The 243793-nt window shown below is 41.7% G+C and overlaps 2 protein-coding genes, 2 long non-coding RNA genes and 1 pseudogene across 10 annotated transcripts; 3 read left to right on the top strand and 2 right to left on the bottom strand.

Annotated features, from left to right (window-relative positions):
* Window positions 1-242: 242 nt before the first annotated feature.
* slc27a6 (solute carrier family 27 member 6) lies at window positions 243-140454 on the top strand. 5 transcript variants are annotated; one of them, XM_078162171.1, is made up of 11 exons: window positions 246-865; window positions 18782-18991; window positions 28206-28364; window positions 53684-53808; window positions 63754-63948; window positions 104624-104714; window positions 104851-105049; window positions 110568-110665; window positions 110953-111083; window positions 111166-111213; window positions 117033-117167. In XM_078162171.1, exons 1-10 carry the CDS (start codon window positions 379-381, stop codon window positions 111196-111198), a joined length of 1728 nt encoding a protein of 575 aa, XP_078018297.1. In that variant the 5' UTR covers window positions 246-378; the 3' UTR covers window positions 111199-111213; window positions 117033-117167. The 5 variants fall into 5 exon arrangements, with proteins under 5 accessions (XP_078018298.1, XP_078018297.1, XP_033502660.2 ...); XM_033646769.2 differs by lacking the exons at window positions 111166-111213; window positions 117033-117167 and adding an exon at window positions 139457-140454; XM_033646768.2 differs by lacking the exon at window positions 111166-111213 and having other exon boundaries at window positions 117033-121337.
* On the top strand, window positions 63961-67917 carry LOC117269617 (uncharacterized). 2 transcript variants are annotated; one of them, XR_013488146.1, is made up of 3 exons: window positions 65494-66073; window positions 66382-67383; window positions 67527-67917. It is a non-coding gene; the product is annotated as an uncharacterized LOC117269617 (long non-coding RNA). The 2 variants fall into 2 exon arrangements; XR_004502745.2 differs by having other exon boundaries at window positions 63961-67383.
* A 10227-nt stretch (window positions 140455-150681) lies between the features above and the next one.
* On the bottom strand, window positions 150682-153166 carry LOC144458759 (uncharacterized). The gene is made up of 3 exons (XR_013488142.1): window positions 152402-153166; window positions 151919-152157; window positions 150682-151363 (listed from the first exon to the last, which is right to left on the bottom strand). It is a non-coding gene; the product is annotated as an uncharacterized LOC144458759 (long non-coding RNA).
* Window positions 153167-155232: 2066 nt separating this feature from the next.
* LOC144458790 (uncharacterized) lies at window positions 155233-156593 on the bottom strand. Its single transcript, XM_078162341.1, has 3 exons — window positions 156516-156593; window positions 155409-156359; window positions 155233-155277 (listed from the first exon to the last, which is right to left on the bottom strand). Exons 1-3 carry the CDS (start codon window positions 156591-156593, stop codon window positions 155233-155235), a joined length of 1074 nt encoding a protein of 357 aa, XP_078018467.1.
* Window positions 156594-166326: 9733 nt separating this feature from the next.
* LOC117269951 (uncharacterized) lies at window positions 166327-169148 on the top strand (annotated as a pseudogene). Its single transcript, XR_013488156.1, has 5 exons — window positions 166327-166512; window positions 166635-166781; window positions 167089-167169; window positions 167266-167387; window positions 167548-169148. The product of XR_013488156.1 is annotated as an uncharacterized LOC117269951 (transcript).
* Window positions 169149-243793: the final 74645 nt, after the last annotated feature.

The following is a 243793-nucleotide window of genomic DNA, read 5'->3' as shown; positions in this document are numbered from 1 at the left end:
TGACCTTTACATATGGTACAATATATATAGGGACAAAGTTTTGGAAATAAAACATACAAAATTTCAAAATATTTCCAGCCTGACTTTGCACACATTCGGTAGAATGCCCCATATATATATATATATATATATATATATATATATATATATATATATATATATATGCTATCAGTCTTTTATTTTGAAGGCAGTATGTCTCCTGCTCCGGTGTTATGTTGTGTGGCATAACCGTTTGTGAACTAGTGACTATGGCTTACATCACGCATACAGTCCGTGTGTACTACTGGTAACGATCATCAGTGTGTATGAGGTGAACTTCTTCTCTGGGCGTCTCCAGCTGTCTTCACCGTATTCTTTCAGAGTCTCACAGCCGCAGACATGACTCTACCTCTGGGATGGCTCTCAGTTGTAGCCGCGGGTGTTTTCTCTGCTCATGTTTTGCAGAAAATCTGCTTCCCATACTTCTGGAGGGACCTCTTCTTCCTGCTTAAAGTGATCAGGTACGGAGTAAAGCTGGAGCTGTCCAAGCTGACAGCCAGCGTGTGTACGGTCCTGGACAAGTTCATCCAGCAGGCTCAGCGCATACCCGACAAGCCGTTTGTTATCTACGATGGAAACGTCCACACCTATCGGGACATCGAGCAGCGTAGCAACAGACTCGCCAATGTTTTCCTCGAGACAGTACACTTGATGAAAGGAGACTGCATCGCCTTGCTGATGAGCAACGAGCCCGACTTCCTATGCGTTTGGTTCGGGTTGGCGAAGGTTGGCTGCTCGGTGGCTTTCCTCAACACCAACATCAAGTCCAAGTCTTTGCTACATTGCATCAACTGCTGTGGAGCTAAAACTCTAATAGTTGGTTCAGGTAAAGCTCTCGCCTTCACTTGTTATTGCTGTGGGTCAATCACCCTGTCTCCGATTTACCACTGTGGCTTCATCAGAGCCGGTTCTGAGCATTTAGTTTCCTGATTGGCAGGAGCGATTCTAGGATCAGAGGTTTAGGGGTGCTGAGCACCCAGACAGCTGCCCGGCCAGGCAAGATAAATTTCATTGTTTTGTACATTTTAACGCAATTTCATTCCCACATTTGTGAAAGAAAATCACAACACTTTTGGGGGCAAAAAAGGCAAATAACCAAACAATGCGTTTTATATTCTAATAAGAGATATAAACTGATCTGTTGATCCAGCTTACAACATCATTCTAGATAGATAGACCATTTGATCTTACACTCTTACCTGAACCTGGCTCTTTTTTTTTTTTTGAAAAAACAATCTTATATCCATGATGAGTCTGTCTGTACACACACACACACACACACACACACACACACACACACACAATGGACCCTAGGCCTTTTTGGGGGTATTTTTACTGCCTTTACTTTTGAGCTCATATCACAGTCATTATAAAGGCTACATACACATGCTATATCTTGTTTTTTTTCAGGACAATCTGGGCTAACCAGATTTGCCACTATTCCATGTCCTTCTATGTGCCTGTATTTCTGTCACTTCACAGCTGTCCAAAACATGTGGTTTGTGCCAGGCGGACATGATTGCCAGTATTTTTTCATTATTGCAAGAAATTCCATTGATTCATTCACTCAGTCAAAAATATGTTTTATCTGAAAGAAACATGCAATATTTACATCTAAGATCATAGAAAAATAGTCAACCAAGTGCAATGATGTCCTCCAAGATAATATTTGCCACTTTGTTTGCAGTAAAAATAAATTTGGGCATGGTGACTACTGCCCTGTCATGCATGCATAATTAGGCTACAGCTGTCTGGGTGCGCAAAGATAAATTGTGCTGGTCTTGTCATACAAAGTTTGACGAGTGTCAAATGGACAATATGGAGATATTTGCATCTTGAAAGCTGGACTACAAATGTGGATAGACAGGGAGAAACACACGCAAGCCTAAGACGTGGTAAGATACGATATTCCTCACTATATGAAGTGACTGATAACAAGATCTGTATAATGGATTGTAAAGAAATTCATCAGGTTTTTATTTTGTAGACAATTGATCTGGATTTATAGCGTGATGGGATGACAGCACAATGCATTTGCGAGTAATCCATCAAAGAGTAATGTGTGTGCAAAGCTGTATGAAAGCTCTGTTATACATAATTTTAGTGTAATTTTATCATTTTTTCGCTGTGAAAACATTGCACTACCGACAAGTGCTTCGTCTTGTCGGAAAGCTACAGTTCTGCTGTTTCACGTGATATGCGTGGCTTCTCGCTATGACGCACGGTCGCAGAGAAAAACTACAGAGAAGAACAGGTGTGAATTTGGACGCACTATGCGTCATTCAGGCCCATAGGGTTAATATTAACACATGCACATGACACAACAGCTAGCTCCTCTCATTCCAATTAAAACAGGGGACAGTGGTACTGACCACCTGTAACATTTCCTAGCTAGAAAAAACATCAGCTAACTCCTACCTAACAACATAAACAGTGACCTACGATTAAATGCAGCAAAAATGAGGACTGGTAATGACAATAATGTGTTGGTATTGAGTGGTAGAAGTTAAGAAATGTGCCACATATCCTGGTTTAAGCCAGGTACTTACACCACTATACCACTCTGGAAGGCAGCGCATTGCTCTGTGCAGATAGAGCACTCAGAGCCTGAGTCGGGGAAAGGTGGGGGGGGAATTCAATTTAGCAGCACCTAGGCTAGAAACGCCTATGCTGATTGATCAGGTATCCTCTGGCGTAGCCGTGTCATTATATTATTTTATGACACATATTATCATTTAGTCACAATCAGAAGGCTAAATCAGAAATACTTTATTGATCCCCGAGGGGAAATTGTGATTGGTTATAGTCACACCTATGTAAATCATAGAGAATTAGACTATAAGAAGTAAGTAAGTGTTTGAAATATAAGTAGGCCTATGTAAAGTATTCAAATAAAATAGAAATAAAATGTGCATTATGCTACAGTGTTTAACACTAGTAGGCCTACTTAAGATACTAAGAACAAGATGATATGACTGTAGATGCAGTCATAAGCCCCTTTTACACTGCCAGATTTTCAGCGAATGTTGGGCCGTTTTGTCGGCAAGCTGCGAGCGTTTAGACACACAGAGCCGGCTTGGCGAGTTGATCCGAGGTGCCGAATTTTCCGCCTCGTAGGGTAGACATATTGGCGGAACCTTTTTGGTTTAAAAAGAACGAGGTGGCCTTCCGCAACAGGAGGGGCTGTTGATGACTTGTGGGAGGAGCTGTTGATGACGCCGCATGTGCGAGCCACTGGCAGTGGATAAACAGGAAACCACTGATAGCAGGAATTAGCGAGCAGCTAGTAGCAAGAGCGAAACGCAAACCTGACTGTGAAGATGAGTGACTGGGTAGACAAAGAATTGCACGCCCTCTTTGCCCTCGCAAACGAAGAGGCCATTAACCGTCAAGTGACAGGGACGGTGAAGGACGGGCCGACTTATGAGACTTATGAGAGAATCGCTGAAGGACTGACCAGCCATGGCTTCCCTCCCATGTCACTATTTACGTACTAAGTTACGTTTGTTACTTGCTCACGCCCCCCATTGCCCCAAAAAAGGCACATTCTGTATGAACGAAAGTAGACAGGCGGCATTTCGCTGAACTCCCCGATTTTGCTTTTACACTGCCAATGCTGAAAGAAGACTGATTGGGCTTTCCTGCAAATTTGTACAATTCCTGTGTATTAGGAATGTATTAGGGTTGGGAATCTCTCTGTGATAGACGATTCAATACGTAGGCCTATCTAGATACACGGGTTACGATACGATAAAAAAACAATATATTTTTAATACAGAACGATTCGATACGGTTCAATAAGATTTGATATGATTCTATAAAAGTGACATTCTTACAGTATTTTCAAATTTGTAAAAGACCACATCCCCAAGCATTGTTGCTGTATGGCACTGGCAAAAATAAAATAAAAAGACAAACAACAACAAAATCACACATTGTCTGTGTTTTTGTATGTATCTTATATGGACTTGAGTCTGGAATAAAGTTTATTATAACGCTGTACAATATAAACATAAAGCAGAATAAAATAATAACATGCAATGTAGGGGCAGAATCTGACATCTCCTGTTATTAGTTGATATCATGGACTGTGATGACTAGCAGCTTATCACTGACAGCATGTCAGACTATTTCTCTGTGTTTGCTACACTCTGTGTTTGTCATTTATAAAAAGATAAATCACTTTTCTATAATACATCAATGATATTTCAATGGAATAAATTACTTATTGACTTATTCATACTTCAAAAACAGCATCAATAAGTGATTAACATAAGGGGGGATCAAAATAATAATAATAATAATCCCCTGACAAGTAAAGAACAGTCCCTAAAGTGCGCTGAGGTTTGTGGAAAATGTGAACAGCTCGTTTCTCCTCTGACACGTCACATACCTGTGTGCTGGTGCTGCCACAGCTCGGCTGTTCAGGTATTTTTGGGCAGTCATGACACCGACGAAGACTTCTTGGACCTGGAGCCGGGCTTCTCGGTCGCCGCCGCAGCGCACTATGGCCTCCGTATTTGACAGGAATATGTATTTAGATTAGATTCAGATGTAGATGTAGATTCAGATTCAGAATACTTTATTAATCCCCGGGGGGAAATTGGAACAAAAACAATTTCCCCCCGGGGATTAATAAAGTATTCTGAATCTGAATCTGAATCTGTATTTCTGTCTGTGTCTGTGACCCCGCGTTCAACCCACAACCGGCAGGATTCGCCTTTAGTTTCTGCTGCAGCTTGGCTGCTCCCTGGTTTATCCAACCAGCATTAGCTTCTGTTCCTCATCTCCACCGGTCAAGCTGGCGCTCATGTTTACATCCATTATCGTTGTCAGCAATGTCTGCTACAGAGCATGCCGCCGGCTCTCGCGTTGTTTTAGAGATGCAAACTGTTAAAGCCAGTCAACCGATTGCTAGTCTCGCGATACCCGAATCCATGACTCTACAATCGATTCATCTAAGGATTCATGGCTGATTCGTATCGATTGAGGAGGCTGCTACTGACGCAGCTGTATCTCTCGCTTGTCAAACCGGATATCCGGTCGTATCGGTTAATTGTTCCCAACCCTAATATGTATACAGTGTTAGAAGATAACAAAACTTGTCAATCACATTTTCCAAAACCCAATGAAATGTCTTTAAATTGCTTGTTTTGTCAAATTACTGGCCTAAAACCCAAAGATATTCTATGTAAAATAACACAGATAAATTGTATGATTCACATTTAAATAAAACAGAGAAGAAAAGAAAAACAAAAAAGGAAAAAAAGGCAAACCTTCACATTGGAGAACCTAGAACCAGCAAAAGTTTGGCTTTATAAACAACTATAATGATAATAGTAGATTATCAAAATTGTCTTTTATTAGTTTTTTGAGTGACTAGTTGATAATCAACTTATTGTTTCAATGGTAGTTTCAGAGTGTATTTTTTAAGCGTTGCAATCCACAATATTACAGAGGAAAATAGTGTACTTTTTACATTTGACAGGCTCATTAAATAACATGTAGTTTCAAGACATCTTGGCCTCCTTGATTTTGTTATAGTTCCCATTGATTAACCGTAATCTCCAAATGTCTGACCAGGTCGCTGTTGTTGTTTTCAAACTCAGCTGTAAATTGTGTGGAGTGCCAGTGAGGGACCTGAATGACTGCTGAATGTGGGAGTCAACTTTGAAAACTCCCAAACTTGCTAATATCCAAATAAAGCTGGGGGCACTCTGCTGTAACATAATTACATAATTATTTAACAGCAATAAAATTAGAATGTTAGCTGTGTATGGCATGTGTAATAGCATAACATTATGAAATTTAGTTGAATCATGTTCTGCTTCCACCCATGTTTCACTGGAAGAATCCGTAATAGGATTCACCATGCTAAAGCCATGTGACAGGATAACAGATGATTGCTCAACCAGACAAGCATGATATTGGTCAGGGACACTGCCCTCACTGCAATCCCAGTCAAACAGGAGAAGGATTCATGGAATAGCACAAATAGTAAGATGTAAGAAGAGTAGATGTGGTGCCAAAAACAAAACAGAAGTTTTTTAAGCTTCCTAGATTTAGGTGGGCTTTGTGAGGCAACAGTTATGTATGTATGTATGTATGTATGGCTTGGAAATTAGGATTGTTGATCAAAGTCTGAATCTAGAGGTTAAAACCACAACATTCTTCAATGATGACATGGTGAAGTAGCATGGTGTCACTCAGGGTTCAAGGGCTGAAACCCTAATGATTTTTACTTGAATTGATTATTTTTCTTCAGAAATGTTTTCGCAAATTCCCATGAGACATTGTAGACACATGAAATTTTCACCAGTGATTGGAAGTTGTTTGCAAATGCTGCCCAAGATATATGACCCCAACTGGCCTGATGTTGGCGCTGTAATTACGAACCAAAAATTCAATTTGGAATGGCCTTACCTCTCACACTGTAAGTCAGACTGACTTGGAATTTGACACACAAGTGTTGCTCACTAAAAAAGCCTGAAGAACCGTTACAGTCTGACTGGATTTTTTGAATTTTTGAATAAAAACAAAACAAAACATACTTTCAACAACTCCTGAAGCATGTGTCAGATTTGTGCCACACTTCTTGTAGATTACAAGTGGATCACGCTTTTTAAAAGTTCTCAAAAGCTTGTTGATATATCATTGATGTAGTGGCCATCGAACCACAAAAAAAAGGCCACTAATGGGAATCAGAAGTCATTTCCAACGCGTGGTGTAGCCAAAAACGAGGTCTGCCATGACGTACCGTTCAATACTTTATTAAGTTTTGCAAAGATTAAAAACCATCTACAAAAACGGGTGTACTCATTTAAAAACCGAGCTCGTGTAAAACATACAAATTAACTCTATTGCACATACAGACCCACACGCACGGTTGAAAAGATGTATGGTTTCCCCTGACCTAATTTTCCATCAGCAGATCACCTGTGACTCCCATATATAGGTCAAGTGATTGTTTACCTGCCAATCACCAGGTGAGATGATGACATTCACACAACCTATCCCACTCCCATACACACACACACCATGCACAACACACAACACAATTAGCCACAACAATTGAGTTTTGAAAATATTGACCAATGACTTCAAAAGAAGCATGACTCAGCACATAAATACACTTAACTTACACTAACAGTTTACTAACACAATTATTGGGCCAGTTACAGGGCTCCAGACTGCGACCAAATGGTCACCTTTTGTGACCATGTTTGGAGTCAGTGCAAGTATTTTTTAGAGCCAGGCGCTGCAGTTGCTCTCCACTGACTGTATGACCTGGAGCATGATGGGAAATGCCTGGCTCTTACTTGATCTAACAGCTGGTTGGTTAAGATGCTGGCTCATGTGTTTGATGAACTTTTCATTTTTGTTGAATTTCAGAGATTTAAATTTTATTTGTCTGATTTGGAGGTTTATTCTGTGAACAGAATACATGTTGTTTTACTGATGGCGAAGTTTAGTTGTCAGAGACCAAATATATTCATCATCAAACTATACATGGTGTATTGTATATTAATATTGGACTGTTTTAATTATTGAGGCATTTAGCATTACAGAGACTTGTGGTCAGTGGGATGTGAGGATACTTAAAATAACATATGTACAGATGTGAAGCCCTGACTGTATCTGACTGATGTTTAATGAAAGCTGTTGTCTTGTTGTTTTTTTCCGCTGACGCAATTTACCTAATAGTCAGACACAGTTTATTTAGTCTGTGTAGTTGAGGGGACAGGTCTGCTCTGCAGCAGCAAACTGATATGACGCTGATTTTGAGAATTCATGTAAAACGGAGGTTGGACCATGAACATAAATGCAGATTGCCTGTAAAGCATTTTAATAACTCAATCCATCATAATTAAAACAATTGGAGACTGATAATAAACTAACATATGGGTCTGGTAACATTTTTAATAAATTGACATCATATCAGACAGGACGTGAGTGTTTCTGTGACTATATGGACTGAAGGATGCTGGAAACTGTCCGACTTGACTGCAGCTTGTTGTACCACCTCCTGCTGCAGCCGCCTGCTCTCATCTACTTTCCAGGTGAGGTGCGGTTCATCTTGAACGGGCCCGATGACAACAAGGTGCAGTCAAGGCAGAGGCTGAATCCAAATAAACACCCTCTGGACTTGCGGACCGAGACCTCGCAGACTTCAGTTTTAGGTAGTGTGACGTATTTACTGTCATCATGTGAAGTCTGCGAGGGCAGGGACTGCAAGCAGCTGTTTTACTTGTTGCCTGCTGTCATATTCATATATGTCATATAAGTTGATGAATAGTGCCTACTCATCTGTTCATGCAGATGACAAGATATAAATCCCATCTATAGCCTTTTTGGGACTAGATAAAAATGTATTAATACATCTCTCTATAACATACAGGCTACACACGCTCAAAAACCAGAAATGTTTGTAAATAAGGACAGGACTATAACTCAATAAACTGGGCATTACTTACATGCATTACAATCATCATCAGACTCATATATCAGCTTGTTCTCAGTCTCCAGTTGTTTTAATTATGATGGATTGAATTATTACAATGCTTTGCAGGCTTTCTGTAATTTATGTTCATTTTATAGGTAAAACAGCATCATATCATCTGCTGCTGCAGAGCAGCTGAGCAGACCTGTCACCTCAACTACATAAACTAAATAAATTGTGTCTGACTATAGGGTTAATATTTTCAGAGGAAAGAAAACAAGATATAGTCAGGGCTTCACATCAGTACAGATGTTATTTTAAGAATCCTCACATCCCACTGACCACAAGTATCTGTGATGCTAAATACTTCAATGATTAAAACAGTCCAATGTTTTTACCAATGTTATTATACAGTAGACTTTCTATAGTTTATGATACAGTTAAAATGGCCAAGATTGTGAATAATTGCGTTGCAGGATGATTTCAGGTGTGCCCCTAAATTTTCTGATTGTGCTCCTAAAACTTTCATTAAGAGGCTACAGTGCAACTACTAAAATAAGTTAGTCTGGATCCCTGTGCTATCGCAAAACTTGCAGGATATGTCGACATAACAATTCTGAACCACGTGTAAAATTATTTCGAAATTGGTTAGTACAGGGTACCACCAGTTCCAAAAAAGTGCATTGGCTTTGTGCAAAATGCGGCCAAAACTTATAAACAGTTTGTCTGAACATCATCAAACTTGGTCGGTGTTATTACTTAAGCTATTGAAGCATAGCCAAAAATATTTCTTATCGGTTTCATGGTATTTGATGGTATTTTGCTCGGGTTCCGCCCACTTGACATGCTGCTGTGTTGTGCTATGGCCTATTCAAGTGCTGGAATTTACGTGACAACGCCTGAACGCAACACAGGCTCCGCTCCATTAGTGCCACGCTCGGTTATAATTGTCTCGGACTCGGGTAGACTTCGGTCGGGAAAATGCGGCCAGAGCCGTGCTCTAGTATGTTCTCCTCCGCGTATCTGTGTGTCTGTGTGTGTGCACATCGGGGCGAAACTCCACCGTGCGTGAAACAGAGAGCAGAGGAGGACTGTAAACGTGCGACCATGTAGAGACAGAAATGACATGCCGCCATGTAAATAAGATAATACCATAAGGCTATTTAGTTTGTTTAATAAAAGGACAAGGTATAGACCTGTTCTATAGGCCTGGGTATGAAACGTCCGTAGCGCCAAATAACATAACGGTAGTTTCTAAAGAGCTAAGACAAAAAAACAACAACAAAAAAACAGCAGCGGCGGTCATATTTCATATTTCGGTGTGTTGCTGCTAGTTGCATATAGGGGAAACACTGCTCTATTTGGTATGAGTTCTTCTGGGTCATCGTGTTCTTCTTCAGCAACATGTACAGTTGCTTCGCTTTCAGGACTCTCCAGCAGCATTCTTGCCTCTAAACTTTTCTCTATGCTCTCACTCTAGCCGGCTCTAGCACGCCTGTGGTGTGCAGCAGTGAAATAAGAATAAGAATAAGAATAACTTTATTCATCCCCAAGGGGAAATTCAATTATCTGTCAGCTCATCTATTATATGTCAAAGAATTATAAAGCCTGATGGCTGTTGGTATATAGGATCTTCTGTATCTCTCTGTCCTGCGTCGAAGAGAGAGGAGCCGTCCACCACAGTTTTTTTGGTCCATCAAGGTGTTGTGGAGTGGATGATCTGGGTTGTTCACGATGGCCTCGAACATCTTCAGTGTGCATCTCTCCACCACCTCCTCCAGTGTGTCCAACCTGACTCCAATCACAGAGCCAGCTCTTTTGACTAGTTTGTCCAGCCGCCTTGCATCTTTGTGTCTGATGCTTCCTCCCCAGCAGACTGCAGCATAAAACAACACACTTGCCACCACAGACTGATAAAACATCTGCAGCATCTTACTACAGATGTCGAGAGATCTGAGCTTCCTCAAGAAAAAGAGGCGGCTCTGCCCCTTTTTGTAGAGAGCGTCTGTGTTTAGGGACCAGTCCAACTTATTATCCAGGTGTACACCTAGATACTTATAGCTTGGCACCACCTCGTGGAGCCCCTGTGCTGCTCATTAATGTCCCATAAACACAGTTCCCCAACCTGACATACTGTGGCCTTCCTGTCAGGTAATCTGTGATCCAGGAGATAAAGGAAGGATCCACTGCCATCTCTGTGAGCTTGTTTTTGAGTATGTTGGGTTGGATGGGGTTGAATGTGCTTGAAAAATCAAAGAACATGATTCTCACATAAGCGCCAGGTTCCTCCAGATGAGCTAGGGCACGGTGAAGCATGTAGAGGACAGCATCGTTCACTCCAATGTGTTGTTTGTATGCAAACTGCAGGGGGTCGATTTTGTCTTTGACCTCAAGTCTCAGTAGGCGTAGAATCAGCCGCTCCAAGGTCTTCATGATGTGCGAAGTGAGGGCTACTGGTCTGAAGTCATTAAGTTCAGCTGGACATTTAATTTTTGTACAGTGCCGGCACTCCCCCCAACTGTAGACTGAGGTTGAAGATCTTGTGGAGAGGTTGACACAGTTGGACAGCACAGTCTTTGAGGAGCCTTGGACACACACCATCTGGGCCAGCAGCCTTCCCAGAGCAAAGTCTTCCCAGCTCCAACCTCACCCCCATCTCTGTGACAGACAAGGGTGGAAGCACAGGAGTAAGAGGGGGGTGGCTGCCACATTGGAGATGTACACAAGTTGTGGAGGTGATGGAGATGGAGGAGGAGGAGGAGGAGGGAAAGTGGGAGTGGCTGCCGTACTGAATCTATTGAAGAACTGATTGAGTTCATCAGCTCTTTCTGCATCACCCACCACTGGCTGTCTTTTCTTGTTGTTGTAACCAGAGATGGTGTTGACTCCTCTCCACATTTCACGGATTTTGCTCTGTTGTAGATTCCTCTCCAGTTTCTTTTTGTATTCCACCTTTGCCATCTTAAGTCTCTTCTTCAACTCATGTTGCACTTGTTTGAGCTGTGCTTTGTCACCATCTCTAAAAGCTGCCTTCCTCTCATTGAGGATTGCCTTTATATCACTGGTAATCCAAGGTTTGTTATTGTGGAAACAGCGTACAGTCTTTGTAGGTATGACTGTGTCTCTACAGAAGTTGATGTAATCAGTAAAACAGTCAAACTGTCTATCAAAGTCCATGATGTTCTCCTCTGTTTCCAGCAGCACATCCCAGTCTGTGCATTCAAAGCAGTCTCTTAGAGCCTCAGTAGCCTCTGGTGTCCATTTCCTGACTGAGTATAGTTGCAGGCTGCCTCCACACTCGGGGTTTGTAACATGTCTGCAGAAGAACCAAGTTGTGATCTGACCTGCCCAGTGGTGGTAAGGCAGTGGCTCTGCAAGCTTCTTTGACATTGGTATACAGCAGATCAAGGGTTTTATTTTCTCTGGTTGGACAGTTAACAGACTGTGTAAATCCAGTCAGGTGAGAGGAGAGGGAAACATGGTTGAACTCTCCTGATATTATCAATAGTGCCTCAGGATGTTTAGTCTGTATCTTAGCAACGAGTTCATGGAGAACTTCACATGGAACTTCAGCCTATGCGCTGCTAGTTCTGCCGGCCTGAATAGAATATAATGTCTATAGCCTTACTGTTGTGTACAGCATTTATAGACTGAGCTGAGTAGTGACGCGCGGGTCGACCCGTAACCCGCAGGACCCGCAAACCGACCTGTAATCGCAGTGATCGCCTGTTAAATCGGTCTGTAAATGATATTTTGACATTATTATTATAATCTATTAATCTATAATCTATTACTGTCGTGGCATCCAAAGGTACTGATGCGTTGAGCAGGTGACAGTCCGCAGTCGTTTTCAAAACACACTTGTGTCACACACTCCAAAAGAAACTTGTTGAAACTTTAAACAATAATTTATTGTACAAAACGGGGGAAACAAACGTTGACAAAAACGGTTCCATAATTCATATTAAATTCAAAAACAGCTACAAGTTAGAGGGAATAGTGATAAAGTGGTAAAACTTGGCATTGATCCACAGCCTCAGACGGATGCGCTCAAGCGTGCCGTGCCCACAAGCTCAGTTGGTAGGATACTATATTTTCACATTTTTAACAATGCAATTTAAAAGTTTTGATTTTTATTGATAACCTACATTTACCAACAACAAAAAGACTACATTTAGCACCAAAAAAATATATTAAAAAAAAAAAAAAAAGTAAATACAAAAACGAATATTGAATACCAATGATGACTGATGGCAGAAAGGGCTTATATCTCCATTTCCAAGCCTTCACCTTTGCACCAGCATGACAACTACGAAAACACCTCTTCATCTCAGCTGGAATAGGATGGTGTCCTCCAGACTTGCTCCATTTCAACGGAAAAAGCTCCTCTCTTGAATAAACTCTTCTCTTCACAGAATTATCCATTAGTAGTTGAGAAAAATATAAAAAAAATTCAGTAAAACTGCAGAGCTACCAGACTTTGCTGCTACTAGTTGAAGCGCATGTTCTAGAAAGGTCCCCGCTGAAACACTTTCCTGCTGCGCACGTTCCGGGCGTTGTTTGGGCTATTCACTGGTATTGCGGTATATGAAAAATTCGTATCATAACGAAAATAAATACCGGTTTTTAGTAAGAACCAGTATACCGCACAGCCCTAAAATGACCAATAGGGGTTGACATTGTTGCCAGAGAAGAGCGTGGCCTGACAGAGATGTCGGTGTAAATGAATGAGCATCTGTCTGAGCACCATTAAATATATTATTATCTTTAATTCACGTATTGTAAACCATCAAAGGTCTTGATCCTTGGCAACTTTCAACTTAAAATGGTCCATGCTGGCTTTAACCCTGGAATCACTACTTGCAGCTATATTTGTCGTTGTCTTTACAGAAAAGGAAAATGTATGAAAGTTTTAATTCCATTATGTTTAGTGATGCTTATTCATGTTATGTCATGTCATCCAGCATAAAATAGAAGTGGGGCACTGCAGTGCTTGTTATCCATGGTCAAAACAATCATACTAAAAATTAGAGATGTACCGATACCACTTTTTCCTTCCCGATACCGATTCCGATCCCTGAACCTTAGGTATCTGCCCATACCGAGTACTAGGGTTGGGTCGATTCTTGGTAATACCAATTCGGTTAGGTACTCCGTCTTGGACCGGGTTTTTCTTTTTGAGACCGACTGGACCGCATACGTCATTTAACAACATACTCGGGCGGAACGTACATGGAGCGGACTCCGCGGAGGTCCGCCCAGACTAAAAACGGATGTCCGGAAGCCCTGTGCGCGCAAAGCTCAGATTTTACGACCGCGCGGACTTTGCTCCGCGCACCAGTGTCACACAAAAGACTGCTCAGCATGTATTTTTCACATCGCAGGGATTTTTCATGGACATTTTTACAGAAAACTACAACACGGAAGTGCGCTTGACTATGGAAGCCCGAATGACTTCGGACATTCCTCGCGGAGTCCGCTCCGCTTATAGTATGCCCGAGTCTGTGAGTACCTGTGTCTGCCTCTTCGCAGTTTGTTTAACAGTGACAGGGAGTCAATAATGGCGGACAATTTAGTCTCGAAGAAATCAAAGAATGCGCCAATATAATATGGCAACACTGGCTTTGAGCCAGACGAAAGAGGCAACCCTTGTTTGCACTGATTGAGTAAGCTAAACCTGCAAATGTATTTGTAAGGAATAAAAGAAACAACGTGTTACTGTCACTCTGTTGTCCTATGAATTTTTAAATCCATATATAGTGTGAATCGAAATAGATAAATGTGACTACATAAAGGGTTGATATTTGTTGAATCCACCTCCAGACTGAGGACAGAGGTTTTTGATCCACAATTCAGTAACAAATTATAACAAACGAAACACCTGACTGTGACTCTGCCTCCCTAAACATATTTAGATGACGTAAAGCCCAATGATAACATGAACATGTTGAACATTGTTGTGGGGCGGCAGTAGCTCAGTCCATAGGGACTTGGGTTGGGGACCGGAGGGTCGCCTGTTCGAGTCCCCGTCTGGACCAAATATGGAGCGTGGACTGGTGGCTGGAGAGGTGCTGGGCACCTCCTGGGCACTGCCGAGGTGCCCTTGAGCAAGGCACCGAACCCCCCAACCGCTCGGGGCGCCTGACCAAAGGGCAGCCCCCTCACTCTGACATCTCTCCACTTTGTGCATGTATAGGTCCTGTTTGTGCATGTGTGTGTCTTTCAGACCTGTGTGTAATTGACAAGCAAGAGTGAAAACATTGAATTTCCCCTCAGGGGGATTAATAAAGTAAATAAACTTAAACTCAAATTAAACTTCTTCATATAATCTCAACAACCTGTTTTCCCCTAAGGCACCAGAAGCCCAGTGTGAACAATAATGTAATATTGCAAAATAAATATGAATCTTACTCAGGTCTCAAGTCTGTAACAATATTGTAAGGAATTCCACAAACTAAAGTGCAAACTGACTATGGCTCTACCAATATAAATATTAGGTAGGGTAATAACCATATGATATTATCATGCTACATAAGTCACAATACAATATTATTAAGATTTTAAATATGTTGCAATACGCTGAGTATTGCAATAAAATATATTGCTATTTATTACCTTTTTCAACCTTAAATTATGTCTCCAAAGGAAAACTTTGTCAACATCTGCTTTATCTAATAGAGTCTGTTCATCTCACTTCAGCCATTTTTTTGCATCAGCAAAATGTATCTAGTGGACTGAAAAGCAATCAATTATATTATTCTAGTAGGCTACCTAAAGTTTAATTTGTATTTGTAATATCAAGTTACTGGTTATTTGAAACACCTACACCTTGTGTGGCTTGGACACATCATCCGTGATGAACCCAGGGTCAAAGGGTGTTTCGGATCTTTGATCATCAGACACATTCATCTGGGCGACCCAGTGATCAGTGTGCTTGTCCTCCACCCTACCCTTCCTCAGGACAAGGGGCCTGGATTTGGCTGGCTTGAACTTCATTCTTGCTCATGTGATGAGCCCCTCCAGTCCATCTCTCCAGCAGCATCATGTCATGACGTTGCTGTGAAAGTAAAACCATTCATGAAGGCTCGAATGCCAGATCTGGACAAGGCGCCCCTACATTCCACTTCTGCTGCCATGACGAGCATGTTCATTAGGTGAATTATTACTCATCATTAATAGAAGAAAATAAGAACAACCCCAAGTTTCTTATCAGCACTGTAGCCAGGCTGACTGAGAGTCAAAGCTCTATTGAGCCTTGTATTCCTTTAGCCCTTAGCAGTAATGATTTTATTAGCTTTTTTAATGACAAAATTCTGACTATCAGAGGGAAAATTCATGACCTCTTGTCCTCAGACAGTACCTATTTGCCCCCACAGCTGTAAGACCTGATATGTGTTTAGATTGCTTCTCCCAGATTACTCTTCAGTAACTGACCTCAATGATTTCTTCATCCAAGTCATCAACATGTCTCTTAGACCCCATCCCAGCTAGGCTACTTAAGGAGGTCTTACCTTTAGTTAACACTCATATATTAGATATGATCAATATATCCTTATTAACAGGCTATGTACCACAGTCTTTTAAGGTAGCTGTAATTAAACCTCTCCTAAAAAAGCCCACCCTGGATCCAGAGGTGTTAGCCAACTATAGACCAATATCTAATCTTCCCTTTATGTCAAAGATCCTTGAGAAAGTAGTCACAGACCAGCTGTGTGATTTTCTCCATGGTAATAATTTATTTGAGGAATTTCAGTCAGGATTTAGAGTGCATCATAGCACTGAGACAGCACTAGTTAAAATTACAAATGACCTTCTGATTGCTTCAGACAAAGGACTTGTCTCTGTACTTGTTTTATTAGATCTTAGTGCGGCGTTTGACACTATTGACCATCAAATTCTACTGCAGAGACTGGAACATTTAATTGGCCTTAAAGGTTCTGCACTAAGCTGGTTTAAATCTTATTCATCCAATCGATTTCAGTTCATTCACGTTCTCAATGAATCATCTTTACATACTAAAGTTTGTTTTGGAGTTCCACAAAGTTCTATGCTCGGATCAATTCTATTCACTGATACTTCCCTTAGGTAACATCATTAGAAATCACTCTGTAAATTTCCATTGCTATGCGAATCATACACAATTGTGTTTATCGATAAAGCCTGAAAAAAACAGATCAATTAACTAAACTTCAAAAATGCCTTAAAGACATCCTGGATGAGAATCAATTTCTTGATTTTAAATTCAGACAAAACTGAAGTTATTGTTCTTGGTCCCAAACAACTCAGAGACTCTTTATCTGATGACATAGTTTCTCTAGATGGCATTGCTCTGGCCTCTAGCACTACCGTAAGAAACCTCGGAGTAATATTTGATCAAGATTTGTCTTTTAACTCCCATTTAAAACAAACCTCATGGACTGCGTTTTTTCATCTGCATAATATTGCGAAAATTAGGCCTATCCTGACCCAAAAAGATGCAGAAGAATTGGTCCTTGCCCAGGAGATTTAACAGCTTAACCTCTAAAAACAATGGTCGTTCACAAATGGCCTCCTGTGACTCCAACGACTCCAATGACCACCGTTGCAGCAGGAGCTTCAATGGCCGTTGTTGACACTAACGCACCAATGACATCATTGGCCTTGTGAAAGCCTCCTGAGAGGTTAAATACCTGGGTTTTCCACACCAGTTTGTCAGACTAGTTCCAGCCTAGTCAGACAAGCATGAACTGATGAAGCCTCTTGGATAAGAGATGAAACATCTTCTAAGACAAAACTAAGTCCAGTTGCGTTCGATTCAATTGCCTTGAGATACTTGGGTAATGGTTAGAATTGACTCTAAGAGATGGACCAGTAGTGCTAACATGACTCAAAGTAATAAGCAACGAAGCAGAGTGTTACACTACTGTGTTATTTCTTTATGAGTGTTGTATGTTTACTTAGTGTTGCATCAGTGAACTTGTTGATGAATCCTTGAATCAAGATATCCATAATCACAAAGTATTGTACACAAAGCCCTAGTCAGATAGCCTGGAAATCCAGACCCAAATCTAGAAGGATTTAGGGTCTGGCTATGAGTAATGCAAATGGCCCAACTCGAGGGGCGGCACCAAGCATGCATTTGAAAATATCACTGCATGTAATTGGATAACACTACAACCAATCAGAACAATACACGGGGTGACGTATCCAGAGTGCTACCAGCGGAGCTAACTGGTAGATTAGACTCTTGCCATATCCAAATGGCAAAATAGCAAAAACGTCCTTGCAAAGGAAAGATTCAAGCGCCGTCTTCTGTTCCTCTTTTAGAGAAAAAGCCAAGTCTAACTTGTTCACTGTAGCGGCCAAAGCCGTTTCAAACAACTGGTGTTCATCCGTAGCCATCTTGCAGTGTTTACTGACTGATTCCAGACTTCGTCGTTGCAGCGCTGTCGTCATCTGTTTAGCTCGCCTCTGGCCCGTCTATATCAGATACACCGATGTGATTGGTGCAGCTCGGCTCCAACGGCATGGGTAATGAGCACCATTACTGATTGACAGAGTGACTCGATGAGCAAATTCAAATTATGCTCTTGTGAGAGCTCTGGATTTCCAGGGTACTAGTCAGGAGTGGTGGTGCTGTATAGTGAAATACTTATTAAATATGTGGTTCAGTTACCATGGTGTTTTACTTCAATGGTAAATGGACCTGCACTTGTAGAGTGCCTTTCTAGTCTGACCACTCAAAGCACTTTTTACACTTCGAGTCTCATTCACCCATTCACATACACAATCTCACACTGGTGGCCGAGGCTACGTACAAGTTGCCACCTGCTACTATTTTTTTTTTAACACACTCACACACTGATGGAACAGCCATCGGGAGCAATCTGGGGTTCAGTATCTTGCTCAAGGATACTTTGACATGCAGACTGGAGGAGCTGGGAATCGAACTGCTGATCTTTTCAATAGATTTCAATAGATTAGTGGATGACCCGCCAATGATAAAAAAAGATCTTTGCTCAAATCCATTACAGCTCCACTCTTAAACTATCCAGTCACTTTGTGCAGAGTCACCAAGAAACACTACTAGTAGTTTCACAATCCTTTGAAAAGTACATCTTTTATGTTATATCATATAGTATATTGCTGCTCTGATGCCTCTACAGCACACAGTCAGATAACACATTTGGTTACAGCATACTTATAATCAAAACTTTTGTTTTATTTATTTAAATTTAAATTTAAACTAAATTATAGAAAAATTTAAATATAATTCAAAGTATAATTTTTATGAAATATAGCTTTGTTGTCCCCATCTCCCAGATTTAGTGGAATGTCTGGACGACATCCTAACCAGCCTGCTGGAGGACAGCGTTCAGGTGTGGGCCATGAAGAGCCAGAGTGAGTGCACACAAGTGCACACTCTGTTGGATAAGATCGATGCTGCCTCAGACCAGCCTGTACCAGCAGTGTTAAGAGCCACCACCTCCTTAAAATCCCCCACTCTCTACATCTTCACCTCTGGAACAACTGGTGGGTCTGTTTTTTTTTTTTCAGCTCAGTGAGGAATGACATTTGAAGCACAGTTCATACTAATAATTCACACGTAGTTATGGAGGTATTTTTGTGTCTTTTTGTTGCAATCATATAAAACTGTTTTGAGAGCATATTTCTTGAACTGCAATCAAAAATCAAGTTTGTAAGTAAAAACGTATGATCATTTTGCATATAAATCAGTACTCTTTGCTTGCAAGTTAAAAAGTTTTGCTTGCAGATCAGTCCTCTTTGATTGCGAGTTAAAGTTTTGTTTGCAAGTTCAACTGCACTTAATGGGCGGGGCCTACGCTGATGGATGAGAGAGTTTCTATAGACGAATTCGGTGAGCGATTTGTGTATGCTGCCATCTTGCGGCGGCGCCATTGCTGCGGTGACATGTCAGTCATCAATTCATGATGCTGTCATTGTGAACTGACTCTCTACAATGACAGCATCATGAATAGCTGGATTGATGATGTTAGACAGTGGCCTCTGGTAACTGATGAAGGTATCTTAAATGAGTACTGATATTAATTTAGAAATTAATCATTTGTTTGAGCGATAAGCAGGAAAGATTATAGTAATTGGGAGATAATAGACTGTATCATTAAACACTGTGTAATATAACGTTAGCATACGTTATGGGCCAGATCCACAAAGAATGGATTGCTCCTGCTAATAGCGCCATTATTTGCACAGAATTAGCTCACGCAATCTGCCCTGTTTTAGCGCCTTATCCTCAAAAGAATTTGCTCTAATCATACGCCGGCGCTAACACGCCCACAAAGTTTGGCAGCTGAGCGCAATTTGCGGCACGTGGCCCTGCTGATGGATGACTGTGAGAGCCCTGAGACGCCTGCAATGGGGTTCTGGAAAGAGCCAGATGCAAGAACCTGTAGTGTAGACACTAGAGATGCGCGGATGGCAGTTATAACCGCCAGGTTCATCGGGTGATAAAAATTAACAATCTGATTAATGGCGGATGGGTTATGGGCGGGTGAAAATAATAGCCTAATAATAACTTTTATTTAAATCGCACCCTTTAAAAACAAAGTTTACAAATTGCTTTGACAAACATTAATGAGGGGAAAATGTATTGCATGCTCTAAAATGTGAAATGAGCCTACTTGTGTCGTGTGCAATACAATAGGCCCTCTATATCATCATGCTTATATCCCGCTGATAAATAATGTATGATTGGCTGGGCAAGCATACTCTTTAAATGTGTCATGTGGAAGGGTTTATTTAACACAGTGATCCCCGCAGCAGCAGAAATGAGCGTCTCCTCATTAAGAGTGCCAATGTGCGCCTTTACGCACGGAGTAACGGCGCCATTTTATTGATTATTTTAATGTCAGTCAGCTGACGGGATCGGTCAGGATCTAATCTTTCCTGATAATATAAACATGCGGGTGTGGTTGGATGCGGGTCTGTAATTACAGAAAATTAATTTGCTCGGATGGGTGGTGGATGGATGATTGATGGATAGATGCGGATTCGGGTGCCGTCAGAGCCCATCCGCGCATCACTCGTAGACACTAATTTGACAATGCCAGGTAAAGCATGGGTAACGTATGCTAACGTTAACATTATATTACACAGTGTTTAATGATACAGTCTATTATCTCCCTATTACTCTAATCTTTCCTGCTTATCGCTCAAACAAATGATTAATTTCTATATTAATATCGGTACTCATTTAAGATACCTTCATCAGTTACCGGAGGCCACTGTCTAACATCATCAATCCAGCTATTCATGATGCTGTCATATGGTTCACACTGACAGCATAATGAATTGATGACTGACACATGTCACCGCAGCACATACCTGTCAAGTTTTTGGATTTGAAAATAAGGGAAATTTTTCGGCATCCCCCCCCCCCCGCTTACTGACTTATTCATACTTCAAAAACAGCATCAATAAGTGATTAACATAGGGGGGGATCAAAATAAAATACAAAAATAAAATAAAAATCAACCAGCCACCCTCCTCCCCTGACAGTCCCTCCATAAGTAAAGAACAGTCCCTGAAGTGCGGTGCAGCGCCGGTAAGCCGTTATCTTGCGCCGCACCGCACTATGAGCCTCCGCCGTATTCCTGACTGTGATCCCCGTTCAACCCACAACCGCCAGGATTCGCCGTTCCTTTCTGCTGCTGGTTGAAACTTGATAATAGGGGCGCCCCAGCACCCACTCCACTAACTTGACGTGGAAATGAGCGGTAGTCTAGAAAACTGGCGACAGGAAATCTAAAATAACCACTTGTCAACCAGACCCGCTCACGACAACTGCCACCCAGGCTACTGCAGGTGGCAGTTGTCGTGAGGCTAGTGACAGAGTTCAGTTTGGAGAGGCAGAGGAATTTTTTTTTTAATTATTATTATATTATAATACGGGAGATTTACGGGAAAATACTAATACAGGAGGACGGCGGGAAAGAGGGGTAAAATACGGTAGTTTCCCGGCCAAAACGGGAGACTTGACAGCTATGCCGCAGCAATGGCGCAGCCGCAAGATGGCGGCATACACAAATCGCTCGCCGAATTCGTCTATAGGCAAACTGCAGGGGGTCAGGGACCACAGAGCTGATGTGCGTGCATACTAACTTTTCTAGGAACTTCATGGCTACTGGTGTGAGCCCCACTGGCCTATAATCATTCAGGTCAGATATGTCGGGTGCCTTTGGAACTGGTATGATAATTGAGGAGTTGAATATGCATGGGACTACTGCTTGTCTTAAAGCTATAGTGCGTAACTTCTACAGGTCCGTAAATGTCCGTTTCACCCAAGCCACTACTAGAGGAGATGACACAATGCTGATTAAGCCGATCGGCTCCTCTAACATCTTGTGGTATTTTTCAATATATATCATTTTTAGTTTGCGTGTCGACCGGCGACATTCCTGCGCTGGCGCACAGGAAATGCTTCCTCACAACAAGGGAGGGGGAGGAAGAGCGGAGAGTGTCATAGCAAGAGGTAGAGCGCAGGTAGAAAGAGAAAAACATGCCGGAGAAGCGGCCGAGACACGGTTCAGAAGTGGATCCTACCACAAAGAAAAAGCCTGGACGTTCGGCTGAAGGTCTATTAGCAAAGAAGGAAAGTGACCGACAGAGAAGGCAAACAAGGATTTGTATTGGCGTCACTTTTCCTCGCTGGAGAGCCCTGAAGGAAGAAATTGGGCAGAGGGCAGACACAGATGTTGCCTTGCTGCTGTAGGATAAGTAAGTGACTTGGTTTATAATTATATTATGAGTAGTATGTGTTGCTGTTACATGTACTGGACCTAGTACTTTATTATTTTCTTGGAAATGGTGCTATGAACGTAATGTAATGTTAGCAGCCTGGTGTTTGCCATGTTGTGTAGCATTGTGTACACGGTGTGAAGCGAGTGTTACTCTGTGTACATGGTGTGTGGCGACTGGAGAGTGTTACTCTGTGTACACAGTGTGTGGCGAGTGTTACTCTGTGTACACAGTGTGTGGCGAGTGTTACTCTGTGTACATGGAAGTGCCGCCGGCTTATTAGTTGTAATAACGCATTATCTGCTGGGAGGCGACAGAAGTTACGCACTATAGCTTTAAGGACAGATTGAAAATGTCTAAGTACACACCTGCTAGTTGTTCTGTACATTACTCGTGTTGACACAAATTTAGATCCTGCTGCCTTGTGGGGATTCACCTGCTTGAGGGCCTTCAGGACCTGTGTGTGTGTCACCTGGAAAGCAGAATCCTCAGGATCACATGGGGATTTAAAGGGGGTGTCTGTGTTGAGTCTGTCAAATCTGGTGTAAAACCTTTAATGACTAAATTGATTACCTGCCACATACTACACGTGTTGTTTTCCAGGTAGTAGCTTTCAAGTTTTTGAGAGTGTGCCTGTTTCTCAGCTCTGGACGATTTTTGTAGCTCATATTGGGCTCGCTTGTATTTCTCTCTATCATCTGACCTGAAAGCCTCACTCCTTTCCCTGATTTTCATGTGTATATCTGCATTAAAACCAGGGCTTCTGGTTTGGAAAGACACGAACAGTTCTGGAAGGGACACAAATGGAAGTACACTAGCTTATATAGTCACTGACAGTCTCTGTGTGATCATGTTTATTATTTGTAGCCTCTTTAAAGATGTTCATATCTGTGAGCTCTAGGCAGTACTGCCTACTAGTTTTTCTAGTGCACTGTCAGTCCTGGTGTGTATAGTTCTGACTATAACAGGGTTAGGCTTCAGATGCTGGGGGGGTGGGGGGGGGGGGTACACAGCACTCACGATAATGCATTGCAGTTCTCTTGGTAGGTAAAACCATCTACGATCTAGGTTCTAAGTAAATAACCTTACAGTCAGTGCACCAGGACTGCTTGACAAGGATGGCCGTTCCTCCCTTGCAGGTCTTGCCGTTCCTCTCTGTGTTGCGGTCTGACCTGAAAATCGCATAGCCTCCCAGTGTTATGGCTTGTTCGGTGTTTCCTCTCACAGCTATGTTTCATAAAAACACAGCATGGAGCAGTCCTGAACATACCCGAGTGTAGATATCCGTGCATGAAGTTTGTCCATTTTATTATCCAGAGACTAGACGTTAGCAAGCAGTATGACTGGGAGGGCTATCCTTCCTTTGCTAACCGAGCACCGGAGCCTTCACTCTGCTTCTCCCCACTTTCTGCACTTCTGCTTGGCCCTGTTGTAACCAGGAAAGCCTCCTGCAACACACTCGAGTCAAACAGTAGACTATAACTGCACTCTCTCAGCTGCAGCATGGTGGCTTAGTCATAGATAGTGTTTGCCCTTACTGTTGCCCTGTTGTGACACATAAAATCGAGGGAAACCAAGAGAAGAAGCAAAAGTTTGACAGGGGGTGTCAAACTCATTTCAGTTGAGGGGCTGCATACAGCCCAATTTGATGTCAAGAGGGCTGGACCAGTAAAACCACTGCATAATAACCATATAAATAACAACACCTCCACATTGTTTACTTTCTTTTAGTGTAAAGAATTATAAACACAATTAATGATCAATCCATTTACAAAACAGATGATAAGCAGCATGAAATGTCTTCAGAAATATAACTGCAATTCCACAATATGTCTCAGTTTTTCCACATTCCATCAGTCTATTGTTCACTATTAGTCTACATGTGCATTACAATTTTTAGATCACAGTGGATCTAAAAAGGCACAAAACAGTGCAAAAACATATCTGAAAGCATTCGCAATTAATGAACATGGCATTTACAAAACAGATGATGAACAGCCTGAGATTACTTAAGAAAAAAAGTGCAATTTTAACAATGTGTCTCAGTTTTTCTACATCCAGTCAGTCTACTACTCACAGTCTTTACTTGTGCATTTTTACATACATTTGTGTAGTTATGCTGGTTTCACCACACCAAACTAAACTTGAAGCTGTTGAAGAAGCAGATTGAGTTATCTCCTGCCTCACACATCAAACGCTTTGGCAGTATCTTAGCAACAGATTCTTTGAACTAAAGCTGCAAATTAACAACATTGACAGTGTTCAATATCTTTAAATATGACAACAATAAAGCGTATTTTGGTCAGGCTGGAAAAGCCTCTGAAGCAGCATTTTACATGAAGTAGGCTACTCACTGTTTAACTTGCACCAGAGATCTGGCATCTCTTAGCCTTCACAGGTGCATCAATGTTAAGGTGTCAAATCCTGAGCTGTTACCACTTAAAGAATGTGATGTAAGTGCTTGTGTGTGAGCCCGGAACGCAGTTTTGTTTTATTGATGCTCAAAACAGAAAAAAGTTGTTTACAAAAGGTAAGTTGCCCCAAACATGCACAAAACCTTTGTAGCCAGGGCTGTCAATTTTGGGTACCCTGGTAAAAGGTACTGATAAAAAGTGTCCAAGCCCATGAGGCAAATCTGTTCTTCAAAGCTAAATCACACTGCAAGTCAGTTACCTCAAATTGGATGTCCTCGGGCCGATCAGAAGCCTTGACTGTGAATGGCGAAAGAAAAATAGAGAATTCTGTCTGCATTTCACCAAAGACCTAGCCTGGAAATCCAGACTCGAATCTAGAAAGATTTTGAGTCTGGCCCTCACCGATACACCCATCCTACCCAAGGAGCGGCACTAAGTGAGGCATTTAATATGCCGCAGCACGCAATTGGATAGCACGATGGCCAATCAAAGCAAAAAACAAGGTGACGTATTTATTGCACTAAGTCCCATTTGTTTGCCAACCAGTGGGGCTAACTGATATATTATGCTTCTGCCATATCCCATCGCCAAACTGGCAAAAACGTCTTTCCTGGAAACGAAGGCTTCTAGGGCAGTCTTCTGTTCCTCTCACAAGGAAAAAAATAAGTGTAGTTGGCTTAGCATTTCTTCCAAAGCTAAATTGAATGGACGCGGTCCTTCAGCAGCTGCCATCTTGGCTGTTTACTTTTCGACTCCTACGCCACAGTGCTTTCATCATCACGTTACGCCCGCCCAGAGCCCACCTCGGACAGATAGACTGATCTGATTGGTCCGATTGCAATTCACCAGGCTTTGCTCGTCGGGGCCAGATCCCTGTACAGTGCAACTTAGAATTTGCTATGGGTGGGGCATCTGGATTTCCAGGTTACCAAAGACCTGAAACTGCCGCTGAAACTCCTGTAACAGTCCTGCAATCTTGTCTTGTACCGATTCATGTCAGCATCAGTTCCAGTGGCACTCACGTTTCTTAGATGGGGGAAATTGACAGCCATTTATAGCATGGGTATGTATGTATGTATGTATGTATGTATATATAGGGCATCCACCCTTGTAATACGGGTTCATCCCTTAGCTACTAAATCAATACTGGAGGCGATTAATCCCGTAGTATTTTTGTACATTCTCTAATGCATAGGCTACACTACTTTATCACATGCTTGAAATGACAAATAATAAAATCAAAGAGTTTCATGAGACATAGAGGAAGGCAAGTTTTCAGTCCCTCTTAGTCATTGTTGCCATGGTTACGGAGACTCGGGGCAGTAATTAAAAAGTCTGCCCGTAATACGAAATACATTCATACATACCCTGTTTATTGCAGAAACCACAGCCGTTTCCAATTCGGGGTCTGAAACATCACTTCTCTGACGAAGGCTGTGCTCCATGCAGAATCTCCTGACGCTCATTATGGAACACTGCGTGGCCCCTTCATGCTGCAAAATGTCACTGATTTTTGTGTGTGTCTTGCCACTCCCAAAAAGTTCACAGATCAGGTCTGCATAAGGCTGGAGTGCAGCCATAACTAGGCTACAAGCAGTTGAGAATAGAGCGCTCCTCTGCAAAGTTCAAAAGTTCCTCCGCAGATCTCCCAGCATTCCCCGAATTTATCCAAATATCACAATAACAAAACAATGAAATGAAAAACTTCATTTTCACGTTGTTCTGTTTTAATTTTAAAACAAAAAACAACTACAAAACATGTTATTTCTGTTGTTCTGTTTTCCTGTTTTTCTGTTCTGGTTTTAAAATCAGAAAAACAAGATTGTTTTTCGAGCAAAAAAACCCCAAAACAAACCAAAACAAATGGCAATGGTAAATAGACCTGCACTTGTATAGCGCCTTTCTAGTCTTCTGACCACTCAAAGCGCTTTTTACACTACGAGTCACATTCACCCATTCACACACTAGTGGCCAAGGCTACCATACAAGGTGCCACCTGCTACTCAGTAACCATTCACACGCTCTCACACACCGATGGAACAGCCATCGGGAACAATTTGGGGTTCAGTATCTTGCCCAAGGATACTTCTACATGTGGACTGGAGGGGCTGGGGATCGAGCCGCCGATCTTTTGATTGGTGGACGACCCGCTCTGCCTCTGAGCCACAGACGCAAACAAAAAAAATCATCTGTCCACCACCATGGTGTGTCATGGCAGTTTTGGTAACCAGGTAACCAGAGTAGTTCCCATGTTACCAGAGGACTTCTCCAGTGTTTCCCCAGGTTAATCCTTCCACTGTTTGGGCCTCTTTGCTTCCTCATTGTGTTCAACTTAATGCCAAGAACAGCTGTCACCATGCTTAAACATTGAAATCATGATGATTAAATTAGGATTTAGTATTTATTAGTCATTTCTGATGAATGGTTTAGTGTATAAAATATGAAAAAATAACAACAAGAGCTGCGCTGCACAAAGGCATGCAGGCTAAGAGTAGGTCTGGTGAACTGTCCAGGATTTTTTTGTGTTTTGCCTAATGCATGCTGGGATAGACTGAACAGACAAGCACATTGAGTAAATTTGTTTGACCCTAGGTCTACCATATTTGTGAGGCTGGCTTATAATTAACTTTAAAAGTACATCAGTGATTCACCTAGATGGAAACATTTTGCCATTTGCTGTTTTGACAGAGTATTAGGGACATTTCTGTGAGATTTTAAGAATTAAGTTGAAATATGGTATAGTATTAAGTTCATTCATTGAGATAAATACATGTTGCCATTCCTTTCTCTATTATTGGAGAAAAACATTTTTTGTGCTGTGCACAACTTAAATGGTCTTTGTTGCTCACAGTTAAACTGGGTGTGAGTATCCCAGCCCTTAGCAAACGAAGCGCATTAGTTACATTATGGGTCAGTTTTTAGGGGTTAAATTTTGGGTTGAACATTTGCATCATGGTTTTGGTCAATGTCTAACTTTAATTTGGAAACTGGTTCTATCCAGTGTGTGTCACACTGTCTTAAGGTTTCATCCATATCTTCGGAAATGGATGGAATATATATTTTTATAAGGCATCAGGTTTTGCAGAAAGATACCAAAAGCCTTTTTTTTTCTCTTCATGCTTTCTTCACCATCTCCATCACCTGCACATTACTGTGACATGAAGAGTGGCTTTTAAATAGAGTGAGGGAGGCAACATAGAGACAAAGTCAGAAAGCATGTGGTGGTTCAGCGTCATTGGATCATTGGCCTCTTGATCAAGTTGAAAAGATGACGACTGAAAGAAATGTCAACAGTTTACCTGATCACATTTCACTCTACTTTTCTCTCCTTAACATTGTTAAAGTCAAAAACCTTTCAGGACTCCTTCATAGGAGCAGCCACAAAAATTAGCAGAATTAAAACTGAATGCAGCATTGCATGACATTTTGTTGCATTGTCATAGAGGTAGCACATGACTATGTACCCCTTCCCCATGCTGACATTGTATGTAACAGTTGAAATGAACAGTAAGTATTAATGTTTATTGTGCAATATCATGTATTTATTTTCACAGGGCTCCCTAAGGCTGCAGTGATCACCCACCTCCAGAGCTTGAAGGCAGCAGCAGGGTTTTGGGCGTTTGGAGCAACTGAAGATGATGTAATGTACATCCCTCTGCCACTTTACCACAGCGCAGCTTCATTGATCGGTATAGGAGGAACCATAGAGCTGGGTAGGCCTCAGAATGTGTCTGCATGAGTGATTATTTTGTATTTTGTATCTGTATGTTGTTGGGCTGCCCCTTAAAAGTTGGAGAATCAAATTGTCAGTCAGAGGCCCCTCAGTTGACTGAGATTGCTTCAAAGCGAGCTGTCGACATCAGTTTTTTTTTGTGCTCTGCACTGTACTTCTGGGGATGTTTTGGTCCCCAGATTTCACTGCAGAGTGAACTCTTGACATTTAAAATACTCTTTGGAACAGACAGCTGTGGACATTATAGAGCTGCCTAGAGGAGGAGAGACTCTGCACCGTAAGGCTCTGAGCTAATAGTTATCTTCTCCCTTCTGCTTAGAGATGGTGAATTCACAGTTCACAGCAACTCAATACGACACAGTCTCTGACTTTAGTTTGATATGTAGAGTAAGCAATAAATGTTGCACATTGCCGATCCGTTGTTAGCGCTGTTAGTTTGTTGACTGTATTAGGTGAATGTTATACTAGACGTTTTGCTGAGCCCGTTCAAACTTTAAAACTTTATATGAAACAAAAAAGTCTGATTCGACTGACATAATTCTGAGTTGGGTACAGCCCTAATATGTCGCATTTCTTTTATCTTGTCAGATTAAATCTAAACATCTGGCAAACAACTATGTAGATCAGGTGTTTTTTTTCATAGTTAGACACTGTGGGCCCTTTCTCAGACAAAATCCAGACAACTTGAGCCCTGTCTTTTTTCACTTATATTTGTTGTATTTATATATGGGCAAATTGTCGCCATTAAAAGTCTGCAGACTTACCTATCAGCAGTTCCTGTTTGCAGTGTAGTCATGATGTACAGGCAACTTTGATACTGAAAAAAACCTGATGATTCTAAGCTCTGGAGTTTAGGGAGCAGTTTCTCTATGATCCTAAATTGATTTATTGATTTATTTGGAGTATAAGTTGCATTGATTGAAAAAAAGTGTTTCATGTCTGTGTGTTCAGATTTGACTGAGATTCTGAGTAAGACTTTTGATTCAAATTCTACTCATGCAGTCTTTGCTTCAAGTGTTTCCTTTTGCACCTCCTCTTTAACTCTCCTACGTGCCCCCAAGGGAGGAACACCTCACAATTTGAAAACCTTGCAATGCATCATCACAATGTATGCCACCTTCATTTTGAGAATTTACATTCTCAATTTTTATGTAACTTTTCAGTCAATAGCAGAGTACATGATGTGTTGGTTGTCACAACAGTCAATCCAGTAAATGTTCTAGAAGGTGCAAACCAGTCCAGTTATCTTTCCATCAGGCCTGCGAATATTTATGATAAATTTGTGCTAATTTATGCTCTATATTAACAATGAGAACACATTACTTTGAGATGCTCATCAGGATTGAGAAATCAATTCACCACTCTGCTGGTTTTGCAAACCTGGCCAGTCAAAGTTTTCAAATGTAAACAATAAAGTAAACATCAAGGAAAAAGGTGGAAAAGATAAGCATCAGCTAGGATCTCTGTTATGTTATCTGTCCTTGCATCTGTATCCACATGTCTGCATTGGAAGAGGCGCCATGGCAAGCGTGGAGGAATTAAACATGTTAACCGATTGGGCTGTTCACACTGGATGTGGCCGGCTCACGATCTACAGCGATAGATTCGGCGTCTGGTCTATTTTTCTGAGCGAATCTGGCAAGATAACACACTGAAATGTATTGTGAACAATATAAAATGTATATTAGATATGATATAAATGACCTGTCTGTGACAAGTGATAGAGTATGCACCCCATGCTTCCACATATTTGTCAGTTGTGTCGAAACAGAGTGCGAGAGAGATGAGCAGAGCCACACACACACACACACACACACACACACACAAACACACACAGGCAGAAGGAGCTCTACATGTGATTTAAACAGAGCAGAGTGCAGAAGCTGACTGCCGCAGAGAAATGTACTTCTGGAGTGAACAGCCAGGCAACAGCTGGACTGCTGCGCGACAGTTAACAAATCCGGATGCTTCTGCAGTGTGAACCCGCTGTGAGTCTTTAATTAACAAGACAATTAATTTGTAGAAAATGAGCTGAATTTAGATGGATATGATGGGGTAACTTAAACACAGCCCTGATGAACTTGTTTTGGGCAGTCTGGAGTTTATAGTCAAAATGACATTGAACTAATCCTCAGCTAACATCATTAAAGCTGATCTATCCAACAACTTTCTTGCCAAGACTTTGGTCTTTTGGCAGATTTTAGTGAGGCCTTTCATTGCCACGGCCCCTCTGGGCTATCAGATAGAGGTGGGTCTCTCCTACCTTTACTGTCATCTCTGGGGTCTTTCCTAATTTTATTCTGGATCCAAAAAAGATGGTCTGGTGTATGGATCCTGGAATAAACAGACATCCAAGTCCCAATAGTTTGAAGCTCTTCACTCAAATACTTCCACAACTGCTGAATGTTTATGAGACACCGCAATAGCTGAATAGTCCACATACAGAAAACAAGACAGATGACTGTCATCATATCATTCACGTATTATAAGAAAAAAGTGGCCCTGTTACACTCTGCTGAGGGAACTTACAGTTTTAGCTTTGGAAAATGTCCCATCCACTAACTGTGTCCTTCCTGAGAGGTAAGAATTGACCCATTGAATGGCCATATTCCTAAACCTCATGGCCTTTAGCTCAAACAGCAGGATAGTATCATCTACAGTATCAATGGCCTATTGAAAGTCTAACATTACCATTCCACAAAATTTACCTGTCAGCCTCCCTCTTGATGTGGTTTAACAGGCAGGTTTCAGTGGAATGGGGTTTTGTAATGAATGATCTTTGCTGTCACAGTATGCACAGCTCCAATAAAATTAGTCTGGCAACTCTCTGGTGAATCAAAACTAAACAAAAACAAGACAACCAGAAAACTTTTGGGTGATTAGATAAGACAAGATAAGATACACCTTTATTGATCCCACAATTGAGAAATTCCAGTGTTACAGCAGTCAAGGGTAAAGAGTCAGATTAAAGATTTCAAAATTCAAAGACTTAAAAGACTAGGCATGCACAAAAAGTACAAAAAAATACAAGAAACAGCAATAACTAATAATGATAATGATAATAATGAGCAGTGGATAAAAAGTGAGCAATGGATTAAAGTGAGCTTATTTAGTGCAAAGTGAATATTGTATGTGCAAATAAACAACAACAAGGGGGACAGTTCTGCTTATTATGGTGTCCATAGAGTGTCCATGGTGCAGTTTACTGTGAGCAGTGCTGGTTATGAAGCCTGACAGCAGCAGGCAGGAAGGACCTGCGATAGCGTTCCTTCACACACTTTGGGTGAATCAGTCTATTGCTGAAGGAGCTCTCCAGAGCTTTTATCTCCTGCAGGGGATGGGAGTCATTAGTCCTCAGAGATGACAACTTGGCTGTCATCCTCCTTTCTCCCACCACCTGCACAGAGTCCAGAGAGCATCCCAGGACAGAGCTGGCCTTCTTGATCAGCTTGTCCAGTCTCTTCCTATCTGCAGCCGAGACGCTGCTCCCCCAGCAGACCACTCCGTAAAAGATGGCTGATGCCACCACAGTGTCAAAGAAGGTCTTCAGGAGCGCCCCCTGCACTCCAAAAGACCAAAAGAGCCGCCTCAGGAGTTAAGTCTGCTTTGGCCTTTCCTGTATAGTGCTGTTATGTGATCAGTCCAGTCCAGTTTATTGTTAAGCTGAACACCCAGGTACTTATAAGATGTCACCATCTCAATGTCCTTTCCCTGGATGTTCACCGGTGTTTGTCACTCAGAAGTGCAGGCTGTATGGTGTTGAAAGTGCTGGAGAAATCAAATAACATTATTCTCACAGAGCTTCCAGGCTTCTCCAGGTGGGAAAGAGCTCTGTGCAGGAGGAAGATGACGGCGTCGTCCACCCAAATGCCAGGCTGGTAGGCAAACTGCAGCGGGTCCATTGAAGGGCCTACTGCTGGGCGGAGACGAGACAGGACCAGGCACTCCAGAGTCTTCATGAGGTGCGATGTTAATGCCACCGGTCTGAAGCTGCTGAAGTCCTTGGGGTGCGGAGTCTTGGGCACTGGTACCACGCAGGATGTCTTCCACAGCTGTGGTACTCTCCCCAGCCTCACGCTCAGGTTGAAGATGGTTTCAACTATCCTGCACAGTAGGTCTGCGCAGGACTTCAGGAGCCTGGAGCTGATGCCGTCTGGACCCGCAGCCTTCCTCGTCTTTATTCCCCTCAGCTGATCTCTCGCCTGACAGGTAGTGAAGGACAAGTTGGAGCAGGGGGGCTGTAGTAAATGTAGGTCACACAGCACAGCAGTCACACAGTGAGATGGTCTTCATAAATTTCTGACTCCTTCAGAATTTTATACCAGGCTGCCTTTGACCGCAAAACCGTGACAATGGCCATCCTTGAACCTCTCTCGCTGTGCAACCCTAGAACCACCATTTTAGAGCCAAGACCAAAGATGTTGCCACGTTTCTTTCACGTTGGTCATCTTTCATCTGGGGCAGCCCAAAATTGCATAGTGTATACTGGGATTAAAGCCTAAAGGGGGCTTGCTTATTGGAAAAGTAATATCCAGCCACACAGCCTCAATGAGCTCATTGTTTAGGTCTGTTCGAATTTTACATTTAACATCTGACCTGATATAAACACAGACACCTCCACCTTTGTGGTTTCTATCTTTCCTTATAAATGCTCAATTTCTATTTCAGAGTCAGTCATGGAATCATCAAACCAAACTACAGTATTGCATTTGATTGCCACCTAAAGTGCAACACACACCGGCGCCATACGACGCGCGTCAAAACGCCCGCCTTCATTATATTCTATGAACCAACCCACACTGGCGCTGGCCGACACGCCGTGCCGCTCTGCTTCAGCCCACTGCTCTATTTCCAGCGCGGCCGGTGCTGCGAGAAAAGCCTTTTATGTACGTCTCGGCCGCCATAGTATCAACTCCGGTTGTTTCAAATTTTTAATAAGACGGCTTTGATAAGAAACTCACACGTGAAATCCAAGTTGTTGTTGCCTCAAAGTTTTTCCTTCTTCTTCCGTTACTAGCAGTTGGCAACTGTTGGCAACTAGTGTAGGTACAGCCACCTAGCGGGCTGGGGTGGGAAATACACGTTGATGGTGCCGCTGCGCGCCATTGGCGTTGGTTTGTGTTGCATGTTACTCTTGCAGGAGGCTCCGTGTGTTCAGGCGCAGCAAGTATAATCCTCTTGAATAGAACAGGGAGTCCGATTATTGGAGTTCTTCTGAACTTCCGTGTTGATGAACCCGTTCTGAGATGAGTTTTAATTCATGTCAATATCAGTGCACCAACACTGGACTGTTACTTCTCTCTTCAGCCTCAGAGCCAGAATTTCCACAGTCAGTCCCACCTGTCACACAGTCAAGCAGCTGGCACCAGTGTGGAAATGAGCCCCCCTGAACTGATTCCATTTTGATGGTCAAAGGTCAAGGTCAATGTGACCTTGTCTGTCTCATGTTTGTGAATGCTATATCTCAAGAACACCACAAGGGAATTTCCTCACATTTGGCACAAATGTTCACTTGAACACAACAATGAACTGATTTGATTTTGGTGGTAAAAGGTCAAGGTCACTGTGACCTTGTCTGTCTCATGTTTGTGAATGCTATATCTCAAGAACACCACAAGGGAATTTCCTCACATTTGGCACAAATGTTCACTTGAACACAACAATGAACTGATTTGATTTTGGTGGTAAAAGGTCAAGGTCACTGTGACCTTGTCTGTCTCATTCTAAAACGATATCTCAAGAACACCTTGAGGGAATTTCTTTAAATTTGACACAAACTTCCACTTGGACTGAAGAATAAACAGATTAGAATTTTGTGGTTAAAGGTCAAAGATCAGGGTCAGTGTGACCTCTTTGGCCACAACTCAAGAATTCATATGCTAATTATGACAAAACTTCACACAAATGTCTCATAGCATAAAATAATGAAGTGATGATATTTTATTTCCAAAGGTCAATGGTCAGCTTCACTGTAACATCATAATGTTTTGCATAAAACAATTTTTCTGGCCATTATTCAATGTCATAACTCAGGAACAGAAGGGGATATAATTGGTTAAGATACTGAACTAGTGACTCTAATCTTGGGTGTCCACCTTGAAACTGTGCTGATTGTATAGATCTTCTGTGCTGTTGAAGGGAAGATGTGTATGAAGAATCCATGTTTTCACAGAGAGAGAAACTTGAATGGTGGGCAGAGGCATAAAACTGTGGGGCAATATTCATAATTACAGTCTTTTTTTTAAAAGCACAAATTGAAAGAAAGGATGTCATTTCACTGAAAATTGTATTTTTAATGATTTAGTTGGTTGATTGATTGATGGAAAGATGACTGAGATGTTAAAATATACAAGAACATCTGTACTGAGACACATCATCAGGAACAAAGGTTATTATCAAGAACATATGCCCAGAATACAAGGTGATTGACTTTCCAAGAGCACTCTGATTCATAAATGTCCCAATGAGGGGAATGAGATTATGAGAGTTGATCTGTGAGTTAGAGCCTACATTCCACTTGTCAGAACTGTAAAAAGAGATCTCTGGGCTCTAAGATCATGTAGCCTGACTTGCAGCTTTATGTATCTGGTAATGTAATTGGCCTTTATAGAAGCCAGCAAAGGAACATGACACAACACAACACAACACAACACAACACAACACAACACATGACCTGCTGATAACTAATGAAGTGCAGTGGTGGATAGAGTATCCAAAATCTGTACTCAAGTAAAAGTTCAGTTACACCCATGAAAAATGACTCTTGTTAACTTGAAAATCACCCTTTCAGCTTCCGGTTTGGCGATGAATGGGTAGGATGCGTGTTAGAGGAGCTCCCGTCTTACTGCTTACCTGTTGAACATCGTACTTAAAATTCAAATCACGTTTTATCTGGTTGACAAAGTTGTGAGAAGTTACCCGACCATAGGATGAGTAACTCGAAACCAAAACCACCGACTTCTCAAGCTCCGACAACACGAACTGCTGCGAACATTGCTAGCAAGATAGCTAACTTAGCTGCTTTCACTAGCACCAGCGGTGAACCTGGAGTGGAGCTAGCACAATCACAATGGAGCAACTGATGGCGGAACTCGCCAAACAATGTGTAAGTCTCAGAGAAGACATGTCCACTTTGATCAAATCATCAATCCAGCCGATCCAGTCCTCCGTGGACTCGCTTCGTGAGCAAAAACATGACTTCCAGAGCTGTCTAGATCATACCAAAACAGTGGTTGGTGGAAACTTTGAAAAACTCACCGCGGCGGAGGCCACCATAAAATCGCTGCAGGCGCAGAACAGCTCTCTTCTGGACAGTTTGGATGACCTGGTGAACAGATCCCGCAAGGCCAACCTGCGGATAGTTAACATTCCAGAAGGCAACAAGAGTGGCCGGGACCCGAGCTGCTGAAGGAGAGCATGGGTGCTGAGATTTTCCAGAAGCCCCCGAGGCTGGAGAGGGCACACCGCACACCTGGATACAGACATGGTGGATTGGCGAGACCTCGGGCTTTTGTGGTGTGTTTTCATTACTTTCAGGAGAAGGAACGAGCCCTACACTAGGCAAGGATAAACAAACTAAAATACAAGAGGACCGTCCTGAGAGTCTACCCGGACCTGAGCACTGCGCTGGCCAAGAAAAGGACGTCGTTCAACAGTTTTAAACAAGCCTTGTACCAGAGAAAGATACCCTTTCGCCTGCTCTACCCTGCCCGACTTCAGGTTACACTGGATGAAGAAACATGCGTCTTTGAGACACCTGAAGAGGCGAAACTGTGGTTTGATGCACATGCCGCACCGACTACTTTCTGAAGATTGTTTATTTACACAGCCCGACTAAGCATCAGCTGCATTCAGTCCAGATGTAGCAGCATCAGGTGACTGGCCATCTACTAGAGGAGAGAAACCTGTGAGAAGCCTACTTTATGTTCAAAGGGACGAATTAGTGTACTTAAAACACTAAATTTTAAGGTATGGACTAACGATGGACTTTCCTTTTAAAAAGTAAATGAACACTGTTCTTACTACATTTATATATTATAAGAAGGATCTGGTAACTTCATTTTTCTTTTCTTTACTCTATTACTCGGGAATTCAGAATAATGCTCATGACCTTGTTGGATCCAGGTTTTATATATCCAGAATTTATTTATTTATTTCTAACTTATTTTTTTTTATTATATTTTTTTCTCCGACTTGCTTCTGAAAGAATTCGATGTTTATGATAATGTAAAATATAGTGTCCTCTTTGATAGTGAGGGGATGGGCCAAGGTTATAAATAGTGGGGGTTGTTGGCTGGCCTCAGTTTTGAGGGCTAACTCTAGGATAATTTTGATTTTTTGTTTTTATGTTTTGGTTTGTACGATGTTTATCATTTTAGTTTAGTTAATATATCTCACCTTCCTATTTTATTTAGGGTTATTATATACTCTGATAGTAAGCTGAACAACATAACCATATGTGATGATCAATTTAAGTATTTCTTACAACTATGTGACAATACTGTATGGGCTGCTTTAAACAATGCCTACAAACAAAGAATATGGAGCTCATAAAAGTGATCTCATGGAACATTTCTGGTTGTAATCATCCCATCAAATGAAAAAAAATCCTAACCTACCTTAAACAAAATAGATCAGATATTGCTATGCTGCAGGAGACCAACTTGAATAAGGAAGAGTCTGAAAAGCTTAAGAGAGGATGGACTGGACAGGTATATTCAAGTGTATATAATAGCAGAAGTAGAGGTGTTAGCATTTTGATAAGAAAAAATTTAAATTTAGTAGTTGTGAGTAGCCATACCGGTAAAGAGGGTAGATGGGTGGCTCTTAATGCACAAATGAATAATCAGAATGTCACCAATGTCATAAGAACTATAGGGAACAACAATATTATATTAGGAGGAGACTTCAACCAGGTTAGAAACCCTCAATTGGACAAATCTGGGGATAGACAGGGTACATTTTTGACTCACACAGCTATAGATATAATTATGGATGAACTGAGTCTTGCTGACATTTAGCAGCTACTTCACCCCTTAGATAAAGATTTCACTTTTTTTTCACACCCTCACCAATCTCACTCTAGAGCTGATTATATACTTATTTCTAAGAATCTTTTTAATCAGATTCAGAATGCTTCAGTTGGGAATATTGTTATCTCCGATCACGCACCAGTTGACATAATTATAAATAGCTTAGATAAAGAGGTGAAAACACTGTGGTGGCAATTTAACAATTCACTATTGCAAAATGATACATTGAATACCTTTATAAAGTCTGTTATACAAGAGTACTGGACATTTAATGGGGGTTCTATCTCTGACCCTGGCACTACTTGGGACGTGTTTAAGGCAGTAATAAGGGGCCGATTAATTCAATATTGCTCTTATTAAAAGAGAAAGGAGCGTGAAAAATTATCTAACTCAGAGCAACAACTGAAATATTTAAAACAGCAATATGTCAAATAAGTAAAACTGGATAAAACAACCTGGAACAATATGAACTCACCGAGATTCGAAATTAATAGCATTTTCAAAAGAAAGCAGAATTTGCCCTATTTTGCACCAAACAACGCTACTATGAACAGGGTGAGAGAGCGGGAAAATTGCTTGCACATAGAATAAGACAGCTAATGACCCCAAAACATCATTCCATCAATACTTAATACACAAAATGAACTAATTACTGAGAGAAAGGAAATCAACAAAGTGTTTTGTGACTTTTATCAAAAACTATATACAGTACAGGCCAAAAGTTTGGACACACCTTCTCATTCAATGCGTTTTCTTTATTTTCATGACTATTTACATTGTAGATTCTCACTGAAGGCATCAAAACTATGAATGAACACATGTGGAGTTATGTACTTAACAAAAAAAGGTGAAATAACTGAAAACATGTTTTATATTCTAGTTTCTTCAAAATAGCCACCCTTTGCTCTGATTACTGCTTTGCACACTCTTGGCATTCTCTCCATGAGCTTCAAGAGGTAGTCACCTGAAATGGTTTTCCAACAGTCTTGAAGGAGTTCCCAGAGGTGTTTAGCACTTGTTGGCCCCTTTGCCTTCACTCTGCGGTCCAGCTCACCCCAAACCATCTGGATTGGGTTCAGGTCCGGTGACTGTGGAGGCCAGGTCATCTGCCGCAGCACTCCATCACTCTCCTTCTTGGTCAAATAGCCCTTACACAGCCTGGAGGTGTGTTTGGGGTCATTGTCCTGTTGAAAAATAAATGATCGTCCAACTAAACGCAAACCGGATGGGATGGCATGTCGCTGCAGGATGCTGTGGTAGCCATGCTGGTTCAGTGTGCCTTCAATTTTGAATAAATCCCCAACAGTGTCACCAGCAAAACACCCCCACACCATCACACCTCCTCCTCCATGCTTCACAGTGGGAACCAGGCATGTGGAATCCATCCGTTCACCTTTTCTGCGTCTCACAAAGACACGGCGGTTGGAACCAAAGATCTCAAATTTGGACTCATCAGACCAAAGCACAGATTTCCACTGGTCTAATGTCCATTCCTTGTGTTTCTTGGCCCAAACAAATCTCTTCTGCTTGTTGCCTCTCCTTAGCAGTGGTTTCCTAGCAGCTATTTGACCATGAAGGCCTGATTGGCGCAGTCTCCTCTTAACAGTTGTTCTAGAGATGGGTCTGCTGCTAGAACTCTGTGTGGCATTCATCTGGTCTCTGATCTGAGCTGCTGTTAACTTGCCATTTCTGAGGCTGGTGACTCGGATGAACTTATCCTCAGAAGCAGAGGTGACTCTTGGTCTTCCTTTCCTGGGTCGGTCCTCATGTGTGCCAGTTTCGTTGTAGCGCTTGATGGTTTTTGCGACTCCACTTGGGGACACATTTAAAGTTTTTGCAATTTTCCGGACTGACTGACCTTCATTTCTTAAAGTAATGATGGCCACTGGTTTTTCCTTAGTTAGCTGATTGGTTCTTGCCATAATATGAATTTTAACAGTTGTCCAATAGGGCTGTCGGCTGTGTATTAACCTGACTTCTGCACAACACAACTGATGGTCCCAACCCCATTGATAAAGCAAGAAATTCCACTAATTAACCCTGATAAGGCACACCTGTGAAGTGGAAACCATTTCAGGTGACTACCTCTTGAAGCTCATGGAGAGAATGCCAAGAGTGTGCAAAGCAGTAATCAGAGCAAAGGGTGGCTATTTTGAAGAAACTAGAATATAAAACATGTTTTCAGTTATTTCACCTTTTTTTGTTAAGTTAAGTTAGTATTGGACTACTACTCAAGGTTTGTTGAAATTGCAAAGCTAACTCCCACACATTCAGAGGATGTGATCATACACCTCAAGTCCATCTTCTCGAGACACGGCATCCCAGAACTGTTTTACAGTGACAATGGACCGCAGTTCTCAAGCCAACAGTTTGTGGACTTTGCAGCAGCTTATGGGTTTAGGCATGTTACAAGCAGCCCTAAGTTCGCTCAAAGCAATGGTGAGGCTGAACACCATGTCCAAACAGTGAAACGGCTGCTAAAGAAAGCCCAAGATCCATACCTGGCTTTGTTAGCCTATAGAGCTACTCCGTTGTCTAATGGCTACAGTCCTGCCCAACTTCTTATGGGACGTAGACTTCGCACTCCCATGCCCCAACATCCCTCTCTGCTCACTCCAGATCTTCCTAATGGAGCTTTGGTTGCAGTTAAAGAAAGGGAAAGGAAGTTAAAGGATACTTCAGTGTTCAACAAGAGACACCGTGTGAGGGATTTAACCCAGCTCACACCAGGACAGCCAGTGTGGATTACAGATACCAAGTCTTCTGGCACAGTGGTTGCATCTCACTCCACGCCACGCTCATATCTAGTGGACAGCCCCACAGGCACCATCAGGCGGAACAGACACCATCTTGTTCCACTGCCAGAGACTGCACCTCAGGCTCAGACACCCAGCACACCAGCTCAGCCTGTTGAGTCCGCACAGGCTACCCCAGACCATCCAGAGTCTCCAGTACAGACTCCGGAGACAGTTACACCTGCCCCTATCAGGACTAGGTTTGGCAGAGTGGTGGTAAAACCTCATAGACTGAATTTATAAGTTATGTAAAAGTACAAGTGAGAAAGTTCTGTCCTTGTAATCAAGAAATGTTAAGTGTGAATATCTTCAGTGAAATAAGCAGCAACGCTTGATACTGAGTTCAGCAAGGTTTGATTCTGATTTAACTTTATGTTTCAGTCTGCAGGTTTTTCAAAGAAAGGGAGATGTGGTGGAACCTGAGTTAATACTGTGGTATAATCTTACTTTGAAGGGCACTCATATCTAGGACAGGAAGTAGTGCTATGTTTATGTCATATTTGCAATCGCGTTGGAACCCCTAGCTATTGCGATACGAAATAACACTGACATTAAAGGGGTCATAGCGTTGAGGACATAAATTATTTTTATACGCGGACGATATATTGTTGATTTCTAGCAACCCAAATATTACTATCCCGATATCCTGATTGACACTTTTTCACATATATCTTGTTATAGGATTAATTGGACCAAATCTGAGGTAATGCCCGTCTCCACAGTTTCTACTCACGTATCTAATAGCGACTGGCCCCTTAAAGGGATAGTGCACCCAAAAATGAAAATTCAGCCATTATCTACTCACCCATATGCCGACGGAGGCTCAGGTGAAGTTTTAGAGTCCTCACATCCCTTGCGGGGGAGCGGCTAGCACACCTAATGGCTGACGGCGCCCCAGACTATAACGTCCAAGAACACAAAATTGAAACCACAAAATATCTCCAACATGCTCATCCGTAGTGATCCAAGTGTGCTGAAGCCCCGACATAAAAAGTTGTTTAGAAAAACGTCATTTGAACTCTGTTTTTAGCCTCACTGTAGCCTGTAGCTCTGACTACTTCTCTGGGCACCGCGTTCACGTGTGCGCGCTTGCACGAGACCAGCGAAAGCATGAGCTTTGCTCACCCATGTTTACATCACGTGACACGTGCACCGCAGGGAGAGACAACAGTAACCACAGTAACTAAAAGATAATTTGCACTACGGTCTTTTAGCAAAGGACAGCCCAACATGTCTTAAGACTTTGAAACTGAGGAGGAACAGCATTTCTTTGTTGAGCCATATTTGTTTGAGCCCGAGTATACGGACGCGGAACTCAGGCTACTGGACGAAGCAGCCGCCGCAGCTCATGAGCCTAACCCTCAGCCAGCCGCAGAATACTGGAGTCGAGCACTGGAAACCTGGGGGTGTAGTTGTTTCAAATGCAAAGCAATGCCAACAGATGAGGAAAGTCTTTGCTGCTCAGACTGGGAATTGGCGATGCCTGCACTTGAGAATTTGGACATCAGTACTGACGAGACTGCTGCTCTTCAGAGACCGTGCATCACCGATCACCCTGAGCGCGCACACGTGAGCGTGGAACACAGAGAGGCAGTCAGAGCTACAGGCTACAGTGAGGCTATAAACAGAGTTCAAATGATGTTTTTCGAAACAACTTTTATGTTGGGGCTTCAGGACACTTGGATCACTACGGATGAGCATGTTAGAGATATTTTGTGGATTCAATTTTGTGTTCTTGGACGTTAGTCTGGGGCGCCGTCAGCCATTAGGTGTGCTAGCCCCCGCCGATCTCTGCAAGGGATGTGAGGACTCTGAAACTTCACCAGGGCCTCCATCGGCATATGGGTGAGAGTCTGAATTTTCAATTTTGGATGCACTATCCCTTTAAGTGGGTCTCCTCTGGCATGATATACCTGGGTATCAAACTACTAGCTGATATTAGGGAAATGATGCAGGCTAACCTACAACCTATCTTACAAAACATTAAATGTCTTTTATGCAACTGGAGTAAACTAAATATATCAATATTGGGCAGGGTTAATTTAATCAAAATGATCATTTTACCAAAAGTAAATTATATGTTATATGTTACCACTTTCCCTTCCAGCAAAACTCTTAAAAGACTACAATAAATATGCTGAATCATTCATATAGCAAAAGAAAAAAAACCCATTTGTAATCGCGTTAAACTATATGCTGCCAAAGATGGTGGGGGACTGTCCCTTCCCAGGCTGGATTGGTACCATTACTCATTCTCACTAGCGCAACTGCCCAAATATAACTTACTCTCTCATAGAGTCCCGGCCTGGGTAGAAATTGAAAAAGAGTTAATCAACCCATTCCAAATTGAAACCTTTGTGACACAGGCAAGTTACTCATGCAACCCAATATTAGAATTCTTAAGAGAAAGTTGGAAAATGTCACATAGTTATATTAAAAGCAACCCTTCACTTACTTATGATGCGTCAATATGGTTTAACTCCAAGGTTAGGATAGTCAAAGAGCCATTCTGCTGGTACCAGTGGGCTAAAGTTGGGGTACTGTGCCTAGGAGACCTATATGACAATGCTCATATAGTCACCTTTGAACACCTCAAACGAAAATATAATCTGGCAAATACAGAATTCTGGAAATATCTTCAGCTTCATCGCTGCTTAAATTTAAAATTTAAAAAAGGAACATAAAAAGTATTTCTTCCTAAAAAAAAAATTACTTTTTTAGTCATGCATGTTACTTGTAATATGTTACTATCATTTCCTGCTATCAGGTTTGTTATAATAGAGAGTTTTAGTCTTGCTGCTTATATGCAATATTTTGCAATATTTGCAGTATGGCATTATAGTGACAGCATATCCTTATACTAAACACAACTTCTCTGATGTTGAACAAAATATGGCAACAGAGAGTAATAATGAAAACACGTTATTAAGTTACTGTAGCACTTTCCTGCCATATATCTACCTGCACTATGTAGGCTTTGCTTAATAGAAAAAACTAGACTAAGGGAAGTCGTCTCGTCCTAGATAAATGTGAAAATAAAAATTGAATTATCTGACAACATTTTGGTGGTCTTAGTCACAGAATATATTTTGGAATCTTGGAGGTATTACAACGTAAATCAAGACAGTCTACATATGCAATTGTCTCTTGAACTTCTAAGAGTCTTTTTTTTTTTTTTTTTTACACAAAATGGACTTTGATGGACTGTTTTAGTAATGTCACTGATATGAAGGCATGTGTCCTCATTACATAAGTGTCATATGATTTAAGTTCCATAATAGATACAGAGAGGCAATTCTCTGGGCAAACTGCAAACAGTGTCCACTGACCACAATGTAACTGCCAAATAATGTGACCCCTTTGAGGCCCCACTGTTTCACCTCAACAAGCGGCTTAATTAGAGGCTGTAGAGCAGGAAGTGGACACTAGAGACTATTATGGATAGTATTGTTGGTGTTAGGTCATTGTTGTTCTCTTTTCTTTCCTCAGAGACGGGTCCATTGATTTAGAATGAGCTTAAAGATAATGTTGCAGTTATAAAATGGTTTTGAAAAAGCAGCAAATTCTAATCAGCTATCCCAATGATGAGACCTTGGCTTCTGCATTTGTTTCAACTGCTACCAAAGTTGACAGTTGAAAGTCCTCCATTTGGGTCAGATAGACCTCATCAGTCATTAACTATCGGCTACTTTTCCACCCTTTACTTTGGTAGCAGAAACAGTCTGGCGTTACTTCAACATGTTTTGTGTGACACATTCAGAGGAGTTTTATCATCATTCAACTAAATAGCAAAAAATACTCTATACTAATTTCACATATAGCCTTGTGATACCTACGCGTAATGTAAGTCTCAGCCAACAGTGAATTCTTGCATAGTATTTTCAATGTTTCTACATTTTCTGTTATTAGATTACAGAGTGTCATTTACATCCCACACCACTTACTTTTTACTGTCTCACAGTCACAGACACTTTTGGTACTGCCTCTTCTCATATGATATGAAGCAACCTATTTAATTCATGGTTTTGATGATGTCACTCATAATTAACAGCCCCAACTCTTTCACATTAACGTGCTCAAGGCTCGATAGGAAAACCCAGAGTTGACTGAACTAGTTGATAACTAGCTTTGTTGTTATCCAGATGGCCAATGTGACAACCTAGTCAAGCCAGATAATCAAAAGATATCCTGGATAAGTTGAACTGACTTCATAGTAAAGGTCTCAGGTCTACATCTGCCAACTCCACCTCCTATAGGAAAGGAAAGGGGTAGCACAAATTTAGACCTGCACAGGTGAACATGTTGCCACTGACAGGCAAGGGAAGTGATGGCTGCTGTAGATCTGAAACAGAATAGATGGCACAGATTGAACATGGATATTTATTATTCAAAAGGTCAAAGCTCTAGTTTCGCAGACCGGGCGAGGCAGGGGCGCAGCGCACCTGCGCTTCGCCAACTGGGTGTGGCCAGGCGGATTTTGCAAGTTTGGCACACTGTGCGCCCTGGCGCAGCTACTCGTCTGTCCCACCTCCGTCCCTCCTACCTGCGCAAGTCGGAAAGAGGGAGGAGAGAAGGCGTGGAGTGGGTTTTACACACATCACACCAATCAAATGAGCCCCTCTCCTCGCCCTTAAATGCGCCACGCGAAGGCATAATGAGAGTTTACTCAATTCGCCATGGCAGAAGAGAGCAGCAGCGTCAGACGGCCAAACTTCTCCCAGGAGGAAACTGATGCTTTGGTCCGGGAGGTCCAAGCTCGCAGTGTGCTTTATTTATGTCATTATTCAACGTCATATATCAGAAACAGAAAAGGAGACAATTAGTCAGATATTGAACTGGTGACACTTATTTTGGGTGCCCACCTTGAAACTGTGCTGATAGTATAGATCTTCCTTGGGAATGTACTGTAGTATATAAAATAGAAGTTATTTAACAAACTAGTTAACACATCAGTTAGCAATTTCAGCCTCCAAAGGCAGGACACTTTTCTTCTCACCTCAACTCAACTCAACTCAACTTTATTTATAGAGCACTTTAAAAACAACCACAGCTGAAACAAAGTGCTGTACAAAAATAAAAACATAAGACAAACAATAAAAACAATAAAACAGTAAAACAAGAGCAGAGTCTCATGCTGGTTTAAAAGCCAAGGAGTAAAAATGGGTTTTAAGACTGGTTTTAAAAACGGACATTGAGGGGGCCAGTCTAATGTGGACAGGTAAATCATTCCTCAATCTGGGGGCCGCCACAGAAAAGGCTCTATCCCCTCTGAGCTTCCGCTTAGACCTCGGTACATCCAGGAGCAGCTGATCAGCTGACCTGAGGCACCGAGCAGGAGCGTAGGGATGAAGCAGCTCAGAGAGGTAAGGCGGGGTGAGACCATTTAAAGATTTAAAAACAAATAAAAGAATCTTAAAATGAATTCTAAAGTGCATGGGCAGCCAGTGGAGGGAGGCCAGAATGGGCGTAATGTGTTCCCTCTTACGTGCTCCAGTTAGTAGCTGAGCAGTGGCGTTCTGAACCAACTGGAGACGTGCGAGGGAAGACTGGCTGACTCCAAAATAAAGTGCGTTACAGTAATCCAGCCGGGATGTGATGAAGGCATGGATTACTATTTCAAAGTGCTTTTGTGCAAGAAAAGGTTTAACCTTTGCCAGCTGCCTAAGGTGAAAGAAGCTGGACTTAACCACTGCACCAATTTGACGCTCCAATTTAAAACCACTGTCCATCTTAAAACCCAAGTTAGAAACTGTTGGCTTCACATATAGTGCCAAGGGGCCTAAATCAACAGGGGGGGTTTCACAAGAGCTATTTGGACCAAACACCATCACCTCTGTTTTCTTTTCATTGAAATTTAAAAAGTTTAAGGCCATCCAGGCTTTAATGTCATCGAGACATGACAGCGGCACATAAATCTGACTATCATCAGCATAACAATGGAAGGAGATACCATGCTTTCTAAGAATGGAACCCAGAGGAAGCAAATACAATGAAAAAAGCAGGGGCCCTAAAATTGAGCCCTGTGGAACCCCATATGACAGAGGAGCAGAGTAGGACTCAGAACCAGCAAAGCTTACACACATAGTTCTGTCTGCCAGATAGGATCTAAACCACTCCAGAGCACTACCACAGATGCCCACGTGGTGCTGCAACCGGGATGCTAAAATATTGTGGTCCACAGTGTCGAAGGCAGCTGTTAGGTCCAACAAGACAAGAATTACATAATCACCAGAATCATTTGCCAGGAGGATGTCATTAAAAACCCTTAGTAGAGCTGACTCTGTGCTGTGCAGGGTTTTAAAACCAGACTGAAAGACCTCCAGGATATTATGCTCACCAGAAAAGATTTTAACTGTGCATGAACAATTTTCTCCAAGATTTTTGAAATGAAAGGCAGCTTGGAGATGGGCCTGAAATTAGCCAATACAGTGTGGTTGAGGCCAGGTTTCTTCAGCAGGGGCTGCACTACTGCATGTTTAAAGCTTATGGGGACAACACCAGAAGACAGACTGCTGTTAATGATGGCAAGGACCAGCTGCCCTATACTAGGGAAGATTTCTTTAAAAAAGTGAGGAGGGACAGCATCACAAGGGGAACCTGATGGCTTGATATGGCCAACCACACCATCTAAAAGTGACAAGGTCACAAGCTCAAATTTATCAAACACAGCCTGGCAAGGGACAGAGACAGAGGGGTCAGAGGCAGGCGCTGAAATCAGAGCCCTTGTGTTAACAAACTTGTCTATGAAAAAGTGCAGGAAGTTAATGCATAGCTCAGGGGATGCTTCCAAGCAGACAGACTGCGGGGCATTTAAAACAGAGTCAATGGTTTTGAATTTATGTCTCTGTTTTAGATCATTCTTACCTAGCTGCTAACTCAATTTTATGAGCTAAATAGCTTTTTGTTGGGTGGGAGGGTTGGGTTTTCTCTTTTCTTTTTGTTTTCTGTTTGGATCTTTGTTGTTTTTCACCTCTGTGAGGCACTTTGTGTTACTGTTGTATGAAAAGTGCCATATAAATAAAATTGATTTGATTTGATTTGATTTGAATAACACACAAGGGTTATGGCTATTTGACACAATGAGGTTTGACAAGTATTCTCTTTTGACTTCCTTAATAGTGTTCTGATAACGGTGCCAACAGTCCTTTAAGATTTGGAATGAAACATGGAGCTTGTCCTTCTTCCACCTGCGTTCAGCTTTGCGGCACTCCCGTCGAACTGCACGAGTCCTGTCACTGAACCAGGACTCGGGTTTCACTTTAGGCTGCGTTGTTTTTAATGGAGCCACAGAGTCCAGAATGGTTCGGCATGAGGAGTGGAACCAGGAGCTGAGCTCCTCCGTGTCAGCAGACATTGAGTCAGAGGAGGCACAGAGCTAATCGAAAGCAGCAGAGAACTGACCAGCAGTGCAAGGGTTAAAAGTCTGACGGCGCTGAGCAGGAGCGCAAGATTTAACTGCAGTACAAGAAAAAACAACTTCAAACAATACGGGCATATGGTCAGAAATTACATTTTCACAGATCTTCAAGTTAAACACAGACAAACCATGAGAAAGAACGAGATCTAATGTATGACCATGTTCGTGTGTGGGACCAGACACACACTGCACCAAATTAAAAGAGTCAATAAGGCTTAAAAAGTCCTTCACCAACGGCTTATCAGGACAGCACATATGAATATTAAAATCCCCACACATGAATATTAAAATCCCCATAGTTTGGCATGATTTCAGCCAGAAAATCCGAGAAGTCTTTCACAAAGTCCTTATTGTACTTGGGGGGCCGGTAGATGACAGCGCACATCACCGGGTCAAAGCAACCCACCTCAAATAAAGTCGCTTCGAAGCTGGAGAAAGAGGATGACACAGCGCACTGCTTACATTTAAAGTCATTTTTATAAACAGTCGCCGTTCCTCCTCCACGGCCTGACGTCCGCGGGAAGTTAAAATAAGAACAACCAACCGGTAAAAGTTCGACAAGAGCGCTGCGCTCACCAGCACCGATCCAGGTCTCTGTCACACAGAGAAAATCCAGGCCACGGGAGCTGAAGAAATCCCTCAGGATAAAAGTTTTGTTTGCCAGTGATATGGCATTTACCAGCCCAATCCTGGCAGGAGCTGGGGCCTGTGTTTCGGCGGATCGGGGAGCCCGGAGCAGCCTCTTCAGGTTCCGGAGATTCACCCCGCGCTGAGAGAGCCGGGGAGAGCAGGGGCGGCGGGGCCGGAATCCTTCAACCAGACCGGCGACAGGTACCAGGCAGGCGTCAATCGGGTCCAGGAAACGCCGGGGCACAGCGAAGGGAAAGGATAATCCATGTCCTGACCGGGAAATGGATGAAGATCGTGCAAGGCAGACCTTCAGCTTCACCAGCCGACCGCCGCGTTTACCGCGGCAACGGAGACGCTTTCGCCGGGGGGTAGAGCCGAGGCCCGGTAAAGGTGAGTCGGGATTTCCGACAGGAGCGGGGGCAGAGTTTTCTGTCCACCGTGATCAAATATACTTAGATCTCTGACATTATGCCTCAGATCTAAGAGGGATTGGCGATCATACACCAGCCGAGACTCGATCTGTACAGTGCCACAGATTACAAACAACAAAAATGCCAGCCAAAGTGGGAGCAGCAGACGGCCAGCCATACACACCGGCGCCATCTTGCTTCCAGGTATGTTTGATGGGTTACATCAATACTCTTAAACAAAATATAGCTGTCTAACCTACACTGTAACTTCAGACCTCAGGTCAATCAATTCAATCAATCAATTTTATTTATAAAGCCCAATATCACAAATCACAATTTGCCTCACAGGGCTTTACAGCATACGACATCCCTCTGTCCTTATGACCCTCACAGCGGATCAGGAAAAACTCCCCAAAAAAACCCTTTAATGGGGAAAAAAAACGGTAGAAACCTCAGGAAGAGCAACTGAGGAGGGATCCCTCTTCCAGGACGGACAGACGTGCAATAGATGTCGTACAGAACAGATCAGCATAATAAATTAACAGTAATCCGCATGACACAATGAGACAGAGAGAGAGACAGAGAGAGAGAGAGAGAGAGAGAGAGAGAGAGATGCAGGACAGACTGTAATGATAATAGCTTACAACAACATTAATTTAATTGTGGTACAATATGTTGAAAGTATATATTAATATCTGATAGCATAAATATGTGACAATAATCATATGTGTATAATAACAGTAGAAGTATGACTAATGACTAATGATAACAGCAGCAGCAGGAGGCATCTGGCAGGACCACGGCAGCAGCACAACCACACACGTCACACTGTCCAGGCACCACTGCGATATGAGTTAATCTGCGAGACAGTGGAGCACAAAGGCTCCAGAGCAGAAGCCGAGTTAGTGACATGCAGTATGGCCTAGTTAGCGAGATGCAGTAACAGGACATGAGTGTTAGCAAAGGAGAGAGAGAGAGAGAGAGAGAGAGAGAGAGAGGAGAGAAGGTGCTCGGTGTATTATAGGAGGTCCCCCAGCAGACTAGGCCTATGTCAGGTCACAGTCACTGTCACTGTGAACAGTTATTTTGTAATGTTAGACAAAGAGATTGTCCTCAATGGACTGAGATGAGCTTGTAGGACTGAAGGTAAACAAAATTACATCAAATTGTCTTTGAACCTAGGCCAAAGAGAATGGCACACTTGATAACTCTATTACTGCAACAGGCTCATAATATTTCCACTTTCTGTGGAGTGCATGAGGTAATTTATGTCCATCATGGTTGCTCTGACATTACATGCCAGAGTCGTGACATGTCAAGTACGTGTCATTTTGCAGTCACATTTTCTGATGTCTGTGATCTGTGTATATATACACTGAACAAAAATATAAACGCAACACTTTTGTTTTTGCTCCCATTTTTCATGAGCTGAACTCAAAGATCTAAAACATTATCTATATACACAAAAGACCATTTCTCACAAATATTGTTCACAAATCTGTCTAAATCTGTGTTAGTGAGCACTTCTCCTTTGCCGAGATAATCCATCCCACCTCACAGGTGTGGCATATCAAGATGCTGATTAGACAGCATGATTATTGCACAGGTGTGCCTTAGGCTGGCCACAATAAAAGGCCACTCTGAAATGTGAAAATGTTTTAGATCTTTGAGTTCAGCTCATTAAAAATGGGAGCAAAAACAAAAGTGTTGCATTTATATTTTTGTTCAGTGTAGTATAGATGTGTAAGTTATTCAATAAAATGATTTGTAGATATTTTTTATTATCATATGCAGGGGTTGCTGGAAAATAGTGTTGTCCAATGTCTAGTTTCTTTCATTTAGTGAGAGTTACGTAGTTTCCAGTGCATTAAGCAGCAGAATGCTAAAACTACCTTGTAGACACGTCAAGCAGCTGACTTAAAGAGGAACTACACACATTTTTAAAATTCATACATATTATTTCTATGGTCAAAGACTGTCAAAAAATATTAGGTAACATCAACAGCTCTCCCAAATCCAAAACTCAGAGTGCTAAAACTCAAATGTATGATGTCATAGGGTATAAAGTCTGGAGTTGCTTCATAGACAATGAATTGAGAAAGATGTTTTAGATGTCACTGAGAGCACCCAGGGGAATGTTCTGAGTATATGAGGACACATTCTATTTCAACAACCGAGAATACTGCAATAGAACAAAACTCATTTGGGAGGTTGCCAAGGTATCAAAACTAGTGGGTTTTTTAAAAACTTGTCACCCACTGGTGGACACTCCTGATATTCCTAGTAGCAATAGTATGTGGCTGAAGTGCACACTCGCACCAGGTCATGGCCATCAGAGCTGCCAGTGGTGCCGGGTCTCCTGATGTGCAAAGGTGCTTATTAGGCATGGCCGATATTTATTTTTTCATACCTTCCTGAAATTTCACCAGGGTATACAGTAAATGACGTATGCTATTGCCGCTGTTTACAATACACTAACGATATCATCACCCCCCACTGCTTGGTGTCGTGGTGTCTGTCAGCTCAGCAGCCTGTGCCATTAGTACAGACTGATTTTGAATCAGTTTCACCTGCTGTTGTGCAAATCGGACAGACAACAGGTGGAAAGGAGGGGCAATTACCAAGACAACCCCTATTTAGGAATGGTTTTGCAGGTGGTGGCCTCAGACCATTTCCCTCTCTGCGTCTTTTCTGGTTGATTCTTGGCTAGTTTTGCATTTTTCCAGTGCCCTCACCACTAGTGGTATCATGAGGTGATATCTGCAGCTGCTCAGGTAGTGCAGCTACTCCAGGATGGCACATCCATACGCGCAGTGGCCAGAAGGTTTGCTGTGTCTCCCAGCACAGTGTCAAGAACATGGAGGAGATACCAGGAGACAGGCCAGTACACCAGGAGAGGGTTCCTTCTGATGCATGACAATGTCTGGCCTCATGTGGCTGGAGTGTGTCAGCAGTTCCTGGATGACAAAGGCATTGATGCTATTGACTCGCCCGCCCGTTCCCCAGACCTTAATCCAATCGAGCACCTTTGGAACATCATGTATTGTAGCATCCACCACCACATCGCACCACACACTGTCCAGGAGCTGACTGATGCCCTGATCCAGGTCTGGGAGGAGATCCCCCAGGAGACCATCTGTCGTCTCATCAGGAGCATGCCCAGACATTGTAGGGAATGTATACAGGCACGTGGAGGCCACACACACTACTGAGCCTCATTATGAGTTGTCCTGAGGAAATTCACAGAAGTTGGATCAGCCTCTTTGATTTTGGGTATGATTCTGAATCCAGTCCTAAATGAGTTAATGATTTTGGTTTCCATGGATTGTTCTTTCTCAACGAATTACACTATGTAATCAATAAAGATTTTCATCTGCAATATTTAATTCATTGAGATCTGGGATGTGTGATTTAAGTGTTGACCAGTGTATATTGTATTAATTATCTGAATCTGCAAAAAACTAATGTTTTCAGAAAAGTTTAATGGAGTTGTAAGAAAAGTGCAATATTTGCCTTTGAAATGTAGTGAAGCAGAAGCATAAAGTAACACAAAACGGAAATAAGTAAAGTAAAAGTACCTTAGAATTACCTAAGTACAGTACGTGAGTAAATGTACTTCATTACTTTCCACTGCAAGATGAGGCAGATGGTGACACATACACAAACTTAAAATATATAATATGAATCCACTCATTTAATTTTTTGACATTTAGGGCGTGTGAACATCAGCCTGTGGTCTTCGTCTAGTCCTTCTTTTGGTGCAGTTTGATCTTTTACAGTCCATTACCCTAACCCATGGGTAGGCAACTTGCTGCTCCTGAGCCGCATGCAGCACTTTAGACCCTCTCCAGTGGCTACCCGTGGCTTTGAGATAAAATTATACGGAAAATTATATGGAAATGAATAAATTAATTTTTTAACATGAAGATTTTCATTTGTCATAGTTACAGGCCTAAAGTGAGTATTGCATTCTATCAATCAGTTCAATCAATTTAATTTATAAAGCCCAATCCTCTGGGAGGAAAATAGAGGTTATTAATGTGTGGACAGATTCATTTCCTTTGCCATCAATGTTGCAAAGTTAAAGTGCTAGATAATTATAAATAGCCCACTGCAGAGTAGCCACCTTGTAGTAAATCATATTAATGAATGCTCATTTAGACCTATTGGTAATGTTGGTGGGCTGATTTAGACTTAAAAGGCTGTTACCTTTATTCAAATATGCTTTGCAGCTTGAGGCAGATTTTTTTTCTTTTTTTGGCCAGTAATGGTTCTTTTAATAGTAAAGGTTGCCGACCCCTGCCCTAACCAGTGGTTATAACTGTAGCTGTGGCTTAGAGGTAGAGTGGCTTGTCCACTAATTGGACAATCGGCAATTCAGTCCCTGCCTCCGCTAGTCCGTATGTCCATGGGCAAGATACAGAACCCCAGATTGCTTCCAATGGCTGTTCTATCAGTGTGAGCGCATGTGAATGGTTACTGAGTAGCAGGTGACACCACGCATGGTAGCCTCAGCCACCAGTGTGTGACTGTGTGTGTGAATGGGTGAATGTGGCATTTAGTGTTAACGCACTTTGAGTGGTCAGAAGACTACAGAGGCACTATACAAGTGCAGTCCATTTACCATTTAACCACTGTCTACAGCTGTCAGAAATGTATCTCACCAGGCAACTGTGCCCTGTGTTTGTAGAACAAGATAAAGTATCTGCACCAGTGCAATGCACATTGCATTGGGTCTAAATGCCCAATAGGACAACACTTCATATGATCTGGTTCATATGAACTGTTGCCTGACCATGTCAGAAAATTTGCTTACCGTATATTTGGAACTGTATAGTTCTGAATGGCCACACTCAAAGCTGGCCATAAATTAAATGTCAATCAACAATATTATTTAAGATCCAAATTGATATTTACAAACATAGGTGGTAGATATACCTAGCATTGAAAACAGGAGAATATAAGAATATCCTTTCATAGTGAATGTAATGACATTGTTGTTTGTTCTATCACAGGTGCAACCTGCATCTTAAAGAGGAAGTTCTCAGCCTCCCAGTTCTGGAATGACTGTCGAAATCATGATGTTACTGTTTTCCAGTATATTGGTGAACTTTGCAGATACCTCTGCAACCAGCCTAAGGTAAGCTTCTGTTAACCTCTTGCAAACATGATAACAAGCCTGTCTCTGTATGGACAGACTGACAGCAACAAAACACTGTTTTTCTGATTCATTTTGTTTTAAAATTGCTATAAAATTTACATTATTGCCTTACTCTCCTAAATTTAAATATACTCTTTGGAAGACTTGATAGTTTACAAAGAAGCAAAATTACAATGATAGTGTGCCCATGTTCTTCCAACATGTCTTATTAGTAATTTCTTTGTTTTCAGAATCATTTATATTAGTTGTAGTTAGTTATATTAGTTATATTAAAAAGACATGCTTTGTCTTGAATCTAATGGACAAACAGCCAAGTCACCTAAACTTTCTATTCTATTCCATTCGGATTTTATTATTCTATTCAATTACTTGCTTTTATCTCAGTGTGACTTGCCCTCATGTTGTTCACATTTAACTTGTTATCCACACAGCAGGCTACAAAACAGCACAGTCAACATACATTGCCACTTAATAAATGACAGAGCAAATGAGTTAGAGTAAAGCAATAGGAAAGCATCAGTTCCTTTCACAGGTGGCAGACTTTTTACTTTGTAGAGAGAGTCCTTGACTACACTTTTCACTGCTACTGGTAAATCATTCAAGTAACATTGTGCACAACTGTGGCAAAAAGACAAGCGGGGTCTTTGTTTTAATATTTGTGTCCTCCCATGGAGGACACGTAGACATGCATGCGCACACACACACAGTGTGAGAGCTCATCCTTTCTTCAGGCTGGACTCAAAGTCCTCTTTGTCTACTCTTCCCCTGTTATTTGGCTGTGTGGGTGGAAGGCTTGCCATGGCTGCCTTCGCCACTGATTGGCAAATGAAAGATGTGGGCATGTACAGCACATAAGCATCTTTTCACAAGGTCAATGTGTGCACACAGGCATGAGTACTATTTACTGCTTGTGTGTAATTACTGCTTGTGTTCACAATGTGCAGACATGGCAAACACCATGTCCTCAGAGCAGAGAATACAAACACCCTTGGCAAGCAGGGGTTTGCTCATCTCTGTTTGTCCAAACGTATTTTTCACTGGATCAGGAGTGCAGAGACCAAGAGTGAACTGTTGATACAACACTTTTTTGGACCCCACATATCAAAATTGTTCTAACTGTTAAAATTTAATGACATCTATTTAAAAGCCTTCTTCTCTATTAAAGAAAACAATAAGTCCTCCCAGCCCACAGTGCACCAGTTCTTCTTCTCCTCCTTCTTCTTCTTCTGTTGTATTTCTCACAGAGTAGTTGCTCAAGCTGTGTTGGCTGCACCATGCAGTTCATACAGGCAGGGCTGGATAACTAACCAAGGTAATTCAGGCAACTACCCCTTGGCCCAAGATCCTCAGGTGCCCCACAGGAGAGGGGATGTGTGTGAAACAGGGATGCATGATAATGTTGGCATGTCATCAGTATCAACTGATACTGATTTTTTTTTTTTAATTGAGAAAGTTAACATGAACAAAACATTAGGTAAATGATACAGCACATGAACAAAACAAAGATATACGAATATGTATGAAGAATATAAAGGTCAATAATTAAAACTGAAGGATAAACAGACAAAAAAATAAACGTGTGTAACTCTTTCACAGTCGCCTGTGTTAATTACCACCAGAGCAGAAAAGATAACTCAAAAGAGTTAACGTGATAACATGTCAAGATAACATGACTTAAGATTCAGTTATTAACTTTATGGTGAAAAAGGGCTTAACGTTACAATATAGTACGAAATGCTGATACTGCTGTGTGAACATAATTTTCACAATCACGTTAAAGTAACCAGACATGCAAATACATTTATCATTTCAGTGTGTTAACAGACTGTTGAATAAAATTTAATGAATATTGCGTGGTGACGTAATGTGGTCACACACATGCACGCAACATTTTTCAATGAGTCAAAGGTCCATTTATTATAGTTGGTCAAGCCACAAGCCATAATACTGTCATATTCAAAACTCGAGTGAGGACGAAGACTGACTCGAGTCAGACTCTAGTCGCAAATTTGAGGGCTTAAGACTTGCTTGACAAACACTGATGAAAGACTTGACTTGGTATTTATGACTTGAGACTTGATGCAAATGACTTGAAAGGACTTGACTTTTAGAATATTTGTATCTTTCTAGACATTGAGAAGTTATGTCTTGTTTTTTAAAATATGATGGCACATATGTCGCAGCGGGGGAGGACCTAATATTCATGCTCATGCCATGAGAGCTCTGTCCTCATGCCTACAGCTCTCCTTGGAGGAATGGAAATATGTGCAGCAGCATCACGAGCTTCACTGTGTGCTTTTATTCAGTTCTATCTGCGTGATGCATGTGTGTTAAGTATTCAAGAACTCATTCAGTATTGAACTAATCTCTCAAGACAGATTCTTGAGTCCCCAGAATATGTCCCCAAATATTTTTTCCAACAGATGTCTGAGTTACAACATGATTGAGCTAACTAGAGTAGTTTCATGTCATATCCGACAACGGGAGGCTTTTAACAGATGACGTCCTGATGTTAGCTTTGCTGCTAGTGTTAGCTGACCCTGTCAGCTGCAGCCACTGATGCTTTCTAGACATCGTGATTTCCCATAACTGAATAAATAGCATCAGATTAGTCTACACGGTGATATAGTGACATGAAAAATGTGATATATAGCTAAACTCTGCTGGTTTTCTACCCAAAGTATTTGCAAACAACACTGCGATTCCCTGGGGGCACCGCCGGAAGTGAAGGGCGTGAGCGATCGCAGAGACCCCTGCACTTCCATTAGTTGAAAAACTCCGGGCTGTGCCTCCAGAGGTAAAGGAAGAAAGAAAAAAAGGGTTTTTTTTTTTGTTTTTTTTTTCTTTTAACCGATGGATTTCCAGATTGGTATTGAACAAGCTTTGCAACTAGTGACACACTAGGCTCTTTGAGATGAACTGCGCCTCATCTGGAAAGTAGACGAGATCAGGCAGCTGCAGCAGGGGGGCGGTGACAAAAACCTGCGGTTAAGTGGGACAGTTTCCAAACAGTTTCCAGCAGCCTTCAGTCCATACACAAAATCACAGAAACACATACATCCTTTCCGATATGATGTAGATTTCTTAAAATATTGTCAGACTTATATATAAATTTGTTCTGTCTCCAATTGTTTTAATCATAATGAATTAATTAAAATATTTTACAGGCGATCTGTAATTTAAGTCCATGGTTCAACCTCCATTTTACATGAATTGACGTGTAAATCAGCATCATATCAGTTTGCTGCTGCAGAGCAGACCTGTCCTCTCAACTACATAGGCCGTGGTGACGCAACGTGGTCGCGCACATGCATGCGACATTTTTTTCAGTGAGTCAAAGGTCTATTTATTATAGTTGGTCAAGCCACAAGCCATAATACTGTCATATTCAAAACAAAATGTCATTTTTATTCAAAACAACAAAAATACATACAAAAATAAAATTAAAATAAAATGCCATTTCTATTTTGACATAAATTCAAATAAATACTCAAATAAGACAAAACCTTTCAACACCTTTCTTTTCTTTTCGAACTTGGAACATGCCATTTTCATTCAATCTAGGCTCCTACTGCTGGCAAAGTATCGATAAGCGTACCACTTCAAAAGCGAAAGTAAAAAAGTGCCGTTCTAGCTAACAGCCTATCAGCTCATTGTTGGCATGGAGATGAAAGCCCATTTACATGTGCTGACCAAACCAAACCCCCACAGTGAAGGAGTCATGTGTTCAGCTCGTGGTCTGCAAATAGGCGGCTTGCGGGGCAGATTTATGTTTATTTATGTTTATGTTTATATTTATTTTATTTGAAGCAGCCCAGGGGTAGTAGTGCCAGCAAGCTTTTTTGTGATTTAGGGATAAACACCTTCCAGGCCACCCTGAGAACACTGATGTTTAAGTTTATATGTAGACTGCAGGGGTCCCAGAATAATCTTATTATACAGTTGACCAACCCAAGGTGTAGTTCTGTTAGATACCAATCCTATATGTGGAAACACTGGTATTTGTGCCTTTTATAAAATGTGTATGAACACTTTTTAAATTGCATTTTTTTGCTGCTCTTATTAGATGCCTTTTACTGAATATCCACAAGTATTTTTTTAATATAATGTGATATAACGCCTTTTTATTGTATTTTTGTTTTATGTACTGTATGTGATTGTATGTTTATTTGGACGTTGGGGTCTGCAATAAAGTTTGATTGATTGATTGAACTGGCACAGAAACAGTGTCAGAACAAAGCTCTAGTGCATTTGTGAAAATATGATCAATGCAAGTTGAAATATTGGTGCCATCATTTTTCTGGCTAATTCTAGTAGGTTTATTAACCATTTGAGATAATCCACATGAATTTGCAATCATTTGAAGCCTTACCTTCAATGAACAATTTAAATTCCTGTCTATGTTTAAATCTCCCATAAAATAAATTTCACATCCATGTTCTAACGTCTCACATATTTTGTCTAGATACTCAGAATTCGCACTAGGAGGTCTATAACAGCAACCAAAAAGCATTGGCTTCAAATGTGGCAACTGTACTTGCAGCCAAATCACTTCAGTGTCACTTAAAATTAAATCCTCTCTTATTTTCACCGGTATGTGATTTTGAATATAAAATGCCACCCCTCCGCCAAATGCATTCCTATCTTTCCTGAAAATACTGTATCCATCTACCATTACTGCCCCATCTTCAAATGTTGAGTCAAGATGAGTTTCTGAAACTGCTAAAATGTGTAAATTATCTGAATGTAATATGTCTGCTATTTCGGCCAATTTGTTTGTTATGCTACAAATATTGATGTGAGACATCCTTAATCCCTTTTTAGGTAATCTAGAATATTTTAACATAACATTCATTCAAAAAGATATCTGCCATCTTTAAACTCAGAATGGGAGCAACACAATTTACGTATTGCGAATACATACAAAATAAAACATACACCTACACAAACCAGACACGGACAAAACACAAATACATAAACACGGGTCATATTAAGTAGGCTAAGTTACAGTATCATCACTGTGTGGTTTATGTCTTAGTTAAATAAAATGTATCACCCCTTACTAATAATACTTTATTGGAGATTAACAAAAGCCATCTTAACTACAACTTATAATATATTTAATTATACTTTTAATTTATACATGTTAATCCTCAGTTTAACAAGATAAAAGAAAAACAAACAAAAGAAAAACAAACAAATGCTACCATACATGTAGCCTTATATCATAATCACTTAATCTCCCATTATAGTAAGTTATTTTAGTCTATTGTGCCTTGAGAACATCCTAATAATTAACCAAGGGAAAATCAGAACAACCAAGGATGCATAAGCTTTATCTATCACCTGCTCTTTTACTTGATGGATCCTTGTATTATTCATTCTTGATTTATTTTCTAAAAACTCCACTTTTTCAGACAGAAGTTTTTCTTGCTGTAGCAGGTGAATTAGTGCTTCAATATTAGTTGATTCTCTCACCTCCAAGTCGTTAATTCTTTGTTGCGCAGCCTTAACGTTGCAGACAGCAGGTCGCCATTTGAGGGCCACTGGTCTATATAGTATGTGCGTTGGAGCTCAGCACTGCACCGTCCTAACCACGGTAAATCCAGAGGCTGCTGCCTAACGAGATCCTTCACAGAAAAAAAAACAGTTTTATATCCAAAGGCCAATGCCAAAAAAACAAGTTGTGCAAGGATGAGTCCTGCAGTGCTGTGTCGTTCTCTTTTGATGATGTGTTATCCTCTCTTGATCTGCCGACCGTAGTAAAATCAACTACTGAGCTAGCTAATGGCTAGCGAGCTAAAGTCCACACTAGTTTAAAACTGCTGAAGTAGCTAGCTAGATGCTAGTGGGCTAAACCGTCCACACAATTCTTCCAACATGGCACTTTGTCAAAACATTCACAGTCACTGAGCAAAAGTCCCACACTCTCTATGCTCCTGTGTTTAAAGTCAGTTCTTATCAACTCACTATTTAGTGCTTTTTCCGATGGCTGCTCCTCTCAATGCTACCATCTCTCCAGGGTTGCCAGGTCTGACACTTTTCTTCTTTGCCCCTGGGATAGGCTGACAGCTTAACAAGCTAATTAACACCCATTCAACTTGAACTTATAATTTTCTTAAACCATTACAAAGTAAAACACCCTCAGAAAACAAAAGGCTGTGAAATATTATTTTTCTTAGGGCTTTCAAATTTTGAAGGAAATGTTCTTCATAATTGCATATATTTTTTCAGAAAATGAAAAAATAGTAATAGCCTACACAATGCAAACACAAATACATGGTCTTTAAAGGGAAATTTCGGTTTATTTCAACCCGTCTCCTATCGTCCTAAATTTGTTTCAAGTGACTAGTGACATAAAAATAATAGTTAGCATGTTAGCTGTTAGCCTAGATACAGCCGTAGCGTCAGACCTGTTAAAACGTAAGTGAACGGGCATCCCTTCAAGTGCAAAGTTAGTCCACTAAACAAGCTTTTTTTCCACAAAGACCGCCTCATATCGTTAGGATAAATGTCAGAGAACATATAGAAAACGACATGTAAACGTGTTGTCTTACCTTACCGGTGTGGTGCCATGTTTGTTTACCATTTAGCTCTGCTTTCCAAAGCGCTGCCGAAATCTCGCGAGAACAAGCAGCAACAGCTGGAAGGCAGAACCGGACAGTAGCCTGAAAGGTTCATTCATTTATTTTATGAAAGATTTATAGAATAATGGCTGACTTTTTGCCAGACTTCGACTTTGTGGAGGAGGAATTTGATTTTGCAGAGTTTGATGGCCGCCCTTATTTATTTGAGCCAGAATACACTGATGAAGAGCTTCGTGAAATTGAAGAACGGAGGAGGAGGAGAGAGCAAGGCGCAACAGGTAGAGGACGAGAGAGGAGGAATGGCTGCTGCAAGGCTGCGTAGCTCTGGAGATTGGTGGTGTACCTGTGAATGCTGTGCCCCAGTGCCCACAGAAGAGGAATGCCTCTGTTGCAAGGAATGGGAGCGGTTGCAGCCTTATTTTCAAGGTCTGGATGTGACCGAGGACGAGACACCTCCACCTGGAGTAGTATCCAGCTGGGCTTTATCTAGAGCTGGCGAGATTTCAGGCACGGTATGAGATCGCTGCTTGTTCTCGCGATATTTCGGCCGCGCTTTGGAAAGCAGAGCTAGATGGTAAACAAACATGGCAGCACACCGGTAAGGTAAGACAACACGTTTACATGTCGTTTTCTATATGTTCTCTGACGTTTATCCTAACGATATGAGGCGGTCTTTGTGGAAAAAAAGCTTCACTTACGTTTTAACAGGTCTGATGCTACTATGCACCCTGGGTGTATCTAGGCTAACGGCTAACACGCTAACTATTATTTTTATGTCACTAGTCACTTGAAACAAATTTAGGACGATAGGAGACAGGTTGAAATGAACCGAAATTTCCCTTTAACCAGGGTGTCACATAAGTAGGCCTATACAAATGAAAATACATATTAAAATAAAGACAAACTTGGGTAGAAGCATACAGATAAAGAGGTATATTCAGTCAGAGAATTAGGGGAAGAAAGTTGCATAATTTTTCACAATATATGGATATATCAATATCAGCAAAAAAGCCAATATTGTGCATCCCTGGTGTGAGACAAGGCCTCCTGGCCAACAAAACAAAATGGCTGACAACAGAAATTTACAACAAAGATGACTGCATCAAAGATGGCCTCTGAGAGAGAGGGAGGTTCTGCTTGAACATGAGGTCGGTAGAAGAACAGAGGAACGAAGAAACCATGTGAAATGGAAACGTTGAGTCCCCTCTCTGATCTATGTTTCAAACAGTTCAATGTGTTAAGTGTGTGATCTGTGCAGACTAATGGTGCCAGGTTAGAATCAGACTGATTAGATTGCATGCAACACCTGGTGTCTGTATAAGGCATACTAACATTGATTTAGTGGTGGCACAGCCAGCTAACCAATAGCCTGACTACAAAATGACCACAACTATAAAACTAAGTGAACAGAGTTAAATCAATGATGTTACACATAAAGTAATAGAAGTTAAACAGTCTTGCTTTGCGCATTTCTGCAAACATTATCTAGGCCCATTTGTTACATTACCAGTGCATGGATGGAATGAAGAAGAACCTAAGTAGAAATAATATTATATTATGGGGTGGTTGTATAGCATTCTTTGTGATGTGTAGGTAGTCATTATGTATTCATGGCAAGACTTTTTTTCCTTGAGAGCTGCAGTTTGAAAGCTTGTTGCATAACTGACTTTTATCTATATAAAATTCAAGAATGATAGAATATATATATCCCAGATAGCACACATACATCTGGCCGACGTCGGCCTGAGGACGACACATCGGCCCTGAATTTATAACGTCTGACAAGCGTCGGCCGCATGGGCGGATATCTTTAAATTTAATACTCTTTTGTCCCAGCTCATCAAACGTCTCTGTTACGTCGGCTTTGGGTCGGCCCAGTGCCGTAGAATGTCTGCCCACATACGGAAGTCGCCACAGAGGCGGGATTTCATTTCCGCGATGTTTATTCGGAACTGAGGTCGCAGCACACAGCATCTCATCAGTTGGTTTCAGGTAAGCTAACTGGAATAAACTGGCAGAAAATAGCTTTGTTGTTTCTTCTGTGACCGTTAAAAGAGGTTCCTGGTGAGTGGCGAGGCACGACTGGGTGTATATAGCTTAGCACATGTCCCCACCAACTAGCGTTATCTTTCGTTAGCTGTTAGCTAGTTTAGCGGTTTAGCTCATGTTATGCTAACAGGCTACAACTGTGGTGTTTTCATGTTATTTTCCCTAGTTGATATTATCTGCTCATCTGGTTATCGTGAGCACTCATTTTGGGTTAAAGTGGAAGTGCCCGGAGTTGCCACCCGTGGTCCCGCGGCCCCCCGGCCTGGCCTCCGGGGCCCTGGACGTGTGCTCAAGTGTCTGGGAGAAGAGCGGAGAGGAGCACGGAGGTCAGGTGGGGCGGGCCAACACTGTGTATCCCAGAACGGGTGCTGAAGTGTCGGTGAGACCAGCAGAGAGGAGCGCGGAGGTCAAATAGTGAAGTTTAAGGATGCCTTCAGTATGTTGTTAATGTGATTTTATGGGCAATTTATCAGTCGAGGTCTCCTCCTCTGCAAAGCAAACTGACCCGGTGGCTACAGGTAATAGCACAGCTTTGAAACCACAGTTTTTCCGAGATGAAGGACTGATTGTTGAGCTGCTGTTAACAGTTAATGGAGTTAATGGATCCCGTTATTTAACCGTTTCAACACTAAATGAAGCAGAGTGACGGACCCAAAGCCTTCAATCTGGCTAAAAGACAGCTGAAATGCTAAAAAAAATACAGTGGTGAAGTTGGGATTTCTTTCTTGAAGTCATGTGCTCATCGTCTTTTCTGTGTCTTGCAGGCTGCCAGGAGAAGCGGACTGGCCGTCAGATATTGTTTGTGGAAATTTGAAAATAAAGTTTGTCAAATTGACTTTTGTCTCTTCATTGTGCACACTTAAACACGAAATAGGGTAACAGTCAGCTATTTTTGAATGTTAGCACTGATTTCTCACATTGGATGGTGAAATATTTGTAGTTTGTAAGGTCCGACCTAAATGAATAAAGGTCGTAGTTAACGAAGCATATGAATATTAATAAAGGAACGCCTACTGAGCGCAGCTTATTTTATTGATCGTTTGAACGTCGCGTGGTGGTCATTTTCGATTAAAGGCCGACGTCTCAGCGACGTCTTGGCAATGAGCAAACGCTCTCCCTGCTACGTCTTAACAATCTAAACTTGATACATCGGGCCGACGTCGGCCAGATGTATGTGTGCTATCTGGGATTCTATCATTCTTGAATTTTACATGTCACTGAGAAATGATCAGTTGGCACCTGTTAGATCTGTTTTGTTAATATCATCACATCCCTCTCCCTCCATCAGACAGAGATTGATAAAATTCACAAGGTGCGTATGGGAGTTGGGAATGGACTGCGACAGGACGTCTGGCGGGAGTTCCAGAGTCGCTTTGGAAACATTAAAATGTGCGAGGTGTATGGCTCCACTGAGGGAAACCTGTGTTTCATGAACCACATCGGCAAAATTGGAACTGTGGGCCGCTCCAACTTCTTCTACAGGGTGAGTATTTTGTAATCTTAAGGTGTTAGGTCTGCAAGATGTAAAGAGGGGATGAATTCCTTACAAGTAGTAAATGTGGGCACATTACCCAAACAGGAAGTCCCATGTCACACACTTCACTTAATACACCTTGCTGGCACATTAACTATGTCTTTACCTTACTGTAGGCAACGTTATCAGCCACTTATAGTTACAGGCCTTCACTCTGCCAAAAAGACCAAAAAATAAAGAAGCAAAAAGCACAAGCGTTGGAAGTCTAGTTAGTTAGTAGCAGGATTAGGTATAATGTTGGAGATATGGCCAGAAACTTAGTTTAAAATATTACGAAAAAACTAAACAAACATTATTACAGAATGTGAAGAAATAACAGGTTTGATATGTATAAGATGTCTTTGTATTGTGTTGCTGTGATATACAAATAAGCATGCTAACCAGTTAGCCTCGGCCCATTGTGTCTTGCAATACCATTTTTACCCTGAGAGCGGTTTATGAAAAACTGTAGCATCCAGTCTACCCTCAGTCACATGAAAGAACAAAGAGGTAGAGCTGCCCCGAGGGCCGAGGGCTCGTCAGTCATGGTAAAGGTGCAGCCCCCAATTAAGCTGGGTACACACATAAAGATATATAATGATACTGATTTTGTCCCGATTTTCCCCCCTCCCCACCAAGGATGGCAAACGCCTGATTATCTTATGTCTCATAAGATTATCCTGTTGTGTGAGGTGTGTTAAGAGTCAATTTGTCCTGATAATCTGCTAGGTAAAGGGTAGGGGTCGACAATCGTAAATATTAAACTTTTTCAATATTTCCGGTCAAAAATCCTTGTGTGTGGGGAAAGTCGACGACCTCCAAGTCCTGACTCCGTGAATTGTGACGTGGAACGGACGTGGAACGGAGTCAGAGAGCTGACTGAGGAACAAGGAAGCAGACATAGGAAATAAACAAGTAAGCATGGCCGACCCGAAGCACAGAGGTGGACGTCGGAAATGGAGGACCAGCTCGTAGATCTGTGGAAAATACAGGAATGTTTATATAATATCTCCGCCAAGTTGTATCACAACAGGAATGACAAGGGCAAGAGTTGGTGAAGAAATTGCCAGTGCCATGGAGTTATCAGGTAAGCTAATAGCTAGCTAGCTAGCTAACAGCTAGACTTGCTCCAGCCAGTGGTGTAATCATAGTAGCTAATGTTAAACCAGCTAGAAAGCTAGTAAAGCTGTAATCTCCCTGTTCCATCAAATGCTACTCCAAAACCCAGCCTCACTTGGCAACTAGCAAGCTCACGGCTAGCATTGGTAGCTAGCACTAGCCAGCACTTACACTCGCGTGTGTGTGTGTGTGTGTGTGTGTGTGTGTGTGTGTGTGGGTGTTTGGAGAGGAGGGTTGTGGAGGGGGATGATATGTAGATTCTGAGTCTCATATAAAGCTGTCATTAAAGGGAAATTTCGGTTTATTTCAACCTGTCTCCTATCATCCTAAATTAGGATAAATGTCAGAGAACATATAGAAAACGACATGTAAACATGTTGTCTTACCTTACCGGTGCCATGTTTGTTTACCATTTAGCTCTGCTTTCCAAAGTGCGGCCAAAATATCGCGAGAACAAGCAGCAACAGCTGGAAGGCAGAACCGGACAGGTGTGGTGCCATGTTTGTTGTTTACCATTTAGCTAAGGCTGCAACCGGTCCCATTCCTTGCAACAGAGGTATTCCTCTTCTGTGGGCACTGGCGTACAGCATTGACAGGTAACGTTACACCACCAATCTCCAAAGCTAAATCCTTCCAGCAGCCATTCCTCCTCTGTCGTCCTCTAACGTTACCTGTTGCGCCTCTCTCTCTCTCTCTCTTCCTCCATTCTTCAATTTCACAAAGCTCTTCGTCAGTGTATTCTGGCTCAAATAAATAAGGGCGGCCATCGCCTCTCGATGTGGAAAGCCTATATACTAACATTCCACATTTAGGTGGTCTTCAGAGTTGTTGTCTTACCTTACGGTGTGTTTACCATTTACCTCTGCTTCCCAAAGTGCGGCCGAAATATCGCGAGAACAAGCAGCGATCGCATGCCGTGCCTGAAATCTCGTGAGACCAAGCCGCAGGCAGGCAGAACCGGACAGTAGCCTGAAAGGTTCATTCATTTATTTTATGAAAGATTTATAGAATAATGGCTGACTTTTTGCCAGACTTAGACTTTGTGGAGGAGGAATTTGATTTTGCAGAGTTTGATGGCCGCACTTATTTATTTGAGCCAGAATACACTGACAAAGAGCTTCTTGAAATTGAAGAATGGAGGAGGAGAGAGAGAGAGAGGCGCAACAGGTAGAGGACGAGAGAGGAGGAATGGCTGCTGGAAGGCTGCGTAGCTCTGGAGATTGGTGGTGTACCTGTGAATGCTGTGCCCCAGTGCCCACAGAAGAGGAGTGCTTCTGTTGCAAGGAATGGGACCGGTTGCAGCCTTATTTTCAAGGTCTGGATGTGACCGAGGACAAGACACCTCCACCTGGAGTAGTATCCAGCTGGGCTTTATCTAGAGCTCGCGAGATTTCAGGCACGGTATGAGATCGCTGCTTGTTCTCGCGATATTTCGGCCGCGCTTTGGAAAGCAGAGCTAAATGGTAAACAAACATGGCACCACACCGGTAAGGTAAGACAACACGTTTACATGTCGTTTTCTATATGTTCTCTGACATTTATCCTAACGATATGAGGCAGTCTTTGTGGAAAAAAAGCTTGTTTAGTGGACTAACTTTGCACTTGAAGGTTGCCCGTTCACTTACGTTTTAACAGGTCTGACGCTACTATGCGCCCCAGCTGTGTCTAGGCTAACAGCTAACATGCTAACTATTATTTTTATGTCACTAGTCACTTGAAACAAATTTAGGACGATAGGAGACAGGTTGAAATAAACCGAAATTTCCCTTTAACTGCCTCTTAACTCTAGTCTTTATGACTGGATAGTTAATAAGCTTCAACTCTGCTGTAACTTGCACCCCAAAGTGGTGTCACCGTCTGCCACTGCTTCTATTTACCTGAAAAGTAGTAGACACCTGCTGCAAGATTATTACTTTATCCAATTCAATGGAATCAGCACATTGGATTTTCTGGGGCTTTTTGGTCAGATAGGGGGGTTCAGGAGTATGGGCATGTAGTGGAGTACGTGTGTGTGTGTGTGTGTGTGTGAGAGAGAGAGAGACAGAGAGACAGAGAGACAGAGAGACACAGAGAATGAAAATAAAGTAATATTATTTGTTGGTGCTCATAATTGCAGTGGAAGAAGTATGTGCAAAAGCCACATCATTAAGGACCCAGTATTCCAAAGTACTGAAAAGCAAACCCAGTGGGAGTGGAGAGATGGCCTTGACGGGAAAGCAAAAGTAGATGCTCAAGTTCCTGTCCTTCTTGAAAACACACGTCATCCAACGTGCTACAGAGGCCAGTGTAAGTGCTATATTAGACTACTGTAGTTCTTTCTTTTTGATCATTATTGCCTTTTTTCTTTTAATAGTTGTATTTTAGTAATCATGTTATACGGAGATATATCAAGCAATACCAGAAAATACCATTTCATCCTTTTATGACAGCTTCCCACCTCCATGAAAGATACCCTGGCTGCAGAGAAGCTTCCAAGTGATGAAGATGAAGTGCCCGAGCTGTCAGAAGATCCGAAGTCAGCAAGTGCCTCTCAGTCTCGATCATCTAGAGTCAAGCGGCAGATCGTGACGGCTTTATATGAGACTCAGGAATCTACATACCATCCACAACCCTCCTCTCTAAACACACACACACAAGCACTACCTCTCCATGTACCTCCACCTTTTCAAACCTATACACACATACAAGCACTACCTCATCAATACCAGCCTCATCTCAGTCAGACTAGCTTCCAGAGAATGCTAGAGAGTGATGACGACACATCACAGGGGCAGTTGGAGCAGTATTAACGGAGTATTAAAAAACAAAAAAAAAAAAAAAGAACACTTATGTGCACTTGAGTGGACCATGTCCTTCTAGCAGGAAGCACCAATGACTTGTTCTGGGTCGGAAGCTTGAAGCCTGTGTTTTTTTTTTTTCTGAAAGCACACTGTTATTCTTCAGAATGTCATGCAAGGTACTTTAAAATACTATTTCAAACTGTTTCAATTACTTATCTGTTCTTGATTTGTTAATGTTGGTCAACAACACTTCACAATAATTGAAGCAGGCTCTAAAAATGTTTACACTTTTGTCACTAGCAGTGTTATAGTTGTATGATGCCACATTGTTTATACTTTTTTATAAAAAAATATATATATAATTTATACTTGAGACAGTATTTTCTATGTTTACTTTTTTTTAAGATTTATGAGAAAATGTTTACATTTCAATTGATGACAAGACAAATAGACTGGAAAAATGTTTTTCTTTATTCACAAATAAAAAAGGTAAAGCCATTAAGTGTCAGTTACATATTTATTTTTAATGCAAAGATACTAAAGAAATGTTTTATGAGTCCAAGTTTTTATTTCAAAATAAACATAATCCCCTGCATTTTTCATTGTTGCTCCAAAAAGTCTATATGTAGTTATCCTGCCAGGGAACCTGTCCTGCTGGTGTAACAAAGTAGCTCTTCAGGTTGTCTCTCAGTGCTTTGGCAGCCATGGAGCTGTTGCCACATCTTCCTGGTTGAAGAGGGAGCAGGGCTCCCAGGCCATTAGCTCTGCAGGTACCCTCCACAAGCCTGGGGTTTTCATCCACCTGTATCAGCCAGCCCTGGAGGTGTGTATGTGTCAGACCTCACCTCACACAAGTAGTTGTGGAGACACAGTAGCGAAAGCCATCTTCTGCACCTTGTTAGGGTTCAGCATTATAGTGGTGAGGAATACTCTCCACCTGTTTGCCCATATTCCGAAACCGTTTTTGACCACTCTGCATGCACGCGAAATTCTGTAATTGAAGACTCTCTGCTGATGGTCCATGTGGCAGTATGAGTACGGTTTCATAAGGTCAGGGCACAGAGGGTAGGCATCATCTCCAAGGAACATATAAGGGGCTTGGATGTCAGAGCCTGGGAGCAGATCTGCTGCAGGGAGGTTGAGGAGACCGCTGTCAAGTGCTTGCTTGAAATCTGACTCCGCAAACACTCCTGCATCAGATGCTCTGCCCTGGGCTCCCACACTGATGTACCTGTCAAGACACTTTTATTTATATAGCCTATTTACAACAGCTGCAGCTGAACCAAAGTGCTGCACAGGTAACAAAGAGCAAAAGAGAAATATACATATACAGAACATAAAACCTGCTTACCTGAACCTGTACCTGGCATTGACGACAGCCATCATCAGCACAGAGCATCGTTCTTTGTAATTTCGAAAGGTGCTCCCGCTGTGTGCTGGTGGCAGTATATTTATGTGTTTTCCATCGATCGTGCCTAGGCAGTGGTTAAATTGCCACTTTTGATGGAAGTCTTTGGCGATCTCCAACCATTCCTCTACTGTAGTGGGTGTCTGAAATAACAAGTTTTGTTTACATGAGTGTCATGAGTCTTCTAAACTGTTGCAGCTTCAACAGTAACCTAGACTAGTAGTGGTAGTAGTTAGTAGTACTACTACTAGTAGTAGTAGTAGTAGTAATAATATAATGGGGCAGCTTAGCTCAATATATCACAACAATCGTTCATTTTGTGATGAAAGCGCAAAATTTGGTACATGTGTTGGTGGATATATTTCAAACAAATCTGGATATCGGGGCATCGCAAAAACGCACCCTAGTTGCCGTAGCAACCATTATTCAATAAAATTAATCAAAATATTTAAACGATTCATTACAATATTTAAAAAATGTAAATATGTATTAAACTAAGAAAAATACAGTTAGACACACTCACAGTTCACATTAAATTAAGAACAAGCGCAAATTCGCAATAGCTGCAACCTCATGCATGCATCCACACAACATGCACACACACAACCTCAAGAAAAGCAAAATTTTCATTTTGAAATGCTTAGTATAGCGCCACCTATGAATGAATCCTCGTCATTCTTTCTGGCATGGTTACTCATGGTCTCTAGTTGCAGTATGCAAATTTCGAACATTTTGGTCAAGTACTTTTTGAATTATTCAAGAAAAGCTTTTTGGACCGACCGACCAACCGACCAACCAACCAAAAATGGCTGCCAGTGGTTACTGGCATGGAATGGTTTGGCTATCCTCAGGGTTCCTACGCAAGTATGGAAAGTATGGAAAAGTATGGAAATAAATTTGATCAATTTCCAGGTATTAAAAAGTATGGAAAATGAAAAATAAAGTATGGAAAAATATTTATGTTCCCAGACTATTACCACTGTTCTAAAATACTGTTTTCCAAAATAGAAAATTAGGTATTTCCAAAAATAATTTAATCAATCCGGATCGTGTTTTATGCCGGGCCAAGCACAGTTTGTGAGAGCAAACGTCTCAGAAAACCTAGCGCCCCTTTTACTTGATTGACAAGGGAACTGCCCATTGATCTGACAGCCCATTGTTCCAACCATATTAAACCCATTATTCTGAAGTCCCGTTGTTCCAAAATCATCATGATGCCCTGTGGTTAAGGTCTGGTTAGGTTTAGGCACAAAAACCACTTGGTTAGGGTCAGGAAAAGATCATGGTGTGGGTTAAAATGAAAAAGAAAGTGGCAAACACATAAGCCGTGAGCCTGCTTCACCTCCCAGCTGACCCAGAGCCGGTCACAGCGCACGATCATGGTAGAAATACGCCCGCCGGGAGCCGTTCAGCACCGCGGACCGTCAGACTAATGGGATGTCGGACCAATGGGCTGTCGGACCAATGACATGGACCCATTGACAAGTGGTATGTCCAGTCCGCTGCCCCATGACCCTCCTCCAACCCCCCAGGTATCAAGTTTCACTCCAACACTGCACCTTCGACAAGAAGACGAGTTTCACGTGGTTCACAATGGGTAGATGCAAGTTTTTGGATGGATGGCTTGACAATACCGTATATAAATGCTGGTTGGCCAAGGATTCCCAATTCACACCCACAGCTAGATGCAAGCTTTGTGTGAAATCGATTGACATCGCCAACATGGGGGAGAAGGCGATCTGGGCCACATGAAAGGAAAAAACACCGATGTCTCGTTACTGCATCTCTTGCACCCAGAGTCCCAACCTTTTTGCCTCAGCCCAGACATTGAACTTATCTGAGTTTTTATTTGCATGCCATTATGGTACTTGGCTACAATCGCCTATTAAGAATAATTAAATATTAAATATGATGTGAAATATGATACACTGATATATTTACTCAGATGTCGCATATTCTCTGGAAAAAAAAAAACACAGAGAAAAAAAAACGCAAATTAGGGTATGGAAAAGTATGGAATTTTTAAATTCCAAATGTGTAGGAACCCTGTATCCTATAGGTGCTGTTTCATGTTTTTAGTGCCACAAATATAATTTAGAGGCATATTAAAGTGGAAAAAGCTTTATAAAAATGTAATAGAACAGAACAAGAGCTTTTTAAAACATTTTATTAGCTTCTCATTCACAGTTTACGGCCTCCTCTTTGGCTTATCTTCCTGTGTTGCTCCTTAAAAAGCAAAAAATTAAAATATTTTAATCATTTGCCAGATTAGTGGGGCAGCATAGCTCAATATTTTTCTAGAATTTTTCAATTTTGTGATAAAAGCACCAAATTTGGCAGATGTGTTGACAAATATATTTAGAACAAATCTGGATATTGGGGCATCAGAATCCTACCTGCCCATGGACCCATCCCGTGGATTGGATCCACTCCAAAATGTAATGGCTTCTAAGTTGGACCATGCTACATGCCTCCATCAAGTTTTGTGAAAATCGTTTGGAAAGTTTTCACATAATCCTCATCCAAAAAATGAATGGAGGTCCGTGGACGCGCCCCCTGAGTTGGATCAACACCAAAATTTAATATATTTTAAGTTGGCATGTGTTACATCCCTCCACCGAATTTTGTGAAAATCGGTCAGGCAGTTTTTGTATAATTCTGCTAACAAACTAATAAATTGGGCGGCATAGCTAAAAAAAAAAATGTTTTTGTGATAAAAGCGCCAAATTTGGTACATTTATAGCTTAATATACTGGAATAGAACACCTTGGTCAGCCCCCCCAAGCTGCTGTTACCATGTTTTCAGCACCACAAATATGATTTAGAGACCAGTTAAAGTGAAAAATATGTTTCATTCGAAACAGGCAAGAGCTTTCACTATCTTGCAGCCCACCAAATGGCTGCATGTCTCAGACCAGAGATGTCATGTGCCCTTCCAATGTTCCATGCTTTGACAGGCTGTGACATCATATCCAGCTTTGCTGGACATGGAAAGAAGGCAGCATGGTCAACATGGAAGTCGCTGCCAGAACTGACAGATGCACCAATGACGCTGGCAAGTGGACCAAAGGACATCCCAGATGATGCAATGAGCATTATTGAGAGGTTTGTCATACTTCTCTTTGACAGAACCAAAAGCTCTTGTTCTGTTCTATTACATTTTTATAAAGCTTTTCCAATTTAATATGCCTATAAATTACATTTGTGGCACTAAAAACATGAAACAGCACTTATAGCCAAACCATTCCATGCCAGTAACCACTGGCAGCCATTTTTGGTTGGTTGGTTGGTCGGTTGGTCGGTCGGTCCAAAAAGCTTTTCTTGAATAATTCAAAAAGTACTTGACCAAAAATGTTTGAAATTTGCATACTGCAAGTAGAGACCATGAGTAACTATGCCAGAAAAAATGACCAGGATTCATTCATAGGTGGCGCTATACTAAGCATTTCAAAATGAAAATTTTGCTTTTCTTGAGGTTGTGTGTATGCATGTTGTGTGGATGCATGCATGTATGAGGTCGCAGCTATTGCGAATTTGCGCTTGTTCTTGATTTAATGTGAACTGTGAGTGTGTCTAACTGTATTTTTCTTAATTTAATACATAATTACATTTTTAAAATATTGTAATGAATCATTTAAATTTTGATTAATTTTCCACCAACACATGTACCAAATTTTGTGCTTTCATCACAAAATGAACAATAGTTTAGCTATGCCGCCCCACTAATAATAATAATAGGCCCAAAAATAATGAACATTACACATTCTCAGTTGACACAGATACAGTGATTCTAATGCAAAGACATCTTATTTGTACAAATATACAAGCTGATGACTACAGATAAACAAGCTTATCTTCAGATATTCATCTCGAAGTGTCTGGTGCAGGGCTTTGCATGTTTTCACCACAATCAAGGAGATTGTGGATTCTCCAACCCTGAATTGGAAAGAAAGAAAGAAAGAAAGAAGGAAAGAAAGAAAGAAAGAAAAAAAGAAAGAATACATAGGCTAACATTTAGTTTCTGCACCAGCAAGTGTGTGTGTGTGTGTGTGTGTGTGTGTGGGTGTGTGTGTGTGGAACACAACAGCTTCATATCTTGAGCTATGAACCTGTTGCCAGGTAGCGGAGAGTTAAAGCCAGTTTCTCCTTGGCAGTGATGGCTAATCTCCATATTATCACAGGGGCTACTTTGTTGAGAACGTACTCAAACTCCTCTGCGTTCATCCTTAACAGCCCCTGGAAACCTGCTCTGTCAGTTATCTGTCAGCATATCACAAATGAATGGCTTTAACACAATTAACCATGCACAATGTCTCTTTCTTGATAGCTGCCAGATTTATTTAGCTACGTTTAGGCTATAGCGTTACTAGGCTAATAACACCAGCCATTAGCCTAATTTGAGAACAACTCACCTCTAGCTCGCTCAGTAGGTTATAAAGTCCGTGTTCACGCTGTCTCCAGAATTTATTCCAAATTATTTTCTTCCTTTTTTTTTTTTGCTCGAGATTTTTTGGTCAGCAATAGTCCCAAGACCACCATCATTCCCTGTTCCTGTATGTCCTCTTCTATGTTTTGTGTTGTGTTTATCTCAGTCTGTGGTTGTTGGGGGTTGTTGCTATGTTTCGTCTTCCGTCTGATTTCCGGATATCCCGTGACTTCTTCTTCATCTTTGTTAGATCACGTTTGATCACGCGAGATTTCTGGCTTGGAGGATGATATTCTAGATCTGTCCTGGGACAGAATCGTTATGTGTGTGGTGTGCTGTGTTGAGAATATCGGAGCACACCACACACAGTACGATCAAAACTGTTCAATCTGTTAACTGTTAAACAGTTTGACAGGTGTTCTTTTCATGAAATTCTACACCCCTTTCTTCTCCAAACGTACCTTTGCTCATTGCATCCAAATAGTTCCATTTTAAATTTATCAGTCCACATGACTGGTTTCCAGAAAGCATGAGGCTTGTTCAGACGTTCGAACTTCTGATGTTTCATTTTGTTGTAAGGATGCAGCGAAAGTTTTCTTCTATTGACTCTTGCAAGAGGATTATACACTGAACAAAAATATAAACGCAACACTTTTGTTTTTGCTCCCATTTTTCATGAGCTGAACTCAAAGATCTAAATCATTTTCTACATACACAAAATACCATTTCTCACAAATATTGTTCACAAATCTGTCTAAAATCTGTGTTAGTGAGCACTTCTCCTTTGCTGAGATAATCCATCCCACCTCACAGGTGTGGCATATCAAGATGCTGATTAGACAGCATGAATATTGGGGGGGGTCTGGGGGGGTCAGAAAACCAGTCAGTATCTGGTGTGACCACCATTTGCCTCATCAGTGCAACACATCTCCTTCGCATCGAGTTGATCAGGTTGTTGCTTGTGTCCTGTGGAATGTTGGTCCACTCCTCTTCAATGGCTGTGCGAAGTTGCTGGATATTGGCAGGAACTGGAACACACTGTCGTATACACCGATCCAGAGCATCCCAAACATGCTCAATGGGTGACATGTCCGGTGAGTATGCTGGCCATGCAAGAACTGGGATGTTTTCAGCTTCCAGGAATTGTGTACAGATCCTTGCAACATGGGGCCGTGCATTATCATGCTGCAACATGAGGTGATGGTCATGGATGAATGGCACAACAATGGGCCTCAGGATCTCATCACGGTATCTCTGTGAATTCAAAATGCCATCAATAAAATGCACCTGTGTTCGTTGTGCATAACATACGCCTGCCCATACCATAACCCCACCGCCACCATGGGCCACTCAGTCCACAACGTTGACATCAGCAAACCGCTCACCCATACGACGCCACACATCTGCCCTGAACAGTGAAAACCGGGATTCATCCGTGAAAAGAACACCTCTCCAACGTGCCAGACGCCATCGAATGTGAGCATTTGCCCACTCAAGTCAGTTACGATGATGAACTGCAGTCAGGTCGAGACCCCAGTGAGGACGACGAGCATGCAGATGAGCTTCCCTGAGACGGTTTCTGACAGTTTGTGCAGAAATTCTTTGGTTATGCAAACCGATTGTTGCAGCAGCTGTCCGGGTGGCTGGTCTCAGAAGATCTTGGAGATGAACATGCTGGATGTGGAGGTCCTGGGCTGGTGTGGTTACACGTGGTCTGCGGTTGTGAGGCCGGTTGGATGTACTGCCAAATTGTCTGAAACGCCTTTGGAGACGGCTTATGGTAAAGAAATGAACATTCAATTCAAGGGCAACAGCTCTGGTGGACATTCCTGCAGTCAGCATGCCAATTGCACGCTCCCTCAAAACTTGTGTGATCTTTGGCATTGTGCTGTGTGATAAAACTGAACATTTTAGAGTGGCCTTTTATTGTGGCCAGCCTAAGGCACACCTGTGCAATAATCATGCTGTCCAATCAGCATCTTGATATGCCACACCTGTGAGGTGGGATGGATTATCTCGGCAAAGGAGAAGTGCTCACTAACACAGATTTTAGACAGATTTGTGAACAATATTTGTGAGCAATGGTCTTTTGTGTATATAGAAAATGTTTTAGATCTTTGAGTTCAGCTCATTAAAAATGGGAGCAAAAACAAAAGTGTTGCGTTTATATTTTTGTTCAGTGTATGTGTGCAGGTACCACTGCACAGTAGAACAGTACACACCACTCCAGAGTCTGCTAAATCTTCCTGCAGGTCTTTTGAAGTCAGACAGGGGTTTTGATTAGTCTATCTAGCAATCCTATACGCTGATGAATAATAATTTGTGTGCATGGAAGGCTCCAGGTTAAAGGAATATTATGCTAATTTTCTTTTAAGAAATAAGTCAAACTCCAGTTTCACATGAATATGCAAAATTGGCAATAACTGGATTACTGTAATACTAATGTCATCTTTGTTATTTCTGCATATAAACATAGACCATTATAGGCTTTACATTTTAACATTAATGTTACCATGACTGGCACTACAGTACTGTGCAGTGTAGAAAGCAGTTTATATTATCTGCTGCTACTGCAGCATCTCCAAGTACAGACTGGCCATGTGAATCCAGAGGTAAAATGGGGTTGCCAGAGACCAAAGTGCTGTCTTCTCTTCCTACATAACTTTGACTCAGAGAAGACTCTTGTCTTCTCAGTACTGTCACAGTACTATTGGCTAATTGTTTGGTTACCTCCCACTCTCTGTAAACCAATGAGAAGAGTCTCTATGTGACTTGGAGGATATTTAAACCTTCTTACCTGGTACCTGTACTGTTTGACTCTGATGAAGACGCAGTTGGCGTTGAAACGTTAGTCATAAATAAATTCATCACAAGTGATCTGAGTGCTCCAGTGCTTTTCTTGTGGATTCTTCCACGGGGTTATTTTGATCTATATTGCCCTGGTCTGAGAAGCACCGACCTCCAATTGCGGAAGGGCTGAAGTGCAAGAGATTCCCTCTACCTGAATTAGCCTGTAGTTTGTTTACTAAGAGGAACTGTGTGGTTCAGGACTGGACATTTGCCCGTGAGAAGGAGAGAGAAAGAGGTCCGGGAGGGACCTGGACCGCTGGAGAGAGACTTATAGCTGCTGTACTGAGCTCCGTTTCGGCACTGTGTGGCTGCACGGCCCCATTCCCCTTGCCACCGAAACTGCATTGCCCTTTGCCCTTTTCCCCTGCTCATCTGCATTACTGACTGTCGGCTGGATTTGTAAGTACAGAACTAACTCTTTGCACGTGCGCTTTTGTTTATGCTGGTTAAACCCAGTGAACTGGCCATCTAGTTTCCGGCCTCCACGCTCCCAAGCATCGACTGGGCTCACAACGTGTTTATTTGTCTCATTCAAATAAGCCCTGTGTGAATGTGTGTGTGAGAGTGGGCTGTGGACATTGGATTAAGTTTTCTTTACCAATACATCTTTTTCTGTTTGAGTTCATTTGTGATCAGAGTGAGTCTATTTTGCTGGAGTGGTATTGTGAACTGTGAATATTTTCATCAGTAACCCATTTAAAGGTCAACAGTGAGCCAGATAAATAATTTATAAATTGCCAATTCCTGTTTTTCTTTTAATAAATGCCCTGTGTTTATTTTACTAAATTTGGTGTGGTAATTGCAAGTGAAGCTATTCACTGGGTTTAAAAGGGATAGTACCAACGTTTTTGGTTACTTCAGAAAAGTTATTGGAGGCACCGCCAAGTCATTGTATATCACTACCACAGTTGTCACAGGTGTGTAGCGCCATTTCCAGTCGAACTCAGGCCCTGTCCCACTGTACTACAACACCCCCATTAGTATTAACTAGCTACATGGGACTGGGGTTACATAAATGGAGGCACTGCTGGGATCGGTTCATTGTATGATTGATTTAAATTAAAGTACATAAGACCAAAACTCCACAAAACAATGGCTCACTTCCCCAACCCACAGTTACTGGCTGAGCTTGTGAAATGGTGTGAAGATGTAGGTGTAAATCCAGCTAACGCTTTGATACTGAGTAATGTACCTACAGATGCAGTTGAAGCAGATATTATAGTCTCACTGGAGGCTGTAAAAGCACTCGGCCGAGTTCGCTTTAAAGCTAGAAAACTAGACCCCCAGGTAAATTTTGACACAATACTCTGTGAGTGCCAAAACCCAGCTGACCCTAAAACAGCTCCCCCTGAAATCATTCCCCTTACTGGTGGAACCCCATGGAAGGTGACTGTTCTCACAAGTGCCCCCCCCCCCCCCCCCCGGTGACTTCCAGCTGAAGTTACTGAACTTATTGCAAAGTGAAGGGAGATCACTGAATGATCTCCAACCATTATTTGCACTGAGCACACCTACACAGTCCGACCCCACCTCCATCATTCGTGCTGTGGGAGAGCTGCTGGAAAAAACAATGCGACCCCCTCAAGAGAACAATGCCTTCCACAGGCTGCAAGGGGAAGAGACACTTGAAAACTGGCTAGAGCAGGCACAGCTAATGCTAGATGAGTGCGATTGTTCTGCAATAGAGAAAAGGAAAAGGACTGTGGAAAGTTTAAAGGGTCCGGCATTTGAAATAATCCAGGCTGTGCGATGTAATGATGCTGATGCGCGTCCGGAAGATTATTTAGCAGCTCTGGAAAATGCATTTGGAGTCACCAAGTCTGGCAAAGATCTTTATTTTGCCTTTCGATCCATGCAACGAAGACCAGGTGAGAGGCTGTCAGATTACCTCACGAGATTAGAAAAAGCACTGTCAAAAATGGTCCAGAAAGGTGGCCTCACCTCTACCCCTAGAGACCGTGCAAGGGTAGAGCAGCTATTGAGAGGTGCAACCTCAGAGTCTGACATCCTACTACTCCAGTTGCGGTTGAAAGAGACCCACCCTCTTTCATGGAGTTACTGAGTGAGATTAGAGTAGAGGAAGATCAGAAAGTGACTAGACGAAATTTCACCGCCAGCACGCATCCAGTGCGCACAGCCGAGGAAAGTGCCGCCCACTCTGTTGAAGTAGATACTCTTAAGAGTCAGCTAAAAGCTTTAGAAGCTAAAGTACAGCAGCTATCAGTCAAAGAGAAACCAGCAGTGTTGCCCATTGACCCTGAAGTGCAGGCGCTGAGCGAACAAGTGGCTAGTTTGCAACTGCAAAATCAGTTCAGAGAGCAAGCAGCCAAGCAAGAGACCTCAATAACGCCTGCAGGGAACTTGCAAAGTTTCAAACCGAAACAACCTTTTAAACCTAAGAAAAGCGCCAAAACTACCGATACGCAGGATGTGTTTTGCTACCGCTGTGGCGAGGATGGCCACATCACCAAAAACTGCAGTGGTACTGATAACCCCTCCAAAGTGATTAGCAAGCTAATCAGAAACAATCAAAAGCTCAAACAAAACCAAAGGGATCCCTCAACTCATTCCCCTGAGCAAAGAGGACAGGCAAGCCAACTCAAAAGCAGTACACAAGGGCTCAGCTTGCCAGCAGACATCCCTGAAGGCTTAGTGGGTGAATCTAGCGTTGGCAAAGTCATAATTGAAGGACTCACTTGTGATACCTTAATGGATCGTGGCTCTAATGTATCCATTGTTTTTGAAGATTATTATAACAAGCACTTGTCCCATCTACCTCTTTACCCAATTTCAAGTTTGGAGCTATGAGGCCTAAGTCAGGCTAGCTACCCCTATAAAGGCTACATTGCAGCTGAGATACGGTTTCCCGAAGATGGTGATCAGTGTGAGCCTAAGGTAGTGCTTGTTTTAGTCTGCCCAGAAGCTAATGGCCCTGAGAAGCTGCCCCTTATTGTTGGTACCGATGCCCGAGCTTTCAGTCATGCTCCTCGGTCCTATAAAGTTCATGGTGGCCCCAAGCTAGCTCAGACCATGCGTATATATATGCAGCTATCTACCAAGCCTACATCACTACGCTCTCATAGTGATCCCCTGGCTGTAGTTAAGTGGGCTGGTCCTGGACCTCTTACCATGCCTCCTGGGAGTGAGAGTTCAGCCATTTGCACTGTGTCGAGTAGCAAGCAACTCAAAGATAGCATTCTCGTGGTTGAGACTCCCTCCCACGGAGCACTTCCGGCTGGAGTGTTAATGCCCCCCTGTGTCCTATTCTCCACAGAGGTGGATTGTAACAGGTTTTCTGTGCTGTTAAAAAATGAGTCTGCCAAGCCAAAAGCCATTCCCAAAGGTATCATAATCGCTCATGTTCATAAAGCAGAAGTTGTCACCCAGCTGCAGCAGACAGATATCCCCCCTAACCAACTTGACCCTGCTGTTTTTAATTTCGGTGACTCTCCCATTCCAGAGAGCTGGAAAAACAGGCTGGCTCAAAAGATGGCTGATAGGCCTGATGTTTTCTCCATGTCAGAATGGGATGTGGGTTTGGTGAAAGGGGTGGAGCACTGTATAAGGTTGAAAGACCCTAGCCCCTTCAGAGAGAGAGTCAGGCGTCTAGCCCCAGCAGAAATCGATGATGTCCGCCGACATTTACAGGAGCTCCTAGCGGCAGGGATTATCAAAGAATCTGTTGTGTCTCGTCAAGTATGTTAATTTTATTCATGTTCATGTTTAGTGTTTCATATTTTATGTCATGCCTTAGTTTAGTTTTATGTTTAGTCCTTTGTTGTCATGAGCACTTTATGTTAAGTTAAAGTCACTCATGTCCAGTCTCATCATGCACTTCCTGTTTTATTTTGTACTCACCTTTTCCCTCTCGTTTCAGACCCTGACTTCCTCCTTTTGTGTGATTTTCCAGCCATTGTGATTGTCTAGCCCGCCCCGATTGGTTTCACCTGTGTTCCCCTACCTCATGTATAAATAGTCCTTGTCTCCCTTTGTCTTGTTGCCAGTTCGTCTTGTTCAGTCTGTGTGATGCCAGGTTTTCATGCTATCAGGTTTGATTCTAAGTTGTGATATTTTTTGATCCTCATTGTGAGTGTTTTGTTTTGAACTTTGAATACCCTCCTTGAGAGCGCCTTTTGTTTAAATTGATTTTGCCAAGTAAAATACTTTTGTTAAACCTACTGCGAGTCGTGCATTTGAGTCCACCAGTTTCGTGTCTGAGGTTGTTACAGAATCCCGCAGCCTGTACGCCTCTCCCATAGTGATAGCAAGAAAGAAAAATGGCAAGATAAGGATGTGCATCGATTATCATACCCTTAATTTAAAAACAATACCTGACCAATACACCCTTCCTCGGATTGATGACGCATTGGCCAGCCTCACAGGCAGCCGTTGGTTTTCTGTGCTTGATCTTCGCTCTGGCTATTACCAAATCGCCATGTCCGAGGAAGACAAAGAAAAAACAGCGTTTATCTGTCCGCTTGGTTTTTACCAGTTTGAGCGGATGCCCCAAGGCATCACGGGAGCCCCTGCCACTTTCCAGCGATTAATGGAGAAGGCAGTGGGAGATATGAACCTGCTTCAATGTTTTGTTTACCTCGACGACCTCATTGTGTTTGGCTGCACTTTGGAAGAACATGAAGAGCGTCTTCTGAAAGTACTTGACCGCCTGGCAGAGGTCGGCTTGAAACTTTCCTTGGATAAGTGTCAATTTTGCCAGCCGCAAGTAAAGTACATGGGACATATTGTGTCCGCAGCAGGCATTGCAACTGACCCTGACAAAATCAAAGCTGTAGCCCAGTGGCAGCCACCCACTAACTTGAAGTCGATGCAGTCATGTCTGGGGTTTTGTGGCTATAACCGCAAGTTCATCAAGAACTATTCAGCCATAGTCCGCCCTCTAACTGACCTGACAAAGGGGTACCCCCCTGTACAGAAAGGGACGAAACCCACCAAAGTCATCGTCAATAACTACTATCGACCCCCTGAGCCCTTCGGTGAGGGCTGGACCCCAGCGTGCACTGAGGCTTTTCACAAAATCATCCAATGCCTTACCAGTGCTCCAGTGTTGGCATTTGCGGATCCAACAAAACCTTACATCCTACATGTGGATGCCAGCCTGGATGGGCTTGGAGTGGTCTTAAAACAAGAATACCCTGAAGGGTTGAGACCTGTGGCTTTTGCTAGCCGTAAGTTATGCCAAAGAGAAACTACCCCATTCACCAGCTGGAATTTCTGGCCTTGAAGTGGGCCGTAGTAAATAAGTTTCACGACTATCTCTTCAGGGCCAGATTCACCGTGAGAACAGATAACAACCCGCTCACCTATGTGCTTACAACTGCGAAGTTGAGCGCTACAGGCCACAGGTGGTTGGCTAACTTGACTACATATGACTTTGACATTAAGTATAAGCCTGGCAGAGAAAACGTGGATGCAGATTGGTTGTCCAGAAATGCCATGGAAGATGATGACAGATGGAGACACATCTCCCAATCAGGTGTGAAAGCTCTATGTTGCCAATTTAGTGTCACTCAATCATCTGAGCTGACTAACCGTCTCATAGATCAGTTAGGAGCTTCCCCAAGTGCTATTCCCCAAGCTTACGCTTTAGCCACCCAGCTTGAGGTGAGCTCTTTAGAACAGCTAAGCAACAAGGAAATCCGCAAAGCACAAGATTTGGACCCAGCCATCAGTATTGCCAAACAAGCTGTTCAAAGTAGAGTCTGGCCTACGACCTCCCAGAGTAACACGCCAGATATAGCTTTGCTGCAGCGAGAAAGCAGTAGGCTCATGATAAAGTCAAGCCTGTTATACAGGAAAACCACCAGACCAGCGGGCAGGCCGATTTTCCAACTAATCCTCCCTAGTGAGCACCGCCTTAAAGTACTCAAGTCCATTCATGACAACTCTGGCCATCTGGGAGTTGACCGCACCACTGATCTGGTGAAAGACCGATTTTACTGGCCAGAAATGGTCTCTGACATTTCCCAGTACATCAAAAACTGTGGCCGGTGTCACTCGTAAAACATTACCTCACAGGGCTGCACCTTTGAAACAAATAACCAGCAGTGGTCCCCTCGACCTAGTGTGTATAGACTTCCTGCCATCACACGCCTAGCATGTGCAATAGTAAATAGCCCCGACCACCCCCTGAACGAGTTTTCATACTTCTCCCATCTGGCCGCAGATACAGGGTACTGGACTGGAAAAAAGCCCATTTTGTCCCCTCAGCCATCGCAGCCCTAAACAAAAACATGTAGATTTAATATTTCACCCCTGTACACTGTCTATGTCATGTTTATGTTTATATGATTTTATGTGGTATGTGTGGGAGAAGGTTATTTGTTATTTGTTATCTGGGGAATATGTGGGAAGAGGGTCTGTTATCTGTTATCTGTTATATGTTGTGTATGCTGCCCTGAAACCAACCTGACTGATGATGTGTGAAAACAATTATCCCCCTGGGGACATTAAAGAACCTAACCTATAGAGCCAGATTCAAAGGGCGTGGCCAATGTCCTCGTGGTAACAGACCACTTCACTCGATATGCCCAGGCCTATGTGACCAAAGATCAGAAAGCGACGACCGTAGCCAAGGTGCTGGTCGAGAAGTTTTTCGTGCATTATGGCTTGCCATCTAGAATTCATTCTGACCAAAGGGCGTGATTTTGAAAGTCGTCTTATCAAAGAGCTCTTGAGAATGCTGGGTATCAAAAAGTCCAGAACGAGCCCATATCACCCCCAAGGTGACCCGCAGCCAGAGTGCTTTAACAAAACACTCTTGTCTATGCTCGGGATGCTCCAACCTAGTCAAAAACAGAAGTGGAGTCAACATGTCAGTTTGCTCGTCCACGCCTACAACTGTAGACGTAACGATGCGACTGGCTACTCTCTGTACTACTTAATGTTTGGGCGTGAAGCTCACCTGCCCATTGACTTATGCTTCGGAACCTCACCTGATGGCGATGGCAATGTCAACCACTTACAGTACGTTGCCCAGCTGAAACGTGATCTGAAAAGAGCATACAAGTTAGCTATGACAGCTGCTAACAAGTCACATGACAAAAACAAGAGATACTATGATAACAGAGTGAGAGATCAAGTGTTGGAGAAAGGGGGTCGCGTACTCATACGAGCTTTAGGCTTGCCAGGAAAGCACAAGCTAGCTACACGCACAAGCTAAATTGTGTGATGAGGGCATCAACACTTTTTAGAAAGGGGAGGTTGTAGCCCTGTGGCTATTATTTCATTCATTTCTATGAAGGGATTACTATTTCATTCATTTCTATGAGGAAATTAAAATGTGTTTTGTGTTCTATTTCATTTCTCTAAGAATACTTTAAAATGTTTGTTAAACAGGGCACAAGTTAATGTATAAATATGTTTAAAAATGTTAAAATGTTTAAAACCAGTCAATGTATTTACAGCTAAAACAGTCAGAATTCATTCCTGTGTGAATGTGTGTGTGAGAGTGGGCTGTGGACATTGGATTAAGTTTTTTTTTTTACCAATACAGCTTTTTCTATTTGAGTTCGTGATCAGAGTGAGTCTATTTTGCTGGAGTGGTATTGTGGACTGTGAATATTTTCATCAGTAACCCATTTAAAGGTCAACAGTGAGCCAGATAAATAATTTATAAATTGCCAATTCCTGTTTTTCTTTTAATAAATGCCCTGTGTTTATTTTACTAAATTTGGTGTGGTAATTGCAAGTGAAGTTATTCATTGGTTTTAAAAGGGATAGTACCAACATTTTTGGTTACTTCAGAAAAGTTGTTGGAGGCACCGCCAAGTCATTGTATATCACTACCACAGTTGTCACAGGTGTGTAGCACCATTTCCAGTCGAACTCAGGCCCTGTCCCACTGTACTACAACACCCCCATTAGTATTAACTAGCTACATGGGACTGGGGTTACATATCTATCTATTTATCGATCTATCGATCTATCTATCTATCTATCTACAATAATTATTATTATATGCATTAACTTACTATTACTGTTCTTCTTCCTCTTGTCGGAAAGACCGCCCGACCCCTGGCTCCGTGATTGGATAGTAAAGCTATATTCCTGATTGGATAGTCAAATGATATGTTAATCTCCACGTCCTGATTGGCTATTCCTTCAAATGCGTCAAATGACAGTCAAAACTACTTGTACTGACTTGAACTTGTAGCTCTGATTTGTACCTGTAGGTCTGATCCGTAAATGTGGACTCGGTGCACTGTAACTTTTTTGTACTTGTGAAAATTTGATGTGTATCTGTAAAACTTTTTGTACTTGTGAAAATTTGATGCATAACTGTAAAAAAAAATTGTAAGTGTAAAAAAAATTTTAACTGTAAAACTTTGATCCATAAGTGCAAAATATTTTCAGAATTGTGCAAATCTTTTTCATTTGTTCACAAAATGTCATGCACAGCTACAGATCTCTGTACGGATTCAAAAGTTAAATGTATTTGTTCAGATATTTTTTACACATTCACGGATTTGAATGCATTCATACAAAACTTTTTTACACAGTTACAAAATGTTTCCACATGGTTACAATACATATGAAACAAATTTGATTCCATAAAGTTCCTGTTAACTGCCATTTCTTAATTACACTATGAACTGAGGAAACAGCTACCTGAAAACACTTAGCTATTATCTTATAGCCTTTACCTGCTTTGTGGGCATGTTATTTTAGTTTATAGAATGCTAGGCAGCTGTTTGGAGGAGCTCTTGGCTGCTGATTGTTGGGACAAGTTTTCAGGAGGAGTCACCTGGCCTTTCTCAGTGATGACCATGAACAAGCCAGAGCCCTAACAAGCTAATTAAAATCTGAGACTCTGTAAAAGTTGGCTGAGAGCTCAAATGTCTTGGGGTGCCCAGACATTTCATGGTGCTCCTTTCTTTTTTTTCACTCTCAAATTGTACAAAACAAAAGTAATACTCTACTCTTGTCTGAATGTTGAAAGGCATGTTTTATCCTTAACTGCATGCCTTTTGGAGATCAGTACATCTTCTATTCACCTAACTATTCATAGTAAAAGAAATTTTGGCCAGGGTTTTGCGTGTCACTGTATGCGTTATCAGTAATGTTTGTAGGTGGAAAGAAATGGTGGGGCAACAACTAGTTTGAACAGAAGCAGAACCACATTTTGTGCAGTTTTAGAATTTGACATTTGTATTTCACATTTCTCGCTCAATTTAACACAACCAATAATTGCGAAGCACTTCTGAACTAGCTGTTATACCGCTCAATTCCACATTTGTACGCGCTGTCAACCGGATTAGTTTGCCCAGATTTACTGCCTCAGCCTGCTGCTTTTGTGTTTGGTAGTTCTCTCAAAAAGATGCTTGAGATCCTGAAAGCCTGTTCTTGATCAGGTACCATCCCCTCCAAATTACACTGTCTGTTTGTCTCAAATCACATACTTCCGTTAGTACACTTCCATGTAGTATACTATGTGCACTTTGTACTTATTGCTGTAGTGAGTGAATTTCGACAGGGTAGTGTTGTCTCAAACCAAACACAGCCGTTCTGCACTTACCGGAAATGACGACGTCAAAATGTGCAGCTGTTAGCTAGTTAGCAAACTAGCATTTGCGTTGTCGTTCACAGTACCAAATCATTACAGACTGCAAAATTAACCCAATAAACGTACTGCTGGCTTATATCCGACAGCAGTATAGTGGTGCTTAGTGCAAAAAACACATGTATTACATGTGTTACATTTGTACAATGCAGCGACATTCACGGTCACACAGTCCTCGGCCACCATTTCCAGTTTGAAAAATGGTCCCTCCCTTTCCACCAAGCAGCCAAGATGGTGACCATTGAGGGCAAGAAGTGTCCATAGTTCCACACTCAACTTCTTGACCGTTTTGAGTGCACCATCCGGGTACTAATTGTGCACTGCATTTTTCCATACTTCTCAGTGTAAACGCACTTATGCACTCAAAATATTAAGTGTAAGTACAAAAGTACGCGATTTGAAACACAGCATGTCTTCTAAGTGTCCTCTCTAACAAGCTAGCAGTTAGCCATTTTTTCCTGCTATTATTTTTACCAGCAGTTTGGTTTATAAAATATCCTGTGGCTTGTGGGCCCTGAGGCGTTTTTCTGTAAAAGGTAGACAGACAATCAACCCCACTTGGCATCAAATTTGTGCCATCTGCCTATATTGCCAAAGGCTTTACTGGGTATTGTTGTTTTCCCACACTTTCCCACACGTGATATTGTGAGTGTGGGTCTATTCCCACATTGTAGGGTCTCAAACTAAACACACTTAAAAAAAACTTTAAAACTCTTATGTCTAGCCACTGACCTTGAAGTGTAGCAGCCACTGATCTTGAAGTGTAGAATACTAATAAATAACAGCAGCAAAAGGCACCCAGTAGCTCACCTGGTAGAGCAAGCGCCTATATACTAAGGCTTATCCTTACCACAGCAGCCTGGGTTGGTTTCCAACCTGTGGCCCTTTGCTGTTTGTCATCCCCTTTCTCTCCCTCTGTCCTGTCACTTTTATAATCCTTTTCTTCACTTGTGCTGGCTTGGCTTGGTTTGGTTTAACTTGGCCAGTCAGCTGCGCGCAGCAGGGATTTGGTCCCCATTACCAGCTTGAGAGTGTGTGTTAAAGTGATTACAACTTGTCTTGAGTGATGTTTAAAAGCAGTGGGCTTATCCATGGCTAAAGTCCCTCATTATATTGCCCGTCTGCAGCTCCTCATCAAGATCTACTGTGGTTGTTTCTGCTTTTATGTTTCCTTCCTTTGTTCTTACTAAAGAAAAGCTGCTAATTTGGTAATAAACACATTTATTTCCTTTAGATTTTTCACAGCAAAAGTCCCCTGTTATTTTGTTATGTAATAGCTTTTACTATGAAGCAGCAAAATAAGAAAATGTTGGGTTTTCATCAGCAGTAACTTAACATGACTCCTATACAGCTAAAAGCGAACATGAAACAATAAAATAAAGCAGATATCTAAAGTAAAAACAGGATGGACGATAGAAACTAAACCTCAAACCACAGAGCTTCAGTTAGAATCTATGAACATACTGAGAGCTAAACACAGAGACTTAAAAATGCCTTTCTCTCTGGTCTCCTGTGTGGACAGATGTGAGTTGAGTGTCACAACACACAAGCATGTTTTAGGGTAAGAAGGGGCACTACTAGGGGGTGAGCGGCCGGGGTGAGCTAGGGGGTGAGCTAGGGGGTGAGCTAGGGGGTGAGCGGCTGGCTTTGGTCAATTTCTGGAGCAACACGGTGTGGCGCAGCTCGGTGTGCCTTAATTGATAATGGAAAGAGAGATCAGCGTGGCATGGTTTGACTTTGCCAAAAATGGTACTGGAAAAGGAGTGTTAGGCTGTCCTGTCAAATAAAGGCAAAAAGCCTAATAATAATAATATTAATAATCATCGTCATCATCATCATCATCATAATTATTATTATACCTGTGTGTTAATGACAAAAATAATGAAAAAATTGAATTTCCCCTCAGGGGGGATTAATAAAGTATATAAAATTAAAAAAATAAATAAAATAATTATAATCTTAAAGGGGCAAAAAGCAAAATCGTTTCACCTTACCCAATCGTTTGCTGTTGTGCACTGCCTGTAGACCAAAACAAAATGTGTCATGAGCCACACCTCCCTCTACCTCTGCTCTCCACCCCCCACCCCACTTGCCTCGTCTATGCAGCTGATCACCGCAGCACCTCCACGGACTATTACATCCAGACGGTCCTTTCCGCAGGCTCCACTTCACTCAGCTGCCTGATATACCCGCTGCTTCTTCCCACATTAATCTGAATAACAAACCAGGGCTCGGCGCTCCGGTTGGATCCAAACAGAGAGCCGGGGCTAACGTAAGCTGGGAAGCTAGCGGAGGCTTACTGGCCGTGCTGGCAGCTGAGTGAAGTGGAGCCTGAGGAGGAAGCACCGGTTAGCCCCGGTTTCACTACAGGCAGATTCACTCGCCACAGGGGCGAGGAAATAAAACCTAAACAGCCAACTTAGTTTGGCTTAGTTTAGCAGTTAGCGATGTCTTTCACTCAGCTCTCGGTCTCTGCTGTGTTTAGCTATTTCCCTGCTTTCCTGTTAGCGTTAGCACTAGTCGGCTGGCACGCTAACATCCCTACTCTTCTTCGTGAGCCGGAGCCGTGAGCCCACGAGCCCACCAGGCTCACAGAGAAGAGTAGGAACGTTAGCGTTAGCACTAGTCGGCTGCCACGCTAACGTTCCTACTCTTCTCCGTGAGTCCGTGAGCCCGCCACGGCTCCAGTTCACGGAGAAGAGTAGGGACGTTAGCGTTAGCTCCTGGAGTTAGCACTAGAGCTACTACGGCTAATGGAGTAGCTAGCAGCTATGGAGCGCTTCTACCAGCTCTTCTAGTCACTGAGCCTCACCTCCATTTCAGCAAATATATTGCATTTATTACAGGGACCATCATCATTGAAGTAGGCAGGGGAATAGCTAAACACAGCCCGCCAGGCTGCCCGCCGGGCTACATTTTAATTGTAAATGTTAGCTGGGCTGCCGGGCTACTCACCTAACACAACCGTAACGCCTGACCCATTGCTGGGACAGAGCCGCTAATAACTCAAGCTCCGGACATTAACCATGCTACGATTGTAACTTAAATTTAATTGAATCGACATAGCGACATGTGCCTAATGTTACTGTAACACTAATTAAAACCGACATTTGACTTTATGTTGTTACTTAATGTTACCTGTCCAGGAGAAGAAGAGTTAGCTCAGAGTGAAATTGTAGCCCCTTTAGCTCTCACAGTGCTCTCCACCTTGGAAATGCAAGGCCATCCGAGTTCTGTCCCTTTCTTTATCCGACAACTTCTTCGCCAACAACCGTTGTTTCTTAAAGGGAAATTTCGGTTTATTTCAACTCATCTCCTATCGTCCTAAATTTGTTTCAAGTCACTAGTGACATAGAAATAATAGTTAGCATGTTAGCCGTTAGCCTAGATACAGCCGTAGCGTCAGACCTGTTAAAATAAACAACAAACATGGCAGCACACCGGTAAGGTAAGACAACACGTTTACATGTCATTTTCTATATGTTCTCTGACATTTATCCTAACGATATGAGGCGGTCTTTGTGGAGAAAAAGCTTGTTTAGTGGACTAACTTTGCACTTGAAAGGATGCCCGTTCAATTACGTTTTAACAGGTCTGACAATTACGTTACGTTTTAACACCTCTTGAAGCTCATCGAGAAAATGCCAAGAGTGTGCAAAGCAGTAATCAGAGCAAAGGGTGGCTATTTTGAAGAAACTAGAATATAAAACATGTTTTCAGTTATTTCACCTTTTTTTGTTAAGTACATAACTCCACATGTGTTCATTCATAGTTTTGATGCCTTCAGTGAGAATCTACAATGTAAATAGTCATGAAAATAAAGAAAACGCATTGAATGAGAAGGTGTGTCCAAACTTTTGGCCTGTACTGTAGGAACCGACCTTTCAATTCTCTCCACAACAGATACTGGAATTTCATAAAGTGACAGTGGCCACATTAACCTAGGATATAGCCCAAATTGCAAATACCACAACTTCAGCTTTCCTGGAAGTTCTGATTTATCTATTCTATCCAATCCTTCTGCCACATCTTTTCTAAATTTCACTCATCATTCAAGTTCCTCATCATTCAACTCATTCAATTGTACCACCTACCTAAGCTCTTTACTGACTTTTCCCTAATTGTTTGGATTTCCTCATCTATGACAAACTTCCTATCACTTAACTTCCCTCTATGTAATAAAATGTTTACCTTGACAGACAGTCCACTGCACTGCTTGTTGCAGGAAGCAACTGCCGCTGGCTGGCAGTTGGCTAGCTGGCTTGTAGTGGTGGTGGGGTAGAAAGTGTTTGAGACGCTGAGTGTGTCTAACTGTATTTTCGGTCGGACAGTCCACAAAACTTTTCTTGAATAATTCAAAAAGTACTTGACCAAAAAGTGTTCGAAATTTGCATACTGTAACTAGAGACCATGAGTAACCATGCCAGAAAGAATGCCCCAATATCCAGATTTGTTTGAAATATATCCACCAACACATGTACCAAATTTTGTGTTTTCATCACAAAATGAACGATTGTTGTGATATATTGACCTAAGCCACCCCACTACATAGCAATTTTTTAATTCCTTCAATCTAGAAATGATGAATTTCGCTTATTGCTCCTTTAAATAACAGTAGAAAACAAGATTTTTTTGTCATGCATTCATCCAGAGTTAGATTAATATAAGTTCCTCAGTACCACTAAAACCACTTTCTCAGCTGCCAGCATGTCCCAAATGTCCAAATGACCTGTTGCCTCTGTGCATTACGTAAATCAATTTTGAACCCAGGCAACCTGGCAACACAGTTGTATGATTAGTTAAAGGGGTGCATACATATACAACCCACATTCATTCTCCTTGCATTGCTAATCCGGCACATCCTGTAGCAGAGGTAGTGTGCAAGACTTGACTATAACCACTAAATGTGTGCACATGATGAGCCCAGTAAACTGTAGTGAGTGGTGGGGGGAGGGGTAAACAGCTTAGAGGAGCTCTGTTAGGTCATGTGTTATCCAGGAGGCAGCAAGTGTACTCCATCAGAACATAACATCCTCACTTTTGTTGAGATTGACTCAGGGAGATACAAAGTCCAAAAATTGAGAATAATTCACATATGTTACTCCAAGTTTTCAGACTTCCATGAATTATGAAAGAAATCTACAAGTAACCTGCAAGAGTAAATAAAGTAATGATTTATTAAATCATCCGTCTTATTCTCTTTTCTAGGCTTTCAAGACAAGCTTAGCAGACTTAAAAACATCACAAATGAACAATGAATACCATTTCTATTGTTAATCATCTGTATCTAATCCTCATTAAGTATGCATATCACAGAAAAAAAATACTAACTTTCTACTTATGCCAAAATCAAAATATAATGTACTACCACACAAAAGCTATGCTTATTTTGTCCATTTGGTGGTCAATATAACAATTGTATGCAATGCATTAGATATAATGTATTCTCATATGATTTATTATAATTACAATGAATTGTAGAGGAATACTAAGTGATATCTTGTGGTTAATAAAATAACAGCAACCTTTCATGAAAACGATGTGACATCACAACATTTTTATGCTGCTGAAACTTGGAAAGACCTTGAGTAAAGACCCTGAATAATTATTTCTAGTGATTAAGTTGTAAGTCTGTTGAGACAGTTACAGAGGATGATCAGTGAAGTGGCTTTCCTGGGGCTATGGTAGGTATTAGCTTCACTAATGCTTGTCTGTGGAGTTGTTAATCAGAGGAGTTACAAAAGAGTGGCTACATGTAATTAGCACTAATCTCTGACCTCAGCTATTCTAAGGTCTGTCCCATTGCTTTTCCTGCTGACCCACAAACCGTTATAAAATATAGTTATAAAAGTGAAGTTATGAAACAACAGTTAACACATGTCCTTATTTTCAGTTTTGTAACGTATAGTAAAAAGTTACTTTTGGATTAAGTTGTCAGAGTGTTCATGTTTAAAATTCTTGTGTTATAGTAGCAAGTAATCAAACAGTATGTGGACATTAGAATATAGAAATATAAAATATATACAAAAATAAGTAGAACTAAAATTTAAAATATACAAGAGAAATAAACAGGAATAAAATAAAAATATGAAAAACTGCAGGAGTAAAAAAAAGAAGATCAATTATATACACAACACTGTGAGAAGTGAAGTAGAGGTTGTAAAAATGTGCAAAATAGCTTAAGTGTGCAATTCATTATGACCAGCAGTGCAAACAAATGATTGGTATAACTATCAAGCTATAGAGGACCGACTGTACAGAGCTCTGAGTGCTTCCTGTCAGACAGAGGTGAGGTATTATATAGCACCATGACTTGGGGGAGGAATGATTTCCTTTATCGGTCCTTGTGACAGTGAAGCTGTATCAATCTGTTGGAGAAAGAGCTCCACTGTCTGACTAGTATGTGGTGAAGAAGGTGGTCAGGATTATCCATGATGGATAACAGTTTGTTCAGTGTCCTTCTTTCCAATTTGGCACAAATGTTCAATTGGACTCGACAATAAACTAATTAGTTTTTGGTGGTCATGGGTCAAAGGTCAACGTCACTGTGACCTTGCATGAAGCAATTTCTTCAAATTTGGCACACAAATTCACTTTGTCTCAATCATGAATTGCTTAGATTTTGTTGTTTAAAGATCAAGGTCATGTGTGACCTTGTCGGTCTCATTTTTGTGAATGTGATATCTCAAGAACAGCTTGAGGGAATCTCCTCAAATTCGGCACAAATGTTCACTTGGACTAAACAATGAACTGATTGGATTTCGGTGGTCAAAGGTCAAGTTCACTGTGACCTTGCATCTGTGTCATTCTCGTGAATGCAATATCTGAAGAACACCTCAAGTGAATTTCTTTTAATTTGACACAAAGGTTCACTTGGACTTAAAGAGGACCTATAATGCTTTTTATGTGATGAAAAGACATTGTGTTTGTCTGTCTCTCCCTGTGTTGTATGACCACAAATTACCCTTGTTTGGACTGCCAAAAGAGGAAGAAACGAAGAGAAAGTGGTTTATTTTCAATACTATTCCTCAGCAATACAACTCGGACATGTTATTGTGTTTGCTCCATTTTCCTGAGGACCACTTCACAGACTGGCAATAGCTTACAGCTGGATTTTCACACCAGTTACTCTTGAAAGACGGGCAGTTCCCACTTTGTTGGGCAAATCTGGAGATTTGGGATCACTATCTGTAAGTATGCTTTATGAGTTGTGAATTTGTTGTGTAAAAACAGATAAGGAAGCTGCTACTGAGTGTTGAAGTATGGAGCAGATGGCTGTAGGAGCAAACGTTAAAGCAACTTTTACCTTTCTTGCATTTCACACAGCACTTTGTTCAAAAATTTGAACATCCACAAAGTCCCATCCCCCTCCTGCAACTCCACCTCCCTCAAAAGGCCTACTCCCCCCTCCTCCATTACGTCCTCATTACGTCTATGATAGACGTAGGCGTTGGCATGGTAACATTAGATACATGGAAGAGGAGAGCGAGTGTAGTGTTACAACCAAGACAGTCAAACGCAACTCTGAGTTTTAAAACTCAACCGGAGTCAGTGATGACTGATGAGTTTTAGAATAAGGTTACATTGCTAACGTTAGATAGTAGCGTTAACGTTACTAGTAAGTGGAAATGTACAAGGAAGATAACGTTAATGTTTCAGAGGCTATGCTACAGTAGGCTAACATTAGCCATTAGCAACTGGATGCTGTGTTGTCATATATAACGTTATGAACTGAACTGAACTTCATTTGTCATTTTAATGCACAGCACACAAACAAAATGACATTTCGCACACCCCAAGCAAAAAGAAACAAAACATTTAAAAACAATTTGTGCAACATAGTATAAGAACGAACATAGTGCAATAGTAAGATGAAAAGGGTCGACATTTCACAGTCAAAAACTCCACATTCTGAGAGCAGAACTGGGAGATCCTCTTAACATCACAGCACCATGAATTGTTGTGTTGTGTATATTGCCACACCGCCACCACGGAGCTTACCAGATGATGGAGCCTCCCTGTCTGCTCTATGTAGTGTTAGCCCCATTAGCTCAACACCGGAGTCATCTCAGGGCTAGCTCGACTGTATTGCACTGAAGAATTTACTTCTTGTTGTACCGTGTTAACTTCGCCGGTCGGTGTTACGCAAGCGGTTATGTCAGTCGGAGGCCTCCACGTGGGGAAGACAGACAGGACAGGAGAAAACTCTGAGGTCGGAGTTATTGTTTTAAAATGATTGTGCCAGTCAGCTTAAAGGAAGTTACACTGCCAGCTGGGTGGTCTCAGTAAGATGAATTTAATGATTGAATTGTGGACAATCTAAAAGAGCATCTGATGCATTTGCAGCATCTCCATATTGACAAAAGTTTCAACATTTATATGTGATGCCTGATCTAAGCAGCTCACTAACGCTAGCTCAGTTAGCCGACAGCACGGCAGCAGTCAGACCTGGGGTTGAATTAAGACCTGCATTTATGTGTCAAAATGTGTGGCTGAACTCCGACTTTGATTGTGAATCGGCTTTTGAGGAGGACCTATTATGTCTTTCTTCCTTTTTATTTGTGTTTATGCAGCAATAGCTGTAGGTGATGGTTTACTGGCTAACCAAAGATACTGTTTTTTGAAATGCTTTTGCTACTCGGCTTACAGTAAGTTACACTGCCAGCTGGGTGGTGTCAGTAAGATGAATTTAATGATTGAATTGTGGAGAATCTAACAGAAGTAAGATGTGCAGCATTTCCATATTGACAAAAGTTTCAACATTTATGTGTGTAATGTCTGATCTAAGCAGCTAACTGCTGCTAGCTCAAACAATTAGCTGACAACACAGCAGCAGTCAGACCTAGGGTTTAAGTAAGACAATTATTTGTAAAAATGTGTGGCTTTACTAGGAATTTGATTGTGAATTGGCTTTGAATATACGTTTTATGGAAGATGTACAACGTGTTGTTTTACTTGCAACTCATGCATGCTCATACGTGGAGGCCATTCACAATATCATTACCAAACATTGTGGTTAATCTGAGTTATAATGTGTTCTGATCCAGCTAACTTTAAGCTCTGTTCAGTGTACTGGTAAATTCCATTTGCAGACAATGAGAGGAGGGGTGTATATATTTCAAGTACTTTAATGGATTTGGATCAGTCATAACATTGTTGTGGGATTGTTTACAGTACTATTAAGAAGAGTAATATTTTACGTGCTTTTGTTTTCATGAAAATATGTTTTGTATTTTTGTCAGTGAACACCCCAGCTGCGCTGTGGTGCATGCGCAGGAGAAGTTCTCTCTCTTTATTTGGAGCTGAGAGAGACAGGTATGTCGGCGGAGCAAACCTGCATCTAAATGCTGTTCCAGTGTTAAATGCATGGCAGAAAGCCTTATGGGAAATGTAGTTCTCCAGTGGTATTTGTATAAAAGGAATGTATGGGCTCTAGTTTCCCGGCGCAGCGCAGGGTGGCGCAGGGTGGCGAACCCCACGCAGAGCTAGTTTCGAGCAGCGCAAGCCGAGGCGCGCTCAGTTTGGTAGTTTGGCAGACCGGGGTGCGCTGAGATGGGTGTGGTGGTGCAGCAGGGGGAGGTGTCGACAGATCCAGCTTGGCGCAGTGACAGTTTCGTGCCAAAAGGCTTCGCTGAAGGTGCGCTAAAAGCTCGCTAGCTGAAACCAGGTCTACTGTCAGAGCAGGGGGAGCGTAGCCGGTGTAAGCCGAAGTTTGGCTGACCGGCGGACAGTGCACACACATCACCAAAACCTCACAGGCAGGTTTCCAGAATGTCAGGCACATTAATAATGCAATAAATACCCAAAAAACACTATTCAATGCAACTATCTGCAATCAGCACATAAATGTATCTCTATATCGACTGTCCCGTCACATCTGATGTCAGATCAAAGGGGATTGGCACCGTTTGGCACGCGTAATGGAAACCCAACCTGATTTGATTAACACAGCTGCAAACTAATGAGTTCACATCCCTCTCAGCCAACCACAAACAGCCACAGCATCAGATAGGGAGTATATATTCAGCATCTGTCATCTTAGAAAAGTCAAAAGAAAAGAAACCGAGTGAGACTGCGAGAGAGAAAGAGAGAGCGCGCGCACACACGAGAGAAACACAACATTGATTTACAATTGTGGTGACCTCCTCCCAGGCTACCTTTGCATCATCAGCCCGTGGAGGTCTGCTCACAGTTCCGTATATTCGGACACTGCGAGCTTGGACCTCCCAGACCAAAACATCAGTTTCCTCCTGGGAGAAGTTTGGCCGTCTGACGCTGCTGCTCTCTTCTGCAATGGCGAATAGAGTAAACTCTCATTACGCCTTCGTGCAGCGCAGTTAAGGGCGAGGAGAGGGGCTCATTTGATTGGTGTGTTGTGTGTAAAACCCACTCCACGCCTTCTCTCCTCCCTCTTTCCGACTTGTGCAGGTAGGAGGGACGGAGGTGGGAAAGAGGAGTAGCTGCGCCAGGTGCACGGTGTGCCAAACTTGCAAAATCCGCCTGGCCACACCCAGTTGGTGAAGCCCACGTGCGCTGCGCCCCCGCCTCGCCCGGTCTGCAAAACTAGAGCCCTATAAGTGCAATTCTACTATTCCAATGTTATATGTGTGTGTGTGTGTGTGTGTGTGAGTACACATAAGGTCATCATGTTTACTCTGTGATGAGTTATGCATGTGAAACAGGGCATATTTATTTTATTTTTGTCATTTGCTTTACATTTTCATTTTATTCATCCTTTACAGTAGTTCGAGAGGAGGATGTGAATTGATGCAGTCCCTCACATGTTGTGTCATTACAGACTCACTCAGTAAAACAAATCCAGAGAGAGCTGTGGTGTTGTGGTGATTCCGTGGCGTGTTACAAAACCTGCTACATATACAGCTAGGGAGGTATTTATGTGATGAAAGAATGTTGTGTGTATGTCTCTACATGTGTTTGAATATGTATGTGTGGTCTGCTGATTTTACAGGGGACAACACTGTTTAGCATTTTAGATGTTGACTGTTTTCATCTGGTGCAATATCAGTTTAAGTTACTTATTTTTCCTTTGCCTTTCAGAGTACATCACAGCAGAGCCCTGGTGCCCAACACCTTTCCACTACAGCTAGATTCCAGGATATAGGATGCCAAACAGACTCTCCACAAACCTTCTTAGTGGGCACACAGTCTGTGGCATCTCAAAAGATGGTAGTGATCAGCACACAGCTGTATAGGGCTACTCTGAGGGAGCAGCCTGAGAAGCAGACGTACATACCACAGAAATTATATGTGTTTTTGTGTTTGAGATACAGTACCTGGAAATATTTAACAGTATTGAAATGCTTTCCCAAAAGCTTCAGGATATACAGTCAGGCCCATAATTATTTGGACAATGATACAGTTGTCATCATTTTGGCTCTGTACACCACCACAATGGGTTTTAAATGAAACAATGAATACCTGCTTAAAGTGCAGACTCTCAGCTTTCATTTAAGGCTTTTTTCAAAAATGTAGTATGAACCGTGTAGGAATTACAACCATTTCTTCACACAGTCCCCCGACTTTAAGGGCTCATAAGTATTTGGACAAACTAACATAATCATCAATTAAACAGTCAGTTTTAATACTTGGTTGCAAATCCTTTACAGTCAATGACTGCCTGAAGTGTTGGACACATAGGCATCATCAGATGCTGGGTTTCTTCCCTGGTGATGCTCTGCCAGCCCTTTACTGCAGCCGTCTGCACTTCCTGCTTGTGTTTTGGGTGTTTTGCCCTCAGTTTTGGCTTCAGCAAGAGAAACGCATGCTCAGTTGGATTCAGGTCAGATGATATGACTTGACCATTGCAGAACATTCCACTTCTTTGCCTTAAAAATGTCTTTGGTTGCTTTTGCAATATGCTTCAGGTCATTGTCCAACTGCACTGTGAAGCATCGTCCAATGAGTTTTGAAGCATTTGGTTGAATCTGAGCAGATAATGGTGCCCCAAACACTTCAGCTTTCATCCTGCTGCTCTTGTAAGTAGTCACATCATCAATAAATACAAGAGAATCAGTTCCACTGGCAGCCACACATGGCCATGACATAACAGTACCTCCACCATGCTTCACTGATGAGGTGGTGTGCTTTGGATCATGAGCAGTTCCTTCCCTTCTTCCTTCTCTTGTCTTCCCATCATTCTGGTAGTTGATCTTTGTTTTATCTGTCCATAGTATGCTGTTCCACAACTGTACAGGCTTTTTAGATGGTTTTTGACAAACTCTAATCTGGCCTTCCATTTTTAAGGCTAACCAATGGTTTACATCTTGTGATAAACCCTCTGTATTTATTCTAGTGAAGTCTTGTCTTGCTTACAAGAGCAGCAGGATGAAAGCTGAAGTGTTTGGGGCACCATTATCTGTTCAGATTCAACCAAATGCTTCAAAACTCATTGGACGATGCTTCACAGTGCAGTTGGACAATGACCTGAAGCATATAGCAGGATATTGGAGCGCCCCAGGGATGTGTAAGCTCTCCATTTATTTTCACACTTTACACTGATGATTGTAGAAATAATGGACCAAATACGTTTATTTTGAAGTTCTCTGAAGATACTGTATTGTTGTCTCTGCTGGGGACCGAAGACAACCCCAGTATTCATCAGGTTCATATAGATAGTCTTGTGGAGTGGTGTGAGAAGAACTCACTTATTATCAATGCAAAGAAGACAAAAGAAGTCATTTTTGGTCTTCCAGAGAACTCATATTCTACATCTGTCACTATCAATAACACAAATATCGAACAAGTTGTTTCCTACAAATACTTAGGCATCCATGTGGACGCTGCTCTATAATGGAACGTACACATCGATTATATCTGTAGCATAATACAGCAACGTATATATTTCCTTAGGAGACTAAGATGTTTTGGTACTAGTAAGCCTATTCTGTTATTGTTCTTTCAATCTATTGTTCTCAGTGTTATGCAGTATGGAGTCAGTGCATGGTATAGCTGTCTCTCAGTGCAACTTAGAGCTCGACTGGGGAGACAGCTACGTATCTGCTCAAAGATTGTAGGCCAAACACTTGAGCCAGTTTTTAGAGCTGCATATAACAGACGAATGCTGTCCCTGGCAGACAGTATTTTGTCCGACCCGACACATGTTTTATTTGAAGAATACCAGTTGCTGCCATCCAACAGGAGATATAGAGTCCCTATAGCTAGATCAAATAGACTGAGGAACTCCTTTATTCCTCAATTTGTTAAAATGTTGAATCAGTCGGGTTTGTCAGGGCAGGGGGGCATTTAATAGCCGCTAGGGTAGGGACCTGGAGGCAGCCACTTTGATGAGGTTATACATATAGCACGTCACATGTCTGATGGTTGTCTCATGTCATATTTTGTTATGCTTTGTCTGATGTGACATTTTGTTTGGTTGTCTGTTATATTATGTTGTTTTCTGTCATGAGAAACAAGTGTCTTGGACGCAAGAAAATTTTCAGAAGTGATTCTGACAAATAAAAGTATTCATTCATTCATTCATTCATTCATATTGCAAAAGCAACCAAAGACATTTTTAAGGCAAAGAAGTGGAATGTTCTGCAATGGCCAAGTCATATCATCTGACCTGAATCCAATTGAGCATGCGTTTCTCTTGCTGAAGCCAAAACTGAGGGCAAAACACCCAAAACACAAGCAGGAAGTGCAGACGGCTGCAGTAAAGGGCTGGCAGAGCATCACCAGGGAAGAAACCCAGCATCTGATGATGCCTATGTGTCCAACACTTCAGGCAGTCATTGACTGTAAAGGATTTGCAACCAAGTATTAAAACTGACTGTTTAATTAATGATTATGTTAGTTTGTCCAAATACTTATGAGCCCTTAAAGTCGGGGGACTGTGTGAAGAAATGGTTGTCATTCCTACACGGTTCATACTACATTTTTGAAAAAAGCCTTAAATGAAAGCTGTGAGTCTGCACTTTAAGCAGGTATTCATTGTTTCATTTAAAACCCATTGTGGTGGTGTACAGAGCCAAAATGACGACAACTGTATCATTGTCCAAATAATTATGGACCTGACTGTATATTTCTGCCTCACATTATCTCATGCCTTTGACTTTGTTATGATGTTAGCAGAAACAAATTAATACATATATATATATATGTACACACACACACACACACACACACACACACACACATATTTTCTTTCATTTGGACTTTCAGCTGTCATTAACACCTATAAAGGGCATAGGTTCAAACCAAGTATGCAACCTCATGGAGTAGGAGGAGAAAGAGGGAGAAACTTAAACAGCTAGCTGACCCTCATGACTCTGTAACCCTGGCCATGCTGTTATTACAGAGGAATCTGAGATTTCATATGTGTCATCTTTTTGTATATGTTCCTATGAGCTATTAGCAGAGTTTTTATAAAAATGTTGGAAAAGTAAAGCAAAAATGTATTATTTTACTTTTGTTTTACCCTCAGTAAAGGCTATACAAGCAGACCCTACATACAGTAATTTGTACATAATTTGTATTTTAATTACCAACACAATAACATCAGATAAAAAATAAAGAGTTATGGCAACACTTGAAATATATACAAGAAAGGTGGATTCAGGGAAGCACTTAATTTAAATGCAATATTTTACAGACTGTAGATGACCTGATCAGGCTCGTCTTTGTGGAGGTGTTTGAGAATCCAGTGCCATTTGCTGAATAGATGCATAAAATCCCCATCCCAAAGGACCCAGCATCCCAGTATGAGAGACCCTAAAAGGAGGAAGTGGTTGCCTTACACGCCTCTGACTTAAGCGAAGGCGGCAGCTTGAGGCCAACGCAGTGACCAGCCAGAACAGGAAACTCCTGGCATATCCTGACTACAGGACGGGTTAGACACCTGAATGGAAAGAACTGAACACTATTACTGTTAGTTCACACCAAAAGCTGCCAGAGCTGCAAAGGCGACAGGTCTAATTAATTTTCAATGGACATATGGCGACTAGAGGCGTTTTGAGCTGCAAAAGAAAGGTGAAGACTGGTTAACTTTATGCAAATTAGCTATGACACGTTTGAACTGCAAATGACCAGCAACCAATCGGAATGTAGATGTCCATCACTTGTGTGGAACCCAGAGAGCATCCTTGGAAACTTTTAGTTCCTACCACACATTCGTTCCTACTTCAAAACAAGCAGTAAGCTGTCAAACTGATCGATGTTCAGCCTGAAGTAGCGCTGGAACCTCTCCCCATCCAGCTGCAGCTCCCGCACCAGCCGATGATATTCCCCGTGCTGTTCACAGCCCCGGAGGATATCATGAACCCAGAGCCGACGGCGGCTACATCCACGCAGGTACTACACAGCAGCAGTGTCTTCTTCCATGCTGAATCGATACACAGGTGTGGACAAGTGCACTTACTTACACAATTTCTTTGTGTTCTGGAACGCATGTTATTAGTAGGAATGCAATTCATTTGCTCTCCTTACCACCAGTTTAACTAATCGCACTGTAGGCACTTGAACGCAAACCAATGACAGTGTTTCCCCTAGGTTTACAGCTTTGGGCGGGAATAACAAATCAAAAACCTTTGCTCATATTCGGTACGGGTTCAGCCCACTTGACATGCTGCTGTGTTGTGCTACAGCCTATTCAAGTACTGGAATTTGTTATTTACGTGACAATGTCTGAACGCAACACAGGCTATGTGTGTTTAATGTTTAATGTCAGACCTATTTAGACTTTTTATTCTGTTTTCATTGTCCAAAGAGAAAGTTTCTGTTCTCAGGCAAATGCACAAAGTCACATTTCTGTGCTCCAGCCAGTAACTTGCTTTGTGGCTTCTTTAAATTGAGAAGCATAATCGAATGTTCAGAATTTGACGTCATGAGCAACTTGAGCTGCTTTCGCTGCCACAAATATTTTACCAGCGGTGCTGCTAGAGTGAATTCAGCCGTTTTGCAGCTCTGGCAGCTTTTGGTTTAGTGTTGCAGATAAAATGCTGCTGTGTTTATATTTTTGCATTTATCTATCGTATGTTATTTACAGAGTTTTTTGTAGTTTTCATTGTTTACATGTGCTAAAAATAAAGGAATTTTGACAAAATACTTTTTTGTCATTTCTTTATCAGTGGGTTTTTTGGTATAATGAAACCATAATGTTCAGAATGGAGTTTACGCAGTTGTATCTCTTTATATGTCATAAAAATTTACTTTTCTTCAGTTCTATGTCTTAAGGGTCCATAGTCAGACCTGTACATGTTGTGGATGTTCTGCAGGGTGTAAGGATTGGAGCAGTTAGGCTCTAGGCCTGGATGGTGTATCAAACATGTAGAATGAACTGGAACCTGGTTCATTACCCCAAAACCTAATAAGTAAAAAAGAGACAAGACATACTGTTTTGCAGTAAGCAAATAAAGACTCAGGAGACAACATCACTGCATAGAACAAATACTGATCCAGAAAGCAACATGTGGGTTTACTATGAAACTTTGATTTCATATAAATGATGTGGAGAAACTGATAAATTGGTACAATGTACATATTGTAGATCACAAACATAAGGTGAAGATGATTATAAAATGCAGCTACATTTTAGTTGAATGGTTACAGTAAACATGACAGTTAAGACATCTGAATATACTTGTAATTTTCATCCATTTGTTTCTGTATAATACAGAAATCTGTCATCTCAATCTGCTGTGGTAAAATTGCTGAATTCATGACTTAAAGCTTGTGTGGTAGTAGCCAAATTCATAATAACTTTTGGCCAAATTTATAATAACTGGTATTATTGGCCAACGCAAGCTACATTAGTTTGATCTTAGATGAGTCTGCTTAGATTTTAAAAAAAAAGGAGTTGTGCTTTTCACCACTGCATATGACAGGTGAGTGCTAGTGTTGGTGTTTCCACATAATGTTGTAAGAAACCTTTTGTACTCTGTAGCAGACATTTTCAACTTCAGTCAGAGGACATACAATTGTAATCATAATGTCAGATAAGTTACAGTTATCATGTAACAGCTGAAATATAAGACAGCTACGAAATAAATGCTTACCACTGTGAAACATCCTGCTCCAGTCTTCAGAGTCTATTGGCTCCTGTTTCTTCACTCAAATTGAAGAGGGTCCACCTTGAAACTGTGCTGATTGTATAGATCTTCTGAGCTATCGGGGGGAAGATGTGTTTGAAGCATCCATGTCTTCACAGACATGGAAACTTGATTGGTGCAGGGGTGGTAATTCTAGTTTCAAGAGTGTTACAATTGCTCAGATATTTTTCACAGCAGTCATTTTGACATGCTATAGCAGTAAAGGCACAGCTGTAATCGATCATTTTAAAGGCGCTGTATGAAAGAATGTGGCCAAAACGGTTATTGCACTGAAATTCAAAATGTCCGCCCCCCCTCCCCTACAGATTTGAGGTTGCTGCTCTGTGCTGAATTGCTGCGTTGTGCTCCCGCGTCCAGCAAAAATAGAAGTCCTGCGTATCTGTTGCGGAGGGCTTCGGAGTGCCGCAGCTGAGACGGAGCCGGAAAGCAGCACAGCCGCAGCCGGTGGAAACACACACATCGACTAGAACTGAATCCTATCGGCTCCGCTGCCGTGCCGGAGTGCAGACACAACCAACACGCATCTGGTGGAAAATGGGCATGATTTGTTTGCCCACGGGTGGCTGCCGTGGCAGGGCCGCGTCGCCACGTCCTTGATCTTCGGTTTTCCAGCGGACTGTTCGAGCAAGTCCGGCTTCTCTGCTGCTAATGCTGCTGCAGGGATACAGCTGAGGAGGAGCCAGCTGCTAATGCTATGTACTGGGACACTGCTAATGCTGCTTGCTGTGCTGCTAACGTTTGTTTCTCAAAAAAATCAGTCGGGTCGATTACCCACCTGCACATGGGCTACAACGTATGATCGAAAATAACAGTTGAAAGTATTCGAAATGTCCATCCCCGTCTAGCTATGATGCTAGTTAGCCAACTTTGGCTAAAGCTTACCTGTCAAGGAGAAGAGTAGCCACTTCGACATCCGATTTCAAATTCTTCTCCGCTTTCAACGGTCTCCACCGTTCAAAAGCATCTCCTATATTGACCCTCGAGTTTTGTCTTGGCGTTTTTGGGAATCATAACGAGGTTGTTTGGGTTTAGTCGCACTGTCAGCCATTGTAGCTCAGTCGTAACTGTAACTGATGCTGAGACTCCACTGACTGCGTGACTGGTAGACGGCGGTGGGTGGTGCAACAGGCCAAAACACAAATTCAAAATATAAACATGATTTGCAGACCGTAAAAAATATTTTTAAATGTGAATATTCTGGCTTTACTGTTGTTGTCGGTGAGATCAGTATGTTATATTAACATTAATCCTTAGTCTCTGTGACATATTAGGAGGATTTTACGACTATTTGCTTTAGATTTCTTACATATAGCTCCTTTAATAAAGGCTACTCTGCTTTGTGGTTAGTGTCAAAATATCTGCTGTGAAAAATATCTTATATTTAACTTATATTTATCTTATTTTCTTATGTAGCTCCTGTTCAAGTATGATCTGATAAAGTATAATATGGTGAAAGATGAACCAGTGAAAAATCCATATGGTTTCTGTCAGCGAGTGCAGAGGGGTAAGGTGTAACATTTCCACAAATGATTTTTTTTATATATATATATATAATGTTTTGAGTTAACTTTGAGTTTTGAGAAATTTATTTCATGTAAGAAGTACTTTGTATTGAATTTCTGTGGTATTTTTCTTTTAAGGTGAGACAGGGCTTCTACTGTCCAAGGTGAGCGCCATTAGCCCATTCTTTGGCTATGCTGGAAGCAAGCAGCTGACTGAAAAGAAGCTGATGAGAGATGTGTTCGTGAAGGGAGATGCCTACTTTAACACAGGTGACCTCATGGCTGAAGACCAGGAGGGCTTCATCTGTTTCAAAGACAGAGTGGGAGACACCTTCAGGTACAGTTGGATAGGATGTTTGAGATGTCCCTACTGCAGGCACTAACCATACCTCACGACCAGTAAGAAAATCCATCTCTGATGATTTTTGGCCTGATGTGGTCATCAGGCTTAAAGACAACACATTTTTAACTTGGGCCTGTGATACAAATTACAGGTGTCGAGTTGAAAAATGTGGGCATTTACCAGGCAGAGAGGGTCTAACAAAGAGATAATATACATGGGTTGATGTCCTGATGCCACATCACGCTATTCTCTGTTCCACTTCCCTCTGTAAGTCAATGAAATCTCTCATATAGCATGTCTTTCACTGGTCCTTGGGTGCTCTCTTCTCACAAAGGATTCTCAGGAAATGATGCAGATCAAACTGGATGTAATGCAGAAGTCAGTGCAGAGTATTTGTCATGCAATTAAGTTATGCATTTCGTGTCAGACAATAGTATGTCTGTCCTTTTTAATCTACCAATACTGGTAACCACAGGTGTTGCCAAATCTATTATGGCTGGAATCTAAAGGATTATAAGTTAAATACAAATCAACAGAAAATATGCAGACCTGATGATGTTTAAAGTAAAGGATGAATGATTAGACATGTGGTGAAAATGGGATAAAAGCAGATTTAATGCATGTTCTGTGTTACCATAGCAGGTTAGAGACTGGTCTGAAACAGTTTGCTATGTCCTCAAGGTATATTCAATGTACACTGAACAAAAATATAAACGCAACACTTTTGTTTTTGCTCCCATTTTTAATGAGCTGAACTCAAAGATCTAAAACATTTTCTATACACACAAAAGACAATTTCCTTCAAATATTGTTCACAAATCTGTCTAAATCTGTGTTAGTGAGCACTTCTTCTTTGCTGAGATAATCCATCCCACCTCACAGGTGTGGCATATCAAGATGCTGATTGGACAGCATGATTATTGCACAGGTGTGCCTTAGGCTGGCCACAATAAAAGGCCACCCTAAAATGTTCAGTTTTATCACACAGCACAATGCCACAGATCACACAAGTTTTGAGGGAGCGTGCAATTGGCATGCTGACTGCAGGAATGTCCACCAGAGCTGTTGCCCGTGAATTGAATATTCATTTCTCTACCATAAGCCGTCTCCAAAGGCGTTTCAGACAATTTGGCAGTACATCCAACCGGCCTCATAACCACAGACCACGTGTAACCACACCAGCCCAGGACCTCCACATCCAGCATGTTCACCTCCAAGATCTTCTGAGACCAGCCACCCGGACAGCTGCTGCAACAATCGGTTTGCATAACCAAAGAATTTCTGCACAAACTGTCAGAAACCGTCTTAGGGAAGCTCATCTGCATGCTCGTCGTCCTCACTGGGGTCTCGACCTGACTGCAGTTCGTCGTCATAACCGACTTGAATGGGCAAATGCTCACATTTGATGCCGTCTGGCACGTTGGAGAGGTGTTCTTTTCACGGATGAATCCCGGTTTTCACTGTTCAGGGCAGATGGCAGACAGCATGTGTGGCGTCGTATGGGTGAGCGGTTTGCTGATGTCAACGTTGTGGATCGAGTGGCTCATGGTGGCGGTGGGGTTATGGTATGGGCAGGCGTATGTTATGGACAACAAACACAGGTGCATTTTATTGATGGCATTTTGAATGCACAGAGATACCGTGACGAGATCCTGAGGCCCATTGTTGTGCCATTCATCCATGACCATCACCTCATGTTGCAGCATGATAATGCACGGCCCCATGTTGCAAGGATCTGTACACAATTCCTGGAAGCTGAAAACATCCCAGTTCTTGCATGGCCAGCATACTCACCGGACATGTCACCCATTGAGCATGTTTGGGATGCTCTGGATCGGCGTATACGACAGCGTGTTCCAGTTCCTGCCAATATCCAGCAACTTCGCACAGCCATTGAAGAGGAGTGGACCAACATTCCACAGGCCACAATCAACAACCTGATCAACTCGATGCGAAGGAGATGTGTTGCACTGTGTGAGGCAAATGGTGGTCACACCAGATACTGACTGGTTTTCTGACCCCCCCAGACCCCCCCAATAAAGCAGAACTGCACATTTCAGAGTGGCCTTTTATTGTGGCCAGCCTAAGGCACACCTGTGCAATATTGATGCTGTCTAATCAGCATCTTGATATGCCACACCTGTGAGGTGGGATGGATTATCTCGGCAAAGGAGAAGTGCTCACTAACACAGATTTAGACAGATTTGTGAACAATATTTGTGAGAAATGGTCTTTTGTGTATATAGAAAATGTTTTAGATCTTTGAGTTCAGCTCATTAAAAATGGGAGCAAAAACAAAAGTGTTGCGTTTATATTTTTGTTCAGTGTATATTATGCAAAGCTTACTATAGTAGTGCAAGAGGTCAACTGATGATTTATTAGGGGTCCAAGGGTCCTGGGAAACCTATTGTTTTTGTTCAGGTTTTTATTACTATTATACATCTTACTATTTTTCCGTAAGTAAAAGTGGTGCTGCAGGCTACACCGTGCAATGTGGAGGGTTGGTCCAGACGCCTACACGGACCTCAGACGCAAAAAATTACACGTGCACCTACAGGGGGCGCTACAATCAAGTCCAACACGTTTTGGCATGTAACTACCCCACACTGAAAGAAGCTGCATCACATGGCCATGGTCCTGCCCACTTCCGCCTAACTTTTTTCCCGCCAAAAATTGCAAAAACTGCAAAACCTTCTTTTTCGAACTCCTCCTACAGATTTTTTCTGAACTGCATGAAACTTGGCACCTAGACTCACAAGATGGACCTGATCCAAAGTTATCAAAAGAATTTTGCCCGGTCAAAAAATTTGCAAATTATTGACGAACAATTTTTGTAGCTAGCTATCAAAACACAAACTGTTCCGTATCTTTGTCAAATTAAAACCTCAAACCCAAGGCTTAGATAATTAGTTATTATGTGACTGTGAGGGTGTGAACAGAATTTGGTAAACACTGGCCACTAAGGGGCGCTATAAACATGGGAAGTTTATATCACCTAAACGGCTACCCTGATTTTTATGAAATTTGGTGGGTATGATGTAGGGCCATTCCTGAGGCCATGTATTGAAGGTGGTCATGACTGGTCGAAGTGGGCGTGGCTTATTACAAGACAAACAACAAACATTTATTTCAGCTGAACTATTGTACTGAGGGCTGTGAAATTTATAGAGTACATGTAGACTAGGACACAGCCTGCCATACCAAAAATTATGCAGATACTCCACTAGGTGGCGCTATAACAGACACAAAAATGTTTTTTCCTGTAACTTCCACATTTTACATCACATATTCATAAACTTTATATCCACGTATTCCCTAAATAGAGCTGGACTTTCTGACATAGGCCCCGCCCACTTCCGCTGTACATTATCTTCGCTAAGTTGCTACACATCCAAAACCAACTTTTTCAAGCTCCTCCTACAGATTTTGTCCAAACGGCCTGAAACTTGGCACGTAGACTCTCGAGATAGACCTGATCTAAAGTTATCAAAAGAATTTTGCCCGGTCAAAAAAATGTGTGAATTATTAACAACAAAAAAAATTTTGGTAGCTAAAATACACATATTGTTGCAAATTTTTGTCAGACTAAATTACATCAAAATGACACTTAGCACGCTTGTTTCAGAGGTCGTTCAGAGGCTCGGTGCCAAAATTGGCGCAAATTGGCCACTAGTGGACGCTGTAAACCCTGAAATATCACATTTCGTAAAAGTTGATCGGATTTGTACAAAACTTGGTGAGCATGATGTGGGTTCAGTCCTGTGGCCAGCCGCAAAGTTTGGTAATGATTGGTCAAAGTGGGCGTGACTCATTGCAATAAATGCATTCAGCCTTTGGTACTTTAATTGCACTTCCCATTACAGTGAATACTGCAGCTCAGACGTTGGCCTGTGTCCTGATGCTCGCCCCGAGCCCGTCGTCCTTTGGGGCTGACTTTCGTGGGCTCCATGGGGCATGGAGGCCGAGTTGCATGGGGAGGCTTGGACCCCGTTAATAACTGCTTGCCGTTCTATTTTTTTTTAAATTATTATTTCGTACTGTTTGACATTGCGTATAAGGGACCCCACGGTTTGACTGGCTGTGAATGTGAAGCTTACGTTCTACGCCAAAATTCTTAATTATTATTATTATGCCATGTAGGCTTGTGCAGATTTCTGGTTTAACCGGTTCGGTCCGGTTTAAGAGCTCCACCCGGTTTAATTTACGTCAACCAGATAAACCGGGGAAAAAAAGGAAAAAAAAAAAATAAAAAAAAAAAAAAGCTTTTCACATCAGCGGCGTGTCAAGGGACTATATTCAACTTATCTTGCATTGTAACATTCATTATGACAGCTTAATAAGGTTTATATTTGTTTATAAATGAAGTGGAGGCGCCTACAAGTGTTTTGTTTAGTTTGTCTCAGAAGCTGCAGAGGGACCAAGTCCACATATGGGTGTGGGGGTGTTTCTGATTCTCAAATGCAGAGATGACAGCAGCTCCATTTTAAAGTCCATGTAAACATTATACAGTCAGGTCCATAATTATTTGGACAATGATACAGTTGTCATCATTTTGGCTCTGTACACCACCACAATGGGTTTTAAATGAAACAATGAATACCTGCTTAAAGTGCAGACTCTCAGCTTTCATTTAAGGCTTTTTTCAAAAATGTAGTATGAACCGTGTAGGAATTACAACCATTTCTTCACACAGTCCCCCGACTTTAAGGGCTCATAAGTATTTGGACAAACTAACATAATCATCAATTAAACAGTCAGTTTTAATACTTGGTTGCAAATCCTTTACAGTCAATGACTGCCTGAAGTGTTGGACACATAGACATCATCAGATGCTGGGCTTCTTCCCTGGTGATGCTCTGCCAGCCCTTTACTGCAGCCGTCTGCACTTCCTGCTTGTGTTTTGGGTGTTTTGCCCTCAGTTTTGGCTTCAGCAAGAGAAACGCATGTTCAGTTGGATTCAGGTCAGATGATATGACTTGGCCATTGCAGAACATTCCACTTCTTTGCCTTAAAAATGTCTTTGGTTGCTTTTGCAGTATGCTTCAGGTCAGTGTCCAACTGCACTGTGAAGCATCGTCCAATGAGTTTTGAAGCATTTAGTTGAATCTGAGCAGATAATGTAGCCCCAAACACTTCAGCTTTCATCCTGGTCTGCTGTCCTAGCTGCCGGCTGCCAATTCTAAACTCCCCCTTGCTAAGGGCTTCATTTCCTTTTAAAAGAGGTTTCACATCCTGTTGGCATCTATCGAGTAGCCTGGCCAGCAGGGGGCAACATTGCATAAATGAAACTCAGTAAAAATACTAAATTGACTCTAACACAGTATCAGTAAGAAGTTATTATTATATGGGCAGCCAAGAAGTTGTAAAGGCAGGTTTCACAGAGGGAACAGATGCTGTTTTTTGTAAAATACAGAAATTAAGTCACAACGAGGAAAAACATGTGTTTCTGGCTTCAACACTTGCACTCTTAATCATGTTGATTGAAATCATCATCTTGTTTCCCTGCTTTCAGGTGGAAGGGTGAAAATGTAGCAACAACAGAGATAACAGAGACTCTTGGGCAAGTGGATTTTATCCAAGAGGTTAATGTGTATGGAGTGGAAGTACAAGGTATGTTTAAGAAGTGTTTGTTTGCATCTCTACCTCTGCTATCAGAATACTACTCATCTCAATTAGCAACAAAATTACAAAGCCTGTGAAAACTTGCAGTATAGATGTTTTCAGTGTAGTCTTCCCCTAATGATGTACCACGTGTAATAGCTTAATTATAGCAATTATTTACAGCTAAGAGAGCCCAAGCTGGGACCCCATGCTGTTTGATGTAACATTGCTGATAATGAACAGCAGTGAATATCACTGAGCTGGAGAGTGATGACCTTGAACCATGTTGTCCACAGGGCACGAAGGCAGAGCAGGTATGGCTGCCATGATTACAAGACCAGGCTGCATGTTTGATGGGAAGAAACTTTTTGAGCATGTGGTGAGGGACATACCAGCTTATGCTCGTCCACTCTTCATAAGGCATCAGGTAATGAGCAGAGATACGCTGACACTGCATCGTGATTTTGTTAATGAGCATTCTTCATAATGAGGACTGTAAATTAATTCAGGACGGTACCATGGAACCAAAGGGCTTACTGTGACAACACTGATCTCAGGTTGGGAAATGTGTAATTGCACAACAGTACAATAAACTCATATAAATGTGGAACTATTACTGTTAAATTCAAATATACTTTGTTTGCCTAGCAAGTTTGAAAAAATAAACCACACTATTTATTCCCACACATAAAAACAGTCTAAAAGATAAGGTCACTCAAAAAACTAAATGGCATTATTATCTCCTCACCTTCATTCCTAGTGGCCCACTGGGAAGTGAAAAGGCATGACACAGGAGTCGGTTGCAGTCTTTGAAGAAAAAAAAAAAGTAGCTGCAAGAAAATAACGTTAACGTTTCTTTATTTTGCTCTCTTTTATGATAACTCTCTTTTATTATAACACTCTTTCTGAGCTATTCCACTGTGTCGTAATGTGTGTGGACATGTAACTAGACTTTGGCCTGGCTGTAGCTCAGGTAGGAGAGGTCTCCCAGGACTAGAAAGTATGAGGATTTGATTCTCATTGACTCTTTTGCTGGGTTCAGACTACGTGATATCAGCCTGATTGTAGCCCAATGCGACTTCGTACTGTGTTGGCTTGGATTTTGAACGACAATGAGTGTCATACGCGATAATCCATCGTTTTATCTCAGACGACAACCAACGCCACATCTGGGATTCCTCACGATGTCCCGACAGAAAGTCTAGCATGTTTGATTTTCTTTTTGTCTTCCACGACTTCTCCTGTCACATCCATCACTTTGACCAATAGAAACACAGACTGATCTGCTGCCACAGATGATGCAACAACACCTCAGACTTTTTGATATTTCCTCTAGTGACTACCACACAGAGTAAAAAGGACAAAATGATGACATGAAATACCAGAGGCACAACCCAGTGAGTACTGCCATTAGAGGCACCATCGAGAGCATCTTGACCAGCTGCATCACAGTTTGGTACGGCGCCTGCATAGGATCCGGCCGCAAGACCTTCCAGCGCATCATGAGAACACCTGAAAAGATCATCGGTGCCTCTCTCCACCCCTCCAAGACATTTACATCACCTGCCTCACCCACAAAGCCCTCTGCATTGCTGGTGACTCCACTCACCCATCACACACCCTCTTCAGCCTTCTGCCATCGGGGAGGAGACTACTGAGCCTCCAGGCCAGGACCAGCAGACTGAGGGACAGCTTCATACACCAAGCTGTCAGGACACTCAACTCCCTCCCTGCTCTGCCCCCCCGCCTCCTGCTGCCCCCCGCACACACAAGTTCCTGACCCCCCCAATACACAGGACCCCCCCTCAATTCTCAGAACACTGTAAGCACACCACCACTTTAGCCAGAATGAATAAGCTACTTCTGTCTCTGCACTACTGTTACATTTCTTTTTGCACTTTTCTTTTATTGTCACACCAAAGACTCTGTTGGGATTCACAGGACCACAGATGATTTGTCATTTGATAAAATCTAAACTGGACATGTAAAGGCTTTCTTCTCTGCATGCTCTTTGTTCTCCAAACAAAGACAGCTATTTGAGACCCATCTCCAGGATGTCTCACGTCTCACCTCAGTGAGACTCAAGTCTCAAAACTTGATTGGACAGGACTTTTACAGTGACATGTGACTGTGTGATGTCACAGGCATCTGTAGAAGGTCTGCTCCCTTCAAACAATTTTCCCTCTTACTCTGGAGCTGCTGAACAGCTCACATCTCTTCTCTGCTGTGCCTGGAACAGCTCAGAGGCCCAGACCCTTGCTCCATTGCCCCAAACCACTAAAGGGAGGGCAATTGATCATAGACTCTCTTGCAAGCACAAGGTTTGCAACTACCTTTCCAGCAACAAAGAGAACCAAGTGAGTTAGCACCCAGCGTCTAACTCTGCTAAACCCTGAGCGACCAGCTTTCAATTTTGGAACCAAGGACACAACAAAGACTGCACCTGGAACCACAGCTCTTTCCCGCCTTCTTCTGCCGGCTAACAAAGCAGCACACCACCAGGTGACTCTTTCTTCCATCCACTCAAGGATCGGTAAAGTAACAACTGGGCATAGCTTCATCGCAGCTTTACAGCCCCCCCGGGAATGGTGCCCCACGAGGTGATTTAATGTTAATTAAGTCACATTATTTAACATAATAATTAATTTCAATTGTCCATATGTCCAGTGCATATGTGCTATTGACAAATACAATTGACTTGACCTGACTTGACTTGATTAGCATCAAACTAGCAAAGAATGTTAATTCTTCATAATGTAGAAGGATAAAGGAATAAAATTCACAAACAGTGGCGGGGCTTTTGCTTACCATAGCTGCAGAGGGTACCAGCTTTATTTGAAACAGACTACATTAGAAACAGGTCTTTATTTCCAGACACAGGTCTCTCTTTCTACCTCTGTATTTTTCTATTTTTTGTTTTTAATCCACTCTTATTTGTCCTGGTAAATTTAATGCATCGTACCGTCATTTCAAACTCAACACGTCCTGTATCCATTTATTTCCAAAAAGGCTTTTATTGTGAAAGATTTGTAGGAACTTGTTTTAGAGGATTCAGTGACTTGTATAGTTTGCATGTGGTACTTCAAATGTAGCTCCTCCCATCTGGTGGCACTTTTTGCATTACCACAATAACTTTTAGGCTAGGACATGAACAGCTACAGTGACTTAATATATTAGTATTAATAATAAATATAGAACAAGTCACTGCAAGATTTTATGACTCCACAATTGCCTAATCTGACATAGTGACTGTTGGAACAGACAAAAATGTTGTGTTGTGCAGTCTGAACCCAGCATTACACAGGTCAGCATGGTGGTGCAGTGGTTAGCACTGGCCGACTGGGGCCCTTCTGCATGGAGCTTGCATGTTCTCTCCATGTCAGAGTGGCTTTTCTCTGAGTTGGCCGGCTTCTTTGGTGAGCGTGAATGGCTGTCTGTCTCTATGTGTCAGCCCTGTGATAGTCTGGCGATCTGTCAAGGGTGTACCCTGCCTCTCGCCCAGTGTCAGCTGGGATGGCTTGTGCCCTTAACAGAATAATCGATTGGATCGTTATCGTTATTGATAATGAATGAATCGATGATTCTTGCACACTGATCCCCAAATTGCCTCCAATGAATCAGTGTGCAGGGTTGGAACAACTAGTCAGATAATCTACTTAAAAAGGGTTCTGTGGTGAGATTATATGAATCTTCTGGACTTAGTTCTTAACATGGAGGTGGCTGAGCCAGCAACTAGCAGCTGAAGGTGTTAACTGCATAAACAGTGCAAAACAGTGGCAGCAGTGCTAACAGAACTGATGGTGTTAACCAGGGGGAAACAGGAGGGTGGGCGCTACCTTTCCACAATGCAGCTACCCTGATAACAGCAGTAACCGCTATATGACCCTAAGGGCAAAGTGGCAGCAATGAGCTAGCCATCTGGGATACACACAGCAACTAACTAGTATGCTTGCTCTATGGGCCTAACAGTGTAAAAGATCCAGGTAATTTTACAACCAGGAAATCAAACTTTTTTGGCTTTATGCACCACTGAGCAACTTGCAAAATGAATCTTAATCTGCGAAGTAGCTTAAGCTGTCAGATACATGTGGTGGACTCAGAACAATTTCCCTCTGAATTGTTGTATAGTAAAGCTATTAAGTAGATTAAAATTAAAATACAAATATTAGTACAAATTTTGGGTACTTAATTATTACTTAATTAAGTAAATATACATAAATATATTTTAAATGTATTCTTAAAGATATTTTAATTATGCCTCTGCGCCAACAACAGCTGTGGCTTGAGGCATTTTGTTTTCGGATTGTCCATCCATCTGTCCCATTCTGATAAAAGCAGTATTCATGAATGCCAATAAGGAATTTTTAAAAAAATTGACACAGACGTTCACTTAGACTCAATAATGAACTGGTTAGATTTGGAGGTCAAAGGTCAAGGTCAGTGTGACCTTGCACCCCACTCATTCTTGTGATCACAATATCTCAAAAACACTTTCAGGGAATTTCTTCAAATTTTACACAAACATCCACTTGGACTGAAGAATAAACTATTTAGAATTTGGCAGTCGCAGGTCAGAGTAACCTCACAAAACTTTTTTTTGGCCATAACTCAAGAATTCTTATGCTATTTACGAGAAAACCTTACACAAATGTCGAATAGTATGCTGTATAATGATGAAGTGATGACGTTTTATATCCAAAGGGTCAACTTCACCATGACATCATAATGTTCTACATAAAACACTTTTGTGGCCTTTATTCAATGTCATATCTGAGGAGCAAAAGGGGTAATATTTGGTCAGATACTGCATTGGTGACTCTAATCTTGGGTGCCCACCTTGAAACTGTGCTGATTGTATCGATCTTATGTGTTGTTGGGGGACAGATGGGTGTGAAGCATCCATATTTTCACTGACATGGATGGAAACTGTAAGAGAAACTTGACTGGAGTGAGGAGGCATACAACAACAGGGTGGTAATTCTAGTTCATCCTTTTTCTTAGCCAGGAAGGTCCCATTGAGGTACAAGATTTCTTCCTCCAGCGAAGTGGCAAAATCAGCATAATCAGTTTCAAAAACTATGTAGAATAGTAAAACACATACAATATATAAAAAAAAGCGACAAGTTAACAGTTATCAGCCATATGAGTTGTTATTCGTTGGCATGTTGGATATAGGCAAAAAATTCAATATTGTGCATTCCTAATAATTTTCTTTTCTTTTTTTTGTTCTTTTTGAGCTCAGCATTGTTCTTCTTAAGGAACAAAAAAATACTACTTTTAATTGGTAGAAAAACTGTCCTCACATTTACCTTTTTCCTAATCAGTGTTGCTTAAAATGTATAAATCTTTAACACATTTTTTTTCTGTACATGACATCAGTGTGCCTTTTTAAAGCAAAATACAAATAAAATTTGGTGGAGAATAATATTAGATTCACAACCACACCATACAAATAAGGGCAAGGCTATCAAGGTTAGGGATAGGAAGATTTATAAGTACAACATGGACACACTTGTGATGGGTAGTAAAAGAGGGAAGTTCATTAGGCAAACACATTGGTCAAATCCAAAGTATGAAGGAGCTGTTCCCTCTCTCAAGTTGAGTGTTAGTATGCTGTAGCAGGAGAGCCTTGTGTCTTTAATGTGTTACGTTTAACTGGCATTTGTTATTTAACTAATTAGAAACATACAGTTCATGTTCAATTCAAATCAGTTTTTCATTCTCTATATACAACAGCATACAGTGAATGAAATGTCATTACTTATGAATCCAGGTGCAGTTCTGGATGATTATTATATTATTTCAATGAAATTTAACTTGGCTCCTTCAGTTAATAGTTACTGGCTTAATCTCACTGGTTATTAAAAATAAAACTGGATCAGTCATTAAGGTGGCATGACATTTATTTTAGCTACAGTCACTGCTCTAGACAAGGTGAAGGAAAAAGTTATTCTACTGTTGATGTCTACAGCTGCAACTACTGATTATTTGCATTAATCATTTATTAAATCATCAGTTATTTTCTCAGTCAATTAAACTCCCAGAATCCAGTGTTTCCAACCAAAGTCTATCATTTAAAAATATTTTCAAACAATTGACCAATTATTAGAATTGTTGCTGATTAATGTTTTGCTGATCAACTTATTATTTCAGCTCTATTGTAGTCAGTGTATGCCCAACAGAAAGGCCTGTTTTACCAGCAGGCTCCAATGGCATGCACAATTGTGAGCTAGTCAGCAATAATAGATCACCTAAAGTAGCTAATGTAGATATTGTATTACTGTAGTTTCCAACTAAAGAACCAACACTAAACTCACTAAATTCCTTGTGAAACCTGCTGATAGTCTAAAATCACACTGATTGTTTTTTCCCTCAGGAGGTCATGGAAATGACGAGCACCTTCAAGCAGCAGAAGTTTCACCTGGTACAGAGCGGCTTCAACCCCTCAACAATCTCTGATCTTCTATATGTGTTGGACTACCAGCTGAAGAGCTACATTCCTTTAACAGACAGTATCTACCAGAGCATCCTCTCTGGAGAACGCAAGCTATAGACCTCCAAAGAATGGATGTGATGATGATACAGTTTGAAACAATGCACAAAGCAGAGTAGAAATAAACACGGCTTATCGAAGCACGTTATATTCAGTGGAATAATGACGATTTGCTATGGTCTAAATGAAAAGCCATTGTCTAGTTAGTGAATTATAGGATCACGAAGAGTTGATTGTATACATGTGAATGGTGATGTCCTGATGAGATTTCTTTGTTAAACAAAAGATCGAAGGAATGTGAATGTATCACCATGAAAAAACTACTTCTAAATTAACTTTATTTTACCCTCACATCAGCTGAAACAATGTGTTTGTCATGGTAATAAGGAAGCCCCTCTTTTGCCAATGCATTTGATAAAAACACTGCAAAACACCTAATTTAAAGGCCCTTAAAGGTCTACTGTATGGAATTTAGTGGCATCTAGCTGTGAGGCTTCCCATTCTCATTCTCAGGTCGTCAAATAACAATGCTTCACGCCCTATGGCCTCTTATAGCTACGCACAGGGCATTCTTTAGTGTCTCTATGTGATGCACGGCTGAAACACATTGTAACTTGGTTAAGTTTGTGAAACAGTCGCAGTTAGCTTTAGTCAACATACCTACTTAGTCAGGTTTAGAAAAAAGATCATGCTTTGATTTAAACTAGTCCAGTGCTCGTTCAAAACATGCCTGTTCAGAATGTGTTGAGTGCTTGGCCTGTGGTATCCCTGCTCACAGCTTTCTCAAGAACCGCTCATCCAAACATCACACTTGACACTGCTTCTTTGAGCAATACACCTGGACCCATAGATTATTTTATGATGTTTAGGTATGGACATATAAAATTATGTTGCTATTTTAAGTCATTGTACCCCATAATAATGTAAAAAAAAAAGCGCTGTGCGACTTACTATGTATTTGTATTTCTACTTCAGAGGAAAAATATTGTAGGTCTACAATTACATTTACCTGAGAGTGACATGCTATGTTTATCAGTTAAGATGTGATGCATTAATATTCATTCAACTATTCAGCATTTTATGAACTGAATACTCCACCTTAAACAGATATTAGTAAATTCAAGTACAATGTGCTGGTAATGCCTGTTTTCACTATTCAGTTTAAGTAAATATTTGAATGCAGGATTTTACTGTGTGGTATTTAGAGTTTATTCTTTTATATATACATATATATATACATATATATATATATATATATCATATATTGCATTCAAACAGATAGTGCACTCTAGCGCCTCACTGTTTCAAACGCATATTGCAACAACGGTAGCCGCTGCTTACCAAAAAGCTATGATAACATTGATGAAACCATAGATATCATATACAGTAGATACCTTCGGCTTCGGCCCGCTTCAGCGATGCGTCAACGTCGCCACCATCTTGGGGAGGTCACTGCCGGCTGGCTAGTACTGTTGTGTATGGGGATAAGTCTTCAGCAAACTTGCCGTGCTCACTCAAAAGTCTCAAAGTGTAACTGGGTGCCGGTCCAAAATATTACAGCAAAGCAGAAAAACCCGACAGCACTCACTAATAAGTATAATACTTTTTAATATAGTGGATTGCACAGCAGCAGTCAAATGGACGTGTTTCAGCTCATAGCCATCCTCAACGTTAGGAAATGGCCACTTACTGACCCTCATGCCGACAAGAAGTTAAGTGTAGTTTTTAAAAAAAGGGTTTCCTCAAGCTCTGCCAACTTTGACATTCCCAGTTAGAGAAATTATGTAAAGAAAAGCAACATGACATTTGCCTGGGACTCCCAAATCACTAAATCTACCCCTGAAAAACACAGCCAAGTCCCAGCTCGTAGTTACAAACTTTCACACTTTACACTGGCAGAGTGGCACTTATCCCTTGCGCTCTCCTCTCGTACTTGTTTATCCCATAGGCTATCTGTTTGTGCCTGTTGACTCCAAGAAAGTGAAGAAGAGTTCGGTTGTAACGTTAGCATATCCAGCATCTGAGCTGCAGTTGATGAGCCATGGCAAGTCAGTGGGTACCAGCTGCGGATGACATGCTGGTTGCTCTGCAGAACTTTACGTTTACTCTGGTCCGGGAACAAAGTGCTCTTTCCAAAAGCTACATTGCTGATGCTTGAAATGTTTGCTACGTGTAACATTTCTGGCCTCTTTGGTCATCTTTTTTTAAATGTACCGTATAGCCAGCAATAGAAGGTCCTTGCCAAACAATGCACATCATTGGGTCCCCAGCAATACACCCACCAAGTGTTATGTGACATATTTACATAAAGTGACTGATGTTAGTGCGCAATGACTATATGTAAATGACATAACGTTATGTCAAAACAATGGCAGGGGACATGAACTGTGGTCCCTAGGGTGAAAGTCTGGTTTTGTTTGAACCATCCACATCCCCTCCGTTCCGCCCTCCGCTCCGCCCTCTGCTGACTTTCTCACTCGTTTCTCGTCAGTTGCTGTCAGTGTCAAGTGTTAGTGCAGATGGTTTTACACTGGAGTAGTTGAAAGCCCGATGTGTCACATAAAGATGCTAAAGGGAACCTTTGGTGTCGATATCACACGCTGAGGGGCATTACAAAATGAGGGTATTTGATGACCTGAGAATAGGCCGGTTGATGTTGCAGTTGCTTACAACTGAAACTTCTCACAAGTGCCAAGGGTGCAGAACTATGGTGACTGACACGAAAATGTGAATGGTCAGTGTTTTATTTGTCTGTTCTGGGCTACTGTAGAACATGGCGATCTCCATAGACGATAACCCATTCCAAATGTTTCCAATTCCATTTATCTTTATTTGTTGTAGAGGGACAATGTAGATATATATACTGTATAAAAGGCTCATTCTAAGGGAACAAAAACATGTCATTTCTTATTTCAGGTGATTATGCATACTGAAAAACATAGTTATGGGTATTATATTCCATTTCTGCTATTATATCCCGAAATCCTACACACTGGACCTTTTAATAAATGAATTCAGTAGATTTTTTGACGGGTATATGACTTTCCCCTTAATGTATGTATACATTAATTAGAAATGTTTTTCCTATCCATTAATAACCTGTTTAGATTAGTTTATTTGTCCTATTAGGAAAATTTTCTTCACGCTTCCATACATCTTGAGTGCCAACCCGACATATACACATACCCCACAGACACAACATACATTTGCCACACACACATGGATTCTCAACATATAACATACAGTGTAACACAGACACATTTACACGTCACTGCGGTTTTTGAGTTTTGTTTAGTTCTGTGATGGCCTTGGGGACAAAGCTATTGTTGAATTAGATTTTTTTCCAGGGGAGTGTCCTGTACCGGTGTCCAGAAGGAAGCAGTGTGAAATGTGGGTTGAGGGTGGTGACTGAGGTCTTCTGCATGGTCTGAGCTCTGCGTGCAGTGGCTGTGTTGTTAAGGTCTGAGAGACTGGGAGTGGGGAGGCCGATGATCTTGGCAGCTTTGTGTGTGATCTGTGTGAGTCTGTTATTGTTGGGGGCTGACAGCATGTAGAAGAAGCAGGGTGAGCAGTAGAGGAGGATGGGATGGATAATGCTTTTGTAGAGTAGCAGCAGGAGGTGGGGGGCAACTGAGAGTGATCTGAGTCTTCGGATGGCGGAGAGTCTCTGTTGACAGTTTATGGATGTCAGTGGTGTGTTGTTCAAAGCTCAGTTTATTGTCCAGGGTGATACCAAGATATTTGTGACTGTGTGTTTAAGGTGTTATTAAAGTTTGGGGAAATCTATGGGGTTGTATCTGCATGGATTAGGAGGGTAAGTTGTCTATTAACAGTTAAAATCCAATTAAAGTGCCTTGATTACAGAGGTACTAAAGGATGAAATGAAGGAATTTGATGGTACAAAATTTCATGCCAATGTGACAGAGCAATGGACTCTGGCAAGAGAAGGAAAGGAAGCATGTGCTTAACCGTGAAGAACGACTGGTGTGACGAGGGGAATGGTGGATCACTGCTATATGCTGTTCAGAGGGGGCTGCAGAGCGTTGCTGCCCATGTTTGGGAGGAGCAAACATGCAGCCATCTTGTTGAGGTCAGGATTTGTGGACAGTTAAATCACTCCACAACCAGAAACCATGGATTACCAGAACCATCCAGAAACATGGACAATTATAAAGCAGCAGCCAAAAATGTAAGAGGACGCCAAAAAAAAAAGGGATTAAACAGTGCACAAGTTTAAGGAGCTGATGGATTCATATTTCGCTGGAGTTATACCTTGTGTAATCCCATGTGACAAATAAATGATTCATTGATAAAGCATATGAAAATGGAGATTCACAAATGCGATTTATAACTGACGACCAAAATAAATGACTCACAGATATGATTAAAAGAAATTGTGCCTGATATAATAGATAATGATCAGTCTGGTTTTATACCAGGTAGATTACTGTCAGATAACATCAGACAGACACTAAATATAATAGACTATGCACAGAATAATGACACCAATTTTCTACATTTAACATTAGATGCAGAGAAAGCTTTTGATTTAGTTTCATGGCCGTTTATGTTTGAGATTTCAAATAGTTTTGGTTTTCATGAAAAAAATTTCAAGGAATGTATAAAAATCCATTTTCTAGAGTAAAGGTAAATGGCACACTGTCTAGAAGGTTCTCAATCCATAAAGGGACAAGACAAGAGGATCCCCTGTCACCAATTATATTTGCTACATGCTTAGAGGCACTCACAGAAAGTATAAGGAAAAATAATAACATCAAAGGTATAAATATAAAGGAACAACAACATAAATTGGCATTATATGCAGATGATGTGATCTTTTACTTAACTTCCCCAGATCAATCGTTACCAAACTTGATGGAAACAATCTTAGAATACAGTAAATACTCAGGATATAAACTACATGAAAATAAAAGTGAAGTATTAACATTTGGAAAAGATATATCACCAGAACTTAAAGAGAAATACAAATTGAAATGGCATTCAAAGAAAATTAAATATTTGGGAATATACCTTACTGGAGACATAAAAACTCTGTATATAGACAACTACAAAGCTTTAGAAAACAAGTTGAAAGGAGACCTCAATAGATGGAAATCAATACCAGAGTCAATACTGAATAGAATAGACATCGTGAAAATGATGGTCCTTCCACAATTTTTTTTATTTCAAACCATACCAATAACCATCCCATGTAGTACCTTTAAAAGATGGAATACAATACTTTAAAATTATTTAAAAATGGAATTATAAAAGGAAAAGGAAAAAACTAACTCAACCTAAAGAAAAAGGTGGGCTTAGCTTTCCAGACTTAATGACCTACTTTTATGCTAGTCAAGTAGATATAATAATGAAATGGATGAATAATAGAGTAAGAACTAAATGGAAACTAATAGAACAACAGTCAGTATCAATATCAATTGGAACACTACCCTACTTAAACTTAAAAGAAATGTAAAAATACAACAGGAACAACAGATTGTATAGAAAATATATTAATAAACTGGGGACGTATTCGAAAAATGTACAATTTTGATAAATAATGCATTTACTTGAGAGAGATGGCAAATGATCCTGACTTTTTACCTAGTAAAATGAATAAAGCACTAGAAGACTGGGCAGGGAAGGGATTACAACTGTACTCACAATTGATGACAAATAATGTGCTGTACTCTTTTGAAACAATAGCAAATAAATTTAATTTAGATAAAAATGATTTATTCCAATATTTTCAAATAAGGAGCTATCTCATGAAACAGAGGGAAGAACAGAGTCAGCAAATGCACGGTTTAATGGCATTCATAAACAAAAATAGAAATAGTCTTTGTAGTAAAATCTCAAAATTGTATAAAATCTTACAGGAAACAAAGGAGTGTGCGGATAATACTAAAGAAAAATGGGAACTGGAACTGACAACAACAATTTCGGAAGAAGAGTGGAAAGAAGCATGTACGAGAATATTTAAGACAACACAATCAAAATACTGGAAAGAATTTGCCTGGAAAATCAATATGAAGCTGTTTCTAACACCACTAATCAAATCAAAATATAGCTCATCAGGAAGTGCTAAATGCTGGAGGGAATGTGAAGAGCAAGAAGCTAACCATGCGCATATTTTTTACTTCTGTCCAGTGTTAGAGGAATTTTGGAGGGTAGTGCAGGAGAAAATTAAAAGTATTTTTCATTTAAAGAAGCCATTACAACCAGTTAATCTTGTTTTAGGTATTATCCCATCAGCAATTGATAAAGAAAGAGATAAATACTTGTATACAATATTACGTATAGCAGCATTAAAACAAATTACACAAAACTGGTTAGATGTTAAATCACCATCAATTAATACCTGGAAATCAACAGTTTAAGAGCTTAAAGAAATGGAAAGAATCACTTCATCACTTATAGGTTAAGAAATAGAGAAGAAGAGTATAAAATAAACTGGAGTAAATGGGTCAAAGAAATAGATGTAATGGAAAGTAAAACTGAGTATTGAGATTGAACACACCCAACACACACACACACACAAACACACACACACACACACACACACACACCACCCATACACCCACACCCACACCCACCCACATGCACGCACACACATACACACACTATTGTTTTATTATTACTACTTTTATTAATTTATTCATTTCTACCCCCCCCCTTATTTTTCTTTTTTCTTTTATTATCCACTTTATTATTTTTTCTTCTTTATTTTTTTTTTCAATGTTTAAAAAATTATAAATGTAGCAGGATGAATAAAACAATTGATGAAATCATTCTGTAATCTCCAAAACCTGCAATAAAGTAATAAAAAAAAGACCCACAGATATGTCTCTGTAACTTTACTGACACCTGTCAAATTGCTCAAAATGTCTTTGTTAAATTTTCCAACAAGATGAAGATGAAATCTTTGTTTTTACTGATTTTACTCATTTAGCAAATATTTATATTAGATTGACCAATCACAGCACTGTTTGTTCAGATCATATTATTTATGAAAATAATGTATATTGTCTTGACTGTGAGAGATTTTGAATATGAAAGCCCAAAAGTGCCCATTTAGGCATACAATGGCTAAAAAAAGGTTTTTCAATGCTGTGAGAGTTCTGATTCCATGGTTTATTTATTTAAAATTTTCTTTCTCTCTTGCGTAGTAATTCTTTAATAGGTACTGCCAAAAGCATTTACAGACATCCATGCTTGGGAACTTTATGAGGTCAAATCAATGTGTAATGTTTGGTATTAGGGTTTGGCTGGGGTAAAAATCTTCAAACTCATTTTATATTAAGCCAAATACTGCAACAGACCAGTGTACCAAGTTTTACCACTAGGTGTAGCACTCAACTCAGCAGTCACACCCAAGTGGAAGATACTGCAACTGCAGAGCCCAGGAATAATGATAATGTGTAAAGACTCCACTCCACTTGGTAATGGTAATGCACCTCTACACTGGTTTGCCAACTGCCAATAAACACTTAATGAGAGGAAGAAGCAGAGAGTGAGGCAGCATTCAAAAGTGAGACTAGCACAGAAAACAGAGGCAAAGCCTCTCCCCTTCTGGTGTTCCCATGGGACCTCAATTTAAAAAAAAAAGGCAGGATAGTCAACGGCAAGAGACAAATACTTTTGATCCCTTTTGAACTGTTATATCATGACTATGGTAATTTTCACCATCTTAGGTAATTGACGTGGAAAATTAATTATCTTTAAGACACTCGACTTTATGTGGCCTGCATGGGCCAGGCTATAAAGCTCATGCACCAGCTGATTCATTGTGTCCCACTTGTCAAAGTCAACATGAGAGCAGAGAAAAAAAGAGACAGGACTTTGGCGTTCGTCCTCCTACATTTGTTTAGATTGGAGAGCTGGCCTTGCTGGGTTCCTCTTGAGGATAGCTACATGCCGTTTCTTTTTTCTTTTTTTTGACAATATAAAATGAAACAATTGAGAGGGGTGCTATATTCGTGTAGTGCAGCTGTCTGTTTACACACAGTTGAGGCATAGCAGCTTGCTCAAGCCTAACTTAGTCAGGGGACAGTGGGCTGCATCCCTCTGAAGTGGCTGGGCAGATTGCAACGTTCCTCAGGGGTGTAGTTGCTTGCTTGAACCTGACCAAATCGGGAGGTGACGAGCAGCTTACCTCCACAAGTAGCCACCATGAGGTGGTGGTAGTTTTCTGGTTCGCACCCACGGAAGCTTCCCATGTCCTCATAAAAACATGGTATCTCTCAATAGAAGTATCACATCATCTGCTCTCAAAAATAAACAATCCATATTGTGGCTACACTCACATCTGTTGGCTCAGGAAAACTAACTAAAGACAGTTAGCAGTACTGTTGCCATAACTAAAGAGTGTACTTTCTGGTCGTGCTACAGTGAAGTCACTCTTAAAAAAAAGAAAGAGAGGAGAGAGAGACTATGGAAAGCTTCGAGGGGCCCTCTTGTGTGGGATTTAATGTTAATATGCCAGTAGAAGATGGCCATGACTACTGTGTGTTATGTGTGGGAACTGAGCATGCATTGGCTGCTTGTGATAATATGGCTTCATGCATGAACTGCTTCTGCATGTCTGCAAGGCAAAGGGAAGCCCGTTGCCATTCATTTGGCAGAGGGCCACTAGCCCCTGCCCAGGGCCCGCAGCCAAGTGCTCTAGGTTGGCAGGTCCTTTAGTTGGGGACGGGGACCCATTACGGCGACCCCCTGCCTCCACTACTACAGCATCAGTAGGGGGTGAGCAGACTTTGTCACAGTGGCCCCTGCCAGCAGTTCATAACTCCCCTGCTCCATGGCCCTCTGTTGGATTGGATAGGAGCCCTTCCTCCCCTGGGTTGGAGGAGGAGGTCTTGGGTTTGGGCCCCTAGAGGATGATGAGTTGTCCTCAGATGGGCAGCAGGTGCCTGCAAAGGAGCACAGCCAGCAGTAGCCTCTCCTGCAGGAAATTATTGTACGGGCAGCCTTGGCTCCGGTGCTCTGCTGGTCAGGGTCCCGCCCCCTCTGGTTTTGACGGTGACAGGGGGTCAGCCTGTACGTTTCCTTGTGCCTCTCCTTTCTGATTTTGAGGTGGTCAGCATTGATGGCAGGGGCATGTTGGTCAGCACTCTGTTGTTGTATAGTTTTGTTGACAATCGCTGTCATGACATTGCTCCCATGGATCAGGCTTTGGCTGCCTTGGTGGCTCTGTCAAGTCCCTCCTGGGCAACGGGAATTGCCCAAGTAGAAACTGTAAGGTAATAAAGCCTTGGAGCCATAGCGGCCCAGACACAGCTGGGAAACATGGGTGTCTTACTGTACCTGTACCAGTGCCATCTAGTTGGATAGCTGGAGGAGTGTAGTAGGGAACTGATAGCCAAACTACAACGCATCTCCTCACCTCTTCCTAAACTCATCAGGGAGCAGGGGGAAGTGGCTGGCATTGCTATGGCAAGTTTTTGGGTGGCCAGGTGCCTTCCCTGGCTGTCACAGTCCATGCTGCAGCCAGATGATAGGGCATGTCTGCTCAAACTGTTAAGCCATCTGCCTTGTTTGGGCCTGGTGCATCCTTAATGATTCAGCAGGGCCAGGGAGCTTGTCTGTGCTAAGGAGGTGTAAGGTGCTTTGAAGCGGGGTCAGGGCTTGTAACGCCCGACAATGTAATAACTGTCCCCAAACATAATAAACCACAAACATACTAAAAATCTGCAGCATTTAATGTAATATACCCACAAATGTAATACATTTTCCACAAACGAAATAGCTGCTGCCTACTACAAACCTAAAACACGATTTCCCACAAATGTAATAACTATTACATTTGCAGGGATTTATTACGTTTGTGGGGAAGTGAAAATCTTTATTGTAATAACTTCCCGCAAATATAATAATATAATGAATAATGGTCGTTGTGATTGTTGTTTGTTTTTTTGCCTATACACCTACTATACTACTGATCGTGGGTGCAAAGTCCAGCTGCTGACTCTACTACTGGGGAAAAGCAGGTACTGGCAGATACAAACAGAAGCAAGTACAGAAATACTCATATCTTTGCTTTTTGTAACAAGAATTTCCCACCAGGGATCAATAGTCTTTCTTATTCTGATTACCAGGCTATACAGTATGTTTAACAAACATTGCTTAATGTAATACCAAAAAAGTTATTACAGTTACAAAAAAAATTCCCACCAGGGATCAATAGTCTCTGATTCTGATTACCAGACTATACAGTATGTGTAACAATCTCTCATATCTTTGCTTAATGTAATACAAAAAGAATTAGATTTACAAGAAAAAAATCCCAAAGGTCTGACCTAGTATCTGAATCCCATTAGTCTCCAAAAGCAGATCAGGAGCCAGAGCCTTCAGCTATCAGGCTCCTCTCCTGTGGAATCATCTTCCTGTTACGGTCCGGGAGGCAGACACCGTCTCCACATTTATGACTAGTCTTAAGACTTTCCTCTTTGATAAAGCTTATAGTTAGGGCTGGCTCAGGCTTGCCCTGTACCAGCCCCTAGTTAGGCTGACTTAGGCCTAGTCTGCCGGAGGACCCCCTATAATACACCGGGCACCTTCTCTCCTTCTCCCTCTCTCTCTCTCTCTCTCTCTCTCTCTCTCTCTCTCTCTCTCTCTCATCCTATTACTGCATCTTGCTAACTCGGCCATTCTGGATGTCACTAACTCGGCTTCTTCTCCGGAGCCTTCGTGCTCCACTGTCTCTCAGATTAACTCATATCACAGCGGTGCCTGGACAGCGTGACGTGTGTGGTTGTGCTGCTGCCGTGGTCCTGCCAGATGCCTCCTGCTGCTGCTGCCATCATTAGTCATTAGTCATACTTCTACTGTTATTATACACATATGACTATTGTCACACAAGTATACTGTCAGATATTAATACATACTTTCAACATATTGTACCACAGTAGCCAGAACTATAACTATAATATTATTACTTTCATTAATGTTGTTGTAAGCTACTGTCATTACCTGCGTCTCTCTCTCTCTCTCTCTCTCTCTCTCTGTCTCATTGTGTCATATGGATTACTGTTAATTTATTATGCTGATCTGTTCTGTACGACATCTATTGCATGTCTGTCCGTCCTGGAAGAGGGATCCCTCCTCAGTTGCTCTTCCTGAGGTTTCTACCGTTTTTTTTCCCCGTTAAAGGGGTTTTTTTTTGGGGAGTTTTTCCTGATCAGCTGTGAGGGTCTTAAGGACAGAGGGATGTCGTATGCTGTAAAGCCCTGTGAGGCAAATTGTGATTTGTGATATTGGGCTTTATAAATAAAATTGATTGATTGAATTGATTAGTTCGACCTCCCAAAAATCCGACCGCAGTAAAGTAACATTTCAGGGTGGACCAGGCAACTTCCCCCTTTCAGTGAAGACAGAGCAGCGGCACCACTAAACAGCTGCAATGTCTCTATGCGCGGACTGTGAGGACAGTTGCATTTATCTCATTGACGGGAAATCACATAGTGACATAAACCTCAGTTTCTGTTGTTGGCGAATTGTTACAAGCTGATGAATTCGCTGGTCAAGGCTCAGCAAAATGTTAGTACAGGTGAGATGACAGACGGATGGTTTGTCTCTAACAAAATACTTTCTGTAGATGTGCTGCAAGAATGGATCAATGCTTAATATACATCTGCAGCCAGAGCGCATTAGCTGTCAATAGGCTTTACAGTATGTGTGGGGAATACCGGGATGTGTTATCCAAATAAGGGCATGTATGTCACATATAGCAGATGGATGTGATTTCCCGTCGATGAGATAAACGCATCTGTCCTCACAGTCCGTGCCGGCGCAGTGAGGGAGAAATGCACAGAGTGCTTCATGTTGGAAGTGCTGTGGTTGGACTAACTGGCGGTTGGACTACTGGGTATGAAATCCGACGTCGGAATAATGGAATTAAAATGGTCGGATTAATATGGGTATGAGTTATGGGTAGTCGGACCTATGGGAGGTCGCACTAACGCCTGGTCTCCACTGGCGAGTGGGGTGGCCAGCAAATTTATAGGGGGGGGTGTGGCCACCACCTAGTGGTGCCATTGGCAGGCGGGGGATCCGTTGTGTGATAGCGGAGCGGAGAGTCAGCAGCTGGATTTTGCACCCACAGTCAGTAGTATTAGTAGGTGTATAGGCAAACAAACAAACAACAACCACAACGACCATTATTCATTAAATTATTACATTTGTGGGAAGTTATTACAATAAAGATTTTCACTTCCCCACAAATGTAATAAATCCCTGCAAACGTAATAGTTATTACATTTGTGGGAAATTGCATGTTACGTTTGTAGTAGGCAGTGGCTATTACGTTTGTGGAAAATTTATTACATTTGTGGGTTCATTACATTAAATGTTGCAGATTTTTATTAAGTTTGTGGGGGGTTTTTTACGTTTGTGGACATTATTACATTGGTGGGCATTACAGGGCTGGCAGTGGCCTCAGCCGCAGCAACCCAAGCAACCTCAACCTGCTTGGGGCCAGGAGGATCTTCAGTGCCAACTGGATACAGCATGGCACGGCAAGCCTAAATAGGGGCAGGGGCCACTCACCAAGCCCTCACCTCAGTCCTGACACAACATCATCCCCAGCTTTCCCTTGCCCTCAGGCAGCATGGGAGGCTCTGGGACAGACCCCTGGGTTGTCTCAACAATGACCCTCAATTTCCATCATTGCAGACAACCAGCACAGGGAGGTTTTGCCCCCTGAGATCTTCACTCTCATGGCAAAATCAGCTATCAGGAAAGTGAAGGAAGAAGATTGGCAGGCTGGGTTTTATTCCCTCAGTTTTCTTGTTCCGAAGCGGGATGGGATGCTCAGGCCTGTCTTAGACCTCAGGGGGCTGAACAAGTTCCTCAGACCCCTGAAGTGCAAAATGATGACTATTCCCAGTGTCAAGGAGGTAATGGAATGGATCTGCATTTGTAAAGCACCTTTCTACACATCCGACCACTGAAAGTACTTTTTACACTACGAGTCACATTCACCCATTCACACACACATTCTTACACTGGTGGCCGAGGGTACCATACAAGGTGCCACCTGCTACTTTTTTTCTTTTTTTTTTTTTTTTAAAACACACTCACACAGTGATGGAAGCATCATCAGGAGCAATTTGAGGTTCAGTATCTTGCTCAAGGATAGATCGGCATGCAGACTGGAGGAGCCGGGGATCCAACCGCTGATCTTCTGATTGGTGGACCTCTGAGCCACAGCCACCCTAGGGAGTTGACCAGTTGGCAACCGTCTACCTCAAGGACGCCTGTTGCAAATTCTGATCTGGGGGGTACAGGAGGTTTGCCTTCGAGGCAAAAATCTTCAACTTCTGTGTCCTCCCGTTCAGCATCTCGCTGGCATCTCGCACCTTCACCAGGTGCATGGATGTGGTCTTAAGGCCTCTGCGGCAACAGGGTCTCAGGATGCTAAATTACTTGAACTACCTGCTGATATGTGCACAGACAGAGGAGCAGCACTGCCATTGTGTGTCTGTGCTGTTGGATCACATTCAGGGTCTGGGGCTGCGCATCAACAAGAAAAAGTGCAGTCTGTAGCCTGCACAGGCCACCTGTTTTCTAGGCATGTGGCTGGATGCCACAGCTGGGTTGGTGACGCTGTCACAGAAGAGGCAGGTTTCAATCAAGACTTACCTCTCTCATTTTCAGCTGGGTACCAGGGTCAGCTTTGTGTGGACCTCATGTGGTGGCAGGATCCAGCCAACATCTCAAGGGGACGTATGCTTGGTCCTGTACTGTGTCACCAGATGCTCTCTGTTGATGCATCCCTGGAGGGGTGGGGTGCACTGCATAAGGGCAGGGGCACCAGTGGGATCTGGAATGCACGCCGGAAGGGACAGCTTATCACCTTGCCCTCCAGCATTTTCTCCAAAGTCTGCAAGGCGGTCACATGCTGGTTAAAACCAACAGCATGGTGGTGGCAGCATATGTCAACAGGCAAGGGGGCTTGGGCTCCCCATACCTTTGCAGGATAGTGCACAGGCTGTGGACCTGGCCATGGACACAGTTCCTGTCCCTCAGGGCCATACACTTGCCTGTGTTGGTGAACTGGGGGGCAGACCTGCTCTCCAGGGTGGGCGGGAAGGTCTGGCACTGTTTGGCAGAGCAGTGGCCCACCTGTTTGCAACCAGGGACAATGCCCATTGCCCACTATTCTTTTCCATGGCTCTGCCTCCATTTCTTTCCACAAGGGCTCAAGCGTTGGGCCAGGCCCCTGAGGGGGCCAGTCTCCTAGGCTTGGTTCAGACCTTGCAGAGCGCTGCAGTACCATCTATGAGGACTGCATATGGGGGAAACCCATACATCAATGGGGGAAAGAATGTTTGAGTCTCTGAGGCTGGCCCAGTAGCTGGTGGCGGGGCCTCTACAGGAGGAGCTGTACACACCTTAAGGGAGTTCCTGTGAATAGTCTGTGCTCTGCCACCTTTCTCCGGCTGAACCCTATACACCACCCCTGTGTCTCCCACTTGTTCCAAAATCACATAGGGCTCGGGATTCCACCAAGTACACAATTTGCCTCTTCCTTGCCTATTTCTGTCCCGCACTCACACTCTCTCCCCAGGTAACAGCCGTAAAGCTCTGGCCCTGTTATCATATTGTTGTTCGTTTTGGGATGCTGCATTAGCCATCTTTTGCCTAGCCAGACTGTATGCTAAGGACAGCCTGTATTGGTGATCTTTTACCCACCCATCTACGTCATGCCTCGTCTGTTGGGGGCCTACGCCTAATCCAACATCAACGGGGAGGCGAAGGTGCCGCCTGAACAGGAGAAAGGAGGGGGCATAACTTGTTGCACTGTGTTCAGTGTTATTTTAAGCCTGTACTAGCTCCAGCAAATACTCTGGCCAATGGTTCTGTTTGTCTGCCTCTAGGGAGCGGAGCATGTTTAGCAAGGTCTGATTAAAGTGCTCTGCACTGCCATTACCTTCAGATGGTATGGGGTAGTGCGACTTTTTGTTATACCATAGGTATCACACAGCTGTTTCATTAGGGTTGACTCAAAATTTGGTCCCCAGTCAGAGTGAATCTGGGCAGGGGCACCAAAGGGTTGAATTACATGGGTCCAGAGGGCTTTTACTGTGGTCTGAGCTGTTTGGTCTTTTGTGGGGATAGCCCAAGCAAAACAGATAAACAAATCAGTGGCAACTAGGATATTCTGGTAAGTGTCTGTGGGCCGTCCTAGGGACAGGAAATCTAACCCTACTATCTCGAGGGGATATGACACTGTAATTGGGTTCAGTGGGGCCCTAGGTTTTACTTACTGCAGGCAACACAACCCTGATGAGGATGACGTACCTCCCCCTCCATACCCCGCCAGTAGAATCGCTGGCGGATCCGAGCCAGGGTCCTCCCCACCCCAGCATGGGCAGCCACTTCATGGACATTCCTCCACACCTCTTGGCTCCTAGAGCTTGGGCACACAATCTGAAAGCATACCTCGTGAGTGCGTGGATCTATCATTTTACGGCACAGTATGTTACTCTTAATTTGCAGTCTTTTCCACTGTCGTAACAATTTCTGAGCTCGGTCAGACAATGATAGGTGCTCGAGTCTCTGGGGCATTTCCCGTGTCTCCACATACCTCTTAACTGTCTGAATGTCTGGGTCACTAGCTTGTGCCTCCACCCATTCACTGCTGGCCCACTCCTCACCTCCTTCAGGAGTCAGGACGATGGCTGCTGTCTCCATTTCAACTTCTCGACCTGGGGGCAAAGGGTTAACTGGGAACCTGGACAGCACATCTGCGTTAACATTACTTCTACCTGACCGTTATTTGATGTTGTAATCAAAGGAAGCAAGTTGGGCAACCCAGCGCTGTTCCACTGCACCCAGGCGAGCTGTCTGAAGGTGAGCAACCGGGTTATTGTCAGTGTATACTGTGAAATATGCACCAGTTAGATAGTCTTTAAATGTCTCTGTCACTGCCCACTTAAGTGCAAGGAGTTCCAGCTTGAAGGAGCTATAACTAGCATGTTGGGTGTAGGCTGCGGCTGGCATAGGCTATCACTCTCTCTTGGCCTTCTTTGACCTGGGCTAAGACTGCTCCTAACCCCTGATTACTGGCATCTGTATAGACGATGAATGGGCAGGAATAGTCAGCATATGCCAAAACAGGTGCTTGGGTTAAGGCAGTTTTTAATTCTTCAAAAGACGTTTGACATTCAGGAGACCACTGTACCTTTCGGTTTTCATGCTTTTTATCAGTGGGTATACCTGTCAGTAGGTAGTTCAGAGGGCGTGCCATCTTAGCAAAGCCAGGCACGAATCTCCTATAATAGCCAGCTAGCCCAAGGAAAGCTTGTACCTGTTTTATGGTAGAGGGGATAGGCCAGCCTAGCACTGCTGCAATCTTACTGGATCTGGTTTCACCCTGTTTTGGTCCACAACATGGCCTAGGAACTTCACCTCATGTTGAAGAAGTTTGCACTTGTCTATGAGAGAGTTTTAACCCATGCCGCCACAGCCTCTGGAACACCTCATCTAGATGCTGCAGGTGCGAGGAGGTATTAGGTGAGTAAATGATGATGTCATCCAAGTACACCAGTAATAATTCTGTCAATGGTCCACTCAAACACTGCTGCATCAAACGTTGAAATGTCGCTGGTGCGTTACAGAGACCAAATGGCATATGTTCAAACTCAAATAACTGTAGAGGTGTGGTAAAAGCTGTCTTTTCTCTGTCTTGTGCGTCCATCTCAACCTGCCAGTAGCCACTGGCCAGGTCAAGAGTGGAAAACCACTTTGCTCGGGTCAGGCTGGTCGGTGTCTTTTCGATCCTGGACAAAGGGAAGGCATTTTTATGGCTTATTGCGTTCAATTTTCTATAATCTACGCAAAACCTCCAACTGCCATCCTTTTTTCTTACCAGCACTATGGGTGCAGCCCAGGGGCTACCACTTTCTCTGATGACTCCTTTCTTAAGCGTATCTGCAAGTAGGGACTTCATCTCCTTGTACATTGCTGGAGGGAGGGGCCGATACCATTCTCTGATAGGTGGTGCGTCTCCAGTGTGAATACGATGATGTACCAGATCTGTGCGACCGAAGTCCTCATCATGCTGTGCAAACACTTTCCTCCACTTCAGCAGCAGGTTGCATAGCTCCTCCTGTTGCTTCTCGACAGATCAGATCAGTTAGTGAGATTGCTCACCTCCTTTGGCAGTTCTTTTTTCTCCACGTTAGCCTCCGCATCCGCCAATGCCACCTCCACAACACAGTCGTTCTCCAAAGACAGGTTCAGGTCACGGGGCCCGTGCACATCTGCTTCATCCACATGGTACAGTTTCCCAAGTTTCTGGTACTGACCTTGAGTCAAACAGTAGGGGTGTGGGTTACAAATTCTCACAGGTACTCTGCCATCTTTTACCACTGCTAGTGTCCTGGCTATTCCCACGTTGCTAGTGTCTGGCAGTGCTTCCACCAGAGCGCAGTAGTCTGCTCCTCTTAGGCCCATTCGAGCCCGGCCCCACACCAGCACCTCACTCCTTGGGGGTACTCTGATGGCGCGTCACTGAGCTGGCCACACATATCCAAGCAGGCCATCCTCCTCCATAGTGGCCTCAACGCGTTGACATGCAGCAAATGCATCCCTCCAAACTTGCTGGTTTTGAAACTTCTGTGGGGAGCAAGCAGACTTCTCAGGCCACTTAAAGAGAGCATTCCAACAAACTGTCACAACATTCATTCCAATAATGAGTGGGTGTGTGCAGTGCTCATCCCTCACGATCACAACACCTCTTACAGGTATCTTAACTCCTTCCAACTCCAGGTCTAGTACAGCATAGCTGGTGTAAGGGATCTCAAGGCCATTGGCTGCCCATAACCTAAAAACTACAGGGGCCCTTGCAAGCTTAGCCTGGGTAAAATGCTGCTCAAAGAGACTCTCTCACATTAATGTGACCTGGGACCCTGTGTCTAACAGTCCAGACAGCTCAACTCCTTCAATGCACACTCCTATTGTTGGACAGTTTCCAATAAATGCTTCAGTGGCCCTCATTCCCTCTGGTGTACCGTCAACCCCTGCCCCTCGGACCTCAGCAGCAGGGACAGCTAGTTTTAGAGCCAGCTGGGAGGCAGCTGGCCTCTTACAAAATCTAGCCATGTGACCTGCTTGTCTGCATTGGCGGCAAATGGGCCTACCTTGTTCATCTCAATCATTTGTATGGGAGGCGGGTCACTGTCGCTCTCTCCTGGGTCATGCTGGGGGCAGTGGTGGGGCGCTGGTTGGCTGTAGGAGTGGTTTGATCTCCCTTAGCAGTTCTTGTGTGAGACCTGACATTTGCAGTTTGACATCCTCCATGGTCTCTCTTTTTAGGGTCTCCTTCCAGCTGGAGTCCTGTGGTGGAGAAGGCACATGTGGGTTATTTATAGCAGCACATGATACCTTAGGTTGTGAGCCTCCATGTTCTGCATCCAGCAACAGTGCCTCCTGCCGAATGGCAGCAAACGTTTTGTCAGGGTTGCAGCGTGCGTAAACCTTCAAGGCCTGAGCCAGGGAGCCTTTACGCAGCCCAAGCAGCAGCTGATCCCGCAGGGCTGTATCGGAGGGGGTGTGGTCTGGGTCATGCTGCCGCAGCCTGCAATGTAGCTCTCGTAGCATAAGAATATATGAGGGTACAGTTTCATCAGGCTTTTGGACACAACTAAAAATCTGAGACCTCAACACTGGGATGGGGGTTCTACTGCCATATAGGGAGTCCATGTACAGAAAAATTTTCCCAACTTTGTCCCTCTCTCCTTCCTCCAAGACGCTAACCTGCCTCTTAGCTTCCCCGGCTAGTGCACCCAAGACTATGGCTACCTGCCTGGCCTCAGTCAATTCTTGTACTCCTAATAAACCCTGGATCTGTTCTTTCCAATCATGGTATTTAAGATCATCATTTAGACCCTTACATTTTGGCAGCCAAGGGGCACCAGGATACACAGGCATCATCATTTTCTATTTGTTTTTGTTGTTGTTCTCCTTGATCACTGCAGGTGCTCTCAACCCCAATCCTGCCAACAATGCCAGAAAATGTGAGGTGGGTTTGACTGTTTGGTGGCGTGTATGTGGATTTGATTGTACCGTTGAAAGATTATTGCCAGATTCGTTTGAAATATCAGGGTGAGAGCAACACTGACGAGTGACCAAGGAGACTGCCCACAGAAAATGGTGAATAAAGTTTTACTGTTAAAACTTTGTTGAATATAAAACACCAAATTGGCCCACAGACAACAATCAAAAACAATGTTCTAAAAACAATGTTAAAAATATAATAAAAGACAAGGGAGATTAAAGGTCTGATTAAAAATCAAGGGGCTAAGAATAATAAAAATGCTGGGCTTCTTTTCCAGACGCAGGCCCTCCACACGCTTGGTACAGGTTCAGCAGTCATTGGACTGGACTGGCACCTAAAACATAGAGAATGCCGCCAGTATCCAAAGCAAATAAACACAGTACTGTCTAGCATTCAGCTTCACTTCACCCAGAGTGTTACTTCTCTATAAGGATACTCACAGCACAGGCAGAGTTTCTCACTCTGCCGCCACGTGTAGTCCGCGTCGTAACACTCGGGTCTCCTGTACTCGGATGGCGTCCAATCCTCCTCTCTGCACACTTTCCTGGTCCAGTCCTGTGTGTGATGCCTGTCTCCCCGCGTCCGTCTGTTTGCCCTTCTCCTTTTGTCCGTCTGCCCATAATTGTTCCTCTATCAGTGTCTGCCCTTCTCCCTCTGTCCGTGTGCCCGTGATTGTTCCTCGTGCTCAGATGCCAATCTCTCCATGAAAGCAATTCTCCTTCCACTGTGCCACCCTCTCCTTCGTCGCCCATTGGTCGTCCGCCACCTGCTCCAGCTTCTTCTGCAGTAATGAAGTTACAAGGAACATCCCCTTGTGTGATAAGAGGAGAAGCTGCTGCTAACATCCTTTTAACTCGTTTGCTGCAGAAGAATTCACATTCTGCTTATCCAGGTACACATAAAACGCTTTACATGATTAATGAATGAGGCTACTATAAAGATCAGCCATACGTTGCAATAGAAAAGGACAGAGGATGTTCTCCTTTTGCCAAATTGCTGCTCATGCTCCTGCTGAATGTAAAATCTAACACTAGCAGAGCATTATGTTGGTCTTGTTTGTTCTTCTCTTCCTCGGTCTTGTCATTAGTTTTCTTCTTCCCCTTGTCTGAAACTCAGTCTCTCTGTGCTCAAACAATAGCGGTCAGGTTGAATAAATATTTATCTTGTTACTTGACCTGTATGTTTCTTGTGTTATTTCATTAAACTCTCCCAAACTGATTATCTTGTAGATAGCACTACGAGCTCGCTGCGAACAACTCTTGACTCGGTAGCACCTCTTAAAAAGAAGTTAACAAAGCAAAGAAAGTTCGCTCCTTGGTACAGCTCCCTAACTCGAAAATAAAAACAAATAAAGCAAAAATTTGAAAGGAATTGACGATTAACTTAGCTGGAAGAGTCTCATTTAGTCTGGGAAGTCAGTCTTAAAATGTATAGGAGCACCCTCCATAATGCCAGAGCAAACTATTACTCATCATTAAGAAAATAAGAACAACGCAGGTTTCTTTTCAGCAGGCTGACATATAGTCGCAGCTCTGTTGAGCCTTGTATTCCTTTAGCCCTTAGTAGTAATGATTTTATGAGCTTTTTTAATGACAAAATTCTAACTATTAGAGGCAAAATGACCTCTTGTCTTCAGACAGTACCTATCTGCCCTGTCATCAATGTATCTCTTAGACCCCATCCCAACTAGGCTACTTAAGGAAGTCTTACCTTTAGTTAACACGTAGCTACATATTACACATGATCAATATATCTTTATTAACAGGCTATGTAACACAGTCTTTTAAGGTAGCTGTAATTAAACCTCTACTAAAAAAGCCCACCCTGGATCCAGAGGTGTTAGCCAACTATAGACCAATATCTAATCTTCCCTTTCTTTCAAAGATCCATGAGAAAGTAGTCGCAGACCAGCTGTGTGACTTTCTCCGCGATAATAATTTATTTGAGGCATTTCAGTCAGGATTTAGAGTGCATCATGGCACTGAGACAGCACTAGTAAAAATTACAAATGACCTTCTGATTGCTTCAGACAAAGGACTCATCTCTGTACTTGTTTTATTAGATCTTAGTGCTGCATTTGACACAACTGACCATCAAATTCTACTACAGAGACTGGAACATTTAATTGGCCTTACCACTGAGCTGGTTTAAATCTTATTTATCTGATCGATTTCAGTTCATTTACGTTCAAGATGAAGCATCTTTATATACTAAAGTTTGTTTTGGAGTTCCACAAGGTTCTGTGCTCAGACAAATTCTGTTCACTCTATATATGCTTCCTTTAGGTAACATCATTAGAAATCACTCTGTAAATTTCCATTGTTATGCGGATGATACACAATTGTATTTATCGATAAAGCCAGAAGAAATGGATCAAGCTCCAAGCTCCAATTTCCTGATGTTAAATTCAGACAAAACTGAAGTTATTGTTCTTGGCCCCAAACAAATCAGAAACTCTTTATCTGATGATATAGTTTCTCTGGATGGCATTGCTCTGGCCTCTAGCACTACCGTAAGAAACCTCGGAGTAATATTTGATCAAGATTTGTCTTTTACCTCCCATTGAAAACAAATCTCATGGACTGCGTTTTTTCATCTGCGTAACATTGCGAAAATTAGGCCTATCGTGTCCCAAAAAGATGCAGAACAATTGGTCCATGCTTTTATTACCTCTAGGCTGGATTATTGTAATTCCCTTTCATCAGGTAGCTCTATTAAGTCTTTGAGAACTCTCCAGCTATTCCAGAATGCAGCGGCACATGTACTGACAGGAACTAAGAAACGAGATTACATTTCTCCTGTTTTAGCTTCTCGGCACTGGCTCCCTGTAAAATCCAGAATTGAATTTAAAATCCTACTGTTAACTTATAAAGCTCTAAATGGTCAGGCTCCGTCATATCTTAGAGAGCTCATAGTGCCATATTATCCCACCAGAACACTGTGCTCCGAAAATGCAGGGTTACTCGTGGTTCCTAAAGTGTCCAAAAGTAGAACAGGAGCCAGAGCCTTCAGCTATAAAGCTCTTCCTGTTTCTGTCCAAGAGGCAGAAACCATCTCCGCATTTAAGACTAGACTTAAGACTTCACTTTTTGATAAAGCTTATAGTTAGGGCTGGCTCAGGCTTGTTTTTGACCAGCCCCTAGTTAGGCTGACATAGGCCTAGGCTGCCGGGGGACCTCCTATAATACACCTCCTATAATACACTGAGCACCTTCTCTCTCTCTTGTGCTCCACTGTCTTGCAGGTTACCTTGTATCGCAGCTGTGCCTGGATCGTGTGACATGGTTGTGCTGCTGACAGAGGGAGAAGGGCAGACACTGACAGAGGAACAATTACGGGCAGACAGACAAAAGGAGAAGGGCAAACAGACGGACGTGGGGAGACGGGCACCATACACAGGACTGGACCAGGAAAGCGTGCAGAGAGGAGGATTGGACGCCAGCCGAGTACAGGAGACCCGAGTGTTATGACGCTGACTACACGTGACTACACGTGACGCCTGGGATCCACTGGGGTCACCGAGAATTGTTGCCGGACGCGACGCCTACCCTGAAAAGGACGCCTTGGTAGGCTGAACAAACGTCCTCTTTTGCCCGGACATGTCCACTTTTCACGTCCTGTCCGGGGGGTGTTTATAAATTGATGATAATGTCCGGTTTGTGCGTCTGATGTGTGTATGTGTGTGTTAGAGTGCGGCATGGGCCGCATATTTCTGTCCGAACCCGACAGTCATTCTGTTTTGTTATGTCCGAAACCGAACCGAGCCCGACATTATTTAATTACTAAAGCACTGAGTTTGTGTCACACAGTTGTTATGGTTACAGGCTATTTAACAGGCCGGGCATGCGCCGTGGGTGCTCCGCGGAGAGGGAGACCTCCATGTTTGAGACGGGAGCGGGCGGCAGGAGGTCCAAGGCTTCCAGCTAGGGGAGAGGGAGAAATATAACAAAATAAGATAAAATAGGAAAACTTGTCTCCCTCTTTTATTTTATTTTCAGCGTTTAATCAAGGCGGAGGCGGGATTTTATTTATTTTTACACTACATTTTCACTGAAAGCTGACCGAATCCGACACGAGCCCGAATACAATTTATACATTTTTGACCGAATCCGACCCGACCTGTTGGGTAGGCCTACCGTCGGGACCCGTCGGGCTCTAATCGGGTAGCCACACTCTAGTGTGTGTATGTGTCCCCTATCTATAGGGGCCTATCTGAATTTCTGTCTTTGAGAGATATTATTTTGTAATATAACTGAATTTTCTATCCATACATATAAACTTTAAATATATTAAAATTATAAGGCATCTTTGAGTAAACTGCGAGTATCATTTAAGTAGGCTATGTCGTGGCCGGGCCGAGTGTCCTCTTTTTTGGAAATCAAAATATGGTCACCCTACACTTTGGAGGCGGAACCCGGAAATATGAGGAAATACAGATGGACCCGGCCACTATAGGAAAGCTCTTGCCACTGCTACGATTAGCTTATCTTCCATTGCCATGTTGTTCCAGAGAGGGAAAGTAAATGAAACATCACGACAGACCACCACCAAGCTTTTTCCCCATTGGATAGTGTCCTCGCGTCTGACAGGTTAATTTGCATAAAGTTGAGTTGCAGTCAACTTTTGGACGTGCCGGAGCTGTTCAAACGGCTGCGCCGCCTACCCAAAATGCTTTGCGGGGATGTCAGCAACGGTTTGACACGATCCATAGGAAATGAATAGGCATAAGCGTCACGGTGGACACAAAAAACACCAGTGGATCCCAGGCGTGAGAAACTCTGCCTGCGCTGTGAGAAGTAACACTCTGGGTGAAGTGAAGCTGAATGCTACGGAGACCGTGCATTTTATTAAAGTGCGCGCGCGATTTATTACTATTTCGCGTGTGCGTTTTATAAAAACAATAGTTTAAAAGGCTCTGCGTGCAATATTGGGCCATTTGGAAGAGGGAAAGCTATGGAGCAGAAGGCCACAGTTGGATTATCATGGATCGAGACCAACTCATTCATTTTTTTTTCAACTTAGGTATGCAACACAAAGAAATTCTGAGAAGCTAGCCTTACATGGTTTTATTCTAAGCAGGAGGCATCTTATCAGAACCCTGAAAGCACGTAGACTTAGACGTCGCGAGTATTCGGACTTACAGGAGGTAATAGACTTCATAAATGAAGAATTAAGAGGCCCTTGGAGAGATCATGGTTACAGGTGGATGTATGGAAAGTGCCTGACAGGTGGACTTAAGGTACGAAAAGAGGATGTGCGATTGATCCTGTCCGACCTTAATCCTGTGAGGAGCACGGCCCGCCGGACACGACGACTGAACAGGAGGCAGTATTTTTCTAAAGGACCAAATTTTATTTGGCATGCAGATTCCTACGATAAGTTGAAACCCTACGGCATTTGTATCAACGGGTGCACAAAACAGAAAAGTTTTCTCATCTGTCTCCACTCCACTTCGTGCTGTGTTCCAGCTGTGGAAGGAAGGGTATTTTTCTTTTATTTTTTCTTAATTTTTATTTTATTTTTTGTTTATTTTATTTTTCAGTTTTCCTCCCTGAGGGATTGCCACCTTATTGTAGTCAGGGGGTTTGCGTGCCTCAGTGACCCTAAGAGCTATACCAGAAGGAGCTTAGTCTTCAGGTGGGTGCACATATTCAATTTTTCAATTCAATTCAATTCAATTTCAATTTTATTTATAAAGCCCAATATCACAAATCACAATTTGCCTCACAGGGCTTTACAGCATACGATATCCCTCTGTCCTTTGGACCCTCACAGCAGATAAGGAAAAACTCCCCAAAAAAAAACCCTTTAACGGGAAAAAAAACGGTAGAAACCTCAGGAAGAGCAACTGAGGAGGGATCCCTCTTCCAGGACGGACAGACGTGCAATAGATGTCGTACAGAACAGATCAGCATAATAAATTAACAGTAATCCGCATGACACAATGAGACAGAGAGAGAGACAGAGAGAGAGAGATGCAGGACAGACGGTAATGACAGTAGCTTACAACAACATTAATAACTCATCCAGAATGGCCGAGTTAGCAAGATGCAGTAATAGGATGAGAGAGAGAGAGAGAGAGAGAGAGAGAGAGAGAGAGAGAGAGAGGGAGAGAGAAGGTGCCCGGTGTATTATAGGGGGGTCCTCCGGCAGACTAGGCCTAAGTCAGCCTAACTAGGGGCTGGTACAGGGCAAGCCTGAGCCAGCCCTAACTATAAGCTTTATCAAAGAGGAAAGTCTTAAGTCTAGTCTTAAATGTGGAGACGGTGTCTGCCTCCCGGACCATAACAGGAAGATGATTCCACAGGAGAGGAGCCTGATAGCTGAAGGCTCTGGCTCCTGATCTGCTTTTGGAGACTTTAGGGACCACGAGTAACCCTGCGTTCTCAGAGCGCAGTGTTCTGGTGGGATAATATGGCACTATGAGCTCTCTAAGATATGATGGAGCTTGACCATTTAGAGCTTTATAAGTTAACAGTAGGATTTTAAATTCAATTCTGGATTTTACAGGGAGCCAGTGCCGAGAAGCTAAAACAGGAGAAATATGATCTCGTTTCTTAGTTCCTGTTAGTACACGTGCTGCTGCATTCTGAATTAGCTGGAGAGTTTTTAAGGACTTACTAGAGCTACCTGATAATAGAGAGTCACAGTAATCCAGCCTTGAGGTAACAAAAGCGTGGACCAATTTTTCTGCATCTTTTCGGGTCAGGATAGGCCTAATTTTCGCAATATTACGCAGATGAAAAAATGCAGTCCGTGAGGTTTGTTTTAAATGAGAATTAAAAGACAAATCTTGATCAAATATTACTCCGAGGTTTCTTACGGTAGTGCTAGAGGCCAGAGCAATGCCATCTAGAGAAACTATGTCATCAGATAAAGAGTCTCTGAGTTGTTTGGGGCCAAGAACAATAACTTCAGTTTTGTCTGAATTTAACATCAGGAAATTGGTGCTCATCCATGTTTTTATGTCTTTAAGGCAGTTATGGAGTTTAGTTAATTGATTACTTTCTTCTGGCTTCATCGATAAATACAACTGTGTATCATCCGCATAACAATGGAAATTTATAGAATGATTTCTAATGATGTTACCTAAAGGAAGCATATATAGAGTAAATAGGATTGGTCCGAGCACAGAACCTTGCGGAACTCCAACACAAACTTTGGTACGTAAGGATGATTCATTACGAACGTCAACAAATTGAAAACGATCAGATAAATAAGATTTAAACCAGCTTAGTGCTGAACCTTTTAGGCCAATTAAGTGATCCAGTCTCTGCAGTAGAATTTGATGGTCATATCACATGAAAGCGCAGGACCAGAGCTTTCCAGTGATACCACACATCATTGTGCTGTGATCCCATCATGCTATAAATATAGATCAAATGTCTACAAAATAAAAACCTGATGAATTTCTTTACAATCCATGATACAATCCAGTGATTATCAGTCACTTCATACAGTGAGGAATGATATTGTTACTATTTTTCTATTATCTTAGATGTAAATATTGCATGTTTCTTTCAGATAAAACACATTTTTGACTTGTGAATGAGTCAATGGAATTTCTTGCAATAATGAAAAAATACTGGCTACCACATGTTTTGGACAACTGTGAAGTGACAGAATGTCCCACCATCATGGTTCTTATATTGCCAGATTCCAGAGAGTCTCCCCTCTTCATATATGGCAGAATATGTCAACTTCCAACTTGCTATGGTGAGATACACGTAAAAATGTAAGAATTTAGTAACACGGATTTGTTTTGGATTTGTTGTTTGAGCTTAAAGGCCTAGGGCCCAAAGGGTTAAACAGTGATATTAAAAGGAAGGTGAGAAATTATTTTCAGCCCCAAAACTATTTTATCTTCAGTGTTTTTTTTTTTTGTTTTTTTTTTTTAAAAATCCACACTTGAAAGTTGGGCACTTTCAAGAAAATATGTAGTTTTCTTAAAAATCAACTGGAAGAGTAATGTCATGTGCTTGCATAAGATTTCTGCTCAGTCATTCTAACAAAACCATAATGAGCTTGTTTTCTTCACAGAGGATAACTATGGCCAGCAAGCAAGGGCAAGAAATATTGAGAACAAAAAGCATGACTATGGAAACTTTTATGAGATAGGGGAGATTGGGGTAGGCAGCCATAGAATTGGTGCTATGTATTTTGTATTATTTGTATTTTTAACATATTTGTATATTTTAAGTTTCAATTTGCACTCCATGCCCTGAAGTTGGGAATTTTAACCTACAATATTTGTATTTGTATCAATAAAGATCAACATTTTTCCCAATTTATTTTTCATTTTTTTTCATGAAGGGTTTCCGAGTAGAAGAAGAAATGATTTTGCACTTGTCCTGTGCATTTGACCCTAACTATGTATAGCAGTGGTGCTATGGCAGACCCTCTGCGCTGTCATCAGCACAAATTATGTCCCCATGCGATAAAATCCACCACCTGATTTTTTTTTTTAGAGATAGTGTATATTGAGTGTCACATTCAGTTATTTACATTTCTAAGAAGTCTCCACTCAATTCCTTTTCCCCATCAACCACAGTGTTTGAAATAACTTTAACTTGTATAAAGTTTTACATGCCTTTGCGACTCTCTCAACTGACTGAATCTGTCCCTGCTGAGGTAGTTTCTTACCTGTGTGACTTTTTATGTTATTCCTAAGCATTTAGTAGTTGAAGTTTGAGGTTTTTGTTACTTTGCAAGACATTTTTCATACAGAATAGTCTATTTGTCAAAATATATGCTTAAATAGGTTCTGCTCTGTATTGTTGAGGAGCACAGTAAGAAAAGGTATAAACCATTGTTTTGTGAATGTTTTCTATAGCACCTTTTTATTTAAGGAAGTGAAAGAAAAAAGGGACAATTAAGTCTAATGTTCATAAAATTTCTCTTAGTACTATCTTTGAAAAAGTAACTGACAGCTTCAATTAATGTGAACTCACACTTGTAACATGCAGTTTTGTATTACTGTGAGACCATGTGGATACAGGTATCAGAATGTCTACCTCTGGGTTATTCAGTGTATCGTGTTTAAAGCAGCAATCTGTCACTCTTTTTTTAAACATTTAGTCTAATACACATACTTGTACCCTGACTCATTTGTAATCCATTTGGTTCCATACACTCTAGAGCAGTGGTTCCAAACCTGTTGAGTCTATTGGCATCTTAACGAGGGAATCACCTTCACCTGGGTGCGTGACATCACTCCCGGAGTGGGGGGTGTCCCCCAGTAATTAAGGCTCAGCTGTGGATGCGGCAAGAAGGCTCCAGGGACTTGAAAAAACCCTTTTTTCCCCTTCCCCTTTCCCCAAGGTTTTAATATTGTTAATGATGAATAAATGAAAGTATTTTTGAAACTAAAGTACCGCGCAAGATTATTCCCTGCACCTTACAAACTGGTGCCGAAACCCGGGATATAATCCAACAGAGGATGAGCAAGATTGTGTTGGATTAGGAATTCGAATGAAGCTGCGGGGACAAAGAAAAAGAGAAGCATGGCTGAAGGCGGTGTGCGAACGAAAAGGATAAGAGGAGCCGTGAGATCTGCCACGACCCGGATATTGAATAAGATTGATGGGGAACTAATGAAGGAGGAACCAGACCTCTATGTTCTGGAAGAATTCATGGAACAGTTGATCAGTAAGGAACAAAGTTTAATTGAATACGACAGAGTCATTGAAGCAGCAATTGATGAAAATGATTTGGATGAAGAAATAAACACAGCAATTGAGTATATGGATGGCATAAGTGCACGGAAGACTAGGATCAGATGCGCAATGCGCATGGATGGAGAGTCAAGCGCAAGTACCTCCACTCAAAGAATCAATGGACAAAGAAACAATACAGTCAAACTCCCCAAACTAGTCATGCCGAAATTTTCTGGGGAAATAAGTGAGTGGCAAGGGTTTTGGGGTCAATATCAAACAGCCATACATGGTAATGAAGGTTTGAGTAAAACAGACAAATTTAGTTACTTGAAGTCATTTTTAACAGGTACCGCTGCGAGCGCAGTAGCAGGCCTTGCATTATCTGATGATAATTATGATAGTGCAATTGACATGCTGAAAAGAAGATTTGGCCGCAAGGACCTGGTGATAAATGCACACATGAATAAGTTACTAAACATGACTCCAGTAAAAAGGGCCACTGATGTAGCGTCTTTGCGCAAATTGTATGATGACTGTAAAGTGCAAGTGCGCAGTCTTGATGCCATGGGTGTTGTATCCGACACTTATGGAAGTCTTTTATGCCCCATATTGTTAAAAATGATTCCTGAGGAAATTGCCCTTGAGTTCACCTGACAAGAAGCTGATAATGTGCTCAAAGCAAAGGATTTGATGGAGTTCCTGAAACTAGATGTGGAAAGCAGAGAGAGAACAGCAAATCTCACACAAAAAAGAGAAGGATATCAGCCTGAGGAAAGAAATGCTGGCCGTGAGAAGGAGCGCAAAATAAGAAGACCATTCACGGGCACCACGGCTTCGGCTGCAGCTTTCCACACATGGAGTCCAAATGATGATGGTAACTGTTTATTTTGTGGGAGGGGTGATCATAAATCTTCCGAGTGCACAGAATTCACTGTCGATATCAGAAGAGATAAATTAAAACGATTTGGCAGATGTTTTATATGTTTTGGGCCCAGATACCTTGCGCGTAATTTTAAGGCGCAAGGCATTGGATGTGACACATGCGGCAAAAGACATTATAAAACTGTCTGCATGCAACAATCAAAATGTGCACGAGGTGATAACGTTAACGAACCCACACCTACAGACACCGTAGTGTCAGTTTCCCCGAGCAATTCTGAAGGCAACACTGTATTATTACAAACCGCTACAGTGTGGATAGATGCCCCCAGACAAAGCCAATTAGCAAAATGTTTATTAGATGGGGGGAGCCAACGCAGTTTCATTCAGGAAGACATCTCCAGGGCTCTGGGTCTGCCAATTGTGGGAACAGAAGTTATAAAGTTACACACATTTGGCTCTGTAACTCACAAAAGAGTAATTGCAAAGAAGGTCAAGGCAATTCTGAGAAACTTAAAAACGAATGAAGCTGTGGATGTGGAGTTGTTGGAAACACCAACTGTATGCTCTTCAAAAATACAAATGGCAGATGAAACATTAAGACGGTCTCTGGAAGACAAGGGTCTGCAGGTCGCTGACACTCCGGTGAGAGGCATGGAAAAGGAATGTCTGGGAATCTTAATTGGAGGAGATCAATACTGTAAAGTGGTGTCAGGACGCACGGAGAGACTTAACGATGGATGCGTGGCTGTGGAAAGTAAGTTTGGATGGCTGATTCAAGGTGTTGTGTCCATCCCTGTTATGAATGTTACCACAGAACCTGTGGATGTGGATGTTTTGCATCTGAGTGTCGGAGAACAACGAAACCTGAACGACCAGCTGCGCAGCTTCTGAGTCGCTGGGGATTCATACGGAAACTGAACGGAGCCTGGAGACAGATGCAGTCTGGAGATTCGACGAGTCAGTGAAATATCACCAAGGTAGATATGAAGTTTGTTTGCCTTGGAAAGAAAATAATGTGAAACTGGCTACTAATTACTGCACTGCACTGAATCGACTGAATAGTCTTGCCAGAAGATTTCAGAATAATGCACAACTGTATGATCAATATAATCAAGTTTTCCAAGAGTATTTGGCTGAGGGAATTATCGAAGAAGTTATTAATGTTCACACAGAAAACCTAGTATATTATCTGCCGCATCATCCAGTGATCAAAGAAAGTAGAGCTACTACTAAGTTACGAGTAGTGTTTGATGCCTCTTCTCATGAGAAAGAAAGTCCCTCGCTAAATGAATGTTTATTAACTGGACCAAATTTGAATCCCGATTTGCTAAGCATTCTGATTAAATTCCGACAGCGCAGAGTTGCAATGATGGCAGACATAAGTAAAGCGTTCTTGCAAATTAACGTAAATGAGAAGGACAGAGATATGCTGCGCTTTTTATGGCTAAAAGAGAGACCAGTCCCTTTTGAGGAGTTAAAGGTGGTGATTATGAGAATGACGCGCGTGCCATTTGGCGCATCTGCTAGTCCCTTCTTGTTGGCAGCAACGATTAAACATCATCTCAAAAAATATGAGCACATCTATCCAGATGAAGTGAAGACATTGGATGAGTGTTTATATGTGGATGATTTTATTACTGGAGCAGAGAGTGATGACAAGCCCCTGAATTTATCTCGGAGAGCCAAAGAACTCTTGTCAAATGCAAACATGAAATTATGCAAGTGGAACACCAACTCACCTGTGTTGCAAACTGTGTGGAAACAGGAACATGAAATGGAACAAGTGGAAATCAAAGGTCAAAATCTGTTCAAGGTCCTAGGCTTGACATGGAAAACTGACACTGATGAATTTGTGTTTGAGACTAATGAATTAATTGAATATCTGCAGGACAGAAAGGACACAAAGCGAGGTGTGCTTCAGGCTGCTGCGCGCATCTTTGATCCCATCGGATTGTTGTTTCCATTTATCATTTGTGTCAAGTGTCTTTTCCAGGAGATATGGGAGAGAGGAATTGCATGGGACCAAGATCTTCCTGATGATCTGGCAGAGAAATGGCATAAATGGTGTTCAGAAATCCCAGATTTGAGCAACATTGCCATCAACCGACAGTATGATGTTGAACTGAACGGTGATGAGTGGGATGCACATTCAACAAAGGTACGTGAAATCCATGTGTTCACAGATGCCAGTGAAAGGGCTTACTGCGCTGCAGCATACTTGCGGTGCGTAAAATCAGATGGACAATGCGCAACAACTTTAGTCGTTTCTAAAACTAAGGTTGCCCCACTGAAAAAAATGACGCTCCCCAGATTGGAATTAATGGGAGCACTAATTGGAGCCAGACTTGGAAAATTCATTATGACTAACCTGAATGTTGGAGAAAATGATGTGTATTTTTGGACTGATTCTATGATAACTTTCCATTGGATTTGGAGCAGCTCTAAACAGTGGAAACGATTTGTGGCGAACAGAGTCAGTGAAATTCAGAGTTTGACTTTACCTGGAAACTGGAATCATTGTGCTGGAAAGGAGAACCCAGCGGACCGTGGAACAAGAGGAACGAGTGCGCAGGATCTCAAGGAGGATGATCTGTGGTGGCACGGGCCGGAGTGGCTGAAAGATGTGAGTAGCACCAATGAAATGATCATTGAAGAGGATGACATTCATGAGTACCTCGTTCAGAGTACTGTGACTGAACTAGACTGTACAGTTCAACCTCTTTTTGATTTGAGCAGGCACAGTGAACTCAGTAAATCTTTGAGAATAACAGCTTGGATACAGCGTTTTTGTTTATAACGCACGGACCAGAGAGAGGCGCACTGGAGAGCTGTGTACGGAGGAGATACAGCAAGCGGAGAATTACTGGATCAAGCAGACTCAACATGTCAGCTTTCCAAAGGAGGTGGATCACTTGTTAAAAGGTACAAGTTTGGACAGACAATCAAAAATCATTACACTGAGGCCGTTTTTGGATGAGTTTGGACTGCTGCGAGTGGGAGGCAGATTACAGGAGGCAAACTGGTCTTACTCCCAGAAGCACCCATGCATCTTGCCAGGTAATGACAAGTTTTCTGAACTTTTGATACAAAGAGCCCATAGAGATGTGATGCATTCGGGCTTACAAGCTACTCTCAATCAGCTCAGAGAAACTTATTGGATTCTTTGAGCAAGACAGATGACGAAGAGATGTGTAAAATGTTGTTTGATCTGTAAACGAGCTCGAGTTAAAGCTGGACAGCAGGTTAGTGCGCCATTGCCAAGGGAACGCATCAACACCTCCGACCCCATAAACAATCTGAGGCCAAATAATGTGCTCTCAGAGCACTTTTTATTTTAATGATAATGATCAAACAATACTGGGTATTTGTAGACATTTTTGTGGTGACAAAACTGGGTATTTAAAATACCCAGTTTTTAGTCTCTTTTGTGGTGACAAAACCGGGTATATTACCCCAACCCATGATCATGTTGCATGACTTTCAGAATTTCAGAGTTTTCATGAAAATTGGACTGTTTTGCTAATGATTTGCAGGCCCACTTGCAATACCCTCGCGGCCCACCAGTGGGCACCGGACCACTGGTCAGGAACCACTGGTCAAGAGGTACAGGAAATAAACTTTAGTCAGCTATATATTTATGCCAGACCCCTCCAACCACTGCAGATGTGTTGGATATATTGAATTGGCATACTTTACTATATGTAGTTGAAGAAAAGTTATATATTTTTTATAAAGTCCTGGATTTCAGCTTTAAGTGCAAACTCTGTCTCTTCTACAGCTATTTTAGGAAGTGTTTGTTTTAAATGCTCAGGTGGACCTGATTAATGTGAACGATGAGGGAAGAGTGAAGAAATAAAGAAACATCAATATGTCATATGAAAGTTTTTACTGAAAAACTACACTCAGGTTACAAAACCTGTACAGATGCTTCTGCTAGAACCACAGTATAAGAACATCCATGTCAGTCAAACATGTAAAACAATAGACTAGACAATGAATTAATGTTTTTTCACTTGTCATTAAAAGGCAAGGTAAACAACAATGACAACTCTAATAAACTTAAGACATAACACCTTTTTTAAAAGAAGTTTAAAAGTTGTGATGCTGACTGCAAATTTGCATAACTAATTGAAAATACATGCCATCTGTTGCAGTAAAGAAAACATGCAAAACAGTGGTCAATGAACTTCTTCCTGATTCATTTCAAGTAAAGGTAAACAACGTAGCTTGTTCCCAACTCTTACTCCCCCTCCCCATATCTCTACCTCTGTTTCTTTCAACTGCAGTGTATAACAGAATGTTTTTGTCCTAACACATTTTGAGTTCATTTTTCTAACGAAACTGACCACAATCCTTTTTAACTTAAACTATGCCAAAGCCCTGTGACCCCTGGACAGCATCTGTGAGGATGTCTGTCAGCTCTTGCTCACTGTGAACACCTCTTGGAAGGGAAAAAATCAAAGCACACGTAGAGGCCCTTGGAAAGCATTTGGTACCATACTCCTGATCAAAGAACTGAGTCTCCACCTGCTTGTGGAAACCCAGGGGTGGCACTGCATCTGCTCCAGTCACAAATGTCAGCAAGTCCTCAAAAGAGAGGGAAGCTTGTTTTTCTGTGAAAACACACACACACACACACACATTACAACATTATATATACACACATACATACATACATGCATGTTATCTTTTATACAGTACTGTTCCATCATTTTGAAATGTTAGCAGTTTGTTATTCAGCCATCTCAAAGAAAACAGAAAAAAATCTGGTTCCCTCTAACAAGAAATTAATGTTTCATAATTCACATTTAAGGACAAGTGTCTGAAATTGTTAAGTAAATGGATGAATGATTTCTGATTTGTACAGCAAATGACACTGCTTATGCATCTTGTCTCCAACACCACCAATATAGATCATGTACCTGGATAATGCCACAACAGCCACTATGGACAAGTAGGCCCATCACACACTCACTGACAGGTGGGGAGATGAGATCATGCATGCAGCCTTTTGGCATAGGGAGAGTCAGGGACATGTGATCTTATCAACTGGGTTGGGGCCAGATCCATACGGAAATCCCACTGAAGGCTTAAACCCACAGTATGAAACTCAACCTTCCCATCCCAAGTTAATATTAAATTGTTTTAATCAGACAACTATAACACACCTTCAATAGTGTTGAGAAGACATTCCCATGAAAACATTGTGTCCTCCTCAGCATCTCTGCGGTTTGTCCCCTTGTCGCTCCACTGAACTTTGAATAGTGCCCGGAATGCTGATCTTGTCAGTGGTCCCTGTTCCTGTGTGAAGACCTTCTGGAAAGCCTTCCAGTGTCTCTTAACTGTGTCCCACAGCCTTCCACATGAGTTCATCCCTTCTGTGAACTGCTGTATCATGGCAGCTGACCTACAAGTAAACAGGAGTTATTATTTAAATATAGGCAGGTGAACATCAGTGTTCATGCACAGAATTTATTTATTAATTTACAGACAGTCGAGCTAGTTGTAGTAGTCTCTCCAGTGTAAGTAAAATAATTTTAGAAGAAAAAAATAGACAGATGGTTACAGCATAAAACTTAGCTTATACAAAATATTCATCAAGACTTTTATACACACTGCAATCTACAAACGCACTGCACTGACAGTGGTACCTGTGGAAAATGAAGTGTCTCACAACCTGTCCAAAAATCTGTGGAAGATCTTGGACATGAGCTCCGTAGACTTCTGGTACCCCACAGTCAGCTATCCAGTCCTCCAAAGTTGGACGAAGACAGATCCAGTCTTGTTCTGTGTTGCATTGTTGGATCTAAGAAAAATATCTTTAAATTACCTTATACTGCCTTTAGCAAAAAAAAAACTACAGTAGGAGAACATCTAACACTCAAACATACACATCCAGCTATAGTGTCTGTCCATTACTTCAATGTAAACAAAAACGTCAATGTAAAAAGTTTACCTTCAGGAGTTTTTCCTGGACATCCCTGTCTGGCAATACCTCACACTGGAAGTTCTACAAATCAGCATCCAGCCCACACATCATCTTAAACAGCGCAGGGTGTAATGACCTTAGGCCCGGACCACCATGCACAAGAGACCAGGCAGTTAGTTTTCCTGCTGTGTAATAACATTTCCTATCTAAAGCTGACTGATTATATGTGAAGAAGAGGTTTCCTTCCTGTCCCTCAAAGACTCCAAAGGACCCGACCTCCTTCATCAGAAGCCTTTTACACAAACACAATAATATAGTTTTAATTAGTTACAACATAACTAACAGTACTCTAAGTCTTAAAAGTTAGAAGGGAAAGGAATTGGTTTTAAACTGTTTTTCTCTTGTATTTGCGTTATGGTTTTAGTGTGAACATTGTGTTTGTGTGCGCGCATAAAATAGGTTATAATCATTGTCATACCTGAAAAACTCTCTTGTGGGACCACCACTGTCCTGTGCCAGTTCACCCACAAACTCAGTGTTTGGGTGCTTGTGCCAGTCAAAGTAACTTTTGCCTGAAAAAAAAATATATATATATATGTGGTGGATTCTTACTCAAAGTGACTGTATAGTTAATCTTAGTACAGTGGTAATCATAACTACATATGACCCCAACTATGATGACACCATATTCATTAACAATTGAGTCTGTTGCCACATAGGGCGTAATATCTACTGTAGTTAGAGTGGATTTTAAATATGTCCTAAAAGCATCAGTGAACCACTCCACACCTAAACCGAGAAGAATTATACAAATTTACCTAGCGCATTAATGGCACTTTGAAGAACACGCTTTCTTCTGACCACCACTGTCAAAGTAGTGTATTCACAGATGTTCTCTCCTCTGAAGTCCTTCAAGATTTCACGAAGGCCATCTTGAGCCTTCAGGTAAGGAGTTATAAAAAACATATTCACTTTATCTAAATTATCCAACCATTAGTTATTAGGTGATTGTGAACATATGCATTTGAACAGGAGGGAGCAGTGACATTGGTTCCTATTTTAAGACACTATTATTTAAGGTTGTGCAGAAACTAGACACAGAAACATCCAAATATTTCCTGTCTTAAAATAACAGCATCACCCAATGGAAAAATTCTAACTGTTTTGGTCACCCCCTGTGAATTAGAAACAAATAGAAACATGTCTGGACGAGGAGACGACAGCATTTGCATTTCTTCCTCAGGATCACTGTCTTGTAAAATGTCACTACCAAAACAAGAGTGAAAGGCAAATGATAATAAATAAATTAACAAACTGGTAACAAAATTAGTAGAATTATTTATTGTGTAGTTATAATTCACATTCAATGTAGATAGTATACCTCAGTGATTCGTAGGTTGGGCCATCATCTGGTATGTCTCCTACTGTGTCTGTTCTCTTCTCTCTAGCCTGCTGATATACAGTAGGTGCTTCTGTGTCACCAGCAGTGATTACAACACTCATCTAAAGTCTTAAACACCTATTGTGATTATGTATTTCAATGAACATTTAAGGTTGCAAGATACTGAGAGTACTATAGAAATACAACACAGTACTTTCATATTATTCATTTTCCAAAGAAAACATCAATCAATCAAAATGTACTTACCTGTTGTGGTGTTGTTGGACTACTACACTGAGGATCAAGAGGCACCGTTGCATCCAAATCATCCTCCAGCTCAGTACTGTATGGATAATGTTCATAAAATTACACGTTGAACAGACAACAGTATTTAAATAACATTTCAGCAAGTCACAAAATGTTTCATATCGGGGAATATGGCTGCTATACAAGAGAAATCACTCTAGTCAGAAGTTGTGGAAGGTAACTAAGTACATTTACTCAAGTACTGTGCTTTAAGGAAAACTGCACTTTTTTGTGAATTACAATTTTTTTTGGGTGTGTTTTAGAGGACTTTAAATAGCCATAAAGGTCTCTCCCCATTAATGCGCAAAATTGGCAGCATGGGGCAGCCATCTAACAACCTATTGAACATACAGAGAGGGAAAGGCATCTTTGTTCTTGTCCTTCATAGGAATTTTGGATGAATAGGCTTAATTCCCCAAAAAGTGCAAGTTTCCTTTTACTGTACTTAAGTATTTCCATTTCCTGATACTTTTGCATTTACTCCATTACATTTCAGACAAAAACTTTTTACTGCACTACAGTTGAATGCCAACTTTAGTTACCAGTTACCTTTAAGACTTAAATTACTTAAAAAAAAAAAAAAAAACATACATTAACTGATAAAGGTTAGTAATTAAAATCAGACCCATCTTTATCAGCTGCAACATTTAAATGATGAACACATAAATGCATTTCTAATTACAATGCAAAATTATGATGGTGAAATGGGTACTTTTTATTTGGTACTTTAAGTATATATTGAAATTCATGCTTTTGTACTTTTTCTCAAGTAAAAATGTGAATACATGACTTGTAATATAGTAAGCCATAAACTATCCATGATTATGAATTATTTTAGCCTAGAAACAATAACTATGAGTTTTGCGTTACCTGTTTATTGTTGATGTGTTGACAAAAACTCTGTAGAATACCTGAAAATGATATTATCCATATGTTTAAAATAGAACAATTAAAGATATGTCAACACTGTAAAGCACATTTTGTGGAATTCAACAGAAACGTCGAAGTGGTTAAGACATTGTGTAAAAGAATTCACATATACCTCTGGAGTGCCAGCATTTATATACACAGGTGACTCAAGAGCAGAGTGCTGGGAGTAAGGTGACTCTAAGACGTAGCATTGTGAAGTAGGTGGCTCCACATCCAAGTGTTGTGAGGTAGGTGGCTCCAGGTCAAAGTGCTGTGAGGTAGGTGGCTCCACATCCAAGTGCTGTGAGGTAGGTGGCTCCACATCCAAGTGTTGTGAGGTAGGTGGCTCATTGGCTGAACACTGTGAAGTAGGTAGTTCGAGCACAAAGGTCTGAGAGGCAGGTGGTTCGATGTATGAGCACTGTGAGGAAGGTGGCTCAAGGGCATGGCATTGTCTTGCAGGGGACTGGTATGCAGAGTGCTGAGAAGCAGGTAACTTGGAGGTAGAAGAGTTGGAGGACTGGTCTGGGTCTTTGCGTTTCGTGCAAAGATAGAGTCTAAGTAGACGAACTTTAGTATGTTCATAAAGCTCCTTGCATGTGCTGGAAAACTTTATCTGGCACTGTGCAAAGTCTCTGACTTCTGTGCGATAGTCAGAGAGCTTCTTTCGAGTGGAAGAACCATTGGGGAAAAAAATAGATTCCGCCAATACTCTGATTTCATCAACAGTTGTATTTCTCTCAATTGTCAAGGACCTTGTACCTCCTCCTTTCACTGCTCGCACTTGCTTAAATCGCTGCTCTGCAGAATCATAATCCACCCACCCTAATTCTAACCTCCTCTGTTTTTTCTCTCCATTTTTGTTACCTTGCCATGGAGTTCCCCTAGTGCCCGTTGATGTTGACGGTGCTGCTTCCCGACTTCCTCCCAAAAACCTGCCTTTAATTCGGTTGATGATTGCCTCCTTTCTTGAGTCTTTATCCCTTTTCTGGCAGAAGGCTACCACAGCAACCCTATCCCCATAACTGGGGAGGTACTGTGCAAGATCACTTTCCCCCATAAGAGGAATAACTGAGACATCAATCTGCAACATCAACACAGGCCGACATTAGAAGATTAACTTTTTGGTTTTGGTTTGTTTACTGCAATGTGGAATAGAGCAAATAATTACTTGTTATGATTTCTTTCATATATGGTGGCCATCCCCTTTCAATGAATTAAAATAAAAACTTCAGTTTACCTTGTCTTTCTCCATCTTCTCAATGGTTTCCTCTGAAACCAGGCGTTGCTGCAGGAATGTCTGGAGATCGTCATCCATCCTTTAGGGCACAGTGGACCTAATAGCAAATTGTTCAGCACAAGTTTGTAAACTGTGTGTAATGTAACAATGGATGCAAGTACATAACATTATATCTGTGAGACAGTTGTGACAAGGGGCTCTAGTTTCGCAGACCAGGCGCGGCGGGGGCGCAGCGCACCTGCGCTTCGCCAACTGGGTGTGGCCAGGCGGATTTTGCAAGTTTGGCACACTGTGCGCCTGGCGCAGCTACTCCTCTTTCCCACCTCCGTCCCTCCTACCTGCGCAAGTCGGAAAGAGGGAGGAGAGAAGGTGTGGAGTGGGTTTTACACACATCACACCAATCAAATGAGCCCCTCTCCTCGCCCTTAAATGTGCCGCGCGAAGGCGTAATGAGAGTTTACTCAATTCGCCATGGCAGAAGAGAGCAGCAGCGTCAGATGGCCAAACTTCTCCCAGGAGGAACCTGATGTTTTGGTCCGGGAGGTCCAAGCTCACAGTGTCTGAATATACGGAACTGCGAGCAGACCTCCACGGGCTGATGAGGCAAAGGTAGCCTGGGAGGAGGTCACCACAGATGTAAATCAATGTTGCGTTTCTCTCGTGCGCGCGCTCTCTCTTTCTCTCTCGCAGTCTCACTCTGTTTCTTTTCTTTTGGCTTTTCTAAGATGACAGATGCTGAATATATACTCCCTATCTGATGCTGTGGCTGTTTGTGGTTGGCTGAGAGGGATGTGAACTCATTAGTTTGCAGCTGTGTTAATCAAATCAGGTTGGGTTTCCATTACGCGTGTCAAACGTGCCAAACGGTGCCAATCCCCTTTGATCTGACATCAGATGTGACGGGACAGTCGATATAGAGATACATTTATGTGCTGATTGCAGATAGTTGCATTGAATAGTGTTTTTTTGGGTATTTATTGCATTATTAATGTGCTTGATATTCTGGAAACCTGCCTGTGAGGTTTTGGTGACGTGTGCGCACTGTCCGCCGGTCAGCCAAACTTCGGCTTACACCGGCTGCGCTCCACCTGCGCTGACAGTAGACCTGGTTTCAGATGGCGAGCTTTTAGCGCACCTTCGGTGAAGCCTTTTGGCACAAAACTGTCACTGCGCCAAGCTGGATCTGTTGACACCTCCCCCTGCTGCGCCGCCACACCCATCTCAGCGCACCCCGGTCTGCCAAACTACCAAACTGAGCGAGCCTCGGGTTGTGCTGCTCGAAACTAGCTCTGTGCGGCGGGGTTCGCCACCCTACGCCACCCTGCGCTGTGCTGGGAAACTAGAGCCCAAGGTGTGACAGTAGTTTTAAATTCTTGCCGGTGTTATTGTGCTGGAGCTGGGCATTAGATGTTGAAAATACTAAACTCCCAATAAACCCACTTGTTGGATGTGAATATTTTATTCTGGTTGATAATAGGGATACCAGCAGATGGTGCTCTGTGCTCTATAATACCAGTCTGGGGAGCAAATGTTACAAACCAATCATCAGCCAAAGAAAACACCAGTCTACAATAAAAGAAGCTTTTGTTTTGTTGAATTTAACATCAATCTATTGTGATCTGGTGCTAATAAAGAGGTTATGTAAACAAAACAAGATGGCTTTATCAAAAGCTGAGCATTTTGAGATGGCAGTAGGCTATACCCTCACACAGGATCAGACAATCCAGCAAAAACGTGTGAAATCCCATTTATTTTGAATGGGGGTGGTGCGTTCAGGCACCGGCAGTTGGTGCCGGAGGGGATGCTGAAAGAGTGTCAGTGGTTTCAAATAATAAATTCAATTCTGTTTTTTAACGAAATTATTCAGTCTTCCTGGTTTGGTGCGTTGTAGTATTAATGTCTGAAACTGTAAAACAAACAAACAACGCTGCTCTCCAGTATACTGGACTGTTGTTTACACCAGGGACTTCCAGCCAGCCAGCTGAGCTGCTAATGAGAACAGACAACAACCAAACCAAGCCGAGTGAGAGTGTGTTGACCAATAGTTTTGTGTGACTGTAAGACAATAACGTTACACTGTGTGTAATGTCAAATAATGGATTTGTTTTGATGCATCGGTGTTTAAAAGTTTGCTAGTATAGCTCTGGTTATCCCGCTGTGTTATTTTGCATGTAGTCTCACTAATGTTAGCTAAATTACGGTCTTTCTGTTAGCATTTGGTGCAGCTAGTTAGCCTCGGCGTATGTTTAATAAAGATAGCATTATCCGGGAGGATTTTGTGAAGAGCAGTCACAGTTCACTGTCTCATCATTACTATTGTCTTACTGTTTACCTCGGCACGCTAAGGCATAGACAGATGATATCCCTCCTCTTGATATCTGTCCATCTGCTGCAGTTGGTGGGAGTATGAGGCGCCGATAGCCAGGCACGCATGCCTTTTATAAAACGCGCGTGCGAAATAGTAATAACTCGCACGCTTTAATAAAACGTGCGCGTGTGTTATAAAACGTGCGCACGACTTAAAAAGCGCACATGCGTTTTAGAAAAAATAACATATGCGTGTCACCTCCCGGTCTCCATAGAATGTTAGACAGTACTGTGTTTATTTGCTTTGGATACTGGCAGCATTCTCTATGTTTTAGTTGCCGGCCAGAGCCTGTGGGTAACCTCCAACGACTGCTGAACCTCTACCAAGCGCGTGGAGGGACTGGGAGGAAGCCCAGCATTTTTATTATTCTTAGCCCCTTGATTTTTAATTGAACCTTTAATCTCCCTTGTCTTTTATTATATTTTTAACATTGTTTTTAGAACATTGTTTTAGATTGTTGTCTGTGGGCCAATTTGGTGTTTTATATTCAACAAAGTTTTAACAGTAAATCTTTATTCACCATTTTCTGTGGGCAGTCTCCTTGGTCACTCGTCAGTGTTGCTCTCACCCTGATAAAGATTAATGCACCAATGGCCACACTGCTGCTCGTACTTTTGCCTCCAGTCTCTCCGAGTCTAAAATCTAACACTAGCGGAGCATTATGTTGGTCTTGTTTGATTCTGTGTAAATAAACTAAGGCAGTAGTGCCCAGTGCCAGGATTTTATTTTCCAGGTGCTAAGGGGGACCATGACCAGTATGTGGGTGTGCTAACAAAATTGGTCTCTTTTCATGAGCTCTGAGTCACTTTATAAGCAAGTTCTAATTTTGTCAATAAAGAAGTTACAGTATGTCAACCATACATATATGTATGTATATATATATATATATATGTATATATATATATATATATATATATATTTTTTTTTTTTTTTTTAAAGAATAAACCCGATTATGTGAACTACGAAGAGCGTATACTCATCACTATGAGAAAATGTTGTGTTGTTCGACTGCACTCAGGCAGCTCACTACATCATATATGAAAGGAATAATATCCACATTGCAGCCACAACTAAAAGTGCATTTTGCACGAGCAACATATTTCTGTATTTAAAAAAATGTAATCTGACATGCATTAGGGGGTCTAACTGGAGCTATGTAGATTTGTGACGTGGCTATAGCACACACTAGCGACGTGCCTAAAACTGTGGTCAAGTCTTACCTAAGAGGCAGAGGCTATGAAATCTAAACTGTACACGATGTGAACACAATACATAATAATACAATGAATAAAACTGTGTCGGATTTAGCGAAGTTGGGGGCGGCTAGTTAGACCACGGCTATGCGAAGGCTTGACCGTGCAGTGTCCTTGGAAGGCACTTCTTTGTTGCAACACTGTGCTATCTATGTGGGGAAATGGGGGCTATTCAAATAAGACGGCTACCTAACTAGCTTGGTTAGCATGACCAGACAGCAACCCACCTGTGCTTCGGCAGACGGCATCTCTCCTGGAGGATCCACTGCAACACACACAGTCTGACATGCGCAGTCAGGCTATAGTTAAAAAGATATACCATTAACTGATACAAACAAACTTATACAGACACTAAACAGCATATGATGTGTCGTTATATCGCACACTTTTATTTCTGCTCCAATTTTTTTTAGCAAAATCAATGTACCTTTTATTAGTGTTACCCAATTTGCCTGCTAACACAGTGAAGACATTACCAGAGAATGCTAGCGATTTTACCATTCAACCACGACAGACGACTTCAATTCGCACAGTTACGGTTCGTTGTACTTATTAGGGTTATCTATCTATCTATCTATCTATCTATCTATCTATTTGTCTATCTATCTATAATTATTATATGTATTAACTTACTATTACTCTTCTCTTACTCGGTCTTGTTATTCGTTTTCTTCTTCCTCTTGTGCGAAACTCGGTCTCTCGGTGCTCAAACGATAGCGGTCAGGTTGAATAAATATTTATCTTGTTACTTGACCTGTATGTTTCTTGTGTTATTTTATTAAACCAAATCTAATCCAATTTTATTTGTAGAACCCAAATTTATAAATCATAGTTTGCCTTGGATGACTTTACTGCTGTGCTGTACATGAAATGTTATGCTTATACAGTCACATCAAGAAACTTGTAGACATGCATACATGTTTTCTTAATAGTTGTCATGTACTTCTGTAGCCCAGCCCACTGACTGAGTTTGAGTAGTGAAAATTGCAGAAAAATAATAAATTCAAATTTAAATGACAATCTGACATCGTGAACTTGTCAGGCTTTTTTATATAGCCTATTGTAAATTGATGGTTTATAAATAGCTAATACTTTAAGAATGTAAGCTAGTTTTACTTCTTTACACTAAAAGAAGGGGAAAAATTGGAATGTGGTATTTATTGGTTAATATTCAATGAATTGACCAGACTGGCCAACATCTGATCAAATTGGGCAGTATGTGGCCCATGAACTAAAATTACTTTAGACAGCCGTGGTGTATATCAATAAAAAAAAAAAAGGACAGAACGCGGGAAAATTCGTTGTGAAATCCCCATTATTGCATTAGAATTACGTTCAGGCAAAATCATTCAAATTTTTACTGTGACTGACAAACACCATAACAAGTAGACATCCATTTTGATAAGGGTTTTATTACTTTATTCATAACTGACTGTACAGAGTTTAGTGTGTTGTAAAGTCCTAACAGTGTATCTTATTGAAGAGACAGCAAAACTTAGTGAGTTAGTTTTACTGCATTACAAAATGTCAGAATGCAGGAACTAACATTTCTTGCTGGATGTTGAAGGCAGAAGTAAATTTGAGGGTATACTGTCTGTGAAAATGTGCTTAAAGATATTCTTGAATGTTAAGTCAGTTCCTAGGTTGATTACAGACTGTCAAGTGTCTGAAGGGAAATTACAATGTCACACTACAACATTGGAGGGGATAAATGAAAAACTTTACATAGGTGAGGTGAAAATAAGAAAAAAGCAAGCTGTAGGATTATGAAAAATATAAACATGAACCCCATGTCAGGTATCTTGACATGGAAGTATGCATGCACAGGGTATAGTCATTTAGTCAGGGTTTAATCATTTATGAAGTTATGTACAGGGACATAAAAAAACAAATACAATGCAGAAAGTAAAATGTAAATAGCAGATGTGAAAAAAATTCAGTTTATTGAATTAAATGTAAACTGTACATTAAATCATCATGATGAGATGGGTATGTAGACATAGGTTGGCCTTTACCTTTACTTTGTTGCACACTTGAATGAAAACTCAGTGTGAATATTTTATTTATCTCTTGAGGGCAGCAGTACCTCAGTCCATAGGGACTTGGGTTGGGAACCGGAGGTCCTGTTTCAATCAATCAATCAATTTTATTTATAAAGCCCAATATCACAAATCACAATTTGCCTCACAGGGCTTTACAGCATACGACATCCCTCTGTCCTTTGGACCCTCACAGCTGATCAGGAAAAACTCCCCCAAAAAAAACCCTTTAACGGGGGAAAAAAAACGGTAGAAACCTCAGGAAGAGCAACTGAGGAGGGATCCCTCTTCCAGGACGGACAGACGTGCAATAGATGTCGTACAGAACAGATCAGCATAATAAATTAACAGTAATCCGCATGACACAATGAGACAGAAAGAGAGAGAGAGAGAGAGAGATTAATATCTGGCAGTATACATGTGTGACAATAATCATATGTGTATAATAACAGTAGAAGTATGACTAATGACTAATGATGGCAGCAGCAGCAGGAGGCATCTGGCAGGACCACGGCAGCAGCACAACCACACACGTCACGCAGTCCAGGCACCGCTGTGATATGAGTTAATCTGAGAGACAGTGGAGCACAAAGGCTCCGGAGAAGAAGCCGAGTTAGTGACATCCAGAATGGCCGAGTTGCAGTAATAGGATACGAGAGAGAGAGAGAGAGAGAGAGAGAGAGAGAAGGAGAGAGAAGGAGAGAAGGTGCCCGGTGTATTATAGGGGGGTCCTCCGGCAGACTAGGCCTAAGTCAGCCTAACTAGGGGCTGGTACAGGGCAAGCCTGAGCCAGCCCTAACTATAAGCTTTATCAAAGAGGAAAGTCTTAAGTCTAGTCTTAAATGTGGAGACGGTGTCTGCCTCCCGGACCGTAACAGGAAGATGATGCCACAGGAGAGGAGCCTGATAGCTGAAGGCTCTGGCTCCTGATCTACTTTTGGAGACTTTAGGGACCACGAGTAACCCTGCGTTCTCAGAGCGCAGTGTTCTGGTGGGATAATATGGCACTATGAGCTCTCTAAGATATGATGGAGCTTGACCATTTAGAGCTTTATAAGTTAACAGTAGGATTTTAAATTCAATTCTGGATTTTACAGGGAGCCAGTGCAGAGAAGCTAAAACAGGAGAAATATGATCTCGTTTCTTAGTTCCTGTTAGTACACGTGCTGCTGCATTCTGAATTAGCTGGAGAGTTTTTAAGGACTTACTAGAGCTACCTGATAATAGAGAGTTACAGTAATCCAGCCTTGAGGTAACAAAAGCGTGGACCAATTTTTCTGCATCTTTTCGGGTCAGGATAGGCCTAATTTTCGCAATATTACGCAGATGAAAAAATGCAGTCCGTGAGGTTTGTTTTAAATGAGAATTAAAAGACAAATCTTGATCAAATATTACTCCGAGGTTTCTTACAGTAGTGCTAGAGGCCAGAGCAATGCCATCTAGAGAAACTATGTCATCAGATAAAGAGTTTCTGAGTTGTTTGGGGCCAAGAACAATAACTTCAGTTTTGTCTGAATTTAACATCAGGAAATTGGTGCTCATCCAGGTTTTCATGTCTTTAAGGCAATTATGAAGTTTAGTTAATTGATTACTTTCTTCTGGCTTCATAGTCTCGCCACCAGACAATCAGAGATCTCCGCCTTCTGATAGTCTGGGGACACTCCTTTCTAAAGTGTGTTTAACACACCGGCGAAAACGGCCGGCAACAAAGCAACGCCTCTTGCATTTTTGAAAAGGACACGCCTTCTCGGAAATGTGCGCTCCCCCTTTTCTTGTCCGCAAGGAAACAAACACACACAGAGCTTGAAAATGGATGCTGAGAGATTTAACTCCGTTTTATCAAACGTGTGCTCATCCGTGAAGAAAATATTTTTTCCAGCGGATGTCTTAGTTACGACATTATTGAGCTAATTGGAGTAGTTTCATGTCGTATCCGACAACGGAAGGCTTTTAACAGATAACGTCCTGTTAGCTTTGCTGCTAGTGTTAGCTGTCCCTGCACAGCAAAATCTGTAGTGTTGTTTTTTCAGTGTTAATAATTTTGAGTTTGTGGGTGTTGATTTTGGTGTTGTTTTAAAACTTGTAGTGATAAAAAAGCTCTGCGAGCATTGTCAATCAAGCGAGTTAAATGTTTACACCTGTGACTGAGTTACAGTCACTCCTGCCGGAGCTGATTACAACATCCGGTGTGGTCAGACATTCGCGTCTTTTTCAGTCAACGTCGGTTGGAAAAGGAGAAGACGGAAAAGAAAAAACTTGTCTGGATTGTGTGGATTATCCGGTTTAAAGAAGGTAAGAACCGAATATATTTACTTCTACAGGATGGTAATCGCTGTATGAAGTCGTGATAACATAACATGGGGGTGTAAAGCAACTCAATTGGCATTGACGCTGTTTGCTGGCAAGGAGTGGTTGCTTAAAAAAAGTTAACGTTATCCAGTGTGGCAACTTATTTATCCAGCCAAATATCAAGTGTTAAGCTAAAATAAATGTTTTTAAATGTACTAAGGTGACCTGAGGTGGATTAACTAACGTTTTTTAAGTCTAATGATGGTGAGTGTTTTGTCAAATTTAAAACTGCGCAACAATGTAGGGAAGGGGTGGTGGCGTCGCCGCCGCCGTAGTTTCGTCTCCATTTCAGGCATGGACATCACTCACTCGGCTATCGCTCACACAAACACACAACTACACATTATCCCTGACAGCACTCATAGTGATAATGTGTAGTTTTGTGTTTGTGTGAGCGGTAGCCGAGTGAGTGATGTCCATGCCTGAGCTGTTCTGGTCAAAATAATTGGGTCGCAGCTGACATCTCGCCGAGTGCCCTGCGCCATTTTGGACGTTCGCCTGGCTTCGTTCGCGGATGGTGCGTGCACCTCGTCAGAACCGGGGACGGTTTTTGCTATGGGCAATGTGGGCAACCGCCCAGGGCGCAATCTACGTGAGGGCGCACGAGCGCCTTCCAAAAAAAAAACAAAAAACAAAAACGTTTTGTAGACTACCGCTGATTTCCACATTCAGTTTGTGGAGTGGGCGCCCCTATTATCACGTTTCAACCAGCAGCAGAAAGGAAAGGCAAATCCTGGCGGTTGTGGGTTGAACGGGGGGTCACAGACAGGAACACGGCGGATGCTCATAGTGCTCTGCAGCGCAAGATAATGACTTACCGGCAACAGAGAAGTCCGACTCCAGGTCCAGTAATTTCCTCTTTCGTTGGTGTCATGACTGCCCAGTAGTACCTGGACAACCGAGCCGTGGTGGCACACAGGTAGGCCTATGTGGCGTGTCAGAGGATAAACAAGCCGTTCACATTTCTCTCTTTGTGGCAGGTAACGGTCCACAAACCTCACCGCACTTTAGGGACTGTTCTTTACTTATGAAGGGACTGTTCTTTACTTGTCAGGGGAGGAGGGTGGCTGGTTGATTTTTATTTTATTTATGTATTTTATTTTGATCCCCCCTATGTTAATCACTTATTGATGCTGTTTTTGAAGTATGAATAAGTCAATAAGTAGTTTATTCCATTGAAATATCATTGATGTATTATAGAAAAGTGATTTATCTTTTTATAAATAAAAAAAGGCACATCTGCCTCATTTTTGCCGTGGTATCGTGATACTACTACTGCAGCCTTTGCCGCAAGCATGCTAAAGAAACACAGAGGATAGGGTTGGATTTTCCTAAAGTTGGATTTTCATGCTAAAAACGTAAGGTAATTATTTTTCGTCAAATAAGGCACAATTTTTTTATTTGGCTGGTGAAAAATATGTTTGGCCGGTAAATTTTTGGAGGTCACTATGGCAGATGAGGTAAAATGTTAATTTTCACGCCCTGTAGGGGGTTGTCGCCCAGGGCGCCACTTAGGCTAGAAAGGCCACTGGTCAGAGCGCACAGGCGTTTATACTATTCACATTGTCCGTTGCAATATTCACCGGAAATAGAGGGCAGGAAAGAAAAATACTATACTTGCAAGCCGCGACAGCGCGTGGGGCGCGCGACAAGTTTCAAAATCTTGGAGGTACACGACAGCCCAACTCGCCAGCGCGCGACGCCGTCGTGAGGTGCGCGTTTAAACTAGTATAAACTAGGCTTCAGTTTGTTTTGCTTGAGTGCTATTCGTTGCATCAATTTCCTACAGGGACCACATTGGGTCCATCTCAGTCTCAAAAATTATTTCCTTGCACCTGATGAAGTCTGTTTAACAGCCACATTTCTCCACTTATTCTACAAGGTGCAGTCTAAAGATGTGGCAATGTTACTCAAGGTGAAGTACCAGAATACCAAGAAGTATATCTGACTACTGTCAGGGTTCACCTTTTTGGATTTCATCGCTCAAGGTGAGTAGCCATCTCAAAGTTGCCTTCACAACAAATAAACACAAGGATTTATGTATTGAGGATCTATTTTGGTTTTCAATTTGGGTATCAATTTTACATCTGTTTTCATGGTTATCTTACAGTCAAATACAAGTTTGGGCTTCCTGATGCTACCGAACTTGATGCTTTTGATGAAACCAACACAGTAGTTGAGGAAGACATCTTTTCTGAACTGATAGAGGCCAGTCCAGATTTATGCCTAACAGTACGTGACAGAATTCCTGATGCAGGTAGGTTGTTATCCATATCAGATATTGGTTAAGTCACCAGTGAAAAGTGAGGAGTGACTTACTTTGATATTCATTGGAACATAATCATAATTTAGAATTGGCCAAACCAATCAGGTATGAAAAAAAACCCTCTGGCATAAGTCTATGATTATACTAGCCTATTTCATGTCTTGACAATAGCTGTGTTTTTAAGACTTAAGTATAATGCTTTATAATCTAACTGTATTCTTTTCTCCATCTTATATTTGAAAGTGTAGTTATTTTTTGTGACCTGATTCTGATCACATGAAATCTATTAACTACCCAGCTCAGACACTGGAGCAAGACATCGTTCTTGAGATACAGATCAGTCCAGCTGCTGAGAAACTGACAGAGAATGATGACACCAGTAAGCTAATTGACATGATTAACAGGAAGTACTTGTTACTTTGTGCTTTCCAACTTGATACTAATGGCTTGTTTCACCTCATTTTCCTCCTGATAGCCTGGGACAGTGACATGGCTTCTCTGCTGCTCCTTCTCCATCTCCTGCCACCCACAGCTGGACGGAAAAGGACCAAGATAAGCCCCAGTGATGCAGTGGACAAAATGTTGCACTTTCACAAGGTATGCATGTCTTTTTTTTAATCCAATATGCCTATCTATTTTTTATTTTATGTATTAACTTGATTTGAAATGCCTTGGAAAGGCAGTCAAAAAAAGGGACTAGACAAAGTCTCGCTCTCTCGCTCTCTTTAAGTCTCATCTGTCTTATCTTTGTTTTCAGTCATGCTGCAGCTTGGATGAACACCTTCGTGGAAGAGATGGCAGACAACCATACATCCTTGCTGTTGGCCGAACCAGGAACAGGATTGACACCTTCTACATTGTTGTGGACAAACAGCTCATCCCCTGCCAAGCCACTAGCTCATTGGGTGCATTTGATGAACTGTTTAAATCCACTACGTGTTCAACCTGTCGTACGATGAGTGCCTGGGCCAGCTCTTCACCTTCGTGCAAACAACAGTTTGTAACATTGATGTAGCAACAACAAATGAGTCTCCCAGAGTTTGTGAGTTCCGTGCTAAAGTCTTCAACTAAAGTACTGAAATGTTTAAGTGTTTCATTTGTCAAGCTGTGCATGATCCCTGCCAGTCCTTGATCTCTCATCTAAGACTTGATCATAGTTTTTATCCTAGCACCAGGTTCAAGTTAGTTTGTGCACAAGATCGTTGTAGGCGTCAGTTTTCAACGTATTCAGGTTTAAAAAAACATTTACTTAGTTCTCATGAGAAGGATTCTAGTCAAAGTGGAGATGCAGCAATGCCAGAGTCATCTCAAACTAATTTCCACATGCTCCAAGATACCTCAGGAGTTGCTGGAGCAAGTGTCCTGCAGAACCCAGAGTCTGAGTGTTTTGAGGACAATGGATCAGGTCAAAGAAACAAAGAGAACACAGAAAATATTTGTGCTTCAATTATTGCTAAACTACAAGGAAGTGGCATAGCAAATAGTGTTGTTTCATCAGTTGGAAGAACTTGCTAGTGGACTGCACTCTCAGGTTAAGCAGCAAGTACTGTCTGCTGTGCCTAAAGATAATCCTGTAAGAGCTGCATTGGAAAAAGATCTGGAGACTTTTGAAAACCCATTTATTAACTTCAATACTGAAAGTAAAAGATCGAATTATTTCAACAAGAAATGGGGTGTTGTGGAGCCAGTCGAAAAATTTCTTGGAATTCGATTTGATACAAGGTGAAATAAACAAACAGGTACTTATGATCAAGTCCCAGTGAACGATGCATTTGTTTATATACCAATTTCGGGAACGATAAAATTCATGTGCCGAAATGCTGATATTTGTAAACTGCTTGGGGAAACTTGTATATCAAGACCTGACAGATACGAAGACTTTTGTGATGGAAGTTATTCTAAGACACATCCGTTGTTCCCTAAACAGCCGAATTCTTTACAAATTCAGTTGTTCTATGACAACTTTGAGACCGCTAACCCACTGGGTTCAAAACGTGGTGTTCACAACATAGGGGCTCTGTATTTTGTCCTCAGAAATCTTCCACCAAAGTTTAACTCTGCTTTGATGAATATTCATTTGGTTGCATTGTTTCACACTGAAGATTTGAAAAAATATGGCTTTAATCCTATTCTAGAGCCACTGATTAATGACATCAAAACACTTGAGAGTTGTGGCATTGATTTGCCATTTTCAGCTGAAAAAGTCCATGGCACTATATGTCAGATAACTGGGGACAACTTGGGGATGCACGCAATTCTGGGATTTACAGAATCTTTCAATGGACGTTATTTTTGTCGTTTATGTTTGATAGAAAAAGGTGATGCCCAGATTGTTTACAATGAGGATGACCCCAAGATAATCTTGCGTGGAAAGGAACTTTTTGAAATGCACTGCGCTGAGTTGCAGTCAGACCCACATAAGTTATCTGTGTTCGGTTTAAAAAAGAACTCGACTCTTAACAGCCTACAGTTCTTTCATGTTTGTCATAATTTTTCTTTGGACATTATGCATGACATTCTTGAGGGCGTGGCTCAGTATGAGCTGAAGTTACTGTTGGAATATCTCTCAGAAAATGTTTTGTCGAAACCTGACCTGTTGTCAAGAATTTATGCCTTTGACTATGGGTATGTGGAGCGCAAAAATCGTCCTACAAGGATTAACCTGGACAGTAGTGGCAATAATATTGGGCTGAATTCCATTCAGACTCTTTGTCTTGTAAGAAACATTCCTCTGCTTTTTGGTGACATTGTGCCAGAAGGAAACCGAAACTGGTTTTTGCTGCTGCTTTTACTGCAGATAATCAACATTATATTTTCTCCATCTGTTACACGTGGCATGACTGTGCTTCTCAAGCATTTGATAATGGAACATCATGAGTTGTTCAAAGCGCTGTATCCTGATAGAAACCTGATCCCGAAACATCACTTCATGATTCATTATCCGTCTTGTATCCGAAAAATTGGACCACTAATACATATGTGGAGCATGAGGTTTGAGGCGAAACACAGGATTTTCAAAAACACTCTTAAAAACTTCAAAAACATCACAAAATCTCTTGCAAAAAAACATCAAATGTCTATTGCATGTCATTGGGAGACATCACATCCAAAATGTATTGAGTATGGACCAATGAAATCTATTAATGTGGACAATGAGGACTATGGAGATGTGTTGGCTCGAGCGTTGCATGTTGAGTCTGTATCGCAAGACATCCGTGCAACTAACTGGGTTACAATCAGTGGGACAGAGTACAGGGCAGGACTGATAATTTGCAGTGAGATTGAACACGACATACCTGTGTTTTGCAGAATAGAAAAAATAATTGTTGTTGACAGTGTTATCTGGTTCCTTGTAAACAAGCTTGTGGTTGACCATTTCAATGAACATTTTCATGCTTACAAAGTACTTGAAAGTAATGACAAAGATGTTGTTAAAGCAGATAGTCTTGTGATTTATAAGCCCTTTGACTTACAAAGTGCTTATGGTGGAGATGAGAGCCAATATATTGTGCCATTATTTACTTTGTAAATGTTTAACTTGTGCCTGATCTTATTATTGTGCTAATTCCTATGGTGCTGGGAAGTTACGTATTTTTTGAAATAAAAAGAAAAAAAAGAGATGTATGTTTGAATGATTTTATTACTTGATCACTGTTGCTGGTCAACACATTTGAACTGATAACTTTCTGTAGCCTTGCAGGTGACTACAAGAATTTTCAGATTTGGTAACTTGTATGTTAGGCTAGTAAACACAGAAGGCACTTTTACTGTAATGTATTGTAAAACAAAACAATGCTAATTAACATACTAGTGAAAGGAAAAAACACGAGTTTAGGGTTAAAAATACACTTTAATGTGTCATAAAATAACACTGGTTATGTTAAAATTAACACTCATAGTGAAAAGGAATAACACAATTTTAGTGTTAAAACCACACTTTAATGTGTCATAAAATAACACTGTATGTTAAAGATTAACACTCACAGTGAAAGGGAATAACACAATTTCAAGTTAAAAGTGCACTTATGTGGTGTCATAAAACAACACCAAGAGTGTCAAATATCTAACACTATTAAAGAGTTAAAATATTAACACTTTGCAAAGTGTAATTTTAACTCAAAATCCGTGAGAATTATATAAACTCAGAAAAAGTGTTAAAATTAACACTGTGGGAGTTGAATTAACACTCACGATTTTGCTGTGTGTCAGCTGCAGCCACTGATGCTTTCTAGACATCGTGATTTCCTAAAACTGAATAAATGCCACACATAGCAACACAAAACTGCTTTGCTAGCTCAATCATGTTGTAACTAAGATATCCGCTGGAAAAGATATTATTTTCACGGACCGTTTAATGAGTACAGACACCACTAATGGCTGAAAGGAATTGGTGCTATCGACAAAATGATCAATTCGGGAGAGGTTAAAGTCGGCACGGGAAACCTTTGTTACTGAAGGACTTGGTATTGAATTTAACGACGGAGTAATCATTTCCTTAAATTTTGCGACAGCACTATCTGATAAACATCTAGTATAGTAACTGTTGCTGAGTGGCGTGTAATCGAGTAAAAAGAAATCAAAAGTAATCAGATAATGATCTGATAGCAAGGGATTCTGTGGAAAGACTTTTAGGTTATCAATTTCAATTCCATACGTCAGAACTAGATCGAGGGTATGGTTAAAACAGTGAGTGGGTTCATGTACACCCTGACTGAAGCCAATGGAGTCTAATAATGAGATAAACGCGGTAGCCAGGGAGTCATTATCAACGCTGACATGAATGTTAAAATTGCCTACAATAATAACTTTATCTGATTTAAGAACTAAACTGGATAAAAACTCTGAGAATTCAGATACAAATTCAGAATACGGGCCAGGAGCACGGTACACTATAACAAATAAAAGTGGCTGTGAGGTTTTCCAGGTCGGATGTAAAAGACTAAGAACGAGGCTTTCAGATGAATTATAATCTAGTTTAGGTTTAGGGCTGATGAACAGACTAGAGTTAAAAATGGCTGCAACTCCCCCTCCTCGGCCGCTGCCTCAAGGAATGTGGGTATTATTATGACTGGGAGGAGTGGACTCATTTAGACTAACATATTCATCTTGACACAGCCAGGTTTCAGTGAGACTGAGTAAATCAATATGATTATCTGATATTAATTTGTTTACTAACACAACAAATTATATTGTGATGCTTTTGTTCATCTGGTATTCTTCAAATCTGTAAGAGGCAAGCATATTAAACAGATGTCAGAAAATCTCTTATAGCCACAAATGAATTGTATTGAAACTACTCTTTATTACTCATATTATTAATATCAATCTTAACATTGTGTTATGAATTGTATTGGTTGTGTCTGGTAAACATTACATTACATTTGCTGGTGTAGCAGATTGCAGCACTGGTCATGTATTGTAAAACTTATTTCGGGTTGAAGGGATAGTTCGGGATTTGTGAAGTGGGGTTGTATGAGGGACTACGCACAGAAGATGGCGGTCAACGCACTGCCAGTACAGAGAAGCAGACAGGCTACCAGCACACGACTTAGGCTTTACATTGCTGTGGACGGGGTCAGCAGCTAAACATATTTAAGCCACCTAAAAGATGCAAACCTAATAAAATCAATGTCAATTTAAGTGTAAGCCACATAAAGAATATTTTTCATTGCTTTACCTTGCCGTCAAGACAGCCCATTCTGTCAAGAAACTGACGTTATATCACTTGTTAATTCACTGTCTCCAGCACACCAGCAATTTTACCTTGCAGCACGTAGACCAGCAACTCATGTGTGCTGCGAGTGAGGTAAACTTGCTGTTTTTGTCAGTGGACTCTGGTTTGCTGGAGAACAACGAGCAGTATAACTTCGTTTTCCTGTTGGAAAAGTCTGTCTGACAGCAAGCTAAAACGGTACACATATCCTTAATGGGATCATCCCTATGTTCCCCGGGTTCTATGTTCCCCATTTAACCCTGCAAAAAAGGTTCTATGTTCCCTGCTTACACAAAAAAGGTTCTATGTTTCCCGGGTTCTATGTTTCCCTCTTACTAAAAAAAGGTTCTATGTTCCCCGCTTATCCAAAAAAGGTAGGAAACATCGCAGTTGCATTAATATGTTGTTATAACATCTCTAAACACACACAACGTAACATAATGGGGAGAAATTACAATAAGCTGTTAAGTGCAGCGTTTTTTCAGGAACTCTGTTCAGTAAATCCACCATGATTATTTATTAGTTTTGTGATAAAAATAAATGCGTCTATGTTGTTGATCTCGGATGTTGATATCAACTGTTCAGTTCGGTCCTTCGACCAATCAGATACTCAGATTTCTTCCTCTCTTGTTTTTATGACGGTAGCGTCAGGAGCAGCCAACGACCACCTGTGGCAAGATAGTTATCTACCAGTGTTCATAAACAAAAGAATATTGATCATGGCCAAAATAAAGATAAATAATTATGTACAGTTAATGCGTTTCCCCGTTTGCTTATGGGTACAAACATAACATGTATGAAACATGAAACTGAACAGTTGATATCAACATCCGTGATCAACAACATGGACGCATTTAGTTTTATCACAAAACGAATAAATGGCCTCATCATGGTGGATTTACTGAACAGAGTTCCCGAAAAAACGCTGCACTTAACAGCTTATTTATCTTTATTTCGGCCATGATAATTATTATTTTCTTACCAGTTGGTCTTTGGCTGCTCGAAGAAATCTGCACTGACTGAAACACTGCATTTAACGGCTGGATTAAAAAATGTTCTGTAAAGGATATAATTGCTCAGATTGCCCACCATAGATTTCTCCCCATTATGTTCCGTTGTGTGTGTTTAGAGATGTTAAAACAACATATTAATGCAACTGCTGTTTCCTGCCTTTTCTGGATAAGCGGGGAACATAGAACCTTTTTTTAGTAAGAGGGAAACATAGAACCCGGGGAACATAGAACCTTTTTTTAGTAAGAGGGAAACATAGAACCCGGGAAACATAGAACCTTTTTTGTGTAAGCGGGGAACATAGAACCTTTTTTGCAGGGTTAAATGGGGAACATAGAACCCGGGGAACATAGATACGCTCCCATTCTTAATATAGTGTACATTTAAACTGACCTTGATTTTATTAGGTTTGTCTTTTTGTAGGTGGCTAAAATACGCGCTGCTGCTAACCGCCATCTACTGTGTGTGATACATTGACTAACGTTATGTATAAGTACCTCATACAACCCTGCTTACCGTGTTTGCAATGTAATGTTAACAGTGAGTTTACAACCTCATTGATTTAGCTAACTACACAGCAAAGAAAAGTTACTTAGCCAGTAAATGTTAGCTTTCATTCAGAACTTAGCATGCAACTTCAAATGTCGAATGAAGTTGGAAGTTGTTGCGTCTCCGTCTGTAATCTTTGACCCGCATGTTTTGCATACTGCAATTCGTTTTTTGTTGACCACCTTGGTTGTCCTGCAATTTGATTGGATGGATGCTGTCGGATCAAAACAACGTGGATCTAATTTGATTGGATGTTGTGCCGACAGCACATACACGCACAGACACACACATATACACAATGAAAGATACAGAGCGTTCCTTAATAACATACTTTTTAATTTTTGGGTTTTGGGGAAAGTAGCAAGTCTTGTCAAGTCAAAAGGCTCAAGTCCAAGTGAAGTCACGAGTCATTGATGTTAAAGTCCAAGTCGAGTTGCAAGTCTCTACATTTTGTCAAGTCGAGTCTAAAGTCATCAAATTCATGACTCGAGTCTGACTCGAGTCCAAGTCGTGACTCGATTCCACACCTCTGGTTAATAGCATACATGATTTTGTTATTCATAGTTAAGTTGAAAATTGTTAAACAAATGGTTAAAAACATTAACTTTGTAGTTCAAAAGGAAATGCATATTATTTGTAATTGATTAATATGCTTAATAATCACAAGTTATGGATTAAAAGGCTAATAATTCATGATGTGAAATGTAAAGGCAGGATAAAGTATTCCATGCTGAGAAAAACTGTACAGTTAAATGTTATTCATCTGCTCACTTTGTGTTACTGTGATGTATTTATGTGATATTGATTATGGCCATAAAACAATTGAATTTGATGATGCAAAATAGTAATAGCTCTGTTTCTACACAGGTGAGGTTTTTGAGATCCTATGGAAAATTACATATGGATTTGAGATTCTACCTGACGAGAGAGATGACGAGCCACCCATGAACCTGATCTCTGCCTTGACCCAAGGAGTTGGATCAAGATCACCTTTTATCCGCAGGAGCCCATCCATTCTTCGATCTCCATCACTTGAACGTCACACTCCAGTATGGTAGTAGTATCATGACGACCTTTTCCACTTGACTTCTGACTTAAAAAGTGCATTTGTCACAATAAAGGATTAAAACTAAACTGAACAGTTTACAACAGAAGGAACAAAACTGAACTTGAACTTGAATAAGACAACCAGTGGAACTCTGTTATTTTTTGTCAGGGACACTTTAAATCGTCTTTGTATTATTTTCTGGTAATATTGTTACCTTGTGAAGCATTGAACTAACTGTGTTTAAAGGGTTAACATCTGAGTGCCAAGCTGCAGACTAAGGGGGGGGAGAACAGTGCAAACTTCATAATCCAGCCCGGTCCCCATTGTTAGTCTATACTTAGGTGGATGGTACTGTCTACTTTCCCTGTTAGTTTTGGGGAAATTACCTAGTACTTTCAGACTAAGGACAGGCAAACAGTGCAAACTTCATAATCCAGCCCGGTCTCCATTGTTAGTATATACTTAGGTGGAAAGTACTGCCTAGTTTCCCTGTAAGTTTTGGTGAAAGTACGCTGTAGATGTGAGAACAGCACCTACCATGTGGTTTCTGTGTAATTAAATAATAAAAACATTTTATAACTTTTCATGACTCATTATTGTGTATTTTAAGATATATGTAGGCTATATTATTACATTACTGTATTGTTTGTGTTTCGTCCTCGGATGGCACTACAAGACGGGGGTGGCAGTAGCTCAGTCCATAGTGACTTGGGTTGTTCAAGTCCCCGTCTGGACCAAATATGGAGCGTGGACTGGTGGCTGGAGAGGTGCCAGTTCACCTCCTGGACACTGCCGAGGTGCCCTTGAGCAAGGCACCGAACCCCCCAACCGCTCGGGGCGCCTGATCAAGGCAGCCCCCTGACTCTGACATCTCTCCACTTTGTGCATGTATAGGTCCTGTTTGTGCATGTGTGTGTGGTCTTCGGACCTGTGTGTTAATGACAAAAAGAGTGAAAACACTGAATTTCACCCTCAGGGGGATTAATAAAGTATATAAAATTTTAAAAAAAAGAAAAAAAAAAAGACTTCCATAGATGTGCACTTGAGAGAGGCAAGTTTGCTTTGTACTCCAGCCTGCCCGTTAATTAGGCAATTCGCAGAATATAGACCCATTTCTTGACATATTCATATTCAAACTCATTCAATGAAATGTAAACAAAACATAAATATTAAAATTCTGGAGTGTGGGTGAAATTGCCTGATGACACATAGGCTACATAAAAGTGACTGAATGAACTGCCATGAGCAAAGGGCAAAAGCATTTGTTTTTATTGCACTTCATACATATACAGATTCATATGAGGAAATTAAACCATACGTTTCGGGAAATTACATAAGTGACGAGTTATACTCTAACTCCCGGGAAAGTATGTGGTAAGTGACCGGGAGGAGTTATATCCTAACTCCTGGGGAAGTATATGCTAAGTGACCACGTCGTTATACTCTAACTTCCGGGAAAGTAGGCGAGAGTTACACTCTAAAACACAGGCTGTCTTATGAAGTGTTACCAAAAAATTTTACCTCTTTGGTTGAACTCACTCCTCATGAACTGTTCTGGTTGGAATGTTGAAGTTGTGCTGTCCAAAGTCAAGTTAAGAAATAGCAATAGCAATCACATCTTGTCACTCAAAAATGAGTACTCTGAGGAGTTTGAATAATAAAGAAGTGTTATCATCAAAACACAAACATAAGCCCACAATCATCAGTAAGATTTGCTTGACAGAAACTACTCTCTGCATGTCAGGGCTGACCTCCTACTCACAGCACACACACACACACACACACACACTCAGACACACACACACATACACACAGAGTAAAGTCAGACAACAACAGAGAGGCAGCGGTGCAGATGAAGGGAATATAACTTCAAGATTACTCTAGTTGATGACAACTACACTTGTTACTGTAAGTAAGTGCGATAAAACCTCTGCCAGCCAAGCCAATACTTTATAAATACATGTGATCAGCATGTAGAAACCATATTTCAATCCGCTCTGTCCGCAGTCTCTCATTCACCACTATTTTGATTTAGGATCGTGGTCGACACAAGCACATCGCGTTGGCGGTGCTGGTGTCATGCTGAGTGTCATGTTAATGCATTACTGCTGGTTATATTTGTTTTCTATTATGTGCCGTATTTTGTTAACTGCATGTTTTGTTTATTAATCTATTTTCATGTATGTTTTGGAATTTCTTCAGTTATGATTGTTGTGGTTATTTTCTTTGATTTGAGTTTACATGCATGCTTTAGAAACGGCCGATTATGATTTTAGGCAGTGAATGCAACCTCTGACTGACAGCTGCACCAGCCAATTGCCTGCTGCAGCAGGCCCACAGACTGATTGATAGGCAGGCCAGGTAGCCGGATGCGTGTGCTTTTTTTCTTTTCAAAGACGCTGACACACCGGGTAAGGAGCGCAGAGCGGAGAGGACCACGAGGGCCGTCCTGAGACACCAGCAACAGTGTATTGATTCAATTCAATTCAATTCAATTTTATTTATAAAGCCCAATATCACAAATCACAATTTGCCTCACAGGGCTTTACAGCATACGACATCCCTCTGTCCTTATGACCCTCACAGCTGATAAGGAAAAACTCCCCAAAAAAAAACCCCTTTAACGGGGAAAAAAAACGGTAGAAACCTCAGGAAGAGCAACTGAGGAGGGATCCCTCTTCCAGGACGGACAGACGTGTAATAGATGTCGTACAGAACAGATCAGCATAATAAATTAACAGTAATCCATATGACACAATGAGACAGAGAGAGAGAGAGAGAGAGAGAGAGAGAGAGAGAGAGAGAGAGAGAGATGCAGGTAATGACAGTAGTATTATAACAATATAATATTAATAATTAATAATATAAATCCTGACTGAAATTCCTCAAATAAATTATTATTATTGGAGGCCTTTGGACGCGAAGTGGCAGAAGCAGGAGCTTCTGCCAAAAAGCTGTGAGTCTCTGACCGATACACTGTTAGCTCCAGTTGAAGAACCCTGAAACCAGAGAGAGTGCTTCCTGTGTTTGTAGAATAGACTGCTGGCCATCTTCTGTGTACCAGGTCTACGGCGTCGCTGGGAGGAGCTTCAGCCGAAGTGGAGGCCGTGTGACAGGTGGAAGCAGCACAAACAACAGGGAGATCTTCAGACTAAATAGAGTGGAGGACGGCTCGCGGTGGATAATCGGCGTGGTGGTAGAGACTGCAGAGGACCAAGACTGGAGCATGGTCGTGAGCTTTTAGACTGTTGACTTTTAACATTGTTCTTAATCTGACTTCTAGAAGGAGGCCCTCCCCCCATTCAAACAAAGACATTGCCCTAACAGTATTATTCCTATTTGGACCTTGTGCAATAAATTGTTTCTGTGTAACTTACTGGTTCGGGTTATTGAGTACTGCTCACCCTCGTAACAAAAGAACTTACAGAATTCGGTGGTTTGTAATTCATAAGTGGACAGTGTAAGGAAAATCCACCATTCTTACACTAACAGCAAACTGTTAAAGACAAACTAAAATTAAAACTGCGAGCAGCGTTGGGTGGGACCTCGGACTCTCACCGTTTCGGCCTCCAGCTCACGTAGACAGTGCAAATTATTTGTAAGAGTTGAAATGTCGAGAAAACAAGCAATGTCAAGGGTACGCAAGGTCATTTTTGGCAATAGAGGGACTTAATATAACAGTACGTTACAATATGTATTTAACAGTCATAATAAGATATTTTTTTGGGGCATTTCTTAGCCTTTATTTGATAGGACAGACAAGTGTGAAAGGGGGAGAGAGAGAGGGAGTGACATGCAGCAAAGGGCCACAGGCTGGAGTCGAACCCGGGCCGCTGCGGCAACAGCCTTGTACATGGGGCGCCTGCTCTACCACTAAGCCACCGACGCCCCAAGTAGCAACAGTATTATCAGTAATAAAGGCTGTAATAGTATGTGAGAGATGGAAAACACTGATATATAATGTATAGATGCTGTTTAAAATGAAGATTCTGCAGCTGCAATCTCTCCTTTAAAGATTGTGAGACACACACACACACACACACACACACACACACAGAGGCCTGTGTCTGTGAGAGTTAAGGCGTTGTCATGAAGATTAATGAGTTGCATGCAGCAGAGGGAGAGACAAGGTGTGAGACCAGGCAGATTAACATGGCTTTATAATGTCTCGAACTCCTCCCTTTAATTCCCAAACCGTGGTCCAATTGTCAATGTGAGCATACCAGCAGAGAGATACACTCGTCCCGAACGCAGACATATAGTTTTTATGTTTGTGGAGTCAAAAATGTGATCTTGGTTGCAAGTTTAAGATGTGTTGCCCCTCACCTTTTTCCAGAAATTTCACCTCTCAGTTTACATGAGTGAAAGAGAAAAAAATCGCCGCTCCCTTCACTTGGGAGCTCACTGACCCAAATGTGTATGTGTGAGTGATCCATGGTGACACCAGTGCGACCAGGACAAGTTTTCCTACATTTTTTGGTATAAATTGTGTATGTACAGTGAAAATTGTGGCCTTGACAGCCAGTTAAAGACAAAAGTTTTAGACAATTTTAGACCCCTCTCCACTCTAGCTCACAGCTGACAATTTCGCCACATTTGCTCATGGTACTTTGAGAGGCACAGATTAAAAACAGTAAAAGATATGAAAAAGATGAAAACATGAGTGAATAGATGAATCCTGTGGCAACATTTCAACGTCTGTAGCACAAGTATGGAGAAGCTGTCGAGGCTCAAAAAAGGCCAATGTTTGGTCCCTTTCTCCATTCATTTCCCATGGGACAGCTTTCGAAGACCGTCAGGCAGTTCTGTGGCACGTCACCTTTAAGAGCCCATAAAATCCAAACCGTTCGAGTAATGAGAAAGTTGTACAGAAGTTTTGTTCAACAGGGTTTGAGCTGTCATGTGTTCGAGTTTAAAGCCGATAGGATAGTCTGACTGGGCGGAAGTTCGCTGCATAGATAAGCCTCTCATTGGGCGGAACGAGCCACCTGCTGAAGTCCCGCCCTACCACCTCCGGTTGCAGTTTTCAACATGTCCTTTACTAACTTTTGCGGTGTCTGATCTTGCGGGGATGTAGCCATTTTTCTGCCATGGTTTGCATCCTGTAGGCGATATTTTTGTGGGAGTGTTACACCAAAACCTGTTTTCACCCGGCAATATTTTTGCAAGCGCACCATTGCTGTGGCACCGCCCAGAATGATTGTGATTGGTTGAAAGAAATACAAACAGCCGGGGCGTTTTTTCCTCCAATCTTAAAGTGAGAGTCGGCCCAGCCAGACCTTTCTTTTCTTGAGAAAGGTCTGGTGAGCGAGACTACGGATAGGATAAACGGAGGAGAGGAGATTGTTTTTGAAAAGAGCATTTTTGAGGCAAAATCTTACATTGAAAGGGAAAATAGCTAATTTCCTCTAGGATTTAGGTCAGGGGAGTCAATGCCTGATTTGTAGGTCTTGATGAGACAAACAAGCCACTTTTGGTTTGATCTTTCTAGGACATTCCTATGGGCCGCAGTGGCGCTTTTTTCATTTTATTAAATTTTTCGCCAGTCCTGACATGCGTGGCAATTTTGAGTTTTTGAGCATGTTTGGGGGGTCAAATTTGGGTTCAAAGAGACGGCGGAAAAAAGACTAAAGAAGAAAGAAAGAAAGAAAAAAAGAAAGAATAAGCGCACCAAAAACAATAGGGTCCTCACCCTTTGGCCGAGGTCCCTAATAAAAGCTGTCTGTATATAGGCTAACGCCCGGGCTCCACCGGCTGCAAACGTAAGCGTCACGTCAGCGTCACGTCAGCGTCACGTCAGTGTCACGTCAGCGTAGCGTCCACCACGGACATTTACACAATGTCACGGATAAACATGGGTAAATGCATGAAAAAAAATCATCACATATCACCTCTGATAATGGTTTATTCATTTAAAAACACATTGTGCTCGTTTAGCACACTATTTCATGTAGTTTTTATCTGCTGGAGGGTCGCGTAGGGGAGCGTAGTGTGACAAAAATAGAAGAGCCGCGTAAAATAGAGAGTTGTCGCGCGACAGACAGGGTTTGTTGCTCCACTTCCGTTGCCGGTGGAGCCACTGTAATTGATTAACAGGGGGGCGAGCTGCTACGGGACTCGCGCTGCAGACGTGTCGCGCCGCTGACGTGCCCGGTGGAGCCCGGCCGTAACACTTTATCTGAAGATGTACCTGAGGCAGCCAACCTGCAGACAGTGAGTCTCCTCAGTAGAGGAGTGACCGAGAGCAGGATAAATGGAGAGGGAGATGCTGGTGGAGAGATAGTGTGTGTTATTAGATATTGTTGATGTCACTTATTATGCTTCTGTGCATTGATAGCTCTTCTTTATTGTGTTTCTGCATTATGCTGGGGAGGGCCATGCATGAATATCTATCTATCTATCTATCTGTCTGTCTGTCTGTCTGTCTGTCTAGCGATGTCTGTCGATACGATTCGATACGATTCTATGGTAAACATTTGTTGATGTAGACATTAATCATACATTATAAAATAAAGAAGCCAATTCTATAAAAGTGACATTCTTACAGTATTTTCAAATTTGTAAAAGACCACATCCCCAAGCATTGTTGCTGTATGGCACTGGCAAAAATAAAATAAAAAGACAAACAACAACAAAATCACATGTCAAATGTATATATTTTTAGACATGGACCAAAAAAAGACTTGCTGAATGAACATCATTTTGTTGGATGGCATCAATATAAAAATGAGAATAAGTTTTAAACTTTAAGTGAAGTGAACTTTAAGTAAGGACTTGAGTCTGGAATAAAGTTTATTATAACGCTGTACAATATAAACATGAAGCAGAATAAAATAATAACATGCAATGTAGGGGCAGAATCTGACATCTCCTGCTATTAGTTGATGTCATGGACTGTGATGACTAGCAGCTTATCACTGACAGCATGTCAGACTATTTCTCTGTGTTTGCTACACTCTGTGTTTGTCATTTATAAAAAGATAAATCACTTTTCTATAATACATCACTGATATTTCAATGGAATAAATTACTTATTGACTTATTCATACTTCAAAAACAGCATCAATAAGTGATTAACATAAGGGGGGATCAAAATAATAATAATAATAATCCCCTGACAAGTAAAGAACAGTCCCTAAAGTGCGCTGAGGTTTGTAGAAATGTGAACTGCTCATTTCTCCTCTGACACGTCACATACCTGTGTGCTGCCAGGGCTTGGCTGGTATTTTTGGGCAGTCATGACACCGACGAAGACTTCTTGGACCTGGAGCCGGGCTTCTCGGTCGCCGGCCGGTAAGCCGTTATCATGCGCCGCCGTATTTGACAGGAATACGTATTTCTGTGTCTGTGACCCCGCGTTCAACCCACAACCGGCAGGATTCGCCTTTAGTTTCTGCTGCAGCTTGGCTGCTCCCTGGTTTATCCAACCAGCATTAGCTTCTGTTCCTCATCTCCACCGGTCAAGCTGGTGCTGATGTTTACATGCATCATCGTTGTTAATAATGCCTGCTACGGAGCATGCCACCGCCGGCTCTCGCGTTGTTTTCGAGATGCAAACTGTTAAAGCCAGTCAACCGATTGCTAGTCTTGCTATACCCGAATCCATAACTCTACAATCGATTCATCTAAGGATTCATGGCTGATTTGTATCAATTGAGGAGGCTGCTACTGACGCAGCTGTATCTCTCGCTTGTCAAACCGGATATCCGGTCGTATCGGTTAATTGTTCCCAACCCTAGTATGTTGACATATATAACTATCAATCTCAAAAAATGAATGTCAAATGCGGGGTCCCCCAAGGTTCAATTTTGGGACCATTGCTCTTCATCCTTTATATGGGGGCGGCAGTAGCTCAGTCCACAGGGACTTGGGTTGGGAACCGGAGGGTCGCCTGTTCGAGTCCCCGTCTGGACCAAATATGGAGCGTGGACTGGTGGCTGGAAAGGTGCCAGTTCACCTCCTGGGCACTGCCGAGGTGCCCTTGAGCAAGGCACCGAACCCCCCAACCGCTCGGGGCGCCTGACCAAAGGGCAGCCCCCTCACTCTGAGATCTCTCCACTTTGTGCATGTACAGGTCCTGTTTGTGCATGTGTGTGTCTTTCAGACCTGTGTGTAATTGACAAGCAAGAGTGAAAACATTGAATTTCCCCTCAATTTGTTGTCAATATAACAGTGTACTCTGGAGGCATGTTCTGATGCAAACTATAGCTAAAGATTCACATTTACGCTTTTACTGTTTGTACTGTAATTCGCACCTGCGCTTCGCCAACTGGGTGTGGCCAGGCGGATTTTGTAAGTTTGGCACACCATGCACCCTGGCGCAGCTACTCCTCTATCCCACCTCCGTCCCTCCTACCGGCGCAAGTCGGAAAGAGGGAGGAGAGAAAGCGTGGAGTGGGTTTTACACACATCACACCAATCAAATGAGCCCCTCTCCTCGCCCTTAAATGCGCCACGCGAAGGCGTAATGAGAGTTTACTCAATTCGCCATGGCAGAAGAGAGCAGCAGCATCAGACGGCCAAACTCCTCCCAGGAGGAAACTTATGTTTGGTCCGGGAGGTCTGCTCGCAGTGTCCGAATATACGGGCTGATGATGCAAAGGTAGCCTGGGAGGAGGTCACCACAATTGTAAATCAATGTTGCGTTTCTCTCGTGCGCGCGCGCTCTCTCTTTCTCTCTCGCAGTCTCACTCTGTTTCTTTTCTTTTGACTTTTCTAAGATGACAGATGCTGAATATATACTCCCTATCTGATGCTGTGGCTGTTTGTGGTTGGCTGAGAGTGATGTGAACTCATTAGTTTGCAGCTGTGTTAATCAAATCAGGTTGGGTTTCCATTACGCGTGCCAAACGTGCCAAACGGTGCCAATCCCCTTTGATCTGACATCTGTATACATGTACATCGGTATAGAGATACATTTATGTGCTGATTGCAGATAGCTGCATTGAATAGTGTTTTTTTGGGTATTTATTGCATTGTTAATGTGCTTGATATTCTGGAAACCTGCCTGTGAGGTTTTGGTGACGTGTGCACACTGTCCGTCGGTCAGCCAAACTTCGGCTTACGCCGGCTGCGCTCCGCCTGCACTGACAGTAGACCTGGTTTCAGACGGCGAGCTTTGAGCGCACCTTCAGTGAAGCCTTTTGGTACGAAACTGTCACTGCGCCAAGCTGGATCTGTTGACACCTCCCCCTGCTGCACCGCCACACCCATCTCAGCGCACCTCAGATTGCGCTGCTCGAAACTAGCTCTGCAGGGGGTTCGCCACCCTGCGCCACCTGCGCTGCGCCGGGAAACTAGAGCCCAAAATGTCACTGTATAAAGTATACTTACTGTATATTGTAAAATGCAAGTGGAATACTGTAATATTGTATGAAGCATTACAGAAAGTATACAGTATTACAGTACAGTGCCTATTGTTAGATTACATACCTGTTCTGTCGATGAAAAGTCTGAATGATTGAGGACACAGTTGTTCTCCCAACATTTGGCTGCACCCTTCGACCAGCCTTGGCCATTGGTGGTCTACAAGTGTGGCTCTTATCTCATCAGGAACGCGCATATGTCCTCGTTAACTAAATTGTCTAAATATGTTGGTCTATTTTTCAGACTTCGATATCCCTCTGTACGATCCTTCTCCACACTCTGCGAGCAATAGACTGTGAAGAAAGCCAGCAGGATCCTTCAGGACCCATCACACCCCCTGTTTGCAGTGTTTGAGTGGCTTCCCTCTGGACATCGTCTTCGCTGCCCAGGCTGTAGGACTTTTGTTCCCAGAGCTGTCCTCCTGCTCAACTCACAGCCATCACTGAACTACTCAGTGTGCTGCTCTTAAATTGCCCCTCATGGATGAATAAAGTTATGTGAATTGAATTGAATTGAATTGAACTGAATTGCAGTGTGCAGCATGCAACGGGCAGCATGCAGCGTGCAGCGGAGATGAGCTGTGATGATATCTGGGAAATGAAGCTCAGCCTTTCTGAGCTCATTCATTCACAATTCTCCCACTCTCACTCCCACTGCTTTCTCCAATCAGCTGCCTCCGGGCGTGCTCTCTTCTAGCTGTCCTATCGTAATTAGCCACGACCTTCATCAGCCAATCAGGTTGTCACTACGAGATTTTAAATCTGTTCTCTCCTCTGCTGCTTTCAGCTGTCATTCTAGGCAGAATTGCTGCCCCTCCTCCACCCCTTCACCTCCAGCTGTTACATCCAAGGTCAAAGACAAACCTGAAGACTCATACCTCCACTCATCCAGATCATCAGCACCCATCCATCTAACCCTCATCTCCTCTCACTTCCTCTACGACCACCAGCGTCTAGACCCCGGGGGGGTTTCCCTAATTGGCTACGGATCCATCACCCTCCTTATACAGTGCCCTCCAAAAGTATTGGAACAGTGAGGCCAATTCCTTTATTTTTGTTGTAGACTGAAAATATTTGGGTTTGACATCAAAAGATGAATATGAGACAAGAGATCAACATTTCAGCTTTTATTTCCAGGTATTTACATCTGGATCTGATACACAACTTAGAAGATAGCACCTTTTGTTTGAACCCACCCATTTTTCATGAGAGCAAAAGTATTGGAACATGTGACTGACAGGTGTGTTTTGTTGCCCAGGTGTCTCCCAATTACATTGATTATTCAAACAATAAATAGCACTGAATGTCTGAGCTCAGTTTCAGATTGGGTACGATAGGTTTTGCCTGTGCAGACTGCATTTAGAGGTGGAACCAACATGAAAACCAGAGAGCTGTCTATGGGTGAAAAAGAAGCAATTGTAAATCTGAGAGAAGATGGACAATCAATCAGAGCCATTGCACAAACATTGGCCATAGCCAGTACAACCATTTGGAATGTCCTGAAGAAGAAAGAAACCACTGGTGTACTACGCAACAGATGTCGAACAGGTAGACCAAGGAAAACATCAGCAGTTGATGACAGAAACATTGTGAGAGCTGTAAAGAAAGACCCTAAAACAACTGTTAGTGACATCAGCAACAACATCCAGAGGGCAGGAGTGAAGGTATCACAATCTACTGTTCGCAGAAGACTTCATGAACAAAAGTACAGAGGCTACACCAGAAGATGCAAACCACTCATTAGCAAGAAGAATAGGAAGGCCAGGCTGGAATTTGCCAAAAGGTACAGAGATGAGCCTCAAAAATTCTGGGAAAAAGTTTTATGGACTGATGAGACAAAGATTAACTTTTTCCAAAGTGATGGAAAGGCCAAAGTTTGGAGAAAGAAAGGATCTGCTCATGATCCCAAACATACAAGCTCATCTGTGAAACACGGTGGAGGTAATGTCATGGCTTGGGCTTGCATGGCTTCTTCTGGGACGGACTCTTTCATCTTCATTGATGATGTAACACATGATGGCAGCAGCAAAATGAACTCACAAGTCTACAGAAACATTTTGTCTGCTAATTTAAAGAAAGATGCAACCAAACTGATTGGGAGATCCTTCATCATGCAGCAAGATAACGACCCAAAACACACTGCCAAAACAACAAAGGAGTTCATCAGGGGCAAGAAGTGGAAGGTTTTAGACTGGCCAAGTCAGTCTCCAGACTTAAACCCAATAGAGCATGCATTTTACCTGCTGAAGAGGAGACTGAAGGGAGTAACCCCCCAAAACAAACAACAACTGAAAGAGGCTGCGGTGAAAGCCTGGAAAAGCATCACAAAAGAAGAATGCAAAAGTTTGGTGATGTCAATGGGTCACAGGCTTGATGCAGTTATTGAAAGCAAAGGATTTGCAACTAAATATTAAGTCTCATTCACTTTAATCTATTTTAAGTTTATATGTTCCAATACTTTTGCTGTCATGAAAAATGGGTGGGTTCAAACAAAAGGTGCTATCTTCTAAGTTGTGTATCAGATCCAGATGTAAATACCTGGAAATAAAAGCTGAAATGTTGATCTCTTGTCTCATATTCATCTTTTGATGTCAAACCCAAATGTTTTCAGTCTACAACAAAAGTAAACGAATTGGACTGACTGTTCCAATACTTTTGGAGGGCACTGTAGCTCTCCATGTCAAAGGGGTCTAATCGCCAAAGACTTTTCACATTTTCACATTTCATTCTCATGTGCATTTGTAATTAAATATTTTCTTTCCTAACCAAAAAACGTGTCTCTCCTGATTGAAAGAATGTTGCCGTCTTTGCGGATTTCCTCCTCACTGTGGACTCTGAGTTGCGTGGCTGTGATTCCCAGCTTGGTCGCTTCCCTAACCTGCTCCTTCATGAGAGCAACTAGCGGAGAAACAACAATAGCCACTGGGTTTTCACTGAGTCCCATCTTTTACCCGATCAACGGAGCCAGTTGGTAAATTAAACTTTTACCAAATCCCGTAGGAAGGACGGCAAACACATCCTTTTTTTAAATAAAAGCTTTTAGTGCAGCTGTTTGCTCTGCTTTTAAAGAAAATATACATTTCAGTTCGTTCAACACATTTACCATAGCAGTTTCAAAAGCAGTAGCCATGTTGGTTTTTTATGAAATGCATTCACTCTGCTCCTTGTCCCTCCTATTCTGATGATGTGATTTCAAATAACCCGTCCCGAAGTAATAAATGGTTATGATTGGTTAAGCCAAAACCGATGCCAGAATTCGCGTTTATGATTCCATGGCCAGACTGATCTGCGGAGGGAAATAGAATATGAGCTCGCGAGATCCGGATGGTTTCACCAGGCACACTATATGGTATGCCAGAAAAAGATTATGTATGTAGTATTAGTATTAGTATTTCAAATGCAGTATGCAGAAAAAATACCAGGATGTTCTACTACACCCGGTCTGATTTTGCAGTATGCAAGCCAGCAGGCTTTTCTGGCTATTCTGACCCACAATCCTCCATGCAGCAGATGATTCGTCACATTGACTGAGCCGCAAACAGATGACTGCTTGACAGCTCATTGACAGCTGTCAGAAGTCACAATAATGGATGACAGCGCATTCAGGTGACTAATAATCTAACTAACAAGCCTCTGTAATTTTACTATCATTAATATGTTAGAAACCACAATGTATGCAGATATTACTTGTTGCAAAATAACAACAGCAGAGCTCTCTGGGTTGACCTCCATATCTGGTGAGCTCGGTGAACTGCCTTTTGTTTTATCTCCATGGTAACGGATATAAAAGTAAGAGGGTCAAAGTTCAGGGCGTAATGTTTTAAGGAAGTTGAGTGTCCTGACTGTGTGCATACTGCATGCAACAGTACGTTAAGGGCAGTTGCAGTACCTACTAAAAGTAAAAAGAAAAAGTATGCAATTCGGAACGCATCCATGGTGTCCTACCACTTAGACACGCCCACACAACATCTATTGCACATCTGTCCTTTCTGGGGGAAGGATTGCTCCTCAGTTGCTCTTCCTGAGATTTCTTCCTTTTTTTTTTACCACGTAAGGGTTTTTTGTGGAGATTTCCTTATTCCTTAGGTTCCAAGGGCAGAGGGATGTCGTATGTTGTATATCCCTCTGAGGCAAATTGTGGTTTGTTATATTAGGCTTTATTAAAAAAAAAATGAGCTGAATTCTTACTGAGGAATTTATATGCAAATGCAGTGGTGAAAGATGTAAAAGCGAAAGATGTAAAGTAGTTTTAACTGCTTTCCTATACATTTCGGTAACTATAGGGACGGGTCCCTCCAAAGGGTCACTAAATAATTCTGAAGGGTTACGACATGATCAATGGGAGAGGAAAGAAGAAAAAAAAAAGGTTCTGAAATAAAACGTGATAAGTGTAGAAGAGACATGTCTCTTTAGAGGAACTGTTAACAAAACATATATACACATCTGGAATATGAAAAGGAGCCACAAGTAAACACTCATTTTGTATAAGCACTACACTGCACATAAATGCTACAAGTCAAAAAGCCTGGGATAAACTGTTAAACAGTATCTAAAGTACTGTACTTGAGCAGTGTCAATTATAGCTATATTTATGTGTTATAAATGTATAATATAAATTATATATTAAGGTATTCTGATACCAGTATGTACTCTTACACTTAGATTACACTGCAGTTATCACATTGATTTTAAACAGCAGATGGCACCAAAATGTCTTCCACTGGGGGAGAAAGTAGGCCACTCAGATCCTTCCATACCAATACCACGATGTAAAAACAAGCCATTCCTACATAAGTAGTGTGTATACTGAAAGTAAGATTACTAATTCTGTCCTGTGACTGATATCACATAGGCTATGTATACATAGCCCTCCCCCACCCCCTACCTAATAAAACATGAAGTAGCATTTTTTTAATTCAAGACTTTTACATCATAAATTCATGCAGAAAATGTTTTTTGATGCTCAAAATTTGCTCAAATTTTTTATATGGGTCTCTTCCAATTTTGAAATGAAACCTACACCCATGTGTGTAGATGACAATATTAGATTGTTAATATTGATGCATCAGCATGTAAGCAGCATTTTAGTTGTGCTGTAGCTGTTCAAGGTGGTTATAATACTTCATATAATACCTCATTCAATGCTGTTAGTCCAGTGGTTCCTAACCAAGGGGTTCCACCCCTCCAAAGAGTCACAAGATAAATTGAAGGGTATGAGATGATTGATGAGGTTGAAAGAAGAAACAAACTTCTGGGGAGAAAGCCAGGGTACCCAGAGAAAACCCACACTGACACAGGGAGAACATTCATGTATTTATTTTTTGGACTTTATACCTAGATTATTCTTTTTTAAAAGTTTGGATTATTCGACTTCCTTAGGCCTTGAACGTCTGAGCCATCTGAGAGGTTTTAAGGGAAACAACTCTTTGGTGGAACTGCTAATAAACTTAGAGACAGTGAAAAAATTATATGGAGCTCCAACTACACACTGTTTCTTTGTGAGGGTTCACAAGCCAAAGATGGTGGAAGCCATTGGTTTAGTATTGGGCACTAAGCTTGTCATATGTTTCTCATTGTAAATTCTTAATTAAGGAGGGAACTAAAGCAGTCAGATGATTGTTTGCTCAGTGCAGTAAGAAGTACAATATTTCCGTCTGAACTGGAGTAGTGGAGTAGAAGTATAAAGAAGCGTAAAATGGAAATATACAAGTAAAGAACAAGTACCTTAAAATCTACTTAGATATACGTGGTTATTTTGCACCGGTGATGGTTACAAAACACGAGAGAAGAGGATCAGAGTTTAAGTACTAAGAAAGCTTTACTGCCACACCCTGTTACAGGCTGAAAACCAACCATTACTTAGTCATCAAGTTGTGGTTTTGAAGTTTAGGATTAAAACTAGATCTCACTCTTTCCCACATGCATTCATACTCTTACAGCTGTGATGTGGATTCATAATTCAAATTGTATTTATTGTGGTGTTTCTTCTGATTACTCTCATTTATGGATTGCTTTCTACTGTATATAGATTCAATCAATCAATTCAATCAATTTTATTTATAAGCCCAATATCACAAATTACAATTTTCCTCACAGGGCTTTACAGCATACGACATCCCTCTGTCCTTTGGACCCTCACAGCTGGAAAGAAAAATGGTAGAAATGCCTCTGTTCCCATTGTATCTTTTATGTATGGTGTTTCCTTTACATTTAGATTTGGAAAATCTTAGTGACATAAAAGCTATACAAACAACAAGTGGCTGTAAAGTGGACAAAAGGCTAATTTACTGCAACCATGAGTATTTGTACAATGCAGTGTCCCTAACCAAAAAAAAAAGTTTTGTAAAGGCAGCTTTTGTATTGTATGTAAGACATGTTCAAACTGTATGTATTTCCTTCCCATCAGGAAATATGCCGTTTGTGGTTTGTGTTATGTCCACATGTGTCCATGTGGAATGAATTGTTTTAATGATATATAAATTAAAAAAAAAAAAAAAAAAAAAGCAGTGATGACTGCAGCAGCAGCAGGAAAAAAACACACATTTCTAAAAATATCTAAAAACTTCTTTTAAGGAAAACACACCAACATTTTTACATTTATTTTTATTTATTTATTTTCTAAAATGTATTTTTTCTGTATGTATTTTAAAATGTATTTATGTATTTATTTGTCAATTTTCTCATTCTAGAGATGGCTCAACTGAGCAACAGCCGGAGAGCAGAGAGGATGTTGATTACTGAAACACAGTTTCTATCTTAAAGGGGTAACGTCACTCACTTTCAAAGCTTTAAATGAATCAGATTTTATGTTTCTCTATCACAGTGGCATTAAACTGGTTTGAGAGCAGCGTGTAAAGAGCAGTTTACAGATGTGTATGATACAGTCTCAAGATGTCCTGCAGCTCCTCCTCACACTGAACACTGACTAACTCCTACTGGAATGGAATATGCCTTCAGGAGCCCCTCCTGACATTTGCTGTCGAGCACCATCAATATTGACATCCATAATGTTTACTGTGATGCAAAGTTCAGCCTCTAAAACCAACACGTTATGCTCTGTGAAAGGATAAATGCTGGTCGTGCTGCCATGTGTGTAAGATGACAACAAACAGCAGTGTAGTGTTTCTAGAGAAAACTTTCCACTCTACCTGAGTGATCCTTATGTGCTCATTTGTTGGTCAATAATATTCAGTTTGTTAAAGACCTGTGTATCTAGCTGAAGAGCTTCTACTGCAGCAATCTGAGAGAGTCACACTTACAGTCAGGGGCATAAATATAGACAGTGCAGGCAGCGCCGCTGGGTCCTGTGAGGTGGGGGGCCCATAGAGAGAACCACAGAATGGGCCTTTAGGAAGCACATTATTTTAAGGTCCTTGTAATAAGCGTTAGTTAATATGTAATAAGGTGCTTATATCTCCTTATAAGATGCTTATTAACATTATTAAATGTTTAATAAGACTATGTAAGTGTTAATAATAGCATTATAAACATGTTAATTGTTAGATTATAAGACATTTATAAGCACTTATGAGCCTTATGAGTTTCTTACAAATGTTTATAACAGCATTATAAACACATTTATTAAGTTTAACTAACTTACATATTATGCCATTGTTAAACCTTTACTAAGATTTTTTGTTGCTTTATTAAGATGAAAACTTTATTATGCATTTATTAACAGTTAACTATGCACTTATTAACAGTTAACTATGCTTTTTGCAGCTACTGTATCTAAAGCGAGAACAGTGCCTTATTAAGCTTAATAAATCCTTTATTATGCACTTATTAACAGTTAACTATGCTTTTTGCAGCTAATTGATAGGACAGATGAGCATGAAGGGGGGAGAGAGAGAGGGGGTGACATGCAGCAAAGGGCCACAGGCCAGAGTCGAACCCGGGCCGCTGCGGCAACAGCCTTGTACATGGGGCGCCTGCTCCACCACTAAGCCACTGACGCCCCGGTACTAATAAAGCTTTTATCCACTTCAAGAACATTGCATCTTGCATATAGAAAGTAGAGCAAGTATTTTGCTGCTGGAAAGAGGGTCTCTTTGTAAAGTTGGGATGTCTACACAGAAGAAAGACAAAAATACATTTGTAATCTGTGCTACATGACCGGAGGAAATAAATAAAAAGAACTGTGGCATCTGCATGTGCTAAAGAGGTAGAAAACCCACAACCACCAGAATGCATTGCGCCACAGCGGACCAATAAATGCTCCCACTGGTGGGTGATGTGGTACATCCAAAAGCAATATGGATGCCGGCTGGTAATAACCATAAGCAACATTACAGTAAAACAGTAAGCTAAAATATGTTTCTGAATACATTAGAGGTGAGAAATAAACAACACAGTAACAGAATCTTGATTTATATTTGATCAGCACTGCTTAGTTTTACTGTTTGGTCTGAGTTTGGGAGAAATTGTAGAAGCATTAGGACATAAAGAGTAGAGAAACAGCAATTACACATACTACCCACACTGTTATGACATGAGCTGGTTGAAAATCGGCAAAGTTAATTATATTTACTAACGTCCTTTGTGTATATCTGTCCATGCAGATTTAGTTGAAATTGCACAGGTTGGGAGATAACTAACTCTGAGATTTTGCTTCCACCCCAGTACAACCGAAGTGAATTAAGTGCTGTTCTTGGGATTATCCAAAGTCGCGACCTGAGCCAGGATTTCAAAAAAAGTTGTCCAAATTAAATGTCAAAATGTTCACGTCCTCCAGAACGACATCTATAGGTGTTTCCTGATCTGATGCTCTTACTGAAATGATGATATTATTTGTCTGTAAATCTATAAAAGAAAATAAATCTGCTCATGATGTGACAACACAATAAGGCCAGAGCACAGCTCATTTCTGGCCCTGGAGCCTTGCTGAATGAGTGTCAGTTATCTCACAGACTTGAGCGTGGACTTTGCAGTAGCCTCTAGAAAAGTGAGCTGCCTGTCTGGGTCAGCTATGTGCTAATAGTCTTACACTGTTCTGAGAGGTCATAGTGACACTTGAGGCTGAAGCTTCTCTCCTCCTACCCCCAGAAATAGAAAAGCACTCTGACATACTGTAGCCTACTTTCTTTAACATATTTGTACAGTTTTAGCTCTAGTTCATGTCAGTGCATGTCACTACTACAGTGTTTTCTTGAATTTAAGAAGTGTGAATTCTATATTTATAGTCTGGGTCTAAGGCCTGGGTTAGGACATCACTTCTAATACCTACATCATGCTGAAACCCCTTACTAAAAAGTTAAAAGAGGACTGTAAACTCAGTGTAAACTCAGTGTATTTTCATTCCTTCTGTAACTTGATGGCCCCAGAGAATGAATGTATATGTTTTAATCTGCAAATTTACTTTTTAATCTCATCAGAACAATTAAATGGACTCTGAGGTCTTATCACATACACTAAACTGCAGTACACTGTGTGTTGCATCTGCTCAGAGCCTCTGAGTGTGTGTAAAACTATTTTCACCTGCATGCTGTTTGTGATGGCAACCTACCTGTTTTATGTTTGGCAGTGTATCTGCATAAAGGAAGAGCTAAGACTCACTGCTTTTATCAAAAACACACTCTGTGGTTTTTATGACACACATGACACATGATTTACAGCTGTATGGGACAGTTTCTTAAAAAGAATCGTGGTGATCAAAAATGCATCTTCCTTTCCATAAAAATACACCCATTTACACAAAGATACAACCCCACTTCAAGAAGTGTTATATTATTTTAAAAATGAAAAGAACTCAACCTAAATACCTTTAATAATAGTAAAAGGGGAATAAATAGAACCTATTTTGAATATATAACACATAATTTTACAAAAAAATAAACCCAACATGAGTATTTCCTCTTTTTTTTAGCTTAAATTAAAAAATAATTAAATAACGTTTGGTTTTAAAATACCTCTAGTGTGTGCCTAAAAGCATAAGTATTTTTTTATTGCATGAGTTAACACATTGTTGAGTTTGTATCCATCCATGAGAAATCTTAGTTTTACACCAGCACTTAAAGAAACCATGCATTTGTTGATTAGTAGATGTTAAAAAAAAGAAGTCTGAAAATGGCTCTATATCTATCTATATCTTATTTTTCTCCAACAATATTACACATATTGCTGTATAGTCATTTAAAATCTTTCTCACGGTTTGGACACTCACACACACTCACCACAGCTCAGCATTTGCCTTACAGTGTTTAGCTGTCCTCAGTGAAAGTCACAGTACCCTGTTACCTGAAAGGCCATAGATATGGTCAAAACAAACGAAACACTGATGATACATAAACCACACCATGCCACCATGCAACATAGCACTCTGCTGGGAAGGTATAACATCTGTCATTCATCCACCTGCAGAGCTGAAATTAATACTTTAATTTCAAAATATTACGTGAGTGCTTTGTTGGAGGAAAAGTGTTACCTGAAGTTCACTGCTTAATATTTCATCACAGACAAAAACTGCTGCTGTTTTCATACAATAGGCTGTGTGACTCTAACAGTCACTGTGACTTCATCAGGGGTGAAATATTTGCAATATTAGAATAATCACAAAGACATGCAAAATGACTAAAAAGAGATGCAAAATAACTACAGAGTCCCCAAATGACTACAAAGACAGGCAAATAACTACAAAGAGACCCAAAATGACTACGAGATGCAAAAATGACCATAAACGGATCCAAACTACCACAAAAACCCTGATTCCACCCAGCAGTCAGGTATCATTCAGTTCAGTTCAGTACAGTACACTTTTTTTTGTTTCCACTGTGAAAAGTTGTGAAAAGTACATTTTTGGCCACCCCTCTGTTGGGGTACCTAAAGCACAGATCTGGTACTAAAGGGTGGTGCTAGAAACACTGCAGTCTGTTGATTTGTCAATAGAGGATAGTCACTCTTGCTTAGTGCTGAGTTGTGGCTGGTTTTGAAGCTTCTGTAACCACTGTCCATACCGTGGCAAGTCTTACATATATTCGTAAACTGTAACTACAAAATGAAAGGATGTTTGCTGCCCCTCACTGCAGCTGTAGTAAAATAAGTTAATAATGGATTTTCAAGCATTTAAAAAAACATATTTATTTTGACCGGATTATGTTAGCTGAATATATTCTAATCCTGACTTGCATTCCTGGGGGATACGGCAACATCCCCTGCACTTGCCTGAGAAGGACTAAATGCACAGAACTGCTATTTTTAAATATTCCAATAAGAGAGACTCTCAATGCAGCCTGTTCTATTTGATGTGCAACCTTCCATCTGTGTCACCAGTGATGAGGAAATACAGCAAGTGCTGGACGGAGCAGTGAGTGACTAAACAAACCTAGGGTCTAAGTACTATGTCTGAAGGGTTACTTTTGGTTCCAAAGGCACCATACTTAAAGTGTTTGTTGGAAACAAGGTTTACGAGACCAAAATGACTACGAGGCACAAAACAACCTCAAAGAGACCCAAAATGACTAAAGGCCCAGTTTGCACCTGGTATTAACATATCAATCAATCAATCAATCAATCAATCAAATATTGCAAAAATTTTAAAGGAATTGGCAATTAACCAAACTGGAAGAATCTCATTTAGTCTGGGAAGACAGTCTCAATTGAAGGCGATTTACAAGGGGGAGGGAATTTGATTTTTCCCTAACCAATCAGTAGAGATCAACGACTCACCCAGAATCTGACGTCATTAGTATCCATGCCTCGGGGGTGCCGAAAACAAGCGAGCATTGCCCGTTTAAAATGTCTCCGTCGTCGTGCACGCCCAGCTGCATCGCCGTTAAATCCAGTTTAGCAGCTTCCTTAATTTGGTCCTCCATTAACACGAGTAGTGGCGAAATACCTCGATAGCATCGTTAATGTGGTCTGTAGGATCTGTAGCAGTCGCCATTGTTGCTATGCTCACCAGTTACCCACCGGCATACAGCTTGACATCAGCGTGACGCTGATTGACTAATTGCTAGACCCGCCCCCGTCCATTGGTCCATCCAGCGTTTGGACAAGATAAATCGCAAATTCATTGAAGTATGCCAGACCAGAGATGCAAGCCTACTCAGTTGAGTGGGCTTGCATCTCTGGTCTGAAACCAGGCTACATAAAAATTGTAGCAAACTGTGGTTTCCATCCGTGTTTTCGCAATTCATCTCGATTGTGGAACTATTTTTTCAGCTGCCTCACACCCATGTGTAAACTTCCACCTGATCGTTCGTTTGACCCTGAAGCATTACCAGCCCACTTGATGGTGATAATGCTCCTTTACGTGGGTGTGTACGGAGGAAACCATTGCAATGTAATGGGACACAGAGAAGAAGCAAGGTTGGCGTTGTGTTCAAAGGCATCATACTGTGACGGTTGTTTACATGTGAGTAATCCATTGTGCAGTTGTTTAAACGTATTAGAAAACTTTTTTGTTCGTTCTCGTTCTTCCTCCAGGAGCGCACACAGCACTGTCTAGCCGGCACTTTCGCTGAGCTAAAAGACTACAATGATTACAACCTTGTCGTAAAAAACCCCCTTTCAATTTCCGGTGGCGGATTACTACTAACAGACAATGAGGCTTCTATAGAAAACCAATGGGGGAGACAAAATCAATTTCAATCAATCAATTTTATTTATAAAGCCCAATATCACAAATCACAGTTTGCCTCACAGGGCTTTACAGCATACGACATCCCTCTGTTCTTATGACCCTCACAGCAGATAAGGAAAAACTCCCCAAAAAAAACCCTTTAACGGGGAAAAAAACCGGTAGAAACCTCAGGAAGAGCAACTGAGGAGGGATCCCTCTTCCAGGACGGACAGACGTGCAATAGATGTCATACAGAACAGATCAGCAAAATAAATTAACAGTAATCCGCATGACACAATGAGACAGAGAAAGAGAGAGAGAGAGAGAGAGAGAGAGAGAGAGGTAATGACAGTAGTTTACAACAACATCATTGAAAGTAATAATATTATAGTTATAGTTTTGGCTACTGTGGTACAATATGTTGAAAGTATGTATTAATATCTGGCAGTATACATATGTGACAATAATCATATGTGTATAATAACAGTAGAAGTATGACTAATGACTAATGATGGCAGCAGCAGCAGCAGGAGGCATCTGGCAGGACCACGGCAGCAGCACAACCACACATGTCACGCTGTCCAGGCACCGCTGTGATATGAGTTAATCTGAGAGACAGTGGAGCACAAAGGCTCCGGAGAAGAAGCCGAGTTAGTGACATCCAGAATGGCCGAGTTAGCAAGATGCAGTAATAGAATACGAGAGAGAGAGAGAGAGAGAGAGAAGGAGAGAAGGTGCCCGGTGTATTATAGGGGGTCCTCCGGCAGACTAGGCCTAAGTCAGCCTAACTAGGGGCTGGTACAGGGCAAGCCTGAGCCAGCCCTAACTATAAGCTTTATCAAAGAGGAAAGTCTTAAGTCTAGTCTTAAATGTGGAGACGGTGTCTGCCTCCCCGACCGTAACAGGAAGATGATTCCACAGGAGAGGAGCCTGATAGCTGAAGGCTCTGGCTCCTGATCTACTTTTGGAGACTTTAGGGACCACGAGTAACCCTGCATTCTCCGAGCGCAGTGTTCTGGTGGGATAATATGGCACTATGAGCTCACTAAGATATGACGGAGCTTGACCATTTAGAGCTTTATAAGTTAACAGTAGGATTTTAAATTCAATTCTGGATTTTACAGGGAGCCAGTGCAGAGAAGCTAAAACAGGAGAAATATGATCTCGTTTCTTAGTTCCTGTTAGTACACGTGCTGCTGCATTCTGAATTAGCTGGAGAGTTTTTAAGGACTTACTAGAGCTACCTGATAATAGAGAGTTACAGTAATCCAGCCTAGAGGTAACAAAAGCGTGGACCAATTTTTCTGCATCTTTTTGGGTCAGGATAGGCCTAATTTTTGCAATATTACGCAGATGAAAAAATGCAGTCCGTGAGGTTTGTTTTAAATGAGACTTAAAAGACAGATCTTGATCAAATATTACTCCGAGGTTTCTTACGGTAGTGCTAGAGGCCAGAGCAATGCCATCTAGAGAAACTATGTCATCAGATAAAGAGTCTCTGAGTTGTTTGGGGCCAAGAACAATAACTTCAGTTTTGTCTGAATTTAACATCAGGAAATTGGTGCTCATCCAAGTTTTTATGTCTTTAAGGCAGTTATGGAGTTTAGTTAATTGATTACTTTCTTCTGGCTTCATCGATAAATACAACTGAGTATCATCTGCATAACAATGGAAATTTATAGAGTGATTTCTAATGATGTTACCTAAAGGAAGCATATATAGAGTAAATGGGATTGGTCCGAGCACAGAACCTTGCGGAACACCAAAACAAACTTTGGTACGTAAGGATGATTCATTATGAACTTCAACAAACTGAAAATGATCAGATAAATAAGATTTAAACCAGCTCAGTGCAGAACCTTTTAGGCCAATTAAGTGATCCAATCTCTGCAGTAGAATTTGATGGTCAATTGTGTCAAACGCCGCACTAAGATCTAATAAAACAAGTACAGAGACAAGTCCTTTGTCTGAAGCAATCAGAAGATCATTTGTAATTTTATCAAGTGCTGTCTCAGTGCTATGATGCACTCTAAATCCTGACTGAAATTCCTCAAATAAATTATTATCATGGAGAAAATCACACAGCTGGTCTGCGACTACTTTCTCAAGGATCTTTGACAGAAAGGGAAGATTAAATATTGGTCTATAGTTGGCTAACACCTCTGGATCCAGGGTGGGCTTTTTTAGGAGAGGTTTAATTACAGCTACCTTAAAAGACTGTGGTACATAGCCTGTTAATGAGGATAGATTGATCAAATCTAATATATGAGTGTTAACTAAAGGAAAGACCTCCTTAAGTAGCCTAGTTGGGATGGGGTCTAAGAGACACGTTGATGATTTAGATGAAGAAATCACTGCAGTCAGTTCTTGAAGAGAAATTGGGGAGAAGCAATCTAAATATATATTAGGTCTTACAGCTGTGTTTGAGGTTAGATAGGTACTATCTGAGGACAGGAGGTCATGAATTTTGCCTCTAATAGTTAGAATTTTGTCATTAAAAAAGCTCATAAAATCATTACTGCTAAGGGCTAAAGGAATACAAGGCTCAATAGAGCTTTGACTCTCAGTCAGCCTGGCTACAGTGTTGAAAAGAAACCTGGGGTTGTTCTTATTGTCTTCTATTAATGCTGAGTAATAGTTTGCTCTGGCATTGCGGAGGCCCCTCTTATAAGTTTTGAGACTGTCTGTCCAGATTAAACGAGATTCTTCCAGTTTGGTTAATCGCCAATTCCTTTCAAATTTTCACGATATTTGTTTAACTTACGGGTTTGAGAGTTATACCAAGGAGCGAACTTTCTTTGCTTTTTTGACTTCTTTTTAAGAGGAGCTACAGAGTCAAGTGTTGTTCGCAGCGAGCCTACGGCGCTATCGACAAAATGATCAACCTCTGTTACTGAGGGACTTGGTGTTGAATTTAACGATGGAGTAATCTTTTCCTTAAATTTTGATAAACATCTAGTATAGTTACTGTTGCTGAGTGGCGTGTAATCGAGTAAAAAGACATCAAAAGTAATCAGATAATGATCCGATAGCGAGGGATTCTGTGGAAAGACTTTCAGGTTATCAATTTCAATTCCATACGTCAGAACTAGATCGAGGGTGTGATTAAAACAGTGAGTGGGTTCATGTACACCCTGACTGAAGCCAATGGAGTCTAATAATGAGATAAACGCGGTAGCCAGGGAGTCATTATCAACGTCGACATGAATGTTAAAATCGCCTACAATAATGTCAAATAAATCATCACGGAAACCACAGTTTGATACGATTTTTATGTCAGAATATCAACGAACACCACAGACCACTCGGTGAGTTTCATGTAGTGTTGCACGGTATACCGGTACTAAAATAGTACCGCGGTACTAGAGTATTCCAAACGGTACTATACTGCATTTGGAAAATACTGGTACTTTGAAACTGATTCAATTCATTAATTTAGTTAATTTACTTTACTCAATTATGCACACAAATGCCTTTCTTGTTCCTACTGGAGCACAGATTGTGCAAGTGGTGTGTATGACAACACCTGTATTAACATTCACAGCTGGCGCACGTGAAAAAAGACAAGAGAAAGTCTGCCTCGCAAAGGGAGACAACATGAGACAACACAAACTTGGTGGGACATTTGAGTTACCAAACCGTGACGTCCGTACTGAGGTACTTACCGAACCATGATTTTTTTGGTACCGTTACACCCCTACTATTTATTGTTCTAAAGGTTTGTATCCGAAAGGACTTTTCCTTAGGAAAAGTACCGAAGAGTATTGAAAAGTATCGAAATTCATATTGGTATTGGTACTGAAACAAAGATTTTGGTATCGTGACAACACTAGTTTCATGGCTTTGAAAATGAATGTTTAGGGTGGTTTTAGGGACAGATTCACACATGGCCATAGGCAGCAGTGTTAAGCCAGGCAGGGGAAAGCCAAATTCGCCGAAAGTGAGCAATCGTCAATATTTTGGTCTTAGCCACTCTATTTAATCATATGCAACCCAGAAATGGGGCTCAAAGTGCAAAATGCCGGACTTCTCCTTTAAGGAAGTCTTACCTTTGTTTAACACTCACTTATTAGACATGATCAATATATCCTTATTAACAGGCTATGTACCACAGTCTTTTAAGGTAGCTGTAATTAAACCTCTTCTAAAAAAGCCCACCCTGGATCCAGAGGTGTTAGCCAACTATAGACCAATATCTAATCTTCCCTTTCTTTCAAAGATCCTTGAGAAAGTAGTTGCAGACCAGCTGTGTGATTTTCTCCATGATAATAATTTATTTGAGGAATTTCAGTCAGGATTTAGAGTGCATCATAGCACTGAGACAGCACTAGTTAAAATTACAAATGACCTTCTGATTGCTTCAGACAAAGGACTTGTCTCTGTACTTGTTTTATTAGATCTTAGTGCAGCATTTGACACAATTGATCACCAAATTCTACTACAGAGACTGGAGCAGTTCAGTGGTGTTCATTATGTCTTTAATTTCTGATAATCACTTTAGTTGTTCTTTTATCTCAGACATGTCTTAAGGTGTTACATACCTATTTGGGCTTCTTGACATGTTTCGGCGGAAACTTCCGCCTTCCTCAGAAGTGTCACTTGGTGGTGGTTGTGACGCGTCTTTATCAGCTGATCTGACAGGATGGTCATGCCTCCCTAACATCAGCTGATTGACAGATCAGCTGATAAAGACGCATCACAACCACCACCAAGCGACACTGTCGAAACATGTCAAGAAGCCTAAATAGGTATGTAACACATTCAGACATGTCTGAGATAAAAGAACAACTAAAGTGATAATCAGAGACTGGAACATTTAATTGGCCTAAAAGGTTCTGCACTAAGCTGGTTCAAATCTGATTTATCTGATCGTTTTCAGATCGTTCATGTTCATGTTCATGATGAATCATCTCTACGTACTAAAGTTTGTTTTGGAGTTCCACAAGGTTCTGTGCTCGGACCAATTTTGTCCACTTCATATATACTTCCCTTAGGTAACATCATTAGAAATCACTCTGTAAATTTCCATTGCTATGATACACAATTGTATTTATCGATAAAGCCAGAAGAAATGGATCAAGCTCCAAGCTCCAATTTCCTGATGTTAAATTCAGACAAAACTGAAGTTATTGTTCTTGGCCCCAAACAACTCAGAGACTCTTTATCTGATGACATAGTTTCTCTAGATGGCATTGCTCTGGCCTCTAGCACTACCATAAGAAACCTCAGTGTAACATTTGACCAAGATCTGTCTTTTAATTCTCATTTAAAACAAATCTCACGGACTGTGTTTTTTCATCCGCGTAACATTGCGAAAATTAGGCCTATTCTGGCCCAAAAAGATGCAGAAAAATTGGTCCACGCTTTTGTTACCTCTAGGCTGGATTATTGTAATTCTATATTATCAGGTAGCTCTAATAAGTCTTTGAAAACTCTCTTGCTAATTCAGAATGCAGCAGCTCGTGTACTAACAGGAACTAAGAAACGAGATCATATTTCTCCTGTTTTAGCTTCTCTGCACTGGCTCCCTGTAAAATCCAGAATTGAATTTAAAATCCTACTGTTAACTTATAAAGCTCTAAATGGTCAGGCTCCGTCATATCTTAGAGAGCTCATAGTGCCATATTATCCCACCAGAACACTGCGCTCTGAGAACGCAGGGTTACTCGTGGTCCCTAAAGTCTCCAAAAGTAGATCAGGAGCCAGAGCCTTCAGCTATCAGGCTCCTCTTCTGTGGAATCATCTTCCTGTTTCGGTCCGGGAGGCAGACACCGTCTCCAAATTTAAGACTAGACTTAAGACTTTCCTCTTTGATAAAGCTTATAGTTAGGGCTGGCTCAGGCTTACCTTGTACCAGCCCCTAGTTAGGCTGACTTAGGCCTAGTCTGGGGGACCTCCTATAATACACCACCTATAATACACTGGGCACCTTCTCTCCTTCTCTCTCTCTCTCTCTCTCTCCTTTGCTAACATTCACGTCCTATTACTGCATGTCACTAACTCAGCTTCTTCTCCGGAGCCTTTGTGCTCCACTATCTGGCAGGTTAACTCGTATCGCAGCTGTGCCTGGATCGTGTGACATGGTTGTGCTGCTGCCGTGCACCTGCCTGATGCCTCCTACTGCTGCTGTTATCATTAGTCATACTTCTAGAGGGATGTCGTATACTATAAAGCCCTCTAAGGCAAACTGTTATTTGTGATATTGGGCTTTATAAATAAAATTGATTGATTGATTGACTGATTGATTGATTGATTGAATCAATCAATCAATCTTAATTTATATAGCACTTTTCATACAAGGGCAATTCCAGCGTTATGGATGTTACATTCAGAGAGAAAATTGGAAAGTAAGCTCAACATTGACAAGGCATTGATTTGAATTAGAAAATTGAATATACATATTGTAGTTACACTTATTGGGATAAAGATAAGCCTGCAATATGAAATGTTTTGACCCTTTGGATTTTGAGAGAAGTGACAGAATACCCAGCGTTATGGATGTTACGGAAATGGACAAGCTTTTCAGACTCACTGAACACATGATGAAAACTCTGTGAATTGTTCTTTCAAAGACTAACATGTTTAATATCATTTTGTAGGGAAGGGTTTGAGGTACCCAAAAAGCACATATAGGAAAACTTTTTTTTTTTCCTGTTAAGGAAAGAATCACAAAAAAGTGCCGTTATGGATGTTACATTTTTGCGTTATGGATGTTACACGTCTGAAATAGACAAAAAATAAAACAATCAAAAATAGGGCTTTACCCACATGTGTTTGACTTCAGTGGCCCATTTAAAGGGTCAAACCAGTCTGGATCTATGTTGTAGTCTGAGAAATCATTTACTCTACTACTGATCGATTACATACCGGTAGACTACATAGTAGGCGTTACCTTTTTGGATGCGACTGACTGGTCATAAATCACCTCAGAGTGACAGCTGTCAAGTGAATTTTAATAATGCGCGAGTCGAGATGACAGGCAGTACACCCATTGGTCTTTGCTTAGAAACACAGAACATGAATATTCTTAAGTGCATCAATGAATACAGCACATGCAGTTGGCAATTAAGGAAAATGCAGTTTTTTATATGATTTTTAAAATGATTTTTATGATCGACAGTGCGATTTTTTTTTTACTACCTAATGTTCTTGGTCTTTTATACACAAAGTTAAACATAATGCTGACTATGGTGTGTGTGTATAGAGAGAGAGAGAGAGAGAGAGAAATGTTGTTCTACTGATCAAATAGTTCTGAGCTGTTTTTTTCAGATCTTCATTTACTTTAATGAAGACGAACCAAAAAAACCCAAAAAAACGGACGCGAGTCGCATTCAGCTCTAACAAAAGCACCGCGTCTGTTATGAATCAAGTTTACCAGAATCTCTACTGACTATAAGTAATTACAAACCGATGTGAGAGCGAGCTGAAGAAAACCTAACCGGTACTGAAGAGAGATGAGACGTGACCTGTCAAACGTGAGTGATTGACAGAGAGGTTGTCACTGTGTGTGTGTGTGTGTGTGTGTGTGTCAGCGGAGCGGGGCACAGCTGCAGTGACCGTGTGTGTGTGTGTAGGGGAGGTGCGCTGTGTGTGACTGGCTTATCACAGAATGTGGACATGGTCAGCTATAGGATTTTCATTCATCACGAGCACAGATAATGACTCGTATTACATAATACTCATACTCGTCAAAAGTGCTTTATCCGCACCGGATACTCGCGGGCTCAACCCTAGTAAACAGCGAACAAGAAGAGCAGTATTATCGTGAGAGGCTACCAGCGTATTCATGTGATACAGTAACATTTTTCACATGTCGGCAGCCCATCCCTGCAAATAGCTCATTCAGGATGATAGTAAACACTACACAGCGAGCCACAAGAGCAGTAGGTTTAACAGTGGGGTGAAACCATTAATGTGATACAGTGTAATCAACATTCACACATGGACTGGGGTTCATATGATCGACTCTACAATATGTGACGTCCCTCACGGTAACGTCCGTAGCGCTCGGAAATAATACAAAAAATAAGACCAGGATGACAATTGTTGCTAATATGTCATCTTCCTAAAAGTTAGCTTTGCTTAGAAAGTTTGGCTGACATTGCTTTCCAAATGCATGTTTTATGACAACTTTTCCTAAAAAATGGACGTTACATGAGTTGTCCCATAAACAGGCATCATAACAGCACGTTCCACCGGCCAATGGAAAGACACAAAGTACATAACTGATTTACATATTGACACAACAGCCCTTCCTGATAAAAAGTGAGGTTAGAAGACATCTGTAGGTGATTTTTTTTGCCATTCTGGCCATTCAGAAAGTCATACAATTTTGTTCACTGAAAAATACATTTTTATATTATTGTGTCTCCTCATTGTAGTGAGGAAAAACATGTATTTGCATGAATATTGTGATCAAATGTATTTTGTACTTCAAAATATAGACCTTGATGATACATTTTAAATGGGTTTTGTTATAAATATGGCTACTTTATTTTTTCATGGTGAGGTTGACATTTGCATCGAATTGCCCACAAACAGAATGCAACACAAAGTGCTTCACACAATAAAAATAAATGGGTCTTGATTTTGCTTTTGAAAATATCAACACTCTGCAGCCCTCAGGTCTTCAGGCAGACCATTCCACAGAAGTTAACCATAGTTATGAAATGATGCCTCACCGTGGGTTTCTGTTCTAACTTAAAAGGCCAGAAGACCTGAGGGTCCTACAGGGTTCATACAATAAAAGCAAATGTGATGAATAGGTCGGACTAAGACCTTTAACAGCTTTATGAATCAATTAAAGGATCTTAAAATCAGTTCTGAAGCACACATGAAGTCAATGCTGAGACTTTAACATTCGTGTAATGTGTGCTCACTTTCTGGTCCTCATAAACTGAGTTTTGTAATGACTGTAATAGAGCAATGTTTGTCTTAGGAAGACCAGAAAGTAGAGCATTACAGTAATCAGTTCTGCAGGTGATAAAAGCATGCATCAGTGTCTCTGTGTTGGCTTGGGAGAGAAATCGTTGCACTCTGACAATGTTCTTAAGATGATAAAATCCAGTTTTGGTTATACTTCTAATATGTGGTTCAAAAAACAAAGATAACATTAAGGTTTTTCACCGGATGACAGGGTTTTAGTGCCAGTTCTTGCAGTTTTGTGTTTAGTCTCTCTCTCTGAGCCTCAGGAACAATAACTAAGACCTTGGTTTTGTCGTGGTTGAGTTGAAGCAAGTTTTCTGCCATCTAGGAATTGATATCTAAATCTCTTGGGTGATTTGATCACAAGTGGACAGCTCTAGCAATAAATGGCTCTCATATTGCTCTCAGATGCAAAATGACTACATTGAGATGCAAAACAACCATTAACAGTTTCAAAGGAACCACCAAGAAACCAGAAACAGCTACAACAAGATGCAAAACAACAATCTTGCAATGTTAACGAAAGTATAAAACATTGCTTGTGTACTGGGTCTTCCTTGGCTCTTCCAACAAATTAAATGAAAATCAGGCCACTAGTCCTGCAGACAAACAAACTGAACCATAAACATAACTTCTTTGGCAGAGGGGAAAATATCCCTTATCAAGTTGGTAATGTGTGTGAATGTAATTATATAAATGTGGAGCCAAATGAGAGAGCCATGATGTTTATTTCTGAGTCTAACCACATGCTTTTGTTGACATCCCAGCATTGGTTGCAGCAGTATTAACAGCAGACGCAGGAGAATACCTAGCGCGTTATATGTAGACGTGAAAGGCCACTGACAAAGTTCAATTATGTGATGACTTGGGGTGAGAACATGTTGCCATATCTCTAGCTCTGAGATTACAGGGACACATCAGATCACAGGTGTTACATGAACGGGCCGAGACGGGTCTGGAATTGGGCTCCAGATAATTGTGGGTAGAAGAACTTGGTTAAGTGGGTGTGGACAACCCCCACCACCAGCCCTACCCTTTCGTCATAATGTTGATTTTAGGTCACAGAGATCAGATACTGAGTGAGAAGTGCCCAAACCTTATCAAAATATGGATTTGTCCGTAAGAGTGTGGGACACAGCGCCAAATTGGGGAGTAGTGTATCATTTGTAAATAGGCATCTGTCACAAGAAGAAGGAATTTTGGGGTATATTCTGTGTAATCACTCCTTGGAGGTGTAGAATTTTAAATTGAACAGTGCCTTGCGCTGAACAGCGATTGATGTGCTCTAGGCTCTCCTTCTACAAGGTGTTTGAGATCTCAACCCCCATGTCTTCCTCCCATTTAGTTTTTACTGTAGTATAATCAACTTGGCTGACACATTGTAAGGTGTCATACATATAAGATATTAATTTTCCTGAGTGTGATGTGGATTAAAGGCATCTGTCAAGACTGGAGCCTCTAAAAGATTCAAAATTTTGCATGTATTTCCTAACATAGTGTCTTATTTGCAAGTATCTCAAGAAGTGACTTCCTGGTAGTTTATATTTACTCTATATTAGAGCAAAAGAAACAAAGGTGCCCTCAATGTACAAGTCTCCTATAGTGTGGATACCTGCCTTTTTCCAGATTGTAAAAGCATTATCTAGATTAGCTGGTGCAAAGGTCAGGTTTCCAACAATGGGTAGAGTGTGGGATATGGGTTCCAGATTAAAATGTGTGTAGTGTAACGTGAATCACTACATCACAATTATAAACAGGGTTTTCAACAGGTTGACAGAAGAATGCCACCTACAGAGTGAGGTTTACAAGCTTCTCCCAGGAGGAACCTGATGTTTTGGTCCGGGAGGTCCAAGCTCACAGTGTCTGAATATATGGAACTGCGAGCAGACCTCCACGGGCTGATGATGCAAAGGTAGCCTGGGAGGAGGTCACCACAATTGTAAATCAATGTTGCGTTTCTCTCGTGCGCGCGCGCTCTCTCTTTCTCTCTCACAGTCTCACTGTTTCTTTTCTTTTGACTTTTCTAAGATGACAGATGCTGAATATATACTCCCTATCTGATGCTGTGGCTGTTTGTGGTTGGCTGAGAGGGATGTGAACTCATTAGTCTGCAGCTGTTTAATCAAATCAGGTTGGGTTTCCATTACGTGTGCCAAACGTGCCAAACGGTGCCAATCCCCTTTGATCTGACATCAGATGTGACGGGACAGTCGATATAGAGATACATTTATGTGCTGATTGCAGATAGTTGCATTGAATAGTGTTTTTTTTTTGGGTATTTATTGCATTGTTAATGTGCCTGATATTCTGGAAACCTGCCTGTGAGGTTTTGGTGACGTGTGCGCACTGTCCGCCGGTCAGCCAAACTTCGGCTTACACCAGCTGCGCTCCGCCTGCGCTGACAGTAGACCTGGTTTCAGATGGCGAGCTTTTAGTGCACCTTCGGCGAAGCCTTTTGCCACGAAACTGTCACTGCGCCAAGCTGGATCTGTTGACACCTCCCCCTGCTGTGCCACCACACCCATCTCAGCGCACCTCGGTCTGCCAAACTACCAAACTGAGTGCACCTCGGGTTGTGCTGCTTGAAACTAGCTCTGCGTGGGGTTCGCCACCCTGTGCTGCACCGGGAAACTAGAGCCCTTTGACTTATTTCCACCCTGCCGACAGTGGGACTTATATTCATTGTGCCGACAGTGGCTTGGAAAACCGCCCATAACCATGTCACACGGGGAAGAGGGAAGAGGGAAGGCGGCTGGAGTTCCTCCAACATTTGTGGTTAGATTATAATATATTTTTATTGACAAAAATATAGGCTGCTTCGGCTGATTTTTTTTATGCGCACATGTGCCCCTAAATATTTTTTACAGTTTGCACACACGTATTTTTAGTCGAGTGAAACGCTCGCACTGTCGAGCGCTGGATCTGACAGCCTGAGCACATCGGCACAAAACGCTACGGCGTTCGAGATATTATTTATATCATGAGACGTCAATACTTTCGGCAGCCTAAATCTTTTATTTAGAAACTATGGCGGGTCAAATTAAACTATGGCGGGCCGCCATAGTTTCGTTAATTAATGGGAAACACTTATTTAAATCTGTTAATTAGAGTAATACAGAAGGTTCTAAATAATGCGGAACTAAGAAGCGCAGTACGTGTCATCTCCGGGACACTTTGGGATGCGCACCTGGAGCTGACACGCTGACACGCGCACAGAGGAAAACAAACATGGCTGACCGCTACCCACCTCGCCGTGAGAGCTGAACAGCTTCTTCTAATTTAAAAGCAGATGTGTGGAAATACTTCGGCCTCTACAACGTTGACGGCGGAAGCGAACTGGACAAGAGCCACGTTATATGTAAGCTGTGTCGTGCTAAAATAAAATACTTTGGCAACACAACAAACATGAGAAGCCATGTAACTCGATTCCACCGGACGGAGGAGTCAGGGAGACGGCAGGCTGTTGTTGCTGCGGCAACTAGTGGCGCTACCGACCAGAGAACAATCGAGGAAGCAATTAGAAAGCTGCCACCCTCATCTGAAAAGGCGAAGCGAATTACGAAGGCCATCGCAGCATTTATTGCCAAGGATTTGCGTCCTTATTCTGTCGTGGAAAATCAGGGATTTCGAGCACTGCTGCATACACTGGAGCCCAGATACACCATCCCATCCCGACGCTATTTCACCGACACTCTACCATCAAACCAAAACAGAAGTCATGGCCTCACTGTTGAAGGCAGGCAGGTAGGAACGCAGTTACCTGTGATGCGTGGACGTCTGTCGCCACCGAATCATTTGTTACTCTAACTACGCATTTTATCTTGTGATTTAAGATACCTGTTGTTATCTTTGGTTCCGTACAATGAAGTTGTAACTTTCCAGTTTGCAAACATTTCCATTTATATGTTTAATAAAATATAATGGAAATGAATTCAACTCTTTCTTATTACAAATGCACTGTTTTTAAAAATTGCAAGAGTTGAATGCTTATTCAGTGAGACAAAAAGAAATGTGTGTTGTGAAAAAGTGCAACAATATACCTAAATTAAAGATGCATCAATAATCGTTTTATAATCGAATCGTAGCCCCTGAATCGTAATCGTAATCGAATCGTGAGGTGCCCAAAGATTCCCACCCCAAATATATATATATATATATATATATATATATAAATATATATATATATATTTATATATATATATATAATTTTTTTTTTTTTTAAGATATTTTTTGGGCATTTTTGCCTTTAATTGATAGGAAAGCTAAGCGTGCAGGGGGGCGAGAGAGAGGGAATGACATGCAGCAAAGGGCCACAGGCTGGAGTCGAACCCAGGCCACTGAGGCAACAGCCAAACGTCAGATACGGACTACTGTACCCGGCCAGATTAATGGTAACAGAGATGTGAAAATGTCTTACCGACCCAAAAGAAGCATAGGATTACATCAAGCAACACTTTGGACAGTCACAGTAGATTAAGGAGAGGGTCACGAAAACCTTAAATACCCCAGCCAAGTGGACAATGGGACACTGGACTGCCTTTACCAACGTCCACATCTCATTATGACAAGCGGTGAGAGGACACACAGCCGTCTTACTATTTTAATGTTACCATTTAAAGGTCAATTAGTCAAAATCTGTCCTTATTCTGTAACTTTTTAAATGTCAATTTAAAATGATTTGAATACAGAGGACAGGAGGAGAGGCTGGCCAGCTGGAATGAACATGGCTTGAACAATGAGAAGGTAATGAGAAGGTGTTTACCCATCTTAAGTCATTATCACCAGATATAATATTTCTACAGGAAACTTATTTGAAAAATTATGCTCATACCCGACTTAAGTGTAAATGCATTGGAAATGTATACCACTCATCTTTTCCAGCAAAAGCTAGAGGTACCGCACTTATGATAAAGACACAGTATCTGATAAAGAAGATCACAGAAACCACGAGTGAATTGGAGATTAAACCTTCTGCTACTCACTGAAAAAGAATTCTGTGATTATCTAAAAACACAAATATCCCTCTACTGGGAGGCATCTAAAATGTTTCTCAGGGGCTGTGTCATTTTATATGAAGCATCTAGAAAGAAGAAAAATAAGGTGAAATTACTTGAAACAGATTATCAAATAAAACTGCTTGACAGAAAAAATGCCCAAACACCCTCTAATGCATTAACATAAGAAAACATCATTTTTGAAATATGAATACAACAAGATACTCTGAGCAAAAGTTAGCAAGGCATTCTTATATTCTTATACCCAACAGAAATTCAGTGATAAACCACACAGACTTTTAGCCTGGCAGCTCAGAAAACAGGAAAATGACCGTGCAATACACAAAAGTAAATCTGACAAAGGTGAGATCTTAACGAAATCCAAAGATATTAATGACAGATTTTTCCAATTTTATAAAAAGCTGTACACATCCAAAATTAATACAGACCACACTGCCATGGGATATTTTCTAGATAAATGCAACCTCTCACAACTAGATGAAGCAGAGTCATCTCAGCTGAACTCTGAAATTTCAATTAAAGAAATCCAAAAAGCCATGACCTGACTGAAGAGCAATAATGCCCCTGGCCCTGATGGCCTTCCCAGTGAGCTTTATAAAGGATTTAATGAAATTCTTTCTCCATACTTACTTACATTACATACTACATTTGATGTTTACCCTAACGGAAGCAGTTGTCACAATGATATATAAAAAGGGTAAGGACCCAGAAGAAGTGGGCTCCTTTCGTCCTATTTCTCTGTTAAGCCAAGATGACAAATTGTTTTCCAAAGTTCTATTCGATTCCGAACCTACTTGAAAAAATCAACTCATTTGGAACCTTTTCTGGATATACGATAAATTGTAGTAAAAGTGAGTTGATGCCCATACATGTACAAGATGTCTCCTGGTTACAAAATCTTCCTTTTAAAATATCTACAGTGAAATTTACATTATCTAGGAATTCAGATTCCTAGAAACCTTCCTCCTGTTTTCTAAATTACAGTGAAATATACAATTCTGTAAGAACCTTCTAATATCATTATTTTTATATCAGAATTAATGCCATTAAAATGATCTTTCTGCCTCAATTACTGTACTTATTTTGTGTTTCTCGCTAAATTCTTCTTCAAACATTTAGACTCAATTGTGACCCTTTTTTATGGAACAACAAAACACATGGAATTGGCAAGAAACACCTTTGTAAATCTAGAAAGGAGGGGATCTGGCACTTCCAAGTTTTCTATCATATTATTGGGCCTCAAATCTGAGGATCACGACATATTGGCTCGATGATACAGCAATTCCACCAAGCTGGCTTAAAATGGAAAGAAAAGCTTGGCCGTCTGACGCTGCTGCTCTCTTCTGCAATGGCGAATTGAGTAAACTCTCATTACGCCTTCGCGTAGCGCATTTAAGGGCGAGGAGAGGGGCTCATTTGATTGGTGTGATGTGTGTAAAACCCACTCCACGCCTTCTCTCCTCCCTCTTTCCGACTTGCGCAGGTAGGAGGGACAGAGGTGGGACAGAGGAGTAGCTGCGCCAGCGCGCACGGTGTGCCAAACTTGCAAAATCCGCCTGGCCACACCCAGTTGGCGAAGCGCAGGTGCGCTGCACCCCTGCCTCGCCCAGTCTGTGAAACTAGAGCCCAAAGTGTGGAGAAGAGGGACAGGGAGAAGCGGCGGACCTCTGGGGAAGCCTGCTCCGTTCTCCCCGCAGTTAGGGACCGTTCGCCACAGTACTGCTGCTGGGCAGGGTGGAAATAAGTCCTGCAGAGTTACAGAGGACCTGGAGAATATTTTAGGATAGTAATAACATTATATAAGATAATCATATTACAAAGATAATATAAGATAATAACATTAAAGACAAAATGAAATTGCAATACTTTTTCAAAACTTGATGATTTTACCTTTCTGTACATTTTGTATACAAATTCATTTCAATTTCAATGTACAATGTTCAAAATTTTCTTCCGGGGGGGGGGGGGCAATCCCCCCCATAGTTTCCAAAAATCCATTTGTCCCTTGTCACTGATCCTGTTTGTGTTATTCATGGACAGGATCTCAAGGTGCAGCTAGGGGAAGGAAGGGGTCCCATTTGGGGACATCCGAATTGTGTCTCCGCTTTTTGCAGATGATGTGCTTCTGTTGGCTTCATCACACCTTGACCTTAAGCAGGCACTGGGGCGGTTTGTTGCTCACTGTAAAGCAGTCTGTATGTAAGTCAGCACCTACAAGTCTGTGGCCATGGTTCTCTGTCTGAAAATGCTGGATTGCCACCTCTAGGGGAAGAAGGAGTTCAAGTATCTTTGGTCTTGTACAGTGCCAGACCATGAAGCGGGAGCTGAGCTGGAGAGTGAACCTTTTGATTTACTGGTCCATCTATGTCCCAACCCTTGCTCATGGTCATAAACCTTGGGTAGTGACTGAAAGAATGAGACAGAATCTGATACAGAATCTGGGCACCTGATTAGGAGGCCTCCTGGGCACCTTCTGTTAGAGATGTTCCGGGCATGTCCCACTGGTAGGAGGCCCCAAGTCAGACCCAGAAAACACTGGAAGAATTATTTCATCTGGCCTGGGAACACCTTGGATCCCCCAGGGGGAGCTTGAAAGTGTTGCTGGGGAGAGGGACATCTGGGGTACTTTGCTTGGCCTACTGCTCGCACAATCCAGCCCCAGATAAGTGGATGAAAATGGATGGATGGATGGATGGATGGAGCAGAACAAACAACCAACATATAGTGCAATACAAGAGACCGACATGAAAACAAACAGCATAAAACAAACTGAGGAACTAGACTCTAACAAACTGAGACAACAGAAGTTGGCTAAGCATGTCTTATTTTAGTATGTCAGAACTTGACTTTGAATTGCATTAAATTTTTTCTGTAGGTTACAGCACAACAAACACAATTAAAGCAGACAAAAAAGAAACCATTTAATAACAGCACCTGCTTAGTTACAAGCACCTGCTTACTACCACCTGCTTACCTATCTGCTCACTACCTGCTTACTAGAAGCACAAATATCAAAGAAAAATCACCAAATCAATGAAAATCTGCATGTCTACAAAACTGGGCATGTGAAGCAGGTGGAATAAAATGGGCTGCAGCTCTGCCTGGTAGAATTGTCCTTCCCAGCTCCCTTACAGTGGTGAAGCTAACAAAAATGGGGACTTATTCATCTTGTAACGTGCTTGAGTTTAGTGGATCATAACATATCAGATATGGAATTAATCTACAGATGCTTCTGTTCACAATGAGACCAAATGTATAAATATAGTATGGATATCAGTTTTTGTGTCACGATGAAGGCCAAAACATGGCGTGCAACAGATGGTAAGGCTTAATGTTTTAGCCGAAACATTTTCTAGAAAACTTGCTTCCCCAACCAGCCAGTTAAGAGGATTGAGGAGTCAGCAGTTAAAGATAGTACAAAACAGTCAATAAAACAGGTTTTTCAAGTAATATGAATCACCACAACCACAAGAGATCCTGGAACACAAAATATTGGACTGATTGGTCTAGTAGTTCACAAGATTAGCTGTGGCTAGAGAGGTACACACACATATGCACACACGACCAAACACATGATCCCCTCCAGACCTATGCCTGGTGTAGATAATAACATAGTTATGTGATCCCTTTACTGGAAATTCAATACACATTTTGGTAAACATATATACTTTTTAAGGCTATATCTTTCCATGAAGCCATCTATTTTAGATATTTGGAGGCTCCAGTTCATGAGGTAACTTGGTCCAAGTACAGGCCTGATTATCGTGCATTTGGTTTTAGAGTTAGTATAGTGATTGTGAGGAAAAACAAGGGACAAGCAAAGGTCCTGTTTATATGACAACGATTTCATCTGAAAACGGTAAATTTTAGTTGCGTTTTGGCCGATCGTTTACACGACAGTGGCATTTTGGGTGCCTGAAAATGCAACTTTTTGAAAACGGGTTCCAGAGTGTAATTTTTTGGAAACGGCACCATCTCCGTTGTCATATAAAATTGCAATATGCAGTTCCTCTGAAAACGGAGACTTTTCGCACATGCGCATCATGCTTCCAGTCACTAGGCATGCGTGAGAAAGTCGACCATCACAACAATAATGGTGGACTCCTGAGCTCTGCTTGTGTTGCTCTCCCTATTGAATTTATCAACGCTTCCCCATCATAGTGTAGATTTACTGTAGCAACTCCACCTCGTCATCCATCCAGACAAATGTTCGTGCAGTTGCTATTTTGTTTGTTTATACATTGCCGCTCTGTAGAAGGAAGTGTAAGCATCACACCACCAACTACTGGCCTGGCATGTATGCACGGCAATTGTTATCAAAACGTTGTCGTCTAAACGCGGCATTTTTTCAAAACGAAAAAGCAGAGGTAGAAAGAGTACTGAAAATTTGTACTCAAGTACAAGTACTGTTACATTGCTTAAATTGTACTCAATTACAAGTAAAAGTACTGGTGTTTAAAAAATACTTAAGTAAAAGTACAAAGTACTCTTCTCAAAAACTACTCAGAGTATTAATTACTTTTAACCGATGGATGTTTTATTGTGTCGTCAATAGCAGGCATTCGATTCAATTCACCTGTATAAAATATCAAAAACAGCTCACCTTATACAGTGAAATTACTGCAATGATATGACTATTATGAGACAAGAGTGTAAACACATGGCACACACATGAATACAAGGGGCTCACTGACTCCACAAGACTCACAGCTTTCCAGTCAGCCCCATTTATCCAACTGTAATACTGTTTAAGGACCTCAATATGCAGGAATAATAAAATACAATAGGCAAAATTACATAAATACCGCACGCAAAATAACCGCGTGGGTTTTGCACAAAACTGCAAGGGATTAGAGTGAAGTGGACGTGTCTGTAAAGGGGTAACGCTTATCATACGAAAACATCTTCATTCAGGTGTCCTGAAGTAAGAGAACAAGGGACCCCTTGCTTGTGCCGTTTTCCATGCTAAACATTAGCCTGAATTTGGAGCACTATTTACCCCCCTTACCGACAAGCTAACATGACATGGTTAATTTTCATGGTTAATGTTTCGTATAACATAGCGTCACTCTAGCTCAAAATATAGCCCTGCTGAATGTAGGCCTGTGAGTATTAAATGACAACAGATTTAATTTATTGTAATGACGGTGGTTGTCCAAATATTAAGCTAAAACATTTCTAAGAATTGTAGCTTAATTATGCATGCAGGCACGCGCACACGTTAGCTAGCTCCGTCTTATTTTAATGTCAGGCAAACCAGTGGCAGTGACAATATCTTTGCAGACTTATCTTAACCAAACTAATAACCAGTGCTTAATTTGTAAACTTAGAAGTAGGGGAACACTTTGGGCCTCTGAGAGAGCAGTGTTCCCCCACTCCCAAAAGTGGGGAAACACTTTTTTAAGCGGCACCCGAGCCGCCTCACTGTGCGACTTCAAATGGAATGCTTGTGACATCTAGTGTTGTCACAGTACCAAAATTGGGACCCACTGTACCATACCAGTAAAAGTATCACGGTTCTGAGTAGTATCACGATACCACGGCAAAAATGAGGCAGATGTGCCTTTTGTCATTTATAAAAAGATAAATCACTTTTCTATAATACATCAATGATATTTCAATGGAATAAATTACTTATTGACTTATTAATACTTCAAAAACAGCATCAATAAGTGATTAACATAGGGGGGATCAAAATAAAATAAATAAATGAAATAAAAATCAACCAGCCACCCTCCTCCCCTGACAGTCCCTTCATAAGTAAAGAACAGTCCCTAAAGTGCGGTGAGGTTTGTGGACCGTTATCTGGCTGCCACAGAGAGAGAAATGTGAACGGCTCATTTCTCCTCTGACACGCCACATACAGTGTGCCGCCACGGCTCGGTTGTCCAGGTACTACTGGGCAGTCATGACGCCAACGAAAGAGGAAATTACTGGACCTGGAGTTGGAATTCTCTGTCGCTGGTAAGCTGTTATGTTGCGACGCGGAGCTCACAGGATTTGCGTGGAGCGCATGGACACTCACCCTTGGCTTCTTTGTCTCCAAATCTTCAGTCCATAAATTAGTCTCTACTCCACTGTGTAGGTATGTTACCGCCAGACACCTGTGCCTGCTGCAGCGGAGTTGTCCTTTCCTTACTTCATAGATTAATTGGCGCAGTCGCGATTGGACAGCCTTATTGGCTACAAAGATGCAGATGAAAGGTTTGAATATTACTTCAAATTGTGGGCGTACTCAGTAGCAACTTATGATTTTAAAAGTAGTGAAGTAGATTACATGGTGTAAATTGTACTCAAGTATGAGTAAAATTACACACTATTCATAATACTCATAAAAGTACAAGCACCCAAAAAATCTACTTAATTACAGTATTATTACATGTGAACCCCTCCTAATATAGTTTTTCTATGTGGCACATGAAGTCATGATTGGTTGTGTTTCTGTTAGTTTGTCCACCTACTCAGTAGTGTAAGGTAGTTATGATGGGCCCCAATGCATATATATATATATATATATATATATATATATATATATATATATATATATATATATATATATATACACACACACACACACATGCCTGTGAGGCAAATTGTGATTTGTGATATTGGGCTTTATAAATAAAATTGATTGATTGATTGATTGAGATATATATATATATATATATATATATATATATACATATATATATATTGCCGACAGTGTGTCTTGCTGCCGTTTTTATGTTATGTCCGCTTGCAGATGTGCTCAGCTTGTCAGTCTTGAGAGATTTTGCACCTAAACTAGGAACTGTAAATTGTATCATCTTGTTACATGATTAAACAGAGACTTTATACTGGACAACATCAGCATACATATTACCCAACAATTATCATTACATATGACATATATGACAAAAACTAGAGTGCCAACCAGCCACAGGCAGACGAAGAACAGAAAACAGGCAGGCAATATTCATAGTCATCTGACATCTCCCCCATAGAACGATCCTCAACTTCCTGGACAGGTGGGGGCAAGATGCGGGTCCCTCGACAAGCAGACTCATTGGGTGGCTGGTCGGGTGTTGCCAATGAAAGTTGGCCATGAGGTCGGGGTCCACAATATGGCAAGCAGGAACCCAGGATCTCTCTTCAGGACCGTAACCCTCCCAATCCACAAGGTACTGGAGACCTCTACCCCGCCGACGAAAGCGAATCAGGCGACGCACTGCATACACTGGACCGCCATTGACCATTCATGGAGGGGGAGGTGGTGGTGCCGCAGGGACCAAGGGACTGTTGTGGACTGGCTTAATCTTGGAGACATGGAAGGTTGGGTGAACTCTCATGGAACGGACTTCCACCGGATTGATGACTTTCTGGATAGTGAAAGGCCCGATGAAGTTAGGTGCCATCTTTTTGGACTCCACCCGGAGAGGTAAGTCTCGGGTGGAGAGCCACACTTGCTGACCCGCTTGGTAGGTAGGTCAGTTGTACGGCGGCGGTTGGCAGTGGCAGCATATCGACCCACAGAACGAAGGAGGATGGAGCGAGCTTGGAGGCATGTTCTATGGCAGCGACGGATGAAGGCTTGGACAGACGAACAGGAAATCTCCTTCTCTTGGGCTGGGAACAGTGGTGGTTGATAGCCGTATGCACACTTAAATGGAGAGAGGCCGGTGGCAGAGCAGACAAGGGAGTTGTGAGCACATTCAACCCACAGTAGTTGTGATGACCAGAAAGAGGGGTTCTGGGAGGCCATGCACTGCAGGGCTGTTTCCAGTTCTTGGTTCATGCGCTCAGTCTGTCCATTGGTCTGGGGGTGGAATCCAGAGGACAGACTGGCGGTAGCACCCACCAAACTGCAGAACTCCCTCCAAAACACAGAAGAAAACTGGGGACCACGGTTCGACACCACATCAACAGGAAGGCCGTGCAGGCGGAATACATGGAGCAGAACCAAATGAGCAGTCTCTTTAGCAGTGGGGAGCTTGGGCAGAAGCACAAAGTGGACCATCTTGCTGAAGCAGTCCACGATGGTCAGGATGACAGTGTGGCCGTCAGAGGTGGGAAGACCAGTGACAAAGTCCAAGGATATGTGAGACCATGGGCGGTGAGGAACAGGAAGAGGTTGAAGCAGCTCAGCAGGAGGTTGACTGCAAGTTGGACAGGCTTTGATGAAATCCTGGACGTCCTCCTGCAAGGTGGGCCACCAGAAACGTTGGAGAAGGGCATGCCGTGTCCGTTGAACACCAGGGTGGCAGGAGAGCTTGGAGTGGGCCCATAGTAGCACATCTGGCCTCAAGGTCCTTCTGTGGCTGCTCTCACCCTCTCCTCTATGTCCCAGGTCAACGTGGCAACAAGGCAGGATGCAGGGAGGATGGGCTCAGGTCTATCAACAGAATCCTCTGTCCTCTGGAACTGGCAGGAAAGGGCGTCGGGCTTGGCATTGTGGGACCCTGGACGGTAAGAAAGAGCGAAGTTGAAACGGGCAAAGAACAGGGACCAGCAGGCCTGGCGAGAGTTCAGTCTTTTAGCTAAGCGTATACTCCAAATTTTTGTGATCTGCCCACACAAGAAAAGGCTCCTTGGTGCCCTCCAACCAATGGTGCAACTCTTCTAGGGCCATCTTAACTGCCAACAGTTCCCTGTTGCCAATGTCATAATTTCTCTCAGCCTAGGACAGGGGTCGAGAGAAGAAGGCACAGGGATGGAGCGTTTGGTCAGTGCATGAGCGCTGAGACAAGACAGCCCCCACCCCAACATCTGAGGCGTCCACCTCGACCACAAACTGGCGTCCAGAGTATATTATCTGATAAATGACGGTGCCCAAGATGTGTCCATCTAAGGCTCTAGCAGGAACCGGATGAGGCAAAGGAACCCGCTCAAGCCCCAGCTGAAGGACCACCTCCTCATCAATGATACAGGCATCGGCCCCAGAGTCAATGAAGATAGGCAAGGTGTGAGGGCCATCTGGAAGGAGGAGGCGGCCTTGGAACAGAGGTCTCTGGCTTTGGGGAGGTGACAGGGCAGTTGAGCTCACCAGGGTCTCCCCAACTACTGGTGAGGTCTGGCTTTTGCTGGACAGCTGGAGATGTAGTGTCCCGCTATCCCACAATAGAGGCAGAGATTGGACTTGCGGCAGAGCTCCTTCTCTTCCAGGGAGAGGGAGGTGCGACCCAACTGCATGGGCTCAGGATCCCCAATCTGCTGACCCAATGAGGTGGAGTTGACTGCAGCAGCACCCCCATGGGAGCGAGGTGGAAGAGAACGTTGGGTTCCCCCTTGACGCTTCTTTCGTCGATGAGTCTGGATTCGAAGGTCGATGCGGATGGCTAAATCAATCACCCCATCCAAGGTGATGGGGGTGTCATGTGAAACCAGTTCATCTTTAATGTAGTCAGCCAAACCATGGAGGAAGGCATCATAGAGGGCTGAGCTGTTCCAACTGCTTTGGCTGGCTCTGGTGTGGAAATCAATTGAGTAATCTGCCACCGTTCGCTCGCCTTGTTTCAGTCCCATCAGTCCCCTTGCAGACTCAGAAACACAATTCTCGAAACCAAAAACCTTGCGAAGCTCGGCAGCAAACAGGTCAAAGGAGGCACAAGCTGGAGACTGCCTCTCCCACTCAGCTGTTCCCCATAGTCGAGCTCTGCCTGTCAGGCGGTTGATGACAAATGCTACCTTTGCTGGTTCAGTGGCGAAGGTGCGGGGCTGCAGGGAAACAGAAGAGAGCAGTTGGTGAGGAAGGGGCCACAAGTCTCTCGATCACTGTCGTAACGCCCCGGGGTTCCCACCCGGGGCTCAGGAGCATCTCTGGGCAGTGAAGAGGCTGGTACAGGTGCAGGAGCAGAAGCCGATGCTTCAGAAGAGGGGGCAAATACAGTGGATGGAGAGAGCTGGGACAGTTGGGCTGCTAGCTGTTGCATCTGTCCGACTAACATCGCTAGTGCTCGTCCATGAGTCTCAGCAGCCTGTCTGGCTTCAGCAGCAGATGCAGTCATCATGTCCTCATGTTGTTGCAGGACGCCCTCAATTGTCTCGAGGCGACTAAGTGGTGTGGGATTGTGTGCTGGGTCCATAGCTGGCCAGATTGTACTGTAACGGATATAGAGTGAACCCAAATGCAGCACAAATGAACCAGGTTTCTTGTATTAACAGTGTTTATTTGGCAGGTTAAAGCAGGAACACAGCTAACCAGAAGATGCAGCAGAGCAGAGCAGGTGAGTATGGCAGGATTCGAACCCGGGTCTCCCATGTGCCAGGCAAGCAAGTTATCACAGGACCAACGGGGCAGGCAGGGAGTGCATGGGACTCGTGAGCAAACGTTCTCAACAGGCTCAATGAGTGTGGTGGAGGGGAAATAGCACAAACTCACTGCTGATGGAAGTCTTACTGGAAAGTGGTTCAGATGAAGGCTGGGTGTGGATCCGGACCTTGAGATGGAGTCGATGGGGCTGACGGCACCAGAGGAGGTGAGCTGGCGAGGTGAAGCTGACAAGGTGGGTCTTTTGGCTGAGCAGGAACAGGCTGAGTGCCAACCAGCCACAAGCAGACGAAAACAGGCAGGCAATACTCGTAGTAGAGGACAGAAGGCTGGTGGATTTACCGGGGCTGAGACGTGAAGCGAAGGTCGGAGGCAAGTCGGGTCGATACCAGGTAAGCAGTCTGGCAACAAGTGCTGGAGAGTCAGGCATGAGAGCAAAGACAATCTGGCAAAGAGTGAGTGGAGTGAAGCTGGATATATACTGGCTTGATTGGAGATGATGAGCAGGTGACAGCAGCAGGTGGAAGCAGTTAAGCTGATGAAGGGCGTGGCTGAGTAGCAGAGCAGGAGAGGGGCAGAGCAGACTGTGACAATTTTGTTATAGACTGATACTATTTAAAAAAAAAACAATAATGGAGATGGGTTTGCCTTTTTGAATGCATATATAGCAAATCACACCATTTTTAATTTAACATAAGTTCTTCTTTAATCATGGGCGTATTTTTATGTGGCAGTCAGGCCCCTCCACCCCATGGGCCCTCATGCAATCCAGTGCCTGTACCATCGATATTTACGTCTCTGTCATGCAGCAGCTGTGGTAGAGGCACCTTGATCTCTGACCAACCAGCTGACTGCAGAAGCCGCCAGGTTGTCAAGCCTAAACTTCCACCTCCACAACTTCCCTGCACCCTGAGTTTATCAACATCCTTCTGGCAGAGCTGAGGCTTGGGCTACGGCAGAATGGAACAGAAAATCTCCCGTCTGTGAGTCTCTTAAGCTCTTCTCTGAGACCTTCACCAAGATATTCCAACCCATTGCTCCTGGATGGGAGGCAGCCCGAGCTCCCTCTAGTCTACGCCAGGGTAAGAGAAGAGTCTCTGATTACGCTATTGAATTCTTTCAGCCATCCTGGCATCCTACGAGTCAGCACCTCTCACCAACCACCTCTACAGTACCCCCTCCAGCATCAGAGGAACCCATGCAGCTTGGCAGAACCAGGCTGACTCCTAAGGAACGACAGCGCCATTTGTCAGGAGGGGCAGTGTATCTACTGTGCTCAGCTGGGCCATCTAATTGCCTCCTGTCCAGTAAAAGACCGGGCTCATCAGTGAAGAAGATGGTGCTGGTGAGCCATACTACTATCCTCTACTCTTCCTCTGTGTCCCTTAAGCACTATTCGGACGGGATTAGTTTTACATGGGCACGTGGGGTAATGTCACTTTACCACAGGACGTCAGTAATATTAATGGCCGATTCGCACGGGATAAGAGATATCAGTAAAACTACCACAAGTGGGAGGGATAAATCCATTCACGCACCGCCGTGCCCTCCTGCCATCATGAGCGTATGATAGGACTGTCAAAGCACCATGAAATTGAGTTCGAATATTTTCGAATTAATTTAGTAGAGTTCGAATAATAATAGACGTTATTATTATTATTATTGTTATTTATTTATTTTTACAAAAAAAAAAAAAAACACACAAAAAATAAAATGCTTATTGCTATGAACGTGACACTCGGATGAAAACACCCGTTCTGACCTCACTGAAGTGCCAGGTATGATCAACTTCTGCCTCGCTGTCTGAGCAATGTTTGGATACTTCAGTGCGTAGTTTTCCACCACAAGAGTGGATCCTGGCCGGCTCGTAGTGGTGTCTCATTCTGGTAACGTTTCATTTCTTCTTCAAAAAGGGTAGGCAGGGAGGCAGCAGGTGCAACACTCTCCCTGTATGTCTCCCCGAACAGGTCACACATCACGGACAGCACAGTGGGTGGTGTTGGTGCAGCGGGCTCCTCCGTCGGTGACTCTCCCTCCCGCTGCGTCCCTCTCTGGCCCGGCTTGTGCGCGAGCCATCTCCGCCCGAACGGGATTTGCCGTGATATACAACATTATTGATAGTATTAATTAATTATTAATTATATTCGAATGATCAAATTTAGGTTCGAACTTATAAAAAAATAAATATATCTGAATACATTTCTAACTTAGATTTCTTTTTGACAGCCCTAGCACACATGTTTACTGCTGGTCTATTCGCACGGGATTAGTATTACCTGAGGTAATTGTCCGGGACCCTTTTACAGAAGGTAAAAGTCGCGGTAATCTTTACTGACATCGTGCGGTAATGATTACTGACATGGCACATTCGGACGGGACTAAAATCTCTGGTAATTATTACTTTACCCCTCGTCCCTATGTAAAACTAATCCCGTCCGAATAGGGCTTTAGTCATCCGGTCCTGGTATATTCCGTTTCTGTTGCTAACTCGATGGACCTAGATCTAGCCAAAAGACTAGGCCTTGACCTTTTCCCGCTGTCCAAGACTTTGGAGGCTAGCACCTTAGACGGTCGTCTTCTGTGTGGGGTAACTCACCACACACAACCTGTTCAGTTATTTTTTCCAGACAATCATACAGAATTCCTCAGCTTCCTCCTGTTCCAGTCTCCTCAGCGCCCACTTATTTTAAGGTACCCTCAGTTAGCCCTGCATAACCCCCACATAGGCTGGTCCACTAGAAAAGTTACTGCTTGGGGAAAGGAATGTTCAAAGACTTGCTTTTTGTCTACTACTCCTCTGGGTTTGCCCCTTTCAGCTGCAGAGGAATGTGAGTTTCATGTTCCTACTGTGTCTTTCTTGGGGTTCATTGTTTCTGAGGGGACAGTTCAGATGGATTCAGATAAAGTTAGCGCTTTCTCAGAGTGGCCCATTCCTGTAAACCGCAAGCAGCTTCAACATTTTCTAGGGTTTGCAAACTTCTGCAGTTGTTTCATCAGAAATTTCAGTAGTGTTGCTGCCCCTTTGCATGCTCTGACCTCTACCAATGTCAAGTTTCAGTTGACTCCTCAAGCTGCGCAGGCATCTGTTTCACCACAGCCCCTGTGCTGGTCTAGACCAGCACCAGCAGTTCGTGGTTGAGGTGGATGCCTCAGATGTTGGGATTAAGACAGTGCTCTCCCCAACTCACGTCAGGTGAGCACTTTTTTTAACCATTTCAACTTTTCTCTGTCCTACAGCCCAGACTCTAAGAACATTAAACCAAGTGCTCTCTCTCACCTTGTGGACTCAGCTCAGCTCCTGACTCTCCCACCTACATTCTGCCACCCTCATGTGTGGTAGGGGCTGTCACATGGGACATTGAGGAAAGAGTCAGACAGGCTTGTGCTAAGGCTCCTATGCCAGATGACTGCCCCACAAACTGGTTGTTCTCTTAGTTCCCAGGTGATTCATTGGGCTCACACTTCCCTCCTCTCCTGCCACCCAGGGATAGCTTGGACCATGTTTGTTAAGCAGCGTTTCCGGTGGCCCTCCATGGAAAAGGAGGTGGGAGAATATGTTGCTGCTTGCCAAGTGTGTGCCCGGAACAGTCTCCCGCTGTCCTCCACACCCTTTACCTGTTCCTCATCAACCATGGACTGACATTTCTCTGGATTTTGTGACTGGTCTGCCTCCCTCCGAAGTTAACACTACCATACTTACTTTTGTGGACAAATTCCAACCTGTTAAACCGAAAGCAACCCAACTGGGGGACTTTGAGAGCGACTTTGCAAGCACAGTGTGAAACAATACACTGATCACGAAGAATATAGTGATGTTGCACTTCAAATTAAACAGCAGAACCTGGGCTACAAGGCTGTAAAAACCCTTTTTACATGCCCCAAACACAGCTCAAACAACAACAAATTCAACTCCATACAGCACAGATATCCCAACCCACTTGGTATATTTCGGGCTCTAACTCGACCACACATTATGCAAAACACACAGCGTTCATCTCAAATGAAAGCTGAGACTCCGCTGTTTCCACACATAAGCGCCAAAGCACTCTACGCCAAACCATCAGAGAGCTAGAGGCCAACGAACAACAACAACAGAAATATATTTGTAATATCTCTCTTACCTTGTTGTTTTTGCCGTGAAAAGCGCATTCTGCCATTAAATCACGCTTCATTCCCGTTCACCGTGATGTTGTCTGTCATTCAAATGAATTGTTGAATTGTTATGCTTCCCCCGGAACCTCCAGTCAGCAAGTTTTTCCGGCCGGAGGTTCCGGGGGAAGCATAACAATGCTGCTGCTGTGAGCCGCTGCTGACTCTGATTGGCTTACAGTGCTGTCAATCTCGTTTTGGTGGGTATAGCGTCATTCTATTAGCTCTAACGAATCAAACGAGGTGTCAATCACTCAAATCGGCCAAGCCGTCAGGTGTAGGTGTGTATTGGTCAGTTTGGAGTGGGAAATAGAAAAAAACTAAACGGACAGTTTTATGTGTATATCCTAAACATCATTAGGGATTTACAGAAACAAAAAATGAAAGATATAGGATTGTACATGACAAAAATCACATGCAAACATGGTGCAGTTTTGGAGAGCTCGCCTGAATTTTCTGTGCTAAAACCTCTCTAATATTGTTCTGCTTCACTTGATCAGAATCAACCTTTGCAGAGTTAATGTTCACATATTGTATTATGATTGATAGAGGTTTAGAGCTGCAGCTGCATCATTCCAAAGGGATATTCCTCCTGAAAACACTTTTTTTTTAGGTGAACCTCAAAATTAATTAATGCTGTGTGCCATCTTCATTTACTCATCACGTACAACACATTATACTGATATTTACACATCTTAACAAATCTCATAAGTGTTCCCTTTACCATGACACCAAAAGTATTCAAATAGACCTTGTGGTTGCAGAGATATATTCATTTCATTATGGATATGCAATTTTCGAGCAGAGGCCTATAGGCTTAGCTTTAAGATGCACCTTGTTCCTCATGCAAATTGCCCTCTGCCAAGGAAAAGGCAGAGGTTGTCCTGTCACGTGTTTCGTTTATATGGCTTTCCCGGAGACGTTGTGTCGGACTTGGGGCCGCCAGTTTGTTTCTCAGTTTTGGAGGGCTTTCTACTCCCTCATTGGTGCTTCTATCAGCCTCTCCTCTGGTTATCATCCTCAGTCCAATGTCCAAACGGAGCAACTGAACCAGGAGCTGGAAACTGGTCTGCACTGCCTCATCTCCCAAAACCCTATCACCTGGAGTAAACATCTTATTTTGGTTGAGTATGGTCATAATACACTGCCTTGCTCCTCTACTGGTCTCTCCCCCTTTCAGTGTGTTTATGGCTATCAAACCCCCCTGTTTCCTGCCCTGGAGGGTGAGGCCAGTATTGTCTGCTTGCCTTGGTCCACCGTTGTCGCCGCATCTAGAGCCAGGCCCAGCAGAAGCTTGTCCAGAACTCTACATGTTACAAGAAAGCAGCGGACCACCTGCAGACCTCTGCCCCCTTCTACCAAGCTGGCCAGAGAGTGTGGCTGTCGACCCAGGATCTCCCCCTCCGAGTGGAATCCCATAGGCTGGCTCCTTAGTTTGTGGGTCCTTTTCCTATCTCTAAATTGATCAACCCTGTGGCTGTGAAACTCAAACTTCCCAGGACAATGTATTCTTGCACTGCTTTTCCTGTGCACCGACTTTTTAGTAAAGAACTTGTGTTTTTTGAGTCCTCTCTTTTTTGGTACCAGTCTGATACAAACAGTTTAGAATAAATCAATAAAAAGTGCAGCACTTTATTTGTTATATCATCTAAAGCAGTAACAGTATCATTTGGCAGATGTTCTGACAGGAATGAAAAAAAGAGATCATATTTCTCCTGTTGTAGCCTCTCTGCACTTGCTCCCTGTAATATCCAGAATTGACTTTAAAGTCCTTCTTTGCAGTTTCAAAACTCAAAAAGGTCAGGCTCTCCCATATCTTCGAGAGCTCATAGTGCCATATTGTCCCTGTGAGCTTGAGAATGCAGGGTTACTTGTGGCTCTTAAAGTCTCCAAAAGTAGAGTTGAAGCTGGAGCCTTCAGCTATCATGCTCCTGTTCTGTGGATGTTCTGGACCATCTTCCTATTTTGGTCCAGGAGGCAGACAATATCTCCACATATATAAGAGTAGACGAAGGACGTCCTTCTTTGATTAAGTTTATAGTTAGGGCTGGCTCAGGCTTGCCTAGGACCAGCCTCAGTTATGCTGATATAGGCCTTATCTATGATACACTGAGCTCCTCTCTTCTCTTCTATTGCTCTAAGATTCTGAAAAGTTGGGTTTTCTTCATTATCTAACATTCATGTCTATTAATGCATTTCACTAACTCAGCTTCTTCTCTGGAGCCTTTGTGCCCCACTGTCTCGCAGATTCCCTTGATTTGTGGCGACGCCTGGATCGTGGGTCGTGGTTTCACTGCAGCCATGGTCCTGCCTGATGCCTACTACTGCTATTATTATTAGTTATACTACTACTATTGTTATTCGCATATGATTATTACTGTCACATACTTATACTATCATATATTAATATATACATATTAGGTTTGTCACAATACCAGAATTTCAGTAGTCGATACCAATACCAGTGAATTTCCACGATTCTCAATACTCATTCGATACCATGATAAAAATAAAAAACAGAGCTCATGTATTTCTGAATTCACTACTTTATTAAAACTGTTTCAAACTTTAACTTTAACTCTAGCCTCATTTACACTGCAAGCGATCCACAAGTGTTGCGGCAGCACACGCGCCACTGGTGGCCGCTGCTGTCCCGTCAAAATACAAACCACACCTGAAATGTTGGTGGCAGTAGTGCACCGTGTTTGCAAATCTCCAATAAACCCCAAAGAAGAGGAAGTGAGTTTGGACCCAAAGCCCTGGATCCGGTACTTACTGCCCTGGATCCGGTACTTATGGTACCAAAAAAAGGTACTGACATATTTTTTGCGTGTTGGCATCGACTTGGTACCAAAGTATCAGTTCTCATGACAACCCTAATACATATACCCAGTGTTGGGTAAGGGTTACTTTAAAAGTAATCAAATTACATTACTGCGTTACTTTCTAAAAAAGTAACCCGTTACTCCCTGAGTAAAGTAACTCAAGCACTTTTAAAGTACTTTTGAGTATTCTACATTTCCTATTGGGCAATGGACCACAGGGCGCTAAGCCTACATTTTTTTGTCACTTGCTCTTCACTGAGATCCAGTTCTCCCATCACAGCCGTCACTTTGACCAGTAGAAACACAGAACGATCTGCTGCCGTAGACAACTGTATGACAACAATACCCCAGCATTTTAAATATTTCCTCTAGGGATGTTACCACACAGAGTAAAAGGGGGAAATGATGGTGTGAAACAGCAGACGCACTTTGTCAACCCGCTGAGTTAACGTTACTGTCATTAGCATCAAGCTAGCAAACAATGGTACATCCTCACGGTCAGACATAAAGTAATAACGCTAACAAGTAGCGGCGGGGCTTTTACTCACCACAACTGCAGAGGCTCCCAGCTTCATTTGAAACAGACTACATTATAGACGGTCCGTTATTTATTAATCCCTCTGTGTGTTTATATTTTTTATCCGCTCCGTTGTCTTTGTAAAGTTAACATATCGCACCATCATTTCAAACTCAACACTTTTTCAAATTAAAAGCCTCATAACCTCGGCCAGAATCCCTCCATTTTCTAAATAGGCTTTTATTCTGAAACATTTGTCAGAAGTTCCTGTTGAAGATACAGTAGCTTGACAGTTTACGTATGGGACTTCAAATGTAGCTCCTGCCATCTGCTGACGCTTTTAGGTGACTACAACAACATGTCGGCTGGCACATGAACGTGACTCAAATAATAGTGAAATAAAAATAGGACAAGAATAACCCGATGACATCACACACGCCGTGAAAGACGACCAGGGACAATTGGTGAGTACCAGCGTGTAGTGTGTACCAGGCATAATGCAAGTCCTGAGTCTGAAATATGTTAGACTCACAAGTCAGTCTTTAGACGCTTTGCTTAACTAAAGACTGATGACTTTCTCCCTGATTTTGTGTTTAGATGGGCAGATACAATTTCAGAGTTTAAAAAAACTCCCTACGTTGCAGAACCAATAGTAAATCCACAGGGCGGTCCTTCGGTGGCTCACTGAACTCTTGTGCTCGTAAACATAGTCCCACTAGAAACATGTGTAGCGGTATAAAATGGCTCAGCCGTGCTTGCAGAAAACGCCGTCAAAGTTCAGTGGATTTTTGTCGTGTTTGCGGCGACACATTCTCGCCAACTAAAAGAAACAAACATAATCTTTTACAAGGCCATGACTCATCCGTCCGTCCAGACTATAGAGGCAATCGCCTTGTTGTTTACAAATACTTCCGGGTAGAAAACCAGCAGAGCTTTTAGCTATATATATAGCCTATACATCACATTTTTCACATCACTGTATCACCGTATGGACTAATCCGATGTTTGTAAAGTCTATAAACACAATGATTGAACAAACATTACTATTTCTGTGTGCACGTTTAGCTGGGCTAACCGTTAGCTGTTAGCCCTGTTAGCCGTTAGCGGTGTCTGTAATAGGTAATAACTCATTAAATGGCCCGTGAAAAAAATATCTTTTCCAGCGGATATCTTAGTTACAACATGATTGAGCTAGCAAAGCAGTTTTGTGTTGCTATGTGTGGCATTTATTCAGTTTTAGGAAATCACGATGTCTAGAACACATCAGTGGCTGCAGCTGACAGGGACAGCTAACACTAGCAGCAAAGCTAACAGGACGTCATCTGTTAAAAGCCTCCCGTTGTCAGATACGACATGAAACTACTCCAGTTAGCTCAATAATGTTGTAACTAAGACATCCGCTGGAAAAAATATTTTCTTCACGGATGAGCACACGTTTGATAAAACGGAGTTAAATCTCTCGGCATCCATTTTCAAGCTCTGTGTGTGTTTGTTTCCTTGCGGACCAGAAAAGGGGGAGCGCACATTTCCGAGAAGGCGTGTCCTTTTCAAAAATGCAAGAGCCGTTGCTTTGTTGCCGGCCGTTTTCGCCGGTGTGTTAAACACACTTTAGAAAGGCGTGTCCCCAGACTATCAGAAGGCGGAGATCTCTGATTGTCTGGTGGCGAGACTAGAACTATGTCTGTCAGCGAGTCCTCCTCCACCTTTTTTTAGACTCCACCATAGACAACGGCAGCATTTCTTCTCCCTGTAGCTAGTCACAAGCTTCATGACTTCTTTCGGACTGATGGGTTTAACGTTATCTCCGTTATTAGAACCAAAAGACAGCCGTTGCTGTTTCGGAGCTGAAGGACCAGCGTTCTAAAAGTAACAGAAGTAACTGATGTCTTGTTTGGAAATGTACTCAAGTATTTGATTACTCAAACAGCAAACTAACGCGTTAGGTTACTCGTTACTGCAAAAAGTAATCAAAGTACTCTCACGCGTTACTTTGTAACACATTATACCCAACTCTGCATATACCATATATGGGTCAAAGACAAATAAGGATTTGAAAATTGAAAATAAATCAAATTGGCTAAAAATGCCAATTTAGGCACTTTCTATCTTTATTAGAGTGTTCTGTATACAACTCAACAAAAGAATTAATTTTAAAAATGCGATTAACATTTTTCAGCCAATTATATAGATAATCCCATGGAAAATGTCCTTCCTGGGTAACGGGAATGGAATTGAAAATTAATTAAAATGTCTGCTATTCTTGGCATATAAAAGTTTATAGATAACTATAGTTAGAGCTCAACAAACAATTACTGCTCAGAAAACAACATTTTCATCACAATTAATGTGATATATTTGGAGATTCATACTGAAATGGGTTCATTAGTTGCTGTTGATCACACAATGTTCCATGCCAAAAAGAGAAAAAAGATGGAAAATGTCTTAAAATGTTTTATAGTAAAGGTAAAAGGGTTGTTATTGTATCCTCAACTCAAGAAACATGATTGAGTAATATAACATGAAAATCTGGATTAAATTACTTGACTGTGTCATTGTTACCCGGAATGACATGCTGTTAGCCAGGAATGACATACTGCAAGATTTCAAAGTAACTATCATTAAAGGCCCATTATCCACCTTTCCTGAAAATTTCATCAAAATCCGTTCATAACTTTTTGAGGTTTTTTGCAGACAGACAAACAAACAAACAAACAGACAAACAGACCAAGGCCGGCAAAAACATAACCTCCTTGGCGGAGGTAAATATATTTTTCGCTATAAACATTATCGTTAGCTCAATTGACATTAATGTAATCATTTAATGTAATCAGGTGTTTCACCCCTTACAGATCATGGTTTACTTATGAGAATTCACTCATTTTTCATTAAAAAATAACTTTTAAACTGATTTATTTTAGTACACTGGCAAAAATGAGGCATTCAATATTCTGTTTGGCCATTTTTTTATATGAATGTTTCTCTCTTGGAGTTGATGGTCTGAAATTCCAATCCTCATGATCAGAGTTCATCTCAAGATCATCTTCATTTTCAGACAATTCCTCCTCAACTTCACTATCCTGATCAAGGACATGTTCCAGAGCCTCCTGGGCTGTCATTCTCTTCTCTTGTGTCTCGATTTGCAAGAAATGTGATATTTTTACCCTTCCTCCATTATCACTGCCGTGTCAGTAGTCATTTTACATTTACATGTTCATTACATTAATCAAGTCCAGCAGAAACCGTTTCATGCTCCAAAACTTAATCAAAACATGTTTTCTGTGTTCTTAAACTTTGAAACGGGTCAGTTTGACCCACAACATAACAGGAGGGTTATACTGATCTGCCTTCACTACTAAATCACAATACCTTGCTCTCTTTTCCTCAAGATACTCAGCCCTAGCTTGTGGATCAGCATTCTTCCTGGCCCTGTATAGTCTCTGCCTCTCCTTATTAGACAGGGGTATTTGAAGGACAAAACTGACCCTGAAACATCAAAAACTATACTAAAACCTTATTAAAAACATAAATATTAGATTATAGCACTATTATTGGTTCATTTTTGGACAATAACTTCACAAAAATCTATGATAATGGCCTGTGTTCATTAAATCAGATGAATTCAAGATAAATAACAGAAAATGCCATAAAAGTTAAAAAAAAATACATAATATTGTTATTAATATAACAATATCACGTCAATGTCTAAAAAGCTACAGATATTAATACAAATCTGCATTGATAAACATGTCCACCCTGGATAACAGAGGACATGTCCTGGGTAACAGAAGATCTTTGTTATCCAGGGAGGACATATCATTATCCAGGGAGGACAAAAAAACAATTTTCCCTTTATAATCAGGCTTTAGCTAGGCCTACTGTGGAAAACTATAACTTAAACTTCAACACATCAGTGTCATATTTCACATGAAATAGGTAGTTTTTAAATATATAAACATCATAAATGTTTTATTAGCGTTATCCAGAAAGACACATGATTTGAGGACATAACGCACCAGTGACCGAAAAGGTCAAAATATCAACATTTTAAGAGAGACTTTCTGACCTTGTAATGTGTTTTGGGGGTCCTTCAGAATCTTCTGGCTGATGCAACAGTCTGTCACATGACTATCCAAATCAAAATATGGTAATATATAGCCACTGTATGTCTGTTACCCAGGAAGGACATTATGGAAATCCAAATATGGAGACAAAAGTATTTCTTGCGTTAAAATGTAAATAAGCTTAGCATTGTTACTATATTTGCAGATGTCATTGCAAACATTAACACAATTGTGCCCCAGTAGATAATTAATGCTTTCATTAAGACTTTTTTTTTTTTTTTTGTTTACATTTTTGGCATATTTTAGTACAGAGACATTACCCAGGAAGGACAGTTTGGTACTTTTGAGTAACATAATGTAGTGTTTTGAAATATTTATATATTTTTAACATTATAAATATGCTTGGGACATCAGAATTGACATGCCACGTCTTTAAGCTATATACTACCAAAATACTATTATTATTAATATAATATTAATGCTAAAATGAATGTCACTGTAGCTATTGTCATTACTGTTTGCCATGCATCTCTCTCTCTCTCTCTCTCTTTTAATGTATCATTTTGTCATGTGGATTGTTGTGCATTTATTACGTTGATCTGTTCTGTACACACAACATCTATTGCACATCTGTCCATCCTGGAAGAGGGATCCCTCTTTAGTTGCTCTTCCTGAGGTTTCTACCACTATTTTCCCTGTTAGAGGGTTTTTTGGGGAGTTTTTCCTTATCCGCTGCGAGGGTCCAGAGACAGAGGGATGTCTTATGCTGTAAAGCCCTGTGAGGTTAATTGTGATTTGTGATATTAGGCTTTATGAATTAAATTAAATTGAACTGAACGGAACAGAACGGAACTGAGTTGAACTGAACTGAACTAAACTTAACTAAACTAAACTGAACTAACTGAGCTGAGCTGAGCTGAGTTGAACTGAACTGAGATGAATTGAACTGAACTGACTGATATGGCTGCAGTTATAGATTTATGTCCCTCTCTAAAAACTGACTGAGTTTGAATTAAAATATATTTATCAGGCAAAAAGATTTTAGCTGTTTGTCCACAAGGGACTCAAATACTTAAGCTGTGACGAACAGTCTGGAAATAGATCAATAATTGTACAGGACAGAGGGACCTCCACCTTTGAATAAAGGAAGGACAAATGGTGACTTCAAGGAGCTGAGATTCAAACCCTTGTTTAGACTAAGATTAAAAATAGAGGCAGTGGGTGTTGTAACAGATCTGCAGTACGGCATACATTTTAGGACATCCTCAAGTGTCAGGCTTGAGCGTCAGACCTTAGATGAAAAGGCATAAGGTCTCAGGAAAACCTCTGTCAGACATCACACTAAACAGCCTCAGAAAAAAGTCATCAGACAAAATGGCCTCAGAAAAAAAGTCATCGGACCAAAAGGCGTCAGAAAAAAGGTCGTCAGACTAAACGGCCTCACAAAAAAAGTCATCAGACTAAACGGCCTCGGAAAAAAAGTCATCGGACCAAAAGGCATCAGAAAAAAAGACGTCAGACCAAAAGGCATCAGAAAAAAAGTTGTCAGACTAAATGGCTTCAGAAAAATCAGTCTCATATAAAAACGGACTATTTTTATATATGTGTATGTATATATATATATACATACATATATATATGTATGTATGTATATTTGTGTGTATACAGTACAGGCCAAAAGTTTGGACACACCTTCTCATTCAATGCGTTTTCTTTATTTTCATGACTATTTACATTGTAGATTGTCACTGAAGGCATCAAAACTATGAATGAACACATGTGGAGTTATGTACTTAACAAAAAAAGGTGAAATAACTGAAAACATGTTTTATATTCTAGTTTCTTCAAAATAGCCACCCTTTGCTCTGATTACTGCTTTGCACACTCTTGGCATTCTCTCCATGAGCTTCAAGAGGTAGTCACCTGAAATGGTTTCCACTTCACAGGTGTGCCTTATCAGGGTTAATTAGTGGAAGTTCTTGCTTTATCAATGGGGTTGGGACCATCAGTTGTGTTGTGCAGAAGTCAGGTTAATACACAACCGACAGCCCTATTGGACAACTGTTAAAATTCATATTATGGCAAGAACCAATCAGCTAACTAAAGAAAAACCAGTGGCCATCATTACTTTAAGAAATGAAGGTCAGTCAGTCCGGAAAATTGCAAAAACTTTAAATGTGTCCCCAAGTGGAGTCGCAAAAACCATCAAGCGCTACAACCAAACTGGCACACATGAGGACCGACCCAGGAAAGGAAGACCAAGAGTCACCTCTGCTTCTGAGGATAAGTTCATCCGAGTCACCAGCCTCAGAAATGGCAAGTTAACAGCAGCTCAGATCAGAGACCAGATGAATGCCACACAGAGTTCTAGCAGCAGACCCATCTCTAGAACAACTGTTAAGAGGAGACTGCGCCAATCAGGCCTTCATGGTCAAATAGCTGCTAGGAAACCACTGCTAAGGAGAGGCAACAAGCAGAAGAGATTTGTTTTGGCCAAGAAACACAAGGAATGGACATTAGACCAGTGGAAATCTGTGCTTTGGTCTGATGAGTCCAAATTTGAGATCTTTGGTTCCAACCGCCGTGTCTTTGTGAGACGCAGAAAAGGTGAACGCATGGATTCCACATGCCTGGTTCCCACTGTGAAGCATGGAGGAGGAGGTGTGATGGTGTGGGGGTGTTTTGCTGGTGACACTGTTGGGGATTTATTCAAAATTGAAGGCACACTGAACCAGCATGGCTACCACAGCATCCTGCAGCGACATGCCATCCCATCCGGTTTGCGTTTAGTTGGACGATCATTTATTTTTCAACAGGACAATGACCCCAAACACACCTCCAGGCTGTGTAAGGGCTATTTGACCAAGAAGGAGAGTGATGGAGTGCTGCGGCAGATGACCTGGCCTCCACAGTCACCGGACCTGAACCCAATCGAGATGGTTTGGGGTGAGCTGGACCGCAGAGTGAAGGCAAAGGGGCCAACAAGTGCTAAACACCTCTGGGAACTCCTTCAAGACTGTTGGAAAACCATTTCAGGTGACTACCTCTTGAAGCTCATGGAGAGAATGCCAAGAGTGTGCAAAGCAGTAATCAGAGCAAAGGGTGGCTATTTTGAAGAAACTAGAATATAAAACATGTTTTCAGTTATTTCACCTTTTTTTGTTAAGTACATAACTCCACATGTGTTCATTCATAGTTTTGATGCCTTCAGTGAGACTCTACAATGTAAATAGTCATGAAAATAAAGAAAACGCATTGAATGAGAAGGTGTGTCCAAACTTTTGGCCTGTACTGTATATTATATATTTATATATAAAATCATTAAAAATTCAACATCACCCTTTAAACTTTTGGGATATCGGGTGTCGGACTTGCTTGTCCTGTACACCCACCGCTTCAGTAGCCTATGTGCCGAAGCGGTGTGCGTAATAATCAATAATCATATGCGTATAATAACAGTAGAAGTATGACTAATGACTAATGATAACAGCAGCAGGAGGCATCTGGCAGGACCACGGCAGCAGCACAACCACACACGTCACACTATCCAGGCACCGCTGCAATACGAGTTAACCTGAGAGACAGTGGAGCACAAAGGCTTCGGAGAAGAAGCCGAGTTAGTGACATCCAGAATGGCTGAGTTAGCAAGATGCAGTAATAGGACACGAGAGAGAGAGAGAGAGAGAGAGAGAGAGAGAGAGAGAGAAGGAGAGAAGGTGCCCGGTGTATTATAGGGGGGTCCTCCAGCAGACTAGGCCTAAGTCAGCCTAACTAGGGGCTGGTACAGGGCAAGCCTGAGCCAGCCCTAACTATAAGCTTTATCAAAGAGGAAAGTCTTAAGTCTAGTCTTAAATGTGGAGACGGTGTCTGCCTCCCGGACCGTAACAGGAAGATGATGCCACAGGAGAGGAGCCTGATAGCTGAAGGCTCTGGCTCCTGATCTACTTTTGGAGACTTTAGGGACCACGAGTAACCCTGCGTTCTCAGAGCGCAGTGTTCTGGTGGGATAAATATGGCACTATGAGCTCTCTAAGATATGACGGAGCTTGACCATTTAGAGATTTATAAGTTAACAGTAGGATTTTAAATTCAATTCTGGATTTTACAGGGAGCCAGTGCAGAGAAGCTAAAACAGGAGAGGATTAGAAATTCACTACGAACTGTACGTTTTATGAGCAGCAACAGCAGCTGGTCAGAGGAGCCAACTAACTAACTTACCAGTTAACAGTGAGTCATTACATTTGCTTTTGTGAACTAACTGACACATGCTGAGAGAACAACGAGCAACATTTGTTTGTAGAGGGAGGTTGTTGTTGTTGTTATTGTTGTTGTTGTTGTGGTGGTGGCGATATAGCTAGAGATGTTATTCAGAGGATACACAGAGTTTTTTTTTCATATTCCCCGTTCATTCGACTTGAGCAAGTGGTATAATGATGGGGGAAACCCTGCCTTCACCTCCCAAATGACAGCTGTAGTTTTAAAGCTTTGATCTGGGCTTCAAGGCGAGGGATCCTCCAGACAGGGACTGTTTTCAGTGACTGAAATACAGCGGTGAGAAAAAAAAAAAAAAAAAAAACAGCGGCGAGAGCTGGATACTGATCATAATCACCCAAAACTTGTAGTTTGACAATGTCTTTTATGTTAATGATCAGTGAGATGACCTAAGTATTCGTGGGTTGATAGATGGGGAAATTAACAGTCCTTATTGCTGCTCTGCACAGTGTCCGGTCGTGTCGTTGAACCGCTGTTTTGCCCTCCAGCTGCGCGGGTCACGTCACTGAAAACTATGAATGATCTTTGTGATCTCTGAACAGTTTATCCATAAATTTGCTGATATTTCCTTTAAAACCGATGCCAGTATTGGTGAAAACTCCGTATTTCTTATGCTAGGAGCATGGCCGGTGTTGTGCCAAGATCTGCCTACCTCGCGGGAGCGCGCACAGCTGAAAGAAAAGCTACCGTCTTGATTTTTAAGGAAACGTACTGTTTAAAAACAAAATAATCTTCTTTGTCAGGTTCATCAGTGATGATCACTGATCTGAAGTCTAGTTTTTTAACGTTTAGCGTCATCAGTGTTTTATTAGAATCGGTAAAGTAGCGTTTCCTCGATTGGTCTGATTAGTCTGCTTGATTAATCTCTCATTATTTCTTAATGCCAACTCTTCACTATTTTGTGTGTGGCTGCATTTTTAAGCATGGGATTTCAGATAGCTCTACGAAAACATGGTTTTTAAATGCGGAAAATTAATGTAGGGAGTCATTCACACTGTCAAGGCCCATCAAATAAAGTATGCTACGTGCTGATAAAGCCATGATGGTGTTGATTTGAAGTTTCATGAGGGTGTTAAGGGGTGCATGCATTTTTCGACAGAACTGATTGCTGCTGCTGACTAATGCATCCCCTGTTATTTATGCTTAGGTCATTATTAAATGAATGAAATTCACACTGTTGAGCCAAAAGGACCCAGAATATGAGCTGGTAAAATCCTTTGATTGACAGACCTCTTGAAATATAATTACAGCCTGGATGCATTATTCGGCAGAGGTGTATTTATTACCTGCCGAGATTTGCATCCCCAGTTTTTTCAGCCTAGAAGACTACCACATGTATGAAATTCACACTGTTGAGCCAAAAGGACCCAGAATAATGTGTTTTGATGACGTCATTTATTACTGCACCCATGGTCTGCAGACTGTGAAATCAAAGTTTGAAGAAATAAAACTAATCTGTTTTTATATGAGAATGATTTTTCTGAGGCCGTTTAGTCTGACGACTTTTTTTCTGATGCCTTTTTTTCTGAGGCCATTTAGTCTGACGACTTTTTTTCTGATGCCTTTTGGTCTGACGACTTTTTTTCTGAGGCCGTTTAGTCTGACGACTTTCTTTCTGATGCCTTTTGGTCTGACGTCTTTTTTCTGATGCCTTTTGGTCCGATGACTTTTTTTCTAAGGCTGTTTAGTCTGACGACTTTTTTTTCTGATGCCTTTTGGTCTGACGACTTTTTTCTGATGCCTTTTGGTCCAATGACTTTTTTTCTGAGGCCGTTTAGTCTGACGACTTTTTTTCTGATGCCTTTTGGTCTGACGTCTTTTTTTCTGACACCTTTTGGTCCGATGACTTTTTTTGTGAGGCCGTTTAGTGTGACGTCTGACAGAGATTTTCCTGAGACCTTAGGCCTTTTCATCTAAGGTCTGACGCTGAAGCCTGACACCTGAGGATGTCCTAAAATGTATGCCGTACTGCAGTCGTTTTTTCAAGAATAAGGCTTAATTTAGTAATTTAGTCACCGGCAGACTTTTTACAATCCAGACTTGATAGAGCTTTCTAAACTTGAGAGGTACTATGCTGTCTTTAACATCTACAGTAAGATTTGAGAGTGGCTGTTATGTGTGGAGGCAGTGAGGGCAAGAGAGGATTGAGTGAGTGTGTGTCACAGTAATGATCACCTGCTGTAGAGAGCAGCATTAACTAGATTAGCAGTCATCTGGGCTAATGAGCCCTGCAATCTGGGGGGTCTGACCTTCCACGCTGCTGTAAAATGATATAGCCTGTCACAGTATGATTATCACACACACACACACACACACACATACATATACACACACACACACATATATACATATATATATATATGTATATATATATATACAGTACAGGCCAAAAGTTTGGACACACCTTCTCATTCAATGCGTTTTCTTTATTTTCATGACTATTTACATTGTAGATTCTCACTGAAGGCATCAAAACTATGAATGAACACATGTGGAGTTATGTACTAAACAAAAAAAGGTGAAATAACTGAAAACATGTTTTATATTCTAGTTTCTTCAAAATAGCCACCCTTTGCTCTGATTACTGCTTTGCACACTCTTGGCATTCTCTCCATGAGCTTCAAGAGGTAGTCACCTGAAATGGTTTCCACTTCACAGGTGTGCCTTATCAGGGTTAATTAGTGGAATTTCTTGCTTTATCAATGGGGTTGGGACCATCAGTTGTGTTGTGCAGAAGTCAGGTTAATACACAGCCGACAGCCCTATTGGACAACTGTTAAAATTCATATTATGGCAAGAACCAATCAGCTAACTAAAGAAAAACCAGTGGCCATCATTACTTTAAGAAATGAAGGTCAGTCAGTCCGGAAAATTGCAAAAACTTTAAATGTGTCCCCAAGTGGAGTCGCAAAAACCATCAAGCGCTACAACGAAACTGGCACACATGAGGACCGACCCAGGAAAGGAAGACCAAGAGTCACCTCTGCTTCTGAGGATAAGTTCATCCGAGTCACCAGCCTCAGAAATGGCAAGTTAACAGCAGCTCAGATCAGAGACCAGATGAATGCCACACAGAGTTCTAGCAGCAGACCCATCTCTAGAACAACTGTTAAGAGGAGACTGCGCCAATCAGGCCTTCATGGTCAAATAGCTGCTAGGAAACCACTGCTAAGGAGAGGCAACAAGCAGAAGAGATTTGTTTGGGCCAAGAAACACAAGGAATGGACATTAGACCAGTGGAAATCTGTGCTTTGGTCTGATGAGTCCAAATTTGAGATCTTTGGTTCCAACCGCCGTGTCTTTGTGAGACGCAGAAAAGGTGAACGGATGGATTCCACATGCCTGGTTCCCACTGTGAAGCATGGAGGAGGAGGTGTGATGGTGTGGGGGTGTTTTGCTGGTGACACTGTTGGGGATTTATTCAAAATTGAAGGCACACTGAACCAGCATGGCTACCACAGCATCCTGCAGCGACATGCCATCCCATCCGGTTTGCGTTTAGTTGGACGATCATTTATTTTTCAACAGGACAATGACCCCAAACACACCTCCAGGCTGTGTAAGGGCTATTTGACCAAGAAGGAGAGTGATGGAGTGCTGCGGCAGATGACCTGGCCTCCACAGTCACCGGACCTGAACCCAATCCAGATGGTTTGGGGTGAGCTGGACCGCAGAGTGAAGGCAAAGGGGCCAACAAGTGCTAAACACCTCTGGGAACTCCTTCAAGACTGTTGGAAAACCATTTCAGGTGACTACCTCTTGAAGCTCATGGAGAGAATGCCAAGAGTGTGCAAAGCAGTAATCAGAGCAAAGGGTGGCTATTTTGAAGAAACTAGAATATAAAACATGTTTTCAGTTATTTCACCTTTTTTTGTTAAGTACATAACTCCACATGTGTTCATTCATAGTTTTGATGCCTTCAGTGAGAATCTACAATGTAAATAGTCATGAAAATAAAGAAAACACATTGAATGAGAAGGTGTGTCCAAACTTTTGGCCTGTACTGTATATATATATATGTATATATATATATATATATATATATATATATATATATATATATATATATATATATATACACACACACACACACACACACACATATATATATATATATATATGTATATGTATATAGATGTGTATGTAAAAATCTCCTCCTAAGCATCCACAGGCATTAGGATGAATTTTGGACATCCATGGTACCCAGATGATAATCCTGATGACATGGACCCTCTGACTTCTTACACGCACCAGGTGATGAATCTTGTTTGTGGTGACCCGCTGACTTTTATTAGTGCCTCCAACATTTCGATGTCTACTTGTCTGTGACAAAAGCACAGACTACTGGGTAACACTATATATTTGTGTGTATATGAAATATACTGAAAATTACTCTGTGACAGTCTAAGGTTGTTCAGTTTCACCAACAGAGTGTCATGTCTACACCCGCCTCTGATGGACCACACTGTTTGTAGGTTGTTAATGTAATAATAACATTATTCACAAGTCCCTGCTCTGATTGGCTGGCAGCAGATCTGCCCCCCACTCCTTCCTTAGATAGACACAATAGCTACTTAGCCAGAGAAAAGATGCTTGTCTGCATACAAACACACTTGGTCAAGAATTATTTACATACTAAATACCACTGTGGAATGGGACATTTGTAGTAGCATATTGAAATGGTGAAACACTAGTTTCAGCACAAAAATAAACACAAATGATAACATCAAAGTCAGCAACTGCCCTGTGGCCCAGACCCCAGGGGCCCCAGAAGCACAACAGGTTCACTGACAACTGTTTTTGTTTAATTTTTTTCTTTGGTGTCTTTGATTACAGGAAACATAATGACAGCAAATATTTAATGATTAACATTACTTTAAAGTCATATACATATAAATGGAAGAGTAGACCTCTTATTTAATGATAGTCCTAATAAACTGCTTTTAACTTTTGTTCTAAATCTGTTTAAATGTTCATTAATGCATTTTTCTTACACTCACTTTGCATGCACTCACTTCATTTGATATCATATTATTTTTTGAGGGCTTTAATATATATTAACAAAGTGACACATTATTAGATCTGGGGTTCTTGTTGTATTATTTAGGCCTATTCTTATTTTTTAAAAATACATTTACAGCCTGTTTAGATCTGCAGCTGTTCATTAAACACCTGGGGCTGAAGCCTCGGATGCCCAGGTCTAACAATGCCACTGCTGGGATCCTTTTTCATTTATTGTTCAGTGATTAAATGTAAGCAGCCAGGATATACCACAAGGCATTGTTCTATTCCCATGCTGTAGCCTTTTCCCTGTTCAGAAAAAGGCAATAGTTTAATCTGTATTCTATAAGCTATAATTACTGTGACACTACTCATTCTGTCAGATGTTTATGTGTATAGCCACATTTCAGTCATTCTGATTTGGAAATAATTGATAACCCATACTCCCTCTGTCAAATGACATCTTAACTAATATGTTAACATAAATATTCACTTAGCATGAGCAGCTGTGTGACACTGTAGTCAACATTGTTTGAGGAGCAACAGGCACTGTCTTTAATTTAAAAGCACATGATAACAAAATATGTCTTTAACAGTTATTCTCCTAGTATTGTGTTTTTTTTTACAAAGGCATCACCTCATCAAACCTTAAGTAAGCTTTCAGAGTTTTGAATAAACCTGTAATTCTTAAACTTGTTCAGCTTTAACGTTGGCCCCCCAGAAAAGCTCTCAGCCTAGTTTTCACATTTTATATCATTTACAATCAGTTTTGAAGAGTGAATTTAAACAAGAAAGGGACATACACAAACTGTTGCCACAGACCTGGAAGAACACTATTGTCAGGACTTTCATTGTATGGTGGAGCATTGATATTTCCCTGCCTTTGAACTAACAGGCATGGCAGGGTTAAGGAGAGACAATTTCACACATCAAAGTGTGTTCACAGGTGTTGGGATCACTGCCGCACACATGGAAAAAAGTTGTGCGAAGCCTTTGTTGCTGCAGAAGGAGCTGTGTGAAGTCTTACAAACTGCCTGGAGTGAATTCACTTGTATTTAGCTGATAATACTCCTAATATTATTCAAAAAAACTTAGAATGCAGAATTTCCCTAGTCACCTGAAGAAATTAGAAAGTTTACAAAAGAAAATTATACGAGCCATAACCTGGTCTGGTTATAACACTCCCACACGTTCCCTCTTCCACAACTATAATCTCCTGAGGCTTGCTGAGTTCAATGTTCATCAAAATGCTTCTACAATGTACCAAGTTGTCCATAACTTGAATCCAAGACTCTCCAAGCTCATCCCAGTCAGCCGCCCCACGCATATTTATAATACCAGAAATACACATCTTATACATGGTAAAAAAAAACACGACTGAAATGCACTAGTCTAAGCATAACAACCAGGGGGCCGCAGATCTGGAATGGGCTTGATGAGAAGTCTGAAAACATCTAAATCCATCTCTGTTTTTAAGAAGAAACTGAAACAAAAAATACTTAATTCATATGTATAGTATCCTTCACTGATCTGGGAATGAATGTATGTTGATTTGTCCTGTGTGTTTTATGTTTTGTGTCTGCAATATGGTTTGTGTTTGTAACATGTCTTGTACCATGTTACTGCTATACATCTTGACTCATCTTCCTGATCAGGCTCCCGCCATAAGCTTTAAATAGCTTCATGGGAGACCTGGCACTCCGCACAATTGTGTCTTGTACTTGTGTAACTGTTGACACATGCTGAT

This window comes from Epinephelus lanceolatus, chromosome 19 (assembly GCF_041903045.1).
Source record: "Epinephelus lanceolatus isolate andai-2023 chromosome 19, ASM4190304v1, whole genome shotgun sequence".
Classification (NCBI taxonomy): Eukaryota; Metazoa; Chordata; class Actinopteri; order Perciformes; family Serranidae; genus Epinephelus; species Epinephelus lanceolatus.
The sequence above is the reverse complement of the archived record's forward strand: the minus strand, read 5'-3'. Positions and strand labels throughout refer to the sequence as shown.

Bases quoted from the DNA above. Each gene is read 5' to 3' on its own strand.
- LOC144458790 (XM_078162341.1), bottom strand. From the start codon at position 156,593: ATGGATGACGATCTCCAGACATTCCTGCAGCAACGCCTGGTTTCAGAG. The intron at 156,360-156,515 runs GTAAACTGAAGT...TTGATGTTGCAG, and splicing joins AGAAGATGGAGAAAGACAAG to ATTGATGTCTCAGTTATTCC. The intron at 155,278-155,408 runs GTATATGTGAAT...TATCATTTTCAG, and splicing joins TAAATGCTGGCACTCCAGAG to GTATTCTACAGAGTTTTTGT.
- slc27a6 (XM_033646768.2), top strand. From the start codon at position 379: ATGACTCTACCTCTGGGATGGCTCTCAGTTGTAGCCGCGGGTGTTTTC. The intron at 53,809-63,753 runs GTAAGCTTCTGT...TCCCTCCATCAG, and splicing joins ACCTCTGCAACCAGCCTAAG to ACAGAGATTGATAAAATTCA. The intron at 111,084-117,032 runs GTAATGAGCAGA...TTTTTCCCTCAG, and splicing joins CACTCTTCATAAGGCATCAG to GAGGTCATGGAAATGACGAG.